The following is a 288,358-nucleotide window of genomic DNA, read 5'->3' as shown; positions in this document are numbered from 1 at the left end:
CCTGCCACAAACTCAGACAACACCTTTCACAAACTCAGAAAACACCTGCCACAAACTCAGGCAACACCTTCCACAAACCCAGACAACACCTGACACAAACTCAGACAACACCTTCCACAAACTCAGACAACACCTGCCACAAACTCAGACAACACCTGCCACAAACTCAGGCAACACCTGCCACAAACTCAGAAAGCATCTTTCACAAACTCAGACACCTTCCACAAACTCAGGCAACACCTGCAACAAACTCAGGCAACACCTGCCACAAACTCAGGCAACACCTTTCACAAACTCAGGCAACACCTGCCACAAACTCAGACAACACCTTTCACAAACCCAGACAACACCTGCCACTAACTCAGACAACACCTGCCACAAACTCAGACAACACCTTCAACAAACTCAGACAACACCTGCCACAAACTCAGACAATTTTTCCCAAATGCTAACATAGTGCACACTGCCTTTTCCTGAGTTTCCTGCCACAAACTCAGATTATACCTGCCACAAACTCAGACAACACTTGCCACAAACTCAGAACAAACCTTCCAAAAACTCAAAAAACACCTTCCACAAACTCAGACAACACCTGTCCTAAACTCAAATTACACCTGCCTCAAACTCAGGCAACACCTTCCACAAACTTGGGCAACACCTGCCAAAAACTCAGGCAATACCTGCCACAAATTCAGACAAAACTTTCCACAAACTCAGAAAACACCTGCCACAAATTCAGACAAAACTTTCCACAAACTCAGGCAACACCTGCCACAAATTCAGACAAAACTTTCCACAAACTCAGACAACACCTGCCACAAACTCAGGCAACACCTTCCACAAACTTGGGCAACACCTGCCACAAACTCAGGCAACACCTGCCACAAACTCAGGCAACACCTGCCACAAACTCAGGCAACACCTGCCACAAACTTGGGCAACACCTGCCACAAATCCAGACAAAACTTTCCACAAACTCAGGCAACACCTGCTACAAACTTGGGCAACACCTGCCACAAACTCAGACAAAACTTTCCACAAACTCAGACAACACCTGCCACAAACTCAGACAACACCTGCCACAAACTCAGACAACACCTGCCACAAACTCAGACAACACCTTACACAAACTCAGACAACACCTGCCACAAACTCAGACAACACTTGTCACAAACTCAGACAACACCTGCCACAAGCTTGTGCAACATCTGCCACAAACTCATGCAACACCTGCCACAAACTCAGACAAAAGCTTCCACAAACCCAGACAAGACCTTCCACAAAATCAGACAACATCTTCCACAAAATCAGACAACACCTTCCACAAAATCAGACAACACCTGCCACAAACTCAGATTACATCTGCCACAAACTCAGGCAACATCCCCACAAACTCAGACAACACCTGCCAAAAACTCAGACAATTTTTCCCAAATGCTAACATAGTGTACGCTGCCTTTTCCTGTGTTTGAGTTAATGGGAGTGTGAGTAACATCCCATACGCAGTGGTAAGCTATTTTCTTGCACCTTCCCGTATTTGTTCTTCTTTTCTACATTTGTACTGTCTCCTAACCGGCTGCTAGAGGCTTTGACTGGCTTCATTGACTTAGATACTTACTCAAGACTCTGGATTCCATAGAACCTTCCTGGTCTCTCCATCTACTTGTTCCACCGCTGTCCCCTGTTTGGGACTCCTTGGAATGCTTTGTAAGCACTAGCGACCCTGAGCACTTCCAAAGATGGTCACATCTGTACTGCGCATGTGCGAGTCTGCACTCCCGAGTGTGCACTACAGATTTGATTGTTTTTCGGAGGCACTTGGGAACACAATGACTTCTGAAGGCTGCCCAAGGAAGGCTGAAGACATATTACATCTGCTCGGGAGGACGGAGAGAGGATCATGAAGGCGAATTTCTAAGTCTTTTTTTTAGCTCACTTCAGGTTCATTTTAGGCAAGTTTTAGTGCCAGTTCACACTAGGTCCGGAAGCGTATCCGTTTTTAAAACCTCATCAAAAACGGAGCCACGGACAGCAATGTTAAAAATAGCAGCCATCTTCACCCAAACAAAAAACTGATCCGTCTTTGTTTGCGGGGATTGGTTTTCAAAACCTGAACGGAAGGTCCGGATCTGCTGCATTTTCACGCAACGGATCTGGATCCTGACACTCGCAGGGGTATTGGCAGGCAATAGAAAAACGGATCCCCCTCTACACAAGCAGATTTGGACACAGAAACGGATCCGTTTCTGTGTCACGGCCTGTGGGGGGAGAGGGGGCCGCCATGCTGTAGGGTTATAGCAACCAGGACGCCCCCCCTCCCTCACCTGGGTCCCCCGTCCTCGCTAACCTCTCCAGCTAATTTCAATAACTTAAATAATTTAAAATGAATCTAATCTAGCAATGTAGCAAGAGGCGAGCTAATGCAGCAAGGGGCGGCGAGCGGGGAACTTAATTCCTTGCGTCTCACCACTGCCGCGTCACTTCCTGAAATGCCGTCCAATGAACAACTACAGGAAGTGACGCGGCAGTGGTGGGACGCAAGGAAGTAAGTTCCCCGCTCGCCACCGCTTGCTACATTAGCTCGCTGCTTGCTATATTGCTAGATTAGATTAATTTCAAATTATTTAGGTTATTGAAACTAGCTGGAGGGGGTAGCGGGGATAGGGGACCCAGGTGAGGGGGGGGGGCGTCCCCCCTCTCCGCCGATCGCTGCCACCCCCGGCCCCGCTACCCCTCCATCCGTTTTTTTGGCCATCTAAAAAAACGCAAACGGATCAAAAATGCATGCTGCAAGAGGGCAGCATGGATCCGTTTGCGTTCATTTTTGCCAGGATCACGGACCGCAGGCTCCGTCCTGCAACCGTGCCTAGTGTAGACCTAGCCTTACACTATGCCGGCACGGCAGGTGTAAAAGGGGCCTAAAGTTGTTGGCTTGAAGAGTCACAAAATACCTTAAATGTAAAAACAAACAAAAAAACAAGATCAAGAAGAGGCTTACCTTGTGCTTGTTTCTCTGCAATTCCAACAGCGGTGCATGCTGCTATTAATATGAGGAGTTTTATCCTAGAATAAAGAAAAAAATGATCATTACGTTCAGCTCCACAGTTTCAGAAACAAACAAAAAAAACAATCAAGTCCTATCAGTCGGCATTCCGATAATCGTCTGTATATTTGCTGCTGCCAGATTCCTAGTTGCACCTCTGGTTCATTCAGCTACATTCATATACTACAGGTGACCGTTAAAGAGACACTGAAGCGAAAGTTACGATATAATGAATTGTATGTGTAGCACGGATAATTACTAGAACATTATTAGCAAAGAAATTAGTCTTATATTTTTATTTTCAGTTATATAGTTTTTTTTTGTTTTTTTTTTATAACATTGCATCATTCTCTGATATTTGCAGTTTACACACTACTCAGCACTCTAAATAGTTTCACAGAGCAGGCCAATGACCTTTTGAGCTTTCCTCTACAGAAAAAAAATAAAATACAGTGACAGACAGTTGATGATAAGCTTCAGAAGACAGAGCTCTCTGCGACTTTGAAAGTTGGAGAGCTCAGTGAAGCTCTTTTGCATAGATGACTACTGGAGTCTCTTAACTCTTCCTGTACTGGAAACAATATTAGACTCATAACTCTGCTGCTAATGTTCTATTTCTTGGATGTAATACACATACGAATCATTGTATCATAAGTTTATTTTCACTTCAGATTCCCTTTAAGGACCGTCGTAGCTGAGAATCTAGCGGGTGTACAGGAACATCCTGATGTAGCCTATGGCAGAAGAGGGTTCTGCACAGTAACGGTGGCCTCAAGGAGGGTCTGGAAAGCCTCTGGACCAGGGGTAGGGAACCTATGGCTCGGGAGCCACATGTGGATCTTTTGAGAGCTACATCTGGCTCACATACAAATCAGTAGGGGTTGATTTACTAAGCTACACTGCTCAAGCAGCGCAGCTTAGTGTGGCAGCACAAATACAATTTTCAAAGTAGACACGCTACTGCTGTAGCATGCACTACTAACTTACTCACGATACCTAAAACGAACGGCTGCTCCAATGTTTCCACTCTGTCAGGTCCAGTGACTTTGTAGGTTGAGATTCCTGCACTTTGATTGGCCCAATAGGCTGCCTGTCACTTGGCAGGCAGCCTATTGGGCCAAAGAGCGGGGATCTCGTCCTACAAAGTGAATAAACCCCCAAGTCAGCTAGCTAATTGTACAAGCTGTAAATCAGTATTTCTCCTGTCTGGCTCTCAGGGAAATTGCTGATGTTACTGAAACCCAAGAGAAGCTGTAGATGTGTCTGACACTGCCGCTGCCTGGCGGATCAACTGTATACACATCAACGGGGCAACATGGCCCTCTGCTGCACATGCGCACTGTCCCTGTTTGAAACATATTGTATGGTTCTCACAGAATTACATTTTAAAATATGTGGCGTTTTTGGCTCTCTCAGCCAAAAAGGTTCCTGACCCCTGATCTGGACCATAAAGGCTTTGAACTAGTGATGTAACTATCTATGGGTTAGTGCACACCAAAAATCGCTAGTGTAATCGCAAACTTTTCGTGATTTTTAAGCAATTTTTAAAAGCGATTCCAGGCATGTACCTGGAGATTTTCTATTTTTGCCTTGCGATATTTGGAGCGTTTTTTTGTGGTGATTTTATTCTTCTTCTACACTTTGACCTGGAAGAGATCAGCTTTTGTAAAAAAAAAAATGCTTGGAAAATCGCTGTTCTAGCGTTTTTAGAGCGATTTTCCACTTTTCCTATACTTAATATTGAAGCTGAATTGCTTCAGGGCTCGTTCCCACTATCGCGAATCTGCATGCGTCCAACGCATGCAGATCCGCACGTGTAATGCAAGTGGATGTGCCTGTTTCCACTGTAGCGTTGTTGAGGTGCGTTTTTTTCAGCGTGAAAAAAACGCACAAAAGAGCCAACGATTTCGCCTGCGTCGGGAATCCGTGCGAATCGCCGCTAATGTATTTAATAGTAAAAACGCATGCGTTTGTTACATGCGTTTTTACCCGCGATTTCGCGTGCGATTTCGCACCTTTTTCAATTTTATTTAGCCCTGGCAGTGTCATGGTTAATTTCGCATGGCACCCTGCCATGCGAAATCGCATGCGAAATCGCGGGTAAAAACGCATGCGGAAACGCATCCACATGCGTTTTTACAAGCGTCGGAATGCGGCCGAAATCGCGTCGCAACAGTGGGAACGAGCCCTCAGAAATGCTGCAGGACCTGCATTTGCATTTGAGAAAAATCACATCGTTCTGGTGTGATCCATCCCATACAAATACATTAGCCAACCGCTTTTCAAAGCACTAGCATTTTTAAAAGCTCTCAGAAGCGCTCTTGGTGTGCACCAGCCCTAAATTTTACTCCCTGACCCCACCACAGGATTAATTTAAATGCACTCTGGAATCAATTACACCTCAAGGACCATCTCTGGTGTCCATACAATCTGCAATTTTCTTATTATTTTGAATTCATCTCAGATTATGAGTAATCATTTTTGGAATCCTCAATGGCCAACAACAATCCACTACCATCCATTCCAAAGAAAAAACTATCATGACTGATTCATCATTTTTATTTTGCAGTAAAAACCAGATCTGTCACATTTCCACTGCCTGCTGTAAAGGCCGGCGCCCACTACGCAATTTTTCCACCGATTTTTCTGAGAACCGGCAATTTTCGAGCAACAGGAGATAATTTCCGCCATCTTGCGATGTGGGTACAGGCGTGCGATTTTACGAACGACGCTTAGCGAGACATGGATACTGAACGAGGGCCTATGCAATGACCCTGCCAGCGCCCTCTGCCGCAGGGTCATTTAAAATACTGATTTGTGCGGTGCGGCGATCCCATGGCCGGCTGCCAAGCCATGTGATCACCATAACGCACAAGTGTAAAAGCAGCCTTAGACCAAACACCATGCTTCAAAGCAACTCACTAAGCATAATGCATATAAAATACATTTTTTACCCAAGCCCTGAAATCTGTATATATATGGTGAGGACTGAGCCACGTTCATAGTCTGCGCCATTTATATCACACAGTGTCCTGCTGGTTGGTAGCTTTTTTTACAACAAAATCAGCACAAATGAACTTACAAACCCACCATACCTCGGGCTGTTTGGTCAATCTCACTTGAAATACTTGACATTCTTTTTGTCATGGGAACACTCTACATATAGTATTACCAGCTGGCCTTGAACATATGAGGCTTGTGGGACCTGAGCTCGCTGTCTGCTCCGCACCTGATGCAGACAATTTGTTTGCAGATGGAGATACATACAAATGCGTCCACTGATGTTCAGTCGCTGGAGTACAATGAAAGAAAACACTGCAACTTATGAGAGACGTGGAATGTGGACAGATGAACACTGACAGTTAGACATCTCTGTTGCTGCCTGAATGTGCGCAGATGAACACTGACAGTTAAGACATGTCTATTGCTGCCTGAATGTGGACATATGAACACTGACAGTTAGACATGTTTATTGCTGCCTGAATGTGGGTAGATAAACACTGACAGTTACACATGTTTATTGCTGCCTGAATGTGGGTAGATAAACACTGACAGTTAGACATCTCTATTACTGCCTGAATGTGGGTAGATGAACACTGACAGTTAGACATCTCTATTTACTGCCTGAATGTGGGTAGATGAACACTGACAGTTAGACATCTCTATTACTGCCTGAATGTGGGCTGGTGAACACTGACAGTTAGACATCTCTATTACTGCCTGAATGTGGGTAGATGAACACTGACAGTTAGACATCTCTATTACTGCCTGAATGTGGGTAGATGAACACTGACAGTTAGACATCTCTATTACTGCTTGAAAGTGGGTAGATGAACACTGACAGTTAGACATCTCTATTGCTGCTTGAATGTGGGTAGATGAACACTGACAGTTAGACATCTCTATTGCTGCCTGTTGGCCTTTGCTACCTGCGGTTCCTTGCTCGTAACGAGCAGAGACTTTGGCCTCAGTTCTGGTAGGCTTAACGTCCATTTTAGCGCATAGATGGTATTTATAAAATGTGTGGTATTTTGCAATATTTTACTGAAAATCGGAACTCTCAAGAAAAATAGGGGACGTGTTAGAACATAATTTACCGATCAGTTTAAGACCTGCCTGTACCTGGTGGTAAAGTCAATTTGTATGCATTTTGCAGTTTTAGTGGAGATCCTATGCAGGCTGTAGTACTCCAAATATTTACTGTATTTTTATAGGGATGAATATATATATATATATATATATATATATATATATATATATATATATATATATATATACTTTCCCTAGGTTGCTACATAATCAAATAACCCCCCCCCCCCCCCCCACACACACACACACACACACACACACACAAAACACCTTCCAAAGACTATCCTGACTTATTTATCTATTTAAGTATTTATATAGCACCAATATATTATGCAGCACTGTACAGAGTATCAGTATATTGTTTTGTCACTAACTGTCCCTCAGAAGGGCTAACAATCTAATCCCTACTGTAGTCATATGTCTATGTATGTGTTGTGTTGTGTAGAGTGTGTATCATAGCCTAGGGGCAATTTAGGGGATGGCAATTAACTTATCTTTATATTTTTTGGGGATGTGGGAGGAAACCAGAGGAAACCCACACAGACACAGGGAGAACATACAAACTCCTTGCAGATGTTGACATGGCTGGGATTCAAACCAGGAACCCAGCGCTGCAAGGGGAGAGCGCTAACCACTACGCCACCATGCTGTCCTTACAGAAGACAATTAAAGACTATTATTATTATGTATTACTGCTGAAATACTGCACTTTTAGGCTCTGTTCACACCCACATCTAAAAACAAAATCACTGACGACAGCAATTTTCGTTTTTTTGCATGGTTTTTTCCCCCTCCCAGCGCTCCACTGCACGGTACGATTTTGTGCAAAGAGCATTTCTAAGCGCTTTTGCAGAGTGATTCCGTTTTTTCATTTCCTGACATCAGTCAGGATTTGAACTCTTTGACCCGGAAAAGAATAAATACAATACATTTATTCATAAAAACATAATCGCCGCATAAAGTGATTTTGTGAGCGTTTAGCGCTCTTCCTATACCTTCCATTAGACCAAAGTTGCCCCAAAAATGGTACAGGCACCGCTTTGCGCTCCGAATCGCACCTCCTCATAGAGATTCCTTGCACACGCGTTTTGTGGGCGATTTTGAAAATCGCCTACGCTTGAAAAAAGGCCAAAAACGCCCTAGATGTGAATAAGGCCTTACCGCATTCTCCGCATGTTTTACAACACGTTTTACCGAAACATTCAGAAAAGCGGGAAAAAACTTTCAAAATTGCCCAAAAAAACCCTGGAAAATACTATTTGTGGTATTTGACCAACAAAAAAAATATTTACCACACATAGCTACTATTGAGCTCTTTGTCTCCCATGGATGAAGATTAATACTGAAGGTGCCCACTAACAGTACAGTTTCCTGAACGTTCAACCATCCAATCTGATGGCTGCAATAAATCGAAAACGATTGCTTGGGCCCACCGATGCAGGGGACATGACAATCAATCAGATCACATAAAAAAATGACTTGGAAATGCGGATTGATGGACCACTGAATAGAACGATCGTTAATCAACGATCGGAACCATTAACAGTACCCGATCTGATCGATTGTGCGGTCGATCACTCGGGAGACTGCAACGTTAATGAGCACCTTAAAGTGAACCTCCGGACTAAAAATCTACTCAGCAGAACTCAAAAGGCTTGGTGTTTGTTTAACAGTTTCACAGCATCAGAACTTAGTTTTTCTTACCAAAGCATCATTTTTAGCTGCATTTTTTAGCTAAGCTCCACCCATCAAAGAAAACTGCCCGGGCTTTTTTTCCCTGATGCTGTGCAAAGCATGATGGGATTTCCTATGTTGTTATTCACGTTGCCTAGGAACTGGGAGGGGTGATCAGCACACAGGACAGTTGGAACTGTGTCTCATGCTCCCGGTCACCTCCTTTCAACCAAAAAAGATGGCTGCCATCATGAAATCAAACATTTGCCTGTTCTTTTAAAACAGTGTGGGTAAGAGATTATATTACCTATCTATTTTATTTAACATAACTAATGTAACTTAATGACAGCATGTTTGTTTAGGCTGAAGTTCCTCTTTAAGCACGGTGCTCTCCAACTTCACATCCAGTCCTGTTAGACTTTCACTGGGGTTTGTGGCCAAGTCTCCATCATTACAGCAGCTCAGCCTTCTGTTGGCACCACTGACCCCCTTCCTTATGCGTCAGTTAGAGGGGTCATGGATGGTACTGGTATTCACATTTCCCTACCTCAACCTATTGATCCGCTGGAGGCAGAGCAAGATCATCCACCGGGCAACCTAAGAAGGTGCTTAGGGCCTAGAGGATGTCGTGGGGCCCACCTGCCACCTTCTCTGACCTCTCTCCAATTCAACCAATCAAAAGGACCACAAGGTGCCCCCCCTAAATTTACTACCTTGCCTAGGGCCCCATTATATCTTAATCCATCACTGCCTGGAGGTGGTGTGGGGGTCTGCAGAAAGCAGGGCTGCACACGATGCAATGCGGGGGTGTGGCGTGGTGCATATTGAGAAGGGGCAGAGTCTGGACAGTGGAGTTAGATTCAAAATGGTGTTGATTTTAGAGGGCCAAGTCCTGCTCAGAGGGTGTGGTCATGTAGTCCCTGAACTTCAAATAGCCTGTAGGTGAATATGGAGGAGTATAACGTGTACATTGGTTAGTTAGTTGGCAAAGGTGGACTGGAGGCATTACTTAGTAAAAAAAAAAAGTATGGGACTGTGATTGCACTTATCAGCTGCTGGTTAATTCATCAGCAGTGTTTCTTTCTCATTTCTACTACCGTAATTCCACACATGTTACAAAAGCTTCTTTAAACAAATGTCAAGCGTACTAATATCCAAATAGAACAAAAAGCAATACTATGCAAGTTGCAAGTTAACAACATCACATTGTCCTTTGTCCTCACAGATAATTTCCTGATTCTCTAGTTAGTTATGTTTCCTTGTGTGAGTAAACAGAGGTGCCAGAAGGATAAAATAAGCTAAAACTTTTACAATTAGGGAGTAGCAATTGTGTACTTACCTACTCCAAAGGACATAATAGACAAAAGTGTTTAGGTTTAACAATTGAAGTTTACTGATACACTCCTCGGTTTGTAACGCGTTTCGCAGGTATGACCCCGCTTCATCAGACAGTCAGGTCGGAGTATATAACAAAAAGCCATCCAGGTCTGTGCCAAGCCACTCTGTGGAAACACAGAGGCGCTTGGCACAGACTTGGACGCATAGCTCCCAAGTGTCCCTCTTTTGAAGGGACAGTCCCTCTTTGGGTACCCTGTCCCTCTTTCTTCCTTATTTGTCCCTCTTTCAGGACTGATGAAAAGATTTCTGTTTAAGTGACTCTAAACTTTATTCCCATGCTTTAAAGAGACTCTGAAGCGAGAATAAATCTCGCTTCAGAGCTCATAGTTAGCAGGGGCATGTGTGCCCCTGCTAAACCGCCGCTATAGCGCCGCTAAACGGGGGCCAGTTCACCCCCAAACCCCCCACTGCGACACTTGGTCGCAGACTTGGTCGCTCCTGGAGGCAGGGCTAACGGCTGCAGCCCTGCCTCCAGTCACGTCTATCAGCGGCGCATCGCCGCCTCTCCCCCGCCCCTCTCAGTGAAGGAAGACTGAGAGGGGAAGGGGAGGGGCGGAGATACGTGCTGACAAACGCGTGTGGGGCAGGGCTGCGGCGGTTAGCCCTGCCCCAACCAGGAAGCGCTCCCCCGCTGAAGCAAGGGGATTTGGGGGTGAAGGGACCCCCGTTAAGCAGCGGGATAGCGGCGGTTTAGCAGGGGCACACGTGCCCCTGCTATCTATGAGGTCCGAAGTGAGATTTACTCTCGCTTCAGACTCTCTTTAAATTGATATTTTTCTTATTTTCAAATGTTATTTTGAAGACCAATCTACTAATAATAGAAAAGTGTGGTTTGAATTATAAAACAACGTATTTTCCCTATAAAATCTTTCTGGTAAGCGTGACTAAGGGCGTGTCGGGCGTGTTTAGGGGTGTGGCTTAAGTGACCCTCTTTCTTATTTCAAACCGTTGGGAGGTACATAGACAGGTTTTTGTTATATACTCCCACCTGACCGATGAATCGGGGTCATACCTGCGAAACGAGTTACAAACCGAGCAGTGTATCAATAAATTGTAATAGTTTAACGTAAACATGTTTATCTATTATGTCCTTTGGAGTAGGTAAGTCCACCATTGCCACTCCCTAATTTTTAAAAGTTTTAGCTTATTTCTTCCTTCTGGCGCCTTCATTTTTCTCATATTGTACCCCCATTCCTGCACCAGCGGGAATGCGTAAAAAGGTACGCATGGCGGCAGGCCGACTCCCAGTCGGCAAAAATGAAACTAGCTGGCAGCAGGGGACCAGAGGAGCGATGAGTGACTGCGAGGGCACAGGATGGCTGCAGGGGGCTGGTAGCTGCCCCAGGTAAGTGAAACTCATGTTTTTTCTTTAGAGTTAAGGTTCCCTTTAATAACTTTATTACTACTTATCACAAGAATATGATCTACAGTGGTGTGAAAAACTATTTGCCCCCTTCCTGATTTCTTATTCTTTTGCATGTTTGTCACACTTAAATGTTTCTGCTCATCAAAAACCGTTAACTATTAGTTAAAGATAACATAATTGAACACAAAATGCAGTTTTAAATGATGGTTTTTATTATTTAGTGAGAAAAAAAACTCAAAACCTACATGGCCCTGTGTGCAAAAGAAATTGCCCCCTGAACCTAATAACTGGTTGGGCCACCCTTAGCAGAAATAACTGCAATCAAGCGTTTGCGATAACTTGCAACAAGTCTTTTACAGCGCTCTGGAGGAATTTTGGCCCACTCATCTTTGCAGAATTGTTGTAATTCAGCTTTATTTGAGGGTTTTCTAGCATGAACTGCCTTTTTAAGGTCATGCCACAACATCTCAATAGGATTCAGGTCAGGGCTTTGACTAGGCCACTCCAAAGTCTTCATTTTGTTTTTCTTCAGCCATCCAGAGGTGGATTTGAAGGTGTCTTTTGGGTCATTGTCCTGCTGCAGCACCCAAGATCGCTTCAGCTTGAGTTGACGAACAGATGGCCGGACATTCTCCTTCAGGATTTTTTGGTAGACAGTAGAATTCATGGTTCCATCTATCACAGCAAGCCTTCCAGGTCCTGAAGCAGCAAAACAACCCCAGACCATCACACTACCACCACCATATTTTACTGTTGGTATGATGTTCTTTTGCTGAAATGCTGTGTTACTTCTACGACAGATTTAACAGGACACGCACCTTCCAAAAAGTTCAACTTTTGTCTCGGCGGTCCACAAGGTATTTTCCCACAAGTCTTGGCAATCATTGAGATGTTTTTTTAGCAAAATTGAGACAAGCCTTAATGTTCTTTTTGCTTAAAAGTGGTTTGCGCCTTGGATATCTGCCATACAGGCCGTTTTTGCCCAGTCTCTTTCTTATGGTGGAGTTGTGAACACTGACCTTAATTGAGGCAAGTGAGGCCTGCAGTTCTCTAGATGTTGTCCTGGGGTCTTTTGTGACCTCTCGGATGAGTTTTCTCTGCGCTCTTGGGGTAATTTTGGTCGGCCAGCCACACCTGGGAAGGTTCATCACTGTTCCATGTTTTTGCCATTTGTGGATAATGGCTCTCACTGTAGTTCGCTGTAGTCCCAAAGCTTTAGAAATGGCTTTATAACCTTTACCAGACTGATAGATCTCAATTACAGTACTTTTGTTCTCATTTGTTCCTGAATTTCTTTGGATCTTGGCATGATGTCTAGCTTTTGAGGTGCTTTTGGTCTACTTCTCTGTGTTACATAGCTCCTATTTAAGCTATAGGGAAGCATGGACATTTACCTGGTACATCAGTTTTCCTCTCAGCTATAACTGACAGCAACTGATATTTTGCTGACAGCAACTGATATTTTACTGACAGCAACTGATATATTTCAGATCTGACAAAATATTGTCAGAACTGGAAGGGATTATTGTCAGAAGAAAATGGTGAGCTTCTGAGAGGAACTGATGGTGAGGTAACTATGTAATGTTCATTTGAAGTTACCTCGTGTTTATTTTAAATATTTTTACTCAGTACAGGTTCTCTTTAAAGCTGCAGCGGCCTAAATTGGAAAGAAATAGCCTGGTCACTAGGGAGGTGTAAGCCTACGGTCCTCAATTGGCTAAAGGGTCCCTTCCTGTAATGTCCCTGCTACATTCAGCTTTAATTTTTTTAGAAAACCAATTAACCCCTTGGAAGAACATACAAATGCTGCAAGGCACAAGTCACTTAGCCGCTGTGCCGGCCAGTAATCCGTATTGTGAATGAATGCAGCAGATAGCTGTGCCTGCGAGACATTTGTCCACATCACGGGGCAAGTTACAGCAGAAACAAATTCTGTCAGAACTATTGTATGACTGTTAAACCGGGACAGTCCCCGCTGTAAAAGACAATCGCTATCAGCTGTGCAGCTGTGCCTATGATTATGGCTTGTGCTAAACGCACCGTAAACAAGCTGTTTATATTTCAGGACAGTTGGATGGTTTAGAGCAGCTTCAGGCAAAAACATGAACATTTAGGACCATCCTGCCGCTTAAGTGTATGCCAGGGAGGAGGGCAGCGGGCAGACCGTCTCCAGATTGTTATGTCTGAGATCAGTAAGCCCCTCCTACGCCTGTGTGCTCCCCTCTGCACACCTGTCTCTGTGGTCAAATGTCAGCTTCCAGGCTAAGCAGCACCCTCTATCACATGACCACTACTGCCATCTTAAACTGTGTTTTTTTTTCTCTGACACAAACATACCCTAGTAATTTCAATTTAAAGTAGACTCTTGCCAGTGCTGGACTTTCCATAAGGCACGGTAGGCATTTGCCTACAGGTGCTTGATAATGGAAGGGAGGCTTATTCTCCTCCCCAAGTGCCTCCCTCCCTCCTTACCTAAACAGAGTCCTGAGCAGAGTGTAAATGAAAGGTTACTCACCCTGCTCTCTGCATTCCACTAATGACATCTCCCTTCGGTCTGGGGTATCTCTAGCTACTTACCCCCTAATACTTGGGGGAACCTCAAGCTAAATAATATTGAGGGTACTTCTTGTTACCTAGTTCTAAGGGGCACCTGTGGCTACCTATGACTGACAGGGGAAGTAAGGGAGCAGTGACAGCTGGGCCAGCCAGCACACTTGCAGTGAGGTTTGGTGGGGTTTGTGGGTTCACGGAGGGCGGAGTCTAGGGTGCCAGAACATCTGTGCCTATAGTCTCCTGTGAGGTAAATGCAGGCCTGACTCATGCGCAGGACATGAGAAAAACAAAGAAAAATACACCCTGTGGGCCCTTTTCCACCAGCGCGTTTGCGCTGGCTGAATCGGAAAGACGCAAACCGCTAGCGATTTTACAATCGCTACGGTTTGCTTTTTAACATAGGAATCGCGGTAGGTCATTTCCACTACCGCGATTCGTTTTTGACGGGAACGCGAACGCGCGGCGGAGCGATATTTGCCGCGATTTTGCTATGCAGTGCATAGCATAGCAAAATCGCGGCCGCAAACGTCGGGGGATTGCCGGGTAATTGCGATTCAGGAATCGCTAGCGTTCAGCGTGAACGCTAGCGACTGCTAGTGGAAAAGGGCCCTGTGTGTTTTTAGAGAGAAAAGCCTGTCTAATTACAAGTGTAATTTGATCTCTCTGCTTTGTCAGCACACAAATTCTGCATTCCCCGGCAGACATAGCTGATATGTAAACACAAGGGGCAATGTGCAATTAACTTTTTCCCCTGAGTTTTCTCCTTGGAGAATTTTTTATCTTCTCCTTGAAGTAACTCTTCAGCACTTTGTAATTAAACAAGTACCAAAAAGTAGATGAAAAGGTTCTATCAAAATTATTATTAGCATGTCCTTGCTTGCTGGTGGTTTAAAGTAAATTAGAGCTGAACTAAATAGAAAAGTTGATACTTACCCACGCCGTCCTCCCGCGGTCTGCCGTTCAGCCCCGGTAATAGGCCCAGTCGCATCAGTCCAGGTCTACTGCACATGCGCGGGAGGTGTGCGTATGTGCAGAAGACCCAGACTGAACCCAACTGAGCCTATTACCGGGGCTGAACGGCAGACCGCGGGAGGACGGCGTGGGACTCAGGTGGGCTTATGCTGCTGGAGGAAGCCCCGGGTGAGTATCAATTTTTCTATTTAGTTCAGCTCTGGTACACTTTAACCAGTCCACCCCCAAAGCTTTTTACCCTAACGGACCAGAGCAATTTTCACCTGTCAGTGCTCCTCCCTTTTATTCCTAGCCTAATTGGTGGCAAAAAAACGAGGTATACAGTGGTGTGAAAAACTATTTGCCCCCTTCCTGATTTCTTAGTTAGTTAAAGATAACATAATTGAACACAAAATGCAGTTTTAAATGATGGTTTTTATTATTTAGTGAGGAAAAAAAACTCAAAACCTACATGGCCCTGTGTGAAAAAGTGATTGCCCCCCTTGTTAAAAAATAACTTAACTGTGGTTTATCACACCTGAGTTCAATTTCTGTAGTCACCCCTAGGCCTGATTACTGCCACACCTGTTTCAATCAAGAAATCACTTAAGTGGGCGATGTTACAGTTGAACTGTGTGCTGACCAGAAAGCTGTTATGGGTAATGGCCATTTTCAAAATGGAGGACGGAAAATTCCCTTGATCACAGTGAATAGGACAGGACGCGGGACAGGAGAAAGACACTGAGGAGTAGACTACATGGAAGGTAAGTATGACTTGTGTATGCTTATTTTGACTTTAATTTTCAATTCAGGTTTTTAAGGCCAAGCTGCAGGGCCGTACAACTCAGCACACAAGTGATTCCCCCCCCCCCCTCCCCTTTCTGCCCACCAACAGAGCTTTCTGTTGGTGGCTGTGATCGCTCCCAGGATGTTTGTTTATTTATTTGTGTTTTTTTGTTTATTTTTTAAATAAATATTCCTATTTTATTCTTCTTTTTATCTCCCTCCCTCCCCCTGCCAGCCTATGCACATCAGCCTATGAGAGCCGATCGCTCCTGTCTCCCCCAGGGGGACAGCTGTGTCACACGGCTGTCCCCAGTACAGTACTGCCCTAGATTGCAGCGCTGTACTGTGTAAATAGACGGCGGTTTCACCGTCTAGCAGTCTCCTAGCGGCGATCGCCACTGGGAGACTGATGACGGAGCGGAGCTCCTGCAAAACCCCGCCCCGGGACTTCACGCCAATTGGCGTTACGTGGTCGGCTAGGGGTTAAAGTGGGATGAAACTACATATTACCTAAAACAAAAAAAATCATCTAGTAAGAAATGACTTATTTAGCTTACCTATAGTGTTGTTTTTAGTGTTCACTGTCAGATTTAAGAGAAATGTAAGAAGAAAAAAAAGATTTAGCAGCAATGTGATATCAAAAAAAGAAAATAATATTTCTGCTGGTTTCCATCTTTACTGTTTCTCTGTGGTGCCAAAAGTGACATCACTTCTGACCTTTTCCGCGTTTTTTTTCAACCCAGTTCAGTACCACAGTCTACTGACACAGAAAACATCACCTAGACACAGTGGCGTAGCTAAAGATTAGGGAGACCCATAGCCAGTGCCGTTTCTTGGGCAGTGCGGGCAGGGCAACCTGGGCACGGACCTGCAAGTAGAAGAAGGGGGGCAGAGGCAGAAGGACATAAACGCTAGGGAACTGGTGATGTGCAGTGCAGCCAAATGGAATAATAAAGATTACCAGCGCTGTCACCTTCCTTGACTCCTCCTAGGCTGCCTGCGTGAGACGTCAAGTCATCATCACGTCACCACTGTGTGATGCCACCTGGTGGCCTGTAGCGGTACTGCAGGCTGTCAGTGCGCGGCGCCCATAGAGGAGTCAGCTTTCCGGGGTCACTTCGCCCGTGTGTTCTCCTGGTCCCTGCTTCCTCCTGGATGAGCGGCTGGTCACTACTAAGTAGGCAGATCTACTTGTGACCTGTGGCTGTGTGAATATCCCTAAAGAGTAAGGGTTCCCGAGGCCACAGGGTGGGGGGAGAGGCACAATTTTTACACTCTCGCCCTGGGTGCAATTTAGCCTAGAAACTGCCCTGCCCATAGCAAAACTTTTGCGGGGACCTCAGATGTCGCCACTCTTTAGCAATGCTACCTGCCCCTACCCTGTGGATATGGGTTAATTGGGCACTTTCTCATGCATTCAACACTGCACATAATTATTGGGCACTGAGACAAAGTTTTAGGGTGGAGGAATACAAGAAAGTTAATGGTGAGCACTACCTGGGCCCCCTATGCTTCAGGGCCCCATAGCAGCTGCTATTGCTAGACAAATGGCTTACATCACTGTGAGGCACAGACTAACCAGCAAGCTCATGGTGACCCAGAACTCATTGGGGTGTGTAAGGGACTACAATGGTCCTAAAAGCCCCCTTACTAAGATGTTAAGAAAAACAAAAGTTTGCTTTCCTAAAACAGAAAGAATTTGCGATAATTCAGGTTGGAGTGAGCTGTGTAATCTCGTCAAAGGAGGGAGGGGGAGGTATTCAATTAGCTTCTGGTCATAGTGTCCTTATATTATCCGAAATAGGAAGCTTTCTTGTATTTGCATGCTCAGATAAGCTTGTTACTGAAGCTTTACAATAAACAACCTTTCACAAACCCACTGGCACTGCACAGTTCCTGCAGTTAGGCGTACCCAGACCAGGTAAAAAGAAAAAAAATTGAGGGACAGATATAGTAGGGACCAGTTTTAGGGGTTATTTTTGTATGTTACAACCCCTTTAAAGGGATAATTAGTGCAGGGTTGCTCAATAGACTCTGAAAAGTGCCATATAAGTGCATAATGATAATAATGGCTAGCACAACGAAAAGTGAAAAGGAAATTTAGATCCCCATTTCAGTTTTCAATTTTAAATGCATAGGATAGTAACATTTTCATAAATTAGCAAAGCACAATGTTTTGCACATTGTATTTTTTGCAATTAATATTTTAACATGACCTGGCCAGCTGGCTCCGGTTGAGATAACAGTGCAGTATCAGTGGACCGAAAGCTGTTTAGACTCCTCCCCTAGCTCATCATCACCTGTTTGAGGCCAATCTCAAGTTCTGCCTGTGCTAGTGGAGACATACAAATGTAATGATAACAATCTGTTATAGCTGCCATGCTGGCCACAAAGAGAAACAACAACCAAAAACCAATCCGATCAGATCAATAAAATCAATCCGTTTAACGTATCAATTTCATTAATTTGACTGCATTGGTTGGGAGAGTTTTGTCCATTAGTGGTTCCAAACGATCATTTTCGATTGTTCATGCGAAGAATCGTTAATAAACGTTCGTTCAGCAAATTGTGTCGTGAGTTGCCACCTTGGCCACACACCATACAATTTTTTAATTATCTGTTCAATTTAAGAATTGCAATCAATTTTTTTGACTGATTGTAAAGCCGCATCTACACGAGTAGATGCGGCCGCGATGCTCCTTATCAATCGAGCCGCTGATGCGGCTCGCTTGATAAGATCCGACAGGACGGATCTCCGCACCGCCGATTCCCTGCTCGATCCCCGCGAGGGGACAATGGCAGGATATCGTGCGGGAGATAAGCGGCGCCGGCGGGGACGAGCGGGCACGAGCGGGGAATCGAATGCGGCGCACGCGCGGCGAGTGGGGACGCGCAAGAGGCCGCCGATCGCCACAACATCTCCCCGTGTAGACGGGGCTTAACATTTCAAAAATGTTACCAATGTACCACCCACATATGTTCAATTTTTCCCCAATTATGATAAAAATGATATGGAAATTCTGAGAAAATGGCTAGGGTGTGTATATTAATTAAATTGACAATCTAACACACACCATTCAATCTTTAGAAAAATTGAAGAAAAACTTCCAGCATTCCAGATTGATGAAAATAGAAAAAAACGGGAAATCCAATTAGATTAACTAAAAAAAAGCTTTCGATTTTTTAGAGAGATCTGATCATATTTATCGAACTGCCATAAAATCGGATAATGTTATTGTATCGTCTGTGGCCACCTTAAGACCAATTTTTAGAGGTTGGACAGTACTGATCTGATACAGTATATCCATATCAGATTGCTTATTGATTTTATTTGTCAGAATGGTACATTCCGGGCTGCTGACATATGGAACTGCAGCATGCATGGGTGCGCCTTGTGTCTCCTGTTTAAATCAGTGGGATATCGCTGGGAAGTTTGACATCGCTTGACAGCTGTCGTCACTTCAGTCTGCTGTAGGTACCCTAATACTCCGCAACATATGTGGAGCAGCTTTTCCTCTGGGTTTCCAGTAACAAGCTGAATCGGGCCTGCCATTCTTTTCTCTTAGTTGTAGAGTGAGGACTTGAAGAAATCTTTCACCAAACCTGCAAAGTCTGTAAACTTTCTTTTATGAAGTTACAGTGGAAGAGACGGACGATGTAAGTGGATTAAGTTTGCCTCTCGTCTGTCTTGGCCTGTCTGAGTTTGCTAGGGGATTACAATAACATAATTCACTTAAATATTCCGTAATAAAGAATGCAGGCGCACAATAACAAAACATCTGTTTGTTTTCTGGGACTTGTATATCAAAACATCTGTTTTCCTCCAGCTGCTGCCTGCAGATTATACTCATTTCGGTTTATGGCAGATAATAAATATCCTTCCTAATGTGGAGTTTCTTTCAAATTTTTGTCCTCAGAATGCGCAGATGGGATAGTCGGAAGAAGTTATTGTATTCTGGAACTGAGATTGTGAGGGCGACTTATTGCGGCCCGATCGACCTTCCGACTTCCGAAGATATTTTTATCATATCAAGAAGAGAACTGTTGTCGCAACATGATGACCCTATTGATCTTTCGAACGATTTCTGGATGAAATTGGTAACAAGGATTGATGGGACACGGTGAAAAATCTTGTACGCAAGTGCTTGATTGGATGAGCAGTGGTAACTGCATTTGATATCATATATAACGACCATCACACCCAATGGTCCCCCAAGCCAGTGTCCCCCAAGTGTAAAAGTCTCCCCCCCACCAGTGCCTGTGCTCAGTAAAGTGTCACCTGTCCCCCAGCACGACTCCTCACCTCTTCTGGTGTCACCGAATAGGCCTGTAACACGTGGCACTGGCGCATGTGTGACATCACTGCATGCGTCTGGTGTCACATGGTACAGGTGCTCGCGGTGACACTGAACACACAAGAGTCCAGGAGTAGTGCCAGAAGACAGGTGAGACTTTGCTGATTACAGGAGCCGGGGAGGAGACTTCTGGACAAGACAAGACACAGAACATTTATATCGCGCTTTTCTCCTGGACTCAAAGTGCCAGAGCTGCAGCCACTAGGGGGCGCTCTATAGGCAGTAGCAGTGTTAGGTGGCCACTAACAATACAATTTTCCAAATGATTATTCATATAAACAATCGGAAATGATTGTTTGGGAACACTAACAGACAAAAATCTCCTAACCAATCCGATTAATGAAATCAAACTGATTTCCAGAACGATCCCGCCAATCTGATCGGATTAGTTAGGAGACTCTTGTCCATTAGTGGTCCCAAACAATTGTAAAGGAACGTTCAGCAAAATGTATTGTTAGTGAGGGAGTCTAGCCCAAGGTCTCCTACTGAATAGGTGCTGGCTTACTGAACAGGCAGAGCCGAGATTTGAACCCTGGTCACCTGTGTCAGAGGCAGAGCCCTTAACCATTACACTTTCCAGTCACAGTTTCTAAGCTTCTACACTTGACACACTATTAAAATATGTCACAATAAGTTACAAAATGCCATCGCAGTAGTGATCAATTTACTGTATATATACATAGTACAAACAAGCAGAATTAGGCTGGTAGCACACTAAACAGTGCAGAAAACCATGCTACGTTTTTCTATGCATTTTTGGAGCATTTGCATTTTTATTATTTTCCCTTAAAATACAGTAATATAGTTGTATTTAAAAAAATGCACTCCTCTGCATCTCCATTGAGATACATTATGTGCGTTTTACATGCGTTTTTGAATACTAAGCAGAAAGTTGTACATTTTTCTTAAAACACATACCGTAAAACAAACATGTATGTGTTTTTACATGCGGCCTGTAGAATTTTACATGCGGCCTGTAGACTTTCTTTAGCGGCAAAAACACTATTGTTTTCCGCAATAACGGTAATAAAATAAAATTAAAATACTGTAACGGTAATAAAATCGCAAAATATTGTCCATAACAATGAAGACGAAAATATATAGTCGTAATAAGCATAGTAAAACATTGTTAAATATTACAGATATTTTACTACAACTAACCTAACCCTACTCTCACACAGAGCCCTCCCTCTACCAATGCCTAACCCTAACCCACCCTGGTGGTGCCTAACCCTAAGACCCCCCTGGTGGTGCCTAACCCTAGGACCCCCCTGGTGGTGCCTAGCCCTAAGACCCCCCTGGTGGTGCCTAACCCTAGGACTCCCCAGGTGGTGCCTAGCCCTAAGACCCCCCTGGGGGTGCCTAACCCTAGGACTCCCCAGGTGGTGCCTAGCCCTAAGACCCCCCCTTGTGGTGCCTAACCCTAAAACTGCCCTTCCTGACGCATAACCCTAAAACCCTCTTTCTCAGCTGAAAATAATGTTAATACAAAAATCGATGCATTTCTAAGATAAAGTTAAAAACAATAATTTACAATATTATAATTCTCAAAACAAATTTCAAAACAATATTTATAGAAACTTTAATTCTCAAAATGAAAAATTTCGTTTAGACAGGCCCGGCGCTCATTTTTTATTGGGTCCCCAAATTTCTTCTTTGGCGCCATATAGCCAATGTTTTGCATTAGAGCCTATGGGGAACCCAAATAGTCCATTAGCCCCAAGCGCCCAAATTTCCTGATTCCCCCAAAAGCTCTCCACCACCTACTACAACACGCAGCAGCATGTTAGTTTATGAACGTTGAAAGCCCTTTAAAAATATAAATGCTGGGAACACCCTGGTGACAGAAGGCCATTTACAGCTATCGTAAAAATAAAGATAAAAATATCCCCCCTTTTTTGGTGCTCATGAAACGCTATATTGCCCGAGGGCAGAGTCATCACGGCGGAGGTATTGGCAGTGGAGCCAGCTCAAAGTTCTCAAGAACTTCCAAGGAACTTGAGCCGGCTTAAATTCCTTCATTTTCATTTGAACCTAAACGTCCCCCCCTTTCATTTTCCGTTTGTTCCTCTGTATGCTGCCTATTGCGGTTCTTTAGTCTTGGGTGGTCTTTGACGGGTGACCTTAGCTTTACCTGTTAATGTAAAGCTATATTGTAGAGAAGCTTCTGGGGGGTGATCCTCTGTCCATTTTTGCTGTGGTCTCATTTCCATCTTGGTTGTAGCTGACCTTCCAGCATGACCTCCTTCTCTAAATCTAGGCTATTCCCAGAAGCAGTTAGTCACTTCCCAGTGAAGTCATAGAGAAGGAGAACCAGCAGGATTACGCAGAAACCAAAAAGGTATCAAAAAGCCCCTCCCCTATGCTATTCTCTTTCTTACAGAAAATGTTCATTCATGGGCAATTTTGCCTTCTTGAAGCAAACCTGTGAACTGAAGTTTGAGAAGGCCACATATTATTACTCACCTCAATACCTCAGGAGGGGGGAGCCTCTGGATCCTAAGGGGGCTTCTCACGTCCTCGTACGTCAGCGCGTTCTAGTGCTGGGATCCCTAAAGAGTGCTTCCCTGAAAATACGCACTAGCACCGCCCGCTTGGGCTCCGGCAGAAATAGCTGAGACTGATCGGGTCTGTGCTACTGCCCAGAAACAGACGGCTCGTGTCCACACAATAGCGTGGACCCGATGTGGAGCAGCTTTTTCCACCGGAAGCCAAGCAAGATGGTGTTAGTGTGCCTGCATGGTTGCATGAGCTTCTTTGGGGGTCTCAGAACTAGAGCTGTAAGGGGCTCAGATCTGTAATGCTGGGCATACACGGCAAGTTTATATCCTTATTAATCGAGCCGCTGATGGCTCGATTGATAATATCTGACAGGTCCGATGATTACCGGCTCGATCCCAGCCGGCAGACAATAGCGGGGAATCGATCGGCTGATAAGGAGCGGGAATCGATCCAGCGGCTAATCGGCCGCCGGATCGACCCCTGTATGCCCAGCATAAGGAGGCACCAGCTACTACTTCAGTTCCTCTGATAAATGGGTCCATCCTTCAGATCGGGTGTTTTTTGTGGCTACACTTGTTAAAGGTGTGAAGATTGCAATGTCCGGACTTGTAGGTTCCTTGCAACATGTGCTCCAGGCAGTGAGGGTCGTACGGGGTTGTCAAGGAAAAGGATGATGTAAATCAGGGCCTGATTCCACCAATCACATAGCCTACAAAGTCTGCCTGGCAACTCCTTCTGCGGGAAACAGAAAAAAATTGCTAGGATCCAAATCTTTAAGTGACCACTAATTTCAAAGCCAGTGAGTCCACATGGTTGTCCTTCAGCAGTTTATACTTCTACAAATATGGGAACAAGAACAAGCAAAGAAACTCAACAACTTGGTTCAAGCTTACAGGAAGAACCTGGAGCAAAACGATTGGCTCCTAAGTATATTGATGATACATTCGCCAGATATTATTCCCGTACACAGCAGAGAGAAATGGCAGTGCACCCTAATTGGCCTTATTTACGTGAGAATGATATCTGTTGGCAGTCTTTCAGATGCGGCCTGGTTTAGGATGTGCTGCCATCTCTTTCTGCTGTCTACAAAGATATTATTCTCACTTAACCACTTCCTGTCCATATGATGTGAAAAGAAGTCTCTGCACTCTCCTCCCTACAAAATCTTAGATAACACTGTTAATTTGTCTCTGACCTGATAACATCACTACAGAGTAGTAAAGTAAAGACAGCAAACCCCTCTCCCCCTCCCAGAGAATTCAATGGCAGAGTTAATTAGTAAACAAGTGTAAAATACACATTTCAGAAGCAGACAGTAGCAGATTGCATACATTACTTAATTGTTATATCTAATACATTACCAAAACAAATTAGCTGTTTAAATAAACAGGAGGGATAGACAAATAAAATGTGTGGGTTTAATGTACAATAGAGCTGTTTACAAGCGTTACGGACAAGCTCAGCTCGTCCAGTAACGCCGCGGTGGATTGCTCAGGCCCTGGTGGGCCAATTGGCATAATTTTTTTTTCAAACACACAGCTAGCACTTTGCTAGCTGCGTGTTTGTTCCGATCGCCGCCGCTACCCTCCGCGAAAGAGGGCCCCCCCGCAGACCCCTTGCACATCCTGGCCAATCACCGCCAGGCTGCGCTATGGGGTGGATCGGGACTCCAGAACGGGATTTCCTGTTGGGTATGATCGGGATGTCGCAGGGAGGGGGGAATTATGTAGCTAGCGCTAGGCTAGCTACATGATAAAAAAAAATAAAAAAAATAGGTCAATAAAACCCTCCCGCGGCCGTGCGCTGCAAATAATCACAACGCTAGGGAGGTTAAAGCTATAATATATGAAAGTGAATAAATTGTGTATTTTTTCACTTTTTTCCTTATTTTCCTTTTAAAATGCATAGAAAATAAGGTAATTACTAAAAACAAATATCAGCCACAAAAAGTCTAATTTGTCCTGAAAAAAACAATATATAGATCATTTAGTTGTAATAATTATTGATAAGGTTATTGTCAAAGTAATCAGAGCTGAGCTGAACTGTGAAAATGACCAGGGTTGGGAAGTGGTTAAATAAGGCCAACTATGCAGAGCTGGGTGGAGGGCAATAAATAGTTAATTCTGCATGCCACAAGACCCCAGGCCCAGACGGATTACTGTCTCAGTTTTACACATTTCAAAAAAATAAGCTCAGTCACTATAGCCCTAGTGATATTTTTTTAACTTTTTCATGAAAGGGGGTCTATACCTGCCCTTAGGCGTATACAAAGCTGGGTACACACAATGCAATTTTTCCATCAGATTGACGAAAAATTTCCCATTGTTCAATAATTTCCAACATGTCCGATCTGCTTTCGATCAAGGAAGGAAGCTATTTTTAGATCAGTACTGCACAAAATCGAACCCTCGATCTGAACCACATCGGACACGTTGGAAATTATTGAAACAATGGGAAATTTCCTGTCAATCTGACATGAAAATTGCATCGTGTGTACTAGGCATAGAGCTGTTACCTAAGGAGGGCAAAGATTTAGAACATTTGGAGTCATATCATCTTATATCATATGGGGGCAGCCTAGTGCCTCACTTGCCTTGCAGCGCTGGGTACCCGGTTAGAATCCCAGCAAGGACATTATCTGCATGTAATTTGTATGTTCTCCTCGTGTCTGTGTGGGTTTCCTCCGGGCACTCCAGTTTCCTTCCACATTCCAAAAACATACAGATAAGTTAATTGGCTGTCTCTTAAAATTGGCCCTAGACTACAATGGACAGTCACAGATGACAATGGTAGGGGTTAGATTGTGAGCCCCACTGGGGGCCAGTTAGTGGCAAGACTATAGACTATTTATAGAGCTGCGCTATATAAATACAAATAAATAATAATGGCGATTGGCTGTATGGCTCCTGTACACTGAGAAGGAGTGAAGAGGACCTGTCCTGCTGCTGGGAAGAGGTCATATACAACACTCTACTGCTGCTCCACATTAAGTACAAGAGAGGCGCCTTCCCCAACAGCAGAGGTTGCTGGGGGCTATTATTAAGCCCCTGCATGCTGCGGAAGATATCACCGCTACAAATACTAAATAAATACATTTCATTGAGTATAGGGATGGTCGGAAATGCCAATTTCCGTTTCCACCGAAAATCTGCTTTCCGCCATTGCCAATTACCGCTACCGCTACCGATTCCGCTTTCCTCTAACGATTTCAGCATTCTGATGCGTATTTCCGCTGTAATTTCCGCCGACTTTAACATTGATTTTCTCAAAAACTGCAAGGTCTTTTTGAAATATTTTGTTTCCTCTTGTTCCCACGTGTCTGCTTAACATGCCCTGAAAACTTGTTGTTTCTCGCACCTATGGCTGCTTTTCTATTAACCTCTAAAGTCAGCATCATACCGCACATCGGTAATGCGAATTTTCTGCATTTTACATTACAGTCAACAGCGGCCAACTTTAGCGGTTAATAGCAAAGCCCCCGTAGGTTCTAGACACACCAAATTTCCAGGGTGTGATAAGCAGACAAGTGGGAAGAAGAGGAAAAAAAATCAAAAAGACCTTGTAGTTTTTGAGAAAATGGGTGTTAAAATCAGCAGAAATTACCGTGAAAATCCACATTGGAACCGCTATGCTGTATGACACCGACTTTAGAGGTTAATAGCAAATCCCCCATAGGCGCTAGAAACACCACATTTTCAGGGAATGTTAAGCAGAAATGTAGGAACAAGAGGAAAAAAAATCTTTCAAAAAGACCTTGTAGTTTTTGAGAACATTGATGTTAAAATCAGCGGAAACTTCCGCGAAAATCCACCTACCGCACTGCACTTGTATTACTGATTTCCGAATTTCGATGCGTAAATGCAATTTCCGATCGGAAATGCGGAATCCGAACGAGCATCCCTAATTGAGTATTCCTATTACTGAGTATTTTCAGATATTTAAAGAGGCACTACAGCGAAAAAATGCAAAATGTAAATAATGTGCAAACATATACAAATAAGAAGTACATTTTTCCAGAGTAAATTGAGCCATAAATTACTTTTCTCCTATGTTGCTCTCACTTAAAGTAGGTAGTACAAATCTGACAGAAGTGACAGGTTTTGTACTAGTCCATCTCTTCATAGGGGGTTCTCAGAAAGGCTTTTATTCTTTATAAAGATATTCCTGAAAAAGGATTTAAACAATGATGCTGGCCAGCTTCCCTGCTCGCTGCACAGTTTTTTGGCAGTTGGACAGAGCAACTGCCATTCACTAAGTGCTTTTGAAAATAAATAAACCCCTGAGAATCCCCTATGAAGAGATGGACTAGTCCAAAACCTGTCTGTTCTGTCAGATTTCTACTGCCTACTGTCAGTGACAGCAACATAGGAGAAAAGTAATTTATGGCTCATATTACTCTGGAAAAAATGTACTTCTTATTTGTATATGTTTGCACATATTTTAAATTTTACAGTTTTTTGCTGTAGTGCCCCTTTAATGATAAGTAATGGGTGGAAAATAACATTCTATGGGCCCGATCCAATTCACTTTTTCTCCTCAGTTTTCTCCTAGGTGATGTTTCACATCTTATCAACAAAAATGCCTTTTAAAGTGGACCTGAACTCAAAACTTCACCTCTGGCTCTAAACGATAAGCAACAGCATAATAACCTTTAAAGAAAAACATTTCTATGTTACAACTGATACAAATGTGTCGACTTCCTGCTTTCATGGAAGCAGACAAAGGGTTAACATCCTGTGTTTACAAATTAGCTGTGTCTGCCTCTGCCGAAGGACTGTTGAATTGCTGTGCTGACACAGCTGAGAGATCTAATTACACTTGTGATGACTTATTGTACTTACAGATGAAAAACACACAGGGTGCATTTCTCTCTGCTTTCCTTGTGTCCTGTGCAAGAGTTCAGGTCCACTTTAGGTCTCCAGCAAGCAAGAAAATGTAGAGAATAATGTTGACAGTAATTTTTCCACCTACTTTTTGGTACTTTTCTGATTACAGAATGATGAAAAGTTATTTTAAACCAAAGAAAAAAATTATCTCCTGGGTAAAAAAGTGAATTGGATCAGGCTTATGGGTGATAAACGCACAAGATACTATATGTATTCTTCATTTGCATTCCTCATTACAGAAAGGTCAGCCTATGCCAAAACCATTAAGTTTGGGCAACCTTGTTAATCGTCATGATTTTCCTGTATAAATCGTTGGTTGTTGCGATAAAAAATGTTAGCTAAATATATCATATAGAAGACACACACAGTGATATTTGAGAAGTTAAATGAAGTTTATTGGATTTACAGAAAGTGTGCAATAATTGTTTAAACAAAATTAGGCAGGTGCATACATTTGGGCACTGTTGTCATTTTATTGATTCCAAAATCTTTAGAACTAATTATTGGAACTCAAATTGGCTTGGTAAGCTCAGTGACCCCTGACCTACATACACAGGTGAATCCAATTATGAGAAAGAGTATTTAAGGGGGTCAATTATAATTCTCTCTGAAGAGTAGCAACATGGGGGTCTCAAAACAACTCTCAAATGACCTGAAGGGAAGGATAAAGAAAGCTGTCTCAGAGATTTCAGCTGTCTGTCTCCACAGTTAGGAACATATTGAGGAAATGGAAGACCACAGGCTCAGTTCAAGTTAAGACTTGAAGTGGCAGACCAAGAAAAATCACGGATAACAGAAGCAACGAATGGTGAGAACAGTCAGAGTCAACCCACAGACCAGCACCAAAGACCTATAACATCATCTTGCTGCAGATGGAGTCACTGTACATCGTTCAACCATTCGGCACACTTTACACAAGGAGATGCTGTATGTGATAGTAATGCAGAGGAAGCCTTTTCTCCGCCCACAGCACATACAGAGCCACTTGAGGTATGCTAAAGCACATTTGGACAAGCCAGCTTCATTTTGGAATAAGGTGCTGTGGACTGATGAAACTAAAATGTATTTATTTGTGCATAACAAGGGGCGTTATGCATGTAGGAAAAAGAACACAGCATTCCAAGACGGCAGTTTCTAGGCTAAAATGCACCCAGGGCGAGGGTTAAAATTGCGCCGCCCCCCCGCGAAGCCAGGTATACATGTCCGCAGTGTAGGTTAGCCAGGTCTAGTCGCACTCAGTATAGGTAGCCAGCTATAGGTCCCCCCAGTATAGGTAGCTAGGCATAGTATAGGTAGCCAGGCATAGGTGCCCCAGTATAGGTTAGCCAGGTAGGTGCCTCCTGTATAGGTAGCCGGTATAGTTGCCCCCAGTATAGGTTAGATAGGTAGGTGCCCCCGGTATAGGTTAGATAGGTAGGTGCCCCTAATATAGGGAGTCAGAATAGTTGCCCCCATCCTAGGTTAGATAGGTAGGTGCCCCCAGTATAGGTTAGTTAGGTAGGTGCCTCCAATATAGGTAGCCAGTATAGTTGCCACCAGTATAAGCTAGGTAGGTAGGTGCCCCCAATACAGGTTAGATAGGTAGGGGCCCTCCAGTATAGGTTAGATTAGGCAGGTGCCCCCCAGTGTGGTTAGATTAGGTAGGTGCCCCCCAGTGTGGTTAGATTAGGTAGGTGCCCCCCAGTATAGGTTAGATTAGGTAGGTGCCCCCCAGTATAGGTTAGATTAGGTAGGTGCCCCCCAGTATAGGTTAGATAGGTAGCTTCCCCCCAGTATAGGTTAGATTAGGTAGGTGCCCCCCAGTATAGGTTAGATTAGGTAGGTGCCCCCCAGTGTGGCTAGATTAGGTAGGTGCCCCCCAGTATAGGTTAGATTAGGTAGGTGCCCCCCAGTATAGGTTAGATTAGGTAGGTGCCCCCCAGTATAGGTTAGATAGGTAGCTTCCCCCCAGTATAGGTTAGATTAGGTAGGTGCCCCCCAGTGTGGCTAGATTAGGTAGGTGCCCCCCAGTATAGGTTAGATTAGGTAGGTGTCCCCCAGTATAGGTTAGATTAGGTAGGTGCCCCCCAGTATAAATTAGATTAGGTAGGTGCCCCCAGTGTGGTTAGATTAGGTAGGTGCCCCCCAGTATAGGTTAGATTAGGTAGGTGCCCCCGGTGTGGTTAGATTAGGTACGTGCCCCCAGTATAGGTTAGATAGGTAGGTGCCCCCCAGTATAGGTTAGATTAGGTAGGTGCCCCCCAGTATAGGTTAGATTAGGTAGGTGCCCCCCAGTATAGGTTAGATAGGATAATGGAGGGGGGAGCCGCAGCCGCGGGGAGGGCAGCTCGACCTCTCCCTCCCTCTCCTCTCCGGGTGCCCTCCGTGCTCCCCCCTCCGAGTGTGACTGACTGTTCAGGATGCGCTGTGTGTACAGAGCGCATTAGCGCAACTCACCTCCCTCCCTGGTTCCAATCGCCGCCGGTCTCCTCTTCTGTCTCCTCCTCATAGCCGCTGACACGCTGCTTCCGGGTAAACAGGAAGCAGCGTGTGGCTATGAGGAGAAGAGGAGACCGGCGGCGATTGGAACCAGGGAGGGAGGTGAGTTGCGCTAATGCGCTCTGTACACACAGCGCATCCTGAGCAGTCAGTCACACTCGGAGGGGGGAGCACGGAGGGCGCCCGGAGAGGGAGGGAGGGAGAGGTCGGGCTGTCCTCTCCGCGGCTGCGGCTCCCCCCTCCGTTACTGCGCCCACAGCCCTTCGCCGCCCAGGGCGCCCGCACGGGCCGCACGGCCCAAGAAACGGGCCTGTTCCAAGAAAAACACCTGCTACCTACAGTAAAACATGCTGTGGGACTGTGTGACCAGTGCAGGGACTGGGAGTCTTATCAAAGTTGAGGGACGCATGGATTCCACTCAGTATCAGCAGATTCTGGAGACCAATGTCCAGGAATCAGTGACAAAGCTGAAGCTGTACTGGGGCTGGATCTTTCAGCAAGACAACGACCCTAAACACTGCTCAAAATTCACTAAGGCATTCATGCAGAGGAACAAGTACAACATCCTGGAATGGCCATCTCAGTCCCCAGACCTGAATATAATTGAAAATCTGTGGTGTGAGTTAAAGAGAGCTGTCCATGCTCGGAAGCCATCAAACCTGGATGAAATAGAGATGTTTTGTAAAGAGGAATGGTCCAAAACGCCTTTAACCAGAAGAATCCAGACTCTCATTGGAACCTACGGGAAGCGTTTAAAGGCTGTAATTTCTGCAAAAGAAGGATCTACTAAATATTGATTTCATTTCTTTTTTTGTGGTGCCCAAATTTATGCACCTGTCTAATTTTATTTAAACAATTATTGCGCACTTTCTGTGAATCCAATAAACTTCATTTCACTTCTCAAATATCACTGTTTGTGTCTCCTATATGATCTATTTAACTGACATTTTTTATCGTAACAACCAATGATTTATACAGGAATATCATGACGATTAACAAGGTTGCCCAAACTTTCGCATCCCACTGTATAACTGGAAATAATGTGTGTTTTAGCGCCGGCCGGCCCTGCGAGTCTGCATGGAGTAGGCTTCTCTGGCGCACAGTGAAGGGTTACACGAAGCTGCGTACAGCGAGCAGACAGAGCGATGAAGAATGTGAAATAGAGTTTTTAGACAAATATTTTCTGTGTTTGGATGAAAGGGCACATTGACTGCCCCGGGGCAGAATCCATCTCTCCCAGTAATCATAGGATCCAAGAGAAATGTCTCTTTTTATTTTTCTTTCTCACACAAATTTCAGCAGAAATCTTAAAAGGGATTTGCTGGTATTTCAGCGCATGTTGTCATCGCCGCCTTACGCCTGTAATTTTCTGAAGTGCTAGCAGGAATATGTAAAATAGATAAAATACAACTGTGAGAGATTGCTGGAATGTAACAAGGGTAAAAGCCTCTGGCGTGGGGAATTACATTATTCATGTGGACACCCGTGCAGGAAAAATTCCTCAAGCAAGTCTAGTAAAGGAAGGATGCCAGCTCAAAGCAAAGTCACTGTAGCCTTTTATAGTGAACCAAGCACCATTTTTAGCTCCCAAGGCATCTCAATAGCACATTAAACATGCACGCCAATAATGTGGCTCATTAATTAAAAATACTTCAATTCAACCTCTTCATTTTACACTTTGTAAAAGTTTGGCAAAGGGTTTCATTAGCCTACGTCCGAGGCCTGCAGGACCACAAAAGTTTCAGGCAGATAAGGGCTGATGTAATTATTTTACTGCACACATTAGCAGAGAGCAAACAAAAAGCTTTCATCAGCAGTGGGTAGACTGGTAACTGTGCTTCAAAGAGTTTAGAAAAGCCACAGATGCTATCTTCACACCTTTCCCGGATAAATAATGGGCAGTTAGAAAAGGAGGGAGGAAAATGGCAGCTCCTATAGTTATTAAAAACCAGGAACGGAAAGTGGTGCTTGGTTCCCCTTAAAGGAGAACCCACCTTCAATCTACAGCAAGAGTGGAGATTTGGTAAGCACACGTATATGTAGCATACATGCGTCTCAGGTCGATTACGTGAACCCTCCCCTCCTAGTGCCTAAAACTAAACCCCACACCTAATGCCTAAGAGTGCCCATTAATGGTAAAATTTCCCTAATGATCGACTGTCCAATCTGATTGCTGTGATCGATTGGAAAGATAAGTCGGGCCTAGCAATGGAGGGAAAAATGCTAAGCAATTCGATCAGACCAAAATAATCGGCCTAAAATTCAGATTGTCGGAACGATCAATGGAAGCATTGTTTGATCAGCTGATAGCTTTGTAAGGCTCTGATTTGCTGCTCATGATCATGTGCTAAACCAGGAAGTCCTTACAGCAAATCAGAACCTCACAAATCTATCAGCTGACCAAACCGATCACATGCTTCTCCGTGAGTTCCGCCAAGCATTGCCATCTCTAACGCCCATGCCCATACACTTATTGATTTTCCCAGTAGATTCTAGGCAGATTTGATGACTCTGACCAAATCCACTAGATAACAATGTACCAGCATGGCTGCCCAATTGTAATGTTTACATAATTTCATCCAAAATCGATTGTAATCATCTGTTGGATAGGACTCATTGGACCATGCTTGCCAGAAGGACCTGAGAGACTCACAGAACTGACTTTTCCAAAGGACTGCATCAAATTTGACAACTGTGTAACTGTGTAGTGCCCTATTCAGCTTTCATAACTATGAAAATCCTAGTAGGGTGCATCAATGCTTTCATAAATCTAGTCTGGGTTTGCTGGATCACAAAGGCTCTCCGCTGCCCTCCACTGTTCTCATACCTTAGTAAATCTGGGCTGCTGTAAGACAATGTGGATAAGTACCTGAAGAGTAACTAAACTAGATAATAGCCTTGACCAAAGATGCAATGGTACAAGGCTCACAGACAGGAAACTGTCAGGACCATGGTCCTGACATCACACTGTGGGAGGGGTTTCACCACAATATCAGCCATACAGAGCCCCCTGGTGATTTATTTGAGAAAAGGAAACCACTTATCATGGGAAAGGGGGTATCAGCTACTGATTGGGATAAAGATCAATCCTTGGCTACAGTTCCTCTTTGATGCATTGCATTGAGTTGTGTTGAGTTGCATCAAGTTGCGTTGAATCCCATTGAAAAAGCATGCCGCAACAAGACGCAACTCAATGCAATTTAATGCAATGCATTTAAGTGTGACTCCAGCCTGAATGTAAACCCCGGGGCAAAAGATAAAAAAAATACCAGATGCTTACCTAAGAAGAGGGAAGCCCTTAAATCCTACAGATGCTTCCAGTGTCCTCCTGGAGACCACCGCTGGTGCCCGGGACCCTCTTGTAAACTGCGCCCCTGTTCCTCTTCATGCACGAGCCCCGCCGTGCTGCATGCACGCGAGTACAGCCGTTCCTTGCGCAGGCGCAGTAGCATGAAGAGGAGTGTGGCCATGTAATATTTCCGACAGTCATGTCAGAAAAGTTCCAGGGTTTTGTGCGTAGCAATGGTGGAGGCCAGGAGGACGTGGGGAGCCTCGGTAGGATCCAAAGGCTTCCCTATTCTTAGGTAAGTATTTGTGTTTCTTTTGGGGTTTTTTGCCTCAAATACACTTAACCTCCCTAGCGTTCTGATTCTGCGCAGCCGCACGGCCGCGCGTGTTTTTTTAAACCTATTTTTTTTTTATCATGTAGCTAGCCTAGCGCTAGGTACATGATACCCCCCCTCCCTGCCGAATCCCACCCACCCTTCCGATCGCCGCCGGCGATCATGCCCATCAGGAAATCCCATTCTGAACGGGATTTCCTTCAGGGCCTCCCCATCACCATGGCGATGAACGGAATGACGTCATCGACGTTGTGACGTTATAGGGAGTCCCGATCCACCCCTCAGTGCTGCCTGGCACTGATTGGCCAGGCTGCGCACAGGGTCTCGGGTGGGGGGGGGGCCCTACTACGCGGAGGGTAGCGGCGCATCGGCGGCGAGCGGCGGTGAGCGGAGCAAACATGCAGCTAGCAAAGTGCTAGCTGCGTGTTTGAAAAAATAAATTATCAAAATCGAGCTCAGCTCGTCCAGAACGCTAGGAATTCCAAGGATATGAGGTGGAAATAAATTCCAGAGAGGGAGAGAGGCTTGTGAGAAGTCCTGAAAAGCGAGAAGAGGTGAGTGGTGACCAACATTAGAAGGTTACATAGAGCAGCAAGTGTGGCTGGGATGATATGTGGAAATTTGTAAAGAGATGTGTGTGTCTAATGTTCTGTCATTATTATGTACAGTATATATGAAGCACTGAAAACGTCTGCACTGCAGCACTTTACAGAGTACATAGTCATGTCAGAGGAACTCATAATCTGATCCCTACAATAGTCAGAGTCTAATGTCCTACCATTTATTATTATGTATTTACAGTATACAGCACTGACATCTTCTGCAGCACTTTTTACAGAGCACATAATCATGTAATTGACTTTCCTCAGAAAAGCTCACAATCGGATCCCTACCATAGTCGTAGTCTAATGTCCTACCATATTATTATTTTGTATTTACAGTATATAGCAGTGACATCTTCTGCAGCACTTTACAGAGTACATAATCATGTCACTGACTGTCCTCAGAGGAGCTCACAATCTAATCCTACCATGGAGTCTATTGTTCTACCATATTATTATAATGTATTTATATAGCATTTACACCTTCTGCAGCACATTACAGAGTAAATAGTCATGTCGCTGACCATCCTCAGAGGAGCTCACAATCTAATCCTACCATAGCCATAATGTCCTACCATATTATTATTATTATGTATTTATATAGCACTGACATCTTCTGCAGCACTTTCCAGAGTACATGGTCATGTCACTGACTGTCCTCAACCTCCCGTTATGCCAAATGTCTCTTTATGACCGGTTCTCTTGAGAAGTCACATAACTTAAATGACATGCAGACAGAGGAAATGGAACATTTTTTACACTACGTTTTATTTTCAGCTTCTAGGAAGCCTAAATTTATGCAGGAGTCAGTCCCGGGCCACAGATATCTGTTTACTTTCCATATACACCAGCGGAAAGGCTGCAGAGACTGTACAGGAGTCTGCTTTATTAGCACCAAGTGCATATTTCTCCTACTGGTCTATTTCTAGAGCCATGGAACAAGTCCCAGAATCCTCGTCTGATCTTACGAATAAAAAAAAAATCCACTAATGAAACGCACACACATAATGATTTAATCACTATCTGCCTCTGCTGTTTACATATAGAATCGTCAATGTATATTTCTTCTCTGTCCAAGCCTGGTGTTTAATGAAATGCACACTCTGGTGAAATAATGCTATGCATGCCCTTAAAGCAGTAGGATTAGCCATACTATGCCAGGGGAAAAAAACACATATATAAGTAGATAAATACTTGATCTACTTACATAACACATGTATTGTACTGTCCACGTTTTGATATCAATGACTTTTATATAGTAAATGAAGAGAATTCTATTCCTGGTGGGAACCACGTCTTTTGCCCACAGTTTGAGGCTAAATCCTGATGTAATTTCTGCCCTTAACTTATTTTTCTTTTCTCCTCCAATCGCTGAGTCACCTCAGCCTTGCTTGTGAACACAAGTGAGCAGAGGATCGTGTTTCAGATGAGCAGCTAGGCAGGGAAATAAAGGGAAGAGGAGGAATATATTATAGATAAAAAGAACCCCCCAGCATGCAACTACTAAAGGGCCAGTGCTCCTTAAGTATGTGATAACTCCAAATCATAACAGCAGAAAAAGTTTTGAAAGTTTTGAATGCAGGATTAGCATCTTTATCACTTAATACACTCAGACCAGTTCCTGATGAAATTTGATTTTTATGGTGACAATCCTGCTTTAAAGGGATCCGGAGGTGAGAGAGATATAGAGGCTGACATGTTTGTTTCCTTTTAAAGTGCCACTGAAGCGGAAAAAAAACCTCATTATATAATGAATTGGTTGTGTAATATGGATGATTAATAGAAGATTAATAGCAAAGAAAATAGTGTCATATTTTTATTTTCAGGTATGAAGCTTTTTTTTATAGCATTGCATCATTCCCTAATAAGTGCAGTTTCCACATTACACTCAGCATTGTAAATGATTTCACAGAGCAGGCTACTGACCCTTTGAACTTTTCTCTGCAGACAAAAAATCACCAACAAAGAAGAAACAATGAGAAGCAGTTGAAATAAGTGCTTCAAAAGACAGTGCTGTCCATGACTTTATAAAGTCGCAGAGCTCACAGAAGCTCCTTTGCATAGATAACAACTTCTAGATTACTGACTGGAAAGTGAGGAGGGTGATGTATTTATTAACCCTTGTAATTCTTGGGAGTCTCTGAACTCTATCCAGGATGCCCAGTCTGCTGTAAAGGAGTCTATCGTGTTGTCGTCAGAGGCCATCAGTTCCTCCATATGCATTATATCATTCACTGATACCGCCCAATGCGAAATATTTGGTGCATGAGAAGATTTCCAAGATCTAGCTATCGCTGCTCTGGCAGCATTCAGTGCATGTCTCAAGAAGGACTTTTTGAGTCGTGCGGCCTCAGGTGTGATGCTATAGGTGGAGCTTGTGATTTTCTGGTAGCAAGTGGAAATGGCTTGCCAAAAGGGTTGAATGTCTTTACAGCCCCACCAGATGTGTTCTTGTGTTCCAGGGGCGGATCTACATCTCCAGCATATATTAGACATAGTGGGGTATATCTTAGCTAATGTCGAGGGACATAGATACCAATTTGACATGAGTTTGTAATTGCGTTCCTGTAGCCAAGAGGAGATAGAAAGTTTATGGTTTACCGTAAAGGCTTTGAACCATTGTGCGGAAGAATAATTCTGACCTAATGCAGTTTCCCAGGCAAAGCAAAATGAGGGTTTTCCTCCATTGAGGGAGTTATTAAGTAGGCAGTATAGTTGAGATACCAGATGAGGTGGTTTGTGGGCCTGTATACAGAGTTCCTTGAATGGAGTTAAGGACCTGGCATAGTCCCCTCTGGATCTGATCTCCTTTATGAATGTCAGTGCTTGATATCTGCGTAACCAGTTGCCTCCGGAGAATGTGGAGCACTCCGGGGCAAAATGGGGTGGAGGAAATACCTGTCTCAATTGAGGCCAGTTTTCCCGTTTCCAGGAGAGAAATTGCACACCCTCAACTCCAGGGGGGGAAAGCTCATTGTCGAATATGGGTGCTAGGGGGCCAAAATATGAGGATATTTTGCCCTTACCTAAGAGTTTGTCCCATACAACCAGTGCCTGACGCAATAAGTAAGAAAAAGAGGAGCTTCTGACCCTGTAAGATGGAGGCTAATGTTTTATTTCTTAAAGTGAACATCCAGACTAAAAATCTACTCAGCAGCACTGAAAAGGCTTGGTGTTTCTTTAACAGTTTCACAGCATCAGAACTTTGTTTTTCTTATAGAAGTCTCATTTTTAGCTGCATTTTTAGCTAAGCTCCGCCCCATCAAAGAAAACTGCCCGGGCTTTTTCCCCCTGATGCTGTGCAAAGCATGATGGGATTTCCTATGTTGTTGTTCATGTTGCCTAGCAACTGGGAGGGGTGATCAGGACACAGGACAGTTGGAACTGTGTCTCATGCTCCCCGTCACCATCTTTCAACCAAAAAGATGGCTACCCTTATGAAATCACAAACCTTTGCCTGTTCTTTTAAAACAGGGTAGGTAAGAGATTATATTGCCTATCTATTAACATAATTAATTAACATAACTAATGTAACTTAAAGGGACACTTAAGTCAAACAAAAAAAAATGAGTTTTACTCACCTGGGGCTTCCAATAGCCCACTGCAGCTGTCCGGTGCCCTCGCCATCTCCCTCCGATCCTCCTGGCCCCGCCGGCAGCCACTTCCTGTTTCGGTGACAGGAGCTGACAGGCTGGGGACGCGAGTGATTCTTCGCATTCCTGGCCACAATATCGCCATCTACGCTGCTATAGCATATATCATATACCATATAGCAGCATAGAGGGTGCTAATGTGTCTGGGAACGCGAAGAATCACTCGCGTCCCCGGCCTGTCAGCTCCTGTCACCGAAACAGGAAGTGGCTGCTGGCGGGGCCAGGAGGATCGGAGGGAGACGGCGAGGGCACCGGACAGCTGCAGGGGGCTATTGGAAGCCCTAGGTGAGTAAAACTCATTTTTTTTTGTTTGACTTAAGTGTCCCTTTAATGACAGTATGTTTTCTTAGGCTGAAGTTCCTCTTTAAGGCTGCTCGGCGGATCTGTCAAAACCGGCCTTATCAGCCAGCAGGCAGAACGGCCGACCCGCGGGCAGGTCTGACGACCCGTCATTTGCGGGAATCCAGTGTGTGTATGCTCCTTTAGCAGTACTACACATACAAATCATAATATCATAAGTTTATTTTCACTTCAGATTCCCTTTAAATAATGCACTTTGTTTGGCTGTCCTGCTGATCCTCTGCCTCTAATAAGCCAAAGGTGTCAACCTCAGTCACATAAGGGGCCAAAATCTAAAACATAGTCTAAGTCGCGGGCCAAATTGTTTATTAATATTTAATATTTATTAAACAGTCGCAAACCATCGGGGGTCTGCTCCTCCCACTTCTGCAGAGTAGCACAGTGAAGTTATTTAATACTCACCTTCCCCAGTGCTGCTTTGGGTCTCTTCTATGCTGCACACTTCAGGCTCCTGAGGCATGTCACGTGATCGGGAGGAGGTATGGAAGCACAGAGCATGTGACTGCCACGAAGAACAGAAGAGAAAACGCATCATTGGAGCAGGTGAATGTAACAATACTTAGCTGCACTTCTATATGGGCAGATTTGGGTTGGGAAGGAAATGTAAGTTGTGGGTGTCTTACCAGTTAGCCAGGGGAGGGAAGTTTTGCTCGCCGACCTGCCACCTTCTTCCACCTCTCCACTTCAGCTTACTAAAAAGATGACAAGGAGGCCCCAAACCTGCTACCTTGTCTAGGGCTTGTTACGTCTTAACCCATCTTTGCTAAGGAGGGCCACATTCGGCCTGCGGGCCTTGTGTTTGACACCTGTGCTTTAAGCCATAGCCCCTGAACAAGCATGCCCCTGTCTATTCAGCATCAGAAACACTTCCTATATGTATATTTTGCTGTATATTGGTATCTAACCCCGCCCTCCCAGTGTTGTTTCTACTGACTTTGGAACACACAGTATACAGCAGTAAAGATGTTGCCACCTATGATAAATGTAAGAATGTAAATGAGGGAGAGGAAAGATTTTACAATGGCGAAACACTGACTAAATCATAAAAAAAATGCATGTATAAGCAATTTAATCATTAAAGGGGCACTATGGCGAAAAATGGTAACATTTAAAATATGTACAAACATAAAAAAATAAGAAGTACGCTTTTTCCAGAGTAAAATGAGCCATAAATTACTTTTCTTCTATGTTGCTGTTACTTACGGTAGTCAGTAGAAATCTGACAGAAGTGACAGGTTTTGGACTAGTCCATCTCTTCATAAGGGATTCTCAGGGATTTATTTCTTTTTCAAAAGCACTTAGTGAATGGCAGTTGCTCCGTCCAACTGCCAAAAAACTGTGTAGCGAGCAGGGAAGCTGGCCAGCATCATTGTTTAAATTATTTTTGGGGAACATCTTTATAAAGAATAAAAGCCTTGCTGTCAGATTTCTACTACCTACTGTAAGTGACAGCAACATAGGAGAAAAGTAATTTATGGCTCATTTTACTCTGGAAAAAAACATACTTCTTATTTGTCTATGTTTGCACATATTTGAAATTTTACAGTTTTTTGCCATAGCGCCTCTTTAAGTTACATAGTTAGTTCAGCAGCCATGATCTGACCATGGCCCTCCTGCACTAAGCTTCTGTTAGGAGTTTTCTCAAGCATTTGCACACCTTGGCCCTGATTCACGAAGCAACGGTAAGATTGGCGTACATAGGCAGCGCACAGCAAATTTTACCAATACTACCGATGACCAAGTAGCGTGTGTTGCATAGTTAGCACGACCCGCATTACTTAAAGAGGAACTTTAACCAAGGACTTCATTCAAATCAGTAGCTGATACCCCCTTTCCAACAAGAAATCTTTACCTTTTCCCGAACAGATCATCAGGGGGGTCTTTATAGCTAATATTGTGGTAAAACCCTTCCCACAGTGTGATGTCATGACCATGGCCGTGACAGTTTCCTGTCTGTGAACCTCGTTGCATTGAGGTAAATAACAGCCTGTTCCAACTGCCAAGCAAGCAGTATCTCCACAAAGCTCTCCACAATCTATCTCCCCAGTACATATCCTCATTAATATCCAGATACCAACCCAATCGTAATCTCAGATCTGCACATGATCTTCTGTTGTCCTCCTCAAGAATTACCTCCTCACATTCATGTTTACAACATTTTGCACGCGCTTCACCCCTCCTCTGGAATGCCCTCCCCCAACACATCCATCACTCGCCAACCTTTGTTACCTTTAAACGCTCTCTAAAAATTAAATTGTTCCGACAAGCATATGTGCTACCTTAGGCCACTTTCCTAAAACACACTGCCTCTTGATATTTTACTTGTTGTATACAACCCCTGTTCTTGTGTCCCTCCCCCCCATATTCCCTTTAGATTGTAAGCTCGCAAGGGCAGGGCTCTCTCCCCCTTTTGTGTCTTGAAAATTATTATACATTTTATTTATCATGTTACTTTTATCACTGTCATTACCAATTCTGTATTTTGTATTCTGTATTTTGTATCATTTTTGTATTTTGTCACTAATTATGTATCTTGTATATTGGTGTACACTATTGTCTTTATTATTATGTACCCCATGTTCGTTTCTTACTTTGTACAGTGCCACGGATTATATTGGCGCTTTATAAATCAATAATAATATCTCCCTCTGTGCATAGAACTCTCAGTAACAAACATTCTGTACAGATCACCTGACAGCAGTGTCGGACTGTGAGGTGGAAAAACTGAGGAAAACCACCTGCTGGCCAAGCAGCAGTAACCCTGTGTTATCACTCCCAATAGAAACCTGCAGCAAGTCTTCACTGCGAACAGTAACACCTGGTTACTGCTGCTTGGCCAGCAAGTGGATTTCCTCAGCTTTACCTCCTCTTAGGCTGCTTACACACCAAGACGTTACAGGCGCACGTTAGTGCGCCTGTAACACTCCCCCAACGCACAGCAATGTAACACAAGTGGGCTGTTCACACTGCCCACGTTGCGTTACATGTAACGCTGCACGTTCTGTGCAAAGTGCAGCATGCTACGGCGTTGGAGCAGCTATAGCCGCGTTAGACTGTTTGCACATGCGCAGTGGGGGGCGGAGAGGAGGCGGGGAGAGCCAGCTACAGTAGCCGCGCACATGGCTACTTAATATTCACTGCACTGGCGGCAGCTGATTGGCCGGCGGGACCACGTGATGCGGAGTGTCTCGCTCCGCATCACGTGGTCCCGCTGGCCAATCAGCGCCACTCTGGGAGACATTATAGGACTCGAGCCGCCTAACGCGGCTCACTCTACCGTCGGCTCTTGCAGCACCATACGTTGTGTTAGGTGCACGTTATGCGACCTTAACGTAGCACCTAACGCAACGTCTTGGTGTGCAAGAAGCCTTAGTCTGACACTGCCTGACAGAACTAAAGAAGTCACCAGCAGTGATACATTTCAGAATGTAAATCAGGGAGAGGGAAGATTTTACAATGGGCAAACACTGGCTAAATACTCTATTAATGAATATTAAAAAAAAAAAAGTATGTTATTTTCACTGCAGTTCCTCTTTAACCTTTTGACGACCGCTCCACGCCAATCGGCGCGGACGCAGCGGCAGCCCCAGGACCACCTAACGCTGATCGGCATGCAGTCCTGGGGGCGTGTTTTGCATCTCCACTTGAATGACGTAGCTCCGCTCCATCATCCGTCTCCCAGCGGCGATCGCCGCTAGGAGACTGTTAGACAGCGAAACCGTCATCTATTTACTATGTACAGCGCTGCAATCTACGGCCCGCTCCCCTAGGCGGCAAGACATCGATTTGCTGTCATAGGCTGAAGCCTAGGAAAGCGATCGCACTGACTGGCTGGTGGGGAGAGGGAGGTTAAAAAAAAAATAGCTACATTTATTTGAAAAATAAAGTCATAAATATTTATATAAAAATAAATAAACATTGAGGGTGCAATGAAAGCGAGGCCTTAAAGAGACACTGAAGCGGAAAAAAAAAATGATGATATTATGATTTGTATGTGTAGCACAGCTAAGAAATAAAACATTAAGATCAGATACATCAGTCTAATTGTTTCCAGTACAGGAAGAGTTGAGAAACTCCAGTTGTTATCTCTATGCAAAAAAGCCATTAAGCTCTCCGACTAAGTTAGTTGTGGAGAGGGCTGTTATCTGACTTTTATTATCTCAACTGTAAGTGAACTGTTTACTTTTCCTCTGCTAGAGGAGAGGTCATTAGTTCACAGACTGCTCTGAAAGAATCATTTTGAATGCTGAGTGTTGTGTAATCTGCACATATTATAGAATGATGCAATGTTAGAAAAAACACTATATACCAGAAAATATGAGAATATTTTCTTTGCTGCTAATCTTCTAGAAATTATTCATAGTACACAACCAATTCATTATATCATATTTTTTTTTTCGCTTCAGTGTCTCTTTAAAGCTGCAGTGGCCTAGTTACTAAAAAAAATGGCCTGGTTACTAGGGGGGTTTAACCCTCCTGGCGGTCAGGGCCGGCGCTACCATTAAGGCAAAGGAGGCAGCTGCCCCAGGGCCCCAGAGCTTGTAGGGGCCCCCAGGGGCTACAAGAGGAAAAAACAATTTTTCAAAAAGACCTTATAGTTTTTGAGAAAATCGATTTTAAAGTTTCAAAGGAAAAAAGTATACTTTTAAATGCGGTAAATGTCACTTTTAGTAGTGTAATTTTACATGCATCAAACGAAAGCGCAATAAATTTCCTGACGGGGTTTCCAGGGGGTCTATACGCAGCCGCAGCGCTTTGGACAGGGATCGCTATACAGCCGCAATATGGCTGTATGAAGATCCCTGGCATTTTTTCCTATTTTCCCAATTTTTTTTTTTATGTTTAGAGTGTGGGAATTTTTTTAAAAAAAAAATTATGTGGGGTCCCCCCTCCTGAAACTTTTTAACCCCTTGTCCCCCATGCAGGCTGGGATAGCCAGAATGTGGAGCTCCGACCGATTGGGACTTCACACCCTGTTATACCAGCTGCAAAAAAAGGTCCCCTAATGCCGATTTTTGTTCCGGGGTATATGTTGGGGGGGGGGGCCCAGGTTTATTTTGCCCTGGGGCCCCATTGTTGCTTAAACCGGCCCTGCTGGCGGTCTAAGAAAAACCGCCAGGGGGCAGCGCAGCAGTTTAAAAAAAATTTTTTAAATCATGTAGCGAGCCCAGGGCTCGCTACATGATAGCCATTGTGCAGCGCCATCCCCCCGCCCGCTTCGATCACCTCTGGCGATCTCCGATCAGGAAATTCCGTTCATAGAACGGGATTTCCTGGAGGGCTTCCCCCGTCGCCATGGCGATAGGCGGGATGACGTCACTGATGTCATCGATGTCGTGACGTCATTGGGAGTCCTGATCCACCCCTCAGCGCTGCCTGCCACTGATTGGCCAGGCAGCGCACGGGGTCTGGGACTGGGGGGGGGGGAGCGGCACGGCGAGCGGCGGGGATTGGAGTGCACACGCAGCTAACAAAGTGCTTGCTGCGTGTTGCAAAAAAGATTATGCAAATCGGCCCAGCAGGGCCTGAGAAATCCTCCAGGAAGGTTAAAGAGAAACTCTGACCAAAAATTTAACTTTATCCCAATCCATAGCTGATACCCCCTTTTACATGAGAAATCTATTCCTTATCACAAACAGACCATCAGGGGGCGCTGTATGACTGATATTGTGGTGAAACCCCTCCCACAAGAAGCTCTGAGTACCGAGGTACTTCTGGCAGTTTCTTGTCTGTGAACCCTGTTACATTGTGGGAAATAGCTGTTTACAGCTATTTCCAACTGCCAAAACAGCAAGCAGCAGCTACATCACCTGCCAGCAGTAAAAATGTCACCATGTAATAAATGGCAGAATATAAATCAGGGATTTAAAATATTTTACAATTAGCAAACACTGACATCAATCATTTATACTTAATTATTGTAAAAATGAAGCACTTTTTTATTACATTATTTTCACTGGAGTTCCTCTTTAAGCCCGTGGTCCTTAAGTGGTTAAGTGCCACATGTTACCCTAGAAACACTCGCAATACTTCAGCAACGCTACTCATTCATCAATAGTAGCGGTAACGGCCATGTGCTGCCGGCGCACACCAATCTTACCGTTGCTTTGTGAATCAGGGTACTTATCTGTAAAATACATTTTCAGTACTTGGGAACTAAAAAGGCTATAAAAGTTGTAAAAGTAAAATGTTACTTTTATTAAGCTGAGACAGTTTATTTTTAATTTTTTGATTTTTTTTTGCCAGCAGCATGACAGGAACCATGTATAATCAGAATGTGAGGAATGTTGCCAACCTCAAATTGCATACATTTTGAGGGATTTCATTGTGTTCGCCAATCGTCCTGATATCGCTCGCTGTAACTGTCCCGCACCCCATCGACCACTATGGCCCAACATCATGCAGCGTGTCCGAACGATACATGCAACCATTTTCGCCGCAAAACTGGTCACATCGTGATGCTCTTGGCGACACCGATTTACATCCAGCTTGATAATAATTATCAAATTGGATGTTCGATCAGCCAAGTGGAGAGATATATGACCATCTTAAAGAGAACCTGAGATGACCAGTAAAAAAAAAAAATTATACATACCTGGGGCTTCCTCCAGCCCCCTTCAGGCTGATCCCTCACCGACGTCCTCTGCCGTCGCTCCCGGAAACTTTGAGAGTCGGGGCTTACTGTGCACGCCTGGCCGCACATGCGCAAACCGTGCGATTCCGGCAGTACTACGGCGCAGAATGCTCCTGGCCGTGGGAGCAGACGCGGCCACACTGACTGGCTGAAGTTACCGGGACCGATAAAAGAAGAACAGGAGGCAGAGGATGGCGCCAAAGGACAGATCAGGCCGAAGGAGGCTGGAGGAAGCCCCAGGTATGTATGAATTTTTTATACTGGTCATCTAGGTACACTTTAAAGCCCTGCAGAAGATGTCAGCGCTTTACAGTATAAATGCTAAATAAGCATGAGTCATGTGATCGCCAGCCAGGAGCTTTGCGAAATGCTTTTCTGGTCGAATTGTTTGTTTTCTTCACTTTCTAAATAAAAAACACATTACCCATCCGAGAATAGCAATATGTCATTTTCTGTCCAAAAAGTATCTGTGCTTCTAAATGTTCCACATGAGTTCTGTGTTAATGGTAAATCCTCTAACAGCTGAAGACGTGGATACGGGGGGGGGGGGGGGGGGGGGGGGAGGGGGGAGGGGGGTTACTAACTTCTGTGACTTGGCTTAAAGAGGTCTACGGAACAGAGAACCTCGTGACAGCGAAGCCTAGGGGAACCTTGGGTTAAAAATCAAATACTTACCTAAGAATAGTGAAGCCCCAAAATCCTGCAAAGCAGGCATGTCCAAAGTCTGGCCTGGCGGCCAAATGTGGCCTGCTGTGCCTTTTCTGGTGGCCCCCAAACCTCTTTATAGTTGAGGTGCTGTATGCAGGGTCGCTACCTTGTGTCGTTGCCAGTGGCCATCTTGTGTTGCCGCTCTGTCCTGCTCACCTGTAGGTTATTAGCCACCATTGTAGCAGTAACAGCCACTGATTAGCAGCTGCCACAGTGCCAGCAGCAGTAACAGCCACTGATTAGCAGCCACCACTGTGCCAGCAGCAGTAACAGCCACTGATTGGCATCTGTCACTGTGCCAGCAGGGGTAACAGCCACTGATTAGCAGCCGCCACTGTGCCAGCAGCAGTAACAGCCACTGATTAGCAGCCGCCACTGTACCAGCAGCAGTAACAGCCACTGATTAGCAGCCGCCACTGTGCCAGCAGCAGTAACAGCCACTGATTATCAGCTGCTACTATGCCAGCAGCAGTAACAGCCACTGATTAGCAGCCGCCACTGTACCAGCAGCAGTAACAGCCACTGATTAGCAGCCGCCACTGTGCCAGCAGCAGTAACAGCCACTGATTAGCAGCTGTCACTGTGCCAGCAGCAGTAACACCCACTGATTAGCAGCCGCCACTGTACCAGCAGCAGTAACAGCCACTGATTAGCAGCCGCCACTATGCCAGCAGCAGTAATAGCCACTGATTAGCAGCCGCCACTGTGCCAGCAGCAGTAACAGCCACTGATTAGCAGCTGTCACTGTGCCAGCAGGGGTAACAGCCACTGATTAGCAGCCGCCACTGTGCCAGCAGCAGTAACAGCCACTGATTAGCAGCCGCCACTGTGCCAGCAGCAGTAACAGCCACTGATTAGCAGCCGCCACTGTGCCAGCAGCAGTAACAGCCACTGATTAGCAGCCGTCACTGTGCCAGCAGCAGTAACAGCCACAGATTAGCAGCCGCCACTGTGCCAGCAGCAGTAACAGCCACTGATTAGCAGCTGCCACTGTGCCAGCAGCAGTAACAGCCACTGATTAGCAACCACTCTGCGCTGCTCACCTGTAGGTTATTAGCTACCATTGTAGCAGTAACAGCCACTGAATAGCAGCTGCCACTGTGCCAGCAGCAGTAACAGCCACAGATTAGCAGCCGCCACTGTACCAGCAGCAGTAACAGCCACTGATTAGCAGCCGCCACTGTACCAGCAGCAGTAACAGCCACTGATTAGCAGCCGCCACTGTGCCAGCAGCAGTAACAGCCACTGATTAGCAGCTGTCACTGTGCCAGCAGCAGTAACAGCCACTGATTAGCAGCTGCCACTGTGCCATCAGCAGTAACAGCCACCGATATCGATATGGTCTGCTCTAATGTAATGATCTTCTAGTGTGTGAGCACTAGCAGACAGACAAATATCAGACGTTCCCTCAACGGGAATTGTCTACAGACAGTGTCAGTAGAAGGCAGCACTAACACTGAGTACAGATAATGAGAATGGTCAACAAATAGGGTCGGTAACAGATCTGACAGATACGGTACAAAATCGGCAGGCAAATACAACGTGAGTGAACAGGCAGAGGTCGGCAACAGATCAGATAGGCAGAGGTACAGAATCGTTAGGCAAAGTCAGAGTAAGTATTCAGGCAGAAATCGGCAACAGATCAGATAGGCAGAGGTACAGAATCGTTAGGCAAAGTCAGAGTAAGTATTCAGGCAGAAATCGGCAACAGATCAGATAAGCAGAGGCACAGAATCGTTAGGCAAAATCAGAGTAAGTGTTCAGGCAGAAGGTCAATAATACAATCACAATAATATATATATATATATATCTAAGCAAGTGTGAAATCCCCGGGGTCCTGCCGGTTCAAAGCACACAAGGATCTGACTAAGGTCTGAAGCCTTCACCGCGAAGTGTTAGCTAGAGCAGACAGTGAGCAAGTGTCAGAACTGAGCTTAAATAGCCCGGGTAAGCAGGAAAACACGCCCCCAAGCCACTTGGCCAATCAGGAACCGGAGGTGGAGTCCTGCTGTCAGCTGACACGCTTCCTTAGAGCATAGGAGGAGCGGCGCTGCCAGCGCATGCGTCCGCCCTCATTTTCAGTCAGAGTATCATGCGGCCGGATCCCCGCATAAACGCCGCTGACATCATCCCTGCCACTGCGGCCAGCCGCACCAGAAGCCCAGATGCGATACCAGCGGAGGAAACAGCAACTGAGCTGGTAAGCGCAGGATTACTGACAATAAATAAATAATATAAGAAAAATATGTTGTTTTATAATTCAAACCACACTGGTCCTTTCTATCCTGGTTCATTTACCTTCATATTACCATTTGTAATTAAGAATTATATCAATTTAAAGGATGGGGCTAAAGTTTAGAGTCAAACTAATTTTTCAGGAGAAAAATACTTATATTTACATACAGTAGATCTGTACATGAGTCTGGAAAGAGGGACATACGAGGAAGAAAGAGGGACCAGGGGGACAGGGTTCCCAAAGAGGGACTGTCCCTCCAAAAGAGGCACAGTTGGGAGCTATACAATTCGGTTAAGTTCAATTTTAACCTATTTTGGTTCCTGGACGTAGAAACTACGTCCAGGAACCATGCGCGCTCCCGCAACCCATCGCGCGCATGCACGCGCGCTCCCGGCCCGCGGTTCGTTAGCCAGGCAATCAGTGAATCGGGCTATGGTGCCCGATCACTGATTGCTCTCCACCGCTGAAAAAGCGACAGCTTCTCTCGGAAGCTGTGCTTTTTCTGGCCGTTCCCTTCCTGATGCGTCACTGTAAGCGTGTGTTACGCTTAGAGTGACGTTATGTAAACAAACTCATGGCCGCCATCTTGTGGCCAAAAAGTAATACTACAACTGAAAGTAAAAAAATATAAAAATTAACACACATTTACATTATAAATCTATTGTTTACCTCCCACCCTCCCAAAACTACCCAAATAAAATGTTTACTATAAAAAAAAAAAAATTACAATAAAAAAAAACATGTAAATATTTACCTAAGGGTCTAAACTTTTTAAATATCAATGTAAAGATGAAATATTTCTATATTTTTTTTATTTTAAACTTGTAAATAGTGATAGATGCAAAATGGAAAAAATGCACCTTTATTTCCAAATAAAATATTGTCGCCATACATTGTGATAGGGACATAATTTTAACGGTGTACAATACGTGAGTTTTAATTATGGAGGCATGTATTATTTTAAAACTATAATGGCTGAAAACTGAGAAATAATGAATTTTTCCATTTTTTTCTTATTCTTCCTGTTAAAATGCATTTAGAGTAAAGTGGCTATTAGCAAAATGTACCCCCCAAAGAAAGCCTAAATGGTGGCGGAAAAAACAAGATATAGATCAGTTCATTGTGATAAGTAGTGATAAAGTTATAGGCTAATGAATGGGTTGTGAACATTTCTCACGTGAAAACGACGGAACGTGAATGGGTTAATCTTGTACAGACCTAAGCAACTTTTGTTATGTCTTCATATTCTCTCCATGACTAACACCAGACCACATTCAACTGGCTTTCCTAGTGACCACTTCCATTTAGAATTCCTCTGAAAGCATACAGTGTTGTGTGTGTGTGTGAACCAGACACAAGTCCAAGCCAACAAAGAGTCAGAAGATCAAAGGTGGCCGTGATTTACTGCTGGACAATCACAAGGAACAGATCCCCGGAGATGTTAGATGTTTGCTTGGGTCACTCCAGTGTAAAGGACACAGAGGATTAGCAGGAATGTCCATGTTACGTAAAAGCATTTGACCTGCACTAAAATCCAGCAGAGAATGCATAACTAATACTGTAACTCCGGGAAGACCACTTTAGCAAATGTTGCAGCTTGTTCCAAAGTCACCACAAGCTAGGCGTAAAAATAAAAAATGGCAGATACTACAAAATGTTCATAGACATACAACATTGGACAGCTTACAACGATTGCATTGTCTGCTTGTAACGGGATTGATTGAATTCCAATCAGAAAGGGATCGATCAGCTAGGCATATCAGGCCTTTAACCACTTTATCCACAAGTCAGTAGATATACGTCCTCTGTGACTTCATCTAAGCCACAAGTCAGTAGATATACGTCTTGTAGCAGAAGTAGTGCTGTGCAGGATTGGGCTTGCTCCTGTGCACATTTCTGGCACTATCTGATGCAGCACTAATTGGTGAATGAGAATATATGTTTCCTGAGCCAATAAGATAGATTTTTACCATTAAAAAATACTTTTATTTTCTCAGTTCATAGTGAAAAATACACTCTGTAGCATTATTTCTGAATCAAATATCTTCCCCATAAATTGTGACTGGAACATAATCTAAGTTTTGTGATATGCAGTAAGAATAGCCAAACAAAATGTGTGGTTTTTATCTACAGTAGCACTTTTTATTTTTTAAACTGGAATTGGTACAACTGAGAAATACATGTTTTTTCTATTTTTTTCTTTGTTTACCCATTAAAATTCATAGAAAACAAAATAGTTTGAGGGAAAAAAGGGCATACAATGAAAGCCTAGTTTGTCTTGAAAAAAACAATATATATTTTATTTCTGTGTCGTAAGTAGGGATAAAGTTATCTCTGATTAAATAAGGACATAGCTAAACTGTCAAAACTGCTCTGGTCCATAAGTGGGAAAAAAAGGCTAATGCATTATAGACCCATCTAGAAGTAGCTTTAAAGGGCTACACCAAATGTGAGTGCTTTATATTAACACTTAATAATAACATAACACTAATAATACGGTAGTTAAATGATTCTCCAATAGGACCCAATCTTTGGAGTGAAGGTAGAAAATGTAATAAAGTGAATTACCAGGAGTATTATGAAGACCCCAAGCTATATACCCATATCGGAGTCCAGCTGTACTTACTACCTACGGAGGGTCTTAATTCTTCCTGCTTGTATTCAGTGGCGTGCTACAGCAGGAGGGGGACTGTTATTCCACGTAAGAGACACACAGACATTCCTGTGTACTGTTTGGTCCCTTGTGTTGGCACAGTGTCTATCTGAAGCTTCCTGCCTGACATTAGAGGTCAAACAGCACCACCAGAGAAGGTCTTTCATGGGGAATAATGGGATCTATTGTTAACTCTCCCTAGAGGTGGTTGGTACTCTGGGAAATTGAGGATCACAATAACTTAAAGGGACCCTAAGCAGGACCATAAAATGGGCAAATTAACTTACCTGGGGCCTCCTCCAGCCCCTCGTAGTCAGTGAGGTTCCTTGGCGTCCTCCAGACTACCTCCGTCTCGGGCGTGAGGAGGGGCCTCGCATGTACAGTTGCACACGACTTTGGCCGAAGTCTAACGCAGCCACCGGGGGGCAGACTGGAGGAAGCCGGGAAGATGCAGAGGGACCTCACCGGCTACGAGGAACTGGAGGAAGCACCAGGTAAGTTTATTAGCCCATTTTACGGTCCTGCTCAGGGTCCCTTAAATAAAGAATACCCAGATAGCTCATGGTGACCCAGAACCACTAGGAGAGTTTAAGGGACTGGAAAAGAGGGCTTTAAGGTCTCTTTTAGCCCCTAATAATTTCCTAGTGGTGCTACGTCACCATGATCTGGCTGGGTGCTCTGCTGTACTGGTCCAAGCCCTATCCCATAGAGCCACATCAATCCCTGCACTGATGAGGAGGACCAGTAAAGAGGTTTTAGACTAGTCCATCTATCCGTTTAAAGGAGTCTCAGTGTCTCCTTTATTCTTTACAAAAGATGTTGGCCAGCCTGCCTATTCATTTGCAGACTATTTTGGCAGTTGGACAGAGCAACTACCATTCAGTAAGTGCTTTTGAAGATAAAGAAAACCCCAAAAATCCCCCCAAGGAGATGGAGTAGTCCAAAACCTGTCAGATCTGTCAAATTTTTTACTGCCTATTGTAAGCGACAGGAACATAGGAGAAAAGTAATATACAGTGCATTTTCATCTGGACGCAATGTACTTCTTATCAGAATGTGTACACAAGCATTTTACGGTAAATGTTACAATTTTTTTGCAAGTGGTCCTTTCAGCACATGAACATTTTAAAGGGATACTTAACCACTTCACCACTGAGGGGTTTTACCCCCTGACCACCAGAGCAATTTTCACCTTTCAGTGCTCCTTCCATTCATTCGTCTATAACTTTATCATTACTTATCACAATTAAACGAACTATATCTTGTTTTTTCCACCACCAATTAGGCTTTCTTTAGGTGGGACATTATGCCAAGAATTATTTTATTCTAAATGTGTTTTAATGGGAAAATAGGAAAAATGTAGGAAAAAATTCATTATTTTTCAGTTTTCGGCCATTATAGTTTTTAAATAATGCATGCTACTGTAACTAAAACCCATTAAATGTATTTGCCCTTTTTACCCGCTTATAAAACCGTTTAAATTATGTCCCTATCACAATGTATGGCGCCAATATTTTATTTGGAAATAAAGGTGCATTTTTTTCAGTTTTGCGTCCATCCCTAATTACAAGCCCATAGTTTATAAAGTAACAGTGTTGTACCCTCCTGACATTAATTTTTAAAAAGTTCAGTCCCTAAGGTAACTATTTATGTATTTTTTTTTATTGTACATTAATTACAAAAAAAAAAAAAAAAAAAAATTTGGGAGTGTGGGAGGTAATGAGTTAATTTTTTGTGTAAAAGCAATTTATTTGTATGTGAAAAATGTTTAGGGTGTAGTTTTACTATTTGGCCACAAGATGGCCACAGTAACTTTTTGTTTAATGCGACCTCCAAGCGTCCTTCCGGACGCTTGGAGGAAGTACTAGGAGGCTGGGTGTTTTTTTTCACAATGATCGCGCTGCTCATCGGAGAGCAGCGGATCATTGCGGGGCTTAGATCAACGAACAGGAATGGATTTTCCCGTTCATTGATCTCCGGGCGAGCGGCGGGCAGCGTGTTTACAAGCGGCCGGCGGCGTGTTTACGAGCGGGAGCGCGGAAAGTACGGATTTCTCCGTCCCTGGGGGTTAAAGGATGGAAAAAGGGACGGAGAAATTCGTACGGGCAGGTGTAAAATGGTTAAAGGATACCCAAAGTGACGTATGACATGATGAGATAGACAAGTGTATGTACAGTGCCTAGCACACAAATAACTAAGCTGTGTTCCTTTTCTTCTTTCTTTGCCTGAAAGAGTTAAATATCAGGTATGTAAGTGGCTGACTGCCAATTTTCTGCTAGGAAAGTGTATTATAATTGGAATTTCTTATCAGTAAGGGTCACACTGTAGTTACTTTCTGTCTGAGTCAGGACTGAGTCAGCCACTTACATACCTGATATTTAACTCTTTCAGGCAGAGAAAGAAGAAAAGGAACACAGCATAGTTATTTGTGTGCTAGGCACTGTACATACACTTGTCTATCTCATCATGTCACACGTCACTTCGGGTATCTTTTAAAGGAGTATTGCAAGGGGGGGGGGGGGAGAGTTTAACTTACCTGAGGCTTCTAACGGCCCCCGCAGACTTCCTGTGCCCGCGCGGTGACAAAATGATCCTCCAGTCCCCCCGCCGCGGCTCGCTTCCGGTTTTTGCAGCTTTAATGCCTTGGGCCACTGCGCCTGCGCGGCCTTTGCCATGTGCATCCTTGCTCCCACTCATGTCGCTGGGAGAATCCTGTGTTCTGATGCTCGCAGGAGGGGCCCGAAAGAACCTGCACAGGCACAAGATTACTGCAGGGGGCTGCAAGAAGCCCCAGGTAAGTTCAACTTTTTTTTTTCTACAGGATTGAAATTTCCTTCTATAATATTCCTGCCTGGAGATGGGCTTCGGAATGTTCCTGAGACTGCAGGTGCTGAATGGTTAATACTGGGTGAAAGACACAGCTGCAGTCACTGGCCTGATCCACCTGAGCTGTCAGCGACCCCTGGAAGTAAACTTGGCGCGCTCCGGGCCTGCTATTGGCTGTCACAGCACACTGGATGAGCGTGCAGACGGCAAGGATACGAGAGATTGCCAGAGAGGATAACACTCGGCACAGAGGCGCTTACAGACAGGATAAGTGGGGGTCATCCGCTGAAAGATACCGGCGCTGCTTCCACTGATAAATATCACTAACTGTACTGAGACAAAGGCCCGTTTATAAAAGTGGTGATCTGCAGAAATAATGGCACTTCTCTGCCATTTGGCTGAACGCCATATTTATTAAAGTGACCATAAGCATAAATACGTATAGTAGAATGGAAGGAATCACGCTATAGTGTACCAGAATGATAGGAAACATCCTATAGTATAGTACAGTGATCTGCAAACTTGGCTCTCCAGCTGTTAAGGAACTACAAATCCCACAATGCATTTGCCTTTATGAATCATGACTGTGGCTGTCAGACTCCTGCAATGCATTGTGGGACTTGTAGTTTCATAACAGCTGGAGAGCCAAGTTTGCAGATAACTGGTATAGTAGAATGGTAGGAAACATGCTATAGTATAGTAGAATGGTAGGAAACATGCTATATGTATAGTAGAATGGTGGGAAACATGCTATAGTATAGTAGAATGGAAGGAAACACGCTATAGTATAGTAGAATGGTAGGAATCACGCTATAGTATAGTAGAATGGAAGGAAACATGCTATAGTATAGTAGAATGGTAGGAAACACGCTATAGTATAGTAGAATGGAAGGAAACATGCTATAGTATAGTAGAATGGTAGGAAACATGCTATAGTATAGTAGAATGGAAGGAAACACGCTATAGTATAGTAGAATGGTAGGAAACATGCTATAGTATAGTAGAATGGTAGGAATCACGCTATAGTACAGTAGAATGGTAGGAAACATGCTATAGTATAGTAGAATGGTAGGAAACATGCTATAGTATAGTAGAATGGAAGGAAACATGCTATAGTATAGTAGAATGGCAGGAAACATGCTATAGTATAGTAAAATGGTAGGAAACATGCTATAGTATAGTAGAATGGTGGGAAACATGCTATAGTATAGTAGAATGGTAGGAAACATGCTATAGTATAGTAGAATGGCAGGAAACATGCTATAGTATAGTAAAATGGTAGGAAACATGCTATAGTACAGTAGAATGGTAGGAAACATGCTATAGTACAGTAGAATGGAAGGAAACATGCTATAGTATAGTAGAATGGTAGGAAACATGCTATAGTATAGTAGAATGGAAGGAAACATGCTATAGTATAGTAGAATGGTAGGAAACATGCTATAGTATAGTAGAATGGTAGGAAACACGCTATAGTATAGTAGAATGGTAGGAAACATGCTATAGTATAGTAGAATGGAAGGAAACACGCTATAGTATAGTAGAATGGTAGGAAACATGCTATAGTATAGTAGAATGGTAGGAAACATGCTATAGTATAGTAAAATGGTAGGAAACATGCTATAGTATAGTAGAATGGTAGGAAACATGCTATTGTATAGTAGAATGGTAGGAAACACGCTATAGTATAGTAGAATGGTAGGAAACATGCTATAGTATAGTAAAATGGTAGGAAACATGCTATATGTATAGTAGAATGGTAGGAAACACGCTATAGTATAGTAGAATGGTGGGAAACATGCTATAGTATAGTAGAATGGTGGGAAACATGCTATAGTATAGTAGAATGGTGGGAAACACGCTATAGTATAGTAGAATGGTGGGAAACACGCTATAGTATAGTAGAATGGTGGGAAACACGCTATAGTATAGTAGAATGGTGGGAAACATGCTATAGTATAGTAGAATGGTGGGAAACATGCTATAGTATAGTAGAATGGTGGGAAACATGCTATAGTATAGTAGAATGGTGGGAAACACGCTATAGTATAGTAGAATGGTGGGAAACATGCTATAGTATAGTAGAATGGTGGGAAACACACTATAGTACAGTAGAATGGTAGGAATCACGCTATAGTACAGTAGAATGGTAGGAAACATGCTATAGTATAGTAGAATGATAGGAAACACGCTATAGTACAGTAGAATGGTAGGAAACACGCTATAGTATAGTAGAATGGTAGGAAACATGCTATAGTACAGTAGAATGGTGGGAAACACACTATAGTATAGTAGAATGGTAGGAATCACGCTATAGTATAGTAGAATGGTAGGAAACATGCTATAGTATAGTAGAATGGTAGGAAACATGCTATAGTATAGTAGAATGGTAGGAAACATGCTATAGTATAGTAGAATAGTGGGAAACACGCTATAGTATAGTAGAATGGTGGGAAACATGCTATAGTATAGTAGAATGGTGGGAAACACACTATAGCACAGTAGAATGGTAGGAATCACGCTATAGTACAGTAGAATGGTAGGAAACATGCTATAGTATAGTAGAATGATAGGAAACACGCTATAGTACAGTAGAATGGTAGGAAACACGCTATAGTATAGTAGAATGGTAGGAATCACGCTATAGTACAGTAGAATGGTAGGAAACATGCTAAAGTATAGTAGAATGGTGGGAAACACGCTATAGTATAGTAGAATGGTGGGAAACATGCTATAGTATAGTAGAATGGTGGGAAACACACTATAGTATAGTAGAATGGTAGGAAACATGCTATAGTACAGTAGAATGGTAGGAAACATGCTATATGTATAGTAGAATGGTAGGAATCACGCTATAGTACAGTAGAATGGTGGGAAACATGCTATAGTATAGTAGAATGGTAGGAAACACGCTATAGTATAGTAGAATGGTGGGAAACATGCTATAGTATAGTAGAATGGTGGGAAACACACTATAGTATAGTAGAATGGTAGGAAACACGCTATAGTATAGTAGAATGGTAGGAAACATGCTATAGTATAGTAGAATGGTAGGAAACATGCTATAGTATAGTAGAATAGTAGGAAACATGCTATAGTATAGTAGAATGGTAGGAAACATGCTATAGTATAGTAGAATGGTGGGAAACATGCTATAGTATAGTAGAATGGTAGGAAACACGCTATAGTATAGTAGAATGGTAGGAAACATGCTATAGTATAGTAGAGTGGTAGGAAACATGCTATAGTATAGTAGAATGGTAGGAAACACGCTATAGTACAGTAGAATGGTAGGAAACACGGTATAGTATAGTAGAATGGTAGGAAACACGCTATAGTACAGTAGAATGGTAGTAAACACGCTATAGTATAGTAGAATGGTAGGAAACACGCTATAGTACAGTAGAATGGTAGGAAACATGCTATAGTATAGTAGAATGGTAGGAAACATGCTATAGTATAGTAGAATGGTAGGAAACATGCTATAGTATAGTAGAATGGTAGGAAACATGCTATAGTATAGTAGAATGGTAGGAAACACGCTATAGTACAGTAGAATGGTAGGAAATACGCTATAGTATAGTAGAATGGTAGGAAACATGCTATAGTATAGTAGAATGGTAGGAAACATGCTATAGTATAGTAGAATGGTAGGAAACACGCTATAGTATAGTAGAATGGTAGGAAACACGCTATAGTATAGTAGAATGGTAGGAAACATGCTATAGTATAGTATAATGGTAGGAAACATGCTATAGTATAGTATAATGGTAGGAAACATGCTATAGTATAGTAGAATGGTAGGAAACATGCTATAGTATAGTAGAATGGTAGGAAGCATGCTATTGTATAGTAGAATGGTGGGAAACATGCTATAGTATAGTAGAATGGTGGGAAACATGCTATAGTATAGTAGAATGGTGGGAAACACGCTATAGTATAGTATAATGGTAGGAAACATGCTATAGTATAGTAGAAGGGTAGGAAACATGCTATAGTATAGTATAATGATAGGAAACATGCTATAGTATAGTAGAATGGTAGGAAGCATGCTATTGTATAGTATAATGGTAGGAAACATGCTATAGTATAGTATAATGGTAGGAAACATGCTATAGTATAGTAGAATGGTAGGAAACATGCTATAGTATAGTAGAATGGTAGGAAACATGCTATAGTATAGTATAATGGTAGGAAACATGCTATAGTATAGTAAAATGGTGGGAAACATGCTATAGTATAGTAGAATGGTAGGAAACATGCTATAGTATAGTAGAATGGTGGGAAACATGCTATAGTATAGTAGAATGGTGGGAAACATGCTATAGTATAGTAGAATGGTGGGAAACATGCTATAGTATAGTAGAATGGTGGGAAACACGCTATAGTATAGTAGAATGGTAGGAAACATGCTATAGTATAGTATAATGGTAGGAAACATGCTATAGTATAGTAGAAGGGTAGGAAACATGCTATAGTATAGTATAATGGTAGGAAACATGCTATAGTATAGTAGAATGGTAGGAAGCATGCTATTGTATAGTAGAATGGTGGGAAACATGCTATAGTATAGTAGAATGGTGGGAAACATGCTATAGTATAGTAGAATGGTGGGAAACACGCTATAGTATAGTAGAATGGTAGGAAACATGCTATAGTATAGTATAATGGTAGGAAACATGCTATAGTATAGTAGAAGGGTAGGAAACATGCTATAGTATAGTATAATGATAGGAAACATGCTATAGTATAGTAGAATGGTAGGAAACATGCTATAGTATAGTAAAATGGTAGGAAACATGCTATAGTATAGTATAATGGTAGGAAACATGCTATAGTATAGTAGAATGGTAGGAAACATGCTATAGTATAGTAAAATGGTAGGAAACATGCTATAGTATAGTAGAATGGTAGGAAACATGCTATTGTATAGTAGAATGGTAGGAAACACGCTATAGTATAGTAGAATGGTAGGAAACATGCTATAGTATAGTAAAATGGTAGGAAACATGCTATAGTATAGTAGAATGGTAGGAAACACGCTATAGTATAGTAGAATGGTAGGAAACATGCTATAGTATAGTAGAATGGTAGGAAACATGCTATAGTATAGTAGAATGGTAGGAAACATGCTATAGTATAGTAGAATGGTAGGAAACATGCTATAGTATAGTAGAATGGTAGGAAACATGCTATAGTATAGTAGAATGGTAGGAAACACGCTATAGTATAGTAGAATGGTAGGAAACATGCTATAGTATAGTAGAATGGTAGGAAACATGCTATAGTATAGTAGAATGGTAGGAAACACGCTATAGTATAGTAGAATGGTAGGAAACACGCTATAGTATAGTAGAATGGTAGGAAACATGCTATAGTATAGTAGAATGGTAGGAAACATGCTATAGTATAGTAGAATGGTAGGAAACATGCTATAGTATAGTAGAATGGTAGGAAACATGCTATAGTATAGTAGAATGGTAGGCAACATGCTATAAGTATAGTATAATGGTAGGAATCACGCTATTGTATAGTAGAATGGTAGGAAACACGCTATAGTATAGTAGAATGGTAGGAAACATGCTATAGTATAGTAGAATGGTAGGAAACATGCTATAGTATAGTAGAATGGTAGGAAGCATGCTATAGTATAGTAGAATGGTAGGAAACATGCTATAGTATAGTAAAATGGTAGGAAACATGCTATAGTATAGTAGAATGGTAGGAAACACGCTATAGTATAGTAGAATGGTAGGAAACACGCTATGGTATAGTAGAATGGTAGGAAACATGCTATAGTATAGTAGAATGGTAGGAAACATGCTATAGTATAGTAGAATGGTAGGAAACATGCTATAGTATAGTAGAATGGTAGGAAACATGCTATAGTATAGTAGAATGGTAGGAAACATGCTATAGTATAGTATAATGGTAGGCAACATGCTATAAGTATAGTAGAATGGTAGGAATCACGCTATTGTATAGTAGAATGGTAGGAAACACGCTATAGTATAGTAGAATGGTAGGAAACATGCTATAGTATAGTAGAATGGTAGGAAACATGCTATAGTATAGTAGAATGGTAGGAAGCATGCTATAGTATAGTAGAATGGTAGGAAACATGCTATAGTATAGTAAAATGGTAGGAAACATGCTATAGTATAGTAGAATGGTAGGAAACATGCTATTGTATAGTAGAATGGTAGGAAACACGCTATAGTATAGTAGAATGGTAGGAAACATGCTATAGTATAGTAGAATGGTAGGAAACATGCTATAGTACAGTAGAATGGTAGGAAACATGCTATAGTATAGTAGAATGGTAGGAAACATGCTATAAGTATAGTAGAATGGTAGGAAACATGCTATAGTATAGTAAAATGGTAGGCAACATGCTATAAGTATAGTAGAATGGTAGGAAACACACTATAGTATAGTAGAATGGTAGGAAACATGCTATAGTATAGTAGAATGGTAGGAAACATGCTATAGTATAGTAGAATGGTAGGAAACATGCTATAGTATAGTAGAATGGTAGGAAACATGCTATAGTATAGTAGAATGGTAGGAAACATGCTATAGTATAGTAGAATGGTAGGCAACATGCTATAAGTATAGTAGAATGGTAGGAAACACGCTATAGTATAGTAGAGTGGTAGGAAACACGCTATAGTATAGTAGAATGGCAGGAAACATGCTATAGTATAGTAAAATGGTAGGAAACATGCTATAGTAAAGTAGAATGGTAGGAAACACGCTATAGTACAGTAGAATGGTAGGAAACACGGTATAGTATAGTAGAATGGTAGGAAACACGCTATAGTACAGTAGAATGGTAGGAAACACGCTATAGTATAGTAGAATGGTAGGAAACACGCTATAGTACAGTAGAATGGTAGGAAACATGCTATAGTATAGTAGAATGGTAGGAAACACGCTATAGTATAGTAGAATGGTAGGAAACATGCTATAGTATAGTAGAATGGTAGGAAACATGCTATAGTATAGTAGAATGGTAGGAAACACGCTATAGTACAGTAGAATGGTAGGAAACATGCTATAGTATAGAAGAATGGTAGGAAATATGCTATAGTATAGTAGAATGGTAGGAAACATGCTATAGTATAGTAAAATGGTAGGAAACATGCTATAGTATAGTAGAATGGTAGGAAACATGCTATTGTATAGTAGAATGGTAGGAAACACGCTATAGTATAGTAGAATGGTAGGAAACACGCTATAGTATAGTAGAATGGTAGGAAACATGCTATAGTATAGTAGAATGGTAGGAAACATGCTATAGTATAGTAGAATAGTAGGAAACATGCTATAGTATAGTAGAATGGTAGGAAACATGCTATAGTATAGTAAAATGGTAGGAAACATGCTATAGTAAAGTAGAATGGTAGGAAACATGCTATAGTATAGTAAAATGGTAGGAAACACGCTATAGTATAGTAGAATGGTAGGAAACACGCTATAGTATAGTAGAATGGTAGGAAACATGCTATAGTATAGTAAAATGGTAGGAAACATGCTATAGTATAGTAGAATGGTAGGAAACACGCTATAGTATAGTAGAATGGTAGGAAACATGCTATAGTATAGTAGAATGGTAGGAAACATGCTATTGTATAGTAGAATGGTAGGAAACACGCTATAGTATAGTAGAATGGTAGGAAACACGCTATAGTATAGTAGAATGGTAGGAAACACGCTATAGTATAGTAGAATGGTAGGAAACACGCTATAGTATAGTAGAATGGTAGGAAACACGCTATAGTATAGTAGAATGGTAGGAAACACGCTATAGTATAGTAGAATGGTAGGAAACACACTATAGTATAGTAGAATGGAATCACGCTATAGTAAAACACCAATGGTAGGAATCACGTTATAGTAGCACCAACATTTCTTGCCCAAATGTATTATTTCACTAGAGTAGAAGAACAAAGATCATGTCCAATGTGAACAGAAACAGCCTCACAATCCATTGTGCTCCGCTGTAAGCCAGGGAGAGCAGCCACAGAGGTGCACAGAAAGAAAGGGAATTTTAACTGCCTGCCAAAACGCTATTTACAACTTGGTTGTATTGATGTCGGTGTCATGATCTGCCAAGAGGTATCCAGAGCTCCTTGTGATGATGGACCTGGAATGTGCTGTAGCTGAAGCAATGGGCTGGGCGCGACCAAATGAAAATGCTACTTACAAAAAGAAAACTCTGGCCTGGCTGCAAGACTGCTGTAAGATGAGGAGCTACTCAAAGTGGGCCTGTGTATATGTCTTACATTCTTGGCTGTTGTCGTTGGAGATGCTCAACTCAGGCACCTAAAGGAGATTTAGAAACCACAAAACACTGGCTCACATGACAGTCAGGGTTCCCGGAATCTGCCACAGACCGGGAGATACAGGTGAGCTCTGGACCTCTCACCACCAGGGGAATCACCCGCTCTGCCTCTGAACTGAATGCAGATGCAAAACACGAAAGCAAATGCTTACTCCCAGCTAACACATTCCTACCTTATATCTAATCAGCAGATGCATGTCGGCCAATCAGGTGCAATGGTATACTCCCTTTGTCGTGTGTTGCAAGATTTAGAAACCTCAGGTTGGTTTCACACTGCGGATTAGCGATAGCGGTGCGGTGCAGCCCAGGGGCACCGCCAATAACAGGTCTGGCCCACGGCCAAGCAGGAAGTGATGCTCACTTCCCTTTGGCAAAGCAATCATGTGCGTGGATTGCTAAGATACGCATCTGCGCATGCGCAAAACGTAAACTGCGGCGATCAGTTAAAAACAAGCACGTTGACATAGACTTACACAACTTCCACACCGCTGCACGTCGCCGCAGGAGCCGCACGGTAGCGTAGGTTTGGCGTTGCATCAGGGATGCGATGAAAACGTCACTTCTGTTCGCACCGCACAGTGTCGGTATAAGAGACTCCATAGAGTAACATTGCCCTAGCGGTAGGCTGCGGTAAAACGCCCCACCACGCCAGTGTGAAAGGGGCCCTCAATCTGGGAAAATCGTAAGGCTCGTTTTATTACATTTAACATGAGTGGCGAACGTGTTTTTACGGAAAAGTTTTCTAATGCATGCCACGCACGTCAGACACATGAGTCGGCAGCCACAGTACAGCACAATACCTGTAGCTACCTGTAGCGTGTACGAGCCCAAATAACAAAACAAAATAAGATTACTATTGTATAGTGTTGCTAAAAACTAGGAATGGTCACTGACATGCTAACGGTAATAAATTAGGGATGAGCAAGGAGATGGAAATAATCCCACCTAATATTCAAATCACATGTAATGTATATGCAGATTGAACTTGGACCAATAAAAATTGACGGGGAAGCAAATTTATACTCAGTGCTGCTTTTTAGTAGGAGGGCTTTTTGGTCCTCTTTAGCTCCTTATGCTCTCCTAGTGGTTCTGGGCCATCACGGGCTATCTGGGTACTCAGTAGTACAAAGGGTTGTTGTAGCTTTCATGGGTCTTCTGTGCAAAAACCACTTAGTGGAGTTCCTCTTGGACTCAATCGCCGCCTTGTTTTAGACCTCAGCCTATCAATAAAGCTAGCTATAGATGTTCCCATAGAGAGTGTGTAACGTGACTCCGGCATAACACATAAAGTATATGAGAAGCTCCCAGTGGTTGCAGGCCAAAGTTCTCACACAACAAGTTCATACAAATATGTGAACCATGGCGTCTCTGGCTACACGGGGGCTCTTGTCCTCCAGCTCTGGACACCTCTAGCCTGCGTGTCATTCCTGTCACAAATAGACCTGCTAAGAATGGAAGCCACCGACACCCACCACCCTCTGCAAATAGATTTTACACAGTGCTGGGGGGGTCCTGGCCACAGTTCTTCTGTCTCCCATTTTTTGTCCTACCGAACTTGGATTCCTGGCTATTCCATATAAAGCTTCCCATTACCTCACGCCCTGAGGTAGCTGAGCCCATATTGACTGTCATGTCTGTGGTAACTGTATGAGGGGGGGAATACAGCTTCCTATGCAAAACAAATGTATCTGCTGTCTATTTTAAATATTTACTTTGTTTAAGAAATATTTGCCTTTTTTTAAATGGGGTGAGGGGAGAAAGAAAGACAAGAGAGAGGGGGAGAGGGTAGGAACAACCTGGAAATCGAGTCTGGGAGACTTATGCTGGGTACACACGGTGCGTTCCCGCATCGAAGGCGCCACTCGATTCCGACGATTTGATTATTTCCGAGCATTTCCGAGCGCATTTCGAGGATTTTTAGGTCGAATGCCATGTAAAGTATGGCAAATCGACCTAACGATCCATCGAACCGCGAATCGGACATGTCGGAAATAAACGAATCGACGGGAATCGGCCGGCGCATCAACGGGAATCGAGTGTGGGAACGCACCGTGTGTACCCAGCATTAGACAGACGTACAAACCCAGGGAGGATAGACTATGCCAACATAGCCTCACTTCCTGCTGCACTGCCCCAAATATACTGCATCCTTTGTTAAGAAACTGCTGGACCTTATTCCAGACTTCCACACATTAGAGGATGAGAGAAAACTGTACAGTCTACTGGAAGAGGAGGAAACCACCACAGTGACAATCGCTGCACATTATGTCACAGCATGCCACAGACTAAGAGGAGGAATTCACAGTGACAATCGCTGCACATTATGTCACAGCATGCCACAGACAAAGAGGGGGAATTCACAGTGACAATCACTGAACATCACATCACAGCATGCCACAGAAAGAAGAAGACCACAGTGAAAATCGCTGCACACTGTGTCACAGTGTGACACAGACGAAAAGGAGCTTAAATGAACTATAAACCTAAAATGTCACAGACTGCTTACCCACTATACCTCTATCCCCCCCATCCCCCAGGTTCACACCCTTTCAAGTCCCCCATTTCTCCTTACTTTGGCAACAGAGCGGGGACAAGGTCCTCCAGCACCCAAGGCTGAGATGAAAAAGTACGCCCCTCCATCCCTCCCACTCCAGCCCTCACACACTGATTACTATTAGACTAAGAGACACCCAGGGCCCCCAACCCACCACCACCACCACCCCACCAGTGGCTTGCAGTCACTGCCATACATCCTCTTTTCTTTTTTCTCTCTGCTTCAAACACAATAGGGGAATGATAGCTGAGTTGAGTTGTGCGCCCTCCTACACTGCACCCTGAGGCTGGAGCCTCTCTCGCCTCTGCCTCGGCTCGCCCCTTTTTGGCAATGCCTGTATGTATCTTGGTTGTGGCAATAAAGAAATATTTGATTTGATTGGGAAGGTGAGAAATAGAGGGGAAGAGAGGCGAGAATGAGTCAGACAGACAGAAGGAGAGATATACAGAAAAGAGAGAGATGGGGGGGGGGGGGGGGGGTAGAGAGGAGATTGGGGACAGAAAAAAGGTGTGAAAGGATACAAAGAGTGAGGGACAGAAGAGAGAGAAACAGAAAGGGGGGGGGGGGGGGGGGAATGGAACGGAACAAAGGGAGAAGAAACCGGGCAGAAAGATACAGGCAAGAAAAAAAGACTAAGAAGTTGGGGGAGGCAGATACAGAAAGAAACATGTTACCACAAGTGGTTTACTTTAACCTTCTCATAACTATGAGGGATTCCATGTCACAAGTCTTATGAATGGGCAGGCAGGAGCCAGGGGGCTGGAAATCCATTTGAAGGCAAGCTCCTATCCCGAGCAGAGTGCAATAGAGGGGCTACAGTACACAGAGCAAACAAGGAGTGAGCAAGAACCAATCAGTGACTGTCCTGTCATTATCTTCTGTCAGAAAACTCAATTTCTGCTTGGGCGCTGCAGGGAACTGTTCTGCACTGCCTGGGCTATTCAGCTGCATGGGAAATTTTTAACAGCTGTTGCAATGGATGAATCCCTGACATACAAACTCGCTCTCTTCAATGTTTGGCAAGTGGGGAATTTATCAAAAAGGAAGTTGTTGTCATTATTGTTATTTACTGATAAAGCTCCAACATTTTGTACAGTGCTGTATAAAAAAGCCAGAGAAACACAATACAAACTCAAAACAGATAATCACATAAACGTAACAAAGATCCTTCTAAAAAAAAACAAAAAAGTTCTCAATCTAATAAGTTCAACTCTTGACACCAAGGCCTTCTTTCAATTCACGTTTTCAACTAAAGATGCTCATATATCAGATGATGTATGGGCAGATCGACCAAGAGACACATCTCTCTTTGATTGGAACTGGTTGGAGACAGATCTGATGCCTGCCTATACAACGCAGACCGATCGATTTCAGTATGAAATTTCTCTGAAATCAATCTCATGATGCCAAATCTGCTGCCTCCAGTGCTGTCCCCCAGTGTAAAATGTACCCCAATGCATGCATACTTTACCTGTCGGTGTACGCCGCTGGCCACGTGCTCCGCCCACATACAGTACACATGCCCTATGTGGTTGCCGCCATATACTTGGACAACACACACGCCCACATTACGCCAGCAACCGCGTAAGGTGTGTGTATGTGGATGGAGCACGGGACCAGCGGTGGACACCGACAGGTAAATAATACTGTACCGGGCACGGGGGCACATTTGACACTAGGAGGGAAAGCAAAGGGATGTTTTGTTGCGTTCTTCACGATATCGCATTGCCGTTACCACCAGAGCTGGGATAAGGTCCTCCAGCACCCAAGGCTGAGTCCCCAAAGTGCGCCCCTCCATCCCTCCCACCCAACCCAGCCGTCACACACTGATTGCTATTAGAGTAAGAGGCTCCCCAGGGCCCCCAACCCCCCTAACACCTAACATTTCTAGTTATTTGGCTTGCAGTCACTGCCATGTATGCCCTTTTTCTTATTTCTCTCTGCTCCAAACACAATAGGAGAATAATAGCTGAGTGAGTTGTGCTCCCCCTCCTACACTGCGCCCTGAGGCTGGAAGCCTCTCTTGCCTCTGCCTCGGTCCGGCCCTGGTTACCACCACGCATCCGGACACCAACATGTAAATTATACTGTACAGGGCACGCACATTTTACACTAGGGGGACTGGCACCCGGTGGTTCCATCACATTCTCCCGATATTGCTCGGCAGTTACTGCACGCACCCGATTGAGCATGTCGGCCCTACATCTTACAGCATGTCAAATCAATACACGTAACTGATTTCAGCCCTTAATTGGTCACATCGTCAATCGGGTATGCTCTTGGCGGTACCGATATTCATCTGATTCGATTATAATCATCGAATTGGATGGTCGATTGGCCACCACATCACCTGATGTATGGCCACCTTAAAGGACAACTGAAGTGAGAAATATATGGAGGCTGCCATATTTATTTCCTTTTATACAATACCAGTTGCCTGGAGTCCTGCTGGTCTATTAAGATGCAGTAGTGTCTGAATAATGCCAGAAACAAGCATGAAGCTAATCTTTCAGATCTGACAATAATGTCAGAAACACCTGATCTGCTGCATGCTTGTTCAGGGTCTATGACTAAAAGTATTAGAGGTAGAGGATCAGCATGCTAGCCAGGCAGATGGTATTGTTTAAAAGGAAGTAAATATGGCAGCCTCCACATCCCTCTTGCTTCAGATGCTCTTTAAGTTTTCTCCTAGGTGATATTTTCCCACTTTATCAAATAAATTTGGTACTTTTTAGTACTTTTGGTACTTTTTTCAGCTGCAGAGTGTTGAAATGTTATTTTTAACAGAAAATGAAATATTGTCTCCTAGGAGAAAACTTAGGAAAGTGAATTGAATAAGGACCCAAGTGATTAAAAAAACTGTTCCTCAAATTCACCCGCAAGCTTGTCAGAGGTCACAAACTGCAGGGGAACCCTGACTGGTGGCCAAATGTGCAGCCGGAAAATCATTCCGGAAAATCATTAGTCACAGCGGCCGTGTGGGACAGCGAGCAAATTCACTACGTAACGGCTATCCCAGGTGGCGCCTGACAACTAAAAGGCTTGGAATTTCCTAACGACATGCCAGTGCAGACCCTCAGAGCTTGCATTCTAATTTGGAAATGCTCAAGCCTTTTGAAGTTGGAATTTGAAGAGAATTTTTAACATGGTAGAGCAAAAACTGGCTACCCTTTGCCACTCTGTTTATTTATACAGCACCAGCATATTCCACAGCACTGAGCAATTCATCGCTACCACACAAGCTGATGTGAACAGCAATGACAATCTCGAAAGCTCAGGGACCCATAGCAAGCAAATCCAATATTCTGGAGGCAGCCCACTAGAGACGAGTTCTGATTGGTTGCTGTGTGCACTGTACACATCCTCAGTGCTCTAAACCGATCTCCTAAATAAGCCGGATATGGTTCACACTCCCTTAGGGGTTTTGTGAATGAAAGCTATCATCTCATTGGGTGAATCGTAAGATTGCCACCACCTCCCCCAGCTTTGCTCTAGTTTTTTGCAATAAAGACTAAAATAATCTTCTTGCATTCACATAAACAAGACTTCTCACAAGCCTCACTTCACCTCTGGAATCTCCTTCCAAAACACATCCGTAACTCTCCAACCTTTGAAATCTTTAAGCACACCCTCAGAACTCACTTTTCTTCTGAAAAAAAAGTATACGCTCTAACGTAGGCCATTCCCCTTCAACCTCTGGCCAAGTTGTTCTTACTAAATACAACCGGTCTAGCGTTTGTACAAAGCTTCAACCTTGCCCTCCAAATCGCGTGCAAGTTCCCAATGTATTCATACCCTAGCCAAATATTTAAGGAAGATTTGATCAAAACTTACTGTTATTGTTAAAGCTAAAATGAATAAATGTATTTTGACTGGATACCATAGGTAGCCCCTCATATTGCACAGAAGTGGTAAGATTGTACAATCAAGATTGCATCATCAGTGGGCACATTGACAGTCAGTCATTGGATTGTTCTACATCTGCTGCACTTGTTCTGTCTATGTGCGGCAACCTGTTAGGAAAAGTCAGATCTTTAGGATGACTTGAAGCTGCCCACACACAACACAATCTTGAGTATGAATTGATGTCTAATTCTACCATTTCCATGTAGAATGAGAGCTCACCTAAACAATCTCCTTAAAGTATCCTAAGCCCATTAATATGACTGTTCAATCAAGATTGTTTGGTGTATGGTCAGCTTGCTGCTAGCAATGAAAAGGTTAAGAATGGGTTGACGATTAATCGCTCCCCAATTAAAAAACAGTTGGGTAGCCGTGTTCACTGCTACAACCTTATCAAGTAGATATCAGCAGAAATTTGACTGAGAATCGATTGAACCGCTGCGTTAAACCATTCAACGCACTTGCATGCTGTGTGGCCGTTGAACTCCTACCAGTTCCCTCCCCCCCCCCCCCCCCCCTCCTTCTGATGTGCTGCCCAAAAATCGATCAAAAGAAGATTGGTTAGGCATGCCAGGGATAAATGAGCCCGTTAACGGTACAAATTTTAATGAACAAGCGTAATTTTGATCCAGTTTTTCAGATTGTATTGCGTGAAAACAGAGAAGCTGATAGGCCAAATCAATCCTGAATAATCGCATTATCGATCGTTTTCTTACAGAAATGATTGTTCCGCATGGTGGATTTTTACATAGATATGATAACTGATGGGGATTGCAAGTTGGATTCTTTAATGGTTTGGCGCAATTAAAAACAATATTTTTTTCAATCTGAAAGATCTTATCGAAAATGTGATTGTTTGCTAAAAATTGTAACGTTAATGGGCACCTTAACGGATTGAATGAAAGCGATCATATTGCCTGGAAGAAGCCTGACTGCTATGGCCAGTCTAAAGCTACCTACACACACACATACGATAACCGGCAGCAGATAACGACCGTTACAGCCGACAATCGTTAAGATGTGGCCGTCGATCAATCTTGCTCGGTCGTACAACAGGACACATCCTTTTCGACCCCCCTCCTCCCTCAGCCCCCCCTCCATAGCAACTAAACACATCGCTAGCCTCAAGGCTAGAGATAGGTACATCATCGCTCCCCGAATTGTCACCCAACGGGATCATTTGGGTGACAATTCTTGCATGTGTGTACTTAGCTTTAGAAGTCCAGTTGAATCTGAGTCCTTGATAGTGAAGATCTCATTATTGAACCACAGACAAGCTACAAACAACAACAGCTCCATTTGCCTCTATAGCCACAGCTCAGTCCCTGCCTGATCTTGCTGTAAAAGAACTCGAAAACTTTTTTTTTCCTATACAAACTTCTGCAAGAAGTTGAGGTGTCCACACTAGCCAAGAACATCTGCAGCTCCCCTTCGCAACAATGTATCACATGTACCCAGCGTTCCATGCTGTCATCAAACGATGACATTCCACCAACCAGTGTGTGCCCATTCATCCTGCCGCGAGCTGTCAGGGCAGCGTGGACCTTGTAGTCCTCAGGAAGTGGTTCCCCTTTGCTAGGCTGGCAGCCAAGCTAGCTGTGACTTACGTTCTTGCGGTGGGAGAGATGTTTCCACTCCTTGTCCTTGGGGCTCCTAAATGCATTTGTCTGCATTTGTCCTCGCAGCGGAGATCCAGTCGAAATCAGAAGCCGAGGTTGAGGTGGGCACAGTGGGGTCCAGAGCTGTGCATGGCTGGCAGGCTGCGGGCACCCATCAGTGAGACATGGTGGTGGGGGGGCTGGTGGGTTGGCAGCAGATCAGGGGGTCTCAGGGCCAGCTGAGGAGAGTCAGCAGAGGAGCAGCTCACAGATCAGTGCAGATTGTCTGTGGCTGTAGAAGATCCCAGCCTAGTGGTGTTGGATTTCAGCAGCCAGTGATTCCTGATGACATCAGCAGCTGCTGTGTGTGCACTATATGGCAATGTGTGTGTGTTTGAGTATGTACATATGTGTGAGTGTGTCTGTGCTGTGTGTGTGTCAGTGGGAGCCCCGCCCCCTCATCCCACTCTCCTTCCACCCGGGGCAGATGTGGGGGTCTGATGATCACAGGGGTATCACTGAAGTCACTCTCAGCACAGGAAGTCATTCAGGCCAGGATGAGTGCAGATGTGCAAATAATGAATGCAAATGCAGCTTCTGTATCAACAGTCTGAGCACACAGCTGAATGGGGTCATCACTGTGTCTCTCCTGCAGTGTGAAGCTCTGAAGAGGAGGATTCCACAGAGTGTCACTGGATGGGAAGAATACATGTCATGTATAGACGATTATTATAATGTCCATCCAAAGCTATAACCAACTTATTTCTGAGTTCAGACATACTTCCCCTTTAACAGTTGTTCTCAGGAAAGGGTTAAGATGGAATGGGGCACTAGGCAACAATAGCCCACCCCGATCACCTGGCTTTTTTTACCAATGGCTCAGCAAGATCATGGTGAACCAGAACTCTTAAGGTGGCCATATACACTCGTTAGATTAGCAGCAGATAGATCATCAGATAGATGCTCTGATCTATCTGATGTGTTTAGGAACATTTTTTACTAGGAACAGATTTCAGTATGAAATCTATTGAAAATCGATCTGATGGCATTTTTTGTCATCAGATTTCCATTAGGTCCCATGCAAATTGATAAGCAATATCTTCAGATCGACCTAGATTTTCCAGCATGTCAGATCGGTTGAAATCGATCGCAATCGGCCACAAATCGATCGAAATCAGCCCCTTTAGGCGTGAGTAAGGGGCTGAAAGAGACCAAAAAGCCTCCTTACTAAAATGCTATGCAAAACAGAAATTTGGCTTTATAAAGGGATCTTTAAAGGAAACTAGAGATGGCTTCAACAACAACAAAAAAAAGTTTTATACTGTACATACCTTGGGCTTCCTCCAGCCCCATGCGCACGGATCGCCAGAGAGATATGTAGAGTGCGCACTTCCTCTTGCGCAGACTGGCCGCAACTGGAGGAAGTTATGTGACCTGGTACTGGAGCTGCAGGCAGCGGAGGACGGCGGCGTGGGAGCGATCCGTGCGGATGGGGCTGGAGGAAGCCCCAGGTATGTATAAAACTTTTTTTTTTCCATCTCTGGTACACTTTAAACCATCTGCAAAAAAAGTTTCACTTACCTGGGGCTTCTACCAGCCCCCTGCAGCCGTCCTGTGCCCACGCCGGTCCTCTACGATCCTCCGTTCCCCTGTCGCCAGTTTAGTTTTCACCGACTTGGAGTCGGTGGGCCACTGTGCCTGCGCAGCACACTATTGCGAGAAAGGGTACGCATTGCCAGGGGTTGTGCAGGCGCAGTGGCCCACCGACTCCGAGACAGCGAAAACGAAACTGGCAGCGGGGGAGCGGAGGATCGTAGAGAACAGCTGGGGGCACAGGATGGCTGCAGGGGGCTGGCAGAAGCTCCAGGTAAGTGAAACTCCTTTTTTGCAGATGGCTTAAAGGGTCACTTAAGTCAACCCAAAAAATGAGTTTTACTCACCTGGGGCTTCCAATAGCCCCCTGCAGCTGTCTGGTGCCCAAGCCGTCTCCCTCCGATCCTCCTGTCCCCGCCGGCAGCCACTTCCGGTTTCGGCAACAGCAGCTGACAGGCTGGGAATGCGAGTGATTCTTCATGTTCCCGGCCGCAATAGCGCCCTGTATGCTGCTATATGGTATATGATATATGCTATAGCAGCATACGGGGCGCTATTGCAGCCAGGAACGCAAAGAATCACTCGCGTTCTCAGCCTGTCGGCTCCTGTCGCTGAAACCAGAAGTGGCTGCTGGCGGGGACAGGAGGATCGGAGGGAGACGGCGTGGGCACTGGACAGCTGCAGGGGGCTATTGGAAGTGAGTAACCCCAGGTGAATAAAACTCCTTTTTTTGGGGATGACTTAAAGAGACACTGAAGTGAAAAAAAATATATGATATAATGAATTGGTTGTGTACTATGAATAATTGCTAGAAGACTAGCAGCAAAGAAAATATTCCCATATTTTTTTTTCAGGTATATAGTGTTATTTCTAACATTGCATCATTCTATAATATGTGCAGATTACACAACACTCAGCATTCAAAATGAGTCTTTCAGAGCAGTCTGTGAACTAATGACCTCTCCTCTGGCAGAGAAAAAGTAAATAGTTCAATAACAGTTGAGATAAAAAAAGTCAGAAAACAGCCCTCTCCACGACTTTGAAAGACGTAGAGCTTAATGGCTTTTTTGCATAGAGATCACAACTGGAGTTTCTTAACGCTTCCTGTACTGGAAACAATTAGACTGATGTATCTGATCTTAATGTTTTATTTCTTAGCTGTGCTACACATACAAATCATAATATCATTTTTTTTCCGCTTCAGTGTCTCTTTAAGTGTCCCTTTAAGGATCCCTTTAAAGTGAATGTGAACCCCCCTCCCCCCCCAAAAAAATATAGATACCTAAGGGGAAGGAAGGCACTGGGTACTATAGACACTTCCCGCTTCTCTCTCGGTCCCAGCGCTGGCTCCCCGGTACCAATTGTATAAAACTGCTCTCTCTGCCGACGAAGGAGTCTTTGGAAGTCTTCGGGAGCCCGAGTACTCCTGAGGGGACTGTGCATGCGCGAGCACGCTCGCAGTATGGAACTGCCTGTCTTCAGGAGCGGCTACCGAACACTTCCGAAGCCTCCCGCAGCAGAAGACTCAAACGGGATTCATCGCTTAACAGAGGGCACAGTGAGAGGAGCAAGAACGCTCTATAGGTGGGCAGCACGGTGGCGTAGTGGTTAGCTCTCTCGCCTTGCAGCGCTGGGTCCCTGGTTCGAATCCCAGCCAGGGCACTATCTGCAAAGAGTTTGTATGTTCTCTCCGTGTCTGCGTGGGTTTCCTCCGGGCACTCCGGTTTCCTCCCACATTCCAAAAAACATACGGATAAGTTAATTGGCTCCCCCTAAAAAAAATAGGCCCTAGACTATAGTACTTACACTACATACGGTAATATAGACATATGGCAATAGTAGGGATTAGATTGTGAGCTCCTTTGAGGGACAGTTATTGACAAGACAATATATATATACACTGTACAGCGCTGCGTAATATGTCGGCGCTATATAAATACTAAATAATAATAATAATATAGGTCCTAGAGCCTTCCCTCTCCTTAGGTAAGTCTCTGGTTTGTTTTTGTTTTTTTTATTATCATTCCCATTAGCTTTAAAACAGAAGGTATTTGTGATTATTCAGGTTGGAGTAAGCTCTGGAGTGTCCCACAATGCATCACTGCTGAATATGCAAATTATCCCTTTGCTGTCCCTGATAGCTAAACACACCTCCAAAACCGCTGGAATGCAATGATGTGCCAGCTTGTTAATTTTACAGAACCAAACTAATCCAGCATGCATGCAGACTGTTTCGCATTGGTTGACCCTCATCAGTGCATGGCATGGATTAATATGGCTCTATGTGGTAGGACTTGAAACATTTGAAGTTCCAGGTTGCCCTGCAAGCTTGAGTTCTGGTTCACCATGAGCTTGCAGGGCAAGCTGTAACTCTGAGTGTTTCAAGTCCAACCTTGATTGTACAGTCTTACCACCCCCATGCAGCTTGAGGGGCTACAGATTGGAAATACGTTGAAGAAATAGTTCTGAGGAGCTCTCATACTACACTGGGGGTGGTAAGTTAGTACAATCAAGATTGTATAGTGGAGATACACATTCTCAACGACATTGAGGTGTACAGAGCCGACGCACGGCTTCAGCCAAAGGACATCTCTGTTTCTGCAGGCAGGAGGGACGCTGGCGCAGCGGGCGATGATGTGGCTTGCTGTGGGTGAGATGGGTAGGTGAACTATGGGACTGTGCTTCACTCAGGAGTCGCTGTCGCTGAACATGTGAATATGTTCTCCAATATAGGTAGCCAAGATATCCCCCGGTATAGGTAGCCACCCAAAGTATAGGTAGCCAAGGTGTCCCCCCAGTATAGGTAGCCAAAATGTCCCCCCAGTATAGCCACCCCCAGTATAGGTTACCCTGCGGTATAGATAACCAAACGTGCATTCCTGTACAGGACATTGGTGTCAGTGGGGGTATGTAGCTTCGTGCTGCCTTCCCATTCCCAACATTTACAGACCTGCAGATCAGCAGTGACCTAAATAGAGGAGAGCAGTGCACAGTAACCATGCAGAGCACTTCCAATACCGGAAATGAGCAATGGCCTCGCTTCTGCATCTGCGGTGTACTCCATGGTCACTGCTTCATCCTTCCCTCTGTTCATGTTGTCACTGATATGAGCTATGTGTGTGAGTGATGGGGAGGCAGGGGTAGCCATACAAGTGACAGACAGGGCAGCCCTGGCAGCATGAGAGGCCCCTAATGCGGATGAGGCCCCAAGCTGTCACTTGGCTGGCCTGAGCCGAGCAGCACCCCTGACCAAGATGCTCCTGAATTTCCACCTCAGCAAAGTGTAATCTAGCATGTCAGTGGAGCTTAAAGAAAACCTGAACTAAGAAAAATCCACAGAAACTCACCTAAGAACAAGGAAGGTTCTGGATCCCATAGAGCCTTCCCAATCCTCTTCTATTTGGATGACCTCGGAGATGCAAGTGCTTCCGAACAGGGCCGGTTCTAGACCAAAAACTGGACTTTTTGCTGCCTGAGGCAAACTTAAGGATGCGCCTCCCCCCGCACAGCACACAACAATTTGCATTGCACATTATAACCAAAAAATAAACACCCACAGTATACGTAAGTAGGTAGCAAGGTATAGGTGACCCCAGTATAGGTAGACAGGTATAGTTGCCCCCAGAATAGGTAGCCAAGTACAGTTGCCCTCAGTATAGGTTAGCGAGGTATAGGTGTCCCCAGTATAGGTAGGCAGGTATAGTTGCCCCAGTATAGGTAGCCAGGTATAGTTGGCCTCAGTATAGGTAGCCAGGTACAGTTGTCCTCAGTATAGGTTAGCGAGGTATAGGTGTCCCCAGTATAGGTAGCCAGGTATAGTTGGCCTCAGTATAGGTAGCCAGGTACAGTTGCCCTCAGTATAGGTTAGCGAGGTATAGGTGTCCCCAGTATAGATAGCCAGGTATAGTTGCCTCAGTATAGGTAGCCAGGTACAGGTGACCCTAGTATAGGTTAGCCAGGTATAGATGCCGCCAGTATAGGTAGCCAGGTATAGTTGCCCCCAGTATAGGTTAGTCAGATATAGTTGCCCCAGTATTGGTAGCCACGTATAGGTGCCCCCAGTATAGGTTTGCCAGGTATAGTTGCTCCCAGTATAGGTAGCCAGGTATAGGTGCCCCCAGTATAGGTAGCCATGTATAGTTGCCACAGTATAAGTTAGCCAGGTAGGTTCCCCCAGTACAGGTAGCCAGCCTAACCCCTCCCTCCCCGGCCAACGCTCAATTACCTTCTCAAGTCGGCGCTCCCCTCCTCCACCACAGTCCCCGATTCCCCCTCGCTAGACCTCAGATCAGCAGTGACCTGGCAAATAGATTTTTGTCAGAAACACCTGATCTGCATGCTAGTTCAAATTCTTTGGCTAAAAGTATTAGAAGCAGGGGCCCAGCAGGACAGCCAGGCAATGTGCATTGTTTAAAAGGATATAAATATGGCAGCCTACATATGTCTCACACTTCAGTTGTCCTTTAAGGGGTGCAATTTTTATGGTCATATGACCAGACATAGTAGGGTACAGAGGCCATCTGTAATATAGAGTTCAGCTGTTTCCTGTTTTGCATCATCCTGCTGTTCAGACTGTAAGGGGGAAGGCACTGACTGAATCTCCTTGAGAATTTTGCAGCCTATAGCAGTGGCAGTCTGCTGTGAAGGAAGTGGTCTATGTCTGGGCTAGTGACCACATCCTTATCCGAAGATCCAGGTGGAGGATGGCGAGGGACCGATCAGCCTGAAGGGGCTGGAAAATGCCCCGGGTATGTATACATTTTTTATTTTAGCTGGTCCCAGGTACATCTTAACCCCCTTGGCAGGGGGCAGCGCAGCAGTTTTTTTTTAATTTTTTTTTTTTTAAATCATGTAGCGAGCCCAGGGCTCGCTACATGATAGCCGCTCAGCGGCATCCCCCCAGCCCCGCCGATCGCCTCCGGCGATAGGCGATCAGGAAATCCCGTTCAAAGAACGGGATTTCCTGGAGGGCTTCCCCCGTCGCCATGGCGACGGGGCGGGATGACGTCACCGACGTCAGCGACGTCGGGACGTCATTGGGAGACCCGATCCACCCCTTGGTGCTGCCTGGCACTGATTGGCCAGGCAGCGCAGGGGTCTGGGGGGGGTGGGGGGGCGCGCCGCACCGGATAGCGGCGATCGGGCGTGCGGCGGCGGCGATCGGGGTGCTGGCGCAGCTAGCAAAGTGCTAGCTGCGTCCAGCAAAAAAAAATTATGTAAATCGGCCCAGCAGGGCCTGAGCGGCACCCTCCGGCGGCTTACCCCGTGTCACACACGGGGTTACCGCTAAGGAGGTTAAAGGTATATGCTGCATAAGAAATTAGCTTCCCAGAGCAGGAGCCTTTGCTACCTATTTTTAAGTCATCTAGCTAAAATGTTTCACTGACTTTGGCATTGGTATTCTGAAGTAATGTTTGCTTTTCATCCTTGTATTACATAGGGCTGAACTGATTCAAATAAATTATTCCCCTCTTATTCAGAGGCTCGCTTGAGTAATTGTTAATTTCTGCATTTCATACGTGATGGTTAATTGCTGCATTTTAAATGTAGTGTGGCCTTTAATGTACGAGTTGTTTTTCTTAACTAAAACCGCAGCTTTCAGTATTATTATTATTATTATTATTGATTTATAAAGCGCCAACATATTCCATGGCGCAGTACAAAAGTAAAAAACAGACATGGGGTACATAATACAGACAATGGTATACACCAAATAACAAAATACAGAATTGGCACAAGGTACAGAATTTTTTACAGGGACAAACGTAACATAGTGAATAAAATGTATAACAAATTTCAAGACACAAAAGGGTGACAGTGCCCTACCCTTGCAAGCTTACGATCTAAAGGAAAAGTTGCCGTGTTGGCATTCTGTGATAAATAAGAGGATTTTGGGTCACAGTTTGGGAACACCTCCTCTAATGCTGGGAATACACGATGAGATTTTTAAGCAGATTTACTGTCCGATCGATTTTCCGATTAGTTTTTCCTTTTATTAGAAATCGATCAGAAAAACGATCGCAAATCAGATCGGACATGTCGGAAATTATCTATTGAACCATCTATCTGCCAAAAAAATCTCATGGTGTATTCCCAGCATAAAAGGTTCGCTATCACTGCCATAGAGCACTTCATGGTCCTCTCCCTGTCCCCTCGTTCCATCGCTAAGCACTGGTAAAGTTCTTTGACCAGCTTGGTCGAATCCGCCTTCAGGAAGCCCTTTCAAGAATTTGGAAGTACTCGCGTCACCGAGCGCTTCTGATGACAGCTTGTCTGTACTACACTGTAACGATTGTGGAATTCTCTCCATGGTCAGCGCACAGGACGCGCGCTGACACTGCGGAAATCCTCCGCAAGCATATAATTTGATAGAACCCAGCAAAAGGTGCAACGCACCTGTAGAGGGAAATTCCTATCAGCAGATGGAGCTGTGGAGTGCAGAGGAACAGCTCCTCTGCCCTGCCACAGACGCCAGACAGGAATTGCACGAAGGGAAGAAACGCAGGGCAAGATAGCCCTGAAAGAGAGAGAGTAAAGCGACAGAGTGTATGTGTGTCCACCAATCTAGTCGCCACCCAGCGACGATGAACACACAACCATGAAGATCAGGTGAGAAGGCAATCGCAAGAGATTGCGATTGCTAAAAGCGACACAAGACCGAATAAGCACAGAGGAGAAATGTATGTATGTCCACCAATCTAGTCGCCAACCTGCGACGGTGGACACACAACAGAGGAGACCAAGTGAGAACGCAATCGCAAGAGAGGCGAATGAGAATGAGCACAGGGACAGAATATATGTGTGTGCACCAATCTAGTCGCCAACCCGCGACGGTGCATACACAACAGCAGAAACGAAGTAGGAACGCAATCGCGAGAGAGGCGATTGCCAGAGGTGACACAAGGCCAAAGCAAGACAGGGCACGAGAGTAGCAAAGGCACAGCAAACATCAATGAGAAGATAAGGAAAATAACAAACGCTAACTAAACGCGAACACCGCACTCATTCGCAACAGCGAATGCGTTTACAGCGCGATCTCCGCACGTTTAGCGCAACTGAGACAAGCACGCCTAATTAACCCCCGCCACCCAAACACGAAACCGAGAACGCGAGCGCTTGCTTAACGGTTACCTCACCGAGCCATGTATGCAAATCCCTCAGCAAAGCAAGTCTGAAAGTTGCAAGATGAAGCCAGGTCTCTTTTCCAGAGACCTGCATCTCTCAGACACAAGGAATGGTCAAACAGCTGTCTGCCTGTGCAGCCAGCTGAGCGGATCATTACATACACATGTGCGGTAGGAATACGCCTCAATTGCGAATCAGGTTATTTCAGCACCCGACTAGTGCCATGCTGCACGGGCCGCGTAAGAGTAGTTCTGGGAACTGGCGATCGCCACATCTCCCTCCAACTTGAAGGGTGAAATAGTATTTAATGTCGCCGGGGAGTTTAGGGGCAGCAGGAAGAGCCCTTATTCGGGTTGCCCTGCGCCCAACTCACCAGAGACCGGATAACAAGTACGCTTAATCGTGCTCTTTTGTATGTTTGACATAGACATACATGGAAAAAGTGGGAGTTGAATTGCTTTCGTTTTTAAACTGAGAACACATTTATAAGAAGCTATCATACTATTGCAAGTTTAGTTGTTTTTAATTTACATGCTTTGCATGCTTGGAGACTAAATGGTCGTAGGATGGTCATAGGACTGATCTCGAATTCATTCATTTATAGACTATTTAGTCAGTGTTTGCCCATTGTAAAATAGTTCCTCTCCCCGATTTACATTCTAAAATTTATCATTGGTGGTGACATCTTTAGTCCTGCCAGGTGATCCGTACGGAATGTCCGTTACTGAGAGTTCTATGCACAGCAGGACATACTGGTTGCTTGGCAGTTGGAAAAAGCTGTTATTTCCCACAATGCAACGAGGTTCACAGACCGCAAACTGTCAGGACTATGGTCATGACTAGAGATCCTGAACCGTTCGCAGGCGAACATCTCCCCCTGTACTACTTCCAAGTCGCTATGACTCCGAGTAGTACGCCTGCGCTGGCCCGGCGTCGCGCGTCCTAGATCGCGCGCCTGTTGCCGGACACTCTCTGTGCATGTGCGTGACGTCATGAGTGACGTCACGCTCATGCGCAGAGAGTGCCCGGCAACAGGCGCGCGATCAAAGACGCGCACCGCCGGGCCAGCGCAGGCGTACTACTCCGGGTCATAGCGACCCGGAAGTAGTACAGGGGGGAGATGACTGCTCCCATTGCAGCTAGAGGTTCGCCCGCGACCAGTTCGGGCCATCTCTGGTCATGACATCACACTGTAGGAGGGGTTTCACCACCATATCAGCCACACAGAACCAGTTGATGATCTGTTCAAGAAAAATTAAAGATTTATCGTGTGAAAGGGGGTATCAGTTACTGATTGGAATTAAGCTCAATCCTTGGTTAAAGTTCCTCTTTAACTGCTCATGTTTCTCTATAACTGTTCATGTATCTATACGCCCCACTATTACCTGTTCTGTACTATGTACAACACTATGGAAGATGTTGGCGAAATAGAAATAAAAAATAATTATAAAGAATAATTATAATATAGGTCTGGAGCAGCCAACATATCCGAGATGACCACTGCTTTGATGAATTGACAAACTCCAGCTTCGACCCTGATACTCTGGTGTTTAAATACAACAAATGTGTGTCCTTCACCTTTGAGACCATTGCTCCTCTGTGCACCAAACATCTTACTCCACACCATCATACACAGTAGTTTGATAACTCTATAAAAGAGCTGAAAAGACAAAGCTGAAAACTTGAAAGACTGTGATGGAAATCTCAGTCCCCAGAAGAAAAACATGACTTAATCCTCCACTTGAAAAACTATGAAAAGGTAATCACCGAGAGAAAGTCATCCTTTCTATCACATGAGATTGCAAAGGACCTCTGTGCCCAATTTGCCCATATCTTCTCTGACAAAGTCTCTGCTATATGGTCCACCATCTAACTTACAGCATCTGAGACTCTGAGACTAATATAGCGCCAAAGACCAGTAGCAGAGACAACATAACACCTTGGTCAAACTTCAAGGAAATTGATGAAGATGTCACATCAAGCATCCTCCTTCACCTCCACCAAACTACCTGTGACCTGGATCCTGGCCCAACACAGTTCATGTTGAACTGCCCTGACCTGTTTATACTGGTATTACTCAAAATTGAAAACTGTTCCTTACAATTGGGAATATTTCCTGCTTTACTGAAAGAAGCAATCATCAGGCCTCTCCTCAAAAAACCTTCCCTGGACCCAGATGCAATCACCAGCTACAGACCTGTCTCTAACCTCCCCTTTCTAGGAAAGTTAATTGAAAAGGATGTATATCTCGCGTTAGAAGCCAAAATCTTACAAAACAGTGTGGCTTCAGGAAACATCACAGCACCGAAACTGCCCTAATCCAATGTGATAACAGATTCAGGATAGGCACACCTTGCCGTGAATAGTTGGGTGCTCAACCTTGATGTGGAAGCAACATCAGTTCAGTACAAACAATTCAAGGTCGGTCGGCACACCAATTCAAGTTCCCAAGCACATTTATTGAATGCACAGCATGACAATTGTTTCGGGGCCACGGAGGGTCCCCTTCATCAGATAGGTGCAGACATATCAGTGATACAAAATACAAGCACTTTTATATATAGACCAACAGTGATCAATCACCAGGCATCACAGAAGAAAAGAACCTCCCCCTTAATTACCATGCGCAATCTAATCAATCCAAGACAATGCATAAATGTCACAGTAAGATCCACAATCTTTACCCCATAACTGACCTGCGTGATCAGTATCTCCAGATCTGAATGTACATCTGTCCCATTGTGTCCAAAATCCTCAGCAGATCATGGTGTGAATCAGGGGTCTAGTCCTGGGAAAAGAAGCGAGTGGACTCACTCGGAGAATTCCTGCGCGCCAAAAATGGGCGTGGTCAAGCACACCGTGGGCGTGGTCATGGGTGGGGCCAAATATACATGACCTTAGCAGTGATGTAAAAGGTCTGCCGAGGAAGTTTGAGCTCTGCCGTAGTGTATCCCCCAAAAATAGATGTAATCTCACAGCATTTCACCAAAAAGACACATAATCTGGTAGAAGTTCCTCCAAAATACAGATAATATGGAAGTGGTTCCTCCAAAATAGACAATGTGGCAGCAGCAGTTCCACCAACATACACATAATTTGGAAGCAGTTCCCCAAAATACGCGAAACCTGGCAGCGGATCACCCAAAATACACGTAACACCCAAAGGACATATAATCTGGCAGTAGTGGTCCCCCAAACATACACAATCTGGCAGCAGTTCCCCAAAATACACGTAATCTGGCAGCAGCCGTTCCCCTAACATACACATAATTTGGCAGCTGTTCCCCAAAATACATAACAGCGGTTCCACAAAAATGCAGATAATCTGACAGCAGTTCCCCCAAAATAGGTACCCCCAGGTAGCCAGGTCTATAGGTGTCCCCAGTATAAGTAGCCATGAGTATAGTAGTCCCCAGTATATGTAGCCAGAGGTATAGTTGCCTAGTATATGTAGCCAGAGGTATATGTCCCCAGTATATGTAGCCAGAGGTATATGTGCCCAGTATATATAGCCAGGGGTATATGTGCCCAGTATATGTAGCCAGGGGTATATATGCCCAGTATATGTAGCCAGGGGTATATGTGCCCAGTATATGTAGCCAGAGGTATATGTGCCCAGTATATATAGCCAGGGGTATATGTGCCCAGTATATGTAGCCAGGGGTATATATGCCCAGTATATGTAGGCAGGGGTATATGTGCCCAGTATATGTCGCCAGGGGTATATATGCCCAGTACATGTAGCCAGGGGTATATATGCCCAGTATATGTTGCCAGGGGTATATATGCCCATTATATGTAGCCAGGGGTATATGTGCCCAGTATATGTAGGCAGGGGTATATGTACCCAGTATATGTAGCCAGGGGTATATATGCCCAGTATATGTAGGCAGGGGTATATGTCCCCAGTATATGTAGGCAGGTGTATATGTCCCCAGTATATGTAGGCAGGGGTATATGTCCCCAGTATATGTAGGCAGGTGTATATGTCCCCAGTATATGAAGGCAGGGGTATATGTCCCCAGTATATGTAAGCAGGGGTATATGTCCCCAGTATATGTAGGCAGGTGTATATGTCCCCAGTATATGTAGGCAGGGGTATATGTCCCCAGTATATGTAGGCAGGGGTATATGTCCCCAGTATATGTAGGCAGGTGTATATGTCCCCAGTATATGTAGGCAGGGGTATATGTCCCCAGTATATGTAGGCAGGGGTATATGTCCCCAGTATATGTAGGCAGGTGTATATGTCCCCAGTATATGTAGGCAGGTGTATATGTCCCCAGTATATGTAGGCAGGTGTATATGTCCGCAGTATATGTAGGCAGGTGTATATGTCCCCAGTATATGTAGGCAGGGGTATATGTGCCCAGGTTACCCAGGTGTGCCTCCACCCGGAGGGAGCAGAGCAGAGAAGGCGAGCTATGGGGACAGTGGGGATGGGCGGACATCTCCCCCCCCCCCCCCCCCCCATCCCTCACCTTTGTGCTCCCCTTCCTGCCTCTCCCCTCCAGCGTTGTTAAGTGTGGGGCCCGGCGGCGAAAGTGGGCGGAGACTTACCTCGTTCCAGCCGCAAGGGACGCTATATATGTGTGCGGCTAGTCTGGTCTTCTAGCCGCACACAGAGCGGAGCGTCCCTTGCGGCTGGAAGAAGGCGGAAAGTCTCCGCCCACTTTCGCCGCCGGGCCCGACACTTAACAACGCTGGAAGTGAGAGGCAGGAAGGGGAGCACAAAGGTGAGGGATGGGGGGGAGATGTCTGCCCATCCCCACTGTCCCCATAGCTCGCCTTCTCTGCTCTGCTCCCTCCACACAAGCTAGGGTGAACGGCGTTCACTCTGAAGAAAAAGTGGGTGAACGCCGTTCACCCGCGTCCACGAAGAACTCGACCCCTGGTGTGAATGTTGCAGACTGCATAATAACAGTCTGCAACTAATCCAAATCTGCAACCACCTGCTCATGGCAAGAGACAGAGGAGAGTGCTCCATCCTGAAACTGTTAGACCTTTCTGCAGCCTTTGATACAGTTGACCATGACATCTTGATAAACAGGCTACAGGAATATTGTGGCATTGATGGCATAGTTCTACAGTGCTTCCAATTCTTCTTGCGTGGCAGAACCCAAAAAGTGTCTATGGGGCCCTTCCTGTCCAACTCTGTACCACTTAAGTATGGGGTGCCCCAGGGCTCAATCCTTTCTCCCCTGCTTTTTACAATTTACATGTTACCGCTTGGAAAACGAATCCAAAAACATGGCCTGACATACCACTGCTATGCAGACGACAACCAACTATATCTTTCCTTCAAGCTTGGTGTGACAGACCCAACTCCAACTATAAACGCCTGCTTACGTGAACTACAGCAATGGATGAATGACAACTGGCTGAAACTAAATGCAGACAAAACTAAAGTCCTTCTGATCGGAGGGCAGCACATGACAACAAAACAACTTAACTTGCAGTCTTCACCACTGGGAATAGGAGGCACGGATCTACGCAGCTCTAACTGATCGGGATTTCAATTTCAGACCTCACATCTCTGCTGTTGAGAAATCATCCTATTTTCACTTGAAGAACATTGCAAAAATCAAGCACCTCAACCCTCAGAAGATCTGCCAACCCTATTTCATGCCTTCATTACATCTCGACTGGACTACTGCAATGCTCTCTACACCGGCCTTCCAAAAAAGGACTTGCACCGCCTACAGCTGATGCAGAATACTGCTGCCAGACTGCTAACCAACCAACCCCGTCACTGCCGCATAACGCCAGTCCTGCACTCCCTTTAAAAGGAAGAGCCGCGCTGCACATAAAAAAAACTGCACTCACCTGGGGCTTTTTTCAGCTCCTGGCAGTCGATCGGTGCCCTCACCACAGCTCCTCTCCCTCCCGGTGTCCAGCGGTGAAGAAGCTGACCTTGCCAGGTCGGCTTCCGGGTCAGCGTCATGTGCATTCCACGGCGCGAGTCACGTGGTGTACGTGACGTCATCGGGTCTCTACTGCGCAGGCGTAGTAGTTCTGCGCCAGCGCAGTAGAGACCCGATGACGTCCCTACACCACGTGACCCCCCGCCGTGGAGTGCACAGAAGCCGACCTGGAAGCCGACCTTTCGAGGTCGGCTTCTTCACCGCTGGACGCTGGGAGGGAGAGGAGCTGCGGCGAGGGCACAGATCGACTGCCAGGAGCTGGAAGAAGCCCCAGGTGAGTGCAGTTTTTTTTTTAATGTGCAGCGCTTGAACGTGGGGAGCAGATGAGTGAGCCCACTACAGCAGACTTTCTATACTGGAGCACCACCTATATCTGGCTACAGGCCACCTATACTGGGCCACCAACTATACCTGGCTACCTATACTGGGGCTGGAACCACCTATACCTTGCTACCTATACTGGGGTACCACCTATACCTGGCTACCTATATTGGGGCAGCACCTACAGTATACTTGGCTACCTTTACTGAGGGAACCACCTGTACCTGGCTACCTATACTGGGGCACCACCTATACTTGGCTACTTATACTGGGGCACCTATAGTTTGCTACCTATACTGGGGGCACCTGCACCTGGCTAACCTATACTGGTGCACCACCCATACTAGGCTACCTATACTGAGGGCAACTATACCAGTCTATCTATACCGGGGCACCACCTATAGTTGAATACCTATACTGGGGCACCTGTCTCTTGCTGGCCTATACTGGGGCACCAGCTATACCAGGCTACCTATACTGGGGGAATCTACACCAGGCTACCTATACTGGGGGCATCTACACCAGGCTACCTATACTGGGGCACCTATTATCAAAAAACCTAAAACACTCGGCGAGCTCCACCTACTATACTAAACCTAAAGTCTACTGTGGGTATGCTGCAATAGTTACAATGTTGCACTAACATGTATCATACAAAATTCTATAACACACTATGCGCCGCCTCACAGTCCACTAGAAAATATAGAAGTCCCGAATACCACAGTTCACAGGTCCTCTTCAGTCTTCAGAACCAGTAACCTCATACAGAAAAGGAAACAAAAAAACAACAAAAAGGCACCACTGGGGCACTGAGGGGGAGCGCAGAGGGGAGAGCCCGAGGTGAGGGGGGACCGTCCCTCCTCCCCGCTGATGTGCAAAGCTCTCCCCTCATGCTGCTACCCCTCCTGCCCCCCCCCCCAAACGGCCATGAGCGGGCCCCAGGGTGTGGTGGGTGTGGGGGGCCTGCTCAAATTCTTGCAGGGAGGCCTGGGGACTTCTAGTTACGCCCCTGCCCTTAAGAGAAAAAAAAAGACTATGGAGACAAAAATGGGAGCCCAAATAGCATAGTATGTTAAGTGATTTGGATGAAAATTTGTATAGAAAATCACTACTCACAAAAGTAGGTTGCCGTGGGACAACCAACCACAGGGAAGAAGGCGGAGACAACAAACCCGACTTCACTCGGGGTGTCTCAAATGGTACTCGAAAGATGGCCGCTCTCCTTGGAAATATAACAACACACAACCACAATGATAGATATCATGTGGGGTGTATGTAGACTTCTCCTATAGCAGTGTGTGTAGAGGGTAGGTAAAGCACAAACGGGGTAAAGAGGCGCCCAAGTGCGATAAAACTAAATTAAAACCAATGTAAAATCAAGAAAAAGATGAGGTGGTTTACCTCAATGATGATAGTCTGGTTATAGACAAAAAACAAGTTTATTAGCCCATGTGAATAAACTAGTTTTTGTCTATAACAAGACTATCATTGAGGTAAGCCACCTCACCTTTTTCTCAAGGCTTTATAGGCAAGTGCCTACAGGCGCCTGATGATTGAAAGGCAGCTCACTTCCCTCCCCGAGCGCCTCCCTCCTTCCCTACGCAGAGTCCTGATGAAATGAGAAGTTACTCACCCTACTATCAGCATTCCACTGACGAGATCTCCCTTCAGTCAGCGGCACCACTAGCTACTTAATACTGAGGATACCCCTGGCTACCTAATGCTAAGGGACACTTGTAGCTACCTTTGGCAGGCAAGGGAGAAGTGAAAGCTGGGACAGCCAGCACATTCGCGGTGCAATCTTGTGGGGGGTTTGTAGGTTCATGGAGGGCAAAATCTAAGGTGCCGGGCTATCTCTGCCGATAGGCCCGATTTTTAATTTAGCTATATCCAACTTGGGCACCTATTTACCCCATTTGTGCTATATCTACACACACACACACACACTATACACACACACACACACACACACACACCTACACACACACACACACACACTATACACACACACACACATACACACACACACACACACACTATACATACACACACACACACACACACTATACACACACACACACACACACACACACACACACTATACACACACACACACACCTACACACACACACACACACACACACACTATACACACACACACATATATACACACACACACACACACACACACACTATACACACACACACACACTATACACACACACACACACACACACACACACTATACACACACACACACCTACACACACACACACACTATACACACACACACACACACACACACACACACACACACACTATACACACACACCTACACACACACACACACACACACACACACACACACACACACACACACACACACACACACACACACACACACACACACACTATACACACACACTATACACACACACACACACACACACACACACACACACACATATACACACACACACACTATACACACACACACACACACACTATACACACACACACTATACACACACACACACACACACTATACACACACACACACTATACACACACACACACACACACACACACACACACACACTCATGTACAGGTAGACTGCGCATGGCCCATATAAATGAGACGATTCATTTGCTAACCAGAACATGTATGTTGAGATGTGTGAATGCCGGGGCTGTGCTGACATTGCTTCCTCTTTTCTTGCAAGTCTTCTAAATAAGCTGCATTGTATTAGGCCTGTGACTGCTGCTTCATGTGGCCTGCTAGCAATGTACACTGCGGTCTCCAGCTAATTGTATAGCCTTGGCTTCCAGTCACCACACCACAGTGATCCGGAGAGCACTATTTGCACTAGGTCACGTGGAACCAGTTGTGCGGAACAAAAATACAATTTCTTGTTTAAACACAGCGCTGTCTGTCAGTGCATGAATGGGCAATTGCCTTGGTGGTCCTTTGGGACCCTCTAAATATCACTGGAACCTGGAGCTGATTAACCTTCAGATTCCCCCATAAATTGACACAGTTCAGTGGGGAGAAAAAAAAAAAAAAAAACAGCTTTCTGATGCGATTCCCATGTCTGCCACAAGAGGGAGTGCTGAGCACTAAGCAATGTCTGAGAACCCTTACAAATAATTACACACTTGAACACTAGTAGCTTAGACGCTCTGGGCTACAGTGTGAGTTTTTTACATTGGGCCGTCTCAAGCACTCCTTACATAACAATTAATAATATGGAGCACCAATACCTGCCCAGGACAGCTGTAGTGTCAGAGAGGTGTAGGCTGGGGAGGAGACAAGTCTATAAATGGTTATAACTAATGACATACCTCCCAACTTTTTGAGATGAGAAAGGACACTTAAGCCACGCCCCTGCCACACCCCTGATCACGCCCCAATTACACTCCCCGCATACCATAAAGATTTCATTAGAAAAATATGTTGTTTTATAATTCAAACCACACTGGTCCTTTCTATGCTGGCTAATTTTCCTTCATATTAACATTTTTAAATTAATAATGTATCAATTTAAAGGGGGGGCACAGGAGGATACCGGGGACCTTGCAGGCTACGGTGGGCTGAAGGAAGCTCCAGGTAAATGCAGTTTTCTTTTTTTTTAGGACACCGCTCAGGGTCCCTTTAAAGGGAAGGTTCACGGTCCCTAAAAAAAAAAAAATGCTAATCCACTTACCTGGGGCTTCCTCCAGCCCGTGGCAGGCAGGACGTGCCCTCGGCACCGCTCCGCAGGCTCCCCGTCTCCTCCGGTGGCGCACCAGACCTGGCCAGGCCGGCTGCCAGGTCAGGCTCTTCTGCGCTCCAACGTGCGCCTCACGCCGTCACGCTGACATCATCGGACGTCCTCCAGGCTGTACTGTGCAGGCGCAAGCCTCACGCCGTCACGCTGACGTCATCGGACGTCCTCCAGGCTGTACTGCGCAGGCGCAAGCCTCACGCCGTCACGCTGACGTCATCGGATGTCCTCCGGGATGTACTGCGCAGGCGCAAGCCTCACGCCGTCATGCTGACGTCATCGGACGTCCTCCGGGCTGTACTGCGCAGGCACAGAACTATTGCGCCTGCGCAGTACATCCCGGAGGACGTCCGATGACGTCAGCGTGACGGCGTGAGGCGCACGTTGGAGCGCAGAAGAGCCTGACCTGGCAGCCGGCCTGGCCAGGTCGGGTGCGCCACCGGAGGAGACGGGGAGCCTGCGGAGCGGTGCCTAGGGCACGTCCTGCCTGCCACGGGCTGGAGGAAGCCCCAAATAAGTGGATTAGCATTTTTTTTTTTTAGGGACCGTGAACCTTCCCTTTAACACTAATAAAGTTCTAATAAAGAGGTTGAAGGAAGTTCCCTACTGGGCCCCTTTGGTCCAGGGGCCCTGGTGCGGTCACTACCTCTGCATTCCCTATTGCTACGCCAAGGTCCTTGCTCTGTAGGTAATTTATCAAGGGCTGGCTGTGAGATGTCTTAAAGTACATCTATCATGAAAAATTGCAAAATGTAAAATACATACATATAAATGTACATTTCTCCGAGTAAAATGCCCTATATATTACCCTTTTCCTATGCCACTGTCACTTACAGTATGTAGTGAAAATCTGACAGATCTGACAGGCTTTGGACTAATCCATCTACTCACGAGGGGATTCTCAGTTATGTCTTTATTTGCAAAAGCACTTACTGAACTGCATTTGCTCCGTTTATCTGCCACAATAGAATGAAAACGGTTAGGGAAGCTGGTTGACATCTTTGTATAGGTCCTTTCCAGGGAGTGCTTTTGTAAAGAATAAACGTCATACTGAGAATCACCCATGAGGAGATGGACTAGTCCAAAATCTGTCAGATCCATAGTAACATAGTAGAAAAGTAAATTTATGGTGCATTTTACTCTGGGAGAAATGTACATTTTATATGTATGTATTTTAAGTTTTACATTTTTTCATGATCATCGTCCTTTAAGTAGACCGGAGGCAAAAATAATACAAAAAAAACAGATACTTAGGGCTTGTTCACACCTAGGGCGTTTTCACCTTTTTTAAGCGCCGGCGATTTTCAAAATCGCCCTAAAAGCGCTTGTGCAATGATTCCCTATGAGAGAGTTCACATCTGAGTGGTTCGATTACAATCTGCTCACCAAAGCGCTGCCTGTACCATTTTTGGGGCGATTTGCTTCAATGGAAGGTATAGGGAAATCGCAAAGCGCTTAAAAAAATGCTTCGTACAGCGATTTCCCCAGCGCTTTCATGAATGAATACATTGAATCAGAATTGTTATAGCACCAATGGTCACCACGTGATGTGCAATGCTACGTACACACATGCGACAACGATCGTTCGTTGAGAACGACTAACGAGCTTTTAATTGATGAAAGAACGACCTGAGTAAAGTTAGTTTTTAAATGTGTGTAACGATCTGATCGTTAGAACGAACGTTACATCACGTAAAGCAACTATTGCGCCTGCGCATAAAAATGAGAAGTTCCATGGAGAAATAGTGAAATGCGCATGTCAAGCCTAGTACGAACGACCGTTTGCAACGATGTACTACTTTTGCAAACGATCGTCGTTGGGAAAAATCCGCCGAGACAGAACTTTCTTTTGTAGCGATTTAGCTCGTTCGTCGTTTGCCTTAATAGTCGGTGGTTCGTTTTTTGTAACGATCGTCGTTGGTAAAGATCGGGGAACGATCGTTACAAACGACTATAGTCGCATGTGTGTACGCACCTCAAGGATCCACTCTGGAGAAGAGTGTCAACAGCAATTTCTTAAGATCCGCACCATCCAAAAGTCCATCTTTATTAAAGTATCAAAATCATATCATCATATGATGGTCTATGATGATTTGAGAAAGGACTGTGATGGTCTGAAATGCTTGTGCGGCATCTGCCATTTTTCCATGCTGTTTTATCATGTTTTTATGGTTTTAAAACTTAAAGATGGACTTTTGGATGGTGCGGATCTTATGAATAAATACATTGTAAGTATTCATTTACAGGTGAAAGAGTTCCCTTCCTGACTGATGTCAGGAAGTGAAAAAAAAGAATCACTCTGCAAAAGCACTTAGTAAAGCACTTTATAAAAAACGGCAGCGCGCAGGTAAGAAAAAAAAAAATCGCTCAAAAAATAGAAAACCACTGGCGTCAGCGATTTCAATTTTAGATGTGAACAATGCCTAAGTGGTGTCTGTGCTTTCTGCGATTTTCCCAGAAGACGGGATGCGTTTCCTATATAACCATATGGTTGAAACGCCCTGGGCTCCAGCCGAGTCACAACATACTTAGTGGCCACTGGGCCAGATTTATCAAGCATGTCTGAGACAAAATATTAGTAGGTTTTTAGAAATCCGTGCAGAAGTGTCTCAGGCATCTTAAGAAATCATTAGATAGTGCAGATTCCTTCTAAAGCTGTTGTAAAATAGGAGGAGTTAGGATGGTCTCTCAGACAGTGCAGTGTGTGAGGGGAATTGCTGTCGCTGAGGTAACCAATACTCCTGCTGTATTGATAGCAGCAGGCTCTGAGGAGGAATTCAGCAGGGGGGAGGAGCACATCACAAATCATGTCTAGCCTGCACTCTGCAATCATGTCTAGCCTACAGTTCTACATCTGTAGAACTGCTAGCAAGCACTTCTTATTCTGCATCAGTTTAGGAATGGATTTGCACTTTTCTTAACTGTAGTGCAGCTCTAGAAATTCATGCTAAACTGCCACTATTACCTAGGATTTAAGAAGGTTCTTATTATCATGCAGAACTGTTCTTCCTGCTGGTTAGAACAGATTAAAGGGAACCAGAGAGGAATGGCCAGCCAAAATAGAAAATTATTTTATACATACCTGGGGCTTCTTCCAGCCCCATAAGCCTGGATCGCTCCCACGCCGCCATCCTCCGCTTCCTAGAGCCGCCGGTACCGGGCCCGTCACTTCCGGCGGACGCGGCCAATTGTCCGCATCACAGGGGCTCCCTGCATACCCGTACGCATGCGGCTGCGCAATAGGCAGCAGCATGCGTATCTGTATGGAGAGAGCACCCTGTGATGCGGAGAATTGGCCGCGTCCGCCGGCCGACTGGCCGACTCGCGGCAATGACGGGACCCGGTGGCGGCGGATCCAGGCAGCGGAGGACGGCGGCGTGGGAGCGATCCGTGCGTATGGGGCTGGAGGAAGCCCCAGGTATGTATATTTCATCCTCTCTGGTTCCCTTTAAGAAGAAAAAACTGTCGGTAATATGTTGATAAATCTCCCCCACTATACTGTCCAATCCCTCTTGCCATTTGTGGTACAGCAGAAGTGGGAACCTAGTCTTAGGTAAGTATCTGTTTTCCCCCTTCACCTCAGGTGCAATTTAAGACTTGTACACACTTATGAGGCATGTGGCCTGGCAGGGATCAGGACCAGAACCCTCGCGGGATTGCTGGGCAGGCACTGTGCAAAAGTAATGACCCTTTACTAAAATCCTATAAGCATTGTTTCCTCAGCTATCTAAAAGTGTTTTGCCTTCTATTTACTTTTCAGGACATCAGGCTGTACGCAGGGCCGGTTCTCTCATGAAGCAAGGTGAAACATTTGCATCAGGCGCATAGATTACAGGGGCAGAATGTTTGTACTGTGTTTACACTAACAGCATGCAGTCAGAGTAGGAGGAAAAGCAAGAGGAGAGCGAGGTGAAGAGGTTCTCATTGGGGAAAAGCAGCTTGTTGTGCTGTGTGAGGAGTCTGACAGTGAGTGAGGAAGGGGGAGGCAGGAGAGCAACAGTGTGTCATTTGACTTGCACAGCAGAAGGAAGGAGGTGGCACTGCTGTCCTGACTCAGGAGGAATGGAGTGGCTGAGGGTGAGCAGTTGGTTTGTCACAGACTCACAGCCAGCCATTGTGCTATTGTGTTGAGCTGCAGCATGTCATGTGAGAACATGATAGATAGATAGATGGATAGATAGATAGATAGTTAGATAGATAGAGGAAAGATGTTTATTTTGCTGCACGTGTTCACTAATCATTGACAAACACAGTAACCTCATCCCCCAATGAGAAATGCAATAACAATAATGCACAACTACGACACCCCCAGCCTCCCTCATGACAAATGCAGCAACCATTATGCACCAAATGGCAAATGTAGTAACTATGACCAACCCCACCCGATGACAAATGCAGGAACAACAGCCACCAAATGACGAGCAGCCATTCATTTCCCTGTACAAGCAAGCTCCACATGCCAACTGCATTATAATAACAGCCAGCTACATGGTGCCCATTATAAAACATGCCTGCCTCTTTATAATCAGTGCAGCCACTGCTGCCTCCTGTATAGCAAGTGCAGCCCCCTTTAGTAAGTGTGGCCCCTCTATAGTAAGTGTACCTCCTTTGTAATCAGTGTAGGTCCTGTGTCTGCCTTTATAATTAGCACCGTCACTGTGGCATGCCCTAGTGCAGCCATGGGGCTGGGGCCCACTAGTGGCCGGGTTTCCAATTCGGAAATCATTCACAATTCCAAAATTGCAAAGTAATGCGATTTTAAGTGTGATTCCCAGAGCAATCGCAGTTTGCCCTGCAGTCGATGAATGTGATCGCTTCCAAAAAGCTGCATGCTCTCATAAGTTTCCACTGTTGGAGCATGTTTCCAATCGCTGACGGTTGTTGGAAAGCACTGCAGGAAAAGCTCTAGCGGGTGGCAGTGAAAGTAACATCATGAATAAAATTGCTTATTTTTTTTTTACAATATTAATGTATAGATTATTTCGTTTGCCCATTGTAACATCTTTCATCTCCCTGATTTACATTCTGATATATATCACTGGTGGTGACATCTTTATTCCTGTCTGGTGATCTGTATGGAATGTTTGTTAAAGGAATACTGTAGGGGGGGTCGGGGGAAAATGAGTTGAATTTACCCGGGGCTTCTAATGGTCCCCCGCAGACATCCTGTGCCTGCGCAGCCACTCACCGATGCTCCGGCCCCGCCTCTGGTTCACTTCTGGAATTTCACACTTTAAAGGAATACTTAAGTCAAAATAAAAAAAGTTATTTTTACTTACCTGGGGCATCCCTCAGCCCCCTGAAGCTGTATGGTGCCCTCGCAGCCTGGCTCCGATCCTCCTGTCCCCGCCGGCGGCTACTTCCGGGTTCGGTGACAGCCGCCGACAGGCTGGCAACGCAAGTGATTCTCCGCGTTCCCAGCTGCTATATCACCCTCTATGCTGCTATAGCGTATAACATATACGCTATAGCAGCATAGAGGGTGATATAGCGGCTGGGAACGCGGAGAATCACTCACATTCCCAGCCTGTCAGCGGCTGTCGCCAAATCCGGAAGTAGCCACCGGCGGGGACAGGAGGATCGGAGCCAGGCTGCGAGGGCACCATACAGCTTCAGGGGGCTGAGGGATGCCCCAGGTAAGTAAAAATCATTTTTTTATTTTGACTTAAAGAGAACCTGTACTGAGTAAAAATATTTAAAATAAACACATGAAGTAACTTCAAATGAACATTACATAGTTAACTTGCCATCAGTTACTCTCAGAAGCTCACCATTTTCTTCTGACAATAATCCCTTCCAGTTCTGACAATATTTTGTCAGATCTGAAATAAATCAGTTGCTGTCAGTAAAATATCAGTTGCTGTCAGTTATAGCTGAGAGGAAAACTGACGTACCAGGTAATGTCCATGTTTCCCTATGGCTCAAGTGGGCGATGTTACAGTTTAACTGTGTGCTGACCAGAAAGCTGTTATGGGTAATGGCCATTTTCAAAAATGTGAATAGGACAGGACGCGGGACAGGAGAAAGACACTGAGGAGTAGACTACATGGAAGGTAAGTATGACTTGTGTATGCTTATTTTGACTTTTAATTTTCAGTTCAGGTTTTCTTTAAGTAATCCTTTAAAGTCCGAAAAACCACTGCGCTTGCGTTGCCGTGTCCTCACTCCCGGTATGGTCTGTGTCTGCGCAGTACGCTCCTGGTGACATCAGGGGAAGCGAGGACACGGCAACGAAGGCGCAGTGGTTTTCAGAATTGAAAGTGTGAAATTTCAGAAGTGAACCGTAGGCGGGGCCGGAGCATCGGTGAGTGGCTACGCGGGCACAGCATGTCTGCGGGGGACCATTAGAAGCCCCGGGTAAGTTCAACTCATTTTCCCCCGACCCCCCTACAGTATTCCTTTAACTAAGAGATCTATGCACAGAGGGATATACAGCCTGCTTAGCAGTTGGAAAAAGCCGTTATTTCCCACAATGCAACAAGGTTCACAACAGCAAACTGCCAGGACCAAGGTCATGACATCACACTGTGGGAGGGGTTTCACCACCATATCAGCCATACAGACCCCCCTGATGATCTATTTGAGAAAGGATAACGATTTCACATGGGAAAGTGATTATCTACTGATTAGGATGAAGTTCAATCCTGGGTTAAAGTTCCTCTTTAAGGATCTGAACATACTACCAGCACACAAGACTCCCCCCATCCTGGGGGGAGGGGGTGGAGACAGTGGACCTTGGATGATAACATTTACAAACCTGAGCCCTGATTCTCAGCGATTGTTCTGCCATGCTGCCCTCTTGCCACATAACACCAGGCCTCACCCCTCCTTCTAAAACAGAAATGGAAGGAATCACACTTGTTAAAAAGACCTGGTCAAAAAAATCTAGCTGTCCATAATTTAACATTTGATGAGGCCTGTAAACACAGACATAAAATCTGCTTACTTGTGTGCCATTTTATGATGAAGGCAGCCATAGTGGTGACAACAAGGCTCATAACTGTCATGTTTTTACTTCCTTAATTTGCCGGCCCCTCCCACAGTCCTGCCTCCAGCAGATAATGCCTTCAGTGGAGCAGCTAGCCCCTCCCCCTGCATGTGTACCAGGCTCTGCTGGGCAGAGAGCGGAGAGGACAAGCTATGTTATGATACTGATGTAGGTTGTATTTTCACTATCCACTTTCACCAATCATAAAGGAGATGGATTGCAGTTACATAGTTACATAGTTATTTTGGTTGAAAAAAGACATATGTCCATCGAGTTCAACCAGTACAAAGTACAACTCCAGCCTGCTCCCTCACATATCCCTGTTGATCCAGAGGAAAAACCCCACAAGGCATGGTCCAATTAGCCCCAAAAGGGAAAAATTCCTTCCCGACTCCAGATGGCAATCAGATAAAATCCCTGGATCAACATCATTAGGCATTACCTAGTAATTGTAGCCATGGATGTCTTTGAACGCAAGGAAAGCATCTAAGCCTCCTTTAAATGCAGGTATAGAGTTTGCCATAACAACTTCCTGTGGCAATGCATTCCACATCTTAATCACTCTTAGTGTAAAGAACCCTTTCCTAAATAAAGGGTTGTCTTCTTCTTTATAAGGCTAGGTTCACAGTAGGACATTGCAGTGCTGTGTTATAAAGAACTGGTAGACCTAAGCCCGTCTAAAAAGGGACTCTAGGTCTCTCTCACTGACGCATGTCAGCACGCACGCACTCGCCTGCCGCCATCCGCCCTCACCCCCTGGCCACGTCCTCCTCCTGTCCAAACGGCTACACATGCACAGTAGCCAAAAGACATGGGACACGGACAGGAGGATGACGTAGGGACAGTTAGGGTCTTATTACATAGGATAGAGTTCTGAAAATGTATATTTCAGGGTAGAATTCAAAACTAAAAGTATTGTAGTAGAAGAGGCAAAGAGGTGGCTGGCACTCCATGCTGGCTACCAACCAGGAATCTGTCCCCTGGGATCGTGGTGTGTTCCAACTACATCAGACTTGATAAACGAAAGTAGATCCAGAAAGCGCTGGGCACCAAGATGTCTGCTGCCAGTGAATTTATTAGGACAGCAGTGGCGTAGCTAAGGAGCAGTGGGCCCCAATGCAAGTTTTACAATGGGGCCCCCCTAGCACTCTATACGTAACAATTGATACGGTGCATCAAAACCTGCCAAGGGCAACTACAGTGTCAAAGGTACAAGAAGGGGATGGGAAACAGTTTGTTAAAGAGACACTGAAGCGAAAAAAAAAATATGATATAGTGAATTGGTTGTGTACTATGAATAATTACTAGAAGATTGGCAGCAAAGAAAATATTCTCATACTTTATTTTCAGGTATATAGTGTTTTTTCTAACATTGCATCATTCCCTAATATGTGCAGATTACACAACACTTAGCATTCAAAATCTCTCTGAAAGTCTTTCAGAGCAGTCTGTGAAGTAAAGCAGGCCATACACTGGCTCCTATATAGGTATGAACAGCGCTGAGAGTAGTAGTTGGATAATATAAGCTTTAATAGATTGTTATGGTCTGTATATATTCAGGATAGATTTCAAAGCACAAGGTCAAATGTTAAAAATACAAAATTTAAAATCTGTAAAAAGTCTCACAGCATATAGCTAGAGTGCATATATTGCATACATGTACCCTGTATGTGTTTAGGATTAATATTCAATCAAAAAAATCCCTATTCAAAGGTACAAAAAATATATAAAATCGCATAGCATGTAATTCAAATCCATATATTGCATACAGTTGTGTTATAAATGGAGTCTATATAGGTATGAACAACTCTGAGAGTAGTAGTTGGATAATATAAGCTTTAATAGATTGTTATGGCTTGTGTATATTCAGGATAGATTTCAAGGCACAAGGTCAAATGCTAAAAATACAGAATTTAAAATCTATAAAAAGTTGCACCGCATATAGCTAGAGTGCGTATAATGCATACACATACCCTGCGTATGTTTAGGATTAATATTCAATCAAAAAAAGATCACTATTCAAAAGTTCAAAATATTTAAAATCGCATAGTACGTAATTCAAATGCATATATTGCATACAGCTAACTGGGTTGTTATAAAAGTTGTAAAAGTTCACACCGCATTGGGAGTATTCACCATAAATTCTGTGACAAAGAATGCAATATTCAGTCTACATTCAACAATCAACCCCCATTCACTCCTGAGCCACCCGATGCTGTTTATGCACAAAAATGTGCTAAGAAAAAAAAAAAATTGGTCAGATAATTCTAGGACCAAAATGTCCAAAAGCAGGGGGGGGGGGAATGATAAATGATGGATATTCTAGCAGTAGAGACTGAGCTTAGAGTACTTCTCGTGGTTGCGCTTCAATTGCGCTTGCGGAATTCCGCCGGATGTAGATAATGGTGGATCACAAACTTGATGAACGGATCTTTTCCCCCGATCAGCGGGGGTACTCACGCTCCTGCAGCTATCCAGGTGTACAGCGGTTGGTGTCGTCCTGTGCGGGACTCCGAATGTCCTTGTCCGCAATCCAGGTGCGTATCTTCCGCTGGTTGCAGCGCTCCAGTTCCAGTGTAAGTGCTCCCTGACAGCGTGAGAGCTGTGCAGTGTGACAAGAGTCCTTCCGGATCTGCCTAGACGCCGGTGGTATGCTTCCGGGTATGGATGGTGACGTCACCCTTCTAGCGTGTTCGCAAGCGTTGGGTCTTCTGGTCTGCAGTACCTGATGGCCCTGCTCACACGCTATATCCCTCCAGCTGACGCGTTTCTGCGGTCCCGGCCGCCTTTATCAAAGCTTAATGGAAGTATACCAGTGTCTCAGCAAATCCTGGATATAATGGCCTCGATTCATCAACACTTAGCAAATTTGTTAACAACAGTTTGGTAAAATACCGAATTTGTTAACTTCATTTCAGTATTCATCAAAGATATCTACAGCTGTTAGCGAACATTCGTTAACGATTCGGTAACGATTCGCTAAAACGGAAGAAAGTGCAATTCATGAAAAAGAAAGTGGGCGTGGTTTAGCGTTACATTTAGGATTAGTTATCTCCTTCACTGCTCTGTCGTTATTCCTGTCAGATCATTGCTGACAGAGAAGATGGAGCCATTTGAAGTGGTTATGTATCAGCTGAGAGTGATTCAAAGGCGCAGAAGGGCAAGAATAAGGTCTGCAACCATATAAATTTGTAAGACAATAGATTTATTTGCTATGACACGACATCTGCATTTCTCTTGAATCATCTTGTAAGAGAACACAGGCAGTGCCAGGGTTAACTAATTTTGCTAGCTGCACTATAATTTTTTAGAAAAGGCTCCTATCAAATTGTGGGATTGTCCCAACCACTTCCAGAATCCTGGTCCAGGTGTTAAGCCCTATTCAGAATGTTGCTACGTAGTGCTCAAAGGACTGCCTTTTACCCACAATTCCATGGGAATCTTATGGCCTTGTGTTAAATTACCGCTGTAAAATAAAAATATCGACACGTTACCGAATGTTTACCGAATTGTTATCGAATTCACACCGAATGCCGAAAAACCTTGATGAATACAACTAGAAATCGCTAAACTTCGAATTCGGTAATTTAACAAACTAGAAAAAGTTATCTCAAAGACAATGATGAATCGAGGCCATTGTCTTTTCTGGTCACATGTCTGGTCACATGTCTTTCCCATAATGCACTCCAGTCTTAAAGAGACAGTAGTCCTTTCTCTCCCTCAATCCCTTTGTATTAGTTACATAGTTCTTTGTTTATGGAGGTAACTTAAACACCACTCAAAACGTGATTTTGACACCATGCATAGGGGCATGAGGCCAGGTTATCACACATGTTGTAAGTTCAATTCCCCCCCGCTTGTACTTTGTCCCATCTTCGGTTTATATATTACACATGCTGATTTATGCATGTGTCCCTACCAGCTCCAAGTGTTAGTGAGGAGGGTAGGAAGAAGGGGGAGGTGGGTGGGAGCGGGGGAAAGGAGTGTGGAGCAGTGGGGGAAAGGGGGGAGAGAGATTGGGGAGTGGTATGGGAATGGATTGATCGGGGGGTGGGGTACCAGGTGTGGGTGGCACCACAGAAGAGGAGGCGTGTATATAGAATGGAGGGCCACGGGGTAGGGAGAGTGCCAGATGTAGGTGGCGCCCCCGATGGAGGGAAATCCTGGTGTTATACCTAGGCATCGGATGGATCAGTGCATCGGTGGCTCCACCCCACTCATACTCACAGGAACCCAAACAACTCAAACTCCATGTTCAGTCCCTTTGGTGCCATGGAGTCTAGTTCAAAAATCCAGTATCCTTCCCTACAGGACATTTTTGAGATGTAATCGCCCCCCCCCCCTACTGTCCTTGGTCACAATTTCTAACCCCATAAATTTTGTATCCAGGACACTGCACTTGTGATGCCTTTTGTAGTGCTTAGAGAGTGGGTGGCCGTTCCAACCCTTTTCAATATTACGGAGATGTTCATTAACCCTCTCTCTGAGGCACCTCTTCGTCCTCCCTACATATATCTTATCACAGGGGCAAATGATGCTGTAGATTACCCCTTTTGTGTCACATGTTATAAGGTCTCTAATTTTATACTCCGTTTTGCCTGAGTTGATTGTGGCGATCTTACTGTATCCTCTTGTCCTTCGGCAGCATTTGCATCTCCCACAGCGTTCAAACCCACGGTTCTTTGTTTTTCTATTCTCTTCTCTTTTGCTATTGGCTGCTGTGGCAATCTTGAGTCCAATTGTGCCTGGTTTCCTGTAAATGAAAGATGGTTTCTCTGGGATAATCTCATTCAGTAGCCTGTCGCCCCTCAGGATATCCCAGTGTTTCTCAATGATTTTCCGGGTTCGTTTACTTTGTATGTTGTATTTTAAACTAATTTTCAAATTGTGCTCCTCAGTGTCCCCCCTTATTCTCTTCTTGAGTAGGTCACTCCTTCCTACTCTGTCCGCAGTCTCTCTTGCTCGTCTCAGGATGTCTTCCTCATATCCTTTGTCCTTGAATCTCTAGATCATATCTCCTGCCTCTTTAGTGTACTGAAGATCTTCAGTGCAGTTCCTCTTAATTCTCATTAATTGACCCTTCGGTATGTTACTTAACCAAGGAGGAAAGTGGCAGCTCTGTGCTAATATGTATCCATTAACGTCTGTGGGTTTTGTGTAAGTCTTAGTCTTCAGCTGATTATTCTCCACAAAGATCTCTAAGTCTAAGAAGTGGATGGAGGTCTCATTCACCTCTGCTGTGAATTTTAGTCCCAGCTGATTGTGTCCAAATTCACTCAGAAACATATCTAATGAAGTGCGGTCACCTCTCCATATAAATATGATGTCATCTATAAACCTCCTCCAAAGGACCAGGTTTGCGCCCGGGCCTTCCGGTCCATATATACATTTAGACTCCCAGTTGGCCATAAATAGATTTGCGTACCCCAGCGCAAACCTGGCCCCCATAGCTGTTCCGCTGATTTGTAGGTAGTGGTCACCATCATAGTCAAATGAGTTGTGAGTGAGGACAAACCGAATGGCATCTAGTAGGAATTTCTTCTGTTCCTCTACTAGAGATGTATCTTGCCCCAGGAAATTTTCCACTGCTCTTAGTCCTTCCTCATGTTCTATGATAGTGTACAGTGAGGTGACATCTAGTGTTCCCATCAACCAATTATTTTCCCACTCGAGGTCTTCCAGGATATTAAGAACGTGCCTCGTGTCTTCTAAAAAGGCTGGAGTGCTTTTCACATACTTCTGCAGGAAATTGTCAATGTATCTTGAGAGGTTGGAGGTGTTTGAGCCAATCCCTGAGATGATCGGGCGCCCAGGTGGATTTGAGAGCCCTTTATGTATCTTGGGCAAATGATAAAAGATTGCTGTTCTGGGGTGTGGTATATTGATGAATTCGAGTTCCTTCCTATTCAGGATCCCCTTATCATAAGCTTCTTTGGTGAGGGTCCTCAGTTCCTTCATATATTCATTCTTTGGGTCCCTTCTCAATCTTATATAGGTTCTCTCGTCATCTAGGAGTCTCTTAGCCTCCCTCATGTAGTCCTCTTGGTCCTGTATCACTATGCCCCCCCCCCCCCTTTGTCTGCAGGGCGTATCGCTACATTTTTGTTCCTCTGGAGATCTTTGAGGGCCTGTGTTTCCAATGCACTGAGGTTATTTAGGCTTTTATCATTCCGTGGTCTCAATCTTTTCAGATCTCTACCCACTAGGTTCTCAAATGTCCTCATTTCTTTACTCATCTCTTCAATGGGGTAAAATTTGGACCTGTTCTTCAGGGTAGTGTGTTGGAAGGCGTCACTTTCTGTGTTCTTTCTTGTTTCTGATTTGTTCTTCATGAAGTATTTCTTCAGGCATAGTTTCCTCACATACTTCTTTATGTCAATATAGGTTTCGAATTTATTAGTTCCCTGTGTTGGTGCGAACTTCAATCCTTTGGAGAGTAGGCCCTTTTCTGCCTCTGTGAGCTCCTGTTTGCTTAAATTGAAGATGCCCATTTCACGTTCAGTTTTCCCCATTGGTGATGCTATCTTCTGGGCCCTTTTTCCTTTCCGCCTCCCCCCCACTGCATCCCCTCCTACTCTTCCATCCCCTAAAAAATACCTATCGAGTGTGTTTGGGTCTGAGTTCATGTGGGTCTTCCTCCCTGGTTTTGAATGCGCACCTTTGGGGTATTGTGTCTTCGGCTTTCTTCTCATACTCCTCTGTGTGGCCCCTGAGTCTTCTCCCCCCCCCCACCTCCAGTACCAGCTCCCCGTGTGACCGCACCTCTTGTTTCTGTTGCATCTTGCAGGCAGGAGAACCTGTTTCGGGTAATTACATTGTAGGGGACTCCATTCCTGTCATCCTTGTGGGGATTGGGATTCTGTTTCCTATTCCTTGGCAATGTCACTCGTATTTCTGATTGGGGGTCTCTTTTCGTACCTCTTTTGATGTTGCCCTTGTGCTTTTTTTCTTCTTTCTCTTTGGTGTTCTCTTTGTATCCTGAGCCCCTAGATTTGCGTTTCCCCTCAAGTTCGTCTAACCCCTTAGATTGTCCTTTGTTCTGGTCCTGAGCTGGTCCACCCACAGTGGTTTCTTCATAGTCTTGTTCGTCCCAGTCTGCTATATCGTCTTCCGATACAGTTTCCTCTATTGCTGCACCACCCCACGCTCCAGGTTCTTCTGTATTACTTCCTGTGCAGTAGGAGTTCCTCGTCTCTGTATTGGTGTCTACTTCTATGTCAGAATCTTCACTATGTACAAATCCAGTTTGATCTAGTGTTTCATAGGAAACTAGAGTGTCTTGTGAGATCTCATGTACACTCCATGCACACTCTTCTTTCTCCGATGTTCTGTGTGTTTGTTCCAGGCTGTGGGTGGGGATGGAATCCCTGATGAACTTTTTCCTCTTTTTTTCCACGATTTCTTTCTCTAGGGTGACAAGCCTTTGTTTGATGTTTCTTTCTAATCCTTGATATTCCTTCATATGCTTATAGGGTATTATGTCCTTCCTCAGGTCTCTTAGCTCATTATTGATTGAGATACATTGTCCCTTCCTGATATCCCTCACAAATGAGACCACCTGTAATGAGAAATCGTGAAATTGTGACCAAGGACAGTAGGGGGGGCGATTACATCTCAAAAATGTCCTGTAGGGAAGGATACTGGATTTTTGAACTAGACTCCATGGCACCAAAGGGACTGAACATGGAGTTTGAGTTGTTTGGGTTCCTGTGAGTATGAGTGGGGTGGAGCCACCGATGCACTGATCCATCCGATGCCTAGGTATAACACCAGGATTTCCCTCCATCGGGGGCGCCACCTACATCTGGCACTCTCCCTACCCCGTGGCCCTCCATTCTATATACACGCCTCCTCTTCTGTGGTGCCACCCACACCTGGTACCCCCCCCCCCCCCCCCCCCGATCAATCCATTCCCATACCACTCCCCAATCTCTCTCCCCCCTTTCCCCCACTGCTCCACACTCCTTTCCCCCGCTCCCACCCACCTCCCCCTCCTTCCTACCCTCCTCACTAACACTTGGAGCTGGTAGGGACACATGCATAAATCAGCATGTGTAATATATAAACCGAAGATGGGACAAAGTACAAGCGGAGGGGAATTGAACTTACAACATGTGTGATAACCTGGCCTCATGCCCCTATGCATGGTGTCAAAATCACGTTTTGAGTGGTGTTTAAGTTACCTCCATAAACAAAGAACTATGTAACTAATACAAAGGGATTGAGGAAGAGAGAGGACTACTGTCTCTTTAAGACTGGAGTGCATTATGGCAAACACACTCGATAGGTATTTTTTAGGGGATGGAAGAGTAGGAGGGGATGCAGGGGGGGGAGGCGGAAAGGAAAAAGGGCCCAGAAGATAGCATCACCAATGGGGAAAACTGAACGTGAAATGGGCATCTTCAATTTAAGCAAACAGGAGCTCACAGAGGCAGAAAAGGGCCTACTCTCCAAAGGATTGAAGTTCGCACCAACACAGGGAACTAATAAATTCGAAACCTATATTGACATAAAGAAGTATGTGAGGAAACTATGCCTGAAGAAATACTTCATGAAGAACAAATCAGAAACAAGAAAGAACACAGAAAGTGACGCCTTCCAACACACTACCCTGAAGAACAGGTCCAAATTTTACCCCATTGAAGAGATGAGTAAAGAAATGAGGACATTTGAGAACCTAGTGGGTAGAGATCTGAAAAGATTGAGACCACGGAATGATAAAAGCCTAAATAACCTCAGTGCATTGGAAACACAGGCCCTCAAAGATCTCCAGAGGAACAAAAATGTAGCGATACGCCCTGCAGACAAAGGGGGGGGGGGGGCATAGTGATACAGGACCAAGAGGACTACATGAGGGAGGCTAAGAGACTACTAGATGACGAGAGAACCTATATAAGATTGAGAAGGGACCCAAAGAATGAATATATGAAGGAACTGAGGACCCTCACCAAAGAAGCTTATGACAAGGGGATCCTGAATAGGAAGGAACTCGAATTCATCAATATACCACACCCCAGAACAGCAATCTTTTATCATTTGCCCAAGATACATAAAGGGCTCTCAAATCCACCTGGGCGCCCGATCATCTCAGGGATTGGCTCAAACACCTCCAACCTCTCAAGATACATTGACAATTTCCTGCAGAAGTATGTGAAAAGCACTCCAGCCTTTTTAGAAGACACGAGGCACGTTCTTAATATCCTGGAAGACCTCGAGTGGGAAAATAATTGGTTGATGGGAACACTAGATGTCACCTCACTGTACACTATCATAGAACATGAGGAAGGACTAAGAGCAGTGGAAAATTTCCTGGGGCAAGATACATCTCTAGTAGAGGAACAGAAGAAATTCCTACTAGATGCCATTCGGTTTGTCCTCACTCACAACTCATTTGACTATGATGGTGACCACTACCTACAAATCAGCGGAACAGCTATGGGGGCCAGGTTTGCGCCGGGGTACGCAAATCTATTTATGGCCAACTGGGAGTCTAAATGTATATATGGACCGGAAGGCCCGGGCGCAAACCTGGTCCTTTGGAGGAGGTTTATAGATGACATCATATTTATATGGAGAGGTGACCACACTTCATTAGATATGTTTCTGAGTGAAATTGGACACAATCAGCTGGGACTAAAATTCACAGCAGAGGTGAATGAGACCTCCATCCACTTCTTAGACTTAGAGATCTTTGTGGAGAATAATCAGCTGAAGACTAAGACTTACACAAAACCCACAGACGTTAATGGATACATATTAGCACAGAGCTGCCACTTTCCTCCTTGGTTAAGTAACATACCGAAGGGTCAATTAATGAGAATTAAGAGGAACTGCACTGAAGATCTTCAGTACACTAAAGAGGCAGGAGATATGATCTAGAGATTCAAGGACAAAGGATATGAGGAAGACATCCTGAGACGAGCAAGAGAGACTGCGGACAGAGTAGGAAGGAGTGACCTACTCAAGAAGAGAATAAGGGGGGACACTGAGGAGCACAATTTGAAAATTAGTTTAAAATACAACATACAAAGTAAACGAACCCGGAAAATCATTGAGAAACACTGGGATATCCTGAGGGGCGACAGGCTACTGAATGAGATTATCCCAGAGAAACCATCTTTCATTTACAGGAAACCAGGCACAATTGGACTCAAGATTGCCACAGCAGCCAATAGCAAAAGAGAAGAGAATAGAAAAACAAAGAACGGTGGGTTTGTACGCTGTGGGAGATGCAAATGCTGCCGAAGGACAAGAGGATACAGTAAGATCACCACAATCAACTCAGGCAAAACGGAGTATAAAATTAGAGACCTTATAACATGTGACACAAAAGGGGTAATCTACAGCATCATTTGCCCCTGTGATAAGATATATGTAGGGAGGACGAAGAGGTGCCTCAGAGAGAGGGTTAATGAACATCTCCGTAATATTGAAAAGGGTTGGAACGGCCACCCACTCTCTAAGCACTACAAAAGGCATCACAAGTGCAGTGTCCTGGATACAAAATTTATGGGGTTAGAAATTGTGACCAAGGACAGTAGGGGGGGGCGATTACATCTCAAAAATGTCCTGTAGGGAAGGATACTGGATTTTTGAACTAGACTCCATGGCACCAAAGGGACTGAACATGGAGTTTGAGTTGTTTGGGTTCCTGTGAGTATGAGTGGGGTGGAGCCACCGATGCACTGATCCATCCAATGCCTAGGTATAACACCAGGATTTCCCTCCATCGGGGGCGCCACCTACATCTGGCACTCTCCCTACCCCGTGGCCCTCCATTCTATATACACGCCTCCTCTTCTGTGGTGCCACCCACACCTGGTACCCCACCCCCCCCGATCAATCCATTCCCATACCACTCCCCAATCTCTCTCCCCCCTTTCCCCCACTGCTCCACACTCCTTTCCCCCGCTCCCACCCACCTCCCCCTCCTTCCTACCCTCCTCACTAACACTTGGAGCTGGTAGGGACACATGCATAAATCAGCATGTGTAATATATAAACCGAAGATGGGACAAAGTACAAGCGGGGGGGAATTGAACTTACAACATGTGTGATAACCTGGCCTCATGCCCCTATGCATGGTGTCAAAATCACGTTTTGAGTGGTGTTTAAGTTACCTCCATAAACAAAGAACTATGTAACTAATACAAAGGGATTGAGGAAGAGAAAGGACTACTGTCTCTTTAAGACTGGAGTGCATTATGGGAAAGACATGTGACCAGACATGTGACCAGAAAAGACAATGGCCTCGATTCATCATTGTCTTTAAAATAACTTTTTCTAGTTTGTTAAATTACCGAATTCGAAGTTTAGCGATTTCTAGTTGTATTCATCAAGGTTTTTCGGCATTCGGTGTGAATTCGATAACAATTCGGTAAACATTCGGTAACGTGTCGATATTTTTATTTTACAGCGGTAATTTAACACAAGGCCATAAGATTCCCATGGAATTGTGGGTAAAAGGCAGTCCTTTGAGCACTACGTAGCAACATTCTGAATAGGGCTTAACACCTGGACCAGGATTCTGGAAGTGGTTGGGACAATCCCACAATTTGATAGGAGCCTTTTCTAAAAAATTATAGTGCAGCTAGCAAAATTAGTTAACCCTGGCACTGCCTGTGTTCTCTTACAAGATGATTCAAGAGAAATGCAGATGTCGTGTCATAGCAAATAAATCTATTGTCTTACAAATTTATATGGTTGCAGACCTTATTCTTGCCCTTCTGCGCCTTTGAATCACTCTCAGCTGATACATAACCACTTCAAATGGCTCCACCTTCTCTGTCAGCAATGATCTGACAGGAATAACGACAGAGCAGTGAAGGAGATAACTAATCCTAAATGTAACGCTAAACCACGCCCACTTTCTTTTTCATGAATTGCACTTTCTTCCGTTTTAGCGAATCGTTACCGAATCGTTAACGAATGTTCGCTAACAGCTGTAGATATCTTTGATGAATACTGAAATGAAGTTAACAAATTCGGTATTCTACCAAACTGTTGTTAACAAATTTGCTAAGTGTTGATGAATCGAGGCCAATATATCCAGGATTTGCTGAGACACTGGTATACTTCCATTAAGCTTTGATAAAGGCGGCCGGGACCGCAGAAACGCGTCAGCTGGAGGGATATAGCGTGTGAGCAGGGCCATCAGGTACTGCAGACCAGAAGACCCAACGCTTGCGAACACGCTAGAAGGGTGACGTCACCATCCATACCCGGAAGCATACCACCGGCGTCTAGGCAGATCCGGAAGGACTCTTGTCACACTGCACAGCTCTCACGCTGTCAGGGAGCACTTACACTGGAACTGGAGCGCTGCAACCAGCGGAAGATACGCACCTGGATTGCGGACAAGGACATTCGGAGCCCCGCACAGGACGACACCTGGATAGCTGCAGGAGCGTGAGTACCCCCGCTGATCGGGGGAAAAGATCCGTTCATCAAGTTTGTGATCCACCATTATCTACATCCGGCGGAATTCCGCAAGCGCAATTGAAGCGCAACCACGAGAAGTACTCTAAGCTCAGTCTCTACTGCTAGAATATCCATCATTTATCATTCCCCCCCCCCCTGCTTTCGGACATTTTGGTCCTAGAATTATCTGACCAATTTTTTTTTTTTTTTTTTTTCTTAGCACATTTTTGTGCATAAACAGCATCGGGTGGCTCAGGAATGAATGGGGGTTGATTGTTGAATGTAGACTGAATATTGCATTCTTTGTCACAGAATTTATGGTGAATACTCCCAATGCGGTGTGAACTTTTACAACTTTTATAACAACCCAGTTAGCTGTATGCAATATATGCATTTGAATTACGTACTATGCGATTTTAAATATTTTGAACTTTTGAATAGTGATCTTTTTTTGATTGAATATTAATCCTAAACATACGCAGGGTATGTGTATGCATTATACGCACTCTAGCTATATGCGGTGCAACTTTTTATAGATTTTAAATTCTGTATTTTTAGCATTTGACCTTGTGCCTTGAAATCTATCCTGAATATACACAAGCCATAACAATCTATTAAAGCTTATATTATCCAACTACTACTCTCAGAGTTGTTCATACCTATATAGACTCCATTTATAACACAACTGTATGCAATATATGGATTTGAATTACATGCTATGCGATTTTATATATTTTTTGTACCTTTGAATAGGGATTTTTTTGATTGAATATTAATCCTAAACACATACAGGGTACATGTATGCAATATATGCACTCTAGCTATATGCTGTGAGACTTTTTACAGATTTTAAATTTTGTATTTTTAACATTTGACCTTGTGCTTTGAAATCTATCCTGAATATATACAGACCATAACAATCTATTAAAGCTTATATTATCCAACTACTACTCTCAGCGCTGTTCATATCTATATAGACTCCATTTATAACACAACCAGAGGTGGTTGGGAACCCCTGGCCAGTGAACAGCAGCGGGTGAAAAGAACCACACTATCACCATCTGTACTCCCATACCACCTAAGCGCCCCTCTCCACCTTTTAAAAACTTCCATACACTGGCTCGATTCGCGGCCGTTTCGACAGCAGATTCGATCCTGGGATCGAATCTGCTGCCTATCGTTCGCGGTAAACGCAGCCGCCGATCCGATTTCCTCCCGAAATCGGATCGGTCCGTCGATCGCGCCGTGCGGGAAATTACCCTCGATCGCCCGCGGGTAAAGTGCGCGTCGCTAGCGGCGGCCGATCCGATCAAGTATACATTACCTGAGGCTGGCTCCCGGGCGTCTTCTCCGCGCTGCACGGCTCTGTTCCGGCTCCATCCATCCCGGCGCTTCCTGTGTCACTGCAGTGACCAGGAAGTTCAAATAGAGGGCGCTCTATTTGAACTTCCTGGTCACGGAGTAACACAGGAAGCGCCGGGATGGAACCGGAACAGAGCCGTGCAATGCGGAGAAGATGCCCGGGAGCCAGCATCAGGTAATGTATACGGGGGGGGGACAGGCGGCAGGAGCAGCTCAGCAGATTGTGATCGGTTTCAGGCTGAAATCGATTCACAATCTGTTTGCAGTAAAGGCAGCCATACGATCCCTCTCTGATCAGATTCGATCAGATAGGGATCTGTCAGCTGGTCGATCTAATGGCACATCGACCAGTGTATGGCCACCTTTATGAACTCTCCTCTGGCAGAGGAAAAGTAAACAGTTCAATTATAGTTGAGATAATAAAAGTCAGATAACAGCCCTCTCCACGACTAACTTAGTCGGAGAGCTAATAGCTTTTTTGTATAGAGATAACAACTGGAGTTTCTCAACTCTTCCTGTACTGAAAACAATTAGACTGATGTATCTGATCTTAATGTTTTATTTCTTAGCTGTACTACACATACAAATCATAATATCATAATTTTTTTTTCGCGTCAGTGTCTCTTTAAGGATTACCACTATTCAAAGTATCTATAGAAGTGATTATTATGAGCACAGGACCAATAGAGAGCTAATACTGTAGTTGAGGGAGGGCCGTTCGGGGCCCCTCTGGCCCAATGGCCCCGATGCGGTCGCTACCTCTGCAACCCCTATTGCTACGCCACTGTAGGACAGGTACAGGTACAAGATTATGCAAAGGGAGGGTAGGTCTAACAGCCATTTCACAGATAACCCGCTTCTTCAGTCTCTGAAAGGTGTTGCATGGATGGTCCGCACATGCGTGGTGCGCCCCGAATACCAGATCTAACGGGGCAGCTTATCTACATAGCAATCCAGGAGGCGAGGTAGCAATCGGAGAGGGGAAAGGGGTGCTCGATGAAGCCCTAGGTATGTATAAAACTTTTATATCCTGTCGTGTCAGGTTTACTTAAAGCTTTCATGTAACCATGACATTTAAAGTGGATGTGTAAAAAGAAAAACATCCACTGGAGGGTACTTACCTCGGGAGGGGAAAGCCTCTGGATCCTAACGAGCAGAGGCGCCTCTAGCCATTTTATCACTCTAGGTGAGAAAACCTGTGGTGCAATGCAATGCGGGCAGCTTTTCACCAGAAAATACACATAAGCAGGGCTCCTCTCCCCTCCTTCCCATTAGTTCCCCCTAATAGCCCTGATACCTGCCTGTAACTATAAGAAAAAAAAAACATTTACTCACCTGCAGATGACTCATTTCCTGGCCTCCCTCCGGCATGCAGCAGCTCCCCAATGATCTTCGCGACGCAACCCCGGCTGCAAAAACCGCCGTGCTGACAGGCAGAGCAGGGCTACGGGAAAATTGCACCTGAAGCCCTGCACTGGAGACACAAATAGTCTCCAGTGCAGGGATTCAGGCGCCATTTTCCCGTAACCCTGCTCTGCAGGTTGCAGAAGTGAGCTTACGGGCTGCGGCCAGTGAACTGGCGCGGGGTCTATTAGACGCTGCAAGCCAGTTCACCACCTGGGGAAACACCATTTGGCAGGGGTGGCCGTGGTCGTTGTCCCTGCACAGCACTCGTGACTTGGTGACCTGGTCAGCCTGGTGGACCAGGCGCCTCTGCAAGAGGGGCAGAAGGAGGCACAAAGGGGGTCTAAACGGGGCACACAGGCGGACAGAAGGAAGGAACAGGGGGATTGAAGAAGGCACACAGGGGTACATATGGAGGCATAGAGGCACAGAAGGAGGCACAAAGGGGAAAGAAGGATGCACAAGGCACAGAAGTGGCAGCTGCCTGCAACTTACGCCAAGTAGATGCAGCAGAAGCAAGTAATAGAACACCCATGGGGCAGGGCTTAGTCTGGGGGTGGGACTTAATTTGGGGCAGGGCTTAATCCAGCAACATGGCGCCCCCCAGGACCAAAGGCACTCCAGGCAATGGCCTGTACTGCCTATGCCTAGAGGCACCCCTGCTAATGAGGCTTTCCTCTTCCTCCTCTGTCCCACGGTTCCAGCACAGGCAGCCCCCGAACCCTAGAGAGGTAAATAGTTACCTACCGCAATCCAGCACAAGCACAGTAGCAGGTTTCCGTAGGGCTCAAGCAGAAATAGCCAAGCTCGATCAGGTCCGCTGTACTGCAACTTGCACCTGCGTAGTAAAGCGATTATTTATGCCTGAGCCCGATCAGAAAGCCGCTACTGCGCTTACTGCGCTGGAGCCCGGGAAGGTAAATTTTGCAGGCACTACTGCGTCTGTGCCACAGCCAACATCCTTGTCGGGGGAGCCAGCAGTGGAACCGAGGGGCAGAGGAGGACGGGGGAAGCCTCATTAGGATCCAGAGGCTTCCCCCTCCTAAGGTAAGTATCCACGGGGAAAGGAGTGGGTTGTTACAGTTCCTCTTTAAATGCTGCGTTTTAAAGTGAACCTTAAGCCAGAAAAAAAAAATGAGTTTTACTCACCTGGGGCTTCTACCAGCCCCCTGCAGCAGTCCTGTGCCCTCACAGCCACTCACTAATCCTCTGGTACCCCGCTGCCAGCTAGTTTCGTTTTTGCCGACAGGCCCGTCAGGACTGGCCACGCGTATCTTTTTCCGCATTCCCAACAGTAATTAGCGATATTGTGGACCGCAACGCGTAGATATGCGGCAACGCGTATTTTTGTACGCGTTGCGGTCCGCAATAGCGCTAATTACTGTCGGGAATGCGGAAAAAGATACGCGTGGCCAGTCCTGACGGGCCTGTCGGGAAAAACGAAACTAACTGGCAGCGGGAGACCAGAGGATTAGTGAGTGGCTGCGAGGGCACAGGACTGCTGCAGGGGGCTGGTAGAAGCCCCAGATGAGTAAAACTCATTTTTTTTTTCTGGCTTAAGGTTCACTTTAACACCTGCAGAGCAACGATGTAAAGTAGACCTTAAAGTGAACCTGCAACATCACAAAGTGTGAAGCCTAGAAAAGTGTAAAAGTACTGACATCTAGTGGTGGCTGTGCGTACCTGCACTAATCATCAATTCATTTCTCTGCTCCAGATTGCTAGTGCTAATAATTCCTAGACCTACAGGCCTAAAATATATGACTTTGGGTTAAAGGGAGCTTGAAGTAGGAGGAATACTGACAGTGGCGGCTCCAGGAAAATTTTTTAGGGGGTGCTATGCAGGTGCTGGACCAATTTCCGGGGGGCTGACGACCGCTGCAAAAAATGGGTGTGGCTACAACCTGCAGCGCGTGAAGCGCGCCGCGGCGAAAAAATGGGCGTGGTCATGACCGGATGAGGGCGGGGCTAACTGTAATTTAAAGTGAACCCAGGGTGAGAGTGATATGGTGGCTGCCATATTTATTTCCTTTTAAACAATACTAGTTGCCTGGCAGCCCTGCTGATCTATTTGGCTGTAGTAGTGAACTGAATTACACCAGAAACAAGCCATGCAGCTAATCTTGTCAGTTCTGACAATATTGTCAGAAACCCCTGACCTGCTGCATGCTTGTTCAGGGTCTATGGTTGAAAGAATAAGAGGCAGAGGACCAGCACGGCAGCCAGGCAACTGGTATTGCTTAAAGGGAGATAAATATGGCAGCCTCAATATTATTCTCACCTCGGGTTCCCTTTTAAAAGTGCAACGCAAAGACAGAGGGCCCAAGTTTTGGTGACCCTTTTCCCAGAAAATTCACATAATTGTGCAGGTTTTCTCAAGAAAATACACGTAATGTGAGCAGATTTTAACAAAAAACACGTCCAATGGCCCCAATATGCACAATCGTTATCAGATATGGCCCCAATATGCACAATCGTTATCAGATATGGCCCCAATATGCACAATCGTTATCAGATATGGCCCCAATATGCACAATCGTTATCAGATATGGCCCCAATATGCACAATCGTTATCAGATATGGCCCCAATATGCACAATCGTTATCAGATATGGCCCCAATATGCACAATCGTTATCAGATATGGCCCCAATATGCACAATCGTTATCAGATATGGCCCCAATATGCACAATCGTTATCAGATATGGCCCCAATATGCACAATCGTTATCAGATATGGCCCCAATATGCACAATCGGTATCAGATATGGCCCCAATATGCACAATCGGTAGCAGATATGGCCCCAATATGCACAATCGGTAGCAGATATGACCCCAATATGCACAATCGGTAGCAGATATGACCCCAATATGCACAATCGGTAGCAGATATGACCCCAATATGCACAATCGTTATCAGATATGGCCCCAATATGCACAATCGGTAGCAGATATGACCCCAATATGCACAATCCGTAGCAGAAATGACCCCAATATGCACAATCCGTAGCAGAAATGACCCCAATATGCACAATCGGTAGCAGATATGACCCCAATATGCACAATCGGTAGCAGATATGACCCCAATATGCACAATCGGTAGCAGATATGACCCCAATATGCACAATCAGTAGCAGATATGACCCCAATATGCACAATCGGTAGCAGATATGACCCCAATATGCACAATCGGTAGCAGATATGACTCCAATATGCACAATCCGTAGCAGATATGACCCCAATATGCACAATCAGTAGCAGAAATGACCCCAATATGCACAATCGGTAGCAGAAATGACCCCAATATGCACAATCGGTAGCAGAAATGACCCCAATATGCACAATCCGTAGCAGATATGACCCCAATATGCACAATCGGTAGCAGATATGACCCCAATATGCACAATCGGTAGCAGATATGACCCCAATATGCACAATCAGTAGCAGATATGACCCCAATATGCACAATCGGTAGCAGATATGACCCCAATATGCACAATCGGTAGCAGATATGACTCCAATATGCACAATCCGTAGCAGATATGACCCCAATATGCACAATCAGTAGCAGAAATGACCCCAATATGCACAATCGGTAGCAGAAATGACCCCAATATGCACAATCGGTAGCAGAAATGACCCCAATATGCACAATCCGTAGCAGATATGACCCCAATATGCACAATCCGTAGCAGATATGACCCCAATATGCACAATCAGCATCACCTGAAAAAGAAAAGAAAAACCCATTTACTCACCTACAGCCAGAAGACCTTCTTTCCCGACCTCCTGTCCCGAGTCCCGACCTCATTGTGGCACGCAGCGCCCGCGCGCCCACGATCCTCTTCCTTCCCGACGAGACTTCCTGCCTGCATGCAGAGAGCAGGGCTACGGGAAAATGGCCACCCGAAGCCATGCACTGCAGACTCGAAGTCTGCAGAACAGGGCTCCGGGCGGCCATCTTACCGTAGCCCTGCCTGCTGCTCCGTGCTGCCGCTGTGTGAACTGACTTGGCGTCTTTTAGACGCCTGAAGTCAGTTCACTCCAGGGGGTGCTTTGGGGGTGCTTGGACAGTTCTAGGGGGTGCTCGAGCACCCCCAAGCACCCCCCTGGCGCCGCCCCTGAATACTGAGGCTGCCATCTATATTCTCTAATAAACAATGCCAGTTGCCCAACCTCTGTGCTGATGTTCTGTCTCTAATACTTTAAAGGTGCTCATTAATTATAAATCTTGATTGTACAATTTTACCACTCTTATATAATATGAGGACTGCCTAAGCTATCCCTTCAAAGTATATTTACTCAGTTTACCCTCCTACTGAATAGATTTGGTAAGACTGTACAATTAAGATTGTATCATTAATGGGCATCTTCAAGTTCAAGATAAACTGTACTGAAAATAATGTAAATAATAAAATTGTTTATTTTTTACAATATACTGTAACTTATTTAGTGACTGTCTGCTTATTTTGTAATTTTTACTCACTCTTTCCATTCCCTGATTTACATTCTGAAATGTATCACGTTGATCTCTATAATGCTGTCAGGTGATCTCTGCAGAATGTTTATTGTACTTAGTGTTCTGAAGCCAGTAGAAAATAATATGTGTCAAACGCAGATAGAACAGAGGCGCCAAAAAGAGTAAAAACACTATTATTTAAAAACAGTAAAAAGAGGGAAGGTAAGGTGGACTTACCTCCCTCTAGCAGTGGACAACAAAACTCTGAGGTAGAGTAGAATGCATTTATTAAACAGTGTAACTCCTAAAGATGCAACGCGTTTCGCGGGCCACAGCACCGCTTCCTCAGGCTATACAGGAGTTCAAAAAAGCTGTATCCAATCCAAGTATTGAATGAGCGCCTCAGAAGCGCTCATTCAATACTTGGATTGGATACAGCTTTTTTGAACTCCTGTATAGCCTGAGGAAGTGGTGCTGTGGCCCGCGAAACGCGTTGCATCTTTAGGAGTTACACTGTTTAATAAATGCATTCTACTCTACCTCAGAGTTTTGTTGTCCACTGCTAGAGGGAGGTAAGTCCACCTTACCTTCCCTCTTTTTACTGTTTTTAAATAATAGTGTTTTTACTCTTTTTGGCGCCTCTGTTCTATCTGCGTTTGATACATATTACTTATCCGCCCTTGGTGGAGGGGTACGCCCCCTTTTTTCTCCTGTCTACAGAGAGCGACTTTTATACCCGAGTGGGGTCGGGTACCAATTCTCCCCACCTGCCTTTCAAGTGGTTGCCTGCTGGTGACCCTTTTTTGTGAGTATAATTCTGCACGAACTATTTAGACAGATTTTCTCTGTTAAAACTATATTGCACAATTGGGCTCTCGGTGCCCTGTTTTTCTTTTGTTTTACAGTAGAAAATAATGCTCTGGGAGGAGAATTCCGCATAGCCAAACAGCCTTGGCTGTGACATCACTGGGAGGGTGGGGGGGGGGGGGGTACATACCAATATACAGAAATATATACATGGAAGAAGTGTTTCTGATTCTCAAAATCCTGAATGATTTACTCTATTTTACTATATGTCACTATGGTGCCTCTTTATGTCACTGGCCCAGAATGAGCCATGCAGGTCACATGTTGTGACTCTGGTGTGACTCCACTGGCTGCATGCTTGATGTAGGTGTGTGACTCAAAAACAACTGAACGCAGAGCTCAGCATAAGGGAATTATGAAGCTCTGGCTACAGCCACAGCAGACCCTGTAACACCATATGAGCTAGAATAGGCACCAATGTCCCCTGCTATAAGGCGTCTACCCTGACGTGCGGTCAAAACAGCCAATCCCCACACCTGCTTTACACATCAGAACCCAGCTACGGCACATACACCCACATACACTATTACATATAAAATAAATACATTTTCTTAACCCCTTTCATCCTTACCCATAGTTACCAAAATAAAACACTTAGGAAAAAAATGACATCATTAAAAAAAAATACATAGTTACGTTAGGGACTTTTTTTTTATATGGATGTCATGAGGGCACATTATTGTTATTTTTGTAAATAAAGGCTTGTAATTATTGATAGAGTATAAAAAACATACACCCTTATTTCCAAATAAAATATTATCGCCATACATTGTACTAGGGACATAATTGAAATGTTATAATAACCAGAACAAATGGTAAAATAAAATGTGTGGGTTTTATCCACATTAGCCCATTTTATTTTTAAACTATAATGCATGAAAACTGAGAAATGATGAATTTTTTCATTTTTTTTCTTCTTCCTAGTAAAATGCATATAGTGATAAAGTTATTGGCGAATGAATGGGTGGAGCGTGATGGGGAGGGAGTTCCACAGAATAGGGCCAGCTTTGGAAAAGTCTTAGAGCCTCGATAGCGAGCCAGTAGTGCGAAGGGTGGACCTCCATACAGTGTAGAGACGGCAAGTATTTCTTCAGTGCATCACATCACATCTCACACCCAGAATACAAGGGGGGAAGCGCTGTGCACTGGTGTGGTTATCTCCGCTACTGGAGAATGTTTTATATGCAAAGACGGATATGTTTAGAAAGCCATCTGTGTGACAGACCTTTTCCGGGACAGAGCTGAAGCCACACAGGCCCTGTAACACCATATGAGGCAGAACAGGCCCCAGTGTCCCCAACTATGAGGCCTATTTGCTGCACAGCACATCCCCCCTGCAGTGTGGTCAAAACAGCCAATCCTCACACCTGCATTACACATCGGAACTCGGCTACGACCAATCCACACGGGATACACAAAGGATTCTCCAGCAGGGAGGCTGTCCTCTGTCCACGCTTCCTATATATCCTATACAGGGATGTCTCCAGGCCTCAGAGGCTGCATATGGAGAATGACAGACACTTTATCATCTGATCTACATTCCAGACTGCTAGAAAAGGGATTAAAGAGAAACAACAAAAAAATATGTTAACAGACATATCTGTAGTGAGGTCAACACCAAAACGTTCTGGGGATTAGGGAGAAGTCTGGCAAATGTATATTCGTGTGTGTGTGTGGGTGGGGGGGGGGGGTAGCTAATTCCTTGCAAACTTTTTCAATTCTTATTTTGGGTCATATACACATCAGATCATAGGAGGGGGAAAGGGCACTTAATGGTTAGTAAAGTACGGTAGCTTATGTGCAGCACCCACTCTTACAACTTTTGACAATTTGGGATGCGATCTGTCTCTAGCGATTTATGGGCAGGTCGCCCATAAATCACTAGATGTATGGACACCTTTTGGCCTCTTTTTCACGGACAGTTGACAGGCAGTAAAAATGCCTCTCAAACTCTTACAACTGCTTGCTGTTGCCTGGCAACTGCTCACTGCTAATCTAACTGCTTGCTGAGCACACAGATCAACTGCCCGTGGAAATGGGCCCTTATAGAAGCAGAGAATCACCAAGCAATTTGCATTATTTAAAGTGCACCTGAACTCTTTCACAGGACAGAAGGAAAACAGAGGAAAACAAACAAATGCACCCTGTGTGTAGTTAGAGAGTTTAGCCTGTATAATCCCCCCTCATCTGTGACTAATCATAGTGTAAGTGTAATTTGATCTCTCAGCTGTGTCAGCACAAGAATCTCAGCAGCCTCGGCGGAGCAGCTAATTTAAAAACACGGGATGTTAACAATATGTCTGCTTCCATGAAAGTAGGAACTAGACACACTGCAGAGTTATTGCAGGATTTGTATCAGCTGTAACATAGAAATGTTTTTCTTTAAAGTGTACCTGAGATTGTACACTGGTCCCTATTTATATTTCCCTCACCATCCTTTTCTGCCTCTCCGTTCTGGCGCTACGACTACCGGTAAGCCGGTCAGTCGTCACTAGTCGTGGGCTTCTGTGCATGCGCAGCTCAGCCTCGGCAGAAGGGTGGGTCACAACCCGGATTATTTGGAGTCATATAGCGGCAGAACGGAGGGTCTGTATTGGACGGCAAGGAAGGCTACAGTGCTCATGGGGCTGGACTCTGGAGGAAGCCCCAGGTAAGTATAAATAGGGGCTATTGTTTCCGTTTGAGAGCCCTTTCACACTGGCGCAGTACGGCATTTTACTGCAGCCTACCGTTTTTGCCTCATGTGAGGGCAAACTTGCGTTACTATGTAAGTCTATGGCGACTGGTGTTTTTTAAAATGCCCGCTGCATGTTTTACACGTCGCATGTACGCATGTGATTGCTTCGGCCACAGGAAGTGAGTGTCACTTCCTGTGACACTGCTTGGCCGGCTGCCAGTGTCAGCCTGCTTGGCTGGCTGCCAGACGCAGATTACCGCGTACTAACAAGGTAATCCCCAAAGGCCTGTTTTTGGCGGTGCGGCCCCCACACTGCCAGTGCGCAGTGTGAAACCGGCCTCAAGGTTATTTTGCTGTTGCTTAGCTTTTAGAGCAGAGAGGAAGTTCTGAATTCAAGTCCGCTTTGAAAGGAAATAAATATGGCAGCCTCCACATCCCTTTCACAGGCGTTCTTTCTAGATATAAAAGTTTTCTGCTCAGCTGGATAGGGCTGTAATGGTGGCCATACATGGTACAATTTTTTCATACAATCTTACAATTTCTATGCAATATAAGTGAACTGCCTAAATTATCCTTTCAGTATATTCACTTAATTTACCCTTCTACTACATAGAAATGGTAAGATTGTATGAAAAAATTGTACCATGTATGGCCACCATTAGAAACATCCGCAGAGGATTCTGAGGTGAATGGAAAAAAAGGTGATTTATTCTGAGTTCAGAAGGTTATAGCAGGTAGGAAAATAACACTGAGGAAGGGACATTTGGAAGCAATTGCTTTGACAGAGGCACGCCGTGCAGATTTCCTGTATAAACGCTGCGGCCTCCCCTGGTTTCCATGAGCGCATTTACTACATTTTATTTAGCAGCGGCTTGCTCACATGTGGTTTGTTTCATGTGTTCTGCTGTTGTTTATCTCCTTACTGGTGTCGCTTGTGTTTGAAGTTTCTATAGGAGCTGCCTCTGCCTGTTACATGTCTGTCGTGTGCAACCCACAGGATGGATGGAAATCAGGCGGAGGTCAGGCTGTCTCTCAGAGCACAGGAAGTAACATGGCTGTCAGTGCAGGCAGCTTGTCATCCCCTTCTATCTATAGTGCCGCTTCTGACCCCCTCCTACTGTCTGCTACATGGCAACTTAGCCCAGATGTTGCTTAAAGTGAACCTGAGGCGAAAAAACAAATGACATCATGAATTGTATGTGTGGTACGGATAATGAATAGAACATTAGTAGCAAAGAAAAGAGTCTCATATTTTTATTTTCAGTTATATATTATATAATGTATATAAAAACAATACCTGCGCCAAAAACAGTGAAATACTGTATTGTTTTATTAAGACCACTCAATTAAAATATATGCCGTTGTGATTCTGGTCAACTTTTAGGTGTCATTCTTCCTTTAATGGTATTTATTAGGTGAATGTTGATATATATTTTAATTGAGTGGTCTTAATAAAACAATACAGTATTTCACTGTTTTTGGCGCAGGTAGTGTTTTTATATACAGTTTCTTAACGTAGGGGTGGAGAGCTTAACCCCTTTTATATCTTGCAGCCTAGTATAAAAGTTAATTTGAGCGCTACAACTGTAAATACAATATAATATTATATAATGTAATTTAACAAACTGGAAAAAGTTATCTCAAAGACAATGATGAATCAAGGCCATTGTGCTGTAAATTCTTGGAATGCTTTGATCTCTCTCTCTAATAGAAAATATAGAAACTGAAAGCAGAAGTCCTCTGTTATTGTCTCACACTGCCCCCTAGTGGCAAGTGGCCATAAATACACATTACAGCAGTACTAATTAGAAGCAAGGAAATGTAACAAATGAAGAAATAAAACAATGTGCTAAAATAAATTGGCCTGGATCACTTGCAAGCTTCTAAATAAACTGGCTGCTAAAGAGTTAAGCTACAAAACAAAGCAGAAATAAAGACCCATTAAACTTTTCCTGCAGTAAAACCTTATTACGAGCTGTCTCTCACTGTTTCTTGGCTATTTAAGTGCTTCAGAAAACAGGACTGTATTCAACTCCAATTTGTGGAAGAGCTCAGAGAAGCTCTTTTGCATAGATAACAGCTGAACTTTCTTAATTCTTCCTGTACTGGAAAACAATATGATATTTTTTTCTTTGCTGCTAATGTTCTATTTCTTAGCTGTGCTACACATACAGTTCATTATCTCACTGTTTCGCTTCAGTTTTGCTTTAATGCAACTTTAATAGACCCACTGCAGGCACAGATCTAAAGGTAGCCATACACTGGTTGATTTTTTTTAATCGATATCTGGACAATCTGATAATTTGATCGAATCTGCTAGAAATTGAGGCTGTAAACGTTTCCTGATCCATTTTCAGGCTAAATAGATTGATTTGATCGATCCCGCCGGATGGAAGATTTTTCATTGTCGTCAGCAGGTTGGGAGCGCGTCGCTAGCTTTGTTCGACTTTGCAATGAGTGGAGTAGACACCGGAGCTTAAGGTGGCCATACACTGGTCAATTTTTTTTATTCAATATCTGGATGAGCCTTCCCTTTCCTCTCCCGGTGCCCACGGTGCTGCGCTGTCCCCAGGAGCAGTATTTGACTAAATTGGTCAAATACTGCTCCTTCTGCCAGTGAAGGTGACTTCAAAAAGTCCTCTTCGGGAGCCCGGGTGCTCCCGAAGACGGGCCGCTCCATACTGCGCATGCGCGAGCGCCCTCTATTGTGCAATCACGCATGCGCAGTATGGAGCCGCCTGTCTTCGGGAGGACTCGGCTCCCGAATACTTCCGAAGTCCCCCATGGTGGAGGATTTGAGCAGGGGAGCCAGCTCTGCACTGAGGGCACCGGGAGAGGAGCGGGGATGCTCTATAGGACTCAGAGCCTTCCCTCTCCTTAGGTAAGTATCTGGTTTCTCTTTTTATAAAGCGGTTCCCAATGACTTTAAAGCTAATCGCTCAGGACCCCAAAGCGCTGCATAATCGCATTGATTAGCTATTTATGCAGCGCTTATATACTTTGCATTGGGCGCAAACGCATGTCCTGCGATTGCGATAACCCCTAATCGCAATCGCACTACTGCTTTCTCCCCCACTCACTTGGCATTGGCGATTGTCGGCGATCCCAAAGCGCTGCGTTGTAAGTTTGCGTTGCGACTTTTACGTTGCATCCAACCGCAACGTGACAGTGTGAATCTAGCCTAAAGGTTTTTATGCTGGTGCTTATCTTTTAGAGCAGAGAGGAAGTTCTGTTCAGGTCCACTTTAAAAGGCAATTAATATGGCAGCCTCCATATAACTTATAAACAAAACTAGATCGCTTGTGCCTAGCAAAATATTAGGAACATCAATAAAGCACGAGACCAAATGAATTTCTATTCCAGTATATTGCATAACTCCACTACAACACCTTCTCAGAATACATATGACACCTCTATTGCACCAGCCCTGTTTAAAACATGGTACATTCAGTGTCCAAACAAACTGTATCTTGGCCTATCATTGTCTCCTGGAGGCTAAGATACAGTTTGTTTGGACACTGAATGATCAATGAAAATGGTCAATCAAAATTGGATGTGTACACACTCTTAGGCCAGAAACCCACTTGGAGCGTTTTGCGATGTGAAAACTCTTGCCAACGTAATGCTATGGGCGTGATCCCACTTGAGGGATGTGATTTTATAAAAATCCCCCATAGCATTGTATTAGCAAGAGCTTTTTCAAAACAGTAGCGATTAGAAATCGCTCCTAGCGGTTTCTGGCCTTAGTACTGGGGCTCCCTAGAGTGTTTCCTTCAGCACTTTCTGCTCAACGGCGATCGGCAAAGCACTGCAACGTTGGAACCCTATGGGGGTGGTTCAACACACAGTATTCCACAGGCGGCATGTTTTGAGCGACCGCAGAATGATCGCATTCAATGGCTACAGGTTCAAACCGTGAACATTCCGGGAATCACGTTTAAAATCGCAGGACTTCCATGATTTAGTGATCATGAGCTGTTTCCGAAATTGAAACTGCTCATAGTGGACCCTGAGCCTAAAGGTGCATACACACGCACTATTATAGAGAACGACGGGTGCGTCAGACCCTCCCGCTGGGCGGGCGTTCTCCCGACAATAGTGCGTTTGTACAGTCTGTCAGACAGACTGAAAAGGCTGTTTCTGAATGATCCGCTGAGCCCCTCGACTGCATGGACAATTAATGTGTATGAGAAGGTTCATTTGAGAGCAGATTGTGCGCTGTCCGTTCAGTAAAGCGGTGTGTGTACCATTTTTAAGACAATTCTGCCTCAGTGGAAAGTATCGGAGAAGCGCAAAACGCTCACAAAATCGCTTTGTGTAGAGATTGCGTTTTTAAAGAGAACCTGAACTGAAAATTAAAAATAAACATAAATACGTCATACTTACCTCCTGCGTAGTTTACTCATCAAGCCCTTTCTCCTCTCCTGCGTCCTGTTTGTCCACTGTGATCAATGGAATTCTCCGTCCTCCATTTTGAAAATGGCCATTACCCCATATCAGCTTCCTGGTCAGCACACTGTTAAACTGTAATACCATCCCACTTGAGCCTTAGGGAAGCATGGACATTACCTTGCACATTCAGTTGTAACTGACAACTGCTGATATATAACTGACAGCTGCTGATATATAACTGACAGCAACTGGTATGTTTCAGTTCTGACAAAATATTGTCAGAAGTGGGATCACTGTAAGAAGAAAATAGTGAGCTTCTGAGAGGAACTGAAGGTGAGGTAAGTATGTACTATTCATCTGCAGCTACGTCATGTGTTTATTTTAAATAATTTTACTCAGTTCAGGTTGCCTTTAAGAATAAATACATTGTATTTATTATTTTCTGGGTCAGAGTTCACTTCCTGACTTGCGTCGGGGAGTGTATTACAAAACCGCTTGGAAAAAACGCTTAGAAAACCACTAAGCACAAAAACGAATCGCCCACCCAAGCACTGGGAACCGGGAAAAAAAGACGCCTCAAAAAAAGGCCCCGCAGAGAGACACGCGACCCGAACGCAATTTGAACAGGGCCTAAGGCCTCATTCCCATTGCGTTCCGATAGCGTGTCCGTTTGCGTTGGCAGTTTTTTTAGGCATTTTTTTTTCCCTTTCCCGGCGCTTGGGTGGGCGATGCGTTTTTGTTAAAGGAGTTCTAAGAATTTTTCAAGAGCGGTTTTGTAATTCACTCCCTGACACAAGTCAGGAAGTGAACTCTTTGAACCGGGAAATAATAACTACAATGTATTTATTCTTAAAAACGCAAACGCATTCGCTGCACAAAGCGATTTTGTGAGCGTTTTGCATTTTACCTATACCTTCCATTGATGCGGAATCGTCTCAAAAATGGTAGAGGCACCGCTTTGCTGAGCGGATCGGAAACGGACCGCTCAGATGAGAACTCTCATTGCACAAGAGCTTTCAGGGCGATTTTGAAAATCGCCAGCACTTAAAAAAAAAAATCACAAAACCTCTAGTGTGAAAGAGCGCTAAGGGCCCTTGTCCACAGGTGCCTGACCTGCTCGCTCAGTAAGCAGTTGCCAGGCAGCAGCAAGCAGTTGTGAGAGTTAGACAGTCTTTTCACTGCATATTAATTGCCCGTGGAAAAGGGCCCTAAGGCCTGGAACCCACTAGGAATCGCTGCAGCGCTTTAAAATCACTGCAGCGCTGTGTGCAGCAATTCCTATGGCGATTGCAATTGAGCTCCTCAGCGCTCAGAAGCGCTGCACAGAAGCACTGTACAATTTGTTTTGGGTTTTTTTTTTTAAATAAAAACTTTATTATACTTACCAGGTGTCGGATGTCTGGCTTCCGTCCGTAGCCCCACCCCATAAAGGAAGAGGTCATAATTGCTTCTCTAGGACCAATCAGAGAAGCACCTGTGACCTTTTTCTTTAGGGGGAGTGTCTACTGACGGAAGCAGTAAATCTGGACACCTGATGGGTATAATAACGTTTATTTAAATTGTAATGGCTTGGCCGACCCCAAAGCGCTGCAAAATCGCTTTTCAAGGCAGCACTTATATACTTAGCATATATTTAGCATTGAGCGCAAATGCACTCAAAATGCTGCATGTCCTGCGCTTGCAATTACCCTCTTGCAATGGCACTAGTGGGTTCCCCACCACACACTTTTTATCGGCAATTAGGAATCACCGGCGACCCCAAAACGCTGCCAAAATCGCACTAGTGGGTCCCATCCCTAACTTATGAATGGAAGCCAATCAACTGCTACAGTGGTTTGCAAAAGTGTTCGCCCCCTTTGAAGTTTTCTACATTTTGTCACATTACTGCCACAAACATGAATCAATTTTTTTGGGAATTCCACGTGAAAGACCATTACAAAGTGGTGTACATGTGAGAAGTGGAACGAAAATCATACAAGATTCCAAACATTTAAAAAATAAAATAAAAAAATAACTGCATAGTGGGGTGTGCGTAATTATTCAGCCCCCTGTGTCAATACTTTGTAGAACCACCTTTTGCTGCAATTACAGCTGCCAGTCTTTTAGGGTATGTCTCTACCAGCTTTGCACATCTAGAGACTGACATCCTTGCCCATTCTTCTTTGCATAACAGCTCCAGCTCAGTCAGATTAGATGGGCAGAGTTTGTGAACAGCAGTTTTCAGATCTTGCCACAGATTCTCGATTGGATTTAGATACAAGATACAAGAAGGATTTATTCGCCAAGTACGGTGGAGCCGTACTCGGAATTGCTTGTGGTACACATGACTTAGGCAAAGTACAACAGCAACAGTTGTACATGTTACACACACGGCTACATTTACATATGCTGACAGCACTTAACAATACAGTACATTTACAACTACGTTTAAACAGGCTAGCAGCATAAACAGTACGATAACATTACAATAACATTCGGAGTGGTATAGTGTCAGAGTTGCAAAGGGAGGCGGAAAGTGCAGAAGAGAAGGCGGAGAGTAATGCTGAAGAAAGGCAGTGTGAGTAGGGATGCAGAGGAGAAGTGGAATAGCTGCATCAGAGGCAGACGTGCTGGTTGCAGGCTAGGAGGTGGAAAGTCAGGGGTCTGTGTTGTTCAGCAACAGAACAGCCTGTGGGAAGAAGGAATCCCTGCGCCTGGTGGTCTTGGATGGGATGGTGCGGAAGCGCCGGCCAGATGGGAGGGGCTCAAAGATGCGGCTACCAGGGTGGGAGGAGTCGCGGGAGATCCAGGTGGCCCTCTTCTTCATCCTTGCCTTGTGAAGGAGTTCAAGCGGTGGCAGGGGCGAACCAATGATCCTTTCCGCCTCACCAATGACTCTTTGCAATTTATGTCTGTCACTAGCTGATGCGCTGGCATACCAGACGATGACTGAGGAGCGAAGTATGGATTCAGTGGTGGCGGTGTAGAAGCTGGTGAGCGGCTCCTGAGGCAAGCCAAATTTTTTGAGTTGGCGCAGGAAAAATAGCCTCTGCTGTGCCTTCTTCTGAATTTTGATGGTGTTTAACTTCCATTTTAGGTCAGACGACAAGGTTGTGCCAAGGAACCGGACCGATGAAACTCTGGAGACTTCGTTCTCACCTATGTGGATTGGTGGGCCAGGGGGAGGGTTTTTCCTGAAGTCAGCAATCAGCTCGACCGTCTTTGTTGCATTTAGGACAAGGTTGTTGTTCTTGCACCAATTGCAGATTCTCTCTATCTCGCTGCGGTAGTCTTGTTCTCCGTTGCTGCCGATAAGGCCAATGATTGTAGTGTCATCAGCAAATTTAATGACCTTGACAGATTCCGAGGAGGAGGTGCAGTTATTTGTGTACAAGGAGAACAGAAGCGGGGACAGTACACACCCTTGAGGTGCTCCCGTGTTGGTGGTTCTCACGCTAGAGGAGCAGTTGCCGAGCTTGACCTGTTGTGTCCTGTCCGAGAGGAAACTCTTGATCCATGCACGAAGCATGGGGTCGACGCCGAGTTGCGTCAGATTGTCGACCAGGGTGTCTGGGCAGATCGTGTTGAAGGCCGAGCTAAAGTCCAGGAACAGGACTCTGACATAGGAGTCGGGCTTGTCGAGATGCTCCATGATGTATGCCAGGCCAACATTTATTGCATCCTCTATGGACCTGTTGGCCCTGTATGCGAATTGGAGTGGGTCTAGCAGTGCATCAGTGGTGCCTTTGAGGTGAGCGAGAAGCGTACGTACGAAAAGGGCGTCGGGAAAAAAGGGCGCGTGGTATAAACGATAAATGGAAATATCGTTTATAGAAATTATTGTGTAGAATTTCGTTTATAAATAGTGATTTAAAAATGTATAAATCACTAAATAATGTGTATGAGATCGGCAATTCTTAAAACGTTAATCTTCCCTGTTTGTAAAGTGAAACTTATATTTTCGTTTATTAAAAACCCTCCCTGTACCTATCCCTAACCCCTAGACCCCCTGTTGGTGCCTAAACCTAAGACCCCCCTGTTGGTGCCTAACCCTAAGACCCTCCTGTTGGTGCCTAACCCTAAGACCCCCCTGTTGGTGCCTAAACCTAAGACCCCCCTGTTAGTGCCTAAACCTAAGACCCCCCTGTAGGTGCCTAACCCTAAGACCCCCCTGTAGGTGCCTAACCCTAAGACCCCCTGTAGGTGCCTAACCCTAAGACCCCCCTGTTAGTGCCTAAACCTAAGACCCCCCTGTAGGTGCCTAAACCTAAGACCCCCCTGTTGGTGCCTAAACCTAAAACCCCCTATGGATAATAATGTTTTACAGACATGAATAAATAAAGAATGTAAAGAAAAAAAATGTAAATTATTTTTTTGGGTGGATAATAATGTGTTAGAAATGTTTTAGAAATAGTGATTTATTATCTTCATAAACGTTATTCGTCACGGGCTCATTTTGTAAACTTAAATCATCACAAACATAGTTATAAATCCTTAAAAATCTCCGGGCGCCGTTATAAATCCTTAAAAATCTCCGGCGCCTTATTTTCCCCGTTCAGCGCCCATTAAACGATATTTATAATGAAAGTGAATGGGGCGCCCTTTTTGTCCACTTGTCTCATGCGCCCAAATCTACTGCTTCCGAGCGAGAACTAGCCGTTCCAAGACCTTCATGATGGTAGATGTTAGGGCCACGGGTCTGAAGTTGTTGAGGTCTCTGCTGCCTTGCTTTTTGGGGACCGGTATGATTGTGGACCTCTTGAGACAGGAGGGGACTGTGCCTTTCGCTAGCGACTTCCTGAACAGAGAGGTGAACACCGGGCCAGCTGGTCTGCACAGGTCCTTAGGCAGTTTGTTGAAACACCATCCGGGCCTGAGGCTTTCCTGGGGTTGAGCTTGCGAAGCAGCTTGAGAACTTCCACTTCCTGGACTGCAACCGGTGCAGCGATGTCTTGGTCTCTCGGTGCGGAGGGAGCCGCTGGTCTCATCATCGTCCCCAGGGACCCAAGCTGCTGGGGCTGTTGCTCGAACCTGCAGTAGAACTCGTTGAGTTCCTCAGCCAGTTGAGTGCTCGGGGTCACCTGTTGAGGAGGGGGTTTGAAGTTAGTGACCGCTCTGAGGCCTCGCCATACCTCCCTCGAGTTGTTGGACTGGAGTCGGAGTCCCAGCTTATCAGAGTAAGCTCTCTTTGCAGCTCGCAGTTCCCGTTTCAGGGCGTACCTGGCCTCCCTGAACTCTTCTGTGGTGCCGGACTTGTGCGCTTGTTCCTTACGCTTACGAAGCTGGCGCAGCTTATCACTGAACCAAGGCTTGTTATTGGGGAAGGCCTTGAAGGTCTTAGAGGGGATGCACATTTCTTCACAGAAGCTGATGTAAGAGGCGACATTCTCTGACCATTCATCCAGGGTGGGTGCCTCTAGGGACGTCTAGTCAGTGAGATCTAAGCACACCTTCAGCTTCAGCTTAGCCTCTTCTGTCCACTTTTTGACTGACTTGACAGTGGGCTTAGCAGTCTCCAGGAGCCTCCTGTAGGTTGGGATCAGATAGATTAGATTATGATCGGAGTTCCCCAAAGGGGCGCCCTGGGTGGCCTTGTATGCGTCCTTGTGGACTGTGTAGCAGTGGTCCAGGGTGTTATGGAGCCTGGTGGGGCAGGTAATGTGCTGCTTATAGCGGGGCATCTCCTGGCGCAGATTTGCATTGTTGAAGTCGCCCAGGATGATGAAGAGGGCTTCTGGGTGGGCGGTCTCCTACCGGGAGATGCTGTCACTGAGTGTTCGCAGAGCATCCTTGGTGCTGGCATTGGGTGGGACGTAGACTCCGACAAGAATGAGGGATGAGAACTCCCTGGGGGAGTACAGTGGTCTGCAGATGATAGCTAGGAACTCTACTTCTGGGGAGCAGACCTTGCTGAGGATGGAGGTGTGGAGGTGAGACCTGGACTTTGACTGGGCTATTCTAACACATGGATATGTTTTGTTTTAAACCATTCCATTGTTGCCCTGGCTTTATGTTTAGGGTCGTTGTCCTGCTGGAAGGTGAACCTCCACCCCAGTCTAAAGTCTTTTGTAGACTCTAAGAGGTTTTCTTCCAAGATTGCCCTGTATTTGGCTCCATCCATTTTCCCATCAACTCTGACCAGCTTCTTGTCCCTGCTGAAGAGAAGCACCCCCAGAGCATGATGCTGCCACCACCATATTTGACAGTGGGGATGGTGTGTTCAGAGTGATGTGCAGTGTTGGTTTTCCGCCACACATATCGTTTTGCATTTTGGCCAAAAAGTTCTATTTTGGTCTCATCTGACCAGAGCACCTTCTTCCACATGTTTGCTGTGTCCCCGACGTGGCTTGTGGCAAACTGCAAACGGGACTTCTTATGCTTTTCTGTTAACCATGGCTTTCTTCTTGCCACGCTTCCATAAAGGCCAACTTTGTACAGTGCATGACTAATAGTTGTCCTATGGACAGATTCCTTCACCTGAGCTGTAGATCTCTGCAGCTCGTCCAGAGTCACCATGGGCCTCTTGACTGCATTTCTGATCAGTGCTCTACTTGTTCGGCCTGTGAGTTTAGGTGGACGGCCTTGTCTTGGTAGGTTTACAGTTGTGTCATACACCTTCCATTTCTGAATGATCGCTTGAACAGTGCTCCGTGGGATGTTCAAGGCTTTGGAAATCTTTTTGTAGCCTAAGCTTGCTTTAAATTTCTCAATAACTTTATCCCTGATCTGTCTGGTGTGTTCTTTGGACTTCATGGTGTTGTTGCTCCCAATATTCTCTTAGACAACCTCTAAGGCCGTCACAGAGCAGCTATATTTGTACTGACATTACATTACACACAGGTGCACTCTATTTAGTCATTAGCACTCATCAGGCAATGTTTATGGGCAGCTGACTGCACTCAGACCAAAGGGGGCTGAATAATTATGCACACACCACTTTGCAGTTAATTTGTAAAAAATGTTTGGAATCATGTATGATTTTCGTTCCACTTCTCACGTGTACACCACTTTGTGTTGGTCTTTCACGTGAAATTCCAATAAAATTGATTCATGTTTGTGGCAGTAATGTGACAAAATGTGGAAAACTTCAAGGGGGCCGAATACTTTTGCAAACCACTGTAATTAACTAGCAGTTCCTGGATCTAATTAGCCTGCTGCCAAGTTCAGCTTGAGCTGAAATGAGAACTTTCTTTTTTGATTTACGTTCTCTTAGCACCATTTAACTTTTTTTACATTTTACTCCAAATGATCCACCAAACGTGTTGATTCCTTGCAGTTCCCTTGTCATGATGGTATATAGCAGGCACTTTGACCTTGGCCCGGTGCTGACACAATTCATAGCCATCTCCCTGTCACCCTCAGCCACCCCAGGGTGCATCTGCTTGCTTGGGACAGGGGTCTCATCTGTGACGCAATGGGAAAATGAATAGATTAAGTAGCTCTGCCTGGAAATTCTTCCATGGACAGGTCTCGGTGTATTTGTCTGCAGGCGGCCTCCTTATCCATCTTCCCACCGTCGTGTACCAGCATGTTCCATCATACTTGTTACTTACAGGGATATTCCACTCCACTATCTGCGACATCTAGACTTTCCATGGGCTGAAAGCAGGGGCGTAACTAGAAATCACTGGGCCCCCCTGCAAAACTTTGGATGGGTCCCCCCCTCGCCAAACTCCAAACCTGCAGAGAATAGAAAGCTTTTTCTCTCTATGCCCAGACTCCTCAAACATCACTACAGGACACAGTACTTGGGGAGGAGTAGAAAGGTTGGGGGAAGAAAAGAGCTGGACACAAGACCCTGCTGAACACTGAATAGGGATTGTCTACAAATCCTTGTACGATTCCTTATCAGAGGCTGAGCAGATGCAGTCAGAACAATTGTGCAGAGAGCAGCAAGTTTTTTCACTCCTTGATCTTAGTTGTTAGTCTCTCAGGACGGGGCCCCCTTTGGCTGCATCCCTTGCAGGGTCTATTGTTACGCCCCTGGCTGAAAGCAAAACACAAGAAGCCTACAATCAGTGGCACGATGGCTGGTGGTGGAGCCCATTTGGGTGATCAAAATTGGTGTGTGTATAGCAAGCTTTAGATATTTTTTGCCTAACTAAAGCCCCATACACACGCTCAACTACCGTCTTTTACAGTGAGTGAAAATCAAACAATTTTAAAAAGTTGATTGACAGTTGCCACGTGTAGACATGCGGAAGACCGAGCAAGAAAATAGATACAAGGCAACGACAGATAAGAGGTTGAACCGTTCCGGTTGTCGGATTGATTTTGGAAAAGACGGTGAGAAGACGTCTGCAAACTGTTAATGTGTACACAAATCTAGTACGATTATGTTATTATACACCTGGCCGCCCACTTCGCTCCTCCTCCTTCGCTCCTCCAACGACCTCCTCTTAACCACCCCACGCATCTCGCACTCCCATGCCAGACTGCAGGACTTCACTAGAGCTGCTCCTATCCTGTGGAACTCTCTCCCACTGCCCATCAGGCTCGCTCCTACCTTCAACAAAGCACTCAAAACTCACTTCTTCAAGGAGGCCTACATCAACTCAACACTACCCTAATCCTTTCTGCCAATAACTTCTTGATGCACCTCCTTTTGTGTCACCAGCCCCTCCCTCTAGATTGTAAGCCTTTGGCAGGGCCCTCTCCCCTTGTGTATCATACATGACTGTGTGCACTTTACCCAGGATTTGGAACTGGTAATTTTTTACCACTACCATTCCAGTTTATGATCTGGCATTGTACTATTATCTGCATTGTGTTGTGTATCTTATTGCTATTACCTGTATTGTATCTATGGTCTGTTACCTGTATTGTTCTGTCAACCCTGTTATCATTGTCTGTAATCCTATTTATTGTACATCGCTGCGTAATATGTTGGCGCTATATAAATCTAATAAATAAAATAAATAATATTATGTACGATTATCAACTATGATGAAGAGACGTCTCTGGAGCTTTAACAATATGGCACACACACACGTTTTTAAAAAAGTCGCTCATTTTGTTGAGCGGTGTGCATTATCGTGCGCACATCAAGGCGTATCTTTTAATTGCTTAAATTTATCTTCTCGTTTGTACTGAGCGTCCTTGGTTGAGCGTGTGCATGGTGATAAAATTAAGGCCAACTAGAGCAGCAATGATAGGAACCTAATGTGAACATCACTAATAGAATTCCTTATCTTAGTAGCTAAGCATTGCTGGAGACTAGAGCTTGTATTTTACAGGCAGGAAGTTTTGAATTAAGAAACTTTAATCAGGATTGCTCGGATTCAAAACTTCTTGTCTGTAAAATACAAGCTCTAGTTTATTAGCCAATTTAAAAGAAAAAGAAAGCTTTCAGTTTGTAAAGGCGCGCACACACGCCAGAGTTTTGCAAAAGACACTTCCGTCAGGGCGGTCGTTCTGCCGACAGTTGCACGTGAGTACAAGCTGTCGGCAGACTGATTTGACAGGTTTTTTTGCAAATATAAGTGTCATCCAGATACATTAACTACAAGGGATCTTGTGAGGATTGTTAGATATTTTTGGCAAACTGATAAGACCCTTGGCTTATGCTTACTAACTCATGCTGACGTGGAGAGTTTTTTGGAAGCGGACCTGGACTTTTGCACAGGACAGAAGGAAAACAGAGAAATGCACCCTGTACGTATTTAGAGAGTTGAGCTTGTCTAAAGGGGACCATACACTGGTCGATTTTAGACATCAATCAATCCTATAGATTCGATCAGAAATCAATTCTATCAAATTCCCCATTCGATCGATTTGTGGCCGATTGTGATCGATTTGATCTGACAGGATGGAAGATCTAGGTCGATCTGCTGCTGGCAGCAGATCGATGCTCCATAGAGTTGCATTAGATCTAATGGTTCAATAATGCACTTAGATCAATTTTCAATAGATTTCTAATAGATTTCATTCTGAAATCTATTGGAAATCTGTTCCTAGAGTGTGGCACACACCAGTAGATTCCTGTCAGATTCTACTTGACAGACATATGACAGACATATGACAGAAATCTATCGAATCTGCAGTAAATCTATAAGTGTATGGCCACCTTTATTCCCCCTTATCTGTGCCTAATCACAAGTTGTAATTTGATCTCTTCCGTGTCACCTGACTAACACGGTCGATAAGCTCATTTGAAAGCACAAGATAGGGACATAATTTAAACAGTTTAATGAAAGCAGGAAGTGGAAACTGTGGATTTCAGGATTTGTATCGGCTGTAACAAAGTTTTTTTTATTTCAAGGATATTATGCTGTTGCGTATCTTTGAGAGCAGAGAAGTCCTGAGTTCAGGTCCGCTTGAAGTTCTTTTCCTCCATCATCTGCACAAAATCAATCATTTACCGACATTCTGAATTTTTAATAAGTTCCCGCCGCTCCTACTGCTGTTTCCGTAGGGACTCAGTGTTCCGTGATTAGGGAAGAGGACCGAGCAGTCCTCTACCCAAGCACAATGCCCGGAATGAATGGATGAGACCGCAATCAGCGGCCATGTCCATTCATAAAACAGGAAACGGCCGAAGCTAGTTAAGTATATAAAAAAAAAGTGAATACTTTCTACAAACCGGGAAACTGTTCACTAGCGCCTTCTTGTGGCCAAAAAGTAAAATTACATAAAATTAACACTTCCAACCCCCCCCCCCCCCCCCCCCAAAAAAAAAAACAAAAAAAAAAAGTTGCCATAAGGACTCTGCTTTTTTTAATCTATATTTTATGAGGGAAAATTACTTTTACTTTACCACATAGGGTCTTGTAATTATGGACCGAACAAAAAAATAAATAAATAAACACATTTCGATTATATTGTCGCCATACATTGTGATAGGGACATAATTGAAACAGTTTAATAATTGGGACAGCTGGGCAAATAAAATGTGTTGTATCTTTCCACAGGAGAACGTTTAATTGTAAAACTATAATGGCCGAAAAATGAGAAATAGTTTTTTCCCATTCCCCCCCCCCCCGTTAACGCATTTAGAATAAAAATTCTTAGCAAAAAGTACTACCCACAAAAAGCCAAATTGGTGGCGAAAAAATTAGGTATATATAATTTTGTTGTGATTAGTAATAAAGTTATTACAGAATAAAAAGGGGGAACACTGACAGGTGAAAATTGCACAGAATGCCCAAGTACATTTTAGTAGAGCCCAAAATACTGGTCATGTGGCTTTCAGATCATGGGTGTTCTTGATGGCCCCTCCCAGCTTGTGACCCACTATTGCTCCACCTATTTAAGGTTTCACTGGCAGATGTGAAGAGTAAGGCCCAGTGCACACCAAAACCGCTAGAAGATCGTCAAAACGCTAGCGGTTTTGGGAGCAGAGAGCAGATATTTGGCCGGGTGCACACCAAGCGGATTTTGTATGCGATCCACCAGCCGCATCAGCCAGTGAAAACGCTTGGCTATTGTATTTCAATGTGTGGTGCACACCGGCGGTTTGAGGTTTTTAAGCAAACCGCAAACGCGCAGGAGGCGCGTTTGCGGCTTGGCAAAAACCTCAAACCGCCGGTGTGCACCATCCCATTGCAATACATTAGCCAAGCATTTTTCCAGGCGGATGCGGCCGGCGGATCGCTCCAAAACCCGCTCGGTGTGCACTGGGCCTAAAACCTGGTAAACACTTTTAATTATGATTGGCCAATAACTGACCAATTTTAACATCTCAATGTAGAGTTAACAGATATAGAATAGTATGAACATAATTGTGTAGGTAAACCATCATACAACAGAGGTGGTAAAATTGGTTAGTGATTGGTCTATCATAATTGAAAGAGTGTACCAGGCTTAACCCTTTGAGGACCACAGGTTTGCACTCCCCTAGTGACTAGGTGCTTTTTTTTTTTTTTACAATTCTGCCTATGAGAGGGATCAGAATGTGAGCCACTCGAGATCGCAGCACTGTACAAACTAAAATAACTCTTCCCCCCCCTCCCCCAACAGCCTGCCAGCTCAGATAGCAGCTGGCAGGCTGTTTCTGAAGCAACTCATCAGGGTATGTGTGCGCATTCCCCACTCACTGCTTTTGACGCTATTCGGCCTTAGGTGGTCGCAGAGCAATTAAGGTTGGTCAGTGAGATGTAAATTTCGAGCTGATGCAGGATTGTGCAACTTTAGAGAGCTTGAAAATATTACCTTAGCAGGATTTGATTGGTGCATGTTGCAGCTGCATACAAGATTTGCATAATACAACATCAACATGATATTATTTGCATCTTATTGACCATCCCTAGTGAAGTGATATAAATCCAGCTCAGGCTCCTCCCCCTACTGAAGGGACATACAGCCAGGTGAATGCAGGGAGGAAGAAGAGTGATTTTCTGATCTGCTTTCCAAGGGTTTGAAACAATGCAGATTGGTGTCAGGACAACATAGGACAGGTCAGATGTACTTCTCACACAACAACATGTAATCAGTCACTGGATTATATCTTGGTCTAAAGGCTCATACACACATCAGACCATAGTCTTTGGAAAATGAAAGATCACAGACCAATCTTACCACCCTTCATGTAGTATGAGAGCCATACTCTACACAGTCTTTTCTATGGAGCTGAACTCCCCATCAGATAGAAACCTTTGCAAGATGCTGCACACACAGATGCTGCACACACTCAAAAGACCTGTAGCTGCAAAAGATCTGTTCCTGCCAAAAATCCATTCCTGCAAATTGCAATGATAGTCTATGGGATCTGCAGATCATCATACACACGATTTAACTGACGTTCCATCTGCAGATCAGACAATCATCTGCAGATCTGAAAATCCATCCTGGTGGAACTGATCTGCAGATGAATGTCAGTTAAATCATGTGTGTATGAGGATCTGCAGATCCCATAGACTATCATTGCATTTTGCAGGAATGGATTTTTGGCAGGAACAGATCTTTTGCAGCTACAGATCTTTTGAGTGTGTGCAGCATCTTGCAAAGATTTTTTTCTGATGGGGAGTTCAGCTCCATAGAATAGACTGTGAAGGTATGGCTCTCATACTACATGAAGGGTGGTAAGATTGGTCTGTGATCTTTCATTTTCCAAAGACTATAGTCTGATGTGTGTATGCACCTTAAGTCACGGTTTGCACCCATATAAAAGAATTGTTTTTAGCAGAACTAAATGGACCGGATCCTAATGGAGGTGAACAGATCCTATGTTAAGATCCATTCAAATTGCTCTGTCAGAACCAGGGCTGTGGAGTTGGAGTCGGGCAATTTTGGGTGCCTGGAGTCAGAGTCGGGAAAAAATGCACCGACTCCGACTCCTAATGAATTTGTAACTGAAATTAAAATAGAAAATATGATAAAATGTTCTATTTCTCAGATAATAGTCATGAAAAATAATGTATATATACAATATATATACAGTAATAGCTGTGCTTAGTCCACAAAAATGAAATAAACCAATCAAAATTAGTTACTTGCGCTGCTTCAATAAAGCAGTCCCTGTATTTTTAAGGTCAGATATACTGTACATATCTGATTGTGACTGTATATATGATGTGTACACAGGAATCTCTTATATATACTAAATAACATCTATGCTGTAAGACTAAAGCCTGATGTGTAGCTGTGTCACTAATAGAGATGGTCAATGAGATGAGAATAATTCTGCACTGATGCTGGTTTATGCAAATGTATGCACTCCCTTTGCTGATGAAATCAAATAATTTGATATGTTAAAATTTGGTTTGGTGACTACAAATTAAAGGGTACTTGAGACGGATGAAAAATCAGAGTTAGTACCTGCTAACGCTGTTTTGAACAATCCTTCAGGGCAAGGTGAGACGTTGCCCCACCCAAACGCAGGAACAAGCAGCACTTCCCCTATAAAACAATCACATGGTTAGTCCACCCTCAGTGCTTTTAACCCAAGTACCCGACAGGTGAACATCCACTAACCCACATACGTGCTACTATATGACATAGACAATCAACACCCGGGTGGGATCGTTGCCCTGAAGGATTGTTCAAAACAGCGTTAGCAGGTACTAACTGATTTTTTCCCACAATCCTTCAGGGCAAGGTGAGACGATTAACAAGTAATACAACCTCAGGGTGGGACCACCGCTTGGAGAATTTTTCTTCCAAACGCCTGATCATGAGCTGAAATTGCATCAATTCGGTAATGTCGAATAAAGGTCGAAAAACTTGACCACGTGGCTGCCTTGCAGATCTGTTCTGGTGAAGCCCCTGTATTATTGGCCCATGATGCCGCCACTGCTCTAGTTGAATGAGCTTTGAATGAAGCCGGAGCTTCTAATTGCATTGCCTTATATGCTTCAACAATAGCCAACTTTATCCAATTAGCAATAGAGGATTTTGATGCCCTCTGACCTATTGTTTTCCCTGAAAACAACGTAAACAAAGAATCTGTCTTTCTAATCTCACATGTCTTTTTTAGATATTCCATAACACATCTTCTAACATCCAGAGTGTGAAAAATGTTCTCTTTCTCACAACCTGCATTGACACAAAAAGTAGGAAGCACAATTTCCTGAGATCTGTGAAACTTGGACATAACCTTTGGGCAAAATTTAGGATCAGTTTGTAGTACAATTCTGTCTTGGAAATCCTGAAAATATGGATTCTTTACAGATAACGCTTGAATTTCGCTAATTCTCCTGGCTGAAGTGATTGCCACTAAAAACACTGTTTTCAATGTGAGCAATCTAAAGGAGCAATGTTCTATAGGTTCAAACGGTTCTTTACATAAACCTTTAAGCACAATAGATAGATCCCATGGGGACACATAAGGTCTAAAGATCGGAGACTTCCTAGACAGGGCCTTGAAAAACCTTATAATTAAAGGTGAGGAAGACAAAGGCAACCCAGAAAACGCAGAAAGTGCTGCAACTTGTACTTTCAGTGTACTTATTGAGATACTCTTATCCCAGCCTTCCTGAAGAAACTCCAGAACAACTGGGATTGACAAGCTATTAAACTTTGAATTTTCCAACCAAGAATGAAATGTTTTCCAGTATTTCATATATATTTTTCTTGTCACCAGTTTGCGACTACTAATCAAAGTAGAAGCCACTTTGTCTGACACCCCCACTCCTCTAAGTAACCTTAGTTCAGGATCCACACTGCTAGACTCAGATAATCTGGGTGAGGATGCCATAGCGGACCCTGATACAGTAGATCTGACCTGATTGGGAGTATCCAAGGCTCCTCTACTACCAATGATTTCAGAGTTGCAAACCAACTTCTCCTTGGCCAGAAGGGAGCAATCAATATTAATTTCCTTCTGCACTTTCTCCACTTGCTGATTACTGCTGGAATCAAATTCAATGGAGGGAAAGCATACAGCAGTGGAAAACTCCCAGTTCTGGTTGAATGCATTTACTGCTAAACAATTGTCTCTCGGGTTCAGTGAAAAGTACTTCTGAACCTGCACATTTTCTTCCGTGGCTAAGAGATCTACGTCTGGAAGACCCCATTTCGCCACAATCTCTGCAAACACCTCCTTGTTGAGAGACCACTCTGAGGCCAGAAACTGATTGCGACTCAATTTGTCTGCCTCCACATTCAAGGTACCCTTGAGATGTACCGCTTTCAAGGACAATATGTTCTTTTCTGCCCATGAAAAAATCTGTTCTGCCATCTCCTGTAACAACCGGGATCTTGTACCTCCCTGTTTGTTTATAAACGCCACGGTCGTCACATTGTCTGATTGTACCAGCACATGGCAGTTGGCTACCTCGTGTTGTACTTGTAGCAGAGCCATGTTTACTGCTGTTAACTCTCTCCAATTCGATGACTTGGGATTCCCATTTGGTCCACTTTCCCTGGACCGCTAGGTGCCCTACATGAGCTCCCCATCCCCACGCACTCGCGTCCGTGGTAAGGATCCTTTCCACTGGTTCCTTCCAAAGTCTGCCTTTCCTCAGGTTGGACTCCTCCAACCACCATAGCAGAGACGATACAACCATTTGTGGAATCGTAATTTTGAAGTCTAATGTCTGGGGATGTCCATCCCAATTTTCCAACAGACACTTCTGCAACAGCCTTATATGTGCTAATGCCCACGGCACTGCCACAATTGTTGAAGTCATTAGACCCAGCACCCGAGAGATCTCTCTGAGTGACACCTTTGGATCCTTTATTAAAGACTGTATGGCCAGCATTAATTTTTCTATTTTTTCCGGTGGCAAAAAAATCATTTGTCTTTTTGTATCTATACTCATTCCCAAAAACACTGTTTCCTGTTTTGGAATTAGCATGGATTTTTCCAAATTTATAATCCACCCTAGAGATCTGAGATGATCTGAAACCATCTCTAAATGATTTTCCAGTTCCTGTACTGAACTTCCTAGAATCAACAAGTCGTCCAGATAAGGAATGATCTGAATTGACTTTTGTCTTAGAGGAATCAATGCCTCTCCCAGAACTTTGGTAAAAATTCTTGGGGCAGAAGTGATTCCAAACGGGAGGCAAACGAATTGGTAATGGTTTACAATTCCGTTTACTTTTACGGCAAATCTCAGAAACTTTTGGGATTGCCTGTGGATTGGAATATGCCAATATGCGTCTCTGAGATCTAGTGACGCCATAAAGGCCCCTGGAAATAAAAGATCTCACGGAAAAAATTGATTCCATTCTGAATCTTCTTTTTCATGAACGGATTTAACTTTTTTAGATTTAGGATCAGTCTGTATTTGCCTGACGGTTTTTTTACAACAAAAATTGGAGTAAAACCCCTCCTTTTGTTCCACTTTCGGAACCCTTCTTATCACTTTCTGACTTAACATATTTTCTAGAATCTTGAGAATCTCTGGAACCAGATCTGGCTCTTTTGGAGACTTTGTGATTACAAATTTTGACGGCGGAGGATGACCAAACTATTCGATAACCGTATCTTATCAGTTGTCGTATAAATGGACTTCCTGACATCAGAGACCATTTTAGATTGAAGTACCTTAATCTTCCTCCCACCGCCTGGAATGAGTCATTGTGATTTAGGCTGTGTTTCAGGGTTTTTGGATTTAAATCCCCCTCTCGCAGACCTATCCAAGGTCCATCTTTTGCCTCTTCTTTGATCTTTAAAAGATTCCTTTTGCTCATTTGCTGGCTTCCGAAAAAACCTCTTTTTAGGAGTCGGTTTTTGTTTTTTCGAAAAAACCTTATTAGCTGTTCTTTCCAGAGCCAAATCTAACTCTGGACCGAACAGTAAATCTCCTGAGAATGGAACTCCACAAAGTCTGTTCTTTGACGTTAAGTTTCCGTCCCATGTTTTCAACCATAAGGCTCTGCGGCCTACATTAACTAGAGCTGTCGTTCTTGCAGTGAACCTGACAATCTCTGCTGACGCATCTGCCAAATAGGCAGCCGCTTTTGTAAGTATAGTAATGGAATTCAACAATTGTTCCATAGGAGCACCTGCTAAAATACTAGCTTTTAACTGATTTATCCAGAGCTCCAACGTTCTGGATACACAAGTAGCAGCCACAGCCGGCCTAAATGTAGCCGCACTGGCCTCCCACGATCTTTTAAGATAAGCATCAATCTTTTTATCAATTGGATCCTTTAGATCTCCCAGATCCTCAAAAGCCAAATCCCCGTTTGGTTACCTGAGAAAAGGGCGTATCTAATTTTGGACATTTGTCCCAGAGAACTGTATCTTCAGCCGAAAAGGGAAATCTCCTTTTAATGGCTTTAGACAACAAAAGCCTCTTTTCAGGCTCATTCCATTCTTTCACAATTGTTTGTTTAATAGCTTTATGTACAGGAAAAACAAGGCCTTTTTCTTCCATACCTTTATAAAGTTGATCATGTAATGACAAGTTTGAAACTACGTCTTTATTTAATTCTAACGTTTCATAGATTGCTGAGATTAGTGTCTCAGTATCTTCAATGCGGAATTTAAACCTTGAAGAAGTCTCTGTCTCCAATTCTCTGGATTCAGATTCTTCTGAACTATTTTCAGCCTCAATTGGTTCCTGACCATCTTTATCGGGTAAAGCAGGCTCAGAAACAACTTGAGCAGACGATGTACCTGCCTCTGCAATGGAGGATTTGAAGGAAGCTAAAGAAGCATTGATTTCCTCTCTAAAAGCCTGCAACGTGTCCTGAATGGACGACCCAGGCTGTTCCCCCAACACTTTTTTCCATACATAATTGGCACAAAGTTTTAGCATATGGCAATGGAATTTTTATATTACAAACAGGACATCTTTTGTAAGTAGGAGGCTTTGGCCTTTCTGACGACTCTCCAGATTTTGCCTAGAATGAAACAAATCAAATGGCAAAATAATGAACCACCTGTAACTTTAAGAACCCTTTTGTTAATAATTGCTAAGTATATAGCCTATTCCTCCATATGCACATACTGAACAAATATACCTTTAATCATAAGATATATACAGCCACAGAAAGAGAATGACCCCACCATCTCACCTTCTGGGCGGCTGAGGTGCTGTCCGTTTTGTCAGAAGTTGACATGGTTATGTCCAACACAAAACGCCGTCTCAATGAAAGCACCTAATCAGCCCGCGCTTCCTCCCTTATACTTCCTGTCTATGACGTCACACGAGGCGGGGACCGAAGAACCATAGAGACGCTGGCATAAAGAGCGTCTTCCGGCATACCCGCCGGAAGTTACGCATACCGGAAGTCCCATGCGAAACATTGGCCGCCTGGACCAGCCGCCGACGCGGCTGCACGCTTACCACAGCAGCCAACGGTCAGCACGGCGTACCTGATGGCCTCCAACAGCCCATTCTGCCACTGCAGTCTTCTCCTCCTGCCGCCTCCGTCACAGACAGTCCGGGAAAATCACGCCCTCCACACTTGCTCCCCATCAGCCTGGGAAAGAAAGGTAGGCTACCCACATAGTATCCAGCATGGGGTAGTAGGCTAGACTGCCTCAGTTCCACAGTCTCAGCCACCCACGGGAATTCAAACCTGCAGCCCAGCACACAGATCCAACTCCCAGGGGAGATGCTGACCTGCCTGGACGCAGGAACAAACAGCACTGAGGGTGGACTAACCATGTGATTGTTTTATAGGGGAAGTGCTGCTTGTTCCTGCGTTTGGGTGGGGCAACGTCTCACCTTGCCCTGAAGGATTGTGGAAAAAAGTAAAGTTTTATACATACCTGGGGCTTCCTCCAGGCCCCTTCAGGCTAATCAGTCCCTCGCTGTCCTCCACCACCCAGATCTTCTATGAGTCCTGGTAATTCAGCCAGTCAGCGCTGTCCGGCCGCATGCCGCTCCCACATCCAGGAACATTCGGCACCGGCGCAATAGTGCTGCACAGGTGTAGTATGCTCCTGGCGGCGGAGTGTGTGCATGCGCACTACGCCTGACTGGCTCAAGTACCTGGACTCATAGCAGAAGATCCAGGTGATGGAGGAGGACAACGAGGGACTGATTATCCTGAAGGCGGCTGGAGGAAGCCCCAGGTATGTATAAAACTTTAATTTCATCTGTCTCAGGTTTACTTTGTTACACAGTAGTACTATACTCTACATATGCTCTCCCCACAGAGCTGCAGGGAATCCACTGAGAATGCTGTGCACATTGAACACAGAGGTGTTGTCTGTTTACAATCTCCTTCTTCCCCTGCAGAGTACCTGCACATCATTCTTACATGTACCCACACTTACATTGCCTAGGGCCTGATAGATGTTCTTTGTTCCGGTTTGTACCTTTTACAAGTACTCTTACCAAGGACACGTTTTAGTCTAAAGGGGAATAAATATAGTAGTCTACATATCCTTCTCACTTCAGTTGTCTTGTAAAATTCCTAAGCGTTGGCAGTTAAGAGACGAATTTCATGTTACATACTGTTAATCAACAAAATTGTAATATGCAAATTAGAGGAGTTGGAGTCGGTGGAATTCTAAACTGAGTCGTCGGAGTCTGTGGATTTTTGGACCGACTCCACAGCCCTGGTTAGAACGGATCTGATCGGCCCATTCCGCAGAACGGACTGCATGTTTGGGGAGGCTGCAATAAATCCAGAGCAACTGACATGTCGCTTTGACGGAATGGAGGGTAACGGATCAAAAACTGATGCCCAATAAAAACTGGGTTTTGATACTTCCAGTGTGAACCAGGCCTTACAGACAGCAGCTGTACAGCCTCCTTGCTATAATGGGAGGTACACTTTAAACAAGTGATGCGGTTCCTCATTCAGAGCAGCAGAAGAAACAGGCGACAGGTGAGGTTTTTACAAAGTTTTATTTGAACTGAAAGAACATCGGCTACAGAATTAAAACTTCTGGAACTGTTTCTTGGTTCCGGCAGCTTTGGTTACTTTCAGGACGTTGAATCGGACAGTTTTGCTGAGAGGGCGGCACTCGCCAACGGTGACAATGTCCCCAATCTGCACATCCCTGTTAAAGAATGGAAGACAATATTTATAACATGCAGGCAGGAATATAGACAAGTGTGAACTAGTAAACAGGCAGAACAAGCTGCCACCCCCCACATAACGTGTGCTGAGCAATGGGAGATGCATAACAAGAGGCAGAGCTAAAAAGGAGTACAAGAAAAAACACATTCCATACAAACCATATAATTACATTTACAACCTAAGGGCCTGTACACTGCTGCGCTTTTAAAAGCGCATGTGATTTTTAAGGGAATAGAAAAAGCGCATCGCACCAGTGTGTACAGGTCTTCACCATTTTCATTATTTTTTTTTTAAAAGGCCTTGCGTTTAAAAAAAGGTCTGAATGGCAATACATATATGTAGTCTAGGCACTGTGTACAGTTAAACATATAAAGTTTACATCTGGTACATCATATTGGATAGAACAGACTCACATTTATATCTGTAAGTAGCACTTCCTTATTCCTCCTGAAGCTGAAGCCTTGCTATAGCATTGTGCCCTCCTCTTCAGCCTGGTTAACTCCCCTATCCCTCCCTCCCCTGCTCTCTGCCTGACTGGATCAAATTACTTCTCTTTCCCTAGTGCATAGCAATGGTTAATTTGGGGGGGTCCAGGGCCCATTTTTACACAGGGGGCGGGGATTTCAAGACCATTTGTGGAATACGGACCCTGGGGGTAAAAAAAACAAACAAAACAAAACTTGCACTTTATCATGGTTTAACCACATAAGGACCAGGGCAGTTTTCTATGATCTGTGCTGGGTGGGCTTCAGCCCCCAGCACAGATCAGCAGGCAGGCAGGGCGATCAGACTCCCCCCGCCCCCCTTTTTTCCCCCTAGGGGGATGTCCTGCTGGGGGGGGGGTCCTGATCGCCACCGCTCAGGTGTGCCTAGTGGGGGGGGGGGGGGGCCTCCGCAGCGCTATTCCCCCCTCCCTCTCCTACTTACTATGGGCTGTACAGGACACGACCAGTCCTGTACCACCTATATAGGCTTAAGCCTATCAGACGGCGGCGATCCCCGGCCAATCAGCGTCCGGGGATCGCCGATCTCCTTTATGTATGCTGTAAACACCAGGGATTTCTTCCCTGCATGTTTACATTTCGCCTGCGAGCCGCGATCGGAGGCTTGCAGGCTGTTCACGGAGCCCGCCGCCGTGAACTGACATGGAACGGCCATGGAAACACCACTACGACCAGCCGCCGCCTATAGGCGTTAGGTGGTCGTTAAGTGGTTAAAGCAAAATGTTTTATGCATCAGAGCACTTTTCACCTCCCATTCGCTAATAACTTTATCACTGTCTTGTTTTTTCCGCCACTAATTAGGATTTCTTTGGGTGGTACATTTTGCTAAGAATTATTTTTTTTATAAATGCATTTTAACAGGAATATTAAGGAAAAAAATCATTTCTCAGTTTTTGGCCATTATAGTTTTAAAATACATGCTACCTTAATTAAAACGTATTTGCCCGTTTGTCTCGGTTATTACACCATTTAAATTTTGTCCCTATCACAATGTATGGTGCCAATATTTTATTTGGAAATAAAGGTGCATTTTTCAGTTTTGCGTTCATCACCATTTACAAGCTTATAATTTAAAAATATTCGTAGTATACCCCCTTCACATGCATATTTAAAAAGTTCAGACCCTTAGGTAACTTTTTTTAATTATAATTTTTTTCTTCACTAAAAATTTTATTTGGGTAATTTTTTTTTGTGTTGAGAAATAAGTTACTTTTTAATGTTATAATATGTGTAAATTGGAATGAAAAATGTAGGTAGATGTAGTTTTACTATTCAGCCACAGGATGGACACCTTGAGTTTTTTTTCTCCTTGTGCTTCACGCTTACCGGAAGCACAAGGAGGACGGGGGAAATTTATTTTTTTTAAAAAAAACTGCGGTCTCAAAAGAAACAGTTTTTCTGCCTGCAACTTAGATCGGTGAATGGGAACTATGTGCCCGTTCAATGAACCCAGGGCTACCGGGGGACAGCACGGGGACACGGGGCACGCACGCCTCTGCAGCAGAGCAGCCGCCTGGACGTGAGAATCACGTCTGGACGCCTGAAATCGTTAACTGGCTGCAGGCTAACGCAATTTGAGGGTCCTTTTCTTTTTGACACGGCAGGATTGCACTTAAAGGGAACCAAAGACGAAGCACCCTTATGTATTTTACCATATATATATCAGTGGGAACATTAGAGAAAACACATACCCTGCTCTTTCATTTTTAACTATGCAGCTTGCTTCTCATCAGGCCTGATAAAATCCCCGACTGAGCATTCAGTCTGGCTTTGCTCAGGAATCATTATAGCCGAGTTATTATAGCAGAGCCACAAGGGGGCAGGCTTGGGCTTGAAAAGACATCAGAGGAGACAGGTTCAGCTATAAGGATTCCTGAGCAAAGCCAGAATGAATGCTCAGTCAGGGATTTTATCAGGGCTGATAACAAGCAGGCTGAGCAGTGAAGAATGAAAGAGCAGGGTAGGTGTTTTCTATAATGTTCCCACTGATATATATGGTAAAATACATGAGGGTGTTTCGTCTCTGGTTCTTTTTAATCAGAGTATAGGCACTGCACATAGGGTTGCTTTTACCGAGCAGCTATATACCAGTAGCTACTCGGAATTAAAATGTAACCCTTCCAGGTTGAAGGGGGGAGTGACGTATAAAGTACATTTGTATTAAATATTTTTCTATAAAATGTTAAAAATCGATTGAAATGCAGCTTTGAACTATTCAACCCAATGCAATGGGCCATCGATGAGCTGCAAGCAGCCGATCAACCTAGATTTTCTGTCCGGACCGATCGAAACCGGTCAGAAATCAGTCGGGCGATCGATCATGCTTCCTGCTGCATCAATTTCTAGCCAATTTCGATCAGAGCGGTCAAATCAGCCATATGTGGAAGAAATAGACCAGTGTATGGGCACCTTAACCACCTTACGACCGCCTAACAGCAAGCGTGATCGTTCCTGCTAGAGTAACGGAGCTCTGCTGTGGTTAAGGACCACAGGCTTAACCCCCTTGTAACCAGGTTATTCTTTACAATTCAGTGTTCTGCAGCTGTAATAGCTTGCTGCAGAGCCATACAACTTGGCACAACAAACGTTTTCAAGCCACATACATAATCCTGCATCAAATTGTTTCCATCTCACTGACAATCCCTACTCTCAGACAAGTCCTAAAGTACTAAATTAGTAATATCTTTCCTGCACTCAGCTACAGGAGTATTATGACCTCCAATTAGTTATCAGTGAGAAACCAACTGCAGAGATCTGCATGTGCATGTCTGCCAGTGCTAGGTGGAGCGATAAGAGTTTGTCAAATCCAATGGTTAACCTGCCTGGCGTTCTATTAAGATCGCCAGGCAGGCTGCGGGAGGGTTTTTTTTTAATAAAAAAAAAACTATTTCATGCAGCCAACTGAAAGTTGGCTGCATGAAAGCCCACTAGAGGGCGCTCCGGAGGCGATCTTCTGATCGCCTCCGGCGCCCAGAATAAACAAGGAAGGCCGCAATGAGCGGCCTTCCTTGTTTTGCTTACATCGTCGCCATAGCGACGAGCGGAGTGACGTCATCGACGTCAGCCGACGTCCTGACGTCAGCCGCCTCCGATCCAGCCCTTAGCGCTGGCCGGAACTTTTTGTTCCGGCTACGCTGGGCTCAGGCGGCTAGGGGGGCCCTCTTTCGCCGCTGCTCGCGGCGGATCGCCGCAGAGCGGCGGCGATCAGGCAGCACACGCGGCTGGCAAAGTGCCGGCTGCGTGTGCTGCTTTTTATTTGAGCCAAATCGGCCCAGCAGGGCCTGAGCGGCAGGCTCCGGCGGTACTGGACGAGCTGAGCTCGTCCAGACCGCCCAGCAGGTTAAGGGTGCTGCTCCACATGCAAGGGCAAAAGACAAAATGGGCACAAGCCGCAGACTGCTGGCAGCTCTATCTCACCTGAAGCAGGGGGAGAGATGTACAGACATGTTCTTGTGGCGTTTCTCAAATCGGTTGTACTTGCGAATGTAGTGCAAGTAGTCCCGGCGGATGACAATTGTGCGCTGCATCTTCATCTTGGTCACAACACCTAGAGACATCAATGCATTAACATAGGCACATACTTTAAATGTACATTGCTGGCAAATACAGTACTGCTTTCCATGTGGTGAGACTGACATCAAATAGCCCTATTAGAAATTGCTTTTATTTAATCTTTAAAGAGAACCATTGCTAAACTAAAAAAAAACAAAAAAGAAGATTCTATACATACCTGGGGCGTCCTCCAGCCCCATACACACCGATCGATCACATGCCGCCATCCACCGCTGCCCGTATCTAGGAGAACCGGGACCCCGTTCCGCTACCAGTCGGAGCCAGTCTAGCATAGCAGAGGTGCACTCTTTGCGTATCTCTGCAGCAGTGTATGGAGATACGTAGAGTGCACACTTCTCCTGCGCAGCGCGGCTCCGATGACGTCACTGACGGGAGCCGGTTCTCCTAGATGCGGACAGTGGTGGATGGCGGCGTGGGATCGATCGGTGTGTATGGGGCTGGAGGACGCCCCAGGTATGTATAGAATCTCTCCTTTAGGTTAGCTCTGGTTCCCATTAATTTATCTGGTAAATCTAGGAACAGCCTGGCACATAACATCCAATTTTGATTGGCCAATCACTTACCAATTTTACCATCACCCTACAGAATGAGGCCCAACACGTGTTGAATAGTATGAACAGCTTGTGTACGAAAGCTCTCAAACTACACAGAAGTGGTAGGCTTTACCTCTACTGCCCAGTATGTGACAATAAATGGAGATTTTTTTTCACCCAGCCATTGGTGTAGCGGAATCTCCTTTCCTGCCGTTTGTATGAGTTCCTTGGATTTCTGACTCCCTTTTGGCTTGTTGTGGGTGGTTGCAGCAGTCCTCCTGGTTTGCTGAATACCATTTGCTTGGCAGCCCTGTTGATCTATTTGGCTGCAGTAGTGTCTGGATCCCAACAGGAACAAGCATGAAGCTAATCTTGTCAGATCTGAATGCCAGAAACACCTGATCTGCTGCATGCTTGTTCAGGGTCTATGGCAAAAAGTAGAGACAGGAGGATCAGCAGGAAGCCAGGAAACTGGTATTGCTTAAAAGGAAATATGACAGCTTCCATATCCCCGTCGCTTCAGTTGTCCTTTGATTCCAGGTGTTATTTCTGGCACCAGTGGCTAGGAAGGTTGAGGTGTAAAAGTTACATGCTCCGCTACCACTTGTCCTCTCAAACCATTTTGCTCCTGTCTTTAGAGTTCTGTTTTCCTGTGACTTACTCAGTTATTTTCAAACCAATGGCTGTAGTGACATGACCACTACAGTATTATTCCAGTTTTAAACAGGTGAAATGCAGAAGGTCAGGGCCCTAGACTGATGGCAGAAGCTGAAGAGGGCACAGTGACATTGGTATGGTACCAGCACACTATGCTGAGGGAAGTGAGAGTTCAGAAGAGTGACATTAACTGGCAGATAATGATGGCACTAGCATAATAAAATAGAAGTGTTTAGCCAAGCCAAAATAAACATTCGAACACAAAGAATCCAGCAGGAGATTTGAGCGCAGCCGGCGCCACCATAGACCATAAAAGGAATTACGGCTACAGTGGCGCAGTGAGCAACTTTGGCGCCGTCAGACGACGGAGCTGAAGTTTCTTTTAAAACACTAATTGTACCGCCAGCAATAGCTGGAAGCCGAATTACATAATTCCCCACCATCCATGCCGGCCTGGAGGGGGGATAGTAATTAACCTGCTGAGCGGTCTGGACGAGCTCAGCTCGTCCAGTACCGCCGGAGCCTGCCGCTCAGGCCCTGCTGGGCCGATTTGGCTCAAATAAAAAGGAGCACACGCAGCCGGCACTTTGCCAGCCGCGTGTGCTGCCTGATCGCCGCTGCAGTGCGGCGATCCGCCGCATGCAGCGACGAAAGAGGGTCCCCCCAGCCGCCTGAGCCCAGCGTAGCCGGATCAAAAAGTTCCGGCCAGCGCTAAGGGCTGGATCGGAGGCGGCTGACGTCAGGACGTCGGCTGACGTCCATGACATCACTCCGCTCGTCGCCATGGCGACGAGGTAAGCGAAACACAGAAGGCCGCTCATTGCGGCCTTCCGTGTTACTTCTGGCCGCCGGAGGCGATCAGAAGAACGCCTCCGGAGCGCCCTCTAGTGGGCTTTCATGCAGCCAACTTTCAGTTGGCTGCATGAAATAGTTTTTTTTTTATTAAAAAAAAACCCTCCCGCAGCCTCCCTGGCGATCTTAATAGAACGCCAGGCAGGTTAATACCGCCGGGGCTTGTGCAGCAGCAGGACCAGCCAAGTCCCGGCTACGATTTATCTTGTGCACATAAACATTCCCCATAGATCTAGACTTTAGCGGTCACTAAAAGCAGTTAAATGGGCACTACAGCGAAAAAAACTGTAAAATGTAAAATATGTGCAAACATATACAAATAAGAAGTACATTTTTTCAGAGTAAAATGAGCCATAAATCACTTTTCTCCTATGTTGCTGTCACTTACAGTAGGTAGTAGAAATCCGACAGAAGTGACAGGTTTTGGTCTAGTCCATCTCTTTATAGGAGATTCTCAGGGATATATTTATTTTCAAAAGCACTTAGTGACTGGCAGTTGCTCTGTCCAACTGCCACAAAACTGTGCAGCGAGCAGGGCAGCTGGCCAGCATCATTGTTTAAATTGCATGCAGGCAATTGCTAATATCACAAACTAAAAACGTGTATATTGCTTACCTGAGAGGATGCGGCCTCGGATGGAGACATTGCCAGTGAATGGGCATTTCTTGTCAATGTACGTGCCATCAATTGCCTGAAAGACAAATGACAACGTCAGTTCCAAACCACTAGAAAAACCCATTAACAGTATAAAAGCCAACAGCCATCTCTATACACACACCCTCTATCAAGGAGTTACAGGAAAGACCTCCATACCAGACTTAATTTGGCAAGTGATTGCCTACATTTGCTTTTTTCTTCTTTTAGAATTAAAACTCAAGTGTACTTTTCATTATGTACCCCATGCTGGTGCTGATCTTTGCCAGGACAGGCATGTCTCCGGACAAACTTTGGAGATGAATAGAGTTGCAGGGGAAGGGGATAAGTGCATGACTAGGAGGGCGATTTATCATTAGAAATGGTTAAGCACCATCCATTAAAAGATAAAGCTAAAAAAATAAAAGTATTACCCCATACCTTCTCCAGGGCCCCCTGGAATGTGCAGTATGGCAAATACATAGTTACATAGTTATTTTGGTTGAAAAAAAGACATCCATCCATCCATCGAGTTCAACCAGTACAAAGTACAACTCCAGCCCGTCCCCCACATACCCCTGTTGATCCAGAGGAAGGCGAAAAAACCCCCACAAGGCATGGTCCAAAAAAATTCCTTCCTGACTCCAGATGGAAATCAGATAAAATCCCTGGATCAACATCATTAGGCATAACCTAGTAATTGTAGCCATGGATGTCTTTCAACGCAAGGAAAGCATCTAAGCCCCCTTTAAATGCAGGTATAGAGTTTGCCATAACGACTTCCTGTGGCAATACATTCCACATCTTAATCACTCTTACTGTAAAGAACCCTTTCCTAAATAAATGGCTAAAACGTTTTTCCTCCATGCGCAGCTCATGTCCTCTAGTCCTTTGAGAAGGCCTAGGGACAAAAAAGCTCATCCGCCAAGCTATTATATTGCCCTCTGATGTATTTATACATGTTAATTAGATCTCCTCTAAGGCGTCTTTTCTCTAGACTAAATAAACCCAGTTTATCTAACCTTTCTTGGTAAGCGAGACCTTCCATACAAGCTATGTAACTTCAGAAAATAAAAAGCTATAATCTCAAAAACACTGCATCAAACATGTATAATGAATACAAAAAGCTATCCTTTATTGAACTACATACATAAAAGATCACATAAAAACAACCTAAAATGGCGGGGAAAATCAATAAATACCAAGTAACAGAGTATCCAGAGGAATCAAAGTGCTAAAGATCTGAAACAAGGTGCAATGTGAATAAAAAAAAAAAAAAAAAGTTACCAGCTATAATCAATACATATTGCAGGTTGTATGAACATTTATCATGAAATTTCCTGAAAACAAAGTAAAGATGAAGACCCAACTAGGGGCACGACTGAAAGATGGAGATAAGAGGGGAAATGAAGACCATGGGGAGGAGATGAAGGGTAGTGCCACGTGAGTGCAAAGGGAAGGGTGAACAGCACCTTTGTGGATGGTTTCTTTTCTGTCCACCCTTTCCTTGATAATATCAGGTGATTTTTTTTTATGGTTGTTCACACAGCACCTTCTTTCAGATCTGTGTTGGTCTGTCATATATGCATTTAGCACTGTTTTTGAATTCTCTAGATACTCTTACTTGGTATTTATTGATTTCCCCACCATTTTAGATTATGTTTTTATGTGGTATTTTATGTATGTAGTTTAATGAAGGACAACTTTTTGTATTTATCATACTGGTTTGGTGCAGTGTTTTGAGGTTATAGTTTTTTCCCCCTAAAGTTACATAGGAGGGTGATTTAGTGACTGAATGAGGGGTACCAGAGTGATGAGAGCAGAACACGGGGTTCTCAGGGCAGTGAAGTGGTGGGCAGAATTGCTATTATGCAAAGACCAGCAGAGTGTAGAAAATGTGGGCATGTAGGTGGCATTTCAATTCTCTTTTTGCGAACCATCATCTCCTCTGTGCCAATTAAATCTCTTACTCGCTGTGATTTTTGGTATTTCTCTTTGAGCTACTCGCTCTCTCCAGGGACAACAGAGGACACTGTAAAGCACCAAAATTTGAGGCCCGCTTTAGGAATCATTAGAAACATGTAACAAAGGAAGCTGTAAAGTTGGTGAGGGACGGGGCGTTGGATGCATAGATCCTCTCAGTACGTGCATACTATACACAAAACTGCCACAAGCACGCGTTTCCAGGCATGGCTGATCAATCATATGCTGGGCATACACCTATACAATTATGCGCCGGATCGAACCGCTGGCTCGATGCCGGCCCATCCCGGCAGGGATCAAGCGGGGAATCTATCCGGCAGGTCATCGGACCTGTCTGATATCAATCGAGCCATCAGCGGCTCGATTGATAAGGCAACAAAACTCTGTATGCCCAGCATTACTCTCTCAATCCCCTGTCCTCTGGCTTATAGCGGATCTGAGATGAAAAACTAACTACAAGTAATTTGTCTATATATCTTATCTAAAGTTTAGATAGTTTAGACAGCAAATCTGGCTGCAAACAGCTTCAACAGTTTAAGATGACTTATTCCTGTGATACAATGAGAGCGGCCATATTCTGCTGGTCATTACACAGGTAATCTGCAACTGCATCTCCACCCCTCAGCCTGTGAAAAATTCACTCCCCCTCCCCTCTGCCTCTGAAATCTCTGGCTAGTAACCTCCTGCTCTTGCCTAGACTAAGCTCCCATAAGCCCTTGCTATATGGGTCTGAGTGCCTTGCTGTTTTGGAGAAGCTGTGGGCGAGGCTTATTTAGTTTATAGGGAATTAAAGAGTATTAAAACTAAAAAAGTATTTGGCTGAAGGAATTCCCTATAACCTATATGTAAGGAACACAATTATGCAATGTATAAAAGTTCATCTCGGATTCACTTTAACTGAAGCCTGTATTTGCTGCCCTATGGGGTAACACTGTCCCCCTCCTAGCTAACTCATGAAATAAAATGTTTTAAAATACAGCAGCCTTAAAATGCAAAGTAAATTATGTCTAATTTATAAAACCAGCAGCCTATAAAGCACATTGTTACAAGAACAAAGGCTGTTTCCACACTGACAGATTAGTGCAATGCATGGCGATAGTGGATCCTCTGTCACTGTCCACAGCATTACCACTTGTCCACAGGACATTTGTTAAAGTGGACCTGAACTCAGAACTTCCTCTCTACTCTAAAAGATAAGCAGCAGCATAATAACCTGTAAAGAAACACATTTGTTACAGCTGATACAAATCCTGCAATACATCTGCAGTGTGTCTACTTCCTGCTTTCATAGAAGCAGACAGAGTTAACATCCTGTGTTTCCCAATAAACTATCTGCCATGGCAGCCAGCTGAGGGATCAAATGAAAACTTGTGCTTAGTCACAGCTGAGATGGAATTAGAAAGGCTAAACTCTCTAAATAAATACAGGGTGCATTTCTCTGCGTTTTACTTCTGCCCTGTGCAAGAGTTCAGGTCCACTAAGACATCATAGCATGCTTTCTATGACATATGTGACTTCTCTGTAACTACTATACAGGCATTCTTTAGATCTGTCCATGTATGGAACTTGACACTCTTGATAAACAGCCATCTCATACCATAGGAAGCAAATGTAAAAATACATTACCTCTCTGGGGGTCTTGAATCCCAGACCAACACTTCTGTAGTATCTGGGTAGCTTCTCCTTGCTAGTCTCACCAAGAAGCACACGCTTCTTGTTCTGGAAGATAGTTGGCTGCTTCTGATAAGCCCTCTCGGTCTGCAAAACCCAGAAGAAAAAAAATATTTAAAGATTACAGAAACTTCAGACCCAAAATCAGAAAACCATGAAATGCCCAAAAAAAAAAAAATTTCACACCTCTCCAGTGCAAATCTGTGCACAATTTTTCAGGACAACTATTTAATGTACAAACATGCTACCTGTGGCTACTTGCTTATGCTATGCTCTATGGCAGGCATGGGCAACTTGGCCCTCCAGCTGTTGAGGAACTACAAGTCCCACAATGCATTGCAGGAGTCTGACAGCCACAGTCATGACTCAAAGGCAAATGCATTGTGGGATTTGTAGTTCCTTAACAGCTGGAGGGCCAAGTTTGCCCATGCCTGCTCTAAGGAGAGGACCGGGGGCCATTCACAGCATTGAAGGGGAGGGGGGGGAAAAAAAAAAAAAAAAAAAAACTGCTGGCTAGTTTACATTTACCCCTGAACCATGATTGTGACTCAGCGGGCAAAATGTTGTGATTTAGAGACTAAGAAAAAAAAGTTCCCCTGGGGGGTACTTTCTTCAGGAGGGGGAAGCCTCAGTGTCCCAATGAGGCTTCCCCCATCCCTGTAGCTGCAGGCAATCCAGCATTGGCTCCCCCAAAGTCTCCAGCAATCCTGGCTCGACAAGCTACATTTATATACCATCCCTGGCTCCAGCGGGGGCGCTGTTGCGGCTCTCAGCACGCAGATAGGCGAAAATAGTCGATCTCTGTCTGGTCTGCTCTATTACACAGGTGCAGGAGAGTTGCGCCTGCGCAGTAGAGCTGCCCAACAGCGATCAGCTATTTCCACCTATCTCCGAGCAGAGAGCCGATACTGCGCCTGCGCTGGAGCCGGGAAGGTAATTATTTACATCCCCACCATTCTGGGAGCTTGTTCGCCACCACTGTGGGACACAGGAGGACGGGGGAAGCCTCGATAGGAACCGGAGGCTTCCCCTATCTGAGGTGAGTACTACCCAGGTGAACTTTTTTTCTTGCTACAGGTTTTCTTTCAGCTTGCAATGCTCATTCAATAGAACAAGAATCACAGCGCAATTGTCAAAGCGATGCATGCAGAACGTTTGCGAATGATCGCAATCGCTGCAGTGAGAATGTATCCATAGAGATGCATTAGCAGAGGCACTTTGCTGATTGCCGGTGATTAGCAAAGCGATGCAAAAGCTCCAAGTGTGAACCAGCCCTGCAACTGACTTTTGTACCATGCATTGTTTTGCATGTGATTTGCTTAGAATGACAAATTCATGTTACATATGAATTTTCAATCTGCAAAACACATTTTAGAGTTTCCCCATTTGAAGTGCTGCTTCTTGTTCCTCAGTGTTCTCTCCCAGGCTCTTTTAGCCGGGTGCTCCACCCGGCTAGTTTTGGTGACCACCCGGCTATCATCAGCTCACTTCCTCCTATGATGTAAGCAGAGTTGCTCACAGAAGCACTGGCCCTGCATTCTCATCTCTCCCCACCCGTCTACTTATTCATGCCACCCGGCTACTATTTCATGCCACCCGGCTGGAAAAAAAATTCTGGGGAGCACACTGTTCCTGTTTAGTCACAGCGATATGATGTTTCTTTGTAAAGTAAAAATTGAAAATTTGTACTCAAGTGCACATAATGCAAGAGCTTGTGAACCAGCCCTTATTCTCCTGAGCAGGGTTAGGTGCAGAGTATAGGGCAGTGATGGCTAACCTTGGCACTCCAGCTGTGAAAACTACAAATCCCATCATGCCGAGTTATGCTTAGAGCTGTCAGAGTATTGCAATGACTCATGGGACTTGTAGTTCCACCACAGCTGGAGTGCCAAGGTTAGCCATCACTGGTATAGGGTAAGGACTAAAGATCTGTGAAAAGGGCGTGCAGTGCTACTTACCTCAGGAGGGGAAAAGGCTCTAGATGCTCAAGAGCCTCCCTAGTCCTCCAATCCCAATGCTAGGACCCCCAGAAAGGAGCTTGTTGGCAGGAGCACTAGCACCACCCCCATCAGCTTTCTTTGGAAAAAGCAAGACCAAATCAAGAGCATGTTACTGCACCTACACAGTAGCACAGACCCAGTCAGACTTGGCTATTTCCACCAGAGCAGGATAGTGCAGTTGCGCAGGGAGCCCACTCTTCCTTGGGCCCCAGCAATGGATAAGGCTGACGTACGAGGAAGCCTCTTTAGTATCCAGAGGCTTCCATTGCCCGAGGTAAGTACATGTCTTCTTTAAAAAAAAAAAAAAAAAAAAAAAAAAAAAAAAAAAAAGATCAGGTTTAAGGGGCCCATACACTGGTCGTTTTCAGCCATCGATCGATTCTACAGAATCAATCAGAAATCGATTCTACCAAATCTATCGATCGATTTGCAACCGATGGTCGAATATTGTTCCTAGTGTGTGGCACACATCAGAGAGATTCCTGTCAGATTCAACTTGACAGGCATCTGACAAATATGATTGTCAAATCTGCTGCAAATCTATAAGTGTATGGCCACCTTTACTTTAACCACTTAAGGACCAGGGGTTTTTCTAATGATCTGTGCTGCATGGGCTCTGCATCCCGCAGCACCGATCAGGATTGGGCCGGGCAATCAAACTCCCCCCCCTTTTTTTCCCCACTAGGGATGTCCTGCTGGGGGGGTCTGAACGCCTCCGGCTATTACGGAGTAGCCCTCCCTCTCCCTTTTATACGGGACGGAAATCCGTCCTGCGCATGCTAGGATAGGCTTAAGCCTATCAGATGCCGGCGATCCCCGATCTGCCTTACGGCGCTGCTGCGCAGCAGCGCCGTATGATGTAAATAGCGGGGATTTCTTACCCGCGTGTTTACATTTCGACGGCGAGCCGCGATCGGCGGCTCTCCGGTTGTTCACGGAGACACCCTCCGTGAACTGGCATGGAAAGGTCGTTTCCATGCTATACCACTAACGACCCGCCGAGGTCGTTAAGTGGTTAAAGGATACATCCAAACAAGCCGTCCTGTGCCCTCGCCGCAGCTCCGGTGTCGGCTTCTTCTGCACTCCACCACACGGGTCACGTGAGCTCTCCTACATCATCAGGATGGTACTGCGAAAGGCACAGTACTGTGCCTGTGGCTTACAATCTAGAGCACCCATCCTCAAACTAAGGCCCGCGGGCCGAATGCAGCCCCGAGGCTTTTTTACCGGCCCCCCACATGCATACATTTGAACTCGGCGCCGGTAGACTTGAGCGCAGGGTACAGCATTATATGGCTGATCCTGCTTCTGCACAAGTCCGGGCCGTATTAATTACTATTCCCCCTCCAGACCACCATGGATAGTGGGGGAATGATATAATTCGGCTTCCAGCGATTGCTAGAGGCCGAATTATTGTGTTTTTTAAGCAACCTCGACTCAGTCTTCTGACGGTGCCGCTCAGTTGTGATTCCCTTTATAGTCTATGGCTGCTCCCAAATCTAGCAGCACCGAAAAGCACTGCTCTGCCCCACAGTGCTGCAGGCCATTGGGTGACATTATGACTCACATAGGACTTACTTTGTTAGGATCACAATATTTGCACTGTGTTGGTGGAATACTAATGTATATGCACATGCTGTGTTGGGGGCATAACATCTGCTCTGGTTAAATATGAGACATGAGGGCTGCCCATGTTAATAGGCGCTGTCTACAATACCTAGGCTCAATGTTATGCTTTTCTACCTCATTTTATGTATACTCCGGCCCCCGAGTAGTCTGAAGTATGTTGACCCGGCCTTTGACTGAAAAAGTTTGGAGACCCCTGATCTAGAGGATAGATTTCCAATAGATTTAATTCTCAAATCTATTGGAAATCTGTTACCAGTGTGTGGCACACATCAGATAGATTCCTGTCAGATTCGACTTGACAGGCATCAGACATAAATCAGTCTGATGGTTGAATCTGCTGCAAATCTACAAGTGTATGACCACCTTTACTTTCAAGTGATTATTTTGCTGGTAATTGTGCTGAAGGGTTACTTTTATCAATTAAGTGATAAATAATTCATTTGTGAAAAGTTTTGTGAATAGATTTAGAGCCCATCAATGACCCTTTCCCCGCTCACTACACTCACTGGGCTCCAGGCTCCTCACTTCGCTCAGACAATTTTTTCTTGACTCTATGAACCCTTGAATAGTGGGCATTTCGTAGCAGGACCCTCAACCCATCACTGGGCTTCAGGCTGGAAACTCTGGTTGCAAAGTTAATGCTGCTGTTGTGGGCATTGGGAGAACATCCAGGCTGCATGACTTTGTGATGGGTATGCTGAGATGTTGGCACACAGGTCAGAGCTCCAGGCTGGCTGCACACAGGGGGTAACTCTCTGCACGTCCATTGCTCTCTGGAAAGCAGTCAGGAAGCGGACCCAGCGTGGACAGGAGGCCCGCAGGCTGCACATGGCTCCACACCCCGGGGAGTAGCAGCGGCTGCACACAGTACAGCGCTCCCCAGGCACCGCCACACCTTCCCCGGCGTCCCCCCGAGCTCCTCCCGCCTCTCCCCGCTGCCCTATCCGCACACGCCGCCTCTCTATCCCCCACACCGCCGCAGCGCTCACCTGGATATCCGCCATCTTGGCCTGCCGGGGGAAAAAGAGAGCAGGGCCTGGCCACGGGGTCTCCTAGGCTGGAAGAGGGGGCGGATGTGACGTCGCCGGCTGAGCGCTGCAATAGGCTTCCTCTCCGGTTGGTGAGCGGAGCGGCGTATGCAGATTAGAGAGTCTCTGCACAGTGACGTAAGGTAACGTAGCTGTAGAAGGCGGTGTCACGTCAGCTATTGCAGCCTCTCAGATTTTACAGCCCCGCATGCGCAGTAGGAGCCTGCGCCCCATTACATTGTGCAGCCAGGTGTGAAACGTCCTAAATCTCCGCTTCCGCACCACGTACACCCCGGAAATTTTCAGGGGAGGGAGGGGACCCCCACATCTAGCTCTGTGCCGAATTGCAGCCCCCGAGCCCCGCCGGTTCCCGAGACTGATTGCAGCAAACCTATCTCGGGAACTACTGGGGCTAGGGGGCTGCAATTCGACACAGAGCTGGATCTGGGGGTCCCCTCCCTCCCCTGAACATTTCGGGAGTGTACGTGGTGCGGAAGCGGAGATATTTCAGCTAAATAATGTCTAACTTCCCACTGAGCATGCGCGATACTCAGTGAGGAAGGCTGCTTCCGGGCTGCAATATCTGACATTACAGCGGAGCTAGGAGGGAAAGTTTGCGTAGTGTGAATGGACTGCGCTTGCTTGATGCATTGAATATCCTGATTCAAAACTTTTTTCATCTTCCCAGATGGGAAGTCCGGATCTTTTCAAGGATTCGGATCATTCGAATCGGATAATTGAAAAGATCCGGATCTTTGAACCGAATCATTTGAATCATTTTACTAGGGAAGCAGACTGGGGGTGAAATGACTAGAAGGACAGGACTTTCTCTGCACTGTACATGTATGTTCACGTTGAAGAAAAAAGTTTTTGCATTTTTGTACTTTTACATTGTTATTTTATTATTGTGTTATTTAAAACGTTATTTAAGCACTTCGGTACCAGCAGCCTCTGCCCCCTTAAGGACCAGATCTTCCATTCCCCGACGCCGGTCACGGTGTCATTATTTGTCTAACTAGACGAATATCACTGTGGCTGCACAGCCAGGGCCACGTGTGTCCTCGCTCACGATCGTGTCTTCGGGACTTAGTACAAAGCTTTCTCGAACTGCTCCTGCGCAGTAAGCTCCCGATAATGTGATCAGAAGCGAGGACGTGCGCAGCCGCAGTGATAATGACACTGTGACCGGTGGCGGCGAACGCAAGATCCTGCAGGGACGGCGCGGGAGTTGATGTCTTCAGGGGGCTGGTATAAGCCCCAGAAAGTGTCCGATTTTCTTTTTAAAAAAAACCCACAGTACTCCTTTAAAGGACTTACAAAAATAATGAACTAAAAATCAGCAAATGCATGCGTTTTGCATTTTTTGGCAAAAACGCAGCTAGTGGAAAAAGGCCCACACACACAGCTGAAGAAAAGGAGCCAGGAGGAGGAATAATAGATGTCTGCAGGGCCAGGCCGAGGCAGAGGCAAGAGAGGCTCCAGCCGCAGGGCGCAGTGTAGGAGGGGGCGCACAACTCACTCAGCTATCATTTCCCTATTGTGTTTAAAGCAGAGAGAACTTAGAAAAGGGGATACATGGCAGTGACTGCAAGCCAGATAACTAGAGATTAAGGTGTTGGGGAGATTGGGGGGCCTCTTCCTCTAATAGCAATCAGTGTGTGACGGCTGGGGTGGGAGGGATGGAGGGGTGCACTTTGGTGTCTCAGCCTTGGGTGCTGGAGGACCTTGTCCCAGCTCTGGATGTCTGGGCCAATTAGCAGGGGAGGGAAGTGACTAACAACTAGTTACTGCTAGCCACACACTCCCCAGTGAAATTAATTATATTGACTCATTTAATTGAATGAGTCGGTTCATGATCCGGTTAATTTCGATGAATTGAATGAATCGATTCATTGAAAAGAGCCGGACTTCCCATCACTACTTCACAGCTCAGCAGAAGCTGCAGTTCCTGTCTCTTCCAGACAGACATCCACTGTGGACCGAATCATTCATTGTGATGATCCGGATGATTCGACTTACAAAAAAGATCCAGATCAAATGAACGATTCGTTCATGATCCGGACTAGACAACACTACTTCCCACTTGTCAACACTACAGGGAAAGCAGAGCTGTGTCCATTGCATAGAGCTCAGGGACCTGAAGGAGGCAGCCAATACATGCAAAGAGCATAGCCATAGCCAGGGATCATAACAAATAACATTTTGTAAAGTGAAACAAAAGTTTGCTTTCTTAAAACAGAAAGAATTTGTGATAATTCAGGTTGGAGTGAGTTTGAGATGTCACCCAAGGCATCACTGCTGAATATATGCAAATTAACCATTGTACCCTTAGAAGTGCTTATCTCCCATAGGACTCAGCGCTTGTTCACACTAGAGGCATTTTTTTGGAATTTTTAGGTGCAGGCGATTTGTACAAATCGCCCTAAGGGCTGGTTCAGACGGACGTTTGTGCAGTGTTTACCGCCAGCGTTTGGAGCTTGGCGTTAAATGCTCCCATTCAAGTGAATGGGAGCGTTTGTACCAAGCTTTTACGCGGCGTTCGGGTCCCGATTTTCCCTGGCGTTCAAGGAGCCCCTGGAAGCTACATGTAGCTTCCAGGGGCGGTTAACCACGACAGTTAATGTTCCCCTACGGGAAGAAAAAACGCGACCGCATCCGAACGCAATGCGAACGCTGCTGAAAGCCCGAACGCATTGCCGCCGCGACGCCAACGAACGCGATGCCTCCAAACGTCCGTCTGAACCAGCCCTAAAAGCGCTTACACTATACTTTCCAATGAGATAGCTCTCATTGAGGCATTCTGTTTGCTTGCTGCTGACGAAAGCGCTGCATGTGCCTTTTCAGGGCGATTTTCCCTGAATGGAGGGTATAGGAAAAATGCAAAATGCTCACAAAATTGCTTTGTGCAGCGATAATAAATCAAATACTTTGCATGTATTCTTTTCCAGGTCAAAGAGTTCACTTCCTAACTTGTGTCAGGGAGTGAATTAAAAAAGCGTTCAGAAGAGCGCTTTTAACAACAACGCGGCGGGAATAAAAAAAAATTGTGGCAAAAAACGCTGAAAGCTAATGCGATCGGAACGCAATGTGAACAAGGCCTCAAAGCACATAAGTGTGGCTCTGACCAGTAATTGGTTGATTGGTAAATTGAGGTACAGAGGAAGAATTCTATAAGTTTGCAAATGCCAGGCTAAACGGGTGGCTTTTCAGTCTGGATTTGAATAGCTCCAGGAATGGGGCGAGAGGCTCCAGCCTCAGGGCACAGTGTAGGAGGGGGCACACAACTCACTCAGCTATCTTTCCCCTATTGTGTTTGAAGCAGAGAGAAATAAGAAGAGATACATGGCAGTGACTGCAAGCCAGATAACTAGAGATTAGGGGGGTTGGGGGCTCTGTGGCCCTCTTAGTCTAATAGCAATCAGTGTGTGACGGCCGGGGTGGGAGGGATGGAGGGGCGCACTTTGGTGTCTCAGCCTTGGGTGCTGGAGGACCTTGTCCCGGCTGCTCGGCTCACTCATCTTCATTGGCTGCCAATTAACCAGAGGATCCAAATGCTTAACCCTAATCTGGAAAGCTCTCCACAATCTCTCTCCTGTGTACATCTCCCCACTCTTTTTCAGATCCCAACCCAACTTCAATCTCAGATTTGCACATTACCTTCTTTTGTCCTCCTCTAGAATTACCTTCTCGCATTTATGTATACAAGATTTCTCACCTGCTTCACAATTCCTCTGGAATGCCCTTCTACAACACATCAGTCGCTTTCCAACCTTTGAAATCTTTAATCGCTCCTGCACATTTCACACTGACAAGCACACACTCTACCTTAGGCCATTCTCCCTTTGACCAACGGCCAAGTTGTACTCCTACTAGATATCCTAAAAACACACTGCCTCTAGGTATGCATATTGTATACTACCCCACCTCTTGTCCCCCCCCCCCCCTTCCCCTCCTTATTCCTTTAGATTGTAAACTCTGATGTGCAGTACACTCTCACCCTTTTGTGTATTGGAATTTGTTATTCAATTTCTGTCTTGCAGTTTGTTGCACATTTTATTCATCATTTTTACAGAGCCATGAAATATGTTGGCCTTTATAAATCAATAATAATAATAATACAGTCTGGGCATGCTTAGTAGAACAAAGCCACTCATACATGGCATCAGAACTTTGTTTTTCTTACCAAAGCCATATTTTTAGCTGCACAGAAGCTAAGCTCCGCCCCATCAAAGAAAACTGCCCGGGCATTTTTCCCCTGATGCTGTGCAAAGCATGATGGGATTGCTGATGTTGTTGTTCTCATTGCCTAGCAACTGGGAGAGCTACTCAGGACACAGAACAGTTGGAACTGTGTCTCATGCTCCCTGTCACCTCCTTTCAACCAAAAAGATGGCTGCACCCATGAAATCACAAACAGGCCTCTTGCACACTACATGTGATTCCGATATGTGATTTTTATTCGATTTTCACATGGGATTCCGATTTCTGATTTTTAATCGGTACTGCATGCCGCGTTTTTTTCTGCGATTTAGTGCGGTAGGAATGCACTATGCATTCGGTGACAGAAAATGCAGTTCACAGAGGAAAAAGGAGGTGTTTTTTATGCAGTAATTAATAGCAATATATTACCTAAACATAGTCATAATCTAATGTCCTACCATATTATTATCAGAGAGTTTAGCCTGTCTAATCCCCCCTCATCTGTGGCTAATCACAAGTTGTAATTTGATCGCTCAGCTTCTACAGCAGCTACTTTGTGAACACAGGATGTTAACCCTATGGCTGCTTTTGTGAAAGCATTAGGTAGACACACTGCAGATTTATTGCAGGATTTGTATCAGCTGTAACAAAGAAATGTTTTTCTGTAAAGGTTATTATGCTGTTGCGTATCTTTTAGAGCAGAGAGGAAGTTCTGAGCTCAGGTCCGCTTTCATTTGTAAGGTCTCTTCGCAGAAAAAGTACATTACAAGCAATTAATATTCAGTGAAGACAATGTGCCATCAGACAGCCCACAGGAGAACTCTGGCCAGACTAGTTATTTCGGCCGGCCAGCCCTAGGGGACTCACTTTCTCTGTCTCTCTTTTTTCTTTCTCTCTTCCTTCTTTCCTTCTCTCTATCCCACTTTTTTTCTCTCTCCGTTTTTCTTCTCTCTCTCTCTCTCTCTCTTCTCTTGCTCTCGTTCCTCTCTCTCCCTCTGTTTTTCTTCTCTCTCTCTCCTCTTGCTCTCTTTCCTCTCTCTCCCACTGTTTTTCTTCTTCTCTCTCTCTCCTCTTGCTCTCTTTCCTCTCTCTCCCTGTTTTTCTTCTCTCTCTCTCCCCTCTTGCTCTCGTCTCTCTCCCCTCTCGCTTTCTTTCCTCACTCTCGCCTTCTCACTCTCTCTTTCCTCTCTCTCCCTCTGTTTTTCTTCTTTTCTGTCTCTCCTCTTGCTCTCGTTTCTCTTTCTCCCTCTGTTTTTCTTCTCTCTCTCTCCTCTTGCTCTCTTTCCTCTCTCTCCCTCTGTTTTTCTTCTCTCTCTCTCTCTCTCCTCTTGCTCTCTTTCCTCTCTCTCCCTCTGTTTTTCTTCTCTCTCTCTCTCTCTCTCTCTCCTCTTGCTCTCGTTCCTCTCTCTCCCTCTGTTTTTCTTCTCTCTCTCTCTCCTCTTGCTCTCTTTCCTCTCTCTCCCTCTGTTTTTCTTCTCTCTCTCTCCTCTTGCTCTCGTTCTTCTCTCTCCCTCTGTTTTTCTTCTCTCTCTCTCCTCTTGCTCTCGTTCCTCTCTCTCCCTCTGTTTTTCTTCTTCTCTCTCTCTCCTCTTGCTCTCTTTCCTCTCTCTCCCTCTGTTTTTCTTCTCTCTCTCTCTCCTCTTGCTCTCGTTCCTCTCTCTCCCTCTGTTTTTCTTCTCTCTCTCTCTCCTCTTGCTCTCTTTCCTCTCTCTCCCTCTGTTTTTCTTCTCTCTCTCTCCTCTTGCTCTCGTTCTTCTCTCTCCCTCTGTTTTTCTTCTCTCTCTCTCCTCTTGCTCTCGTTCCTCTCTCTCCCTCTGTTTTTCTTCTTCTCTCTCTCTCCTCTTGCTCTCTTTCCTCTCTCTCCCTCTGTTTTTCTTCTCTCTCTCTCTCCTCTTGCTCTCGTTCCTCTCTCTCCCTCTGTTTTTCTTCTTCTCTCTCTCTCCTCTTGCTCTCTTTCCTCTCTCTCCCTCTGTTTTTCTTCTCTCTCTCTCTCCTCTTGCTCTCTTTCCTCTCTCTCCCTCTGTTTTTCTTCTCTCTCTCTCCTCTTGCTCTCGTTCCTCTCTCTCCCTCTGTTTTTCTTCTCTCTCTCTCTCTCCTCTTGCTCTCGTTCCTCTCTCTCCCTCTGTTTTTCTTCTTCTCTCTCTCTCCTCTTGCTCTCTTTCCTCTCTCTCCCTCTGTTTTTCTTCTCTCTCTCCTCTCTCTCCCTCTGTTTTTCTTCTCTCTCTCTCCTCTTGCTCTCGTTCCTCTCTCTCCCTCTGTTTTTCTTCTCTCTCTCTCCTCTTGCTCTCTTTCCTCTCTCTCCCTCTGTTTTTCTTCTCTCCCTCTCTCCTCTTTCCTCTCTCTCCCTCTGTTTTTCTTCTCTCTCTCTCCTCTTGCTCTCGTTCCTCTCTCTCCCTCTGTTTTTCTTCTCTCTCTCTCCTCTTGCTCCCTTTCCTCTCTCCCCCTCTGTTTTTCTTCTCTCTCTCTCCTCTTGCTCTCGTTCCTCTCTCTCCCTCTGTTTTTCTTCTCTCTCTCTCTCCTCTTGCTCTTGTTCCTCTCTCTCCCTCTGTTTTTCTTCTCTCTCTCTCTCCTCTTGCTCTCTTTCCTCTCTCTCCCTCTGTTTTTCTTCTCTCTCTCCTCTCTCTCCCTCTGTTTTTCTTCTCTCTCTCTCCTCTTGCTCTCGTTCCTCTCTCTCCCTCTGTTTTTCTTCTCTCTCTCTCCTCTTGCTCTCTTTCCTCTCTCTCCCTCTGTTTTTCTTCTCTCCCTCTCTCCTCTTTCCTCTCTCTCCCTCTGTTTTTCTTCTCTCTCTCTCCTCTTGCTCTCGTTCCTCTCTCTCCCTCTGTTTTTCTTCTCTCTCTCTCTCCTCTTGCTCCCTTTCCCCTCTCCCCCTCTGTTTTTCTTCTCTCTCTCTCCTCTTGCTCTCGTTCCTCTCTCTCCCTCTGTTTTTCTTCTCTCTCTCTCTCCTCTTGCTCTCGTTCCTCTCTGTCCCTCTGTTTTTCTTCTCTCTCTCTCTCCTCTTGCTCTCTTTCCTCTCTCTCCCTCTGTTTTTCTTCTCTCTCTCTCCTCTTGCTCTCGTTCCTCTCTCTCCCTCTGTTTTTCTTCTCTCTCTCTCTTCTTGCTCTCGTTCCTCTCTCTCCCTCTGTTTTTCTTCTCTCTCTCTCTCCTCTTGCTCTTGTTCCTCTCTCTCCCTCTGTTTTTCTTCTCTCTCTCTCCTCTTGCTCTCGTTCCTCTCTCTCCCTCTGTTTTTCTTCTCTCTCTCTCTCCTCTTGCTCTCGTTCCTCTCTCTCCCTCTGTTTTTCTTCTCTCTCTCTCCTCTTGCTCCCTTTCCTCTCTCCCCCTCTGTTTTTCTTCTCTCTCTCTCCTCTTGCTCTCTTTCCTCTCTCTCCCTCTGTTTTTCTTCTCTCTCTCTCCTCTTGCTCTCGTTCCTCTCTCTCCCTCTGTTTTTCTTCTCTCTCTCTCTCCTCTTGCTCTCGTTCCTCTCTCTCCCTCTGTTTTTCTTCTTCTCTCTCTCTCCTCTTGCTCTCTTTCCTCTCTCTCCCTCTGTTTTTCTTCTCTCTCTCCTCTCTCTCCCTCTGTTTTTCTTCTCTCTCTCTCCTCTTGCTCTCGTTCCTCTCTCTCCCTCTGTTTTTCTTCTCTCTCTCTCCTCTTGCTCTCTTTCCTCTCTCTCCCTCTGTTTTTCTTCTCTCCCTCTCTCCTCTTTCCTCTCTCTCCCTCTGTTTTTCTTCTCTCTCTCTCCTCTTGCTCTCGTTCCTCTCTCTCCCTCTGTTTTTCTTCTCTCTCCTCTTGCTCCCTTTCCTCTCTCCCCCTCTGTTTTTCTTCTCTCTCTCTCCTCTTGCTCTCGTTCCTCTCTCTCCCTCTGTTTTTCTTCTCTCTCTCTCTCCTCTTGCTCTCGTTCCTCTCTCTCCCTCTGTTTTTCTTCTCTCTCTCTCTCCTCTTGCTCTCTTTCCTCTCTCCCCCTCTGTTTTTCTTCTCTCTCTCTCCTCTTGCTCTCGTTCCTCTCTCTCCCTCTGTTTTTCTTCTCTCTCTCTCCTCTTGCTCTCGTTCCTCTCTCTCCCTCTGTTTTTCTTCTCTCTCTCTCTCCTCTTGCTCTCGTTCCTCTCTCTCCCTCTGTTTTTCTTCTCTCTCTCTCCTCTTGCTCTCGTTCCTCTCTCTGCCTCTGTTTTGCTTCTCTCTCTCTCTCCTCTTGCTCTCGTTCCTCTCTCTCCCTCTGTTTTTCTTCTCTCTCTCTCCTCTTGCTCTCTTTCCTCTCTCCCCCTCTGTTTTTCTTCTCTCTCTCTCCTCTTGCTCTCGTTCCTCTCTCTCCCTCTGTTTTTCTTCTTCTCTCTCTCTCCTCTTGCTCTCGTTTCTCTCTCTCTCCTCTCGCTCTCGTTTCTCACTCTCTCTTTCCTCACTCTCTCCTTAGTCCATATGCATTTCACTTTTTCTCCTGAGTTTTCACCTAGGACATCATTTTTCATCTTCTATTTAAAAATAACTTTTTAGCACTTTGAAATGGAAAAAGTACCAAAAAGTTGTTGAAAAAGTATTGTCAAAATTATTTTGAGTATTTTCCAGCTTGTTGGTGGTTTAAAAGGCAATGTATTTGTACATTGTAAAAATATCACCTAGGAGAAAACTCTGGTGAAAAAGTGAATTGTCATAAAATGCCTTTTAAAGAGACACTGTAACGAGAAAAACATCCCTGGGGGGTACTCACCTCGGGAGGGGGAAGCCTCAGGATCCTAATGAGGCTTCCCCTGTCCTCTGTCCCACGGGCAGAGCCCTTTTAAGCCGGCGCGACAAATCCGACAGCCTGTTAAATATTTACCTTTACAGGCTCCAGCGGGTGCGCTGTTTCGGCTCTTCTGATGGAGATAGGCGGAAATAGCCGCTCTCCGTCAGGTCCGCTCTACTGCGCAGGCGCAGGAGACTTGCACCTGCACAGTAGAGCGGCCCGACGGAGATCGGCTATTTCCGCCTATCTCCGTGGGAAGAGCGGATACTGTGCCTGCACTGGAGCCACGGAGGTAAATATTTACATCGCCGCCGCTCCGGGAGGATTTTCGCCGCCACCGTGGGACCGAGGAGGACGGAGGAAGCCTCAATAGGATCCGGAGGCTTCCCCACCCGAGGTAAGTACCCCCCAGGGGACGTTTTTTCATTACAGATTTTCTTTACACCACCAGCATGCAAGACAATAGTCAAAATAAATTTGATAGTACTTTTTTACTGACTTTTGGTTAATTTTTGAATTGTAAAAATATGAAAATCATCTCCTAGGAGACATATGGGCCCTTCTCTCAGTCTCTTTCTTCTCTCCTCCCTCTCTTTCCTCACTCTCTCCTTCTCTCACTCTCTTTCCTCACTCTCCTCTCGCTCTCTTTTCTCTCTCCTTCTTTTGCTCTCTTTCCTCACTCTCTCCTCTCGCTCGAAAGAGAGCGAAAGACTCTCTCCTTTCTCTTTCTCTCTCTTTTTCCTCACTCTTTCCTTCTCTCGCTCTCTTTCCTGTCTCCTTCTCTCGCTCTCCTTCCTCACTCTATCCTTCTCTCGCTCTCTCCTCTCGTTCTCTTTCCTCACTCTCTCCTCTCACTCTCCCCTCTCTCTCTCTCTATCCTTAATCTCTCCTCTCACTCTCCCCTCTCTCTCTCTTTCCTCCTTCTCTCATCTCTTTCCTCTCTCTCTCTCTCTTTCCTCACTCTCTCCTTCTCTCGTCTCTTTCCTCTCTCTCTCTTTCCTCACTCTCTCCTTCTCTCGTCTCTTTCCTCTCTCTCTCTCTTTCCTCACTCTCTCCTTCTCTCGTCTCTTTCCTCTCTCTCTCTCCTCACTCTCTCCTTCTCTCGTCTCTTTCCTCTCTCTCTCTCTTTCCTCACTCTCTCCTTCTCTCGTCTCTTTCCTCTCTCTCTCTCTCTCTCTTTCCTCACTCTCTCCTTCTCTCGTCTCTTTCCTCTCTCTCTCTCTCTCTTTCCTCACTCTCTCCTTCTCTCGTCTCTTTCCTCTCTCTCTCTCTCTCTCCTCACTCTCTCCTTCTCTCGTCTCTTTCCTCTCTCTCTCTCTCTCTCTTTCCTCACTCTCTCCTTCTCTCGTCTCTTTCCTCTCTCTCTCTCTCTCTCTTTCCTCACTCTCTCCTTCTCTCGTCTCTTTCCTCTCTCTCTCTCTCTCTTTCCTCACTCTCTCCTTCTCTCGTCTCTTTCCTCTCTCTCTCTCTCTTTCCTCACTCTCTCCTTCTCTCGTCTCTTTCCTCTCTCTCTCTCTCTTTCCTCACTCTCTCCTTCTCTCGTCTCTTTCCTCTCTCTCTCTCTCTCTCTCTCTTTCCTCACTCTCTCCTTCTCTCGTCTCTTTCCTCTCTCTCTCTCTCTCTCTCTTTCCTCACTCTCTCCTTCTCTCGTCTCTTTCCTCTCTCTCTCTCTCTCTCTCTCTTTCCTCACTCTCTCCTTTTCTCGTCTCTTTCCTCTCTCTCTCTCTCTTTCCTCACTCTCTCCTTCTCTCGTCTCTTTCCTCTCTCTCTCTCTCTTGTCTCTTTCCTCTCCCTCTCTCTCTTTCCTCACTCTCTCCTTCTCTCGTCTCTTTCCTCTCTCTCTCTCTCTTTCCTCACTCTCTCCTCTCGCTCTCTTTCCTCTCTCTTTTCTCCCCTCCTATCCTTTCTCAAGACCACACTGTGGGGCATATGAAATTGCTGCAGAGCAGTTGAGTGCTGCAAGATAATGTGCACTTCAGACTCCCCCACTGGTCCTTCCTATGGTTTCAGTGTTGTATATATGCCCACTTTATGTATATTATACTGTACCTGAACTGTATGTTTACTGTACCATCACTGACCCTGTATGTGCCAAACCAATTCCGGGTACAGCCCCCATTGTACATGGAGAAATAAATGATTCTGATTATGAAGAAGCCGTTGACTTCTTATACAGATTAGTGTCAAGCATCATGGGGAAACGACCATCATGTCATGAGAAACCGTCTGCCTGAACCGGCCCTTACGGCCTCCTTCCTGGCAGCCTCAGTAGTAGGAGATTTGGGGATCCATTTCATTGCTGTGCCACCCTTCAAAACTTTGGGAAGAGTTACTGTTGGCTGTATTCTTAATATGATCACTGCTAGTTATTCTTGTCCATCCCTTAAAATCACCTGTAAATTAAAGGAAATCTAAAGTAAAAATAAAAGAAAACAGTTTAACTTACCTGGGGCCTTGTGTAGCCCCCTGGAGTTTTCTTGTGCCCATGACATCCAACCCTCTGGCAAGCAGCGGTGAAATCTGGCTGGCCATGTGCCTCACTGCGCTCCCATGGCCTGGAGCATGTTCCACAGTAAGCAAAAATTGCTATTGCACATGCGCAGAGTGCTCCACGTAATCAGGGTGCACGTGGCTCGGGGCCGCTCATGCGCAGTAGCCTCTGACTGGCGGCGACTGGCCAGCTTTGAGAGTTTTGCCGCTTCTCGATAGAGGGACTTCGACAGGAATGACAGAACGTTGAATATGAGCGGGGAGGAAGTGGCAGTTCTTCCTCTATTCTGTGCATCCATAATCCGCCTCCTCCACCTGCCGCTTTAGTTCCGCTTTATGTTTTATTGCACACAGCGCTCAGGGGAGCTGCGCTGTGTGCAGGCTTGTGATAACTGAGGTTGGATATCCTTCGGACCTCAATTAACACAAGCCTACACACAGTGTAGCTCCCCTGCGTGCTGTGTGCAGTGAAACATATAAGGACCTAAAGCCATGAGTGGAGGGGGCAGAGTTAAGCTTATGCAGAGGGGAGGAAGAACTGCCACTTCCTCCTAGATTATAATTGACGCCAAAACAGGGCCACAGGGGGCGCTGGATGGTTCTGTGTGCTGTGACAAAGTAACAGCACCAGTAATGAAACAATTTTAAAAGTATTTGAGACCAGGTCAGGGGTACTTATTTAATATTTACTTATTGTATTTATAAAGCGCCAACATATTACGTAGCGTTGAACATTAATTTAGTACTTTAAGTAACCCTTTCATATACAGTATGTGGATCTTGGCCAGCAGTGCCAACATTTTAAAATGAAAAACCTACATTTTATAAAGTTGCTTAACTTCTGTTATTCTGTATAAATACCTTTTTTCCGTATTTGTCAGAGGATTGAAACATGGCCTCTTTGTTTTTAGTTTTGTGAGAACATAAGCCGTGTTTTTCCCCATTCCCCTGATCTCTTCTGCAGACCTTCTTCCTGGCCTCCGCGCAGAGGCAGAGCCGGGGTAAAACCGCTCACATTTTCATAGTATTTCCTGCCGCTCTGTGTTGGGCCGCGGCAGGTTGAACCGTAACTGGCTAAGTCAGCAATTTGTCCTCCTAAAGCCTCCCGTTTCCATTGCAGAGTCATAATGGCTTTTTCAGACGATGGGAGAGGAAAGGGCCTCACTTAATTATATTTCCTACAGAATTTAAAAACCACACATTCTTGTGTATTCACAGCGGAGCACCGGCATTCCGCGGGGTAAACTTACATAACTGTCTGTAACAGCTACTGTACAGAAAACACCAACACCGCCAGCAATGTACTGTCAATACAACACAACTAAGTACAGCATTTAAAGGACCACTGTCGCGAAAATCTTAACATTTTAAAGAAACTCTGAAGCCAAATAAAACACTCCCCCCCCTCCCACCACCACCGATGCCTAACCGAGCCCCCACTAATGCCTAACCCTAATCGAACCCCACCTCAACGATGCCTAACTGAACTCCCCCACCTATGCCTAACCCTAACCAAACACCCCTAATGATGCTTAACCCTAACCATCCCTCCGCTGCAAACCTGCTGCTATTTTCGTTGCGCTCGCCGCTATACGAAAAATACTGTCACTACGGAAGTTTGGGCACCCCATAAGTGCCCATGTTAATATTAGTTACAAACAGAAATTAGAGCGCAAGGGGCCCTGGATAAAATAGTGGGCGCCGGGGACGTCTGCTATACAAACTGCAGCTAAAAATAGCAAGTGCAAGGGTGCCTAAACTGCCTTAACAGACACTTCTGTGTATGAGATGGTACAATGGTGGTCAGTTGCCAGGGTGTCTTAAGAGAGAGAGTATTCTTGCCTAAAGAGGTGAGGTTTTAGGTTGCGCCTAAAAGTGGTTAGTGTAGGGGAGTGGCAGATGTGTTAGAGGAGGGATTCCAGGGAGGGGAGAGGATCAAGAGAAGTCTTGTAGGCAGGAGTGAGAAGAGGTGACCAGGGAGGAGGACAGGAGAATGTTGTTGGAAAAACAGAGATTGCATGTAGTATAGTATCTGGAAATAAGGTTATTTAGATAAGAAGGAGCTAGGTTGTAAAGTGATTTGTAGAACAGCATCAGGTTTTTGAATAGCAGTGGGAGAGAGTTCTACAGGATGGGGGCAGCTCTAGTGAAGTCCTGCATGGCGGTGTGAGATGATGCATGGGGTGGTTAGAAGCAGATCGTTGGAGGAGCAGAGTGGGTGGCCAGGTATGTATCTGCTGGGGGGCCCCATGATTTGTAGTGATACTCCTGCTCTAGATTCTCTCCAGGCCTTTGGCAACTGCCTAGATTTGCCTTGAGGATGATCAGGCTGTGGTGTAACTGGCAGCCAGTGAAGGGGCTGACAGAGGGGGAGAGGGCTGGAGAAGCGGGAGGAGAGGTGGATGAGGTGTAACTGGCAGCCAGAGAAGGGACTGACAGAGGGGGAGAGGGCTGGAGAAGCAGGAGGAGAGGTGGATGAGGTGTAACTGGCAGCCAGTGAAGGGAGTGACAAAGGGGGAGAGGGCTGGAGAAGCGGGAGGAGAGGTGGATGAGGTGTAACTGGCAGTCAATGAAGGGACTGACAGAAAGGAAGAGAGCTGTAGAAGCGGGAGGAGAGGTGGCTGAGGTGTAACTGGCAGCCAGTAAAGGGACTGACAGAGGGGGGAGAGTGCTGGAGAAGCGGGAGGAGAGGTGGATGAGGTGTAACTGGCAGCCAGTGAAGTGACTGACAGAAAGGGCGAGAGCTGGAGAAGCAGGAGGAGAGGTGGATGAGGTGTAACTGGCAGCCAGTGAAGGGACTGACAGAAAGGGAGAGAGCTGGAGAAGCAGGAGGAGAGGTGGATGAGGTGTAACTGGCAGCCAGAGAAGGTACTGACAGAGGGGGAGGGCTGGAGAAGCAGGAGGAGAGGTGGCTGAGGTGTAACTGGCAGCCAGTGAAGGGACTGACAGAAAGGGAGAGAGCTGGAGAAGCAGGAGGAGAGGTGGATGAGGTGTAACTGGCAGCCAGTGAAGGGACTGACAGAGGGGGAGAGGGCTGGAGAAGCAGGAGGAGAGGTGGCTGGGGTGTAACTGGCAGCCAGTGAAGGGACTGTTAGAAGGGGAAAGAGCTGGAGAAGTGGGAGGAGAGGTGGATGAGGTGTAACTGGCAGCCAGTGAAGGGACTGACAGAAAGGGAGAGAGCTGGAGAAGCAGGAGGAGAGTTGGATGAGGTGTAACTGGCAGCCAGTGAAGGGACTGACAGAAGGGGAGAGAGTTGGAGAAGCGGGAGGAGAGGTGGATGAGGTGTAACTGGCAGCCAGTGAAGGGACTGACAGAGGGGGAGAGAGCTGGAGAAGCAAGAGGAGAGTTGGATGAGGTGTAACTGGCAGCCAGAGAAGGGACTGACAGAGGGGGAGGGTGCTGGAGAAGCGTGAGGAAAGGTGGATGAGGTGTAACTGGCAGCCAGAGAAGGGACTGACAGAGGGGGAGGGTGCTGAAGAAGCGGGAGGAGAGGTGGATGAGGTGTGATTGGCAGCCAGAGAAGGGACTGACAGGGGGAGGGCTGGAGAAGCAGGAGGAGAGGTGGCTGAGGTGTAACTGGCAGCCGCCAGTGAAGGGACTGACAGAGGGGAAGGGCTGGAGAAGCTGGAGGAGAGGTGGATGAGGTGTAACTGGCAGCCAGTGAAGGAAGTGGCAGAGGGAGATAGGGCTGGAGAAGCAGGAGGAGAGGTGGATGAGGTGTAACTGGCAGCCAGTGAAGGGACTGACAGAAAGGGAGAGAGCTGGAGAAGCAGGAGGAGAGGTGGATGAGGTGTAACTGGCAGCCAGAGAAGGGACTGACAGAAAGGGAGAGAGCTGTAGAAGCGGGAGGAGAGGTGGATGAGGTGTAACTGGCAGCCAGTGAAGGGACTGACAGAAGGGGAGAGAGTTGGAGAAGCGGGAGGAGAGGTGGATGAGGTGTAACTGGCAGCAAGTGAAGGGACTGACAGAGGGGGAGAGAGCTGGAGAAGCAGGAGGAGAGTTGGATGAGGTGTAACTGGCAGCCAGAGAAGGGACTGACAGAGGGGGAGGGCTGGAGAAGCTGGAGGAGAGGTGGATGAGGTGTAACTGGCAGCCAGAGAAGGGAGTGACAGAGGGGGAGGGCTGGAGAAGCCGGAGGAGAGGTGGATGAGGTGTAACTGGCAGCCAGTGAAGGGACTGTTAGAAGGGAAGAGTGCTGGAGAAGCGGGAGGAGAGGTGGATGAGGTGTAACTGGCAGCCAGTGAAGGGACTGACAGAGGGGGAGAGAGCTGGAGAAGCAGGAGGAGAGGTGGATGAGGTGTAACTGGCAGACAGTGAAGGGACTGACAGAGTGGGCAGCTGCACTCATAACCACAAAAGAGAGACTCAGATTCCTTCCTGATACTGTAAGAAGCTTTATTTCCTTTGTATCAGTAATGTATTCCAGCAGCATGATTTTTATCTGCAGGACAGGGGTTCACAGAGACGCTGCGCTTTGAATGCTGCTTATAAACTTTAACAGCGGGGTGAGGTTCCCCATTACCGATGTGAGTGGTGGGTTACTGAGCGGGATCAATGGATTTCTTCCGATAAAGAACGGCGTAAATCACGCTAAAGCGGAGCCAGACTTTACAATGAAATAAGCGATAGTTGAAATGTTATTAGTATCAGGTCTGGCAGTGGAGAGCGCAGCCTGTGCTCCGTACGGGGGGCCCCTCAGATTCTGGCATCCCCTGCAGGAAGTATGAGATGGAATTTATGCTTTTCAGATGTGAGGCAACGCTGTGTATGGAGATGAAGTGCAGCCAATAGGAGATGATGATGCGGAGGACATCCTCCACACTGCAATTAAAATCTTCTGAAGAGTGTGACAAAGCTTTGATGAAGAGGACACAAGTCATAAGCCTCATACACACGAGGCACAAATAAGCAGCGAGAGTCCGTCGCCAGGTCCCTCTGTGCAGCAGTTGTACACACGGCGCACAGAGGGACAGAGATGCGATGGAAGCTGTCGCCGAAGGTTCCTCCCCCCCGCCGGAAGCTCCGTGCATGGCGTATGGGTTGCTGTCGCTAGTCCGTATACACACGCAGTACGCGTGGCGGACTAGCGACTGTTGCGGCGACAGCTGTTGCCGGTGATTGGCCACGTCAATCGCCTGGCGACAGCTCTGAGTAGCGACGGTTCGTGGCGCGCACCTCATACACACGGGGGACCTGTCGCCGCAACATGCGCGTGCCATGTGTTTGTGGCGACAGTTGTGCCCCGTGTGTATGAGCCAATAGTGGATGCAATCTTCTCTCTCCGCAGCCCTTGTGCAATATAAACCAGTCTCCTGTATATGCACTCCCAGTGCAAGAAACACAACAGAATGGGACCTTCTTAGTGGTTTTACAAAGTAAAGAAAGAGATAGCCGGCACCATCCAATGGCATTTGACATACAGCCTAGCTTGAGAAAGGAGTGGATGTTACTCTGAAACGTTGCAATTATGGCTGTTATGGGAATAGAAGAATAAAAGAGTATTTATATTGGATGGTGCTGGCTATCTCTTTCTTTGCATGACGTTGACCTAGGAGTGCTGCCAGGTCCAAGCCACGGCACATCACCCATCTAACCAAGAGCAGTGCTTCACTATCCACTTGAATCTGGTTTTACAAAGTACAAATGCTTTATTCCAATGGCGAACAATCAAAGATAAAAAGGTGCAGATTCACTTACACATAGAGGGTCCTAATCCACTTAGGACCCTCCTCTGTGAATTTGCTTCTCACCAATGTGGTACTCTGATCCCCTTACACCAGGGGTGCCAAACTCAAATACAAAGTGGGCTGAAATTGTACACTAGGACCTAGTCCAACCTCAATGTCTACTGGCCACCTTCCTCCTTTATAAAGTTCTCTGGTGTCTAGTAGTCCTCCCTCCCCTATACAGTTCCCTGTTGTCTAGAGACCTCCATCCTCCCCTATACAGTTCCCTAGTGTTTAGTGCTTTCCCCCTCCCTCCCCATATGGCCTCCCTGGTGTTCTAGGGCTATACCTCCAATATAGTTTCTCTGGTGGTGTAGAGTGGGCCAAACAATGCAAAGTGGGGAAACCACTTGAGGGACAAATGTAATGGCTCTGAGGGCCAAATTTGGCCCGCAGGCCGGAGTTTGACATGTATGCCTTACACCAAATGGCATAAACAACGTTGCCCGCTCTTGTCCCAACTAGTTTCGGCTACTGCTGAGACCTCCTGAAGACGGCAGTAGCCGAAACTAGTTGGGACTAGAGCAGGTAACTTTTCCAGTGCCATTTGGTGCAAGGGGATTGATGGGAAGCGAATGCACTGAGGAGGGTCCTAAGTGGATTAGGACCCTCTACGTGTAAGTGGATCTGCACCTTTTTAACTTTGATTGTTCGCCATTGGAATAAAGCATTTGTACTTTGCAAAACCACTAAGAAGGTCCCATTCTGTTGCGTTTCTTGCACCAGGACTACATATACAGGAGACTGGTTTATATTACAGAAGGGCTTCATAAGTGGTCTGTGGAGAAAGAAGATTGCATGCACCCGTGACAACCACACAGCGCCGCAGTGTTCATACATAGTGTCGTTGGATTGGAGGAATAGATCCGGCTGTGGCGTCAGTGGTAGTGTGGAGTACAACCCATAGCCCTCAGGTGGTAACGTTGGGGCACCCCTGGCACCTTGTTTGACTAATCATAGTGGGCCCGGCTGTTCTCTTAGGAGGAGTCACTTGTAAAGCAACTCTAAAGCTCCATTCACACGCTAGATTTAAATCGGCCAATACTGACCACCTCAGCCTATAATCTGGTGTGTGTACAGCAGCCCCTAACCAGCAACTCGTTCAGCCAGCAATCTGCCAGGCAGATCATCTAAGCTGAGCAATGGCAGATTGCATTGTCCTCATGCTCGCCCCACCCACAGTGAGACATCACGTCTTCACCCCTCTCCCCCATTGAAACAGAATGCGTCTGTACAGCCTCGGGCCATCAATGTCAATGCTGCCATTAAGCTGGCCATACATTGGTTGATGTGGCCAGCACATAGATCCTCTCAGAGCATAATCGGATAAGAGAGAGATCTATCTGATCGAATCCGTCCCCACACTACACAGATTTCAGGGACTGCCTAGCAAGCCCTCCAGGTCTTCTCCATGTATGGCCTACCCAGTGGCATAGCTAGAGATCATGGGGCCCCATAGCACAACTTTCATGGGGCCCCAGATGTAGGCACACTTAAGCAATGCGACTTTCCCCTACTCTATGGATATGACTGAATTGGGCAATTTACATTTTCATCCGATCAACACTGCACATAGTTCAGGGGCACTGAGTCAAAGTTTGAGGAAGGATGAACACAAGAAAGTTAATGGTAAATACATTAAGTATCACCTGGGCCCCCTCTGCTCCAGGGCCCTATAGCAGCTGCTATGGTTGCCATGGCTATTGCTACGCCCCTAGGCCTACCCCTCACCCGGGCCTTGCAGAGGAGTTTACACTTACGTGTCTTCTCTTCAGAGGCAAGTACCGTAAATGACTACTAGAGGCCTCTGGTGTTCGACCTCTACAGTAGCATTTGTCACATGACACAGCCGCTCCATGAGAGAAGAGACAGGGAGGAGTGCCTGGCTATGGAGAGAAGACACAGGAAGTGCACTGGTGGAAATGTGAGTATGCTCTGCTGCCTACAATACACGACACTTGTAACTGAATGGCACTACCGTCATGCTCCCAATCTGCTGCCGATCCATCGATATCTTGGATCTGGCATGATCAACTAAATTTATCGACTTTGACCAAAAATCAATCAGTTGGGCATCACTTGCAGCACTGATTTTTTTTCCGCTTCCTCTTAGCAGCATCGGGGAGCACGAGCACCACAGGTTTAGAGACAGAAGGGTGCTGAATGAAGGCTGGGAGTGTCATCGACTAGACAGGTGAGAACATCTGCTGTCTGTACTCTGCTATAAATCTGGGGGTGAGGTGGGAGGGGGGGGCATGCCTGACCAGGTAGGGTTAGGGGGGGAGGCGAGGAAGGAGCACAAAGGGGTGGGATAGAGGCAAAGAATGGGCACAGAGAGGCGGGTAAGGGGCATTCCTAACGCGAGAAGGGGCGTTCTGCAGGAGTGTCTCTCCTACAAAGGGCGCCCTTTCCCTGCTCCAGCCAAGGACGAGCTGCTTGTTGGCAACTGCAGGAGGGGGAGGGTACATAGGAGAGAGAAGGGAGGGGGGGGGGGGGCAGAGAGGACACAGAGGCATGTCAATGAGCAAGACACATGCCTCTGTATCCCATTGGTTATGTTTAAGCTGCCTCAGGTACACTTTAAGGGGAGACCTAATGGGCCATAAAACTGGCTCTCGGGATTTGCCCCTATAGAAGCGCCAGCACAGACTCTAGTGCTTCAAAGCAAGACTGTTGACCACCTAGGGCCATGTCAATAGGGTAAATGAGTCACTAGTAACTAGTCAGAGCATCTAGTCGCTAATCATAGAAAGTAGAGTTTCTGGCGTGATATTTAGTTACCTGGAGTGATGTATATTTACTACTATTACAGAAGGAGACAAAAATACTACAACATGGTGGGTGTGCTGAACAATGAGTGGGAGAGGCTGGGGATTATCGCCATGTGCGCACACCTGAAGGTAGCACTCCAAACCGTCATACACATAATAGGGATAAACCCACTAGCAGCCTTTTCTAATCGAAAATGATTTGAAAAAAGCTCTTGCTAATGCAATGCTAGGGGGATTTTTATAAAATCACATCGCTCAAGTGGGATCATACCCATAGCATTACATTAGCAAGAGCTTTGCAAATCACAAAGCGCTCCTAGTGGGTTTCTGGCCTTACATATTTACTGTGGGTTTATGTCTAACCTTAACAATCATTGCTGTATTCTGATATAACCCAGGTGCAGTAGCATAGCTTAGGAGCTCTGGGCCCCAGCGTGAGTTTTACATCGGGCCCCCTTAAGCGCTCTCCACATAACAATTGATATGGAGTGCCAAAACCTGCCAAGGACAGCTGTAGTGTGAGAGAGGTGTAGGCCGGGGAGGAGAACTGTCTATTAAAGGTTACATCTAATCAGAGCACATATAGCAATATCATAGCACAAAAAATACAACCTAATAAAGTGTTCAAAGGAAGGCCCCTAGTTACTTCTGTGTCCCCTATTGCTATGCCACTGCCCAGGTGAGAGTTGCTTACTTATGCCACCTGATAGACAATGTATAAAACAAAATTCAGAATTGTTCAATTTTTTTTTAAAGATTCTGCGGTTTTGCACAATGGAATGCGTCCATCTTCAATACATGGCGTAGTACTGCCATCAAGTGGTTGTTTCTTGCAATGTGGTGATGTGAGAAGAGAACCCGAGGCGGGGTTCTGAGAATGAAATCCCCATACGGGCTTAGGGGCGATCTATATAGCAACAGAGGCTGGGCTCTATAGGCAGACCCAGCCTCTGTTGCTATATAGATCGCCCCTAAGCCCCCCCTGCGCTCTGTAATCCCCCCATAAAACACAGTCGCGCTGCTGACACGCAGCTTCTCAGAGCGCGCTGTGTTTTCCTCTCCTCTGTCAGTCTCGCCGCTCCCCGCCTCCTGCATCGCTCCGGTCCCCGCCCACGTCCCTTCCCTCGCCGCTGATTGGAGGGAAGGGACGCGGGCGGGACCGGAGCGATGCAGGAGGCGAGGGAGCAGCAGAGACTGACAGAGGAGAGGTAAATACAGCCGCATAGCGCGGCTGTGAGTTATGGGGGGATTACAGAGCGCAGGGGGGGGGGGCTTAGAAGCGATCTATATAGCAACAGAGGCTGGGCTCTATAGACAGACCCAGCCTCTGTATGGGAATTTAATTCCCAGAACCCCGCCTCGGGTTCTCTTTAAAGGATACCTGAGGTGACATGTGACATGATGAGATAGACGTGTATTTACAGTACCTAGCACACAAATAACTAGGCTGTGTTCCTTTTTCCTTTTTTTTCTCTGCCTGAAAGAGTTAAACATCAGGTATGTAAGTGGCAGCTCCTGTCTGGGTCAGGACTGGGTCAGACTACAGTGTGACCCTTACTGATAAAAAATTACAACTATAAAACACTTTCCTAGCAGAAAATGGCTTCTGAGAGCAGGAAAGAGATAAAATCAGTCAATAGTTCCTAGATTTTAGCTCTGGCATACTGCAATGAATATGACATTGAGCAAAAACAATAAAACAGTAAAAACTTCAAAAGTAGATTTAAATATAAAATAAAACTGTGGAATATCTTAAAAAGTCATTTTTAGGAGAAGGAGGATAGATACAATTGTTTATTTCATTAGTTTATTTTCACCTCGGGTATCTTTAAAGAGGAACTCCAGTGAAAATAATGTAGTAAAAAAAGTGCTTCATTTTTACCATAATTATGTATAAATGATTTAGTCAGTGTTTGCTCATTGTAAAATCTTTCCTCTCCCCGATTTACATTCTGACATTTATTACATGGTGACATTGTTACTGTGGGCAGGTTATGTAGCTGCTCCTAGCTGTTTTGGCTGTTAGAGACAGCGGTAAACAGCTATTTCCTATCTGTGAACCTTGTTACATTGTAACAAACTGCCAAAAGTACCATGGTCCCAGAGCTTCTTGTGGCCCTGGTAACCACGTACAATAGCTGGAGTAACCAAATTGGATCAGTGATTAAAAAACATTGGAAGATTATTCAGGATGCCTTTCCTCATATTGAGGAATTTAGGCATCCTCCCCTGATGTCATTTAAGCGGCCACCTACTATCAGGGACAAAGTAATGAGTACATTTGAACAACCCAGAGAGAGTGGTGTTAGGAAGGGCACCTATCCGTGTCTCCGCTGCCACATGTGTAGTTTGATTAATAAGGGAAACTGCTTTACCCACCCCTCTAGTGGCCGTAAATTTTATACGAACGGGTACTTTGATTGTGACTCGACATTTGTAGTGTATCTGTTAAAATGCCCATGTGGGCTAGGATATGTGGGTAAGACAACTCAACCGCTGAAAGATAGGATATCTTCACATAAAAGTGCAATTAGGAAAGGGGATGAGGATCAGGCAGTTTCCTTGCATTTTAAGCAAAATGGACACTCAGTGTCACAATTGAGGGTGCAAGTTATAGATCATGCACCCCAACATTTGAGAAGGGGTAACAGACATAAGATGTTGCTACTGAAAGAAGCTAGTTGGATTCGTAAACTAGGAACAATGGGAATGGGAGGCCTTAATAAAGAATACGAGTTATTGCCATGTATTTAATAATGTTATTCTGTGCTGTGTTTTTAAATGTAAATTGGGTGGTCTAACTAGTAATGTTGCACTTATTTTTGTATTAATAGGGCATCTTGGTAACCAGTTTACAGCAGAAGTGGTTTCTTTTTCTCCCTCCATGATTAAAATACTGATGCTGATGCGTGGGAGCCGGTGGTGAGTCCTTGATTATAAGCTGCAGTGTATTATATTGATCCGCGCTGAGCCGGCTTAGTAGCCGACTGTACGCAATGTTTATGTCACCATGGAGATGAGGAGCGTGTGATTCACACCCCCTGGTGACGTTCATATCACGTGATGTAGTCACATGACGCTAAGACGTCATTGTGACTTTCAGGAAGCGGCTGGCGATCGGGGAGGCGGCGGCGGTGACCGGCGCAGCAGCAGTTGGTAAGAAGTGCGCATATGCGCATACATTTGCATTGCTAATGGGTGGTTTTCTTTGTGGTCCGCCTGGGAATACGTAGGAGAGGGGTAAGATGTCGTGGGCAGGTCCAGGAATATTATGGGATATCCCCATTTGCATATTAAGACTGCAGTTTTCTATGTGGTCCGCCCTTCCATAGCTGCTGTTTGATTGGTCCAAGATGCCTGCACCTGATTGGTGCTGGGGCTCATAGATACCTATTTAAGGAGGAATTGTATGTTGTGGTAGTGTGACATATCCTATCCAGCTTGAGGAAGGTCTGAGGACCGAAACAGTGGAGCGGTCGCTGAGGGGATGATGATCTTACTATTTTAACAATAAAGAGCTATTTTTACTACCGATGGTGCTGACTTGATTGGAGGAAAAGCCACTCTAGAGCAGAGCAGGCACCGCTCTAGAGCAGAGCAGGCACCGCTCTAGAGCAGAGCAGGCACCACTCTAGAGCAGAGCAGGCACCACTCTAGAGCAGAGCAGGCACCACTCTAGAGCAGAGCAGGCACCACTCTAGAGCAGAGCAGGCACCACTCTAGAGCAGGCCAGGCACCACTCTAGAGCAGGCCAGGCACCACTCTAGAGCAGGCCAGGCACCACTCTAGAGCAGAGCAAGCACCATTCTAAAGCAGGCCAGGCACCACTCTAGAGCAGAGCAGGCACCACTCTAGAGCAGAGCAGGCACCACTCTAGAGCAGAGCAGGCACCACTCTAGAGCAGAGCAGGCACCACTCTAGAGCAGAGCAGGCACCACTCTAGAGCAGAGCAGGCACCACTCTAGAGCAGGCCAGGCACCACTCTAGAGCAGGCCAGGCACCACTCTAGAGCAGGCCAAGCACCACTCTAGAGCAGGCCAGGCACCACTCTAGAGCAGACCAGGCACCACTCTAGAGCAGGCCAGGCACCACTCTAGAGCAGACCAGGCACCACTCTAGAGCAGACCAGGCACCACTCTAGAGCAGACCAGGCACCACTCTAGAGCAGGCCAGGATCCACTGTAGCTGCAATTAACCTCCCTGGTGGTAAGCCCAACCTAGGGTTGGGCTAGCCGCCACAGGGGATTACATGGCCCCGGGAGGATTTTTGCTTATAAAATGTTATTTATAGTCTTCAACTAGCACTTCACTAGCTAAGTATGCCCCGCAAGTGCCTCCGGTTCTTTCTGATTGCCGCCGATTGCCGTCGGTATACGTACCCCCAGCGATCCCGCGATGGCGCAGCCTCCCAATGAGCTCCCGGCTTCGCTATGGGGAGGATCAGAACTGCGCATGATGCCATAGCGATGAGTGAAGCTGCATGGAGAAGCTGCAGCTCTCGCAGGATCGCAGACGGGTAAATATTATCGGCAGCGATCGGGGGGGATCAGAGGGGACCGGAGCCACTTTGGGGGCATACTTAGCTAGCGAAGTGTTAGCTGAAGACTATAAATAACATTTTATAGGCAAAAATCCTCCCACGGACGCAGACCTTGAAATTGCGTACCGCCAGGGAGGTTAAAGGAACATTATCACTAAAAAAAAAATAAAAAAAAAAATTTGAAACACATGCATATAACGTACGTTTCTCCCAGGGTAAATTTAACTATACATTATTTTTTTTCCTATGTGGCTGTCACCTTTTGTTTCCTGTGCTGGCGTACTTTACCAACCCCTTAAAACCCCACCTAGATACTTACAGTTGGTAATGGAGCAGAAGTTAGGTGAGGAAGTTACCAGGAGAATGGGAGGGGGCGTGGCCAGAAGGGGAAGCCTGTCAATTCTCCAGAGTCCTGCTGGAGAGAGTTGGTGCAAATATCTTAAAGCAGCAGGGACAGCCATACTATCCCAGAAAAAAAACACATATAAAGTAGATGAATACTTGTTCTATTACATAACCTATGTATTGTACTGTCCACAATTTTGATTTCAGTAAATTTTATATGGTATGGAAACCAATCCGGATCTAATTTCCTCCATTACGTCTTTTTCTCCTAGAAACTGCACTGTTATACCTAAAACAGGGGTAGAGACGCCCAGTGCATAAAAAGATAAGCTGATAAGCTAGAAAGCTTATAAGCAGAGAGGTCATCTTGAAAAATATGGACCAGTTTATTGAAAAAAAATGTCTTTTATTAGAGCACATAAAATTGACAGTGCGTTTCGCGGGTGCTTGACCGCTTCCTCGGGTCAGTGAAAAAAAGGTGCCTTAACTGCTGTGGCTGTGTAGCAAGCATGGCCGGATTTCAGGCAAGGCCACATAGGCCATGGCCTATGGCACCAGGAAGCCAGGGGCGGGCTGCAGCCTGGCACACTCATGCAGTCAACCTGCCAACATGTGAACTGCAGCAGGTGGGCAAGTGTCTGGAACTCAGGGAGGGAAGGAGCAGCAAACATGAGCAGCTTATTGTCTGTGACCTGAGCTGTCACTCATCACAAGTTCAACTCCGCCCTCCACCATCTTCAACCTATCAGAGTGGAAAGTATTGATTTTGCCCATAAAATGGAATAAAAATTATTAATCATTCCGATCATTTCAGATATAATCCATCCACAAAACAATTGACAGTTGGTCGTTTGTAGTCAATTGGCGCCATCAACACTGTTCAGTCCAATCAATCGGAAAGTTGATCAATCAGTAAAATTGCATTGTTAATAAGCATCTTTAAATACATTGATTAAAAGTGTGTATGTGTGGTAGGACGCTAGCTGTTCGTCAGGGGGCGGCTTGTGATAGTAGCCTTGGGCGGTAAAAAGTACAAATCTGGCCCTTTGTGCAAGCATGAGTGCCTCTCTGAATATGTCTGTCATATCTAGCTTGCTTTGTAAACACGGGAGCACAGATCATATTTCATCAGCTTCCCCCTTCTTAGCCTTGTGTCACACTGAACTGCCCTCAGCCAATCAGTGAGTTGCAGGAATGTGAGAGGGGAGTTGCCTTCTCCCCGGCAATGTACCAAATAAAGCAAGGCTGACTGAGATAAGATTTATTACAGCAAAAACATTTCTAATTAGATTGGAGTGCTTGCAAAGCAGGGTCAGGTTGCAGGCTGCGTAATAATCACAGAGCAGTGGGTAAATGAAATTTGATTTTGTGCCTGACAATCCTGCTTTAAAGCAAACATGAACTAAACCTTCCCACAGCTCACCATTCCAGCGCAAGGCCCCTCAAAACCTATTGGTCAAAAGCTTGTCAAATAGGTTTATTCTGGCCGAGCTCCCAGCCATGGACAAGCGCATCTGGACTGGACATGCGTGGACCTTACTGCCCAGTCCAGATACACTTGTCCACGGGGCCAAATCAACACCCTCTTAGTTTAGAAGTAAAAATGCAAATATTTTTAAGCACTGAAGATACAAAAATCTGTACATTGTTATAATTTATGGCAAGATTCACCGGGAAGGTCACCAGGCTAGGGTTCATCCTGCGTTGCTTGTCTTGGGGTGGTGCACTTTGGGATGGTCTTTGGTGGACACCGGGTGGGTGGTCTTGGGGTGGAAGCTGGCTCACACGCCTGGATGTATTTGGTAGTGGTGCAGGGTCTTGGCTTAGGAGAAGGGCATTTAGTTGCTGGCTGGGCAGTAGAATCTAGAGGTGGCAGGAGGGCAGCTTGTGCTATGTTAGATGGGGGTGATTTCTCAAAGTTTTCATTAATAGCCATTATAGCAAAATATAAGACAGCACCATTCCCGTTATCAGGATTTACATCAAACCGAAATGTTTCTCTGGTTCCGGCTTGGCTGGGGATCAAAGTAGACGTGTCCACCAAGGTAGATCCTTCAAAGTTGTCTCTCAGTTCTCTAATGTTTTTGTTCATTCTTAATTCATAACTTTGGGCTGAAAAAAAAGAATAGCCAGTCAAAAACAGTCATTTTATCTGACTTCCAGCCTGCAATAAACATTGCAATTATTGTAAACCTGAGTGAGAACATGGGCTCTGATTCCTAACCTCAAATCTGGTGCAGCTTCTATAAAGCTAGCCAGGGAGTCCTCAGCCTACCATCACTTGCTTTGTACTGTATATGTCATGTGATGTACCCTAATAGGCCATTGGTCATGTGACACTTGTGAATTTAGGGTAACGTGCTTCATGGCTGGCTCCAATGCATTCTTATCGACTAGTGTAAGGCCACATTTAGTGTACCCAAAGAACAATATCAGGTGATGTCAGTCTGTGACAGGGGGATGGAAGCCTCTGTGAAATTAGCATGGGGCCCCCTCCTTGGTTCCAAATCCCCCCCCCCTTCCCCATATGGCTCGTAAAAAAAACCACACACACTCACCTTTCCCACTGGCACCATCTCCCCGCATAGTAGTGCAGCGGACCACTGTAATACTTACCTGCTCTAGTGCTGTGTCTTTTCATTTTTCCAGGTGGCTCTACGTTCTATACTTCCATACCTCTGGCTTCCGATCACCTGACATGCATTTAGAGCCAGAGGTATACTGGAGACCTCATGCAGCATTGAAGCAGGTAAATATAAAACTGCTCCCCTGCACTACTCTGCAGACAGGGGAAGAGTGGAGATCGATAGCCCCACACCCCCTCCTCCCCCTCCACGGTCACTATAGTTATGCCACTTTATTTGAGACTATTCGATAAATGTTAACTCCTAATAAACAAGTTGGCCAGTGACTTAGACTAGGTTTTAGATTTTGGCCCCTTATGTGATTGCGTTTGACACCCCTGGTCTAATGCCTTGTACACACGCTAGATTTCACTCAGACAAGGTGGCCCATCCTTTGCCAAAAGTCTGTTTACATCGGCCCCCCTCCCCCTAGGCCGGTCAGTTAGTGATCCACCTGGTGGGTTAAAATTGGCCAAGCTGTGGCCGAATACATTGTTCTCCACAATCACCTCGCCCATGATGCACCTTGCGCTCTGCTCTGTCAGCCCTCCTCCCCCCTGCGTAGCAACAGAACAGATTGCTAGCCTAAAGGCTAGTGATGTGTCTGCACAGTCTTGGCCCCGCCCCTGAGGTTTCACGTTTTGATCCTTCTCTGGCAACGGTCCACCTACTAGGTTTGTATGAGACTTTACAGGCAGGAAGTGAAGGAAAAAGCCTCAGTGAGATCAAAGTCAGCAGTGAAAATCCAAAGAGGTTCAAACCCCATTCTGCACAATGTAAAAGTAAATGAACCCCTTGACAGCCAAATAAAGTACAAGTTTATTTGGCTGCAGGGCCAAATTTTTCCTGCCGTTGGGGAAGTGTGCCCTCCCCAGCCTGGCAGGGTATGCAGAGTGGGCGCCAGGGAGCTTTTATAGTTACCTGTCCGGACGGCTGCATGGGCTTCATCTTCCTCCACCGGGACGGCGATGTAATCCCGACATGTCTTCTCGGTCTGATCACATGATATGACATGTGACCGGGATCCAGCAGACTATGTCAGCATTACAGCGGTGGTGGAAGAAGGACGCTGGAAGAGTTTCTTCCATCTCTTCCATCACCCCTCTTCCACCATCGGGTGGCACTGTAACCAGGTCTGGATTTACCATAAGGCACTGCAGGCACGTGCCTACAGGCGTCTGATGATAGAAAGGCGGCTCACTCCTGTCCCTGAGTGCCTTCCTCCCTCCTTCTCTATGCAGAGTCCTGATGAGAGTTTAAATGAGAGGTTCCTCAGCCTGCTCTCGGCATTCCACTGATGATCAGTCAGGGGCACCTCTAGCTACTTAATATGGAGGTTCTTCTAGCTACCTAATCTTTGGGGGAACCTGTAGCTACTTAATACTGAGGGTACTTCTGGCTAATTAATACTAAGGGACACCTGTAGCTACCTATGATGGGCAGGGGAAGTAAGGGAGTAGTGACAGCTGGGCCAGCCAGCACACCCGTGGTGCATTTTGGTGGGGGTTTGTAGGTTCATGAAGGGCGGGGTCTATGGTAGCAGGACATCTGTGCCTATAGGCTCCTGTGAAGTAAATCTGGGCCTGACTGTAATACTGACATGGTCTACTGCATCCTGATCACATGATGATGGGGAAAAAATTAGTTTGAAGCTGCTAATGTGTTAACTTTCTTTTCCGGAATCAGATTATTATGCAAAGTTCAGTAATAACTGAGTAGTAATTAAGAAATCATCATACCAGTTCCCTGGTCCAACTCCCCTCCAGTCGCTGTCCAGGATAAGGTAACTCTATTCTCTTTGGAGTGGGCCTCCAGGTCCGTAATCTTCCCCGGGGGATGGAGATTGACTCCGCCTACACCAGATACCAGGAAGGATCCCCCAGTGATGGTTCTTCTGAATCTCCCCACTTCAGGTAGAGTCTGTTTATCTAGAGGATTCGAAGGCTTCATAACCACCTTTCCTGTAATAACAAAGGAAGCACACAGTGGTGAAAACATGGCCTGGTACACATGAACATTTGAGACATGTTGCAGGGTAGGGATCAGTACCAGATCCCTCGGGCAACGTGGCTGGACCAAGGCAAGAGAAGGGCGGAGCAGGTGTTAGTTCAGAGAACAATGCTCTCGGCCTTCAGTCAGCTGAAGCGATCCGAAGGTTGGCTCACTAGCCGAGTGCCTGAGAAGGGCTCCTGCACACATGTTGGGTTATTGGCAGAGGCCGTTAACGACCGCCTTCGTCCAATTGCATCCAGCGTGTGTACAGGGCCTACGTTTTAAGCCCATACACACGCATGACTGGTGCCACACAATGGGAAACGCAACCCAATCCCCCGAGCGACATTGCTGGGCCAGGCTGTTCAGTCTGTAGGCTGACTACACATTGTGTTTCAATGTGGGGAGGTGGAGGGACCATGCAGCAGCGCAGGCATCACATCACGCGGTGGGCGGGATGAGAGCAAGGACAAAGCAATCGGTCGTCGTCCAGTTGTGTTGATCCACCTGGCTGATCACTGGTCGAGGAGCAGTCGCTGGTTGGGGGCCGCTGTACATAAGCCAGATTATCGTATGAAATGGATGTTACCTCAGCCAACTTTGGTCTACCATGTGTATGGTGCTGGTCTCTGATCGGAGAGAGATCTGTTGGGGGCCATAAACCAAAGGCTGATTTCCAATCAGCATGAAATCTTTCAGGAATCAGCCTCATGATGCCGTCTCGTCACCCCGGTGGCTGTCCCCCGTAATGTACATTCAACCCGCGAACAACATTACCACATGGGCACCAACTGGTTTAAACTGCCACATTAAATAGCAGAGCTTGCAAGTGTACATGTAGCCCGGCGGTGCCCCATGCATTTATACTTTACTTGCCATCGTCTGCCGATGTCTCCTTCCAGATTGTGTGATGTCGCATATGTGCCCCATGTGCCATGACGTAATTCGCCGGCAACAACATTGGGCGCGAATCCAGAAGCAGTGTGGAGACAGCGGTGGGCGGCGGTAAGTAAGGTATAATTGCACAGGGCACCAGGGGGCACTTTTACACTAGGGGGGGACAGCGGCTTGGGGTTTCTATCACATACATTGTTCACAAATATCACATGTCTTTACCATCGCGCACCTGACCGAGCACGTCCCATCGATGCATGCAACCAATTTCTGCCCGAAATTTGACGCATCGTCAATCTGGCACGCTATTGGCAGCATACATTTTCATCCGATTTGATAATGATTATCAAATCGAGTAGTCAATCTGCGGTCAAATCGGTACATGTATGGGTACCTTTAGGGTCCTATTTATAACAAAAAAAAAAAAGCAATCTGGATCTGCTAACAGATTGACACTCTTGTTTGCCAATTTTGGGAAATCAGACAGTAACAATAGATCTAAAATAACGAATGGCCACACCCCCTTTTTCCCCTGGTGAATTGTGATTTTGAGAAAAAATAATGACTACTATCGCCTATTTATCGCACATTTATCGCATGGATTTTCTCTCTGTCGATATTTCACCCTATACTTCTGGATAATTGCTATTTGGAGATATCACAGGAGGTAAATTACCTCCCATGAGATAAATAGGTCGGCAACCACTGGTGAATTGAGGCCAATGTGATTAATTACACAGTTGATCAGTGTTTTGCTTACCTGAGTGAGTCATTAGCCTATAGTAGGGATCAGGGATGCTGAAATCCAAATTTGGGTGAATCCTGATAGTTGCTATCCGGATTTCACCCAGATACCTGTGCGGGCTGGGCGGGTGGGTCAAGCTTACCTGTCTGACGTCTTCTTCGGTCCGTCCCTCGGCACCCCCCACGATGCGTTCCACGCGGCGGTCACAAGAGTAAAACTCTTCCTCCTTCCGGGTTGAAGGAGGAAGTGTTTGTAGTCACGTGATGCGCGTGGAACGCATCGTGGGAGGCGCCGAGGGACGGACTGAAGAAGACGTCAGACAGACAGACAGGTAAGCTTGACCCCTCCCTCCCCCCGCCCACCCCGCATAGGTTTACTGGGTGAAATCCGGATAGCAACTATCCGGGTGTCTCCCGGATCCGGATTTGAGCATCCCTGGTAGGGATATTGCAGCTCCATTCACTTGGGTGGAGCCTCAGTAAAGCAAGTAAAAAGAGCGACGGAGGCCGAGGTTGTCCTTCATATTACATAGTAGTAATGCTAGGTACACACTTTTAGATTTTCTGGCAGATTTACTGTCAGATCGATTATTTCCATCATGTCTGAGCTGATTACCGTTCACTTCAATAGGAAATGGATCAGAAAATGCTCGGAAATCGATCGTAAATCAGATCGAACATGTTGGAATTAATCGATCTGACAATAAATCTGCAAGAAAATCTCATAGTGTGTACCCAGCATCAGATTGTACAATCAAGACTGTATAATTAATGGACACCTCAGTGATCGGCAAACACAATTTGCTGAAGAGATAGTGGAATCCCGACAGCAACTATTTAAAAGGTGTGAGGGCTATTTCACACTAGGCGCTTTGGTAGCGTTTGGCTGATCGCCAACGATCAGTAAAAAGCCGTGTTATCACTGTACAGGAAAGCGATTTAGGATTGATTCTATAACACTGAAATGCAATCGCTACAAAATCACTCTAAAAATGCTGCATGCACCATCAGCAAATCGCTAATCAGTGGCGATCGCTACACTGTGATGTGTGAACACTGCCATTGACTTGCATTAGCAGCAGCAGCATTTTGCTGATCACCAGTGATCAGCAAATCGCTGAAAAATTGCCCAGTGTGAACTAGGCATGATTCAAAAATGTTATTCCTATTGATTGAATAAATAAGGCACAATAAAGGGGCCCATACACTTAACGGATTTCCCGCCGATATACAACAGATTCGATCACTGTGATCAAATCTGCTGTGAAATCGTTGCGCAAACGCCGACAGAATGATCGATTTCCGTCCAAAATCAATCATTCCCGTCGATCCGTCCGCGCGGAAGTTTTTCCTTGATCGCCGGCGGCTCGGGAGTGCGTCGATAGCGGCGTTCGAATGCCCCATTACCGACGCTAGCGGCAATACATTACCTGCTCCGCCGGCACGTGTCCCTGCTCTCTCCGCTGTCTTCTTCTCCGCGCTGGGCTCCGAGTCCGGCTAGCTTCAATGAACTTTCTCTCCCGGCAGGAAGTTTAAACAGTAGAGCGCCCTCTACTATTCCCCGGACAGGAAGTTCAGTGAAGCCAGCCGGACTCAGAGTCGAGCATGGAGACTGGGGGACTCGCGCCGGCGGAGCAGGTAATGTATAGCGGGGGGGTGCTCGGTAGCGGCAGCTTTACAGATGGTGAATCGACCAGTGTATGGCCACCTTAACTCTGACGAGGCACACCATTTGTTATAGTGAATCAACCCTATTAACTCTGATAAGGCATGTTAACTCTGATAAGGCACCCTAAGCGTGGAGTAAGGGAAGCAAAAGGAGATAGCAAGCGTTACAGAAGGTAATGCTCGCTATTTGTTACAATTTGTTTTTTTTTTAAACAGCCACAGAATCCCTTTAAGGCCTCTTTCACAGTGGGACGTTGCGTTCGATGCGACGTTAAGGTCGCATAACGTGCCCCTATTGCAACGCATTGAAAGACTATAACTTGGACGTTATAGTACATTCTTTAGCCCTGCGTTTGGTGCGCCCTTTTTGGTTGCATAGTGATGGAACGAAAACGCCGCATGTGTTACATTTAAAAAAAACAAGAAACATTACTGAGCATGTGCAACACAACTAACGCAGCAGATTCATTGCTAAACGCACAGCATGCAGCACTTTCTAATAACGCTACACGTTACACACAACGCAACGTGTGCACTGTGAATGTTGCACAGACTTAATATTGCTGTGCGTTAGTCCACGTTAAAACATTTTCTAACGTGAAAGAGGCCTAAAGTGTGATAACTGCTACCACAGCAGTTATCACGCGATCTGCCGCGCACAAACCCTTGCGCGCACAAAAGGTTACTCGGCGTGATAAGCGGAGGTTTGCACGCGCTTCACGTGAAACGTACATGTAATCGCGCGCAAACCTCCGCTTACCATGCGGAGTAACCTTTTCCACACGCAAAGGTTTGCACACAGCAGATCGCGTGATAACTTTAGTGAATCGACCTCTTTGAGTGATGTCCTCATTGGGTATATAGACATGTTATATAGCTCCCTACTGTCCCTCTTTTGGAGGGACAGTCCCTCTTTGGGAGCCCTGTCCCTTTGTCCCTGTTTCCTCCTCATTTGTCCCTCTTTCAGGACTTTGTCCTTCTTTCTATGTAAATATATATATTTCTCTACTGAAAAAATGTGTTTAATTGGCTCTAAACTTTATTCCTATCCTTTAAATTGATATATTTCTTATTTTCTAATGTTAATATGAAGGAAAATGAACCAGGATAGAAAGGACCAGTGTGGTTTGAATTATAAAACAACATTTTTTTCTTATGTAATCTTTATGGTATGCATGACTAGGGGTGTGGCAGGGGTGTAGTTAGGGGTGGGGCTTAAGTGTCCCTCTTTCTCATCTCAAAAAGTTGGGAGGTATGGTGTTATATGATCTTACCGTTTTCCGTAAAGCCTTGTACATGGTGCGCCCGGCCTCTGGGATAGGCCACTCTGCATTGCCCGTCTTCCCCTTCTGCCCGCACTCTCACACCGTATCTCCCATTCACCGGAAATGTGAAGAAATATCTGGAGTAGATTCCATCGTCCTTCGCTATGTCAGCTCCTTTGTAAGGTAAATATATAGAAGGGTGAGGCAGGAGCAAGTCCAGAATATAGTACAGCAAAAAATACAAATGATGGAAAATGTTAAACGAGTTTATGGAATTCTACTACACACAGGGGCGGCACCAGGGGGGTGCTTTTGGGTGCTCAAGCACCCCCTAGAATTGTCCAAGCACCCCCAAAGCACCCCCTGGCATGAACTGACTTCAGGCGTCTAAGAGACGCCGAGTCAGTTCACAGCGGCAGCCCGAAGCAGCAGAGCAGGGCTACGGTGAGATGGCTTCCGAAAGCCCTGCTCTTCAGACTTCGAGTCTGTAGTGCAGGGCTTCGGGTGGCCATTTTCCCGTAGCCCTGCTCTCAGCATGCAGGCAGGAAGTCACGTCGGGACGGAAGAGGATCGTGGGAGCTGCGCGCTACAAGGAGGTCGGGACAGGAGGAGGTCGGGACAGGAGGTCTTCTGACTGTAGGTGAGTAAATGGGTTTTTCCTTTTCTTTTTCAGGTGGTGCTGCTGATTGTGGTCAGATCTGCTGAGAATTGTGCATATTGGCGTCATATCTGCTGAGGATTGTGCATATTGGGGTCATATGTATCTGATAACGATTGTGCATATTGGGGTCATATCTGATAACGATTGTGCATATTGGGGTCATATCTGATAACGATTGTGCATATCGGGGTCATATCTGATAACGATTGTGCATATTGGGGACATATCTGATAACGATTGTGCATATTGGGGTCATATCTGATAACGATTGTGCATATTGGGTTCATATCTGATAACGATTGTGCATATTGGGGTCATATCTGATAACGATTGTGCATATTGGGGTCATATCTGATAACGATTGTGCATATTGGGGTCATATCTGATAACGATTGTGCATATTGGGGTTATTGAACGTGTTTTTTGTTAAAATCTGCTCACATTACGTGTATTTTCTTGAGAAAACCTGCACAATTATGTGAATTTTCTGAGGAAAGGGTCACCAAAACTTGGGCCCTCTGTCTTTGCGTTGCACTTTTAAAGGGAACCCGAGGTAAGAATAATATTGAGGCTGCCATATTTATCTCCTTTTAAGCAATACCAGCTGCCTGGCTGCCGTGTTGGTCCTCTGCCTCTAATTGTTTCAACCATAGACACTGAACAAGCATGCAGCAGGTCAGGGGTTTCTGACAATATTGTCAGAACTGACAAGATTAGCTGCATGCTTGTTTCTGGTGTGTAATTCAGTTCACTACTGCAGCCAAATAGATCAGCAGGGCTGTCAGGCAGCTAGAATTGTTTAAAAGGAAATAAATATGGCAGCCTCCATATCACTCTCACCTCGGGTTCACTTTAAATTACAGTTAGCCCCGCCCTCATCCGGTCATGACCACGCTCATTTTTCGCCACGACGTGCTTCACGCGCCGCAGGTTGTAGCCGCACCCATTTTTTGCCAGGTCATCAGCTACCCCGGAAATTGGTCCAGCACCTGCATAGCACCCCCTAAAAAAATTTCTGGAGCCGCAACTGACTACACAGATCAGATGAATCTCAGCGTATCTGTCTGTCTGAACTTTCCGCTGTTTGTTGGTGACTGCCTTACCCTGCACAGCCTGCTGTCTCTTCAGTCTCTTCCTGACAGAGAATGGAATGGTGTAAGGCTGGTATTACACCTGGCCAGTGATTCTGTGGTGCAATGCTCCGCCCCCATCGCACCACAACGCACAATACGTCATTCATATGGCCCTGCAGTAGAATGCCCCGAAGTGGTCATATGCGTAGTGCTGCCCCGCATGCCGCTCGCCGCGTGACATACTCCCTGCTGCTGGACCGGAAGTGTGTCAATGGGATTCCGTCGTATTCAGTCGTTCCGCGGATGCAACATATTTAAAATTTCTGCGTCACCCATTGACTTACAAGCATTCTGCCGCCGCTGCGTCGCCGCGGAAGCTGTTAGCTAGGCCCCTTTGCCTTACATTGCTGTTGCAACACCCTGCGGTAAAATATGGTAAAGCAATGCACACTTAGAAGGCAAGTGCAACAGGGCGCTCAGAACCAGATCTATAGTTTTTTTACCTTTAGGCCAACTTTTGTGGCTCCCGTTCCATGCACCCCCTCCCCCCCTTTCATATGTATAACATCATGTACAGAAGCCTCTCTCTTCCATTTACAGTGCCCTTGGGCAGCAGCATCCCTCCTCTTTATGTGCCTCACCATGCAGTCTCCTCACCTTATGCAGCATCCATGTCCAGCAGCCCCGTAGACAGCAGCTGCTCAAGGCCCAGGCCTATGTGGCCTTTCCAAGAATGTGGCCCTAGTCCCAGCGGGCCCCACAGCAAAACTCTGCTGCTGGCTGGGCGCACTGTTTAACTCCCCCTTACCCACTCCTACACAAGATCGCAGAGCATTACTGCCTGACCCCCACAGGGGCAGGGGCTGAGGAGGAGGCACCCATGAGTCTTGCTGGCACCCAGTGAGATCTTTACAGCATGCCAGATCAATAGTTGTGATTGATTTAGTCCAGAAAGGGATCAAAATGATGACAGGGAGGCCATGTTGCAGCATCAATCGTTAGCAGTTTTGATCATTATGATCAAATTGGCCAGATATCAAAGCCATAAATCAAGTAATGTATGGGTACCATAATCACTTGCCACAATTGCGGCAGTATACCTACACCCTGCGGATAGACTGTTCCCGACCCAGGGGCATAGATATATGCTTTCCGCCTCCGCTTGCTCCTGCGACCGCTCCCGCACGCATTCTTGTCTCCGATCGTTAGAGGGGAGATGAATGAATGGCAACACAGTTCCCATTCATTGATCTAAGTCCCCATGTCAATGACCACCGGCATCAATGAGATGCCTGCTTCATTGTTACAAACCTAATTACATATGCACACATTACTTCCTGTTCGCATACTATTAGTACGCGGCAGGAAGAAAATGAGTGAGGACATCACATCTTGTGGCCAAATAGTAATATTACACATACACACACTTATTTCAATAAAAAGTCCTACACATCAAAATTAACTCCTAACCTCCCACACTCTCCCGTAAACACCCAAATAAAAGTTTAGCATTAAAAAAAGTAAAAAAAATTACAATTAAAAAAAACATAACTAGTTACCTTAGGGACTGAACTTTTCTAAATGTGTATGTCAAGAGGGTATATTACTGTTATTTTTGAAAATATGGGCCTGTAAATAGTGATGGACCCGAAAATGAAAAAAATGCACGTTTATCTCCAAATAAAATATTGGCGCCATACATTGTGATAGGGACATCATTTAAATGGTGTAATAACTGGGACAAATGGGCAAATAAAATGCATGAGTTTTAATTTCAGTAGCATGTTTTATTTTAAAACTATATTGGCCAAAAACAAAAAAATAATGATTTTTTCCCATTTTTTTCTTATCATTCCCGTTAAAATGCATTTAGAATAAAATAATTCTTAGCAAAATGTACCACCCAAACAAAGCCTACCGGTAATTGGTGGCGCAAAAAACAAGATAAAGATAATTTTGTTGTGATAAGTGGTAATTAAGTTATTGGTGAATGAATGGGTGGAGCGCTGAATTATGAAAATTGCTCTGGTCCGTAAGGGGAAAAACCATTCAGTGGTGAAGTGGTTAAAGGACAACTGAAGCGAGAGGGATATGGAGGTTGCCATATTTATTTCCATTTCAGCAATACCAGTTGCTTCAGGTTCCCCCCTTTGGATAACTGTCAGTCATAATTATTATTAGTGATCATTTCAGGTAACTTGAAGATTCTGGGCTAAAACCCACTAGCAGCCTTTTCTAAGCGCTAGTCGGTTTCTTAGCTCTTGCTAATGCAATGCTGTGGGGGATTTTTATAAAATCACATCGCTCAAGTGGGATCATACCCATAGCAGTACATCAGCAAGAGCTTTTCAAACCACAAAGCGCTCAGAAAATCGCTCCTAGTGGGTTCAAAGCCTCAAGGTGATTCCTAGTGGTTGAGAGTCCAACCACCAAGATTCTGCAATGAAAGAGACCAGGAGCCCAGTGGTGCAGAATCGTTAGGATATATGGTTGAGGATAATGTAGTTATGTATACTCCCAATGGGAGGTTGCACTCCTGCAACCACTGACAGAGCCTACGGGAAAATGACCGTTCCTGTTAGGTATCCCAGGTCTGCTATACAGGTACTGGTCAGTCAATCCCCTTGGGTTATTGTGACATGAAATATCCAATATTCAACCCCGAAGGGTAGAACGCATGCTAAAACGAACTGTTGGAGGCGTCCTGAAATATATTATAATCTCTAGATTAATCATTTAACGACCGATCCACGCCCATTGCCGTGATCGCGGCGGCAGCCCCAGGCCTGCTCAGCGCCAATTGGCGTGAAGTCCTGTGGCGGGGTTTTGCAGGAGATCACACGCGCATCTCCGCTTGAATGACGGCGTGTGACACGGCTGTCCCCCTGGGACCCACAGGAGCGATCGGCTGTCATAGACTAATGCCTATGACAGACGCTGGCGGGGGGAGGCAGGGAGGGCGAGGTTTGAACAAAAATAAAAAAAAGAGAAATGTATTTAAAAAATAAGCATCAATAAATACATAAAGAATTAAATAAACATGCCGGCGGGGATCAAACCCCACCAACAGAAAGCTCTGTTGGTGGGCAGAAAAGGGGGGATCACTTGTGTGCTGAGTTGTACGGCCCTGCAGTGAGCCCTTAAAGCTGCAGTGACCTAATTTGTGAAAAAATAGCCTGGTCACTAGGGGGGTAAAACCTGTGGTCCTCAAGTAGTTAATGGGAGGCCACACCCGTGACTGCTGCAAACGTAAGCACTTGTTATTGACCTGAGGAAGCGGGCTAGCACCCGTGAAATGCGTTGTCTTACTGTGCATCATTAAATCGTTATATCTACCCATGTGGTTTGTTTTTTTCTGGAGGTAAGATTTATCTACTCCTACCCAGTATAATCTAGAGATTAGAATATATTTCAGGGCGCCTCCAACAGTTCGTTTTAGCATTTCAGGTAACTAGGAATGATCGTTGTACAGAGCACTCATGTATTTACCTGCTCCATTATCCAGAAGCTTAAGCGAAATGGGCGTGCCTCTTTCTGGAGTGATTGTGGCGGTCACCTTTGCGCCTGTCACCGGCAGAAGTCCTCGGCTTATTGATGCGTAGACAGACATAGGAGTGGGGAAGCGGTTTGTATCTGTGTTCATGAAGACCTCTACTGTGATCGGTGGCAGAAGAGGATCAGCAGCGCGGGATGTCACCACCAGGCCAAAGACCTGACTAGAGGCAAAGCTGTTGCAGACCTCATAGGCCCAGTCCCCATTCTGCAAACAGATCATGAGGATATATTACAGGTACAGGATAATTACATTATACCCCAGAAACTATAATCAGATGCACAATCTGGATAAACTACTAGGAAACTAATCTCTAAAGCCTCATCTACACAGTAGATCTATTATGCTGGATCCACACGGTGCGTTCGCGCACTCGATTTCCTGCTCAATTCCCTTCGATTCGTTTATTTCCAACATGTCCGATTTGGATTTCGATGGATCGTTAGGTAGATTCGCATGCAAAGTATGCCAAATCGACCTAACGATCCATCAAAATCCAAATCGGACATGTTGGAAATAAACAAATCGACGGGAATCGAGCAGGAAATCGAGTGCGCGAACGCACCGTGTGGATCCAGCATTAGACGGATCTATTAGATAGTTTTTCAACTGGTCCAATCAGATTGCATTAGAATTTGCAATCAATTTTAAGTACTTATCAAAGCTGAAACTATTTGGACATCACAGGACCAATTAAGAGCTAATACTGTGGTTGACCAAGGGCCCCGGTGCATTCCCTATTGCTACACCACTGTCTTCTGCATTTCTCCTTTTGTTCCTAGCAGTTAGCGAAAATCGCAACTAAATTGCATTGTTTTTGAAATGCAGTGTAAAAGAGACTATTTCACATCAAAAGCACTTAGATTTTCTGATCACCAGCGCTTTTTAGGGCTATTTCACACCAAGAGTGCATTTCAGGTGTTTACTTACCCCAAACTGGACGTATACATCCAGTGTAGTTGTGGAGACTGCACCACCAATTTGTTACTAAATGAGGCACATGTGGTAGGCCTGAACGATTTTAGGAAAATATTAATCGATTTCTGTCCAAAATCACTATTTTGATTCGGTTTACGATTTTCTTCAAATCAAGCTTTGTTCCCCTCTGTGTCTCTCTGTCCTCCTCTCTCTCTTTGTGCACCCTTTGTGTCTCTCTCTGTGTCCCCTGTCCCTGAAGATGCAGCAGTGCTGGGCATACCTACCAGCACGGGTCCAGCAGTGCCCATCTATCCACTTAGCTTCCTGCAGGCTCTAATGCATGGTAGTGTTGTCCGGATCATGAACGATTCGGATCTTTGATCCGAATCTATTTTGTGAGTCGAATCATCCGAATCATCAAAATGAGTGATTCGGATCGCAAAAGGGGCGGGGCCAGGAGCGACACGCCCCCTCTCAGCGGACAGCGGGGTCCTGGAAGCAGAGCTGAGATGGATCGCTCTGTTGGATGGGAGCCAGCCTTGCAGGGAGACAGGTAGATGAGAGAGAGGGGACATGGGTGCCACTGCCAGATATGTGTAGAGCACACATACTGGCTGCAATGTGCTGCTGATTATAGGCTGTCTGTTCCGTAGTTGTGCACAGTGAACACATTGGAAGCTTTTGGCTCAGCACAGCTCAGTAACTTTGCAGGCACTGTGATTGCAGCGCAATATGATCCTCCTGTACTCGCTCTAAAAGCTGCACTTTACTTCTGGGAATGCTTTGGGGAATGCTTTCTTTCACTGTGCGACGTTTGCATTCAAAGCACACAGATGAACATATAGGTGAAATATATGTAAAGCATATGACTGCAGCATGTGGGTATTGTGTACAAACAAACATTTCTGCTCTCTGCTCGTCCCTCCTCCCTTCTCTGTCCACTCCCTGCCCTCTGTCCATCTTCTACCCTTCTCTGTGTGTCCACCCCCTCCCCTTCTCCTGTCCTGCTAGTCATTTCACCCCGGAAATGCTTCCGTAGTAAAATGATCCGAGATTCGGATCAAAGATCTGGATCTTTTCAATGATCCAATTCAAATCATCCGGATCATTGAAAAGATCCGAACTTCCCATCTCTAATGCATGGCATACTTCCTGTATGTCATGTGACATACAGGAACCAGGAAGTATGCCGTGCACAAGAGCTGGCAGACGGCAAGAGAGGATGGAAAACGTTCGACCTCTGTCAGAAGGTACGTCCAACGCTGCCGATGCTGCGGGCTGCACGTGCTGAGACTTGGGGAAAGTTTGAAGCAGTTTCTTCAAACTTCCCCATGTAAAAATAACGTCACCGCAGAAATTGCCACTATGATGATTCCGAAATTGTGAGCTTCGTGATCACGATTTCGATTTAAATTCAATTTATCTTTCAGGCCTAACATGTGGTATGATTTTAACCACAACGAGTTGTAGAATACATTCTGATTTTTTTTTTCAGCTTGCACCCACATAACATAAAAAATAGGTCAGGACAGACTCAATCCAACATAAAAAGTTATTTTCAAAATTATGATCATACTTAGGAAAGTGGCAGACTATAAAAGAAAAAAACATATATTGTTACCTTAGGAATTTAACTTTTTAAATATGAATGCCATAAGGGTATATTGCTATTATTTTTTGCAAATAAGGTCTTGTAATCAATGATAGTTTACAACGAGAAAGCAAAAAACACAAAACAGAAAAAGACACCTTTATTTCCAAATACGATATTGTCGCCATACATTATATTAGGAACATAATCTAAATGTTGTAATAACCAGGATGGATAAGCAAATTCAATTTGTGGGTTAAACTTACAGTTAGCACTGTTTATTGTAAAGCTATGATGGATATAAATGGAGGAATCGTTTGTCTTTGTCCATTTTCCCCTTATTTTCCCTTTAAAATGCATAGAAAATAAGGTAATTACTAAACAAAAATATCACCCAGTAAAAGCCTAATTTGTCCTGAAAAAAACAATGTATAGATTATTGAAGTGTGATAAGTAGTAATAAAGTCATTGGCGAATGAATGGGAGGAGCACTGATATGTGAAAATTACTCTGGGGCTGAAGTGGTTTGGCCCCTTTCCCATTACGGCGTAGCATCACTCTCCCTCAACGCCATGGCCATTAATCTCTATGAGACAGGCCTCAGTACCTGTGGTGCAATGGGATGCAAAGTAAGATGTTCAGGTGATTCAGAGTGTTGCCGAGCGGTACGAGTGATACTGCATGGCACAAGATTGCATGGGAGTCTATGGCACAGCCACAATCTTTACAGATTGCTGCGGTAGCGCTGCAGCACACTTGCGCATAATGACGAAATCCCATAACACCCCTCCTGTCTGGAACTTTGCATGTGACTGAGGGGCCAAACTTTCGGGAGGTATGCAGATTTCCCTGTCTGCGTAATCTGCCGCAGGGACCAATCTGCATGTAATGGTGTGGTGCAATGCGCTGCGGCAAGTCCCTGCACCAGGAGTGCAAGTGGCCTTAAAGAGGAGCTGTCAGCCTTGTCATCTTAAAAAAAAACCAAAAAAAAAAAACATATACCGGGTATATATATATACATATATATATATATATATATATATATATACATATATATATATACATATATATATATATATATATATATATATATAGATAAATACTTGCTTTACTTACATAACATATGTATTACCCTGTCCACATTTTGATTTTAGTGATTTTTCTACAGTAAAAAAAGAGAAAATCCTTAGCATTTCCCATTTTAACTGTGGCTATTTTAAAGACAATCCTGATGTCATTTCCTCCCTTCCTCTCCTCTGCCTGATTGCCTGATTGTGTATACATTGCCCACCCTCCACTATAGAAAGTGCATTGTCTCAGCATGAGACATATTGGCCAATCAGAGAGGAACAGAGGTGTGGGAGGGGAAACAGGAGGGAAAGAGGCTTCAGCCAATCAGGCTGCATTAGTTAAGTCTGAGGGGATATCAGAGAAGCAAAAAAGGACAACCCAGCATGCCCTGCAACTTCCTTTTTATGTACCAAATTTTGTGTGTACCAACTAAGAGTCAGGTAAACTGGGGAATGATCATTTATCAACAAGAAAAGTAATAGTGATTTTAACTTTTGGATTGCCTGGTTAGCATCCTTATTACTTGTTTACCAGATAAAAATAAAGAATTGATTTCTGATTTTATGCCCGACAGTTACACTTTAGGATAAAAAACCACATTACCTTGGCCAGCCCGGGGATTCTCAGCCGGCTGAGGTGGGAGTTGTTGTAAGTGGAGAAGCTCCCTATAGAATACAATTTTCCTTCAGGGTCTTCCAGCTGGATAGATGGTTTAGCAGACTGCCAGGTCACAGTGAAGAATGTCTCCTCCCCCACTGTGCTGTCAATCAAAACAGACCCAGCGTGGCATCTCCCTGTTTCTACAGTGAGGCTGTCACTTATGAGCTGAAATAGAAGGACAGAAGAAATCAGCCGAAGGACTTGTTATATATTTTTGTTATATTTTTTAAAGAGGCCCTGTAGTGACATAGTAGAATGCAGAAATTATTCAGGATACCCACTTTTATGGTAATTTTCCCGGTTTCAGCACCAGAAACACTTCCTATATCTATATAGTGTTGTATATTGGTATGTAGCCCCACCCTTCCAGCCTGGGCTGTTTAGCTATGTGGAATTCTCCTTCCAGAGCATTCTGGGAGACCAGGTATATTTTGTACTGGCTTTAGAACTCTCAGTAAACAACCATTCCACAGAGGTGCACCTGACAGGATTAAAGATGCTGCCATCTGTGGTACATTTCAGAATGTAAATTGGGGTAAGGAAAGATTTTACAATAAGCAAACGCAGACTAAATAATTTATAAATAAATATTGTGAAAAATAATTTTTTATTAAATAAGCTTTTTTCACTTTTTTCAGTCTGCATTAAAGCACGTTATTTTTTCACCCCTACCGAAGCCTCCATTCAGGAGGTGAAACATGTAGAGTTTTCTTTGGTTGAGGGTTATAATTATTTAGCACAAGAAAGGGAAGGGTTCAGGTTCAGTCCTAGTTTAGTCGAAATCCCCTATGGGACTCCTCCTCCATGCTACAGCAAAGTCCCAGAACCGGAACGCTCAACTAACCGTCATGCCTGAAGGGATAAAGGGGACTGTTTTTTGGGGCTTTTGCAGTGATTAAAATACTCAGCGAGTGTCCAGCGGCATCTTCTAACCTTCCTGTCGACTTTCTGGCATCCATGCATGGCTCCCGGCTTGTCACATGACCCGCTGTAGGTCAGATGACACACCAGGAGACATGCATGAAGGACCCTGGGAAGCCGCTTGGAGCATCAGGAAGGTTAGAAGATGTCGCTTGACACTCGCCGGACACTTGATGAGTATTTTATGTAGCACAGACGGGCGGGGCTGGATTTGAGCCAAGGCCACATAGGCCATGGTCTAGGGCACCACAGGATCAAGGTCGGGTGGGCAGCAAGCTATACTGGATGGGAGAAGGGTCATCAGGCTATATATATATGGAAGTGGGGAGGGTCATCTGGCTTCTAATACTAGAGGGATGGGGGAGGGGTCATCTAAACTGGAGGGGGGTGGTCATCTGGCTAACTATACTGAAGAGGGGCGGCTCCTGACAATGGCCTTGGGCGGCAAAGAGTACAAATACAGCCCTGCAGGTGGGGAAGTTAGTACTTTTTTTGCCAGTTGCTCAAGCAACTGGTAAGCACATGTATCCGGCACCAAGCAATCCCCACCAGTGCCGAATACCGGGGATTTATTGTAGTTAAAAAAATACAAAAAATAAAAATCTGTCAGCGCTGCTGTAATGAAATGTAATGTCATGTAAAAAGACCTGCAGAGTCTTGTCCCACGAAGCCGCCCCGAAGAACCCGCACCACTCCCACTGCCTGGCCCCGCCTCCCCTCTCCCCTCCGAGAAAAAATGTAATGCAGTAAATAGCTTGGTGTCAGGGACGTAGCACTAGCCATAGAGCTGCTATGGGGCCCTGGAGAAGAGGGGGCCCAGGTGGTACTTAATGTATTCACCATTAACCTCTGACTTTGTCTCGGTGCCCATTAACTATACTGCATGCAGTGTTGATTGCATGAGAATGTAAATTGCCCAATGAACTCATATCCATAGGGTAGGGGCAGGTGGTGCTGCTGAAGAGTGCCTATATCTGAGGGCCCCATTAAAGTTTTGCTATAGGGCCCCATGATCTCCAGCTACGCCACTGCTTGGTGTTTTTCCCGGAGGAGAGAAGGGAGGCGGGGCCAAGCGGCTGAAGTGGAGTGATGCGGAGTCTTCGGAGCGGCTTCGTGGGACGAGACTCCGGAGGTAAATACAGTATAACTTTTCATTAAAGCAGCGCTGACAGATTTTATTTTTTTTGTATGGACGTCCTCTTTAAGCAGTACATTGTGTGTCACTTTAATAATGGTTGTCTGTCCCTGCCTACTTTTCAGAGATTTCCAATGAAAAGTTACATTTAGCTCTAGCCTCCTCAAGGGTTTGATTCATTGGACCTGATTCACAAAGCGGTGCAAAGTGTTTGCACGCCTGTGAAAAACCCTTTATCACGCCTAAACTCAGTTTAGGAGTGATAAAATGAAACTCGCACGAAATTCCCGCGTGTGGGGTATGGTGCAGTGCGCGCGATGCGCCCATTAAACCCTATGGGCGCTGCGTGCGGAATTGCACGATTGCGCGCACAAAACTTTGCGCGTGGGACTTTGCGCGCGATAACCAGCACAAAGCGGTGCTAACTCAGCAGTGCAAAGGTTATCACGCCTAAAGTCTTTTAGGTGTGATAACTGAGTTATAACCGCTTTGTGAATCAGGCCACTTGTGTTAGTTAAGTTCAGGTCAGAGTGTTTTTATACACGGCTAGTGGCAAAGATAGTTAATACAGACTACTAGGGCATTGGAAAGCTGGGACACACTACTGGGGGGAAATCAGATTTTTATTTAAAAAAAAAAAAAAAAGTGCTACTTTCTTCTAAACAGCAAGGAAAAAGCAATACCTGGTAAACTCTTGAGGAAGGATCTCCATTTTCGTTTGCAATACCAACAAAAGCATCAATCAGATCATTTGATTCAAGATTATCAGTTGCAAAATGATTTAAACCACCTGAAAAAAAAGTGCTTATAATTATTATTGCTAAAGATAATAATATGTTATTGTGTTAGATTATTGATTTTGGGCAATCACCGACTAAATAATCTGTAAGGGCTTCTTCAGGAACTCCAGCCTAAACAAACATACTGTTATTAAGTTACATTAGTTATGTTAATTAAAATAGATGGATAATATAATCTCTTACCCACCCTGCTTTAAAAGAACAGGCAAATGTTTGATTTCATGATGGCAGCCATCTTTTTGGTGGAAAGGAGGTGACAGGGAGCATGAGACACAGTTCCAACTGTCCTGTGTCCTGAGCACCTCTCCCAGTTGCTAGGCAACACGAATAACAACAAAGGAAATCCCATCATGCTTTGCACAGCATCAGGGAAAAACAGCCTGGCTTTTTTTCTTTGATGGGTGGAGCTTAGCTAAAAACGCAGCTAAAAATGATGCTTTGGTAAGAAAAACAAAGTTCTGATGCTGTGAAACTGTTAAAGAAACACCAAGCCTTTTCAGTTCTGCTGAGTAGATTTTTAGTTCAGAGGTTCACTTTAAGAGCGCTTTTGGCTTTTTTTAAGCGCCAGCGATTTTCAAAATCGCCCCAAAAGTGCTTGTGCAATGATTCCCTATGAGAGTGTAAACACATTTTAATTGGAATAATAAGATAAAAAATGAAAAAAAAAAAATATTTTTCCATTTTCGGCCATTATAGTGTTAAAACAAAACGTTCTGCTGTGGATAAAAGCCACACATTTTATTTGCCCATTTGTCCCGGTTATTGCAACGTTTAAAATGTTTCCCTAGTACAATGTATGGCGCCAATATTTAATTTGGAAACAAAGGTGCATTTTTTCAGTTTTGCGTCCATCATGATTTATAAGCCCGCAAATTAAAAATCAACAGTAATATGCCCCCTTGAAATAAATATTAGAAAAGTTCAGTCCCTAGGGCAACTATTTATGTATATTTTTTATGTAAATACGATTTACGTAAGTATGTGAATCAGACATTGTATCTTCCTGTTACAACAGGAAGATACAATGAGTGCAGGCATTTCATAGACGACGGCGTTCATTGAATCGGGGACTCAGATTAATGAATGGGAACTTCTCATTCACGTCCCCGCTAACCGGTGGCAACGGTAGCGTGCGCGGCCGCCCGCTCCCATTCACTAACTTTCACGTCCCTGCGACTTCAAATGAAGTTTCCCAGTAGATGATTATACTGCACCTGGGGCAGTAAGTAGTAATTGCAAATTCGACAGAAATATAGTGTTACAATTTTCTGAGAATTTGTATGTTTGTGACCTCAACTATCTCTCTTTTGTATCATTTTAGGGTTGTATTTTGTATATACTATTTCGCATATCCTATTGTTTACTCAAATGATATTTAGGCCCAGTGCACACCGAGCGGTTTTTGGAGCGATCCGCCGGCCGCATCCGCCTACAAAAACGCTTGTCATGTATTGCAATGGGATGGTGCACACCGGCGGTTTGCGGTTTTTGCCAAGCCGCAAACGCGCCTCCTGCTGCGCGTTTGCGGATTTCGGAAGCGTTTCGTCCTCAATGTAAAGTATAGGAAAAACGCAAACCGCTCTGAAAAACGCTACTTCAGAGCAGTTTGGCAGGCATTTCTGTTACAGTAGCTGTTCAGTAACAGCTTTTACTGTAACAATATGTGTAATCTGCTACACAAAAACGCACCCAAAACCGCTAGGTATGTTTAGAAAACCTCTCTACACATGCCTAGAATCGCTCTGAAATCAGCTCCCAAAACCGCTAGCGTATTGCGGATCTGCTAGCGGTTTTGGTGTGCACTGGGCCTAACTCTTCTCTTCGGTACCCCGCTGTTATGACTGTAGTGAAGCTTCAATCAGTGTGTACTGTTTATCTTCAATAAAAATGTTTGATAGCAAAATAATTATGCAATGTTATAAAAAAAAGAAAAAAAAAAAGCTATATATCTAAAAATTTAAATACGGGGCCCTTTTCTTTGCTACTAATGTTCTATTAATTATCAGTACTACACATACAAATCATACCATCATAAGTTTATTTTCACTTCATTCACTTTAAAGAGAAAGGCATGTTCTCTGCCTCATGACATGCCTCTGTGTCTCCCAGACACCGTTCTCTGCCCCCTCACTGCCGCGCTATAGCCCCCCCCCCCAGATTGGCGACATTATTTATCGCCATTTTGGAGGTAAACAAAGGGAGAGGGATTCCCTGTTCAAAAAGCCCACCAGGGGCGTTCCTTCACGTTTTCCAGAGCTGCCATTGGGCAGCACTCTCTCCCTGGCCGCGCCCCCTGCTGCTCCCCCGCCTCCCTGCACGCTGAATGAGAGAATGAATCTCATTGCAGCGTCGTGACCTGTAGGCCACTAAAGTGAAAGTGGGCAAGCTCAGGTAACCTATTTTTTTGGGGAGCTCACCTCGGGCTCTCTTTAGGGTATCCATACACTGCTCGATTTCTGCCATTGATATACAGCCGATTCGACTCTGATCGAATCAGCTAGAAATTAATGCAGCAGGTAGCATATTCGATCCACCAATAGATCGATTTCTGAATGATTTCGACATATTTAATCGATTGGTCCGGACAGAAAATCTAGGTCAATCAGCTGCTGGTGGCAGATTGATGGCTCATAGCGTTGCTTTGGATCGAATAGAGCAGCAATGCATTTTGATGGATGTTCAATACATTTCATACTAAATTCTATTGGTAATCTGTTCCTAGTGTGTGGCACACATCACATTCATTCCTGTCAGATTCGACCTGACCGGCATCTGACAGGAATCTCTCTGATGGTCGAATCTGCTTTAAATCTATCAGTGTATGGCCACCTTCACTCTTTTTTATTATTATTATTCCATTGTACGCTATAAAGGGGCCCATACACTGGTCGATTTTAGCGTTCGATCAATTCGATCAAATCAATTGCAAATCGATGCACAGTCGAACGTCAATCGATTTGCAGCCGATTTTGATGGATTTGATCTATCTGACAAGATGGAAAATCTAGGTTGATCTGCTACTGGCAGCAGATCGATGGCTCATAGAGTTGCATTGGATCTAATGGTCCAGTAATGCATTTAGATAGATTTCCAATAGATTTAATTCTGAAATCTATTGGAAATCTGTTCTTAGGCCTGGTGCACACCAAAAACCGCTAGCAGATCCGCAAAATGCTAGCAGATTTTGAAACGCTTTTTGTTATTTTTCTGCAGCGTTTCAGCTAGCGTTTTGCGGTTTTGTGTAGCGGTTTTGGTGTAGTAGATTTCATGTATTGTTACAGTAAAGCTGTTACTGAACAGCTACTGTAACAAAAAACGCCTGGCAAACCGCTCTGAAGTGCCGTTTTTCAGAGCGGTTTGCGGTTTTCCTATACTTAACATTGAGGCAGAAACGCATCCGCAATCCAAAATCTGCTGCAGCCCGGGAGTATGCGTTTCTGCAAAACGCCTCCCGCTCTGGTGTGCACCAGCCCATTGAAATACATTACCCTAGCGGATCCGCACCCGCAAGCGGATCGCAAACCGCAGCTGAACCGCTCTGGTGTGCACTAGGCCCTAGTGTGTGGCCCACATCAGATAGATTCCTTTCAGATTCGACCTGACAGGCATGTGACAAATCTATCTTATGGTCGAATCTGCTGCAAATCTATAAGTGTATGGCCACGTTAAGACCTAATTTGTGTCCAGTTTTCAGTTGCTTGAATTTACCCTTTTAATCAACACATTTCTCACCTGTCATATCAGCGATGTCTTCCAATACTTCTGCCGCCTCCCAGCTCAGAGCCACGACATGAATTATGGCACCGCTGCGGGTAATGTCAGAAAAACACTGGCTGGTCTTAGTGTGATCAGTGCCATCTGCCAGCAGGATGACTTCAGTCCCATTCAATGATCTGTAAGGCCCTTTGTTCTCCTGAAAAAATAAGTGCTGATGTCATTTCTTTACTGTAAAATGAGATACATGAATGGATACTGGAAAAGGAGAGATGGCAGACTCTGAACTGAAAGAAGGTGAAAATAAACTAATGAAATGAACAATTGTATCTATCCTCCTTCTCCTAAAAATGACTTTTTAAGATATTCCACAAGTTTATTTTATATCTAAGTCTACTTTTTTTCTACTTACTGAGCTGGGTTGAAAAAAAAAAACGGAAAAAGGCAGAAGTGATGTCACTTTTGGCATCACAGAGAAGCAGTAAAGATGGAAAGCAGCAGAAATATTATTTTCTTTCTTTTTTTATATATATATCACATTTCTGCTAAATCTTTTTTTTTTTCTTACATTTCTCTTAAAGGACACCCGAGGCGAAAATAAACTAACAAAATAAACGATTGTATCTATCTTCCTTCTCCTAAAAATTACTTTTTAAGATATTTCACAGTTTTATTTTATTTTTAAATATACTTTAAGTTTTAACTGTTTTATTGTTTTTGCTCAATAACACATTCATTGAAGTATGCCAGAGCTAAAAATCTATGAACTATTGACCCTTTTTATCTCTTTCCTGCTCTCAGAAGCCATTATCTGCTAGGAAAGACTATAGTGTGACCCAGTCCTGACTCAGACTGGAACTGCCACTTACATACCTGATGTTTTTTTCAGGCAGAGAAAGAAAAAAAAAGAACACGGCCTAGTGATTTGTGTGCTAGGCACTGTACATACACGTCTATCTCATCATGTCACATGTCACATCGGGTATCTTTGAAGGTTTGCACTAGAACTTCTGCCTTCCACTTAAAGGAATCATCAGGCAAATCTGATTTACTTACCTGGGGCTTTCTACAGCCCCTCGCAGCTGTCTGTGCCACAGGGAGAGCTCCACTCGCAGGGCCGAGGTTCCCGCACAGTGCCGAGGATGACCTCGAGGTCGTGCTTACTGCGCCTGCGTGATGCACTGCTGTCAATCCAGCCCACGTTGTCCACGACATACTGCGCAGGCACAGTAGTTCTGTGCCTGCGCAGTACGCCGCTGACAACGTGGGGGTTGATTGACAGCGGCGCTTCACGCAGGCGCAGTAAACACGACCTTGAGGTCGTCCTCGCACTGTGCAGGAACCTCGGGCCTGCGAGTGGAGCTCTCCCTGTGGCACAGACAGCTGCGAGGGGCTGGAGAAAGCCCCAGGTAAGTAAATCAGATTTGCCTGATGATTCCTTTAAAGTGTAACTGAAGTGAGTGACATGATGAGATAAATGTGCATGTAAAGACCCCACCCAAACCTGCTTTTTTTTTTTAACTGTAGATAAATAAAAAAACCTGGGGCTTCTTCCAGCCCCCTGAAATCTTCCTGGCCCCCTCGTCACCATCCCGCACACTGCCATTCCTCCGGTGTTCCAATGCTGGTGCCCCCATGACGCGCCGCGTATGTCCTCTATAGCGCTCCTGTGGCTGGCAGCACTCTGCACTTGCACAGTAAGCAAAAACGACTTGTTCTCACTACAAGAGCTTTTCTTAGCGCTTTGTGATTTTAAAAGCTCTTGCTAATGTTATCCTATGTGAGTGTTCACACTGGAGCAATGTGATTTCGTAAAAATCCCCCCACAGCATTGCATTAGCAAGAACTTTTCAAAATCACTAGCCCTCACTGCACATGCGCAGACTGCTCTCGGTCCAAGGAGCGCGCTAGAGGACGCACACGGCCAGCAGTGGTGATTTGATCAGGTTATGAAGGGGGTAGCAGAGGAATGGCAGAATGGCTCAGCGCAAGCGACCAGGAAGGCTTCAGGGGGCTGGGAGAAGCCCAAGGTAAGTAAATATGCAATTTTTTTTTTTTTTTTGCTGCTGTAGGTTCACCTTAAAAGGGCACTGCAGTGACCTATGGTAAAATGCATTAACTTATTCAGAATACCCACTTCTACAGTCATTTTTCTGGTTTCAACATCAGAAGCACTACCCGTGATGCTTAGCATAGGCTATTTAGCTATGCAGAATTCTCCCTGAGAATTCTGGGAGACGAGGCATTCTTTTCACTGGCTTCGGAATTCTCAGACCTCGCACCTGACTGAACATGCACGGGTGAATGGTGCGATGCGCTCATCCTGCCCCGAGCTCTCAAGCTGCAGGACGACCGCAGCGCATAATATGAGAAACTAGCCTAAATGCACCGAGAAAAATATTTACCTCAAATGCTACACGAATACCACTGCAGAAGTATGATCCGGACTCAGAAGCAACCGTGGTTGGGAGAGCCAATGTCAGAGCCTCACGGTCGGGACTGCCTCTGATCTTTGTGAGATGACACAGGGCGAACCCATAAGATGAGTATTCTACAACGCTAACATACGTTCCATTAGCGATGGCCTGATTGAGGAACACATCTGCAGCTTGGTGAACTCGCCAGAGACGATTATTCTGCCAACGAAAAGAGGAAACGGCATTTAGTGGATCACATCTGCAGGACAGTATGGGAATATAAAATATGAATTAGCCTTAGAGAAACGGTAGCCAAGCATTGAACTTCATCCCAATCAGTAGCTGATACTCAGTGGCGTAGCTAAGGAGCTAAGGAGCTGCAAGTTTTACAATGGGCCCCCTCCCCCTCAAGCACTCTATACACAGCAATTGATACGGCGCACCAAAACCTGCCAATGGCAACTACAGTGTCAGAGGTGCAAGAAGGGGATGAGGAACAGTTTGCTAATGATTACTACTATTCAAAGTATCTATAGAAGTGATTATTATGAGCACAGGACCAATAGAGAGCTAAAACTGTAGTTGAGGGAGGGCCCCTCTGGCCCAAGGGCCCCGATGCGGTCACAACCTCTGCAACCCCTATTGCTATGCCCCTGCTGATACTCCCTTTCCCATGAGAAATCTTTTCCTTTTCTCAAACGATCATCAGGGGGCTGTATGCCTGATATTGTGGTGAGACCCCACCCACAGTGTGATGTCATGACCATGGTGCTGACATTACACTGTGGGAGCCTTGATGCATTGTGGGAAATAACAGCTGTATGCAACTGCCAAAAAAGCAAGCAGCAGCTACTTCCACTAACATCACTTTCCAGCAGTACAAATATCACCATGTGATAGATGTCAGAATGTAAATCAGGGAGAGGAAAGATTTTACAATGGACAAACACTGACTAAATCACTTATACATAATTATTGTAAAAATGAAGCACTTTTGTTTATTACGTTACTTTCACTGGAGTTCCTCTTTAAAACAGAAAGTATTTGCAGTTATTTGGGTTTACCTGAGCTAGAAGGAACTCCCATGATGCTTCATTCCTGCTCAGTGAGTGAAGATGCAAATCATTCATTTATTTCTCAGAAATATTGTAAAACTTGCAGACAGCTGTTTCAGGCTAAATTGGCATTCATTAGTGCAAGGCATGGAATTCTAGGGTTCTATTGGAAGGACTTGGGAAAAAGTTGTCATGGTGAACTAGAAATCACTAGAATTCTTTTTACTCCTACAGCTGCATGGGCGTGACTCTCACGTCTGGGGCTGTTGCTGCACGGATGTTCATGCACTGAGCTGGGTGCCGCACGATCCAGCATGTGCATCAGTGCGCTCCCAATTCCCGCCGAAGCAGGAGGGATTGGTGGAAGGGGAGATATGTCCCCTGAGCCAATCCGTGCCTGCATAGAGAGAATGATTACTGTTACAGTCAGTAACAGCGGGACAGTCCCTCTTTGGGAGCCCTGTCCCTCTGTCCCTCTTTCCTCCTCACTTGTCCCTCTTTCAGGACTTTGTCCCTTTTTCTATGTAAATATGTATATTTCTCTACTAAAAAAATGTGTTTGATTGACTCTAAACTTTATTCCCATCTTTTAAATTGATATATTACTAATTTTAAAATGTTACTATGAAGGAAAATGACCCAGGATAGAAAGGACCAGTATGGTTTGAATCATAAAACATATTTTTCTTATGAAATCTTTATGGTGTGCATGACTAGGGGGTGTGTGCCTGGGGCGTGATCAGGGGTGTGGCAGGGGCATGGCTTAAGTGCCCCTTTTTCTCATCTCAAAAAGTTGGGAGGTATGCGATCATTCTCTGAATGATGAACACAGGAAGTCATTGACTTTCTGTAAAGATCATGCCCTCACATGCACAAGATCCTCCCCCCCCTACTGCAGCAGCATTGGTCAAAGGTATTGTGATCCCTTGACTTCTGTGTCTGCAGTGATTGGCCCAAGGGATCATGTGATCCATTGGCCTATCAGTGTCCTCCCGTCCCTCATTACTGCCAGGGCTGGATTTCTGGCAAGGCCACATAGGCCATGGCCTAGGGCACCAGAAATTTAGGGGCGGCTCAGTGAGAGGCAGTAAAGCTGTTCTATACAGCCATCCCTATCTACAAGGACAGCTTTAACCTTTGAACTCTCTGTCCATTACTTGTGTCATCCCTGCAAGTCCTGTAAGCTCTATCCTGCAGGGACACATCAGCCTAACTCAGATGGAGACACAATGGGTCCATCATTAACGAGATGGCAAACATAACATAAGAGTTCTTAAGGAAAACATAAGTTATCTATACGCATATTACTGAAATAGTTATTGTCTGTGACATCCAATGATGGAGAGTAAGGAGAATTCTCATTGGGGCACACAGAAATAACAACCATACAGATAGTATAGTTGGCCTTGGGCGGTAAAAAGTACAAATCCGGCCCTGATTACTGCTAGTAATAGTGATCATTGATACAAAAAAAGCTAACAAATGTGTAAATAACATTTTTTAAAAAAGTGTTCACGAATGTGACCTCTCACATTTTGATGTGTCTTATAGCTTGAACCCTGTCACATAAAATTTAAAGAGGAACTGTAACGACAAAACGTCCCCTGGGGGGTACTCACCTCGGGTGGGGGAAGCCTCCGGATCCTAATGAGGCTTCCCACGCTGTCCTCCATCCGTCAGGGGTCTCGCTGCAGCCCTCCGTGCAGCGGTGACGTAATATTTACCTTCCTGGCTCCTGCGCAGGCGCTCTGATGGCTGTCGGCTCCGAAGTAGGCGGAAATACCCGATCGCCGTCGGGTCTGCTCTACTGCGCAGGCGCAAGTTTCCGGCGCCTGCGCAGTAGAGCGGACCCGACGGAGATCGGGTATTTCCGTCTATTTCCGTGCCGAAAGTCGCCACAGCGCCCCCGCTGGAGCCAGCAAAGGTAAATATTGAAGCTACAGTCGGCTCTGTCGCCGGCTGTTCGGAGGGCTGCAGCGAGACCCCCGTGGGACAGAGGACGGCGTGAGAAGCCTCATTAGGATTCCGGAGGCTTCCCCCACCCGAGGTGAGTACCCCCCAGGGGAGGTTTTTGTTGTTACAGAGTCTCTTTAAGCAGGGACAAATTCAATTCATCATTCACAAAAAATGTAATTTTCTAAATTATGATTAAACTTGGGAAAGTTTCAACAAAACTACATGAGTCGGTATCTTACAAAACACCCACTCTTGACAGCTTCTGGCCTAATCCGAAGAGTTGATAACATTACCTTTTTTTTACATTTCTTTGTCAGATACATTTAGTAAACATTAGTAGTAGTGATGAAATTGAGCTCCCTCTACTCCTATGCGCAGTTGAGAAGCGATCACTAGATAGATATTAATATATAAATACAGCAGCTATGCAATAAAATGCAATCGCAGCTTTCAAAACAGATAAACTGTACTTTAGGAACTTGTAATTTGTAAACAAATTATATTACTTGTGTACAAAATCAAATATGGTAACTGTCGGGTAATAAAAAGTAGGAAATCACATTTTTATTGAATGTTATGTCAGAGTTTTATCCCACTTTAATAATAAAGCAGTGGTAGCTCATACCCCGGCCATGCTGCCAGATACATCTAGCAGCAGAGTGATCACTCGGTCTCTGTAGCGCAGGATGGAGATGACCGGTTCTGGAATGGCGATGTCGTCCGTGGGAGGGGTCAGAGTGATGTCACTGGATTTCTCAATGATTTCCCATGTACTGCGACAGTTACACATACGGTTCTGCATGGTGGGAGCTTCCATATTGTGAGTGATGTCCGAACAGAATCCAGAGATCTGAGAAAAAGGAAGAATATTTTTGAAATGTATTCTTACAGGTGAGGCTCACATTCACAGAGGTGCAAAGCGTATATTGGACCTGTACGAGTGTGATACTCCCATTGTTGAAAGCCTGATGAAGCGGGATCTTGCCCGTGAAACGCGTTGCGATATTGTTCGTGGAGTATGTGAATAAATTGTTTGTATCTCAAGTGACAGCCTCAAGTCCATTTTTGAGTGGCCGGTCCACCACCGCCACCCGAATGTTTTAAACTTTTTAAATATCTTTTACTCTGTTGGCGCCTTTGTACATCTATCAGTCAAGTTATCCACCCTGGGTGGAAGGGTGACAAACCCTTTTTTCCTTCTTCAGAGAGCGACATCTTAATCCTGAGTGGGGACAGGTCTAATCTCCCCACCTGCCTATACAGTGGTTGCCTGAGCGGTAACCCATGTTTGTGAGTATAATACTTACCTACCATATCCCCCCCTTTTGATCCAATACATACTACACTATATTGGGCTCTCGTTTTTTTTCTCTTTATATTGTTCAATACTAACTACAGTATACACTGCATGCTGATAGAAAAACTAGGGAAAAAAGACATATTGCAATAATACCAAGGACCACAAGATGGTGACAGTGTAGCACCCTTTTTAAAGAGGAACCAAGGATTGAACTTTTCTTCCCAATCTGTAGCTAATAGCAAAGGATTTTCCTCCAGAAATCTTTACCTTTTCTCAAATAGATCATCAGGGGACCCCTCCCACAGTGTGATGTCATGGTCAAGGTCCTGACAGTTTGCTATCTGTGAACTTTATGGGATATAACGTCTGTTTCCAACTGCCTCACATTGTTAGCGGGTGTGTTGATAGATAATGCCAGTTGGTGCTGTCTGCTTTTTTTTCTCCATGTCTGCCAGCAGTAAAGATGATGACCTGCAGGCTCAGGGTTTATCAAACAACATGAAAGTATTACACCATTACACGGTGGGATTCAATCATTTCTTTATCCATTTTTTAACTTTTAAAGGATACCCGAAGTGACATGATGAGATAGACGTGTGTATGTACAGTGCCTAGCACACAAATAACTAGGCTGTGTTCTTTTTTTTCTTTCTCTGCCTGAAAGAGTTAAATATCAGGTATGTATGTGGATGACTCAGTCCTGACTCAGACAGGAAGTGACTACAGTGCAGGGTTGCCAACCGTCCGTGAAAGTACGGGCAGTCCGTACTACAGACAGGAAATTTCCCCTGTCCGTAGTTGTCCGTACTTCAGGACCAGCGTCCGTCTAAAATGTCAAGAGCCGCGATCACCGCGGTTACACAGGCAACCTGGTCCTGAATGACAAGTCTGTAAGAAGCCTCAGGCTTCTATTTCCGCCTTCCCTGCCGCCCTCCAATCAGTAGCCCTGATTCTCACGCTGGTGCCTCTCTCCAGCCAATGAGAGACAGGCAGCCAGCAAGCCCGCCCCTTACAACCCCGTCCAGGAAACAGCTCAGCAGCAGCTAGTGATGGGAATTCCGGCTCTTCTCAGAGAATCGGCTCTTCTGAATCGGCTCCCATTAAAGAGCCGGCTCTTACGGATCTGAATCGCCTCTTAATTAAATATCACTAGACACCACTCAAAATCGGATTAAAAGCCCCGCCCCCGTCTCCATGCCAACTCCAGACTACTTCTCTGACTGAGGCAATCCCTCCTGCTACTGCTCTGCTCAGCCCCAAACACTCCTACAAGCTGCAAGAGGAGGACTACATCTCCCAGAATGCCTCAGCGCCCTTTATTACGGAGCAAAGCAGAGCTAAAAGGGGCGGCTGAGGCATCGGCTCTTCTCAGAGTGAGCATCGGCTCCTCTGATTCACTTCAAAGAGCCGGCTCTTAGAGCCGGCTCGTTCGCGAACGACCCATCACTAGCAGCAGCTGTAGTGGGGAGAGAAAAAGATCAGCGTGCTCTGTTCAGCTTCAAATTCACCCGTCTTCTAAGCGCCTCTCCCCCAGAGCAGCTGTGCATCCAGATCTCAGCACAGGAGTCACGTGTGTCAGCAGCGGTGACTGTGACAGGCAGAAGCTGATAACACCCTACTATCAGCTTAGAGATCATTCTGTACCTCATAACGGTAACCAGGCATCTGTTCCTTGGGAGTTCCTTGGGAGACTCCTAGCCAGACTAAAACTTGTTACTTAATTACTTTCAGGTAATTTATAGCTTTATGAATCGTATTAGCTCTGTTCAAAGTTGTAGTTCAGACCCTGCTACATCTAGTGTCTGCAGTAAAAAGAAAAAAAAAAAGGCAAATTGAATTTCACCACTCTAATTCAGTGCTTTATAAAATCCCAGGGGAATGGGAGCAAGTTATTTCTGGTTGTAAATTCCCATACAATTGCTAACACTAGATATGATAGTAAGTGTGCATCTTGGAGTTCCAGGATTTTTTTTTACTAGCCTTAAAGTGTAACTGTCGGGCATACAATTAAAAATTGATTCTTACTTTTTATCTAGTAAACAAGTAATAAATACTAACAGCAGCCAGACAGAGCCAGGTACTATGTGGTGAGGCCAGTATGTGTGACAATTTATGAGTTGCGTATCTCATCTCTGATCATTCTGGTAAACTCCACCTTTTCATACCTCATTGTTCTTACACTGGATTCCTCTGTCCACGTTAATAGCCTTTATTCACAGTCAGCTACACGCTGTCCACCCTTTTGCGGTGGCTTTATTTTGATTCACGTTTTACTCTCTGTATTTTTTCCTGTACCTCAGCATTCTCCACTTTGTCAGCACCTCTCCTCATTTGATTTATATCTACTGTACCTCAGGCACTTAGCACTTTTATTGATGTTTGCACATTACTTGGTTAATTGCACACTTTGGTATCTACACTGTCTGGTTTACCTGCACATTTGTGTAATATATACCTTGCTCCTTCTACAAGGGTTTGAGCTACGGTTTATGATATGCCCAGGATTGCTTGGCAATTGCTTTAATTTGCACTGTCATTTGTATACTTTAACAAGCATCATGGATTATTACTACATATGATTATTGTGCGCTGTACTCCTATTTTAAATCTCATCCATATTATTATGTATTTACATAGCACTGACATCTTCTGCAGCACTTTACAGAGTACATAGTCATGTCACTGACTGTCCTCTGAGGAGCTCACAATCTAATGTCTACCATGGTCATAGTCTATGTCCTACCATATTATTATTATGTATTTATACAGCACTGACACCTACTGCAGAACATTACAGAGTACATAGTCATGTCACTGACTGTCCTCTGAGCTCACAGTCTAATCCTACCATAGTCATAGTGTAATGTCCTACCATATTATTATGTATTTATATAGCACTGATATCTTCTGCAGCACATTACAGAGTACATAGTCATGTCACTGACTGTCCTCAGAGGAGCTCACAATCTTATCCTACCATAGTCATAGTCTAATGTCCTACCATATTATTATTATTATGTATTTATATAGCTCTGACATCATGCTTCTTTTATGGGGAAACAATTCTTCCCAGTTCACGTGGGCTGCTTCACTTGAGCCTTATAGGGGAACTGAAGAGAGAGGTATATGGAGGTTGCCATGTTTATTTCCTTTTAAGCAATACCAGTTGCCTGGCAGCCCTGCTGATCCTCTGCCTCTAATACTATTAGCCATAGCCCCTGAACAAGCATGCAGCAGATCAGGTGTTTCAGACTTTAAAGTCAGATCTGACAAGACTAGCTGCATGCTTGTTTCTGGTGTTATTCAGATACTACTGCAGAGAAATAGACCAGCAGGGCTGCCAGGCAACTGGTATTGATTAAAAGGAAATAAATATGGCAGCCTTCGTATACCTCTTACTTCAGTTCCCCTTAAAGCAGTAATGACCTGTTCAGCTATATTTCTTTCCTCCTGAAATTCACAAGAAGCTGTAAAAAGCCCGCTAGTGACCCCGCCCCTGACTCCACCCCCTGTCCGTCCAAAACTTGGGGTGTCCAGATTTTTTTACCATTTTGTCCAGGAAAAATGTGAAATTGGGTTGGCAACCTTGCTACAGTGTGACCCTCACTGATAAGAAATTCCAACTATAAAACACTTTCCTAGCAGAAAATGGCTTCTGAGAGCAAGAAAGAGGTAAAAAGGGGAATTTCTTATCAGTGAGGGTCACACTGTAGTCACTTCCTGTCTGTGTCACGACTGAGTCAGTCACTTACATACCTGATATTTAATCAAAAAAAGGAACACAGCTTAGTTATTTGTGTGCTAGGCACTGTACATACACATGTCTATCTCATCATGTCACTTCGGGTATCCTTTAAAAGTTAAAAAATGGATAAAGAAATGATTGAATCCCACCGTGTAATGGTGTAATACTTTCATGTTGTTTGATGCACCCTGAGCCTGCAGGTCATCATCTTTACTTCACTGAACAAACACATGTCTATCTCATCATGTCGCGTGTCACTTCAGGTATCCTTTAACGTTCCAATGTATTGATTTCTTTTCTGCCCCCTACTGCTATCTTTCGATAAAGTTCTTCTTTAAGCCTGGTACACTAATTCAATTTTGATTGGCCAATTTTACCAACTCCATATAGCATGAGGGCTAGCAGATTGTGAATACTATGAGCAGAGTGTGAATGTAAACTCTCATACTACATGGAGGTGGTAAAATTGGTCAGCCACTGACCAATCAAGATTGAAGGTGTGTAGCAGGCTTTAGATCCCTAGAGAGGAAATAAGCAAACTTCTTGCATCAGTTTTTGCCATTATTAAGTTTAATGAGGATGATAACATTTTTTGGCTAACTAAGAAGAAAAGGAGTACAGTAAGGTTTTGGGTGGGCAGCCTTCATCAGCCTCAATTCCTTTTCTTCTTAGTTAGCCAATAAATGATTCCAAACCTCTTTCTTCTACGGATGGCCAGTGGCGTTGCTAGGATCCTAAGAGAACCGGGGCCTTTTTGGGCACTTCACTGACTCCAGCTGGAAAATGGGTGTGGCCACACACCAGGATTTGGGTGTGGTCATGGAGCCAAATTTACATGAACTTAACAGCGGCCTAAGTAGACCTACCCAGCAAAATGTTGGATGAAGCCCCCTCTCCATTAATACAAAAAAGAAAATGCAGCATATCACATAAGTAGGCAGAGTTACCTGGCTTACGTGCTGGCTGGTCTGGCTTTCTGCTGGGCCTACCACCAGGTTACCTGGCAGTTCCCCCATAGCATTTCCTGACCTTCTAATGAACCCCCTCCCATGCTCTGACTGGGCTCCCATTAAGGCACCAAAACTCCCAGTATGCCCCCATAGAAGAACCACAACTCCCAGCATGCCCCATAAAGGCATCACAGCGCCCAGCATGGCACCACGGCACCCAGTATGCCCACATAGAAGCACCACAGCACCCAGCATACCCCCGATTGATGCACCACAGCTCCAAGCACAGCTGACTCTGCCTGGGGGTCATCCGGGGCACCCCAGAATAGATCCGGGGCACGTGCCACTGATCTTTTGGGCTAGCGACGCCCCTGCGGATGGCTAACACGGCACAATGCTCCACTGCTACTACTAAGTTCACTGACCAACACAACGTTCTTTGTTTGCTTCACCCATAGCATTGTTGGATTGTTAATGATATTATCCTGTTTGGCAATGTAAAGCAATGATGCTGAGAACTATGCACTGTCCTGGTACTCACAGACTGCAGAGCCGGGTAATACATGATAGATTCAGCAGCATTCTGGTTTCTCTCCGGGAAGAAGGCACAACTAGGCCCATACAGCCCAGTGTCCGGATCCAGCTTACAGGGAATGGTCACACAGGACTCTTCAGCTTGATGTGGGACTCGGTAAATACCGCTAATGCTTGCTGTACACCTGCGGGGTGAAATACATCTTTTATTATAGAGCAGGGGTGTCAAATTCAAATACAGTACAAAGTGGGCCGGAATTGAACTCTGGGACCAAGTTCCCTTCCCTGGTGTCTAGTGACCCTCAACCTCTCTCCCTTATATAGTTCTCTGGTGTCTAGTGACCCTCAACCTCTCTCCCTTATATAGTTCTCTGGTGTCTAGTGACCCTCAACCTCTCTCCCTTATGCTGGATACACACGTTGCGTTTCCGCGTCGATGCGGCGTTCGATTCGCGTCGATTCGATTATTTCCAACATGTCCGATTCGCAGGTCGATGGATCGTTAGGTCGATTTGCCATACTTTACATGGCATTCGACCTAAAAATAATCGAAATGCGCTCGGAAATGCTCGGAAATAATCGAATCGACGCGAATCGAACGCCGCATCGAACGCGGAAACGCAACGTGTGTATCCAGCATTATATAGTTCTCTGGTGTCTAGTGACCCTCAACCTCTCTCCCTTATATAGTTCTCTGGTGTCTAGTGACCCCCTCCCTCCCCTAGACAGTTCCCTGTTTTAGTGCTTTCCTCCTCCCCCTCCCACCATATGACTTCCCTGGGGGTCTAGAGTGGTCCAAACATAATGCACAGCAGAGAAACCGCTTGAGAACCAAATGTGATGGCTCTGGGGCCAGATCAGGCCCATGGGCCAGAGTTTGACATGTATGTCATATAGAGGTATGATCTCAGGGTTCTCAATAGCCTTATGTGATTATATTAACCGGTTCAGCGCCGCAGTGCTGAAAATCTCATGCATCCGAGCAACGTTCACCTCCCATTCATTCGCCTATAACTTTATTGCCACTTATCACAATGAATTGATCTATATCTTGTTTTTTCCGCCACCAATTAGGCTTTCTTTGGGGGGTACATTTTGCTAAGAGCCACTTTACTGTAAATGCATTTTAACAGGAAGAATAAGAAAAAAACTGAAAAAAATCATTGTTTCTCAGTTTTTGGCCATTATAGTTTGAAATTAATATACGCTACCGTAATTAAAATGCATGTATTTTATTTGCCCATCTGTCCCGGTTATTACACCGTTTAAACGATGTCCCTATCACAATTTATGGTGCCGATATTTCATTTAGAAATAAAGGTGCATTTTTTCAATTTGCGTCCATCACTATTTATAAGCTTATAATTTTAAATAATATAATAACATATTCTCTTGACATGCATAATTAAAAAGTTCAGACCCTTGGGTAACTATTTATGTTGTTTTTGTTTTTTTTTGTAGTATTTTTTTTTTTTTTTTTTTATAAAAAAAAGTGTATGTGGGTAGTTTTTGGTGTGGGAGGGAAACTGCTAATTTTAAATGTAAAATTATATTTTTTTTTAATCAAAAATGTATGTGGGTGCAGTTTACTATTTGGCCAAAAGATGGCCACAGTGAAAAAAGTCCTGGATGCGAACGATCTTGCATCCAGGAACTAAAATGCTGGGGAAAACTTTCCTGGGGGCAGAAATACTGCCCTCTCTGGAGAAAGCATCGGTATTTCTGCGGGGAAGTTAGATCGGTGAATGGGAATTATATTCCCATTCACTGATCGGGGGGCGCGCGCCCAATCGCACGCACCAAGCAGGGAAAGCAGCAGTGCCTATCTGGACGAGGAAACTCGTCCAGATAGGCCGAACTGGTTAATATATTGGATTATAGATACTATGGTTTTATCTCCATTGTCATGAACCTTGAATTGCAATCTTATGCCCCTGAACAAGTGGCTGCTTGGAGCTACAAAACTTGTGATAGGCTACGCATTGTACATGTATGATGTGACACATGGAAGGTATTTTATTTAGCCCAGAGATGGATTAAGATGTAATAAGGCCCTATGCAAGGTAGTAGATTTAAGGCCCTTTTGCAGTCCTTGTAGTAAGCTGAAGTGAAGAGAGGCCCCAAGCACCTGCCTAGGTTGCCTGGTGGATGATCCTGCTCTGGGTACCCTCAGTGGCGTAGCTAAGGAGCTGTGGGCCCCGGTGCAGGTTTTACATTAGGCACCCCCAAGCACTCTAGATATAACAATTCATATGCTGCGTCCAAATCTGCGAAGGGGCGCCACAGTATTAGAGGGGATAAGCAGGGAAGGGGAACAGTTTGCTTGATTCAGATGGTCATTAACAGCACAGGATCAATAAAGTGTTAATACTCGGAGGCCCTCTGGCTCAAGGACCCTGGTGTGGTCACCTCTGCATCTCCTATTGCTACACCACTGGGTACCCTTTTTGAGGCATTATGGGCCCGTAAAAGGGGTATCTAAAGTGTCATTTTACACCAAAAGTTAAAACACAAATACTTTCATTACTAGGCTACACGCCTGTATTCTTAGATTTGTGCCTGGAGATTGAATATAATTTGCCTACAAAATAATATACATACAGGGAGTGCAGAATTATTAGGCAATTTGTATTTTTGAGGAATATTTTTATTATTGAACAACAACCATGTTCTCAATGAACCCAAAAAACTCATTAATATCAAAGCTGAATATTTTTGAAAGTGGTTTTTAGTTTGTTTTTGGTTTTAGCTATTTTAGGGGGTTATCTGTGTGTGCAGGTGACTATTACTGTGCATAATTATTAGGCAACTTAACAAAAAACAAATATATTCCCATTTCAATTATTTATTTTTACCAGTGAAACCAATATAACATCTCAACATCCACAAATATACATTTCTGACATTCAAAAACAAAACAAAAACAAATCAGTGACCAATATAGCCACCTTTCTTTGCAAGGATACTCAAAAGCCTGCCATCCATGGATTCTGTCAGTGTTTTGATCTGTTCACCATCAACATTGCGTGCAGCAGCAACCACAGCCTCCCAGACACTGTTCAGAGAGGTGTACTGTTTTCCCTCCTTGTAAATCTCACATTTTATGATGGACCACAGGTTCTCAATGGGGTTCAGATCAGGTGAACAAGGAGGCCATGTCATTAGTTTTTCTTCTTTTATACCCTTTCTTGCCAGCCACGCTGTGGAGTACTTGGACGCGTGTGATGGAGCATTGTCCTGCATGAAAATCATGTTTTTCTTGAAGGATGCGGACTTCTTCCTGTACCACTGCTTGAAGAAGGTGTCTTCCAGAAACTGGCAGTAGGACTGGGAGTTGAGCTTGACTCCACCCTCAACCCGAAAAGGTCCCACAAGCTCATCTTTGATGATAACAACCCAAACCAGTACTCCACCTCCACCTTGCTGGCGTCTGAGTCGGACTGGAGCTCTCTGCCCTTTACCAATCCAGCCACGGGCCCATCCATCTGGCCCATCAAGACTCACTCTCATTTCATCAGTCGATAAAACCTTAGAAAAATCAGTCTTGAGATATTTCTTGGCCCAGTCTTGACGTTTCAGTTTGTGTGTCTTGTTCAGTGGTGGTCGTCTTTCAGCCTTTCTTACCTTGGCCATGTTTCTGAGTATTGCACACCTTGTGCTTTTGGGCACTCCAGTGATGTTGCAGCTCTGAAATATGGCCAAACTGGTGGCAAGTGGCATCTTGGCAGCTGCACGCTTGACTTTTCTCAGTTCGTGGGCAGTTATTTAGCGCCTTGGCTTTTCCACACGCTTCTTGCGACCCTGTTGACTATTTTGAATGAAACGATTGATTGTTCGATGATCACGCTTCAGAAGCTTTGCAATTTTAAGAGTGCTGCATCCCTTTGCAAGATATCTCACTATTTTTTACTTTTCTGAGCCTGTCAAGTCCTTCTTGTAACCCATTTTGCCAAAGGAAAGGAAGTTGCCTAATAATTATGCACACCTGATATAGGGTGTTGATGTCATTAGACCACACCCCTTCTCATTACAGAGATGCACATCACCTAATATGTTTAATTGGTAGTAGGCTTTCGAGCCTATACAGTTTGGAGTAAGACAACATGGATAAAGAGGATGATGTGGTCAAAATATCATTTGCATAATAATTCTGCACTCCCTGTACATACAGGGGTGATGCTAGGATCCCAAGAGATCCGGGGCACTATTGGACACTCCAGCCAAAAAATGGGTGTGGCCATACACAGGAATCTGGGTGTGGTCATGGGTGGAGTCAAATTTACATGAACTTAACAGTGGTCGGAGTAGGCCTGTATAGCAAAATGTTGGATGAAGCCCCCCATTAACACACAAAGAATACAGAAAAATCACATAAATAGGCAGTGTCACTTAAACATAACTAGGCAGTTACCTGGCTTCTGTGCTGGCTGGTCTGACTTTCTGATAGGCAAGCTGGCCTGCTGCCAGTCCCCCCATAGCATTCCATGACCTTCTAGTGGACCCTCTCCCATGCTACCTCGGGCCTCCCATTCAGGCACCACAACTCCGAGCATCTCCCCATAGAAGAACCACAGCTCCCTGCATACCCTATAAAGGCATCACGGCACCTAGAATGGCATCACAGCACCCAATATTCCCACAGAGGCACCATAGTCCCCACCATGGCACCACAGCACACAGCAATGGGGGGTAAGGAGCACGCTGGGTGCTGAAATGCCATTTTGGGTGCTGTGGTGTCATGCTGGGTGCTGTGGTGCCTCTACTCTGCCTGAGGGACATCCATGGCACCCCAGAATAGATCAGGGACATGTGCCACTGATCTTTGGGGCTAGCAACACCCCTACATATATATATATATATATATATATATATATATATATATATATATATATATATATATGTACACACAGTATATATATCCAGTATATACACCTACCTTGTGGCCTGGACTTCCATATTTGCAGATATGTAGAAGGGCTGATCACTGCTGTACTCCTCAAAAACTCCCCAGCGTAGATGAGCCCATTCATGGACAAACACTTTCCCTGAAAATGTGAAATCGATAAAGTGACACACATGACAGATTCAGACAAACAGGTAGGGTCGCCACAAGTTTTTTCTCTCTTGTCTATGGCCGAATCTGTGCAGCCTCTGCTAGAGCTGGTACTACAGACACACGTTGTGCATCTTTATTAGCTGACAGGCTGTATGAGAATGAGCATTTGTTCCTCTTGTGCTTGGCATTCAGCAATCAGGGGCATTTGTGGGTGATTCCCCTGGTGGTGTGAGGAATGGGGCACATCTGCGCTCCCCCTTTAGTGTCACATGTGGGCTTGGGGGTCCCAGGTGGTGGTAGAGCCCAGGGCCCACCACCTGTCATGTGCACCAGTGTTTGTGTAGTTCCATGATGCCACTAAAGTGAACCTAAAGCCAAGGGAAAAAAATGAGATTAACTCACCTGGGGCTTCCCTCAGCCCCCTGCAGACGATCGGTGCCCTCGCAGCCCCGCTCCGATGGTCCAGGACCCGCCGGCAAACACTTCCGGTCTCGCCGTCACCGGCCGACAGGCATGGGAACGCGAGTGATTGTTCGCTTTCCCAGCCTGTATATCGCCCCCTATGCTGCTATTGCGGCCTCCTGGAAGAGGGGCTGCACATGGAAGAGGAGTTAAATGAAAGCTGACAACAAATCTGGCCTTAGATGGTACACAAAATTCTTTGATACCTTTCCCTTGCGCACAGCTTACATCACCTCTATTTCCTGCAGTAGACTCCATAACAGTGGATCTAGGCCACATCAAAGGCCAGGGAAAGAAAAATGTAGAGTTCTCCTTTAATGTAACAGAGAGGACAGTCCCGGAGTATCTGGATAAGATGAACAGTATTTGGGTGTGTGGAAAATACAGCTAAAACATATATGAGTGTTATATTTACCAAGGGATCCATAAACCGAGATCAGTCCTTCATCTAACAGGAAGTTTGGCGTCAGATGAATATATCGCCCCTTTTCACCGCAGCCTCCATGTTGCTTAGTGTAAGGACTGTCGCCAATGTCCAGGTATGTGTCGGCAATTATAACTTGCGCCTGAAAATTTAGAAAACAAATCTGGATGTTGACTGTTAAAGGGAACCTGAAGTGGGAAGCGTACTTCCTTTAAAACAATACCAGTTGCCTGGCTTTCCTGCTGATCTCTGTGGCTGCAGTAGTGTCTGAATAGTGCACATATTCAGTAGGAGACCTTAGGCAAGTTTCCCTAACACTGCTACTGCCTACAGAGCGCGCCCTAGTGGCTGCAGCTCTGGCGCTTTGAGTCCGCCAGGAGAAAAGTGCGATATAAATGTTATTTGTCTTGTCTTGTCTGTCTTGAATCACACACCTGAAACAAGCATGCAGCTTATCCAGTCAGACTTCAGTCAGAAACATCTGATCTGCATGCTTGTTCAGGGTCTGTGGGTAAGAGTACTAGAGGTAGTGGATCAGCAGGACAGCAATCTGCATTGTTTAAAAGGAAAGAAATATGTAATAGTATCAGCCTCTTTAGATCAAAGTGACATTTTACATCACTTAGGGGTGTACTCACTTTTGTTGCCAGCGGTTTTGATATTAACCTCCTCGGCGTTCTATTGAGATCGCCAGGGAGGCTGCGGGAGGGTTTTTTTTTAATTAAAAAGTTGGCTGCATGAAAGCCCACTAGAGGGCGCTCCGGAGGCGTTCTTCCGATCGCCTCCGGCGCCCATAATAAACAAGGAAGGCCGCAATGAGCGGCCTTCCTTGTTTTGCTTAGATCGTCGCCATGGCGACGAGCGGAGTGACGTCATGGACGTCAGCCGACGTCCTGACGTCAGCCGCCTCCGATCCAGCCCTTAGCGCTGGCCGGAACTTTTTGTTCCGGCTGCGCAGGGCTCAGGCGGCTAGGGGGGCCCTCTTTCGCCGCTGCTCGCGGCGAATCGCCGCAGAGCGGCGGCGATCAGGCAGCACACGCGGCTGGCAAAGTGCCGGCTGCGTGTGCTGCACTTTATTTGATAAAAATCGGCCCAGCAGGGCCTGAGCGGCAGCCTCCGGCGGTGATGGACGAGCTGAGCTCGTCCATACCGCTCAGGAGGTTAATGGCTGTGTGTTGAGTTATTTTGATGGGACAGTAAATTTACACTGTTATACAAGCTGTACACTGACTGCTTTACAAGTGTCATATCTTCAGTTTTGTCCCATGAAAAGATATCATAAAATATTTACAAAAATGTCAGAGATGTACTCACTTTTGTGAGATACTGCATGTTTGTATTGTGTTTATTAAATGTCTTAAAGGTCTTGCCCAAATCTACATTACTTTAAGGGTCACTATGGTGAAAAATTGTAAAATGTAAAGTATGTGCAAACATAGACACATAAGAAGTACGTTTTTTTTCCAGAGTAAAATGAGCCATAAATTACTTTTCTCCTCTGTTGCTCTCACTTACAGAATCTGACTAGTCCATCTCTTCATTGGGGGATTCTCAGGGATTTATTTATTTTCAAAAGCACTTAGTGAATGGTAGTAGTTGCTCTGTCCAACTGCCATAAAACTGTGTAGCGAGCAGCAAGGCTGGTCAGCATCATTGTAAATCCTTTTTAGGGAATGTATATATATATATATATATATATATATATATATATATATATATATATATATATATATATATATATATATATATAAATCGTGTGTGTGTGCGTGTGTGTGTGTGCGTGTGTGTGTGTGTGTCGCGATCTGCAAAAACAGCTTGACCGATTTGAACGAAACTTGGTATACAGATCCCTTACTACCCGGGATGATATGTTCTGGGGGTCTCGCTTCCCGCCTGCACACCTGGGCGGAGCTACAAACAGCAAATCAGACTCCACCCGTTCATGTCAATGTTTTTCTGGGATAAAATCTGCAGCCTTTCTTCATTGTTAATGGCAGGGTTCTCAAACTTTGCACAGCTGGTTACTGGGTGACTGGGATTAATATTCAGAAAAGTGGGTGGAGCCTACAAAAGCCAATCAAAATCACCTGTTGATTTTCAAGGGGAATATTAAAATTGCTGCCATTCTTCTACTGTTAATGGCACGAGCCTCAAACCTGGTACAGTTGGTCATTGGGGTTCAAATTCAGAAAAGGGGACAGAGCCACAAACAGTTTCATTTCTTGGGAAAATACAAATTATTGATGCCAAGGACCCCAAAGCTCAAAAACTTGGTCATTGAGTGACTGTGTGTCCAAGTTACAAAAATTGGGCGGAGCTAAAAACAAGCAAAGAGGGGCACATAGGAGGCAAAGGGGGCAGAAACTGCATAGCGTTCTGACTTAAAGAGAAACTCCGACCCAGAATTTAACTTTATCCCAATCAGTAGCTGATACCCCCTTTTACATGAGAAATATAATGATTTTCACAAACAGACCATCAGGGGGCGCTGTATGACTGATTTTGTGCTGAAACCCCTCCCACAAGAGGCTCTGGTACCGTACGGTACTCTGGGCAAACTGCCACAATGTAACAATGTTCACAGACAGGAAATGGCTGTTTAGAGCTGTCTGCAAGGCCAGAACAGCTAGAAACAGCTACATAACCTGCCCACAGTAAAAATGTCACCATGTAATACATGTCAGAATGTGAATCTGGGAGAGGAAAGATTTTACAATGAGCAAACACTGACTAAATCATTTATACATAATTATGGTAAAAATGAAGCACTTTTTTTATTACATTATTTTCACTGGAGTTCCTCTTTAAGAACGGATTCAGGTTAAGACCGAGCCTACAGTCCCTATCTCGTTCGTTAACCGGGGACTACCTGTATTTATATAGATCTGCACATCAATCCTGAAAGAGGGACAAATGAGAAAGAAGAAAGAGGGACAGTTCCAGAAGAGGGACTGTAAACACCCTGCCCCCCCCTCCCCCCCCCAAAAAAAAAGATGGACAGCTGGGAGTTATGTGAAAATGTGAAATGGACTAATCCAATCTTGCAGAGGAAGTATTTGATGGGTCTATTTTCAAGCTGCATGGATTTGCAGTAACATTTGCATACTTTTGCATCAACTTAGAATTATTTCCATTTCTCAAGCCAAGTAGAAATTGGGACTGAGCCAACACTTTGTACTAAACTTCTTTAGGCGTTTGCCACACAGTAACATTGTGAAACAAAACCACTTATAGATGCCCACTGCGGGCGGAAGTAGTTTTGTACTAGAATGCCTTTAGATGTAGGCGGCATATGGATGCAAAAACACAGAACACCCAATAATGCCCAAGGCAATCTGAAGGTTAATAGTGTACAAACATATACTTTGCAGCTCTCGTCAGCGTTGTGTATTTTTATGAGGAAATTTGGCGAAAAGGGGAAAACAATAAATCAATACATTGCAAAGTGGGAAGTTACAAGTACAAAATATTAGAGAGATTAAGAAATGATTAATATTCGCCATGTAATTTGTTCATGTTATTTGATCCACAATGAGCATTCGGGTCATCATCTTTACTACTGCCAGACATGTAAATAATCAGACAGCACCACCTGTCATTATCAATAACCATACCCCCTAACAATGCGATAGGCTAAAAGGTTGTTTTTGTAATAGATATACATATGCACAGAGGGAGATACTGGTTGCTTAGCAGGTGGAAACAGCTGTTATTTCCCACAATGCAACAAGGATCACAGGCAGGAAACTGTCACTACCTAGGTCCTGACATCACACTATGGGAGTGTTTTCACCAAAATATCAAAAGTACAGACCCCACCTGAAGATCTGTCTGAGAAAAGGGTATCAGCTATTGATTGGGATGAAGTTCAGTCCTTGGTTACATTTGAATGGTTCAGTTGCTTTTATTCTATCCCATTCTATAGGGCGGGGTCTGAATCTCACCTGCTCATATCGCTCTCTGCTGCGAATGCCGTACTGCTCTTGCTGGGACCAGGTTGAGGGAATTAAGATCTTGATGCTTCGAATGAAAACTCTTTTCTTGGTGGCATCAAACAAGTCCTGTGTAGCTTCCTTTATCATCAGCTTTAACGAGCAGAAGGCAGAAAAATATAGTGAGTTCTAACACAATACGAACGACAAAGAGTATATAACTATAGTTAGTAGTCCACAAGAACCAATCAGATTTCATGTCTGATTCCTAGCTTAGTCATACCTCCCAACTTTTTGTGATAAGAAAGAGGGACACTTAGGCCATGCCCGTGCCACACCTCTAACCACACCCCCAGCCACACCCCTAATTATGCTCTTGGCACACCCCTAGTCAGGCATATCATAAAGATTTCATAATATATTGTTTTATAATTAATTATTAATTTACATTGGGGTCCCCCAAGCACTCTATACATAATTGATATGGTGCACCAAAACCTGCCAAGGACAACCACAGTGTCAGAGGTGCAATAAGGGGATGGGGAACAGTTTGTTAATGATCACTACTATTTAAAGGACCTCTGTCGCGAAAATCTTATGTAATCTATGCAACATATATGTAAACATATATAATTAAGAAGTAAATTTCTTCTAGAGTGAAATGAGCCATGAATTACTTTTCTCCTATGTTGCTGTCACTTACAGTAGATAGTGGTTGTGGTTTTGAACTAGCCCATCTCCTCATGGGGGGTTCTCAGGGATTTCTTTATTTTCAAAATGCACTTAGTGAATGGCAGTTGCTCCGTCCAACTGCCAAAAAGTGTACGGTGAGCAGGGAGGCTGGTCAGCATATTTGTATAAATCTTGTGTGTTTTAACCACTTAAGGACCAGGGGTGTTTTGCCTGATCTGTGCTGCGTGGGCTCTCCAGCCCGCAGCACAGATCATGATTGAGCCAGGGCGACCAGACTTCCCCCGCCCTTTTTCCCCACTTGGGGGATGTCCTGCTGAGGTGGTTTGATCGCCGGCTTGCTGTGTGTAGCGGGGGCTTCTCAAAGCCCCCCTCCGCGGCGATTTCCGCCCTCCGTCTCCTTACCTCCCACTCCCTTTCGCTATGGGCGGCACAGGACGGAGATCCATCCTGCGCCGCCTCTGATAGGCTTCAGTCTATCAGATGCCGGCGATCCCCAGCCAATCAGAAACCAGGGATCGCCGATCTGCTTTACGGCACTGCTGTGCAGCAGCGCCGTATGATGTAAACAGTGGGGATGTCTTCCTCGCGTGTTTACATTTAGCCTGCGAGCCGCGATCGGAGGCTCGCAGGCTGTTCACGGAGACACCCTCCGTGAACTGACGTGGAACGGCCACTCGGACAAGCGGCCGTTTCCATGGTAACACCACTTCGACCTGCCGACGCCTATTTGCGTTAGGCGGTCGTTAAGTGGTTTTAAATTCTAAGATTTTCGCAACAGTTCCTCTTTAAAGCATCTATAGAAGTGATTATTAACAGTACAAGACCAATATAGAGCTAATACTGTGGTTGAGGGTGGGCCCCTCAGGGTCCCTCTGGCCCAAGGGCCCCTGAGCGGTTGCAACCTCTGCACCCACTATTGCTACGCCACTGACACTGGTTCTTTCTATCCTGATTCATTTTCCTTCTTATTAACATTTAAAAATAAGAACTATATCAATTGAAAGGATGAGAATAAAGTTAAACACATTAATTAGAAGAAATATATATATATTTACTCAGAAAACATCTAATTGTCAGCAACAAGGAACTGCGTGTGTTGTGTGATAAAAAGCAGCACTGCTGGTACTTTTTTCCTGCAGCAGGAATACGCACATTGGTCCCACTATATTACGATTGTGCATTGACCGCATGCTTGTTTCAGAGTTTGGAGACAGAGCCTTATGTCATACTGCCCCTACACTTTGGAACTCCCTGCCACACCCAATAAGGACATCTCCATCCCTGGAAGCATTTAAAGGGAACCCGAGGTGAGAGGGATATGGAGGTTGCCATATTTATTTATTTCTGAGCAATGCTAGTTGCCTGGCAGCCCTGTTGATCTTCTGGCATAAGTAATGTCATAACCCTGGAACATGCATATGGCCAATCCTGTACAACCGGAGTCAGTTGAGTCAGAGCACCTGATCTGCTGCATGCTTGTTCAGGGTCTATGACTAAAAGTATTAGAGACACAAGATCAGCAGGACTGCCAGGCAACTGGTATTGTTTTAAAGGATAAATATGGCAGCCTCCATATCACTCTCACCTAGTCTGGCATTTAGGAACACCTGACTATTCCCTCTAACACAGCCCAGCCTATACTGATTGGAGACATATCTATGCACTTTGAGTCCTATAGGAAAAAAGTGCTTTACAAATGTTATTTTATTGTATAGATGTTTGATTCAAACACTACTGAAGTTGTGAAGATCAGCAGGACCGCCTTGGAACTGGCATGGTTTAAAATAAGTATAGTAGTCTCTGGCTAGGTGCACACATAAAGCGTGAAAGGCTGCATTTTATGTCATGTTTTATGGTATTGTTGTGTGCGGTTTAATGCGTTTTTGGTGAGTTTGTGTGTTTTGCCGCAGATTAATTTTTCAAGCGTTTTGCGATTTTACAGTTGCATTTTATGCAAATTAATAGGAAGACAACAGGAAGCGGAAAGACATCACAAAACAATTTTTTTTAACAAAGACACACACAGAGAAACGCATGGAAAACACATACCATTGCGTTTCCATTGACTTTCATTATGTGCATCTTTGATGCGTTTTTCAAGATTATGCAAAAAAAACTAGCATTTTTGAAATCGCACGCATAGATTTCCATTAGTGGCAAAAACGCAGCGTTTTCTGCAACACTAGCGTTTCTGCTATGTGCTCACCTAGCCTCTCTAGGATGCATTAATCAAACCATTGAAGGATCTTACCTGGATTTTTTCAATCACGGTGGGGTTTTCAGGCACCGCTGGATTTATGGCAATCACGATATCTTCATAGCCCCCTTCAGACACTTTCACCGTATCGCTCAGAATGGGGATGAAGATCTGATATCCCAGCAAAGCCAGCACAGGCCAGGCTGCCATCCTGGGTCACCTTCACCCTGCGTCTCTTGGCAGTTATATGTCACTTCTGATATGCTATTGGAACTTTTCATAGAATTTTATAGAATTTTATGGCTCCATCTCCCCAGCACATTGGCGGAGGCTGCTATTCTGGGCAATTAGGTACATCTGTAATACTGGCAATTACGGCTGAGTCAAACAGTCAACAGGACAATCTGACCATGAAAATAGAATTCAGGACACTGCCTGGGGTGACTGAGTGCTGCCTTACCCAAATACCCTGTGTTTATTCCTGAGGGCACTAAACATAAAACCTTAGGAAATGTTTTCATGACGTGGGACACCTGTGTGATTAGGCTTTCACAGAAGCAGCCACTGCGTAACTCCCTTGCTGCATACTAGCTTTATGTTAGACGTATTATGGGTGAGTATTCGCTGAAAATGCTGCATATCAGCATGTTATTATGATGTGATGTGAGATTTATGCGATTGCCCAGTTGCCTCTGTAAAGGTGGCCACACACGATACAATAAAATGATCCGATTTTACAGCAATTCGATAAATATGATTGGATCTCCCCAAAACAATGAAAGCTTTTTTTTCATTCGACTGAAAAATCTGATCGGATTTCCCTTTTTTTTCCATTTTTATCAATGCTGGACATTTTTCTTCAATTGTTCTAAAGATTGTATGGTGTGCATTAGATTGTCAATTTATTAATATACGCACCCAAGCAATTTTCCAATCATTGTTATCATAATTGGGGAAATTGAACATAGGTGTGTGGTACATTGGTCATATTTTTGAATTGTTATAATCAGTCAGAAAAATTAATTGCAATTCTTAAATTGAACAGATATTTAAAAAATTGTTTGGTGTGTGGCCACCTTAAGGCTCTGTTTACAGTGGGGTTTTGCAGTGCGTACGAGAGGAATCAGCGCGGGAGACTTGGGCACAGGATACAGCCGGTATATGGCTGATCCTGCTTCTGCACAAGTTCCTGGCTGTGTTAATTACTATATTACTATTCCCCCTCCAGGCCGCCATGGATAGTGGGGGAATGAAATAATTCAGCTTCCAGCAACTGCTGGAAGCCGAATTATTGTGTTATAAAAGTAACTTCAGCTCCATCTTCTGACGGCGCCGAAGTTACTTCCTGTGCGCTGCTATGGCTGTAATTCCTATTATGGCCTATGGTGGCGCCGGCTGCGCCCAAGTCTCCTGCACTGGATTCACTGTGTTCGCTCTGCAGTGTGAGGTGTGTGAGGTATCGGGCGCACTGTAATGCAGACCATGTCACTGCAACCTAACACCTATGCAAGGTTCACAGTGTCTACTACAATGCTGGAAATACACGGTTCGTTTTTAAGCTGATAAGATGGTTCGATAGATCATTTCTGACATGTCCGATCTCCCTTTCGATCCTTTGGCCGTTCGTTTTCTGATAGAAGTGAATGGAAAAAGATAAGAAAAAACGAGTGGAAGATAAGAATCAAGAGCTGAATCGAGAGCTCAATCGAGTGGCAAAAACGATCGAGAGCAGAAACGGATGGCAGAAACGAACCGTCTATTCCCAGCATTACGGTATGTTGCATCCCAACGCACTGCATAAAGAGTGTTAAAGTTGGCAGCATACCTCCCAACTTTTTGAGATAAGAAAGAAAGACACTTAAGCCACACCCCTAACCACACCCCTGTCATACCATAAAGATTTCATGAAAAAATTATGTTGTTTTATAATTCAAACCACCTTTCTATTCTGGTTCATTTTCCTCCATAGTAACATTTGGAAATAAGAAATATATCAATTTAATTCATGGGAATATAAAGTTTATAATAATAATAATCCAAACATTTGTATAGCGTTTTTCTCCTGTCGGCCTCAAAGCGCTCAAGAGCTGCAGCCACTGGGACGCGCTCAAGAGGCCACCCTGCAGTGTTAGGGAGTCTTGCCTTGAACTCCTTACTAAATAGGAACTGACCTAGCCAGGATTCAAACCCTGGTCTCCCATGTCAACGGTGGTGCCCTTAACCAGTACACTATTCAGCCACTACAAGTTTAGCAACGATTAAACACATTTTTCAATAGATGAAATACATATTGTAACGATCGGTGTAACACAGAGAGGGTCTGATTACCGGTGATCTGCAGTATCACCGAGAATACAGATATATACCTAACCTCTGGACACCTGAGTAAATCTGAGTGTTTGGTGCAACAGTAATATTTTGAGGAGAGCCCCCGTATAGAGGGTGCAAAGCAGTAAGAGATACTGCCCAGAGAGCAGGCTCCTTCCAATGGCCTGAGGCTCCACAAGGGGAGGAGTCAGGCTGAGAGTGGGAAGGACCAGAGTGTGAGTGACACCAATGGTGGAGTGTCACTGACAGATCTGTGAACTATCTCTAAACAGAGGAGATAGTTCTCGAGGTCGGACAAGCCAGGTCGGCAACAGACAGACAGATCAGATACAGAGGAAGGAGATAGATACGGAATCCTAAGGCAAGCAAGGTTTGGCAACGGAGTATCAGATATAGCGAAGTACAAAATCAGAGATCAGAAGAGAGGTCAGCAAAACAGGAGGTCATAACAAATAATCAACAATTGTCTAGTCTAAAGGTGTGAGCTCCTTGATCATCAACACCCTGGAACTAGTCTGAAGTAATAACAGGATGGTAAAGCTAATTCCTAGTTTTGGGTGTGAGCTCCTTAGTCATCAACACCCTGGAACTAGTCTAAAGTAATCACACAGATAATATACAGAATTCCTAATCTGGGGTGTGAGGTCCGTGATCATCAACACCCTGGAACTGATCTAGAGAATAACACAAATTCTGACAAAAGGTCTGAGTGCTTCCACGTAGTGATCGCAACGGCAGACAACCAGAGAATGATCAGCACCCAGTATATATAGCAAGGCGCTCTCCAGCGCCTCCCCTAAGTGCTGGACCAATGGGAAGTGTTGGAATTGTCAGCTGACCGGTTTGGTCAGCTGACTCCCTTCTGGCTGTCATAAAGGCTCTGCCTCTCAGCGTGCGCGCGCGTCCTTCTAAACCTGTGTGGACTATCAGTCCCAGCTACACCAGACCTGTGCTGTAAACCAACCGCTGTGCTGAGCACGGAACCAGCCGCACCGCTATCAGAGCATGCGGCGGTTCCTCCGCGTTCCGCCATACTGTCAGATATAGACCTATGCGTGCAAACTGCCGTGTCGGACGCGGAATCCGCCGCCTTGTTCCCAGGACATGCGGCGGTTTTTCTGCGTTCAGTCATGCCAGCAGATGCAGGCCCATGCGCGCAACCTGCCGCGTTGGACACAGAATCAGCCGCCTTGCTCAGAACACTCGCGGCGGCTTTTCCGCGTTTTCTCACACATATATTTACATTGATCTGTACATCAGTCCTGAAAGAGGGACAATGAGGAGGAAAGAGGGTCAGAGCTCTCAAAGAGGGACTGTCCCTCCAAAAGTGGGATAGTTGAGAGCTACAGGGGTTGGACAAAATAATGGAAACACCTAACATTTCGGCATCATAATCTTTGAACATGTTTTAAGCAATCAAAACTTGACATATGTTATTTTTTTTTTGTTTATTATTTTTGTTATTTGATATGTTTAATTAAAATAATTGTTTTTTAATGATTTTTACACAAAAGTTGGTTATAATTTATAAAAATGGCAGATCTCTCAGACAAGAGGCCAGATTGTTGGTGCTCGTATGGCAGGCGCTACTGTAACAGAAACTGCCCGAATGCTTGGCATTTCAAAAGGCACTGTGTCAAAAGTAATGACTGCCTTTAAAAGAGAAGGAAAAACGTTCTCAGCAAAGCACAGTTGTGGCCGAAAGTCGAAGTTGTCTGAGAGAGACCGTCGGATTCTAAATTGAATTGTTAGAAAAGCTTGCAAGACCACGTCTCCTAAAATTACTAGAACTGAACACCTACAGAACCCAGTTTCCACAAAAACTGTTCGTCAGGAGGTGCACAAATCTGGATTCCATGGAAGAACTGCAATTAGAAAACCTCTGCTCTCAAAGACAAATGTTTCAAAGCATTTGGAGTACTGTAGAAACCACCAGAATTGGTCCCTCGAGCAGTGGAAAAATGTGATTCTCTCTGACGAATCATCGTTTACCTTATTTCGGACCTCCGGCCGAGTGTACGTTTGGAGACAGATGAAAGAAGCATTTCATCCAGACTGCCTTCTCCCAACCGTAAAACATGGCGGGGGTTCTGTGACGATCTGGGGTGCTATTTTTTGGAAATCTGCCGGGCCTATGATTTCCCTTCATGGAAGAATTAACAGCCAAGACTATTTAGGAATTTTGGGCGACCAAGTTCATCCTGTGGTTCAAGAACTGTTTCCGGAGGGGAATGCCATCTTTCAAGATGATAATGCCCCAATCCATACAGCTAGAATTGTTAAAGAAAGGCACAAGGAACATTCTAATGAAGTTGAGCATCTCGTCTGGCCACCACAATTCCCAGACCTCAACATTATTGATCATTTATGGTCGTTATTAGAGATTCAAGTCGATTTCCGCCGCCATCGTCTCTAAAAGAACTGGAGGGTGTTTTAACGTGGGCTAAAATGGGCTAATTTTAATTTTAGAATGGGCTAAAATTCCTTTGGAAACAATTCACAATTTGAATACCTCGGAGAATTGAGGCTGTAATTGCCGCAAAAGGTGGACCTACACCATATTAAAATATATTTTGTTGATTTTCAAGGTGTTTCCATTATTTTGTCCAACCCCTGTATGTTCGCAGTGAAGCATACCTTTCATTGACTACCAACTAACAGGCTGGCACCGCTCCAATATGTACTGAATTTGGCTATTTGACTCATTCATCTTTCTTCCCACTCTTCCTCGGCTGCTCCTCACTTTCAAGCTCTTCATTGGCTGCCAATTAACCAGAGGATTCAGTTTACCTAATCTACAAAGCTCTCCACAATCTCTCACCTGTAGATCTCCTCACTAGTTTCCAGATACCAACCCAACCTCAATTTCAGATCTGCATAGGACTTTCTTCTGACCACCCCTAGAATCATCTCTTCGCATTCCCATATACAAGATTTCTCACGTGCTTCAACCCTCCTCTGGAATGCCCTTCCCACATCACATTCATCCCTTGCTAACCTTTGAGATCTTCAAACTATCCCTCAAAACTCACTTTTTTCGACAAGCATACACTCTACCTTAGGCCATTCTCCCTTTCACCTACGGCCAAGTTGCACTCCTACTAGATAGCCTAAAAACACACTGCCTCTAGGTATGATTATTATGTACTACCCAACCTCTTGTCTCTCCTCCCCACCCCCTATTCCTTTAGATCAGGGGTCAGGAACCTTTTTGGCTAAGAGAGCCATAAACGCCACATATTTTAAAATGTAATTTCTTGGGAGCCATACAATATGTTTCAAACTGGGACAGTGCGCATGTGCAGCAGAGGGCTCATGTCCCTGTTGCCATGGTGATATGTATACAGTTGATCCTCTGGGCAGCAGAAGTGTCAGACACGTTTTCAGCTTCTCTTGGCTTTCACCAACATCAGCAATTTCCCAGAGAGCCAGACAGGAGAAATACCGACTAACAGCTTGTACAATTAGCTAGCTGACTTGGGTTGATTCACTTTGTAGGACAAGATCCCTGCACTTTGCCCCAATAGGCTGCCTGTCAGGTGACAGGCAGCCTATTGGGCCAATCAAAGTGCAGGGATCTCGTTCTACAAAGTCACTGGACCTGACAGGGCCCAGAGTGGGATACTTGGAGAGGCCATTAGTCTTGGGGGAGCGTGAGTCAGTTAGTGGAGTAGTGCTTGCTACAGCAGTAGCGTCCACTACTTTGAAAATGTTACTTGTGCTGCCACACTAAGCTGCGCTGCTTGAGCAGTGTCACTTAATGAATAAACCCCTACTGATTTGTATGTGAGCCAGATGTAGCCATCAAAAGAGCCACATCTGCCTCCCGAGCCATAGGTACCCTACCCCTGCTTTAGATTGTAAGCTCGCAAGGGTAGAGCTCTCTCACTCTTGTGTCATGGAATTCGTTATGCATTGTTACTTTTGTCATTGTAATTACCAATTCTGTTTTTTTGTATCGATTCTGGATTTGGTACCAACTCTGTATTTTGTATATTGGTATATCCCATTGTCTGTATTATTATGTACCCCATGTTTGTTTCTTACCTTGTACAGCACCACGGAATATGTTGGTGCTTTATAAATCAATTATAATAATAATTGACTATATGCTTCTCTGTATGCAATGACTAACGTGTGTCACGACTTTCCCATTCCAACGCAATTCTGTTTTTACAACGGACAAAACACAAACGTCACGGTGGACGTAGCCTATGATTTAATTGAAAAAGGCACTGTGAGTAATTTTTTCAGGATACACACTTTTACGGTAATTTTCCTGGTTCTAGCATCAGAAGTACTTCTTATACGTACAGTATATATCGCTGTATATTGAATTCAGGGCAGTGGCATAGCTAAGGAGCTGTGGGCCCCAATGCAAGTTTTACAATGGGGCCCCCAAGCACTCTATACGTAACAACTGATACGACGCACCAAAACCTGCCAATGGCAACTACAGAGTCAGAGGTGCAAGAAGGGAATGGGGAGGAGTCTGTTAATGATTACCAATATTCAAAGTATCTATAGAAGGGATTATCATGAGCACAGGACCAATAGAGAGCTAATACTGCAGTTGAGGGAGGGCCTTTCGGGGCCCCTCTGGTCCGAGGGCCCCGATGCGGTTGCTACCTCTGCACCCCCTATTGCTACACCCCTGATTCAGGGGTACTTTAAGAATGCTTTTTAAATGTGCCACCAAGGAGTGGACACAAATACATTCAAGCCAAAGTATCATAAATGTTGTTTATTTACTTATTCAAGTTTTTATGTTGTCTGGAAATGAGTGAAGTTGTGTAAATGAAGGTTTACATCAGAACATTGCACAATGTTAGCTCCACCCCTCTCTATCTCCTAATCTGATCCTCTCCTGTGTAGTACATTGTCCTGTGGACTTCTGTCACTGTCACCCTGCAGCCTATAGAGTGGTACGGCCAGACCTAATACTGCTGGTGTTAGGTTCTGGTGGGTGTCATGGCTACCACGGGGCTGTTTGGCTTCCTGTCACTGGGTCTCTGGGATCTCTGTCAGTGGGCTGCCTGGTTTTGCTTCTTCTTCATTCTGTACAAAGCCTCTAAGCTGTATGTGAGATCGAGAGAGCTGAACAAAGCCTTCAGTGCTTTCCCAGGTCCCAAACGTCACTGGCTGTACGGCAATGCTCATGAGGTAAGAGTCAGCTGCTGTAAGAGAACTCTCTTTCCACAGATGTTAAAGTCCAGATCCCCCAAAAATGCATCTCCTTAGTTTCAAAGTTGTAACTAACTTTTTTAGATCATAAGGCCTCGCTGACACTTCAGTGTTCGGCCAAAATAATAAAACCACATGCCTAATACTGTGCAGGTCCCCTTATGTCACCATAACTGGTCTGACCAGTCTAGGCATGGCCTCCACAAGACCTCTGTAAATGTCCAGAGGTGTCTAGCATCATGGTGTTAGCAGCAGATACTGTGAGTGGTTTACAAGGTCCTAAATTACACTGGCTTTACAGCACGGGACAAAGATAACTGCCCTCACTGTAGCAGTTCTTTATATTATATAAAGCTCAATGTTAACCTCAGGAATCCTGTGGCTTAGCATGACTCAAGCCTTTTACACACGACACCCTAAATTGTTCTCAGCCCAAGCATCTGGTTATGGCCATCTCTGTCAAGAATCTAGTTTGCGCACAGCAGCTCCCAATCCCTCCCTTCCAGCCTGCCTGCTCCGTGCCCCTCCCCCCCCCCCCCCTGTGTGCCACGTTGTCAGCCTTCCAACAACCTCCATAGCAACAGAACGCCTCGCTAGCCTGGAGGCCAACCGTGTGTCTATACAGTATTGGGCCCCAAACCATCACCTGAGTTTGGGTCCGTTGAGTTTACATAGAGCATTCAGTAAATAAACCATTCAAATAGGTTTGGGCCATTGGCCAAGTTCCTCAGTGGAACGGTGAAAAAAAAATCATCATGTCCACCAAGACTCCAACAGGCAAACTCACTTACGGCGAACGAGAGTTAGCAAACCCAAGTGAGTGTTATAAAGGCTAGACTGTAAGCAGCTGGTGCAGTGTAAGGTAGCCCCAGGTGTGTCTAATGTTTGTATGGTGGGTGTATACTGTATGTTTCATATTACAGGACTCAGGATATAAAGTTCACCCCAAATTTAGTCTCATTGATAATATTAAAGTGGCATCATTAGTACAGATGTCCTGTGAACACCACACCCTAAAGAGCATCCGAAGTCCAATACAATTGGTATTGCATAATAACTAACAGTAAATAACTACATCACTGGTTCAAATCCCAGCCAGGGATAACTACATCACCGGTTCAAATCCCAGCCAGGGCACTATCTGCACAGAGTTTGTATGTTCTCCCTTTGTTTGTATGGGTTTCCACCAGGCACTCCAGTTATGTTAGGAATTAGATGGTGAGCTCCTCTGAGGGACAGTTAGTGACAAGATTATGCATTCTGTACAGTGCTGAGGAAGGTATTGTCACTAACTAAATACTAATTATAAATATATGTGGCCATGCTCAGATGTCCATGTAGGGGACAGACACCACCTCGCTGCCTATGCCAGGTGCATGGGAGCAGCTGATGTACCTTCTCTCAGCTTCCTGTGGGCCTGGTGGTCACCATGCACTATGCCATGGCGGTCCAAACTGACAAATGTCCCATTACTCCCTGGCTGAGAGTTGGTTATTTTATCACCTTGTATACCTCAATTTCAGTCAGATTGTGGCAGGAAAATTAACCGTTGCCACGTCTAAGTTTTGACCAGTCCAATGTCTTGTCTCGCCCTTCTCATCCCCAAGTGTGATTAAAAAAAAAAAAGTTTCCATCTTTACTAATGATCTTTTGACTAAGGCCATTCTTATGAGGCCCTATTATTATTTGTTGTATTTATAAAGCAACAACATATTATGCAGCACTAGACAATAAATAGGGATACATACAATGTAAACAAGGGGTGACAGACAGATAGGCAGCACACGGTTATACAACACAGCATAAGGTTATACACGCAAACAGGGCAAAAGATACACAATCAAGAAATTTAACAGAGACCCAGCAATTCAAGTTCAAGTTAGTCTATGGTAAGGGTGTCATTTCTGGGGTTGTAAGATTAAGAAGGGCATGCTAAGTGTGGGAGACCATGCCAAAGGCTTACAATCTAAAGGGGAGGGACACAAAAGGTGGGGCCAAGCCCGGCCGTAGACTTTTTGCCGCCTGAGGCAATCTTTAAAGAAATCGAAGCCGCCCCCCACCCGTGGGTGTAAGGGGCCGCCGAGCTGGAGGGCATAGCGGGCAAGAAGGGGGTATTGGGCCTAGCGGCGGGGAGGTGGGGTCGGACCCCCCCTCCCTCGCCTGGGTCCCCCGTCCTCCGCTCCCCTCCAGCTTAAAAAAGTTACGTTGCTGCAGCTATTGTAAGAGGCACGGGCGGGGATCACTCACCTTTTCCGCGTTCCAGCGTGTGCTCCACTGACGTCACTTCCTGTAACGCCATCCACTCACAATACAGTGGGCGGCGTAGCAGGAAGTGACGTCAGTGGAGTGCACGCAGGAACGAGAAAGAGGTGAGTGATCCCCGCCCGTGCCTCTTACAAATAGAGATGGGAAGTTCGGATCTTTTCAATGATTTGGATGATTCGAATCGGATCATTGAAAAGATCCGGATCTTTGATCCGAATCTCGGATCATTTTACTAGGGAAGCACTCGGGGGTGAAATGACTAGCAGGACAGGACTTTCCCTGCGGTGGACAGAGAAGGGGAGGGGGGTGGACACACAGAGAAGGGGAGATGGTGGACAGAGAAGGGAGGAGGGACGAGCAGAGAGCAGAAATGTTGGTTTGCACACAATACCCACATGGCGCAGTCATATGCTTTAGATATATTTCACCTATATGTTCATCTGTATACTTTGAATGCAAACGTCGCCCAGTGAAAGAAAGCATTCCCCAAAGCATTCCCAGAAGTGAAGTGCAGCTCTTTAGAGCAGTGCAGGAGGATCATATTGCACAGCAATCACAGTGCCTGCCCTTCTAGCCCAGTTGTCTACAAAGTTACTGAGCAAAAAGTTTCCAATTTGTTTACTGTGCACAACTACGGAACAGACAGCCTATAATGAGCAGCACATTATAGCCAGTATGTGTGCTCTACACATATCTGGCAGTGGCACCGATATCCCCTCTCTCTGATCTACCTGTCCCTGCAAGGCTGGCTCCCCTCCAACAGAGCGATCCATCTCTGCTCTGCTTCCAGGACCCCGCTGCCCGCTGAGAGGGGGGCGTGCCACTCCTGGCCCCGCCCCCCTTTGCGATCCGAATCACTCATTTTGATGATTCGGATGATTCGACTCACAAAAGAGATTCGGATCAAAGATCCGAATCGTCCATGATCCGGACAACACTACTTACACTAGCTGCAGCAACATAACTTTATTATAGCTGGAGGGGAGCGGAGGACGGGGGACCCAGGCGAGGGGGGGGCCGACCCCCCCCCCCCCCCCCCCGCCGCTATGCCCATTACCCCCTTCCTGCCCGCTATCCCCTCCAGCTCGGACAGCCCCCCACACCCACGGACGGGCGGGCGCCGCCCCCCCAGAGGTAACGCCTGAGGCAAAAGTTTCACCCCGCCTCATGGGCGGGCCGGCCCAGGGTAGGGCTGCTCGGCCGAGAGAGTTAATGATAGATGGTAGATGAAGGGTAGGCCATTTTAAAAAGGTGTGTTTTGAGGGCTTGCTTGAAGGTGTTGAAGGAAGGGGTGAGTCTGTGGGGGGATGGGAGGGAGTTCCACAGGGTGGGGGCACCTCTTGAAAAGTCCTGTAGTTGTAGGCATGCAAGGTAGTGATTAATGCGTGGGGTGGTAAGGCGGAGATCATTGGAGGATCGGAGGGGGTGGACAGGCATAGATCTGTGGATGAGCTCAGAGATGTAGGATGGGCAGGTCTTGTGCACAGATTTAAAGTAGGCCCTCATTTTTTACCCATTTTTGTTTGACTCGATGTGTGTATCAAACTAAACATTTAATTAAGAAACTGTAGTATGTGGCCTGCATAACAGAATCCTTTCCCGTGTTATTTGTCTTTCAGTACGTCGGAGATGGGAGCGACTTTCATGTTACAATGCGCTATGCGGAGCAGTATCCCTACGCCTACCCGCTGTGGCTGGGAAACTTCTTAGCAATGCTTACCGTGTGTCACCCAGACTATGCCAAGGCCATCCTCTCCAGGCAGGGTAAGAGATGGGATCACTAGCTGTTATGCATATATGTCTCCACCCCCTTCTCCCTATTGGCTTATGCCAATGGTGTCCACCACTCACTCCCACTTCCAACCCCGCCTTTCTTCTCCCCCCGCATAAGGAGCTCTTGCCTGACCTGTGCAATCTTATGTAAGTAGGCCATAAACCTTACAATATTAATCACACTAAAAGTTCCATTCTTCTTAGTTCCATGTAATATGAGAACTTTCCTAAGTCATCTTTTTAAAGTATTCTCAATCTGTCTGCCCTTGTGTTACACAGCTGTAAAGGAGCATTTACAAATGCAATTACTGCCCCCGCGAGGATCGAGACTCAATCCCTTGGGCGACAGGTCAGGGGCGAGTGTTGTACAGACATGTCACTAGCCTGCAGGCTTGCAACATGTTATGTTTTTATGGAGTAGGGCAGAGAGATAACGGCACAGCAAAGTGAGTAGTGAGTCTGGATCTCTTGCATCAGGGGTATCGGGAGCAGATGTACACACAGCCACCTCAGACAAGAACCAGCTAGTGTGTGTACAAGGCTTAAAGCTAATCTGTAGTAAAAAAAAAAAAAAAAGAGTCAGATACGTTCCCTAACTACACCTAACCTTTGCTGATAATCATCTTCTGACAAATACAATAGGCCCTTGCCGATACTCACCTTCTGACAAATACAAATAGACAACATTAATATTGCGCTTTTCTCCTGGTGGACTCAAAGTGCCAGAGCTGCAGCCACTAGGGTGCGCTATATGCAGTAGACAGTAGCAGTGTTAGGGAGTCTTGCCCAAGGTCTCCTCACTGAATAGGTGCTGGTTTACTGAACAGGAAGAGCTGAGATTCAACCCCTAGTCTCCTGTATCAGAGGCAGAGCCCTTAACGTGTACCAGAGACATCCTAAAAGAAAGATTTGATACTTACCTGGGGCTGCCTCCAGGCCCATAAGCACCGCTGAGTCCCTTGCCTTCCTCCCGAGTGCCTCTGTTCAGCTGCAATCAGCCCTGGTAACTGGCAAAGTCGCGACAGTCAGGGTCTTCTGCGCATGCGTGGACCTCTGTGCATCCCCAAAAGACTCTGATTGATGCGACTTAGATACCCAAATGTTCTCCCCTCCCCGCAGATGCACCCTTCTCCCCATATAGCCAGATGTGTCCCCTTCACTGCAGAGGAGAGCATCTGTCATTGCTGGAACATCACAACTGGTTAGTCTGCTGCTGCTATCAATGCTCTGCTTGAACTCTGCAGTGGGAGGGAGAGACAGGGGAGGGGGGGGGGGGGGCACCTTGGGCAGCTAGTGAGCCTCCTCACACACTTGTCTCCTGTAGGCACAAGCCTACAGTGCCTATAGGTAAATCTGTCCCTAAAACAAGGCAGTGCTGCCTAGCATGACAGGATGGAACCAGCCTGTCAGAATGATTATGGTCATGCCTTCCCTTCTAGGGTCATAATGGAGAGGATCTAGCCACCCTTCCCCATCCTTCCCATTCTATACCTTCCACTCCAGTTTATAAATGTTTGTTCCAGCCAATTAAATAGCAGATTTTGATTATACTGCCTAACTGTTAACCTGGCAGGTTTGGTTTAAAGGAAATGTAATGAATGCATTTTTTCCCTTGCAGACCCCAAGGACAGTTTTGGATATTATTTCATCACTCCGTGGATCGGTATGTTACAAGACATAGACAAGAAGGGGACGAGGAACAGTTTGTTAATGATTAGTACTATTCCAAGCATCTATAGAAGTGATTATTACCAGCATATGACCAACAGAGAGCTAATACTGCTTTGGAGGGAGGGCTCCTCGGGACCCCTCTGGCCCAAGGGCCCCGATGCGGTTGCAACCTCTGCACCCCCTATTGCTACGCCACTGCCTGTAGATGTTTTGCATCTTATGTTTCTTATGTGACTTTTTAAAGAAAAAAAAAACAAGAACATGATCTGTAAAATAAGAATTAATAATGGAAGAAGACATCTCCTGGGAGAAACCTCAGGAGAAAGGTTAATTGACTATAGGTAAAGTGGAGATAAATCATGAGTTAAAACAAACCTGGAGCAACAAGAACTGATGAGAGAATGAATTGCATGCATAGTACAGATAAGGAATAGAACAATAGTGGCAAAGAAAAGCGTCTCATATTTTTTTTTCAGTTACACAGCTTTTATTTTTTGTAACATTGCATCATACTGTCGCAGTTGAAATTTTAAAACCACACTCTGGCTTTTAAAACAGCAGGGACAGCCATACTATTCCAGGAAAAATTTTTTTTTAAAGTAAATACTTGTTCTACTCACATAACATATGTATTGTACTGTCCATTTTTTTTTATTTCAGTGATTTTTATATAGTAAATAAAGAGAAACTGCAGTGTCCTATCTAGCTTGCTTTGTAAACACATAAGAGCATGGCAGAGATCATATTTCATCAGCTTCTCCCTTCTCAGCCTCATATCACACTGAACTGCCCTCAGCCAATCAATGAGGAGCAGGAATGTGGGAGGAAAGATGACAAGCTTCCTTCTTGTCAGCGTTGTACCAAATAGAGCCAGTCTGACTTACAGTAGATGAGATGTATTACAGCAGAAACATTTCTGAATAGATTGGAGGGCTTGCAATGCAGGGTAAGGTTGCAGGATGCATAATAAACACAGAGCAGTGGGTAAATGGCATTTGATTTTGTGAATGACAATCCCGCTTTAAGCTATAAAACAAAGCAGAAATAATGTCCCTTTGAACTCTCCTGCAGTAAAACATTATCTCAAGCTGTCTCTCACCATTTCTGGGCTGATGAAGTGCTTCAGAAAACAGGACTGTATTTTCCACAAGTTGATTTTGAAGTTTTGCACAAATAGCTGCTGAAGGTTTTTAACTCTTCTTGTGCTTGAAAACAATATGAGATTATTTTCTTTGCTGCTAATGTTCTATTTCTTAGCTATACTACACATACGATTCATTATCTCAAAAGTTTATTTAGCTTCAGGTTTGCTTTAAGTGAGTTAAGGAGAGATAAATTGTGAGCTAATTCAGCAGAAAATCTTTGTGAATCAGCTCAAAGAAGGTGAGCAAGCTGCCTATATCACAGAGCCAAGCCATGTTACCATTCACCTTGCTGCAATCTTAATAACTTAAATTAAATCTAAAATTCACCAGGAGGGGATGGACAACCTAATGTAACCGTCTCGGGACCACGGAAGTGAGAATCTACGTTGCAGCTGTAGCTCTCTAGTTCTCATGCTGTGTAGATTCTACGGCGCAGCTTTCTGCATTCCCAAGCTGACCGATGTTCACTGCGGCTGATATGACAGCTGAATTTCCTCCTATCGGTAAGGTGTCAGTTTCATTTGCTCCTTACCAGGTAATCACTGTGAACCAATCACAGTGATCGCTGAACGGCCCCACGAAATAAAGGCTCTGGTCCTTAACCCATTAGCAACTTCAATAGTTATCTCGTTTGAGATAAGTGCACTGCTTTTAACTCAGCAGAACTTGTTGTGCTGTAAATTCTTGGAATGCTTTGATCTCTCTCTAATAGCAGAAAACATAGAAACTGAAAGCAGAAGTCCTCTGTTATTGTCTCACACTGCCCCCTAGTGACAAGTGGACATCAATACACATTACAGCAGTTCTAATTAGAAGCAGGGAAATGTAACAAATAAGAAATAAAAAAAATGTGGTAAAATAAATTGGCCTGGAGCACTTGCAAGCCTCTAAATAAATTGGCCGCTAAAGGGTTAAGGGGCCAGATAGAGCCTTGCTGTCCAAAATGAGGTAATAGCAGAGTCTGTGCAAACCCGGGAACTACACACAGCAATCTGCTCATTACAGTCACTGGGAGACAGAAGAATCTGTTGGGTGATTAGTCTGGAGTAGAGACAACCTATGCAAATGTTTTTTTCTCCAGCTAACAGTGATAACCGTGTTTGTGTCACTCAGGTAAGGGGCTGCTGGTGTTGTCGGGTCCGAAGTGGTTCCAGCACCGCCGGCTGCTGACTCCGGGGTTCCACTACGATGTCCTGAAGCCATATGTCAAGCTGATGTCTGACTGCGCTAACGTCATGCTGGTAATTACAGCGATAGGTACTGATTATGGCAGCTAATGGTTCATTAAGTCTATTCACACTCCAGGATCTCCAGGAGTTACTCCCGACTTTTGTCATGTAATTACACTGCAGCATGACTACCATTGAATAGGATCGATATTGGAAAGTCGGGAAACGTTGCAGTAATTGTATTGCCAGATGGTTTACTGACTGGCCAATATTGATCATATTAACTTACAACCTTCCGATTTCCTTTTCCTGATCAGATACTAATATCCTTGATGATTGGCAGTAAAAGTTTACAGCATATTTTTTTCTCAGCTTCCTTAAAAAAAGATTGTTGGCAAACATTATTGCTAAAGAGCCTTGTAGAAATTGTGATCAATTGCTTTACGTTACAAATGTCCACAGAATAAAAGGACTATTTTGTTGCATCTAGGATTTTCATCTAGGCTATTTAGTTATGCAGCCCTCTGGCCTAGAGCTCTTTTCTAGTAAACAAACATTCCACAGTGATGCACCTACCAGCAGTAAAGGCGTCGGCCACCATCCTCATTGACCTCGCTGCTCCAGTGCTGGGACCCTTTGAACATGCTTGACAAGTCTTGTTTTTGTTCACACAATTTTCCGATTTCTGGGTTTTCCAAAGCACTTAAACAGTTAGGAAACTCAAAAACAGCTTGAGATACGGTTTTACTGCAGGAAAGTTCAAGGGGTCATTATTTCTGCTTTGTTTTATAGCTTAAAAGACAGAGAGTGCTTTTAACCACTTGAGGACTGAGGTGTTAAACCCCCCTAGTGACCAGGCCATTTTTACTTAATTGGGCCACTGCAGCTTTAAGGCCAAGCTGCAGGGCCGCACAACACAGCACACAAGTGATTCCCCCACTTTTCCCCCAGCAACAGAACTCTCTGTTGGTGGGGTCTGATCGCTCCCCTTATGTTTATTTTTTTTTTTATCTAAATATTTTCATTATAATTTTTTTAATAAAAAAACATATTTCTTTACATGGTTTCCCTCCTTCCCTCCATCCCCCAGTCAGCCAATTACTGCGATCAGCTGTGATAGGCTTCGGCCTATCACCGCCGATCGCTTCTGTGTCACCCAGGGGGACAGCCGTGTCATACGGCTGTCCCCAGTACAGCGCTGCGCTGTACTACCCTATTAGATGGCAGTTTTGCCGTCTAATTGCTGCTCGGAGACTGAAGGCGGGGCGGAGCTCCACCCCCAAGCAGGAGATGCGCGCGCAATGTGCGCACGATCTCCTGCTAGCCCCATAAACGGCCGTTCACGCCAATGGGCGTGGAGCGGTCCTGGGGCTGCCGCACTGCTCACGCCAATTGGCGTGGAGCAGTCGGCAGGGGGTTAAAGGGAATCTGTGGTGAAAATAAACTTATGAGATAATGATTTGTATGCGTAGTACAGCTAAGAAATAGAACATTAGTAGCAAAAGTTCAGAAATAGAACATCAGTTTCAAACGAGAGACTCTCATATTGTTTACAGTACAGGAAGAGTTAAGAAACTTCAGTTATTATCTATGCGAAAGAGCCTCTCTGAGCTCTCCGACTAATTTAGTGAGAGAGCAGTGCTATTTTCTAAAGCACTTCTCTTGACTTTCTTGTTTTTTTTAACCTATTTTGGTTCCTGGACGTAGAATCTACGTCCAGGAACCATGTGCGCTACCGCGCGCTCCCGCGACCGCGGTTTGTTAGCCAGGCAATCAGTGAATCGGGCTATGGTGCCCGATCACTGATTGCTCTCCCCCGCTGAAAAAGCGACAGCTTCTCTCGGAAGCTGTGCTTTTTCTGGCTGTCACCTCCCCCATGCGTCGCTCTAAGCGTGTGTTACGCTTAGAGTGACGTCATGTAAACAAACTCATGGCCGCCATCTTGTGGCCAAAAAGTAATACTACAACTGAAAGTAAAAAAAAATAAAAATGAACACACATTTACATTATAAATCTATTGTTTACCTCCCACCCTCTCAAAACTACCCAAATAAAATGTTTACTATAAAAAAAAAAAACCATTACAATAAAAAAAAACATGTAAATATTTACCTAAGGGTCTAAACTTTTTAAATATCAATGTAAAGAAGAAATATTTCTATATTTTTTTTATTTTAAACTTGTAAATAGTGATAAGATGCAAAATGGAAAAAATGCACCTTTATATCCAAATAAAATATTGTCGCCATACATTGTGATAGGGACATAATTTTAACGGTGGAATAACCGGGACATATGGGCAAATACAATACGTGAGTTTTAATTATGGAGGCATGTATTATTTTAAAACTATAATGGCTGAAAACTGAGAAATAATGAATTTTTCCATTTTTTTCTTATTCTTCCTGTTAAAATGCATTTACAGTAAAGTGGCTCTTAGCAAAATGTACCCCCCAAAGAAAGCCTAATTGGTGGCGGAAAAAACAAGATATAGATCAGTTCATTGTGATAAGTAGTGATAAAGTTATAGGCTAATGAATGGGAGGTGAACATTTCTCACGTGAAAACGACGGAACGCGAATGGGTTAAAGAGAACCCAAGGCGGATTTATGAAATCTTAATAAGACACAGAGGCATGTCCTGTGCACAATGACATACCTCTGTGTCTTTCTGCTTCAGGTTTGTGTTAAGCTCTGTGTAATGGCTGCCCTGGCAGTTGGGCAGTTCATCACAATGGAGACATAAGCCAGCAAATAGTGCAAGCAGTGTTTACTGACGTATGGTGCAACTTTATACTGTACATGTGAAAAACACACCTGCAGTAATGACCTGAACACAACAAAAGACAAAACTAACTACCATATACAACATATGCAATATACATACAACAATGTACAGGCCCCCACAGGCCTATTAGATAGCCACTTCCAGTTCACAAAGGAATAGTCCAAAACGCCACAGTGAGCGGGAAGGTTTGTGCCATTGTGTGAAATAGTTTGCATTTTTATGTCTGTCTTTCTGTGTGTTCCCTGCTTACTTAGACTGATATCCTTATTTCAGGATAAATGGGAGCGACTGGTTCCAGAGAAGAATCCTGTAGAGCTCTTCCATCACGTCAGCCTGATGACGCTGGACACCATCATGAAATGTGCCTTCAGCTATCAGAGCAACTGCCAGACGGACAGGTCAGTAATGGAGGATTCTGGGACTGGTGGATAGGAAGCAGAGAGCCAGGGAGGTCCTCTCTTTCACTTTGTATGGACAATGACACATATGTGTCAAGGGGCTCTGTGCCTGCTCCTCATAAGAGGTGATCAAGAGGGTATGGAGAGCACACATCAATATTAGTCTGAGCAAGCAGTGAAGGCCTGAGAGGGAGTGTGTGTGTGGGGAGGGGTACTCTAGCATCTCTGCCTTGGGCGTTGAATGACATTGTCACGACTGTAAAGGTATACACTCAGGGCCGGATTTGTGGGCTGGCCACAAAGGCCTGCTCCTTGGGCGCTGGGGAGCCTGGGGCGGTGTTGTGGCATGTCCTGGTATTCCTTCCTTACTCGAGTTGCCTTCCCACCAGCCTCCACACACTGTTCTGTGATGGATGTCATACACAGCGAGTCTCCCTCTGCACTGTTGGGCCCATAGGCTGTCTCTTACATCTTATGACTTGCTAAGCTGCTAATAGAGAAGGGAAAATGTTATGTAATGAGCAACACTACTTGAACAGTACCTAAAGCAAGAAGGTGCAATGCAATCAGTTTATTGTGTTCTTTATCTGCTTCTGCTTCTCTCCTCAGTGAAAATGCCTACATCAAGGCAGTGTATGACCTCAGCTACCTGGTGGATTACAGATTTACCTGTATCCCCTACCACAGTGACCTCATTTTCCACCTGAGTCCTCATGGATTCCGCTTCAGAAGAGCTCTAAGGACAGCCCATCAGCACACAGGTCAGTCAGATACAAACCACAATACACACCTTACTATGTACGACACTAATCAGCAAAAATATTGTGTAGGGGTCCCTTGTGCCACCAAAACAGCTCTGACCCAGGGGCGTAACTAGAGGAGAGAAGCCCGTGTAATCGCAGGGGGGCCCAGAGCACTGGGGACCCCCAACTACTAACCTTTCCTTCCAATACAGGGGACTGTACTTCAGATCAGGTGTTTTTGCTGCTACACTTGCTATGGCTGTGAAGATTATGATGGCAACATTTGTTTTATGACCTTTGTGAGATGGGCCCCAAGGCTGTAAAGGGCACCAAGGGGAGGCAAGGGAAGGGGTGTAAACATTGGGGGTAGACCATCAAAGGTTCACTGGGGGGGCACCATGAATTGCAGTTCTGCAACTGCTCTGACCCATTGCCGGCATGGACTCCACAAGGCCTCTGAAGGTGTCACATTGTAGACAAATGTAAGATCTGAGCTCAAATAGACATTTTGCTACCTTCATCTTTGCCTTATTTCTGTTGGCAGTATCAACAGAATGACTTTCAACTGCAGTTCAGTAAAGCAACCACAAGATGTCACTGTCTGTAGAATGATGTGAGGATCTTTATGGTATTGTGATTTCTTGTATTCTTTCTATGTTCCTCTCTGTTCTAAGTAAGCTGCATTACCTGATGGTTGTGTATGATATATCTCTGCATGTTTTTCTTCAGTAAAGAGTTCTAACTTGTTATACTGGGTGCCTATCTCCGTGTACAGACCACTCTGCTCCATCACTTTCCCTCCTTTCTTGTTCCTACCTTTTTTCTTTGATGGGAAGAGGGGGTAACAGTAAATTCGGGCGCCTGAGGCAAGTGGACAAATCGGGCGCCGCCATTCACTCCCATAATAAATATCGTTTAATGGGCGCCCGACAGGAAAAAAGGGCGCCGGAGAAAAATAACGTTTTATAAGCGGCGCCCGGAGACTTTTACTGTTTTATAACTGCTTCTCATGATTACACATTATTTTATGATTTATAATTTTTTAAACATTATTTTTAAACGAAAAACAGTACAATCTTTTTTAAAACATTATTTTTAAACGAAAAACAGCACAATATTTTTTTCACACGTTATTAATGCTTATCACAGGGGGGTCTTAGGTTTAGGCACCAACAGGGGGGTCTTAGGTTTAGGCACCAACAGGGGGGTCTTAGGTTTAGGCACCAACAGGGGGGTCTTAGGTTTAGGCACCAACAGGGGGGTCTTAGGTTTAGGCACCAACAGGGGGGTCTTAGGTTTAGGCACCAACAGGGGGGTCTTAGGTTTAGGCACCAACAGGGGGGTCTTAGGTTTAGGCACCACCAGGGGAGTCTTAGGTTTAGGCACCATCAGGGGAGTCTTAGGTTTAGGCACCACCAGGGGGGTCTTAGGTTTAGGCACCAACACGGGGGTCTAGGGGTTAGGGGTAGGTACAGGGAGGGTTACTTACTATTTTTTTTAAACGTTATTATACGTTTCACTTTTTAAACGGAAGATTAACGTTTTTCACAATTGCCAATTTCATGCACATTATTTAATGATTTATAACTTTATAAAACATTATTTTTAAACGAAATATAGTACATTATATTTTTAAACGTTATCCATGTTTATCGTTTAAAACCCCGCGCCCTTTTTTCCCAGCGCCCCTTTTTAACGTACGCGGAAGAGGGAGCCAAGACTGAAGCTCTATAAACCAGCCTCAAAGAATTTACGTGATACTCAGGCTTTTGCTTTGCCCTCTTCTCGGTGTCGCAGGATATTGCCCAACCCCACCCAACCCCCCTTCCCCTGCTCCAATATACTTTACTTAAAGGGACCTTAAAGAGACTCTGCAACAAAAAATTAATCCTGTTTTCTACCATCCTACAAGTTCCGAAACCTATTCAAATGTGCTCTGGCTTACTGCAGCACTTTCTACTATCACCATCTCTGTAATAAATCAGCTTATCTTTCCCCTGTCGGACTTGTCGCCCTGTGTCTGGAAGGCTGCCAACTCTTCAGTGTTGATCTGCTATGCACGCCCCCTACCAGGCCCCCTCTATGCACACTGTGTGTGTGTGTGTGTGTGTGTTATTTACACTAGCCAGCTTTTCTCTGCTGTCTTATCTTTTACAAGCTGGATAAATCCTCTGTTGTGAAAGGAGTCACATGCTGAGGAATTACAGACACAGGCAGAGCTGTCTGCAGGAAGAAACAATCAGAGCTGCAGGGAGAAAGAAACACACAAATGATCTCTTGAAAAAAGAAGAAAAGGAAAGCTGTATACAGCCTGCCTGTGCATGGATGTATTTTCTATGTGTGGACATATTGCACATCAACCTACTTCCTGTTTTGGTGGCCATTTTGTTTGTTTATAAACAAACTTTTAAAAACAATTTTTGACTACTTTTAATGCAGCGAGGAGCCGCAAAATTGTGACAGAGGGTAATAGGAGATGTCCCCTAACGCAATGGTATGTTTACTTTTGTGCGATTTTAACAATACAGATTCTCTTTAACTGAAAATAATTACAAGAGTTTAATTTACTTGGGGCTTTGGACAACCCCCTCTGTAGCCGTCCTGTGCCCATGGCGTGCTGAACTGATCCTCCATTTCCATGCCACGGGTTAGTTTTGTTTCTTACTGCACCTGGCCACGGGCATCCTCGTACGTGTTCACGTTGGCTAATGCATCCAGTGCAGGTACAGTAAGAGGATCTCTCTTACTGCACCTGCACAGGGCGCGTTCACCGGCATGAATGCATACGAGGATGGCGCAGGCGCAGTGGACCGCCACGGCAGGGGAACAGAGGATCCGTTCGGCACAGAACGGCTGCGAGGGCTTGTCCAAGCCCCAGGTAAGCGAAACTTTTGTAATTATTTTCAGTTAAGGTTCCCTTTAAGCTATCGAGACTCTAGCAGCCTTGCTATGTTATAATCCATAAACCGTGACCAAGGATTGAACTTCATGCCAATCAGTAGCTGATACCCCTTTTCTCATGAGAAATCTTTACCTTTTCTCAAACGGATCATCAGGGGGCTCTGTGTGGCTGATATTGTGTTAAAACCCCTTCCACAGTGTGATGTCATGACCATGGTGCTGACATCACACTGCGGGAGCCTTGTTGCATTGCGGGAAAAATAACAGCTGTTTCCAACTGCCAAAAAAAGCAAGCAGCATCTCCTTCCACTGACATTACATGCTAGCAGTAAAATGTCACCGTGTGATACATGTCAGAATGTAAATCAGGGAGTGGAAAGATTTTACAATGGCCAAACACTGACTAAATCATTTATACATAATTATTGTAAAAATAAAGCACGTGTGTTCATTACGTTATTTTCACTAAAGTTCCTCTTTAAATGTGAAGTGGTCAGCTACATACATAAAATATGTTTTGCTTGCCAACAAAGTCACATTCCAGCCACAAACAATTCTAAATCCGACACACTGACTATAAACCTCACTATGGAAACAAAACTTTGTTCCACCAGTCATACGACTTTCAGTGGCTACACAATAAAATGCCCTACCTAGGTATACCTTATATGCTGCTAACTACCCCAAACTATTTACAGAGATTCAATTACTACTGGAAAGCTGGAAGAATGATTGCATCTCATGGTTGGATAAAACAGTAGCTGTAAAGATGACAGTTCTACCCAAGATGCTTCATCACATGGGTGTAACAATCACCCCTGCGACCCCTGCTATCCCAGGGGGGGCCAGAGGCTTTGGGGGGCCCACCTCCTCCCTCTCCCCAACCGCAAGTGCAGCCAATTAGCAAAAAAGCCTCCCCGTTCGCTCACAAAAACCGTCCCCACCACCTCCTCCCGCCATGCAGAGTAGCGAGTAGGGGAAGCATCTGTAATTTTCTCCTGCTTCCAGACACTGCTGCACAGCAGAACACTCACTGCTGGCATTCCCCGGCTCCCAGCGATCATGTGACCCACATGGGGTTCAGGGACCAAGGTTGCCCCATGCTAACTTTTTTGCAGGGGGGCTTTATTAAGTCTAATTATGCCCCTGCTTCATCACTTTAGATTACTACTTCTCCATGTCCCAGACAGTAGCACAGCTAGAGATTATGGGGTCCTATAGCAAAACTTTGATTTTGCCATTAGATATAGGCACTCTTGAGCAGTGCCACCTGGTGAAATGGTGACATTTTCATGCAATCCACACTGTATATAGTCAATCGACACTAAGACAAAGTCAAAGGCTGGAGTAGCACATGAAAGTTAAAGAGACTCTGTAACAACATTTTCAGCCTTATTTCTTCTATCCTATAAGTTCCTATACCTGTTGTAATGTGGTCTGGACTACTGCAGCCTTTTCTAGTTGCACTGTCTCTGTAATATATCTAATCTTCTTTTCTTTGTCAAGCTTTGTCGACCCAGGGAGGAATGGTCTGCCTCTGTTGTAATGAATACAAGTTATGCACGCCCCCTGCAGGCCCTGTACCCGAGCTCGGTACAAAATGAGATACTTACCTAAAGAGAAGGAAGCCTTAGGATCCTATTGAGGCCTCCGTCGGTGCTCTGATTCCCCCCCATCAAGGAAAATCTTATTTTGATCTCAAGCTTCGGCACGAAATCACTTCAATAGTAAATACATCAAGTACCACCTGGGCCCCCTCTCCCCCAGAGCCCCATAGCAGCTGCTATGGCTGCAATGGCAATTGCTACACCCCTCCCAGACAAGGCCTTAAGATGTGTAAGCAAGCTTTATTTGTCCCCCATCAAGACTGCGGGTGACACTGTTGGGAACAGAGCACATAAAGATGTGGCTTTCAGCTACAGCCGGGTAACACGTGCTGTCCCTATGGGGAGGAGGAGGGACAAAGATGCACTGCATTATAGAGCAGTTTTCAGCAGGGTAAGGAGAGGGACATTGCCCATGGCTATCACTGTTGCTTGGTGATCTGACCTACTGGATCATTAAAGCAACAACATTTTTTTGCAAATAAACTTCCTCATAAGGGCGGTTCATAACGGAGTGTGCCAATGTGGGGGGCAGGGGGTTAAGGTAAGACTCACTACTTTCCTATAGGGGTGCTGCTCCTCTGCCCCCAGCCCGTAAGTGATGCACCATGGTCTTCAGAGCAGCCACACTGAGCCGCATTTCCATTTGTGTCATGTGTGCGCACGCGCCACAATGCATGCCGGGAGATCATGTAGTCCATGGATGCGAGTACTGTACTTATGACCACAGACTACATCTCCTGGCATTCCTGCTCTCAGAAGCCATTTGCTGCTAGGAAAGTTTTTTATAGTTGGAATTTCTTATCAGTGAGGGTCACATTGTACTCACTTCCTGTATGAGTCAGCCACTTGCATACCTGATATTTAACTCTTTCAGGCAGAGAAAGAAAAAAAGGAACACAGCATAGTTATTTGTGTGCTAGGCACTGTACATACCCATGTCTATGTCATCCTGTCACATGTCACCTCAGGTATCCTTTAAGGTCTAAAATCATTCAGAAGATTGATTAATGTTGGTTCTTTCCTAATTTTCCTTCTCCATCTCCCCTTTCCCAAGCCTTTTTCCATATATATCTGCCTTTACGAAAGGAAAAAGTAGACACAGCAAACCTGAATTGAAAATTAAAATCAAAAATAAACATACACAGGTCATACTTACCTCCTGTGTAGTCTACTCATCAATCTCTTGCTCCTCTCCTGCGTCCTGTTTGTCCACTGTGATCAATGGAATTCTCCGTCCTCCATTTTAAAGATGGCCATTACCCCATAACAGCTTTCTGGTCAGCACACTGTTAAACTGTAATGTAACCCGCTTGAGCCTTAGGGAAACATGGACATTACCTTGCACATTCAGTTGTAACTGACAGCTGCTGATATATAACTGTCAGCAACTGGTATATTTCAGTTCTGACAAAATATTGTCAGAACTGGAAGGGATCACTGTAAGAAGAAAATTATGAGCCTCTGAGAGGAACTGACGGTGAGGTTAGTAGGTAATATTCATTTGCAGCTACGTCATGTGTTTATTTTAAATAATTTTACTCACTTCAGGTTCCCTTTAAGGTCTAAAATCATTCAGAAGATTGGCCGTTAATGTTGGTTCTTTCCTAATTTTCCTTCTCCATCTCTCTTTTCCCAATTCTTCCTCCATATATATCTACCTTTACGAAAGGGAAAAGTAGACACAGTTACAGCAGACCTGAAATAAAGTCAAAATAACCATACACACATCTTACTTACCTCCAGTGTAGTCTACTCCTCAATCTCTTTCTCCTCTCCTGCATCCTATTTGTCCACTGTGATCAATGGAATTCTGCGTCCTCCATTTTGAAAATGGCCTTTACCCCATAACAGCTTCCTGGTCAGCACACTGTTAAACTTTAATATGGCCCACTTGCACCATAAGAAAACATGGACATGACCTTGCTTATCAGTTGTCCTTTCAGTTATAACTGACAGCAATTTATATATAACTGACAGCAACTGATATACAGTATTTCAATTCTAACAAATCATTGTAAGAAGAAAATGGTAAGCTTCTGAGAGGATCTGACGGCGAGGTTAGGATGTAATGCTCATTTGCAGGTACATTGTGTTTATTTTAAATAATTTTACTTACTTTAACCTGAATAAAGCGGTTGTGACAGGTTGGTCCTCTTCATGTTGTTGTTGGCTTTCCTATCTGCTAACCCCAGATGATGACCTGGAACTACTCACCCGTAGAAAATTCAAGCTAAGCCGGTATCTTGCCTGTTTCAAGAGAATGTTGACGGCTTTCACGTAATGTTTATCTTCTCTGTTATAAACACCCAATAAAAAAATCTGAAGCTAAAACATAACAATTTTGAAATATCTTTAAAGCCAGTACAGTAGCAAAAGGACATTTTCTGTGCCCGTTTTTTTGCATGCATTTTCTGCACACCATTGGCCCATATGCAATTACTGTATTTTTCGGCGTATAAAACACACTGTTTCTCCTTGAAAAAGTCCCTGGGTTTTATATGCTGATCAGCAGAAGAGGGGACAGAGGCACAGTGAAGAATAGGTCTGTGATTGCTGCGGGAGCCATGGATAAGGTGAACCAAGCTGCTGATTCTGATAGTTATACACGGGGGGGGGGGGGGGGGGGGGGGAAGAGGATACATGGGAGGAGAGAAGCAGAGGACAAACGAGGGGGAGCGGAGTACAATTGGAGGACCGAAGGGGACACACTGGAGACAGAAGGGCACACATGGGGACAGACGGGAACGCATTAGACACCGAAGGGGACATCAGTACCCCTATACCCATTTCACTTGGGGGGGGGGAGCAGGCATCTGGGAGATCCGAATGCCACCATTAACCCCCCCAGGGCATCGGCAGCCCCCACCTCCTCCTGGGCACGGAAGGTGGGGAAGAGCCCCTTGTCCATGGATTGGACAAGAGCTCTGGGGGTGAAGGGGAGGCTTGGCTGACCCTCTCCTCCAGGGCCCCTCCCCTCCATACCATGGAACATGCGGGCTGGTATATCTCAGGGTGCAGAGCCCCACGCAGTTGAGGCTCCGCATTCTGGCTATCCGAGCCTGCATGGGTGACAAGGGGTTAAAGTGGCTTGGTAATGGGGACCATGCTGTCCGTTTTCATTAAATGTATACAGTGTATATTCAGAACTTGGAACAAAGTGCCATTTTACAGTTTAAAAACCATTTTTTCCAATGAAACTCTAAAATCGATTTTCTCAAAAACCACACGGTCTTTTCACAAACGTACTTGGCAAACGTGGTGACGATAGCACATATGGGAGCTTTGCTATGAACAGCGGAAATCGGCGTCATTTACTCCGATAGAAAATGCCTTCAGAACACGAAAATTGGAACACGGAATCCGGTATTTGCCTGCCGAACTCCGAATGTCGATGAAGTCGGAATTCGGCTGTTCCGATCAACCCTAGTTGCCAATTAAAACACATGTTGATTTGTTTCCTGACAGATAAAGTCATTACAGAGAGGAAGGAATCCCTGAAGGAAGAAACTGAGCTGGAGAAGATCAGTCAGAAGAGGCACCTGGATTTTCTTGATATTCTTCTCTTTGCCACGGTACTTTATGGTGACATTTTATTGATTTATATTGCTAGTATATCTGTATACACACATTGTGACATGACGGTCATATAAACAACCTCAGGTATAAAAATTCTCATTCTTCTGACCTGGAATTTCATAGCAATAGGCAGGACATGCCTGGAGGACCTGACAACCGCTCCTTCATGCCACTAGCACTGTATGCCTTCATTGCAAAATCCAGAAAGAAGTTATTTCATGGTTGGAGTCCACAGTGGGTTGGAGTTGGCCACAGTTCTCTGGCTATATGGGTGATGGTAACTCCAATGTCCACTCATTTTCCCCCACTGTTCAGTTTTGGGTTTAGTAAGGCTTTAAAGTCTACCTGAGATGAAAATTATTAAAACATTTATACTTACCTGGGGCTTCCAGTGGCGTAGCTAGGAATTATGGGGCCCCATAGCAAAACTTTCATGAGGCCCTCAGATGTAGGCAATCTTAAGCAATGCCACCTACGCCTACCCTATGGATGTGAGCTAAAGAGAAACCGTGACCAAGAATTGAACTTCATCCCAGTCAGTAGCTAAAACCCCTTTTTACATGAGAAATCTATTCATTTTCACAAACGGATCATCAGGGGGCTCTGTATGACTGATATTGTGGTGAAACCCCTCCCACAGGAAACTGTGAGGACCATTTTCCTGGCAGTTTCCTGTCTGTCAACCTAGTTGCATTGTGGGAAATAGCTGTTTACAGCTGTCTCCAGCTGCCAAAAAAGCAAGCAGCATCTCCTTTCACTGACATCACCTGCCAGCAGTAAAGATGTCACCATGTGATAAATGTCAAAATGTAAATAAAGGAAAGGCAAAGCTTTTACAATGGGCAAACACTGACTAAATCATTTATACATAATTATTGTAAAAATAATAATTAAAAAAAAACTTTTTTACTACATAATTTTCACTGGAGTTCCTCTTTAACTGGGCAGTTTACATTCTCACGCTATCAGCACTTCATATAGTCCTTGAGCACAAGTGCATAGGGTGGAGGAACACAAGAAATATAATGGTGAATACATAAAGTACCACCTGGCTATTGCTTCCTTCAGCCCCTTTTAGGCTGTTGGCTCCCTTGCCGTCCTTCCAGTCTGCTCGGATCGTCTGCTGGCCTGGTGTCTCCCTCTAGTCGGCTCAGTACTGCGCTGTACTGTGTATGCGCGGCCCCGTGCGCCCCAATGTGTTCCCCTTGCCTGGCGCATGCGTCATCGCTCTCATATTGCTCCCCATTGTGTTCCCCTTGCCTGGCGCATGCGCCATCGCTCTCCTATTGCACAGGCACAGAACGCTCCCAGCATCGGAAGTGCGATGGGTGCTCTCTCCCTCTGAGGGAGCCAAAGGCCTAAAGGGGGCTAAATGAAGCAATATAATCTCTTACCCTAGAGTGACCAGATTTTTGTGGGTCTAGCCTGGGACGGGGAGGGGGACGCGAAAAGTAGGGAGGACTGAGGAGCGCGCAGCGACGAAGACTGGGGGGAGGGGGCTGCGCCGCGGTGAAAAATGGGCGTGGCCATGACATTGTATGGGCGGAGCTAACGTAATGATGTAACAGCAAGGCATAAGAAAGCAGTGTTTACGCCATGATGTGGACAAACGAGACTTTGCATCATGGGTGTGCAGAAACTGTGTGATGCTAATAGTATACCGTAACCACAAAGCAGCAAACATAGCCATCTATGACCATTAAATAATAAATGCAGTAACAGTTACCCCGGACACCAGAAAATAAACGCAATAGGCAACATGTCAGCACAAAATAACCGCAATGCGGGCAACATGTCAGTATAAAATAAATGCAATGCGGGCAAACATGTGAGTACAAAATAAATGTAATGCGGGCAAAATGTCAGTACAAAATAAACGCAATGCGGGCAAACATTTCACCAGAAAGTAAACGCAATGCGGGCAAACATTTCACCAGACAATAAACGCAATGCGGGCAAACATGTCAGTACAAAATAAACGCAATGCGGGCAAACATGTCAGTACAAAATAAACGCAATGCGGGCAAACATGTCAGTACAAAATAAACGCAATGCGGGCAACATGTCAGTACAAAATAAACGCAATGCGGGCAAACATTTCACCAGACAAGAAACGCAATGCGGGCAAACATTTCACCAGAAAAGAAACGCACTGCGGGCAAACATTTCACCAGAAAAGAAACGCACTGCGGGCAAACATTTCACCAGAAAAGAAACGCACTGCGGGCAAACATTTCACCCGAAAAGAAACGCACTGCGGGCAAACATTTCACCAGAAAAGAAACGTAATGTGGGCAAACATTTCACCAGACAAGAACCGCAATGCGGGCAAAGTTCACCTGGAAAAAAAGCATTTACTCACCTGGCAGAAGTCTCTGGCCTCTGGCGCGCTCCTCCCGGGACCACCTTCCCCCTGCATATCTCCCGCGCTGACAGGGCTACGGCAAGATGGCGCCCGAAGCCCTGTACTGGAGACACAAATAGTCTCCAGTACAGGGCTTCGGCAGCCATCTTGCCGTAGCCCTGCTCGCCTGCCGGTGTCGGAACAGACACCGGAAGAGGAGGCTGGAGCGGGGCTGCAGGCAATGAACTGGCATGGCGTCTATAGACGCCGCTGCCAGTTCATGAGGAGAGAGTGGCCAGAGTCCCGAGGCCGGGACGTCCCACTGCTGAAAGCGGGACATTTCCCGGGACCTCATGCAGCCTGGGACAGCGGACCCCGAATCCGGGACGCGTCCCGGGCAATCCGGGACGTCTGGTCACTCTACTTACCCACACTGTTTTAAAAGTAAAGGCAAATGTTTGATTTCATGATGGCAGCCATCTTTTTGGTTGAAAGGAGGTGACAGGGAGCATGAGACACAGTTCCAACTGTCCTGTGTCCTGAGTGCCTCTCCCAGTTGCTAGGCAACGTGAATAACAACATAGGAAATCCCATCATGCTCTGCACAGCATCAGGGAAAAAAAGCCTGGGCTTTTTTTCTTTGATGGGTGGAGCTTAGTTAAAAATGCAGCAAAAAATGATGCTTTGGTAAGAAAAACAAAGTTCTGATGCTGTGAAACTGTTAAAGAAACAACAAGCCTTTTCAGTTCTGCTGAGTAGATTTTTAGTCCGGAGGTTCACTTCACTTTAAAGAGGAATTCCAGTGAAAATAATGTAATAACAAACGTGCTTCATTTTTACAATAATTATGTATAAATGATTTAGTCAGTGTTTGCCCATTGTAAAATCTTTCCTCTCCCTGATATACATTCTGACATTTATCACATGGTGACATTTTTACAGCTGACAAGTGATGTAGCTGCTGCTTGCTGTTTTGGCAGTTGGAAACTGCTGTAAACAGCTATTTCCCACAATGCAACAGGGTTCACAGACAGGAAACTGCCAAGAGTACTTATTCAGAATTTCTTTGTGGGAGGGGTTTCACCACAATATCAGCCATACAGCGCCCCCTGATGGTCTGTTTGAGAAAAGGAATAGATTTCTCATGTAAAAGGGGGTATCAGCTACTGATTAGGATAAAGTTCAATTCTTGGTCGGAGTTTCTCTTTAAGGAGAGATAAATTGTGAGTTAATAAGTAAGGTGAGATAATTCAGCAGAAAAGCTTTGTGAGTCAGCCCCAATGAGTTATATGTACATCTTGATATGTTTTAGGATGAGAACGGTCAGGGTCTGTCTGATGAGGACCTCCGAGCCGAGGTGGACACCTTCATGTTTGAGGGACATGACACGACGGCCAGTGGGATCTCCTGGTTATTATACTGTATGGCCAAATACCCAGAACACCAGGAGAAATGCCGGGAGGAGATCAGAGATGTTCTGGGGGATCGGGACACTGTAGAATGGTGAGAACTCGCTGTAAACTTTTTGCATGTTATTATCATTGTGATTAATAACTTCAATTACACCTGGCCTGAAATCAATATGTGGAACAGATGCTCAGACTCAGGATTGGACTCCACAGGCTGCATGCTTGTTCCAGGGCTGTATAAGGGGCCACACACTATACTGTCTTGATTGTACAGATTTACCAAATCTATGTCGTATGAGGGCCCTTTCACATTGACGTGTTGCGTTGGCCTGGTTTCGCCGCAGGTTAATGTTACGCCTATGAAACTCTATGGGGCATTTAAGAAAAACCTGTAACATCAAAAAGTCCCCTGGGGGGTACTCACCTCGGGAGGGGGAAGCCTCAGGGTCCCAATGAGGCTTCCCACGCCATCCTACCCCCCTCGGGGGTCTCGCTGCAGCCCTCCGAACAGCGGCGATGTAAATATTTACCTTCCCGGCTCCTGCGCAGGTGCTGTGGCGGCTCTCGGCTCCGAAATTGGCAGAAATACCCGATCGCCGTCAGGTCTGCTTTACTACGCAGGCGCAAGTCTCTGGCGCCTGCGCAGTAGAGCGGACCCTACTGAGATAGAGTATTTCCGTCTACTTCAGAGCCGTAAGCCGCAACAGCCGCAACTTTTTCAGAGAGGCTGGAGCCTGAAAAGGTAAATATTGAACAAGCTGATGTATTTGTCGGGTCGCTGTTCGGAGGGCTGCAGCGAGACCCCCGTGGGACAGAGGACGGCGTGGGAATCCTTATTGGGACCCTGAGGCTTCCCTCTCCCGAGGTGAGTACCCCCCAGGAGATTTTTTGATATTACAGTGTCTCTTTAAAGGGAACTAAGCAGCTCCTGGGTTCAAATAGCTGAAAGGGCTGCCATGTTTCAGGAGTTCAAACCCCTGCTGCTTTTACACTGCAATTATCCAGGCTAGGTGTGAAATTCTTTAAGTGTGGCTAATGTTTTCCTTTAGTACAATGGGGAAGACTCAGGGTTTGTTTGTGGTCAATTAAGTCTAATGAGGTGATTCCTTATCTGCCTTCCATCATCTATTGCTCTGAGTCCGCAGTCCTTTCACGGAAGTGCCTGTTTTAACCTTTAAATGTAAAAAGATGAGGTAAAATGAAAGGTGTTTTTAATAATAAACCACATTTTTAGAATGTATTTTTAATTTGCTATAGAGCTGCCCTGGGTGTTAAAAATGATGCTCGGTTCACTTTAACCTTCCTGGCGGTAAGCCCGAGCTGAGCTCGGGCTATGCCGCCGGAAGGCACCGCTCAGGCCCCGCTGGGCCGATTTGCATAATTTTTTTTTTGCTGCACGCAGCTAGCACTTTGCTAGCTGCGTGCAGTGCCCGATCGCCGCCCCTACCCGCCGATCCGCCGCTATCCGTCGTGCCGCAGCCGCCCCCCCCCCCCCCCCCAGACCCCGTGCGCTGCCTGGCCAATCAGTGCCAGGCAGCTCTATGGGGTGGATCGGAATCCCCTATGACGTCACGACGTCGTTGACGTCGGTGACGTCATCCCGCCCCGTCGCCATGGCGACGGGGGAAGCCCTCCAGGAGATCCCGTTCTTTGAACGGGATCTCCTGATCGCCGGCGGCGATTGGAGGGGCTGGGGGGATGCCGCTGAGCAGCGGCTATCATGTAGCGAGACTTTGTCTCGCTACATGAAAAAAAAAAAAAATGTAAAAAAAGATTTGCTGCCCCCTGGCGATTTTTTAGCAAACCGCCAGGAGGGTTAATACCTTTGCGGGGTGATGCGACGGAAGTGACATTTTCGCTGCATCACCGACACAAGCGCATACCAACGTTACCGTCGATTTGTGCAGCGACACGCGGCAGACCAGAAGTCATGTAAGTCTATGGCGATGCATGAATAAATCTCGCAGCAGCATCGCGGCGGGCATGCACGGAACCTTATTTTAGCAATATAGTTCGGTGCAATTCTTTCTTTGGCCACAGGAAGCAAGCGCTAGAGAGCCACACTTCCTGCTTGGCCTGCTGCTAGACGGGGATTACTGCGTATTTACACGGTAATCCCCGAAGGCTGGTTTTTGGCGGTGCGACCCTAGCACTGCACCTCACCAAAATGCCAGTTAGCAGTGTGAAACCGGCCTGAGGGTCAACAAATTGAAAATACTTTGAAAAATTTGTTCTGATAAGTTGTTAAATTACACAAAAGTGGTAAGATTGAACAACCAAGATTGTATGGTGAGTGGTCCACCTAAAGCCTCATCTACATGGTACAATTTTCCATCAGATAGACAGATCTATTAGACAGATCTAATAGGAAATTGCATCGTGTCGTGTGTAGATGTCCACATTGTTTCAGATCAATTTTGCAATAGATTTTGAAGTACCCAAAATCTATTGCAAAATCTAACGCAATCTGATTGGACTGGTTGGAAATTATCTAATAGATCCGTCTAATAGATCCGATCTGACGGAAAGTTGTACCATGTAGATGAGGCTTAAATGACACCTGAGGGGAAAATAAACTAATGAAATAAACAATTGTATCTATCCTCCTCCTCCTAAAAATGACTTTCTAAGATATTTTACAGTTTCATTTTATATTTAAATCTACTTTTTAAGTTTTTACTGTTTTATTGATTTTGCTCAATGTCATATTCATTGCAGTATGCCAGAGCTAAAATCTATGAACCATTTTTATCTCTGTCCTGCTCTCAGAAGCCATTTTCTGCTAGGAAAGTGTTCTATAGTTGTAATTTCTTATCAGTGAGCATCACACTGTAGTCTGATCCAGTCCTGACTCAGACAGAAACTGCCACTTACATACCTGATGTTTAACTCTTTCAGGCAGAGGAAGAAAACAAGGAACACAACATAGTTATTTGTGTGCTAGGCACTGTACAGTATATAAACATGTCTATCTCATCATGTCACATGTCACTGTGTATCCTTTAAAGGTGCCCATACATTGGCAGATGGGGCAGCAGATTCAATCATCAGATCAGAGAGGGATCTATTGCTGCCACACATCTGCACACTGATTTCCAATAGATCTCAGCATGAAATGTTTCTGTTCAGTTGTCATAAAAATTGAATGGTGTAGGGTAATTTTTTCAGAGTTTTCAATCAATTTTTTAATTATTGGTGAAAAATTGAACACATTTGTGTAGCACACTGGTCACATTTTTCAAATGTTACAATGTTATTTCGCTGAGAAGTCTACCGGGGGCCTCCCCATACTCTGGACACCTCCTTGGTCTCATCCTTAGCCGGGTCTCGTTAGCCTCTTCTCCTTGTCTGTCACCCACCCTTATTAGGACGGTCTCAGCATCTAATCACATATTATTCAGCATCCATGGGTTACTTGGGCTGATCTTGATTTATTTGCACGTATGCACTTTTTTTCACAGGTATTCACTTTAGAACATTTTATATGTATTGTGTATTATGATCATGTCATGTATGGATGCTTTGTTCACTGTTTATGCACTTTAGCTATCATGGTCTTCTGAACCCGGGTTCAATCCCTGTGGTAGCTCTTATTGTGCTACCCAGGAGATATACATTATTGCTATTACAGCCATTATTGTGATTATTTTCATTTATGGATATTTACCAATGACATGAGGTGTCCTTCTGGTTTTTAGATGTTTTTAAATGCTTTATGGTGCTATATGATGACCTATTCTAATACAAATGTTATACTTTTTGATATTCATTGTGTGGTGCTATACGTAGTCATACTTTTCTAAGCTCATTATAAACCTCAGAAAAGTCAATGCCTAGGGCAGGCCCTAGGACTACTACAGGAACCAGAAGCAAAAGATCTCACCTGCTACACCACCTGGTGGTGTTATCTGGTATAACATGCCAAACATAAAACAGATTGGTGTTCTGTCAGCTTTTCCAGGCAGAAGGCTGAAAATAAAATTCATAAACAGAATACAATTATCTACAGCAAATCAAAAAATTAGGTCAATATCAGACATTAAAAAAAATGCTTTCTTACTGGCACTTACTGTTCTATTGTATAAGCTTGTATGCATATGGCTTCCAGTGGCTCTTCTGCTGTTTACAGCAGCGCAACAAAAATCAAAACTGAACTTACCTGGGGCTTCCTCCAGCCCCCCGTAGCTCACACGTGACTCACACGTGGTGGCAAGCATTTGAATTGTACGTGTGTGGTGAATCGTTTGGAGTCAGAACACTCCTCTCGGCTAGTCAGTTCATAGACTGCGAATCCACATATGGGCATCTATGCGCAAAGCAACAGTGAGACCAAGTTTCTGAGTCTGGGCGATTGACCCAATCAAGGATCGGCCCGTGCGGTTCTTGACAGAATGCACTATAAATTACTTTTTTTCCTATGTTGTTGTCAATTACATAAGGTAGAATAAAGCCAAGATATCTGACAGGTTTTGGACTAGTCCATCTTCTCATGGGAGAGTCTCCCTTTATTACCTTTATTCTTTACGAAAGCACTCCCTGGAAAGTATCTATACAAAGATATCAGCCTTCCTACTGGCTTGCACACTATTTTCGCAGTTGGACTGAGCAACTGCAGTTCAACAAATGCTTTTGTAATTAAGCTGAGAATCCCCCATGAGGAGATGGACTAATCCAAAATCTGACCGATCTGTCAGATTTTAACTGCCCACTGTAAGGGACATAGGGGAAAAAAGTAATTTAATCTGCATTTTACTCTGGTCGAAATCTACATTTATATGTATGTATTTTACATTTTAGCATTTTTCACAATTGTCCTGGTTTATTCAATTTACACAGCAAATTATGCAAGTAGCGTAACCGCTTCCTACATGCAACACTTTATAGTTTGGGAATCTCTCCCATTGCTGACCGTATATATCCTCTATGTGTGACCAGGGAGGATCTGGGGAAGATGCCGTACTCCACCATGTGCATCAAGGAGAGCATGCGCCTCTACCCACCCGTTCCTGAAGTGGCTCGAGAGCTCAGTCAGCCAATCACATTCTGCGATGGGAGGAGTCTGCCTAAAGGTTAGCCATCATTCTGTTTATGATATACTGTAATTCAAACGCTGACATTTGTCTGATGGTAGAAGTTCATTCCTTTGAACTGAGAAGAGCTCTTCCTGTATCTGCAGGTGCCGGTGTCCTCCTGAGCTTATACGCTATAAACAGATGCTCCAGTGTGTGGGAAGACCCAGAGGTGAGAGCACAAGAGATTTTCACTGTTAGCCATCTTAATGAATTGTATGTGCACTACGGATAATGAATAGAACATTAGTAGCAAAGAAAGGAGTCTCATATTTTTATTTTCAGTAATATAGCTTTTTTTTTTTTTTTTTTTTAAACATTGCATCGTACTGTCGCAGTTGCATGTTTATAATCCACACTCTGTCTTTTAACCACTTCACAACTGAGGGGTTTTACCCCTGAAACACCAGAGCAATTTTTACCTTTCAGCGCTCCTTCCATTCATTCGTCTATAACTTTATTATTACTTATCGCAATGAAATGAACTATATCTTGGTTTTTTTCCCACCAATTAGGCTTTCTTTAGGTGGGACATTATGCCAATAATTATTTTATTCTAAATGTGTTTTAATGGGAAAATAGGAAAAAATGTGGGAAAAAAATCATTATTTTTCAGTTTTCGGCCATTATAGTTTTTAAATAATGCATGCTACTGTAATTAAAACCCATGAAATGTATTTGCCCATTTGTCCCGGTTATAAAAACCGTTTAAATTATGTCCCTATCACAATGTTTGGCGCCAATATTTTATTTGGAAATAAAGGTGCATTATTTTCAGTTTTGCATCCATCCCTAATTACAAGCCCATAGTTTATAAAGTAACAGTGTTATACCCTCTTGACATAAATATTTAAAACGTTCAGTCCCTAAGGTAACTATTTATGTTTTTTTTTTAATTGTAATTTTTTTTTTTTATTACAAAAAAATAAATAACTGGGGTGTGGGGGAGGTAATGAGTTAATTTATTGTGTCAAACTAATGTATGTGTACATGAAAAATGCTTTAGGGTGTAGTTTTACTCTTTGGCCACAAGATGGCCACAGTGATTTTTTGTTCATGCGACCTGCAAGCGTCCGGAGGGACGCTTACAGGAAGCACTATGAGGCTAGGAAAATCACAATGATCGCGCTGTTTCTCATAGAAGCAGCTGATCATTGCGGGTGTTTAGATCAACGAACGGGAAAGTTTTTCCCTGTTCATTGATCTCCGTTCGAGCGGGCGGCGGCGTGCACAAGCGTGGGGGCGCGCGCATGAAAGAGCGGGAGCACGGTTAGCGGCAGGAGCGCGGGAGATGCGGATTTCTCCGTCCCTGGTGTTAACAGTGTGGAAAAAGGGACGGAGAAATCCGCACCGCTGGGGGTAAAGTGGTTAAGCTATAAAGCAAAGCAGAAATAATGACCCTTTGAACTCTCCAGCAGTGAAACCTTATCTCAAGCTGTCTCTCACTGTTTCTTGGCTGTTTAAGTGAACTAGAAAACAAGACTGTATTCCACCCAGTGGGTAGAATAGCTCAGAAAAGCTCTTTTGCATAAATAACTGAATTTTTTATATCTCTTCCTGTACTGGAAAACAATATGAGACTCTTTTCTTTGCTTCTTCGATTTCTTAGCTGTACTACATGTCCATTTCATTATCTCATAAGGTTATTTTCGCTTCACGTTTGCTTTAATGAGATACTGAAGCGGAAAAAAAATTATGATATAATGAATTGGTTGTGTAGTACGGATAAATTACTAGAACATTAGTAGCAAAGAAAATATTCTCATATTTTTATTTTCAGTTATATAGTGTTTTTTTATAACATTGCATCATTCTCTAAAATTTGCAGTTTACACACTACTCAGCATTCTAAATGATTTTACAGAGCAGCCCAGTGAACTTTTGACCTGTCCTCTGCAGAGAAAAAGAAAATACAATGGCTGACACTTGAGATAACACACTTCAGAAGACAAAGCTCTCCACTTTAAAAGTGGTAGAGCTCAATGGCTCTTTTGCATAAATAACAACTTTAACTCTTCCTGTACTGGAAATAATATTAGATTTATGTCTCTGCTCCTAATATTTTATTTCTTAGCTGTACTACACATACCAATCATTATATCAATTTGTACAGCGGGAGTTAAACAGAAGTTATACCTGAATGATCTATCTGCATGGATGTGCAGAGCTCCAGGAACTGGACAATATTACACACCTAGCACTCAAAACAGGCAAAGCAGGGTGTTAGCTTCAGTAAATAATGTGTGCACAGATTATTACCTAATAAACTTCCCCACGGCGATGACGGACCCTCTCGGGGAAGGCCTAACACTAGTCTAGCAATAAAAACATAATATTCCTTGTGCTGCTAATTATAAATGGTATACACATTTCATCAAGCAGGCAGACAGACAAATGACAGCGCTCAAGGCTGCACCTGAAATGAAAACTGACAGAGGCATGCAGAGCCCCACTGGGGCTAAATACATGCCTTGAATGCAAAACAAATACAAATTATGTACTAATTCTAATTAAAATTTTGAATGTAGATTTGAAGCAATGAATGCAGCTAGCCACTAGTATACTTGTGTACAATTTGTACAACGGGAGACATGGCAGCACTATATAATTTATTTTTTTTCGCTTCAGTGTCTCTTTAACTGTCAGTGACTTTATGTAAAGTATTTCTACAATAATGATGAATATTTGTCTTACTGTTTTTAGGTGTTTGATCCGCTGAGATTTTCTCCAGAAAATTCCTCCAGGAGGCACCCACACGCCTTCCTGCCCTTCTCAGCCGGGGGGAGGTAAATATATCCCTTCCTTGTATCTTCACATTATACACTGTGTACAGGAATGGCATTTTGTTGTTAACGTTTCTGAAAAAAAGAACTGTTCTTACTGCCCCAAGGAAACAAATATATGCTTCATAACGTTCTCCTAAAGCAGGACTGAGAGGCATATTTATTTTCCTTGTAACCTCTTGAGGACCGCAGGCATTCACCCCCCTAGTGACCTGGTTATTTTTTACAATTCAGTGCTCTGCAGCTTTAACAGTTTGCTGCATGGCCGTACAACTTTGCAGCCAAATCAATTTTGTCTCCTTTTCTGCCCACCTTTCTGTTGGTGGGATCGGATTGCTGCTGTGGGGTTTTTTAATTCATTTAATTGTTATGCCGGAGTTAGGCGGTCTGGAGGGGGCTAAACAATACCAGTAGCCTGGCTCAGGCAGAAATAGCCGAGCCCTATTGGGTCTGCTCTACTGCGCAGGTGCAAGTCGTCTACAGCTGCACAGTGTAGCCTGATCGGACCTGATCGGGCTCCGCTTTTTCTGCCTGAGCCCAATTCGAAAGCCTGCGGTGGAGCCGTGTCGGCTGTGGTTCCAGGGGAGCCAGCACTGGACCGAGGGGCAGAGGAGGACGGGGGAAGCCTCATCAGGATCCAGAGGCTTAGTCAAGATAAGTATCCACCAGGGATTTTGTTTTTTTTAATTACAGATCCTCTTTAAAGGACCACTATTGTGAACAAAGTAGGCAGTTAAAAACTGACGAGTTTTGGGCCAGGCAAGCTCCTCATGCTCCACTCCGTGATCAGCCTGCTAGCTGCGTTCGTGGCTAGCAGGCCATTAGTAAACGAAGGGGAGAAGGAATCCCCTTTGTTTACATCGGTACAACGCTGCTATCTAGTGCAGCGCTGTACAGGGAACACTCGGCTATCCCTCAGAGTGTCAGGGGATCGAAGCTCTCTCATAGGCTGATGCCTGTGAGAGGCAGAGAAGAGGACGGATCGCCGTCCTAATCAAATCAGGACGGGGCAGGGGAGTGGGAAAATCAGGCACTGAAAGCCTGGAAAAAAAACACAAAGGATCGCAGGAGTGATCAGGCACCTCCAGAAGAATGTCCTGTTAGGGACAATAAAAGGAAGTAAGATTCATTTGTGTGCTTAGTTGTAGGGCTGTGCAGCAACCTGACAAAGCTGCAAAGCCCTGTGTTGCGGAAAATGGCCTGGTCACTAGGTCCAGTGACCATACGTCCCGCTTTACCCGGGACGCGTCCCGCCCTCGGGGGGCGCTGTCCCAGGCTGCATGAGGTCCCTGGAAACGTCCCGCTTTTAGCAGCGTCTCATAGACGCTGTGCTAGTTCATTCCCCGTAGCCCCGCTCCAGCAGCCTGCATTGTCCTTCGGCAGGGCAGGGCTACGGGAAGATGGCGTCCGGAGGCGGAGCCTTGTACTGGAGATTATTTGTGTCTCCAGTACAGGGCTTCGGGCGCCATCTTGCCGTAGCCCTGCACTCTGCCTGTGAGCGGGGGGGGATTGGAGGAGGATCGTCCGGGGGAGCTGCACACACACCAGAGGCCGGCTGCGTGAGGGGACTTCTGTCAGGTGAGTACATGCTTTTTTTTTTTCCAGGTGAAATGTGCATTTATTTTGTGCTGACATGTTGCCTGCAATGCGTTTATTTTGTACTGACATGTTTGCCCCCATTGCGTTTATTTTGTGCTGAAATGTTGCCCGCAATGCATTTGTTTTGTGCTGACATGTTGCCCGCAATGCGTTTATTTTGTGCTGACGTTGCCCGCAATGCGTTTATTTTGTGCCGACATGTTGCCCGCAATGCGTTTATTTTGTGCTGGCATGTTGCCCCCATTGCGTTTATTTTGTGCTGAAATGTTGCCCGCAATGCGTTTATTTTGTGCTGACATGTTTGCCCCCATTGCGTTTATTTTATGCTGACATGTTGCCCGCAATGCGTTTATTTTGTGCTGACATGTTGCCCGCAATGCGTTTATTTTATGCTGACATGTTGCCCGCAATGCGTTTATTTTATGCTGACATGTTGCCCGCAATGCGTTTATTTTATGCTGACATGTTGCCCATTGCGTTTATTTTGTGCTGACATGTTGCCCGCAATGCGTTTATTTTATGCTGACATGTTGCCCGCATTGCGGTTATTTTGTGCTGACATGTTGCCCATTGCGTTTATTTTCTGGTGTCCGGGGTAACTGTTACTGCATTTATTATTTTTTTTCTTCTTTCAATCATTTTTATTAAGTTTTCGTCAACACTTTACAGGTCAGCTTATATATAAAACAAGAATAAAACATTTTAACATAATAACTGTGCATATAACAAGTCTTATTACCCAATACTTTCCACAATAGAGCTAGATGTGCTAGGGCTAATGCCCTAGCACTATAAAGCAAAGGTAGTTCTCCGGTGAAGCGTGGTTAGATTCCTTGCATTACCTTGTGTCTAGCACCTGGTGGTACTGGCCACAAGTTATTCATTGGTCATATCTGAATTACTTCTCATTTGCATGTTATGGTCTGGAGTTTGTGACTTCTTGTTTGCTTCCTTAATTCTCTAATCCACCCCTATCTACACTTTACTTTGACAGGGGGGGGGGGGGGGGTAGAGCTTAGACTAGGCCTGCCGTATCAGTTGGATTGGGGGTGGGGAAGAAGGGTGGGGGGGGGGGGTGGAGGGTGCATTTATTATTTAATGGTCATAGTTGGCTGTGTTTGCTGCTTTGGGGTTACGGTATACTATTAAATAGCATAACACAGTTTCTGCACACCCATGATGCGAATCCTCGTTTGACCACATCATGGCGTAAACACTGCTTTCTTATGCCTCGCTGTTACATCATTACGTTAGCTCCGCCCATACAATGTCATGGCTACGCCCATTTTTCGGCGCAGCCACCACATTTCTCGGAGCGGCGAGGCCACAAAAATCTGGTCACTGTATCACTAGGGGGTTGTTCCTGTTCAGGAAATGCTGTTGAAAACAAAGAAAACCCTAAAGGTGGCCACACATCATACAATTTTTTAAGTATCTGTTCAATTCAAGAATAGCAATCACTTTTTCTGACTGATTGTAACTATTAAAAAACCTGACCATTGTAACACACACTTATGTTCAATTTTTCCCCAATCGTGAATAATATAATTGCAAGCTCAGAAAAAAAATTGATTGGAACTGTACATCAAGTAATTGACAATCCATCACCAGGGGCGTAACAATAGACCCTGCAAGAGATGCAGCTACAGGGGGGCCCAGAAGCCACAGGGGGCCCCATCCTGGGACAACTGACAACTAAGGGCATGGAAGAAAAAGCTTCTTCTATTCTCTGCACTATTGTTCTAATGACTGCATCTGCTCAGCCACTGATAACAAATCAAACAGTCCTATTCAGTATGCCCAGCCCCCAACCTCTCTACCCCTCCAAGTGCTGTGTACTGTAGTGATGCTGTAGAGTCTGCAGAGCCAGTCCTGCTTCATCAGAGATGGACAGAGTGAGTGTAATAAGCTGAGGCTGGGAAATCACTTGTCTCTCTGTTTTCTGTATGCATTTTGTGCACAAAATGTGGGCTAAGAGGCCTTATCAAAAGTTTTGCAGGGGGGCCCAGTGATTTCTAGTTACACCACTGTCCATCACACACCATACAATTCTTGATAAAGTTAGTCTGAAATTTCCAACATGTCCAATCTCCAAAAATCTAAAAAAAAAAAAAAAAATGGGAAATTCGATCGGATTTATTGACCGAAAATAATGAAAAACTCTTGATTTTTCAGGACAACTGATTGAAATTATCGAATTGGTGAAAAATTGGATTCTTTTAAGTGTATGGTGTGTGACCACATTTAAGAATCACCCATGAGGAGGTGGACTGGCCCAAATCTGTCGGTTCTGCCTACTTTTTTTGCGATAGTGGTAGAAGATTCTGTGTGTGTGTGTGTGTGTGTGTGTGTGTGCTCGCCAGTTTTAGACTTTGATAGCAGTATAAATTGTTGTTGGTTTATAATGCTTCTATGGGTATTGCATCTATATCAGCCGACTGTGGAGTAATGACCTAAGTCCCTGCGGTTCAAAGCTCATTATTGCACTGTTGACTATCAGTGTACATAATACCCTCAGGAAGTATTTACCAGAGACAATAACAATCTACTCTCTGATCTAAAATAATCTGTAACAGTTGATGCACTACAATATTTTATCTTGCATTTCATATTGCTTTTATGTACAGTATGTGAACTCACATTCCAGTAAAGATTACTTGTGTTTTCATCATTTCTGATGCAACCAAGGCCGAATTTACAGGACAACCGAGGTGAAAATAAACTAATGAAATAAACATTTGTGTCTATCCTCCATCTCCTAAAAATTATGACTTTTTGAGGTATTGCACAGTTTTATTTTATATTTAAATCTACTTTTTAAGTTTTTACTGTTTTATTGTTTTTGATATGATAGAGCTAAAATCTATGAATTATTGATCCTTTTTATCTCTTTCCTGCTCTCAGAAGCCATTTTTTGCTAGGAAAGTGTTTTATAGTTGTAATTTCTTATCAGTGAGGGTCACACTGTAGTCTGACCCAGTCCTGACAGGAACAGCCACTTACATACTTGATGTTTAACTCTTTCAGGCAGAGAAAGAACACAAAGAACACAGAATAGTTAATTTTGTGCTAGGCAATGTACATACATATGTCCATCTCCTTATGTCACATGTCACCTCGGGTATCCTTTAAGAAGTTGCTGTCTGTAGACAGGAAAGAGGAAGATGGGGTGTCCCTCTCCACCAAGGGTGGACTTCAAATGCAATGTAGATAGTATAACATTGGCGCCAAAAATAGGCAGTGGTGGACTTACCACAGAAGACTCATGCAAGTCAGTAAATCAGCGAAAAAAAGGATAAATCATTTTTTTTCACTGATTTACTGACTTGTGTAAGTCTTCTGTGGTAAGTCCTCCACCCTCTCCCCTTTTAAATGTTTTTTAATTATTTTACTCTTATTTTTGCCGCCTCTGTTATACTGTCTACATTGCTCCTGTCTCAAAGAGGTCTTATTCTTAAAGAGGAACTCCAGCCTAAACAAACATACTGTCATTAAGTTACATTAGTTATGTTAATTAAAATAGATAGGTAATATAATCTCTTACCCACCCTGTTTTAAAAGAACAGGCAAATGTTTGACTTCATGATGGCAGCCATCTTTTTGGTTGAAAGGAGGTGACAGGGAGCATGAGACACAGTTCCAACTGTCCTGTGTGCTGATCACCCCTCCCAGTTGCTAGGCAACGTGAACAACAACATAGGAAATCCCATCATGCTCTGCACAGCATCAGGGAAAAAAAGCCTGGGCTTTCTGTCTTTGATGGGTGGAGCTTAGCTAAAAATGCAGCTAAAAATGATGCTTTGGTAAGAAAAACAAAGTTCTGATGCTGTGAAACTGTTAAAGAAACACCAAGCCTTTTCAGTTCTGCTGAGTAGATTTTTAGTCCGGAGGTTCACTTTAAGGTGGCCATACATCAGGTGACCTAGTAGCCAATCGACCATCTAATTCGATTATAATAATCAGATCACAATCGGTGCCGCCAAGAGCATGCCCGATCGAGGATGCAGCCAATTTCATGCCGAGATTGGTCGCATGCATCGGTTGGACATGCTGCAAGATGTAGGGCCGACATGCTCCATCACTCAGGTGTGCGGTGGTAACGGTGTAAGATATCAGGATGAACAGAACCCCCAGTGCTGCCCCCCCCCCCCACCACCCCAGTGTAAAATGTGCCAACAATTAGGTGGAAAAGTACAGATAGAATTATTTTGAGTATTTTCTTGCTTGCTGGTGGCTTAAAAGGCTTTTTATTGGCCAGGTGTGAAAATATCACCAAGGAGATAACGTGTTAGAAAAGGTGAATTGAATCAGGCCCAAAGTGTGTATGCGTCAGGACCTTACTACTATCAAGGTTCATTTTAGAGACACATTTCAGTGAAAACCAGGGGGCGTAGCTAGAAATCATAGGGCCCCCCTGCGACTCTTTGGATGGGGCCTCATTCCTCCCCCTCGCACACATGGTGTACAGAAAATGCATACAGAAAACCGACAGATGAGTGTGATACCAGCCTCAGCTTATTACACTCACTCTGTCCATCTCTGATGGAGCAGAACTGGCTCTGCAGACTTCTCCAGCATCGCTACAGTACACAGCACTTGGGGAGGGGTAGAGAGGTTGGGGGATGGGCTCTGTACACAAGATCCTGCTGCAATAGGGACTGTCTACAAATCTTTGTCTACAAAACTTAGTTTGATTCCTTATCCGTGGCTGAGCAGAGGCAGTCACTGTGCAGACAAGAGAAAGCTTTTTCTCTCTCTGCCCTTAGTTGTCAGTGTCTCAGGACAGGGAAAATAAACGTTTCCCCCCACGGCAGGGACGGATCTAGGGTGGGGGGGGGTGGGGGCAAGCCGGTATCTTGCCCCAGGTGCAGTTTGTTGAAATCTTAAAAAGGCGGCAAAATGAATGGCGGTTTAGGCGCCAAAACCTGACCTTGCCCCAGGCGCAACTTGGTCTTGATCCGTCCCTGCCCCAAGGGGCCCCCTGCCTCTTCTGGGCCCCCCTGCCGCTGCAGGCCTTGCAGGGTCTATTGTTTCGCCCCTGGTGAAAACTATTGAGGTCAGAAATAACTGCTCTGAGAAATCAACATTCCAAGAGTGAGATCTGATTGAAATGAAATATATATGTAAAAATGCCTTACATAGAGGAGTAGTCTCGGGGCTGACAAAACAATACTCATGGGATTTCAGCACTTCCCTCTGTACAGTTACAGAAAACCACTGCAGTTCCGGTAGTAACATTTCTCTTCATAATACAGTATAGTCCCTGTTATCAGGAACTCAGGCTGGTTTGCCGACTTGAAAAATACTTGCCAAGCCTCCAACGATGTCTAGCAGTCTTCCTACAGCACCTAGCGGGCACCTAGTAGCTTCCGGGTCCGTGCCAGGCCTATGAAGTGACCCGATGCGGGTCAGGTGACATGCCGGCTTCTGTGCACGTAGGAAGCTGTAAAGCCGCTAGGAGCCCACTAGGTGCTGCAGGAAGGCTGCTAGACGTTGCTGGAAGTTCTGTAAGTATTTAGGGTGGGAGGTTTGTGCTTTTTTTTTGTCCAGTTGCCCAAGCAACCAGCAAGCACATGTATCATCAGGCGATCCCCGCTGGTGCTGGATAATAGGGTCTCCGCTGTATAGCTGATAGGTACAGTATAAGAATATTTGTAAATCAAGTTTGGCTTAAAAAAAGCACAACTGAAATCATGTCTCCCTCCTCCCAGGAACTGCATTGGACAGAATTTTGCAATGAATGAGTTGAAGGTCGCCCTGGCTTTGACATTACAGAGGTTTGAATTATCCCCGAATCCTGGAAATGAACCGAAAATGCATCTTCAGCTAGTCTTGCGATCGCTGAATGGAATCCACCTCAACCTGAAGAGAATAGAGCGCAGGCAGGAGAAAGCCACGTGACTCCAACAGCTGCCAAACATAACTTTATTCAGCAATTCAAGCAACGGACAGTAACACAAATCACACAACATGTACTAATATCTGTGTGTGTGTGTGGAGTGTGTGTGTGCCTCTGTGTGTCTGTGCGGGTGTGTGTTTGTGTCTATGGGTGTGTTAGTGTGTGTGTGCGTGTGTGTGCATGTGTCTGTGTCTGTGTCTGTGTCTGTGTCTGTGTCTGTGTCTGTGTCTGTGTCTGTGTCTGTGTCTGTGTCTGTGTCTGTGTGTGTGTGTGTGTGTGTGTGTGTGTGTGTGTGTGTGTGTGTGTGTGTGTGTGTGTGTGTGTGTGTGTGTGCGCGTGTGCATGTCTGTGCGGGTGTGTCTGTGGATGTGTCTGTGTGCGTGTGTGTGTCTGTGCCTCTGTGTGGGTGTGTGTCTGTGTCTGTGTGTGTGTTAGTGTCTGTGTGTGTGTGTGAGTGAGTGTGTCTCTGTGTGTGTCTGTCTGTGTGTGTCTGTCTGTGTGTTTCCATGTTTACGGTAAAATGGTCCAGAGGTGCTATGTGAAAGGTTTACTTTCTTTAAAAATCAAATACTGTTTTAATAAAAGTGATAGTTAATTAAGGTGTACAAGTTATTTTGCATGGTGATGTTACAGAATATTAGGTTGTTTCAAAGAAAAGTTGTATTGTGGCACTCACATTTCCACGTCCAGACCCAGGTCTGGACACAGAAATGAGAGCAACTACACACATGCAGGGATCAGCGGAGCATTCTAAGCGGAGGTCATAGCGCGCCGACCGGAGCGGACCGCCAGAGAGCCAGACAGTACCCACATACAGGGGAGAGCCCATTTAAAACTCTGAGCCACATTATAAACTACAACATTTGTAAGTACACACCTATTTTAAAGCCAGTAAATAGCCATATAGTTTTACACTATTGGAGATTTTACAAGATTATTGGTCTTTTGATACGTAGAGGACACGATCTTAGAAGAATACTGATACCTACTTTGCCAGTTTGATGGGGAAAAGGTTAGTGTTCCAGTCAGTGGCGTAGCAACAGTGTGTGCAGAGGTTGCGACTGCAACGGGGCCCTTGGGCCAGAGGGGCCCTGCCCCCTCAACCACAGTATTAGCTCTCTATTAATCCTGTGCTGGTAATACTCACTTCTATAGAGGCTTTGAATAGTAGTGATCACTGACAAGCTGTTCCCCATCCCCTTCTTGCACATCTTACACTGTTGTCCTTGGCAGGTTTTGGTGCGCCATAACAATTGTTATGTGTAGAGTGCTTGGGGGGCCCCATGTAAAACTTGCATCGGGGCCCAGAGCTCCTCAGCTACGCCACTGGTTCCAGTGTGTATGCTGACCTACATATAGGTCTTTGGATCTGGTGAGTCTGTATATATGGGGTGTGGTGGTGGATCATCTGTGCCATTTTAAGAGGACCACAACTAGCACCACGAATATCTTGACGATTGAGGACACAATAATTACTATGTAGCGCTGCCTTCTGAGCGTATAGTCAATGAGTCACGGACACTGCAAAGAGGATCATTGGGTTACGTCTTTCACCTCTGGACCTCCTACACACCACCTGATTGAGGTCCAGGGCAAGCAAGGTATTGAACGACCCCTCCCACCCCTGCAAATGCTACTGCAACCGCCTCCCTTCTGGCCGTCAGCTCAGAACCATCCACCAGAATCACCAGGCACAGGAACTCCTTCTTCCCTCAGCTGTCCTTCTCCTGAACTCAAGCACCCTTTCTTGCAAAATCCCCTAGTTCTCCATTCCCACCCCCCAGCATCCTCTGCATCCCGTTTCTGTTTATCTGAAATGTCTAAATGCCGATCTCAACATCTGTTTACTGTTTTAGTATCCAATGGTGTTTGTACCATAAATAATTACATGTGCGGACGGACGCACCTGGCGAATAAAACCGATTTCTGATTCTGACTTGGCAGTCAGGTGTGCTCCATTAAAGGGTGGTGGCAAAAAAAAAGAAAACTGGACTTACCTGCGGCTACCTCGAGCGCACCGTAGCCCACAAGGTCCCATCCTCCTGGCACCTCCCGTAGTCCCGCTGGCGTCTCCGGTAATGCGGCACGCACCCGTCGTGTCATCAAGCCGGTTGCCGTAAGAGTCCTGCGCATGCGCAGTTCAGTAAAAATGACAAGACGGGTGTGCGCCGGAACGTGCATGTGCGACTTCACCCGAAGTCGCCATATTGCCGGAACAGCCAGCGGGACCGAGGAAGGGCCATCCCTTTTGGATGACAGAGAGAAAATCTTTTATTAGCATCCCTTGGTCCATCCTGAGCAGGGCCGGTGCTACCATAGAGGGAAAGGGGGCAATTGCCCCAGAGCCTGTGGGGGCCCACAAGGTGTCCTCCTCCAACTTAATTGTTGTTCCCTGTGGGTCCTTGCAGAGTCTTCAGCAGAGTAGCATCTCACCTGGCCCAGCTCAGGGGCCCTGGGGGGAAATTTGGCTGCAAAAAAGGGCCTCTACTGCGGCTTTTTAGTTGGGGGGGTGTCTATTGAGGGGCCCCTGGGTTAATTTTGCCCGGGGGCCCCATTATTACTACAACCGGCCCTGGTTCTGAGGTCAAGGACGGATCAAGACCAAGTTGCGCCTGGGGCAAGGTCAGGTTTTGGCGCCTAAAGGTCAGGTTTTGGGGCCTAAACTGCCATTCATTTTGCTGCCTTTTTAAGAATTCAACAAACTGCGCCTGGGGCAAGGTACCCGCTTGCCCCCCCTAGATCCGTCCCTGCCTGAGGTTTATTCACACAAGCCTGGAGTGGTACGTGGGGAATAAAAACTGTATATTCCTCCATATAAGACTACTTTTTAACCCTTGAAAATCTTCTGAAAAGTTGGGGGTCGTCTTATACGCCGGGTGTCATTGATGCGGGGTGATATACCCTATCCTGTTACCGCCTCTCAGATCTCCCTGCCGAGGGAGCGCAATCTATTCTTCCATACCGCTCTGATAAACAGGTAGACAAGGAGAGCTGACCAGTCTACTTAAAGGGACACTTAAGCCAGAAAAAAATGAGTTTTACTCACCTGGGGCTTCTACCAGCCCCCTGCAGCAGTCCTGTGCCCTCGCAGCCACTCACTAATCCTCTGTTCCCCCGCTGCCAGCTAGTTTCGTTTTTGCCGACAGGCCCGTCAGGACTGGCCACATGTAGCTTTTTCCGCATTCCCGACTGCAATTAGCGCTATCGCGGGCCGCTGCATGGGGCTGGTAGAAGCCCCAGGTGAGTAAAACTCATTTTTTTTTCTGACTTAAGGTTCACTTTAAGGAGAGTTGACCAATCCAACCAGTCAATTGACTATATACTTTTATATACTGGGTAACACATACAGTACAGCACCAGTATTTGTTCATACACAGCACCAGTACATGATTTTTTTATTTTAATGTGGTGTGCGTTGGAAGAGGGGTAGTCTTATACGAGAGTATATCCCAAACTCTATATTTTAACTGGAAAAGTTGGGGTGTCGTCTTAGGCCCCATTCACACTTGCGGTTCGAGTCCGCAAGTGTCCAGGGGCCGCAAAGAGACCGTACGGGTCTCTGCGCCAGGGATGGTCGTAGGCAGCCAACTTCGCTACGCTGGAACTACGCGTATTTTTACGCAAATACGCTTCGCAATCTACGGCTCCGAAATCAGCCACTTTGCTACGTTAGCATACCGTAGACTACGCATTAAAATACGCAAGCTTCACGTATTGCGTAGCGTAGTTGATGCGACCGCTTATGCCCTTATGCGGAAAAATTTCCGCAATAATCTGCTAACTATGCGAATACACAAACTAATTTAAGCATACATTCCAACATCCAATGCAAAATTGTATGCGTATAAAGGGCAATAAAATTTCTGCGCATGCGCAATGACCTAAATCAATGCAGTTACCGCACGCGTAGTTGACTTCGCAATACATACGTCAACTACGCGTAGCGGGCAAAGCTACGCATAGCGGGACTACGACTACGCGGAAATGCATAAGTGTAGTTTTTAAACTTCGCCTATGAACTACAATGCGTAGTTGCGTACTACAATGCGTAGATTCGCGCTGGCATAGTTTACGAGCAACCCTGCTCTGCGCTGGCCACAAGTTGCGCCGGATGCATGTATCAGTTCCGGCTACAATAAAGTAGCCAGAACTAGATACTTTGCAGTGCCGGAAAGGCACTGCAAGCATGGGGGATACCGGCGTGTAGTCCGGGCCCCCCAAGTGGCATAGGACCGGTGCTGGAAGCATCCGGTCCTATTGCCAGTGTGATGAGAAACATCCGTTTCTCATTGCACAGCATGGGCCGCATGTTCGGGTCAGGATCCAGCCCGGGTCCGCAGCCGCCCCGGGACGGACTGAAAAATAGCGCATGTTGGAAAAAAAAGCCGGACCGTCCCGGAGCTGCGTTCCCGGATCGGATCCGGACGGCGCACGAGTGTGAATGGATACATTGATTAACAATGTATCCGTTCACCATCCGCTGTGTACGGAGCGTTCCGGGTCCGGGGAAGCCGGACCTGGAACGCTAATGTGAACCGGGCCTTATACGCCCAGTCGTCTTATACGCCGGAATATACGGTATTCAAGTTGTTATAATAGACCTGAACAGTGTATACAGGGCCAGTTCTAGAGTTTTTGCTGCCTGAGGCAAACTTGTGAGGAGGCTGCGTCCCCCTGATTTGGAATGATCGCACAGCACTTTGCTCTGCTTCATTTAATGTTCTCACATGACATGCTGCAGCTCAACACGATAGCACACTGGCTGGCTGTGAATCTGCGAGTCTCACTTCTCCTCCTACTCTGACTGTATGCTGTTAGTGTAAACACAGTACAAACATGCTGTCCCTGTAACCTCTGCGTCTGATGCAAATGTTTCACCTTGCTTCATGAGAGAACCGGCCCTGAGTGTACAATCATTTTGCACACCTCATCAGTGAAACACTGCAGTAGTTTCTCCTAATATATGCAAATAAGAACACGTTAAAGCAAACCTGTGACTTTAATTGGCAAAAATAGAGATACTTAACTTGGTGCCCAGCCGAGACCCTCTTCCTCTACCTGTCCATGAACCAGTGTGGTCACAGTATGCAGATGCACTGATGTCCCGGGCCGTACCTGCTCAGTAGCACTGAGGCGCACAAGCACAGAGGGAATGGACAAGCCCATAGTCAAAGTCAAATAAGTTTGGAGATCTCCAGAGTTGGAACAGCAAGCTCAAGGGAGATAGGAGAAGCTTCACCTTCTAACGCAGCCTTGCTCAACCTTTACACCCTGGAGGAACCCTGCAAATAACTTTTGGATCTCAAGGAACCTCTGCAAACAATTTTTTGATCTCGAGGAACCCCTGCATTTATTTTTCAAGAGGCATGGTCTTTAAAAGCAGGTGCATCTGTTTATTTCCCTACCCCCATTACACTGCCACTCATACTGTCTCCTTATTCTAATGCTTTAATGAATGTGCTCATTATTATTCTGACCCCCAATTTAGTGCTTCTTTTTTAGAATCCCCTATTATAATGTTCTCTATTATTCTTCCCCCCACGATGGAGGAAAATGCCAAGGAACCCCTGCAGAGTGCTCAAGGAACCCTGGGGTTCCTGGGAACCCTGCTTGAGAAAGCCTGCTCTAACGAGTAAAGTTTAAAGGTTGATTGAACTAAGGCAAAGCTACCTAGGCTAAGCACAAAGGTATGCTCACCCTGGATCCACAAACCTCTGTGCGTTGTCTGTTCCTCCCTTCGATCCCTCGGGTCTACATAATCACTATTTGAAAAATCAGACTTTTGGCTAAAGATAGAGTTTTTAGACAGGAAGAGGCGGGCTTACTACAATGTTCTCTTCTATCCCCCAACCATTTCCTCCTCTTGAGGGGGGGAAAGTGAGACGGTGGAGAGGGGGGAATGGGAGGGTGATAGGAGGGAAGATCACAGCAAGCCCGCCTCTTCCTATCTAAAGATTTGACTTCCTGTCAAAATTTTCAAGGCGTAATTAAAGTACAAAGAAAGTATGCTTCACTGCAACTGTTAACGCATTGTGCGGTAAAACACTGCATGCCTCACGTTATTACCAACGGATCCATCACACTGCACTGCCAACGCAACAATGTGAACAGATGTGAACAGTACCACTACCTTTACAATAAAACTGTATTGCATTAGTAATGCGATTATATTGTCTGACGCAACAGACCACAGCGCACCAGAGTGAAAGTAGTCTTAAAGTTAGATACTTACCTTAAGTAGTGGAAAAACTTGTTGAGGACAATCAAGCCACATGTTTTTAAGCAGGCAAGTCATTGGTCTGTAATTTCGAAAGTCAGTAATAAATCGGAGCAGTGCCACATACACAATTATTTATACATTAGATGGGCTTTATGGAGTACTGCTGCACCAAAAACCCAGCTCTGTTTGTGGGTATTTGGAGACCGCCTGTGCCCCATACTGTACTGTTACCATAGTTAAAAATACATATACTGTACAAATTTTGATTGTAGTTTTAGAATTTTGTAACTAGCTTCAAAAAGGTCACAGAAGATGTTGGCGCTATGGAAATCTGAAATAATAATTAACATGAAAAGGCAACTTAAAGGATACACGTGGTGAAAATAAACTAATGAAATAAACAATTGTATCTATCCTCCTTCTCCTAAAAAATGACTTTTTGAGATATTCCACAGTTTTATTTTATATTTAAATCTACTTTTTAAGTTTTTACTGTTTCATTGGTTTTGCTCAATGACCTATCCATTGAAGTATGCCAGAGCTAAAATCTATGAACTATTGACCCCTTTTATGTCTTTCCTGCTCTCAGAAGCCATTTTCTGCTAGGAAAGTGTTTCATAGTTGTAATTTCTTATCAGTGAGTCCTGACTAAGGATCGGTCCTCACTTGTCCAGTTGCAGAGTGGATCTGTTTCAAATGGATCCGTTTCAAAAAAAGAAGCAGCATACATTTCTAGTCCGTGGAAGCATATCCCCAGTCCTGGCTGTGGTGGTGGGGGGCTGGCGGGGGCGCCGAACTGGAAGGGCTAGCAGCCAGGAAGGGGAGCAGCACAGCAACGGGGAAGGGGTTGGCCTTCCCTCACCTGGGTCCCCCGTCCCCGTTCCGCCTCCAGCTATGTCCGCTATAGTAAACACCACGCACAACACGTTACGCCACGCACAACACGCACAGTACAATCGTACAGTAGCAAGGCACAATCAGGCACTGAATCTTGTAACGCAAGTTACACTGCAGTCTCTTCTAGGCTATGAGCGCTGACTTAGTACAGCAGAAGTCAAACTTATTAAATAACGATTTAATATTCCAGAAAAAAAGTGGAACAATGCAGAAAATAATATATACAAAAGATTTACAAAAACAAAGTAAAAATTACAAAATAAAAGTTACAAAGATACACAAGACAATTTTGCTTAAAAATAGAATGGGAAAAAACGGAAATTGATCTTTTACCAGCGCAAATGTCCAACCGTGGAGGGACACAAATTTTCCGATTCGATCGGGATCATCTCTAGCGATCTGCTACCCTCAGGAGAAGATATTTTTTTGGCATCTGGCCCTGCCTTTTATACTGGGAAATATGCCTGGAGGCTGCAACTTCATTAGGGAAGGGGAGGAACTAGTTTTAATTAGTTTTCTTTCCAGACATTTCCCCTCTCTCCATATTATATTTACACACATCAAAGACTTCCCTACTCCAAGTTACAGGTGATAAACACATTGGTGACAACTTTGAGCAAGGCTTTCAACATTCCAGCAGGCTGTCATATGTAAATTCCAGAGTTTCCTGTTAGCCCCTTGAAGTTCCCAGACTCAGGTATATTGGCTTGTTTATATATACACAAAGTTCAAAGCAATGCAACCCCTTTGCAGGATGCAGGACAAAAGAGGGGCTCGTTATCTACCTCTTTCCTTGCTGGGAGGTTACCGGTGACAAAGCAAAGTATACATATGAGACAGTAGTCAGACCAAAGGGTCCGATCACCTGTATAGGCTTCAAAGCAACTGTCTGATTAAGTATTTCCTAATTAGAAGCAGACAATGGTAGCTTCCCCTGCTGGACAATGAATGCAGAGTTCATTTATATTTACATACAGGAACTCACATGAAGCACGCTGGCAGACTGGCATACATACACCTCTGAAAGATACACAGCAGATGAAAAATAGGTCTTCCACGAGCTATTACACGGCTGCTATGTTCTGCATATTACCGTACATATCATCATCACCCCAATATATCATCACAGCTCCGATTTTGGTCTGGGCCCAAAAACAGAGCCACGGATACGTTTTAACAACAAGTGTGAACCGGCCCTCAGACAGGAATTGCCACATACATACCTGATGTTTAACTCTTTCAGGAAGAGAAAGAAAAAAAGGAACACAGCATAGTTATTTGTGTACTTGGCCCTGTACATACCCATGTCTATCTCATCATGTCACATGTCACTTCCAG

At 45.1% G+C, this 288,358-nt stretch overlaps 4 protein-coding genes across 8 annotated transcripts in view; 1 reads left to right on the top strand and 3 right to left on the bottom strand.

The window, feature by feature from the left end:
* COL24A1 (collagen type XXIV alpha 1 chain) overlaps positions 1 to 70,100 on the bottom strand; it is a 505,872-nt gene extending 435,772 nt beyond the window's left edge. Inside the window, exons 1-2 of the mRNA XM_068239109.1 lie at positions 69,788 to 70,100; positions 2,999 to 3,063 (exon numbers count right to left, since the gene is read on the bottom strand). Coding sequence (XP_068095210.1) covers positions 2,999 to 3,063; positions 69,788 to 69,843 — 121 coding nt within the window. The 5' untranslated portion in view covers positions 69,844 to 70,100. The remainder of the gene's footprint in view (positions 1 to 2,998; positions 3,064 to 69,787) is intronic.
* A 73,127-nt stretch (positions 70,101 to 143,227) lies between these two features.
* On the bottom strand, positions 143,228 to 158,552 carry RPS11 (ribosomal protein S11). The gene is made up of 5 exons (XM_068239108.1): positions 158,445 to 158,552; positions 153,782 to 153,913; positions 150,155 to 150,230; positions 147,342 to 147,471; positions 143,228 to 143,401 (listed from the first exon to the last, which is right to left on the bottom strand). Exons 1-5 carry the CDS (start codon positions 158,457 to 158,459, stop codon positions 143,278 to 143,280), a joined length of 477 nt encoding a protein of 158 aa, XP_068095209.1. The 5' UTR covers positions 158,460 to 158,552; the 3' UTR covers positions 143,228 to 143,277.
* LOC137520767 (cytochrome P450 4B1-like) lies at positions 158,527 to 280,498 on the top strand. 5 transcript variants are annotated; one of them, XM_068239106.1, is made up of 14 exons: positions 158,527 to 158,626; positions 177,709 to 177,786; positions 181,198 to 181,285; positions 244,650 to 244,794; positions 246,422 to 246,466; positions 248,733 to 248,860; positions 251,849 to 251,973; positions 252,583 to 252,734; positions 260,690 to 260,796; positions 264,457 to 264,647; positions 269,489 to 269,622; positions 269,730 to 269,794; positions 272,326 to 272,408; positions 279,716 to 280,498. In XM_068239106.1, exons 4-14 carry the CDS (start codon positions 244,683 to 244,685, stop codon positions 279,903 to 279,905), a joined length of 1,332 nt encoding a protein of 443 aa, XP_068095207.1. In that variant the 5' UTR covers positions 158,527 to 158,626; positions 177,709 to 177,786; positions 181,198 to 181,285; positions 244,650 to 244,682; the 3' UTR covers positions 279,906 to 280,498. The 5 variants fall into 5 exon arrangements, with proteins under 5 accessions (XP_068095207.1, XP_068095206.1, XP_068095208.1 ...); XM_068239105.1 differs by lacking the exon at positions 181,198 to 181,285; XM_068239107.1 differs by lacking the exons at positions 158,527 to 158,626; positions 177,709 to 177,786; positions 181,198 to 181,285 and adding an exon at positions 216,672 to 216,991.
* On the bottom strand, positions 183,667 to 233,485 carry LOC137520766 (calcium-activated chloride channel regulator 1-like). The gene is made up of 14 exons (XM_068239102.1): positions 233,308 to 233,485; positions 230,376 to 230,516; positions 226,423 to 226,573; positions 225,426 to 225,534; positions 220,497 to 220,674; positions 214,586 to 214,810; positions 210,938 to 211,168; positions 208,551 to 208,731; positions 204,702 to 204,808; positions 201,906 to 202,127; positions 197,659 to 197,929; positions 192,445 to 192,609; positions 187,612 to 187,833; positions 183,667 to 185,360 (listed from the first exon to the last, which is right to left on the bottom strand). The coding sequence occupies exons 1-14, from the start codon at positions 233,461 to 233,463 to the stop codon at positions 184,936 to 184,938; spliced, it is 2,784 nt and encodes a 927-aa protein (XP_068095203.1). The 5' UTR covers positions 233,464 to 233,485; the 3' UTR covers positions 183,667 to 184,935.
* Positions 280,499 to 288,358: the final 7,860 nt, after the last annotated feature.

The sequence above is a fragment of the Hyperolius riggenbachi genome, chromosome 6, assembly GCF_040937935.1.
Source record: "Hyperolius riggenbachi isolate aHypRig1 chromosome 6, aHypRig1.pri, whole genome shotgun sequence".
Taxonomy (NCBI): Eukaryota; Metazoa; Chordata; class Amphibia; order Anura; family Hyperoliidae; genus Hyperolius; species Hyperolius riggenbachi.
Note: the sequence above shows the minus strand (reverse complement) of the source record. Positions and strands in the feature narration are given on the sequence as shown.

Excerpts from the sequence above, each read along its gene's own strand:
- LOC137520766 (XM_068239102.1), bottom strand. The coding sequence starts at position 233,463 with ATGGCAGCCTGGCCTGTGCTGGCTTTGCTGGGATATCAGATCTTCATC. Across the intron at positions 214,811-220,496 it reads ATTACCCGGCTCTGCAGTCT|ATCTCTGGATTCTGTTCGGA; the intron begins GTGAGTACCAGG and ends CCTTTTTCTCAG. Across the intron at positions 192,610-197,658 it reads GCTTCTGGATAATGGAGCAG|GAGCTGACATAGCGAAGGAC; the intron begins GTAAATACATGA and ends TACCTTACAAAG.
- LOC137520767 (XM_068239103.1), top strand. The coding sequence starts at position 240,553 with ATGGCTACCACGGGGCTGTTTGGCTTCCTGTCACTGGGTCTCTGGGAT. Across the intron at positions 246,467-248,732 it reads TTTCATCACTCCGTGGATCG|GTAAGGGGCTGCTGGTGTTG; the intron begins GTATGTTACAAG and ends TGTGTCACTCAG. Across the intron at positions 251,974-252,582 it reads AGCAACTGCCAGACGGACAG|TGAAAATGCCTACATCAAGG; the intron begins GTCAGTAATGGA and ends TTCTCTCCTCAG.
- RPS11 (XM_068239108.1), bottom strand. Across the intron at positions 147,472-150,154 it reads CCGAGGCCGCATCCTCTCAG|GTGTTGTGACCAAGATGAAG; the intron begins GTAAGCAATATA and ends TGATGTCTCTAG. Across the intron at positions 143,402-147,341 it reads CATCTCTCCCCCTGCTTCAG|GGATGTGCAGATTGGGGACA; the intron begins GTGAGATAGAGC and ends ATTCTTTAACAG.